Below are 249,907 nucleotides of genomic sequence, written 5' to 3'. Positions count from 1 at the left end.
CAAGGAAGAAATATTATTAGAATGTTTCAAGCGTGACTAGGACTACAGTGTTCCCTCGATTTTTGCGGGTTCGAACTTCGCGAAAAGTCTATACCACGGGTTTTTCAAAAATATTAATTAAAAAATACTTTGCGGTTTCCCCCCCTATACCATGGTTTTTCCCGCCCGATGACGTCATATGTCATCACCAAACGTTCGTCCACCTTTAATAAATATTTTTTTTAATAAACTTTAACAAAGAAACATAGTGAGTAATAATATAAATGGTTGCTAAGGGAATAGGAAATTGCAATTTAGGGGTTTAAAGTATTAAGGGAAGGCTTGTGATACTGTTCATAGCCAAAAATAGTGTATTTACTTCCGCATCTCTACTTTGCGGAAATTCAACTTTCGCGGGCGGTCTCGGACCGCATCCCCCGCGGAAATTGAGGGAACACTGTATACTTAAAATTGGATGAGTTGGAGACAGAGCCATTCAAGCAGGTGCAACTTGGGATTTTCCATTTGTTCTCTAATTTGGAGAAGGAATTGGATTATTTTGAGGTGGTTTTTTAAAACTGATTTGACTATGTTGAGGCTCTTATTTCAGCTTTATGTGTTGCCTTTTAAAGTAGTGGGAAATTATTAGTGTATTACAAACTATTAACCTTTTGGTAATCTAGGATAGAAACAAGCTGAGCAAGTATAAAAGAGTCTACAGAGAGGGGTGGCATACAAATTTAATTAATTAATAATAATAATAATAATAATAATAATAATAATAATAACAACAACAACAACAACAGCAAAGTGGCCAAGGTTATGTTGCATTACTGTGTTTGGGATATGTGTTGCTGTCTTGGGGTTGATTTCTTTTTTAAATTTAATACAGTGGTACCTCTACTTAAGAACTTAATTCATTCTGTGACCAGGTTCTTAAGTAGAAAAGTTTGTAAGTAGAAGCAAATTTTCCCATAGGAATCAATGTAAAAGCAAATAATGTGTGCAAACCCATTAGGAAAGAAATGAAAGCTCAGAATTTGGGTTGGAGGAGGAGGAAGACAGTTGCTTCTGAAGGAAGAAGATGAGGTGAGGAGAATCAAAAAAATCCAAAACTTTAAGGCTTAAAAAAAAAAACAGGGACTCTGAGGCAGCGAGGAGGAGCACACGCCTCCCATACACCTGGCGTGACGCTGCCTCCCATACACTGCACCAGAGAGAGAAACCCAGGGGGAATGGCAGGAAACTGGCCGGGCCTTCGTGCCGCTCTCAAATTTCCTGGGGAATTTTTTCTGACTCGGGTTCTTAAGTAGAAAATGATTCTTGAGAAGAGGCAAAGAAATCTTGAACACCCGGTTCTTATCTAGAAAAGTTCTTAAGTAGAGGCGTTCTTAGGTAGAGGTACCACTGAACTATGCTTAGTGTTACCTTGCATAAGATAACACTAAGTGTTATCTTAAGGTTATCTTGTATAAGATAGGCAGCCATGTAAGTTTCTAAATAAGTAAAAATAAATAAACAAACATTTGCAGCACATTTGGAAGGGAATTGAGTACCTAAAAAGAAGATTATGAGATTATGAAGCCGAGATTCTGAGAATTTCTTGTTTTATGCCTTCTTAGACTTAATAAACTCAATCTGTATAGTCTGGAGGACAGAAGGAAAAGGGGGGACATGATAGAAACATTTAAATATGTTAAAGGGTTAAATAAGGTTCAGGAGGGAAGTGTTTTTAATAGGAAAGTGAATACAAGAATAAGGGGGCACAATCTGGGGTTAGTTGGGGGAAAGATCAGAAGCCACAGTCCTTTTATGTATTTTCCTTCCCACATTCTGTTGAGTTGCAAATAATGAAAATGCCTAAGAAACATGAGCATGAAATTCCAACAGCTTTTTAATCCCACAGCATGACAAGTCTAATTTAATCAGAAGGAAGTCCCTTAATGAAGTTTGCTCTCATAAAATCTGTATTTTAAATATCACTGGTTCTCCATCCATCCATCCATCCATCCATCCATCCATCCATCCATCCATCCATCCATCCATCCATCTATCTATCTATCTATCTATCTATCTATCTATACCTGTATATATCTATATCTATACCTATCTATCTATAGGTATTCGCCCTAGAACAAGGACAGAAGCAACAGCCTGAAGATGACGAATGGGACCTCGTCGAAATGTCACCAGAAATCTCTGAATCTTACACGGGAAGAAACACGAATATGCCAAGACCGTCATATATATATAAATATATACATATATACATATACTGTATACATATATTTATATTTGTTTTCGTAGATTTTCACGGGTATAGGTATGAAGGTCTTGTCATATTCGGGTTTCTTCCCGTGTAAGTTTCAGAGATTTCTGGTGACGTTTCAACAAGGTCCCACTCGTCATCTTCAGGCTGGTGCTTTTGTCCTAGCACAAGGACAAAAGCAGCAGCCTGAAGATGACGAGTGGGACCTCGTTTATTCCAAGGCAGCTAGGTTTTTTATAGCCGACAACTGTAATCTATAAGTGTAACATATTTTGCTGGTAATGAAAAGGAAGGGAGACTACTATAGATCTATTTTGGGCTTGTTTGCCTTCAAGAGGTAGCCACACCCTTTTTACTGGGATATGTGTGTGTGTGTGTTTTCGTAGATTTTCACGGGTACATGTATGAAGGTCTTGCCATATTCAGGTTTCAAAAAAGCACCAGCCTGAAGATGACAAGTGGGACCTTGTCGAAACGTCGCCACGAATCTCTGAAATTTATATGGGGAGAAACCCAAACATGTCAAGACCTTCATACATATATGTGTGTGTGTGTGTTGTGTGTGCGTAAAAAAATAAAAAACTGAAGAAGTGTAAAGAATAATGGTTAAAAAGAAGATTCAGATGGAAAAAGAGAAGATAACTCGGTTTTAATAACACGGTGTTCAGTTCTTTTCAAGCCAGATTTACTTATTTCAGAAATATGCTCAACACCAAGCCAGGAAACCTGAAATACCAGAATTTGTACCCCAGCTTGATGATAGGACTGCAATTGCCACAAGAAAACGCCTCCTAGGGAAGAAAAGTAAGTAAATGGTGCCAAAGCACATGATGCAACAGTGATGTAAGATTTTTAATGACATTTAAAGGTCTAAAATCTAGTACAGGTAAATATTTACAAAACAATATTACACTCGGTTTAATGCAGTTTAATGGGCTTCACTTAACAACTGCGTTGTCCGTTGCCAATTGTGATTGCTAAACAAGGACTACCTACGGTATATAGGAAGAAATTATATCTTCTCAATGATGTGCGCATTTATTTATTTATTGTTTGTTTTGTCAAATAAGTATTGGTAGGATTCACATATCTACAGGTTTCCAATGTTGAGAAACACTACTATATAGGGTGGTTTGGAGTTGGCTACAGGGAGGAGGCAGTGGCAGCTATAGGGCTTTCTCCATATAGTCACCAGGAGTCAAGACTAAGTGCATACCCCAAAAAACAAGCTCCCAATTAGAAGTAGGTGGATAGAATATCCATTCCCACTCTGAATTTCAAATCCAAATTAACCTTCTCTATTCTGCTATCTTATTTATTTATTTATTTGTTTACTTACTTACTTACTTACTCACTCACTCACTCACTCACTCACTCACTCACTCACTCACTTACTTATTTACTTACTTATTTATTTTGTCCAATACACAATGAGGGTTTTAGTAGGTATACACATAGTAAAATACATAATGAAGGTTATAGAGGATATACTCATACTAAAATATATCTAAGAAAGAATAGAGGAGAATATATAGGAATAAAACGTATCAATGAAAGAATAGAAGAAGAGATATAGGAATAGAAGAAAAGTATAGGAGATAGAACTGAACACACTCAAAACCGTAGAAATGGTGGTAGACTTTAGGATAAACCCTGCCACCCTTCCACCTCTCACAATACTAGACAACACAGTATCAACAGTAGAGACCTTCAAATTTCTAGGTTCTATCATATCTCAAGACCTAAAATGGTCACCTAACATCAAAAACATCATCAAAAAAGCACAACAAAGAATGTTCTTTCTGCACCAGCTCAGGAAGCTCAAACTGCCCAAGGAGCTGCTGATACAGTTCTACAGAGGAATCATTGAGTCTGTCATCTGCACCTCTATAACTGTCTGGTTTGGTGCTGCAACCCAACAGGACCAACACAGACTTCAGAGGATAATCAGAACTGCAGAAAAAACAATTGCTGCCAACCTGCCTTCCATTGAGGACATGTATACTGCACGAGTCAAAAAGAGGGCGGGGGAAATATTTACTGACCCCTCACATGCTGGACACAAACTGTTTCAACTCCTACCCTCAAAACGTCGCTACAGAGCACTGTACACCAAGACAACTAGACACAAGAACAGTTTTTTTCCGAACGCCATCACTCTACTAAACAAATAATTCCCTCAACACTGTCAGACTTTCTACTAAATCTGCACTTCTATTCTACTAGTTTTTCTCATCATTCCTATCACCCATTTCCTCCCATGTTGACTGTATGACTGTAACTTGTTCCTTATATCCTAAGATTTTTATTAATATTGCTTCTTCATTGCATATTTGACCCCTATGACAATCATTAAGTGTTGTACCACATGGTTCTTGACAAATGAATATTTTATTTTATGTTCTCTGAGAGCATATGCACCAAGACAAATTCCTTCTGTGTCCAATCACACTTGGCCAATAAAATTCTATTCTATTCTATTCTATTCTATATAGGAGAGACAATAGGAGAGGGGACGGAAGGCACTCTAGTACACTTATGCACGGCCCTTACTGACCTCTTAGGAATCTGGATAGGTCAACCGTGGATAATCTAAAGGTAAAATGTTGGGAGTTTGGGGATGACACTATGGAGTCTGGCAATGAGTTCTACGCTTCGACAACTCGGTTACTGAAGTCGTATTTTTTACAGTCAAGTTTGGAGCGGTTAATATTAAGTTTAAATCTGTTGTGTGCTCTTGTGTTGTTGCGGTTGAAGCTGAAGTAGTCGCTGACAGGCAGGACGTTGCAGCATATGATCTTGTGGGCAATACTTAGATCTTGTTTAAGGCGTCTTAGTTGTAAGCCTTCTAGGCCCAGGTTTGAAAGTCTAGTCTCGTAGGGTATTCTATTTCGAGTGGAGGAGTGAAGGGCTCTTCTGGTGTAGCTATGGCTGCAGCACCCTGGAAAAGCCTGATTAGCATGTTTGGCAGGCCATTCAAATGAAAATTGCATTCTCTACAAATAGCCTTGTAGGCAGGCGAAATCACAGCTTCCTGACTGAGTGGATCTGTCTGTGGGTCTGGGTTATGTATGCAAGTTGCATCTTGATTTCCAAACACACACCTACCCGAAAGTTGCCAGGCAGGTTCTCTAAATTAGGTCACCCTGCGCTGCATAGGAACATCTTTTGAAGTCCCATTAACAGGAAATGAAAGCTTGCATGAATCTGCCAACCCTTGAAGATTGGTAATGGAAATGAGCAACCACAGCAAGTTACAAGCTGGCTCAAAGAAGCCAGATAATTTCCTACCATCAAAAAGGATTTAGCGAGATGTAATCTGGTTGAAACTAAAAAGCAACTTCTGATTTATGAGAGAAGCTTTGTGGTATATTGTTTTGCCATGTGCACAGGAAATAAACACGGGGAACAATCAGCAAGACTGTAACTCAGTACTGATTTCTTTGAGAGTAATTTGTTTGAGCTCATTTGAACTTACTTTCCGGATAGGTAAGTACAGGGTTACTCATCCATACTTTTTAATAGTACAAATGGTACCCAGCAGTTACTGTATTTTTCAGAGTATAAGACACACCAGAATATAAGACACACCTTAGTTTTTGGGGAGAAAAATAGGGAAAAGAATCTCCTTACCAGGTATTCATCTAGCTAGTGTCCTTAGTCTGGTCAGCTTCAGCACATTAATATATCCCCTGGTTAAGGGCTTAATTTTTTTTTTTATTCTGAGAGAGTAACAATGAAAGAGCTTACAAGCCAGTAAGAGCTGGAAACATCATTAGCACCTGAAAAGAAACAGTCTGAGTAACTAGAGCAATGGAAAAAACCCTGCAAAGAGCTAGGGCTTGGGAAACATTCTTCTTTGCAGAGAGTAACAATGAAAGAGCTTGCAAGCTGATAAGAGCTGGGAACATTGTTAGCATCTGGTTTGGGCTGGAAATAAACTTATTTAGAGCAAGTTAGAGTAATGAAAGAAACCCTGCAAAGACTTAGGGCTTGAAAAACATTCTTTTCAGAGAGAAACAATGAAAGAGCCTGCAAAGTAAGAGCTGGGAAGATCGATAGCAGATAGTTAAGGCTGGAAAAAAAAGCTACAATCAGAGTATAAGACGCACCCTAATTATCAGCCTCTTTTAGGAAGGAAAAAGATGCATCTTATACACTGAAAAATATGGTACGTATGTCAAATAAAAGAAGTTCCTGTTTGCTTTGAATGTCGGTCACTGAACCAGATAGTATTGGTTCAATTCTGCCTCCTGGTCATTGTTTAAATTAATAACTCTTTAAAAAAAACTAAAGTGGTCATATTATAACAGGTTTCACTTAGATATGTCAAACCTTTGGCTGCATAACTCTCATAATTAACTCAGGGGGAGTGTCTTTTTAAAGTTGCCAAGGCTATTAAAATAGTAAATATTTTGATGAGTCCCAATGATCATACAGCCCAACTTAATTGCAAGCTTGAATGCCTCTTTGCTAAACTACATGAGCATTATTTGGCTGCAGGTCTCATTAATTAATTTAGTGAGAGAAGGCAAGTAAAAATCTTCTTCACTGAAATAATTATTTTGAATCAGGTCACATACTGGTAATTCTTGACTTACAACGTTGTTTCCCCAACTTGTGGTTGTTCTAAATTCTGATTGGCTTACCAGGTGTGGGGGGGTGTTCAGATCTGAGGTTCCAACAGACACACACACCCCAAAAATCGCAAAATTGGCGCTCCGCTGGGCGCTGCCGCTCGGCTGTCACCTTTTGAAATAGCCGGGCGTTTCTCAGTGTTCTCCCGAACGCCGAACCCGAACTTTTGCTGAACTTCCAGGTTCGGCATTTGGGAAGCCGCCGAGAAGCCCCGCCGCCTGGCTGTCGCCTTTTGAAACAGCTGGGAGGCTTCTCAGCGTTCCTCCGAAGCCGAACCCAGAAGTTTGGCAAAAGTTCGGGTTCGGTGTTCAGGGGAACGCCGAGAAGCTCCCCGGCTGTTTAAAAAGGCGACAGTCCGCTGGCGGCACTTCTCAGTGGCCTTACGAACCCGAACGCCAAACCCAAACTTCCCTGTTCGGCGTTTGGGTGGCGGGTTCATAAGGCAAAAAAAGTTCATCAGAAGAGATAAAAATTTTCCAAACCCCAGGTTCGTATATCGAAAAGTTTGTATGACGAGGGGTTCGTATCACGAGGTACTACTGTACTGGTTTGGCATTCACTTAACAACCATGGCAATTGCAGTGCTCGCTTAATGACCGCTTCAAAAAAGGTTTTAAAATTAGGGCAGTCACATGACCAATCTGCTTTACAATCGATATAAATAACAATCACGACAGGCAGGCACCATGACAGTTGTAAGTCTAGAATTATATGTACAGGGGTATCTTTACTTACGAACTTAATTCGTTCCGACCCGGTTCTTAAGTAGAAAGGTTTGTAAGAAGAAGCAATTTTTCCCATAGGAATCAATGTAAAAACAAATAATGCATGCGATTGGGGAAACCACAGGGAGGGTGGAGGCCCTGCTTCCTCCCAGGGGATTCCTAGAGAGGCCCCATGGAGGCTTCTTCCCGCCTTTTTTGGCCCTGTTTCCTTCCAGGAGATTCCTAGAGAAGCCCACAGAGGCTTCTTCCCGCTTTTTCCAGCCCTGTTTCCTCCCAGGAGATTCTTAGAGAGGCCCCACAGAGGCTTCTCCCTGGCTTTTCCGGTTACAGTTTCAGAGGCTCAGGTTTGTAAGTGGAAAATGGTTCTTGAGAAGAGGCAAAAAAATCCTGAACCCCCGGTTCTTATCTAGAAAAGATCGTAAGTAGACGCGTTTGTAGGTAGAGGTACCCCTGTACTTTCTTTTCATTGATGAAAACAGCATGTGTCTCCATGAGCCAATTGTATTTACCAATAGGCTAGTACTGGTGGCGCAGTGGTAAGAATGCAGTACTGCAGGCTACTTCTGCTGACTGACGGCTGCCTGCAATTTGGCAGTTCAAATCTCAAAGGTTGAGTCAGCCTTCCATTCTTCTGAGCTAAGTAAAATGAAGACCCAAATTGTTGAGGGCAATATGCTGATTCTGTAAACAGTTTAGAAAAGGCTGTAAATCACTGGAAAGCGGTATAAGTGCTATTGCTATTGCTACTGGAGCATCAGAATAGATAACAGTCCAGTATTGAGGAAAGTAACACTTTCAGATATATTTTAAGTATCTGTATTATGTGTAATTTTTGAGACTTCGGTTTTTAATTACCAGTGTTGTTGCAATAATTTTTTACATTCATTAAAACTGTCCCAAATATTTAGATCTTTATAGTAATAATGGGGCTACCTTTGAAATGGGGCTACCTTTGAAAAGTGTTCGGAAACTTCAGATCGTGCAGAATGCAGCTGCGAGAGCAATCATGGGCTTCCCAAGGTATGCCCATGTTACACCAACACTCCGCAGTCTGCATTGGTTGCCGATCAATTTCCGGTCACAATTCAAAGTGTTGGTTATGACCTATAAAGCCCTTCATGGCTTCGGACCAGAATATCTCCGGGACCGCCTTCTGCCGCACAAATCCCAGCGACCGGTTAGGTCCCACAGAGTTGGCCTTCTCCGGGTCCCGTCGACTAAACAATGTCGTTTGGCAGGACCCAGGGGAAGAGCCTTCTCTGTGGCGTCCCCGACCCTCTGGAAACAGCTCCCCCCGGAGATTAGAACTGCCCCCACCCTCCTTGCCTTTTGTAAAGTTCCTAAGACCCATCTCTGCCATCAGGCATGGGGGAACTGAGACTTCTCCCCCGGGCCTATACAGTTTATACATGGTATGTTTGTGTGTATGCTTGCTTTTAATAATGGGTTTTTTAATGTTTTTTTAAATTATTAGATTTGTTCTTACATTGTCTTTGTTATTGTTGTGAGCCGCCCCAAGTCTACGGAGAGGGGCGGCATACAAATCTAATAAATAATAATAAATAATAAATAACAAATTTCCCTCTTCTTTTTTCTTGATTTATCCTTGCTACTATCAAAACTATGTTGGGATACAGCGGACTTTTAAAGGCTGCCATTTGTCACAATTATTATATCACTGGTTAGCTTTCCATGTAATTTTTAGCTAGACTTCCCATGTTCAGTATGCAGGTGTGAGTACGCTACCTGTTCACCACAGGTGTTTGCAGGAATGTATACAAACGCAAATCCAAGAAATCACATTTATTAAAATCATTAATAGGTTTAATACCTTTTGAGGCAAAGGGATGGAAAAAAGGTGGTTAGACTGCAGTATCAGAGGGCTCTCGAAGAAACAGATTATCCGAATCCTTTCCATTTGGGATCTAGGCACGGTGCTGTAAGTAGAAGGAAAAATTGACACTAAGAAAAATAAATAGTATCCTATGACTATCACTGTGTTGTATCTTATGATTTATGATGAATGTCCATAGGAAAAGGACGGTCTAGAAATCTAATTAAATAAATCCAATTAAATAAATTTATGATGACTATGATCATGATTTATAAATAGAATTCTTTATTAGCCAAGTGTGATTGGACACACAAGGAATTTGTCATTAGTGCATATACTCTCAGTGTGCATAAAAGATACATTTGTTAAAGATCGTGAGGTACAACATTTAATGATTGTCATAGTCTACAAATAAGCACTCAGGAAACAATATTAATATAAATCGTAAGGATACAAGCAACAACAGTCATACAATCCTAAGTGGGAGGAGATGGGTGAAAGGAACGATGAGAAGACTCATAGTAATAGTAATGCAGCCTTAGTGAATAGTTTCACAGTGGTGAAGGAATTATTTGCTTAGCAGAGTGATGGCATTTGGGAAAACTGTTCTTGTGTCTAGTTGTCTTGGTGGGCAGTGCTCTATAGAGTTGTTTTGAGGATAGGAATTGAAATATTTCTGTCCAGGATGCGAGGGGTCAGTAACTATTCTCACGGCCCTCTTTTCCTCGATGAAAGGCAGGTTGGCAGCAATTGCTTTTTCTGCAGTTCTGATGATCCTCTGAAGTCTGCATCTGTCTTATTGGGTTGCAGAACTGAACCAGACAGTTATAGAGGTGCAAATGACAGACAAAATACATTTATCACATATATATTATGTACACTCAGAACTCACATATGGGAGACAAATTCCTTGTGTCTCCAATCACATTTGGCCAATATAGAATTTTATTCTATTCCATTCCATTCTATTCAATATAGAATTCTATTCTATTCTATTCAATATAGAATTGTATTTTATTCAATATAGAATTCTATTCTATTCCTATCTCTATTATTTCTATTTCCATTATTGCTATTCTATTCTAATTTATTCTATTCTATTCCTATTATTTCTATTTCTATTATTTCTAATCTATTCAATATAGAATTCTATTCTATTCCTATTATTTCTATTTCCATTATTCTATTCTATTCTATCCCTATTATTTCTATTTTTATTCTATCTATTCTATTCCCTATTATTTCTATTTCTATTCTATCTATTCTATTCCTATTATTTCTATTTCCATTATTTCTATTCTATTCAATATAGAATTCTATTCTATTCCTATTATTTCTATATTCTATTCCTATTCCTATTATTTCTATTTCCATTATTCTATTCTATTCAATATAGAATTCTATTCTATTCCTATTATTTCTATTTCCATTATTTCTATTCTATTCAATATAGAATTCTATTCTACTCCTATTATTTCTATTTCCATTATTTCTATTCTATTCAATATAGAATTCTATTCTATTTAATATATTTCTATATTCTATTCCTATTTCTATTATTTCTATTTCCATTATTCTATTCTATTCCTATTATTTCTATTTCCACTATTTCTATTCTATTCTATTCAATATAGAATTCTATTCTATTCCTATTATTTCTATTCTATTCAATATAGAATTCTATTCTATTCCTATGAATTCTATTTCCATAATTTTTATTCTATCTATTCTATTCCTATTATTTCTATTTCTATTATCCATTCTATTCTATTCAATATAGAATTCTATTCTATTCCCTTTTCCACCGAGTGCAAGTAGCTAATGAGCTGTTTTTGCAGGAGGAATACAAAATAGCCCAAACAGAAGGGGCTCCTGCAGGGCAGAAGGCATTGATTGCATTGGCAGCTGGGAAACAAAAACCGCGCGGAATGGAACGCCGGACTCTTTGCAGCGTCGGTCTCCGAGGCCGGCCGCCTGCGTCTCGAGGCCCGGTGGCTGCCGTGGCAACCGAAACGCCTTCAACGACCGGCCGAAGAGCGCCGCTGGGCTCCGGGCCGCTTCCACCTGAATCAGGCAGGCTTCGGGATCGGAAGCAGGGAGCGGGGCGGCCGAGGGGAACAGGGTTGCCGCCAGGGAGGATTAAAGCAATTATTTCTCAACTGTTTAAGATAACGCGGACTTCAATTCCCAAAATACCTCAGCCAGCCATGTTGGGTTGGGGCAGGGGTAGGCAAAGTTGGCTCTTCTATGACTTGTGGACTTCAACTCCCAGAATTCCTGAGCCAATCATGCTAGTTGAAGGAATTCTGGGAGTTGAAGTCCACGCATCTTAGAAGTGGCCAAGTTTGGGAAACACGGGGTTAAAACGTCCCTCAACTCACCTTGCCAAAGTCGCAATTAGTTATAGGCAGAGCTTAATTTGTTGCATTCGCAAATGTGGTGCGTGGGTTTGTTTGTTTGTTTGTTTTCCTGGTATTTATTATGCAACCCTGACCTCAGTGTTTCAAGGTGGCATCAGCAACAACGACCCTACTACTTAGTTTTTTGTTAGATTAGAAACCATTAGATTGTTTCAAGATTCAGTTTAATATACTGCTCAAAAAAATAAAGGGAACGCTCAAAGAACACATCCTAGATCTGAATGAATGAAATATTCTCATTGAATGTTCTGTACAAAGTTGAATGTGCACAACAGCATGTGGAATTGATTGTCAATCAGTGTTGCTTCCTAAGCGGACAGTTTGATTTCACAGAAGTTTGATTTACTTGAAGTTATATTGTGTTGTTTAAGTGTTCCTTTTATTTTTTTGAGCAGTATAGAATAGAATTATTTATTGGCCAAGTGTGATTGGACACACAAGGAATTTGTCTTTGGTGCATAGGCTCTCAGTGTACATAAAAGAAAAGACACATTTGTCAAGAATCATGATTGTCATATAGGGTCAAATAAGCAATGAAGAAACAATCAATATTAATAAAAATCTTAAGGATACAAGCAACAAGTTACAGTCATGCAGTCATAAGTGGGAGGAAATGGATGATAGGAATGATGAGGAAAAAGCCAGTAGTAATAATAGTGCAGACTTAGTTTGGTAAATAGTTTGAGAGTGTTGAGGGAATTTTTTTGTTTAGCAGAGTGATGGCGTTTGGGGAAAAACTGTTCTTCTGTCTAGTTGTCTTGGTTTGCAGTGCTCGGTAGCAACACTTTCAGGGTGGGAGTTGAAACAGTTTATGTCCAGGATGCAAGGGGTCAGAAAATAAACGGTACTCCACTAAAGTGTAAAACTGAGAGTGCTGAAATTTATCTGCGTCCAGCTTCCTATGGAAAAAGTAACAGAGCTAGCTGCTTACTCTGGGCCTTGAGGAACTTTGAATGGAAGTTAGCAGCAAGGTAGTACATAATAGCAGTGACAAAGGAATTAATGCATGCATGTAATCTGATTTTAACCAATGGAAGGTTGAAAACCATGTTCAAAGACATTGTACAGCTGATTGCAAACATAATCTAATCTAGGTATGTCTATTTAATCTTTGTATGTTGTTTTCTAAATGATTAAACATTTCCATCTAATATGCTCTGAAAATATCTGGATTACTGCACACATGTTTCAAACCATAGCATACTTGGGAGATATTGCGGGTTTGGGTCTGCAATAAAGCAGATATCACAATAAAGCAAATCACATGAATGTTTTAGTTTGATGAGCTGATAAAAAATAGTTTTACACTATGCTGTATTCTCTTCAATGTACAATAGCATTCGGTCTAAAAAAATCAACCCAATATTCAATTTTAAAATACTTTATTCCTAGAAAGTTCTAAAATCTGAATACTTTATTCCTAAAAATCATTATCTGATCCATTCACAAATTGTAATCTTTCTAAAAGCTCAATAAAGCAAAGCACAATAAAACAAGGTATTACTTAAGTGCCAATTTATTGCCGTAGTTATTTCAAAGAGCTAAAGACTATAAAAATGTGATAAAAAGAACTCTTACAGGGCAATCTATTAACTGCGGTACAAGGAACCTACAGATCAAATTTCTCAACCTTTTTTCCTCCTCTGGGGACCCCCTTCTTATTTTAAAAAGTTATGGAGGAGCCCCAAAGAGCTTTTGTTTGTATTGGTAATATTTATCAACATATACTATATTAAAAATGAAAATGGATACATCCACCTCTGCTACTACCTCATCTCACAATTGTTTGATGAAATTTTAATGCTTTATTTTTCAACATGGGCTGGCAAATGATTTTGACTTCATAGGCCTCTATGAGACTAGGACGTCTTTAATAAATGCTGCTGCAGACTAAACAGTTTGTTGGGTCCTTGGTGCTCCCTGAACTTGGTTTGTTGGGGTTTTTGTTTTTTGTACATGTTTCAGTAGAACACTGATGATTTTATTTATTTATTTATTTATTCATTCATTCATTCATTCATTCATTCATTCATTTATTAAATTTGTATGCCGCCCCTCTCCGTAGACCCGGGGCGGCTCACAGCAATAGTATAACACAATATAAAATACAAATCTAATATTTAAAAACTAAAAAACCCATAATTAAAAACATACACACAACATACCATACACAAATTATATAGGCCTGGGGAAGATGTCTCAATTCCCCCATGCCTGATGGCAGAGGTGGGTCTTAAGAAGTTTACGAAAGGCAAGGAGGGTGGGGGCAATCCTAATCTCCGGGGGGAGCTGGTTCCAGAGGGTCGGGGCTACCACAGAGAAGACTTTTCCCCTGGGTCCTGCCAGCCGACATTGTTTAGTCGACAGGACCCAGAGAAGGCCAACTCTGTGGGACCTAACCGGTCGCTGGGATTCGTGTGGCAGAAGGCGGTCCTGGAGATATTCTGCTCCGATGCCATGAAGGGCTTTATAGGTCATAACCAATACTTTGAATTGTGACCGGAAACTGATTGGCAACCAATGCAGACTGCAGAGTGTTGGTGAATTTTACCTACTTTGGTAATGAAACCTCTGCAAGAAAACAAACCCAGAAAGCACCAAGGACCTCTGTTCAATTCTGAGCTATAAATATTCTCTTCTGTTGGTATTAAAAAGTTTATATGATGTAGCCTTTCATATGTTTTTTCTTTTCATCCCTTTTAGATGTGCTAATAATCCACAATGTTCATATACCTAATGTGCCAAACTGTTCATATACCGCAATGTACCCAAAAACAAAACAAGAAAAAACCCCAACCTTATCCCCCTTCATGCTATAAAATACCAAACCATGGAAATTATGAGCAATTTTTTCCCTAAATCCTGAATTGTATAGTAATCCAGTTTCAATTTTTCCCCCAGCATCAAAAAGTACTACAATGCAGGACACCTCCAAGAAAAAATATGGGTGAGACTATAATTATCTCATAGTAGGAGTATGTATTTACATCTTTTAGCAGGATGGGCAATCTTCTGGTTTTTACTTTGGAGAGATACATGGTATAATTACATTGCTGGGTCCATCTGACACAAGTGAACAAAACCAAGGGTGTTTGGATTAAGGGAAGTTTTCTTTCTTGTTTAGTGTAATGGGGTTATTTTAAAACGATAATCTTTGCACTTTTCCTGTTTCGGTGTCATGGGAAATTACAGTTTTCATCAGTTGCAGTTACACACAGCTTTTATCTGTGGGCTGTCAGACTCCTGAATGCATCATAATATCACAACTGTGCAGTATGATAGACTCTTAGGGCTGGGGCAACATTGGTGCAATATAATGTTATGTTAGGCACATACTGTATATGTATAGAGGATTGTGTGTCTGTTAGTATGATTTACTGGGTTAGGGATTTCCTTCTTTCAGTGTGAGTTACTGAGATGTATTTACGTTGGAGGTGGTGGTTCAAAATGTTGTAAATTGACAATAAAGGTTGGAATTGAATTGAGAAGGCTGCAAAATAAGAGATCTCACTTTCAGGCCATAGATTCCCAAGTTGCCTTAAGCAGAGCTTTCTCTAGTGCATCGTTTGTCAGCCTCGGTTATTTTGGGATAGATAGACTCCAGCTTTCAAGGTTCACCAGCCAGCATGGGGAATCCTGGATGTTGAAGTACAGACACACCAACACTCCGCAGTCTGCATTGGTTGCCGATCGGTTTCCGGTCACAATTCAAAGTGTTGGTTATGACCTATAAAGCCCTTCATGGCATCGGACCAGAATATCTCCGGGACCGTTTTCTGCTGCACGAATCCCAGCGACCAGTTAGGTCCCACAGAGTTGGCCTTCTCCGGGTCCCGTCGACTAAACAATGTCGTTTGGCGGGACCCAGGGGAAGAGCCTTCTCTGTGGCGGCCCCGACCCTCTGGAACCAACTCCCCCCGGATATCAGGGTTGCCCCCACCCTCCTTGCCTTTCGTAAGCTCCTTAAAACCCATCTCTGTCATCAGGCTTGGGGGAATTGAGATATTCCCTTCCCCCTAGGCTTATAAAATTTATGCATGGTATGTCTGTTTGTATGATTGGTCTCTTAAATTGGGGTTTTTTAAATTACTTTTTATATTAGATTTGTTATACTTGTCTTTTTTACTGCTGTTAGCCGCCCCGAGTCTGCGGAGAGGGGCGGCATACAAATCTAATAAATAAATAAATAAATCTTTAAATTGCTGAGGTTGATAAGCACTGCTCTAGCGACTGAGGAGGTCTAGACAGTAAGTTGAAAATTGGTGGGTCTCAACTCTTCTCTTTTAGAAGTCCTTAGGGTATATGAGGTGCAGTGACGCAGTGATTAGAGTGCAGTACTGCAGGCTACTAGTGCTGCCTGCCGGCTGCCTACAATTTGGCAGCTCAAATCTCACCAGGCTCCAGGTTGACTCAGCCTTCCATCCTTCTGAGATGGGTAAAATGAGGACCCAAATTGTTGGGACAATATACTGACTTTGTATACTGCTTAAAGATGGCTGTAAAACATGTAAAGCGGCATATAAGTGCTATTGCTATTGCTATGTATACAGGCCCTACTTCCTGCATGGTGACCTGATTGGTAGTGCTTAGTGCTTGGTGTAAAACTTTTAAGTTGTCTCCACAGACCTGTATTTAGTGTTCGCAATACTGAAGACTGATGTTTAAGCTGCTGTTTTTATCACCGGGGAAGTCCTTATTTCATTTATCCAGATTTGGTTTTGGCCTATTAATATTTGCATTTTTAAAAATCATTTGGACTTCTATATTAAATTCCGTTATACTAAAACTACTCTTCACGGCTGTGTAATGTTGAAAAGGGGAATTTTAAAAATAAGGAAAAAGAGAATCCAATATTATCATGCATATAATTATTTCATAATAGAGCATAAATAGTATCATGGAAATTTTATTTTAAGAACTTTAGGAACACTTATGATAAATCCAAAGGATCTGGTAGAATTAATCCATGATGAAAAAGACGAAAGAATGTATAAAGCAGCACGTCTCATTCAAAGAACCTGGAAAAAATGGCTGGTAAGTTAACAATCTCTCAAACACACTGTCATCCTTCGTTTAGAGCAGGGGTATCAAACTCAGTTGAATTGAGGTGCCGCATCAGGGTTGTGTTTGATCTCGGGAGCACGGGATGGTCGTGGTTTTGGCTGGGTTGAGCGCGGCCAACTTGACATCGCTCGTGTCACACCTGTGGTGGCCTGAGCATTCTGCCAGCAAAAATGGGGCCCCGAGCTCTGTTTTCGACTGTCATGGACTCCTGCAACCCTCTGCCAATAAAAACAGAGCTTGGGAGGTCAAAGATTTGGGTTAGTGTTAGGGTGCCTGACCTCTCCTTGTCTCAAAGAGATACAATTTCCCTTACTATTACTGAACATCCAAAATATACTATTTAATTCTATGTATATATGCCATATGTGTACATACATATTATGTACACATATGGCATATGTGCAGAAAAATATACATTATCTACTATATAAAGTGTATGTGCACACCCCCCCGAACGCACAGCTCTTCTAAAATTATATACTGTACATTCAACTCATTTACTGCGATAGGAAAAACATACCCACAGCCCAGAAGGGAAAAAGAGAAAAAAAAATTGGAGAATGTTGGGGGGGAAAATGTTCTACCTGCATACCTGACCGTACCATAGGAGCCCATCACTGGGGGAGGGACGGACTAGAAAATGTTTTTTTTTCCACAGTAGCCCCTGTTCTGTGGAATATTCCCCCCTTAAAGATTAGAATGGCCCCAACCCTGTTATCCTTTTGTAAGGCTTTAAAACTTGGCTGCATACCTGAGCCTGAAGCTTTGAATGTGTTAAGGGCCCCATTTGTGGCTGCGCTGTATATTAGTTAATTACCTTGTCTGCTGTATACATTTATTTTTTAATGTTTCTATTATTTTAAATAGAATTATTTAAATATTAAATAAAATATTTTTATTGCCTTAATTGTTTCTAGAGTTTTAGAACTGTAAGCTGGCTGGTTGAGGTGAGAGGCTATAGAAATTTAATAAGCAAGCAAAAAAATAAACCTCACCACCTCTGCGGACACCATAATATACAGTCAGCACAATATGAATTAATAATTTCATCAGGAGAAGTCTGGGTGAAATTTTATGTATGCAAAGTGTCAGCACATGAAATATTTGTATTTATAATTAGACTGCATTTATCTATTCCTTCCAGGATATAGGTGTATTTGAATACTATAAAGAGCTTATAGGCTTTAAGCAATATGGGGAACCTTCCCATCTTATGAAGTACATTGAGCCTAGAGAGGTAAGGGCTAAAATGTAGTGGTAAGCATTAAGCTTTTATAATTGATTCAAGATAATGCTGCTCCATGATGTGTCTAACCTTAACAACACTGTGCCCCTTCATACGGCTTAACGTGATATATTTAAAAGCTACATTTATTCTTCTTCCTTCTCCTCCTCCTCTTTTTCTTCTTCCTCCTCCTCTCCTCCTCTTTCTTCCCTTCTTTCTCTTCAGCTTTGCATGGAAAATTCAATTCAATTCAATTCAATTCAATTTATTAGATTTGTATGCCGCCCCTCTCCGTAGACTCAGGGTGGCTCACAACAATAATAACACAATATAAAACAAATCTAATAATTAAAAGTCATTTTAAAATCCCCTTATTAAAAAGAAAACATACACACAAGCATACCATGCATAAACTGTATAGGCCCAGGGGAGATGTCTCAGTTCCCCCATGCCTGGCGGCACAATGAATTTGGCTGGCTTGGATCTGCTGATAAACAATTCTATCATTACCATTACCTGAATAAAAGTGGATCAGTGACAGATTTCTCTTGTATCTTGTCAAAGAAATTGGAAAGGAAACCCTAAAAAGGGGGTGGGCAACTATGATCCCTAAGGCTTCAATTCTCAGAATTCCTGAGCCAGCAAGCAACACTGGAAGTTGAAGTCCACAGGTTGTGAAGAGGCTGTAGTTGCTCTTTCCTAAAGTATTTGTATTTGTATTTATTGGATTTGTATGCCGCCCCTCTCCGTAGATTCGGGGTGGCTAACAACAGTAATAAAAAACATCATATACTGTAAATCCAATACTAAAACAACTAAAAAACCCTTATTGTAAAACCAAACATCCATACAAACAAACATACCATGCATAAATTGTAAAGGCCTAGGGGGAAAGAATATCTCAGTTCCCCCATGCCTGACGGCAGAGGTGGGTTTTAAGAAGCTTACGAAAGGCGAGGAGGGTGGGGGCAATTCTAATCTCTGGGGGGAGTTGGTTCCAGAGGGCCGGGGCCGCCACAGAGAAGGCTTTTCCCCTGGGCCCCGCCAAACGACATTGTTTTATTGATGGGACCCAGAGAAGGCCCACTCTGTGGGACCTAACCAGTTGCTGGGATTCGTGCGGGAGAAGGCGGTCTCATAGATACCCTGGTCCGGTGCCATGAAGGGCTTTATAGGTGATGACCAACACTTTGAATTGTGACCGGAAACTGATCGGCAACCAATGCAGACTGCGGAGTGTTGGTGTTACATGGGCATTTTGGGGAAAGCCCATGATTGCTCTCGCAGCTGCATTCTGCACAATCTGAAGTTTCCGAACAAGTTTCCAATGTTCTGATAGTGTTCTGGCTTTTCATGCAGAAACTTGCTCAGTTGCACTAACAGCCTAGTTGCTAGCAGAACTCTGTCCCTTTCTGCCCAGAATACCCAATAGCCAAATTGGGATTTTCTGTGATTGCAAATAATTGATTCAAAATAAATACAGAATGACAAAGGAAAATGGGTGTCTCAAAAATTAAACCTAGTTTTCAGGAATTAACGTAAAATAAAGCAAGTTCATCTTGCCTGTTAAAAATGAGGTCCTAAGGTCAGTTGTTTTATTCTCTATGTCCAATTTTTAAAAAGGTTCTGTTTTATAAAACTGTAATATTTTATTACTGTTTTTGATATCTAGAGTAATGAAGTTTGTTATCTTTTTTTTAGTATTTGCATGTTATCACATGTAAAATCTTGTTTGATTACAGGCAGAACTTTTAGATGCTGCTGCAGGAGTTCATATTAAATTCAGACTAGGTGGGGTGAGTTTACATTTAATAATTATATTTTAATAATAATCAAAACAAGTATACCAATATGAGTGCCTGTTCATAGAAACATAGAAGACTGACGGCAGAAAAAGACCTCATGGTCCATCTAGTCTGCCCTTATACTATTTCCTGTATTTTATCTTACAATGGATATATGTTTATCCCAGGCATGTTTAAATTCAGTTACTGTGGATTTACCAATCACGTCTGCTGGAAGTTTGTTCCAAGGATCTACTACTCTTTCAGTAAAATAATATTTTCTCACGTTGCTTTTGATCTTTCCCCCAACTAAACTTCAGATTGTGTCCCCTTGTTCTTGTGTTCACTTTCCTATTAAAAACACTTCCCTCCTGAACCTTATTTAACCCTTTAACATATTTAAATGTTTCGATCATGTCCCCCCTTTTCCTTCTGTCCTCCAGACTATACAGATTGAGTTCATTAAGTCTTTCCTGATACGTTTTATGCTTAAGACCTTCCACCATTCTTGTAGCCCGTTTTTGGACCCGTTCAATTTCGTCAATATCTTTTTGTAGGTGAGGTCTCCAGAACTGAACACAGTATTCCAAAGGTGGTCTCCCCAGCGCTTCATATCTGTCTGTGTGTCTTTTTGCACATGTGCAGCAGGTGTGGGTTTCTCTTACCTCCTCCTACTGGTGCACATTGCAATATTTTATACAAATAATAGAACTTTCAAAATCATATTAGGATGATTTGTCTCAGTGCCCACAAAAGCACATTTTAAGGGGAAAAAAACAATTCCAGTCTGCTTCCTATTTGTTTTAGAAGCTTTTCATTCTGTTAATAAATAGGCATTTACAGGTAATATCCCTGAGGATCTGTAAAAGCAAATTGCAGTGACCTCAACATGTTTTCCATTTGCCACTTTTTAAACAAGATATTTCCTTGCAGGAAAAGTTTCCTCCCAGCATATACTATAAAATATTTACTCATAGACCTATTGTGGATTTGTGTGCGAATAGTCCCAAAGACTATGCAAAGATTGCAACCAAACCAAATCCAAGGAAGTTGCTTCAAGGGAGCGTCAATGAAAATACTAGTGACTGGTATAAACGCATTGAGAATAATGGATGGAGACTTCTTTCCATTAGAGTAAGTCAATAAATATTTTAATTTCTCATTCGGTTCCTCTGTGATTGCCCTCTCCAAACAGATTGTTTGCAGAGGTTGTGATGGTTGATTTCCTTCCCCTTGACACACTTCAAAGAGTGGTGGTGGCTGGGCTTCTTATTGTTAAAAGCGCAGACAAAACCTGCAAAACGATGTCGGGCTGCTTTCCAATCTCTTCAAATAATACTTCAAGGAATTGGTGTTTATTTCTATTATGCATTTTCTCCATTTTTGTGGAAGGTTATTGAGCTTTCCAGGTTTCAAGGGATATGGGGGTTGATATCATTTCTGAAGTAGAGACGATTTCCCACTTTGTATTACAGATCCTCAACTCCCCAACAATTCACAAAAGGGAGAGTATCTGTTTAGACCTTAGTATAAATGGTTGAGTGGTTAAAGACATTGAGCTTTATTTAATCTGTCTGTCTGTCTGTCTGTCTGTCTGTCTGTCTGTCTGTCTCTCTCTCTCTCTCTCTCTCTCTCTCTCTCTCTATCTATCTATCTAATCTATCTATGACGGTCTTGGTATATTCGGGTTTCTTCCCGTGTAGGATTTGGAAATTTCTGGCGACGTTTCGACGAGGTCCCACTCGTCATCTTCAGGCTGGTGTTTCTGTCCTTGTTCTAGAACAAGGACAGAAACACCAGCCTGAAGATGACGAGTGGGACCTCGTCGAAACGTCGCCAGAAATTTCCAAATCCTACACGGGAAGAAACCCGAATATACCAAGACCGTCATACCTGTACCCGTGAAAATCTACGAAAACAACTATCTATCTATTTATCTATCTAGTATAGGATAGTAGTTTATATAAACATAACATAGAAAGTAATGATAAAAGAAGACAATAGGACAGTAGGACAGGGACTGTAGGCACAATGGTGCACTTATGCATGCCCCTTACAGAAACTGATAGTCCGGATTTGAGGCCCAAGTGCCTTGGAATGGGGTGAGCTCCTGTTACTCACTCCAACTCCTGCCCATCTAGTAGTTCGAAAGCATGCCAATGTAAGTAGATAAATTGGTACCACTTAGATGGGAAGGTAACTACTTTCCGTACACCTCAGCATCTAGTCATGCTGGCTAGATGACCACGGAAATGCAACAGTGGCTCGCTTGGCTAAGAAACAGAGATAAGCACCGCCCCTTAGAATCCAAAACAAGTGGAAAGGTGATGTCTTTACCTTGAACATACTTCCTTTTATTTGTGTAATGTCCATTTCAACCACCTGAGTCACAGCAGTGTTAAGAGTTGCCAGCCTAATGAGAAACACAATGTAGAATAGATGTCAATTTAACAACCTGCCTTTTTAACATAGCAGACTATTCAAACGCAACCATTGCCAAGCTCCAGATTTTCTATGTCTCTGCAAGCATCAACAAGCAGAGCCCTAAAAAAACCTCCGGAGCATATATATGGCATCGGACCTACAATACCTACGGGACCGCCTCCTGCCGCATGAATCCCAGCGACCGGTTAGGTCCCACAGAGTTGGCCTTCTCCAGGTCCCGTCAACTAGGCATTGCCGGTTGGCGGGGCCTAGGGGAAGGGCCTTCTCTGTGGGGGGCCCAGCCCTCTGGAATCAACTCCCTCTGGAGAGCTATATTGCCCCCACCCTCCTTGCCTTCTGCAAGAGTCTCAATACTCACTTATGTCGTCAGGCCTGGAGCAATTAGATTCTTGCCCCCTGGCTGATGAATAGACTGAGAGAAACTGATTGAATGAGAATGACTGGTTTTTTAGGGGTTTTAGTTTTAGGTTATATATTTAATTAATTGGACCTGAAATGTTATGTATTGTTTTATTATATGTTGTCGGCCGCCCTGAGTCCTCGGAGAGGGGCGGCATAAAAGTCCAATTAATAAATATTGGTAGAGTGAGGGGAACTGGGGCAGAACAGCAGTTGTCTGAAAGGCATTTAGCCTTGACCAATGGTTTTAAAAATTCTGATAAATGTGAAATGGTTTTCATCCATATATATTTTTCAGTATTGGAAGGGTACGGATGCTTTAACAACGAAAGACAATAACAAAATACAGGAATTCCACCATTCTCCTGAGCAGAGAAAATGGAACATGATAAAAAGAAGAAAGGCAAGAAAAATTGAATGGCTGAAAAAAATGTGAGTTATAGCAACTTGACATTCTGAACACGAGAGTGGTCAATTTTCATTTTATCATCATCTTAGTGGTTTTTAATTATCGTTCATTCAGCCATATTATGCTAATATAATGGTAATCCATCATTATTAAGCTAGAGCTATTCATCAGATGCGTGCAAGGGGGGAAAAAACGCCGCCGCTCAGCTGTCACCTTTTGAAACAGCCGGGCGCTTCTCAGCGTTCTCCCAATGCCGAACCCGGAAGTTCGGCAAAAGTTGGGGTTCGGGTGGCCGCGGAGAAGCCCCGCCGCCCGGCTGTCACCTTTTGAAAGAGCCGGGGGGGCTTCTCGGCGGCCTCCCGAATGCTGAACCCGGACGTTCGGCAAAAGTCCGGATTCGGGTGGCCGCCCGGCTGTCGCTTTTTGAAACAGCCGGGGGGCTTCTCAGTGTCCTCCTGAACCCAAACGCCAAACCCAAAACTTCCAGGTTCGGCGTTCAGGAGGCCGCCGAGAAGCCCTCCGGCTCTTTCAAAAGGTGACAGCCGGGCGGCGGGGCTTCTCCGCGGCCACCCGAACCCCAACTTTTGCCGAACTTCCGGGTTCGGCATTGGGAGAACGCTGAGAAGCACCCGGCGGTTTCAAAAGGTGACAGCTGAGCGGCGGCGTTTTTTCCCCCCTTGCACGCATTAATTCATTTTACATTGTTTCCTATGGGAAACAATGTTTCGTCTTACGAACTTTTCGCCTTACGAACCTCCCCCGGGAACCAATTAGGTTCGTAAGACGAGGTATTACTGTAGTTTCTTTTATTAAAGATATATATATAGAGAATTTTTTTATTAGCTATTATGATACAATATTAAAATTTAGATAAAAGAGATTTTATTAATGTTTGCATTGATGTAGTGTAACTGTTTATAGTAAGATGGAGAAAAAGAATTTTTATTTAGACTTTTAAGAATTGACAATGTTGTTTAAAATTAATAGAAATTTTTAGATGAGGAGACAAGAGCCTCCATTGAGTGAGTAATAAGAAAAGTTTATATATGATTGATTTTAAGCATTGCTGTGTTTGTAAATATATATTGTTTTATTTTATGGTGGAGAAAATAAAAAATATATATCTGAAAATATAGTGGCTCTCCAGGTGTTTATTTATGCCTAAATACAACAATAAAACAGTGCAGGTTGAAATCAGCATTGGAAGGCTGCCTTCCATGTTGGCATGCTGTTTCATAGAGGACTGCTTCTTATACAACAGTGCCCTCCAGTGCTTTGGGGGGATTCCCTTAGATACCATGATTATCAGTCAACCATCTAAATTAGTTCTAATACACAAATAAGCAGTTTGGGTGTAGTTGCTGAAATTGAGATTGCCTTCCTGAGAGCCTGAAGTCATTACATATTTCCAAGTGTGTATTTTGTGAGTAGCTGTGGGTATTTCTAACTTGGAGCACCAGTTCTTGAACACAACAGGTGAACAAGGTGTTTTATTAAGAGATTAGAGGCCAGGTGGCATCAAAACTCTGTGGCTTTTGAGATGGTATCTTGTCAGTTGCAACTCCAGTTCTCAGAAATTATGAAATTCAGTATCACCTGAAGATCACAGGTTTCTGTCTAATTTTTATAGGAGCAGGCAGAGAATGTACAAGGCAAATTGTGAGTCTGACAGTGAACAATGATCTAGAATCAGGATCAGTCAAGAAACTTTGATAGAGCAGAAAACAGAGGATGAATTTTTATTCCATGACAAAGGGATGTATTTACTGGAACATGCCACAATGACAAGAGAAAGTTGCAGTCCATCTGTCACAATGTACTTTGTGGCAGTAGTTGTTCTTAAATATCGTGCTTTCCTAGGCAACCATTTTTTGTCGCAAGATCAGTAGCGATAATTTAATATGCCAAGTTTTTTTCAACATCTTTTAATTGAATGAGTCACAGAATACATCACAGATATTGGTTATAAAGAGTTTAAATGCTCCACTTTTCACCTTGCATTGTACTGTATATCAATTGTCGGAATTGTACTGTATAAATGAATTAATTGCTAACAAGTATGTATCAAAACATTAATCAATTTGCAAAGATTAAATACTTCAAGGCTAATTAGCCATGTGTTAGAAAATGACACTTGCATATTTTATTATTAACATGGTTTCAAAGGAATTAAAACTAAATTGCCATCTGAATACATTGTGCAGGTAGTGCTCAACCTTATTTAGCGATGGCTCAAAGTTACAACCACCCTGAAAAAAGTCACTTACAACTGGTACTTGCATTTACAACTCTCACAGCATCCCAGTGTCACCTAGTCAAAATTTGAGCATTTGCCAATTGTATGTATTTATGACGGTTGCAGTGTCCCAATTGCAGTGTTCTAGGGCAGGTGTCGGCAACCATAAACACTCAAAAGAGCAACAAAGGTACTCACTGGAAGCCCCCCATTCAATTATAGAGCTGATCAGAAGTCCGGTTCCCCCATATAGTCTCCTCCTAGTGTGCCATCCTTTTTCCTCTACCTCTCCTAACAGAAAGTCCAATCAATTGTGGCACAGCAGAGGGATGAAAGAGCCACATGCGACTCCAGAGCCGCAGGTTGCTAAGCCTTGTCCTAGGGTCGCTATTTGTGACTTTCCCAGATGGCTTCTGACAAACAAAATCAGTGTCAATCAGACTCCCTTAACAACTGTATTATTAACTTAACCACTGCAAGTGATTCACTTAACAACCATGTCAAAAAAGGTTGTGAAATTGTGTGCAAATTTACTTAGCAATTGCCTTGCTTAACAATAGAAATTCTGGTCTCGTTTGTAGTTATAACTTGAGAACTACCTGTACAGTTTAACTTAACTTTAATGGTAATTGAAACTGAAAGTTTTGTTGTTAAGCAACTGTCATAACTATAACTACCTACTAGAACTAGAACTAGAACTGCTGGTTGGTTTCCAGACACAATTCAAAGTGTTGGTTATGACCTATAAAGCCCTACTTGGCACCAGACCAGATTACTTGCAGGACCACCTCCTGCCACATGAATCCCAGCAACCGGTCAGATCCCACAGAGTTGGCCTTCTCCAGATCCCGTCAACTAGACAATAGCGCTTGGCGAGGCCTAAGGGAAGAGACTTCTCTGTGGGGGCTCCGGCCCTCTGGAATCAGCTCATCCCAGATTCATACTGCCCCCACCCTCTTCACCTTTCGTAAGAACCTGAAAACCCTTTTATGCCGCCAGGCTTGGGGTCACTAGACCCTAGCCTCTGACCAACGGGTGTGATGTATGCTTGTTGTCTGAATGTGAATGGTTATGTTCCAAGGTTTTTAGAATAGTTAATTATATTAATTGGATTTTAGATATTTATATTGTATACTGCTTTCTTTTGATATGTTGTGAGCTGCCCGGAGTCCTCGGAGAGGGGCAGCATACAAGCCCAACAAACAAACAAGAAAAACCTTGTGTTTGTGCCACTTAGTGCTGCCAGTTTGGTAGTCCTGCTTATCATTTAGTAAGGACCACATGGATGATTAAATGACAATCTCGCCTTACCACTACTTGTGATTTCCTGCTGTGTATTTTTCTATGCAGATGAAACTGTATTATTGGCTAAAACCCAAATGATTTGCAACAAATGTTGGGTTATATAAGGCAGTAAATATGGATATGAACTTTACTGTAGTCAAGAGGCTTGTGCTTCAAAGCAAAAAATGATTAAAATTATCCATAAATGGCAAACTATTAATACAGAGGAGAAATTATAGAAATGCTAAGGCAAAAGAAAAAAAATTGGGTAGCACAATTTGTTGCAAGGAATCAGTATTTGTTGAAAAAAGCAAAAATGACTATATATCCCTTTGGGCCAATGAAAATGAATGTTGATTAGATCAAGGATGAATGGGTATAATCTAAATCAGGGGTCTCCAACCTTGGCAACTTTTAAGACTTGTGGACTTCAACTCCCAGAATTCCTCAGCCAGCAAAGTTGGCTGAGGAACTCTGGGAATTGAAGTCTACAAGTCTTAAAATTGCCAAAGTTGGAGACCCCTGGTCTAAAGTCGATTGAATATAAAAATGAATGATTAATATGAAATAAAACATGTAAAGGAAAAGCAAATAAGCAGAGGAAGATAAGTTCACCGTTGGATGGAGTTTATGAAATTCCCTCCAAACAAGGAGGAGACTAAGGCAGTAAAGTTGTATATGGATGTTGAATAACTAAGGATGGTTAGGAACAGAAATCTTTGGGGAAATATGATTGTGTTGATATAAACTTGACTCAGTTGCATTTCCTATTTTTTACCTCAGGCTTTTAATTTTCTAGTTTTATTTCTTTGCTTATTTCCTGCCCTTACTATTTTTAAAAATAACTTAAAGTGGTGAACACTATTTTCCCTACAACAACCCTGAGGTAAATTGGGCGGAGAGAGTGTGATAGGCCCAAAGTTCACCAGCTGCCTTTAATGGCTAAAGCAAGTCTTGAACTCATGGTCTTTCTAACAGTGCCTTAAACCCTGACTCTATAGACCAAGCCAGCTGTATTAATTTCTATTAATCTATCAAACTAAGTCGATTAATTTTTATTTCTTTCTCCTTTTCTGCCCTTTGAATAATGTTGCTTACCTTGGAAGGGCAGAGAACTGCATATAGTTGCCTCAGACTGAGATGGGTAGCAAATAAATTTGAATATAATAATCCTCAATGAAAATGCTGTCACTATTAAGAATGAAAATACCTATTTCTATCTCTTAGGTACTTTGGAGAAAATCTGCAAGTTAAAACAGAGACTCCTGAGGCCATTGCTTTAATTCAGAGAGCAACCGAAGGGCTAATCAAGTCCCTGGAAAAGGAAGGAATAGATCAAGTGATGGAATGGGAAGTAGATGAGATGTTAAAGTGGACAAATGCATTGAATTATGACGAGTAATGGTTTTAAAGTTCACCTTTCATTGCTTTTCTAAATGTTGTTTTAAAATTATCAATAACAGTGATATCTCTACTTACGAACTTAATTCGTTCCAAGACCAGGTTCCTAAGTAGAAAAGTTTGTAAGAAGCAGCAATTTTTCCCATAGGAATCAATGTAAAAGCAAATAATGCGTGCAATTGGGGAAACCACAGGGAGCGGGGAGGCCCTGTTTCCTCCCAGAAGATTCCAAGAGAGGCCCCATGGAGGCTTCTCCCCACCTTTTCCGGCCCTGTTTCCTCCCAGGTGATTCCTAGAAAGACCCCAGGGAGGCTTCTCTCTGCCTTTTCCAATTACAGTTTTGGAGGCTTAGGTTTATAAGTGAAAAATGATTCCTGAGAAGAGGCAAAAAAATCTCGAACACCCGATTCTTATCTAGAAAGGTTCGGAAGTAGAACCGTTTGTAGGTAGAGGTACCACTGTATTAGCTTTTGATCTCTACTGGCAATTTAAATTAATAAGTTAATCTAATTAATAAATTAATTTATTAATTCACACCCACACTCTTTGGAATATCACAAAATATTCAAAGGAGAGAAGTAGGAAATTATTTAATAAAAGCTTTTCTGTAACATCTTTTCACACCTTTTGTTATTGTTATTGTTTCATCTTGGTTTATTTTTTTGCAATTTGGGTGGTTTTAATTTTGTTACAGCAATTTTTAGCGTAAAATTGTAACTGCAGAGAGTTAGGAAATTTAAAGTGTGTGTGTGTGTGTTAGAGTCAGAGTGAGATGCTAGGAATATGTGTTTATATATCACTCTATAAGTATGGATTGCAATTTGGTTATTAATTGCTCCATTTTATTCACTGTGCTTACTGTTTACCTAGATATGTTAAACTATGGAAAGAAGTTGGAACAAGCAAGACTTCAGAAAGTTATCAAGGTAAAACTTTTGCTGGTCATTCTTTATGTAATCTACATGGGTAATTAAGACTCCTGCAGCACATGAGATTGATGGGATGATGGCGGAGCAGCTGGTGGTGTAATCCCACATACACGCATAATTCCTCTGCCTCACTATAGGTGTATATGGTTATGGAGGTAAATTTTTGGTTGATTAAAATTTTAATGCATTCAGTTAATTAAACAAAAAATTATAGCATAACTAATTATTCTATAAAAGTGGATGAAAACAAATATGAATTGGAATTGCATTGGTAGCCATTCTGATCATAGACTACACAATTTGGATCTTAGTTATAATTTCTTTTGAGGGATCTGTTATGTGAACATTTTCAATATATTCCTTTAGGAGGGTCTAAAATAAATGTGATTTTTATAAATGCATAAAATGATATTAATATTGAAGTCTTAGCTTTCATTATTTCTAGAGAAGCAAGTCTCTAGGCCCAATCAAATATTCAATTCAATTCAATTTATTAGACTTTTATGCCGCCCCTCTCCGAGGACCCGCAGCGGCTCACAACATGCAATACAAACAATACGTATACAAATCTAATAGTTAAAAACAGTCAACTAAAATCCCATTATATAAAAAACAGTCAGTCTACTCAATCACATCCATACATAACATTTTACGGTCAGAGAAGAAGAGGACATGATCTAGCTGCCTCATGCCTGGCGATTTAGATGGGTCTTAAGTGTCTTGCGGAAGATGAGGAAGGTGGGGGCAGTACAAATCTCTGGAGGGAGCTGATTCCAGAGGGCAGGAGCCGCCACAGAGAAGGCTCTTCCCCTAGTTCCCACCAGACATTGTTTGGTCGACGGGACCTGGAGAAGGCCAACTCTGTGGGACCTTATCGGCCGTTGGGATTTGTGCGGCAAATATCAGAAGTCAATTTGGTAAGAATTCAGATTTCCAAGAGTACATGACCTGTTGCAAGATTATTTATTTACTGAATTTGTCTGTTATGCCATCTTTTCTCCAGAAGTTCAAGAAGTGCTTGTGGTCTCAAACCTCAACCCTAAAAATAGACATAGAACAAATTTTGAAAGTGGATAAATATATAATATTGTAGATGCAAATATGCCATTTTGCAAGTTAGTGTAGAAAATAAACTTTAAAAAAGATTATGCCCATCCAATATTATTTTATAATTCAAGGATAAATCTAAATTCAGTAAATATGAATTGGTTATATCTTCTAGGAATGCAGGGAAGTTATACATTTTGTTGCTATCATGTAACAATATTATCTATGAATGAATATCTTGAATTCTGTTTTCCATTGTAAATGATTAAAACTATATTTGTGCTCTTATAAAACATTTGGTTTTATTGTATAAATATTCTTCATTTGTATGTTTATCCTTAGGTTTCTTGTTTACTCAAAATAACGTTTCTGAACTGATACCAAAGAACATCCAAGAAATAATGCACTCTCAAATAATGTAGACTAAAGGAGAGACCTATTATCAACCCTCTTTAATAGTTTCAGAAGAAAAAAATAACACATCTGACAGCTGAACATTCATCAGTCACAACAGTATCAACATTAAACTTCAGGATACAAAAATAAAAACTCTGTACAAAAAGATGAAACCTGTGCATTTGTCAAGTTAATGTGCCTTAACACATTAATATGAAATGTAATGAATGTAAAGAAATTTGAAATTAAATTTATTTACTTTCTTAGTGAACTTATTTTGTGATAGATGATATGCCTGTTGTAATACACACAATTAGTAGCATTTCTTAATTCTCCAAGATTTATTTTTAATCATTTTTTTTTATTCTGACAAACTTAAGATATTACATATAATTGAACAAAGATATGGAAACAACACAATCACATATTATTGTTGATAGTGATAGCAGGAGGACTTGCTGAGGTTTGACATCAATCTAAACAACCTGAGCGACCATGTGTCTCTGTGTTTAACCATTGTCGAGGCAATCATAGCTGAAATGTTAGTTAAAATAGAATAATTTTATTGGCCAAGTATGATTGGACACACAAGGAATTTGTCTTGTCCAATCACACTTGACCAATAAAATTATTCTATTCTATTCTATTCTAACTAACACTCCAGCTATGATTGCCTCGGCAATGGTTAAACATTAAAGCCAGGGGCTTCCAAAGTGAATGAACTTTTTCTTATTCATAAAGGAGTAGGAAAGGGATTGTCGAAATTCTGAGTTTGAAGGAGGCAGTGATAGACATTAGAAGTAGATAAAGCGAATATAAAAACGTATGTGGTAGAAAGTCTTGTTCTAGCCTGAGTTCGTTTCTTCACCATATCTTGACCAGGCCAAAAAACCTCTATGGATTCTTAGATAATGTACTGTATTGCACATATGTATGAAGGTATTCTGCATGTTTGTCTTACAATTCAGACAATTCCCCATGCAACCATGAAAGTTATAAAGACGTTGCTCTTCATAGAACAAAGCATTTAAACAAATTAATTAAAAATTAGTAGCAGGAAAATTTCAGCATTCAAGGCTGAAATATTAGCTTTCCCATCCCGTCAATTACAATGTGAATATGAATTTTCCACATACCAATTTGAAGGCAAACAGACAAAATTCTTCCATTCTTTTTATAGCTCACTATGGCTTTATTCATAAATGGACTATAAAAATATATATGAAAGAGAAATGCATGTTCAAAAAAATTGGCTTTATTGTACATTTGGCACTTTTTACGACCTCTGCATTTCATAGCATATCAATACACACATAGTCTAATGCAAATAAAAAATACTTCCACATGAATAGTTCACTATTTAAAAAAAAAAGGAAATGCCCATAACAGTGTTTACAATATATTTTATTTTGCAAACTTTCTTCAGTAACTTCTTCCAGGTTCCAAAGTGCACACACAAGTTATAACAAAATGGATTAGCTTATTACAGAACTAAATTTAATCAATAATGAAATGTAAAATAAGGCTATCTTTTCCATGATATAGAACAAGATTACAGTACAAGCTGAAAGGAATTTCTTGCTAGTTATAAACTAAAAGTTTTACTTGAATTATTCTGTTTGTAAGAAATCTATATCCACAATCATTTGTAAAAAAAAAAAAAAAGGAAAAATAAAACCACAGGAAACATGAAAAATTCCCCTCCTACATTACTATAGCATAAAGTAGGATAGATTATGTCAGTTTGTAAAGCCAAAGAACTGCACTCTTCAGTAATGATGAAAAGTAATGCACTACGTAGCACTATACAATTATTTCTGATTGTACGTGTTATTGTGAATTACTTCTTTTCTTTTGAAATGTCTTCAGAACCACACATAAATTATATGCATATATAAAAATACAATTTACTGTTTATCCACTTTTTTTAAAAAAACTACAACTTTGCATATATTATAAATCAGAAATGCCTAAATATTTATATAGCAGGATGCACAGCATCATCATTAACATGAATGGATGATGCATGTTTTTATCTTTAGTGCATTCTCTTGTCTAGGAGAAAGGCAAGGGGGTCATATTGCAATAAAAGGCTTGATGTCAGTTTGATCATTTTAAACACAGCAGAAAATAAGAACTACTATGCTCTTAAACCAAACAAGAAGTAAGGTTTACTGAAAAATATTTACTTTTTGTTAAAGCAAATTGTAATATTCTTAATTTCTGGGAGGTTAAGACCACGAAGCTATGCTCCTAGTTATACCAATGCAAGTAAAAGACAAATCTTTCTGGGCTGTCCACAGAATCTTACTGCTTCCATTTTAATTATATATTAAAAAGGGACAGAGCTTACAGTATAACACTGATATTGCTTTCATCACACTAGAATAAGTGCAATATAGTAATGCATTTGGACTCAACATTTTCCTCGTAATATTTTTAAAATTCTACTTTCCTCAAGAACCATTAAAATGTTTGTAACCTCTTCTGGAGATCCTGTCTTATTTTCTTATGGTATATTTTTATACCCATGGTTTCCATCCCGGGAAGAGGCGGCTAAGATTTTTGGGGTCCACGGCTTGCTGTATGAGGAAATTCACTTGGCCGGCCACGCTGAGCACTGTACCTTCTTCCATTCCTTTAAGTTTCTCCTGAAGTCGTATCAAAACACGCTCTGCCACTTTATTGAACAACTGATTTTCATTACTGAAAAGGAAACAAAGGTTTTAAGAGGCAGACCAATACTAATTCATAAATATATTTAAAAAATTACAAAATGGTAAAAGTTGTCCTTACTTTGCTTTTTTGTTACATCCTTGATCAGCACTACTGAAGTTGCAGCTGACATCAGCTTCATCTTCTGACCCTTGTTGCAGATATAAAGCTTTCAAAGGATTCATAGTCCAGTCAAAAAGAGGGTCATATAGAAGCACCTTGTCAAAGGAGATACAATTAAGTTTCTATACACAGCTTTCCACTGCCCATCTCTTATAGTAATGTATTAATTTTATTTGTGTAGCATAATTTTAAATTCTAGGACAAAAATCAGAATTGTTCAACCTATACATTCAACTATTGAACTCTGGTTCCATCAAGTAACCAAATCAAATAGAGTTAAGATTGCCTAAATCTGCAATCTCAAATATTATCTTTTGTTACTGGCTCTTGTCCTCTTTTGACTGACAGGAAGAATGCTCATTCAAGGATTTTATGGCTGCAAAGTATATGGATTTTTTATTTTGGGAGTACAGCAACTGGGATCTGCAAAGGAGACTAGCTCAGTGATTCCCAACCTTTTGTTGTCCATGCCCCAGCTAAAAACCCACCTCTGCCGTCAGGCATGGGGGAATTGAAATATCTACCCCAGGCTTGTATAATTTATGGCGTGTTGTGTGCATGTTTTTTAAATTATGGTTTTTTAACTTCGTATTATTAGATTTGTATTGCACATTGTTTTTATCACTGCTTTGAGCCGGCCCGAGTCTACGGAGAGGGGTGGCATACAAATTAAATAAATAAACAAGCAAGCAAGCATCTCTAAAATCTTCAGGCCTCCCCCCACCATGACATATAATTCTTATTATTCAAAAAGTGAACTACTCACACGGAGGAAGCCTAAAAGGCCATTAACTTGGTTTAAACAAGATTCCAATTGCCCCCATTAAAAATGAAATTGTCTCCCTGTTGGGCGTGGGCCCTACATTGGGAACCAGGGCTGTAGCTCCTTCCCAAACCAAGGCTTGATAAGTATGTTATTACACAATACGTAATTCAATTTGAGAAACTGCTACCAGTGGTGCTGGCTACCAGCATTGTTGGTTTCAAAAAAGGGACCAATTTATGAAAGTCATGGTGATCAAAGCTACTTACCAACTAAGTTGTCTTTTGGTATGCAAAATATTAAATATGGAATATAGTAGTCCAACATACCCAAGTATATTTAATATAAGAATTACTTTCAATGTTACATTTAGCCAAGAAACACTTACTTCTACAATAGTTAGTAGGGCTTCTTGAGAATTTCTCATAACATTCATGGTTTTTTCACAGCATCTAAATGATTTCCAAACAGATTTTCATGTCAAAACCAGTAATGTATTTTTATAGGTAGTAATAAAGTTTACAATCAGCTCACATGGGCTATATTTTTATAAATGAAAATGGTTCTTACCAACTCAATTTCCCAAACTGTAAGAACTGAAATCCTGGCTTACATAATGCTGAAATGCTTTCAAATAAGTAACATACCTCCTGAAGACCCCCTCAACACCGGCAATGCCCATGCCATCGACTATGTCTCTTGTTAGCCTAAAAGGTACAGTCTCTGGAGTAGGAAGGATTTTGCCCTGCTCAAAGGCAACTCCTAGTAGAGAAAAGAAAGCAGAAGTCAAAGGCGATTGTGTTAAATGCACAACCCTCATCCTTCATCTACCAATATAGCATTATAATATATTTTTAAAAGGCAGGAAATACAGTTGAATGCAGCTATGGGGTAACTACATATTTTAGCGGTTATTAAATTACAGATAGTCCTCCATTTATGACCATTCATTTAGCAAACTTTCAGAGTAATGGTATCACTGGTTATAACGGGGCTTCGAGTTCCAGTGGTCCCAGCATCCCTGTGGACATGTGATTGAATTATTGGTGCTTGGCAATAGGCTTGCAATTACAACCGACTGCACTGCCCCATGATCACCATTTGTGATCTTTCCCACCAAAAAGTCAATGGGAAGGCCAAGTCATAGGAGTAAAAAGCTCCCATATTCATACGCCCTCTCCTAGCCCCTCTGGATTCACACTCCCAGATCTCTGTTGTAACTCCCTGCCACCCGTGCACCTTCCCTGGCCCTCATGGCAACTCCCTGGCATCTTTGGATCTTTTTGCACCTGGTAGTAGTCACTTACCTTCCCTGCTATCCTGCTTGCAAGCAGCTGGATCTTACAACTTTCTGTCAGCTCCCCTTCTGATTTGGTTGTGAGAAGCTGGTAGGAAGTTGCCTCATCTAATGATTATGGGATTCAATTGACAACAACAACCAGAAGTACAGGGGTCGTTGTCACCAAGCAATTGTGCTTTATAACTGCCTTGCTTAGGGATGCAAATTCTGGACCCAATAGGCCAGACTAGTTATTGTGTCTTTTCAAAAACAGGGACAAGAAGAAAACCCCCCCAATCTTGTCAATGTTTTTGGAAACCTTTGCATTTTTTTTAACTTCATTCTTTTATGTTACACTGTTCCTTTCTCTATGATTTAATCAACAGTAAAGCCCTATGCTGATGTTTAGAAACTTGAGACCCCTCCCCTCTTACATCAATATTATTCATGGAGTATCTTTATCCTTCAAGCAAAAGGCTTCAATGCAAGCAATGATGCACCATTTCATACACCTGAGACTTTTCTTATTCAGACAAGTGTGCAATTCACAGGAGAAAGAGCAAGAGTTAATCAGAATGGTGAAGCCTCTTACTTTTATAATGCTTAAATGTGACTCACACCAACATCTAAATACTTGATACCTTTGCTTAGTACATACCTAGATCAATATGCACAAGTTCTGCACTTTCTTCATCTAACAGAATATTCTGTACATGTCTGTCTCCGAGACCAAGTATGTAGCCAACTGAAATGGAAATATCCAAAATTAATCCAGAAGCACTTGTATACAGTCTTTATTTTTTCGAAAGCCTATTCCAAATATGAAGAGTGGATTTCTTCCCCTTCCTCAGCATAATTTAGCAAGACAATCCAATGCTACAATAATGCCCTGAATTTCAGAAATATCTTTTCAAGGGGAATAAAGAGCTGCAGATAGTTAATAGCTAATATATACTGTATGCAGCTCTGGTACAGAGCTAATATTTTTATATAATTATATTTTTGTATTGATAATATATACAACATATTTATTTTATTTTCTAATTACGGTAAGAGTTTGTTTTTCATTAGCTATCAAAATAACACACCTCAATAAAATTAGGAAGATAATAAAAGGAACTACCTACACAATCTATTAAAATATTTAACTTACCAAAGCTGATTTCAGCATTTTAAAAAGCACAGTGGTTAAGAGTTAACAGTTTACAAACCCATTTTGGAGTTTTTGGAATTCTATCTGAAAAATCAGCAGTGTAGTTTCCTACCATTTTGAAAGGGAAAGTCATATTACATCAATAAAGGATGGAAGGGCAACTTGGGGTGTAGTGCCTTTCTTAGTCAAGCTTCCAGAAACTTTTCCAATCACAACTGCTACCGGTAATTATTAGTGGCATGATATCCATGATTTTGAAATATATATGCTAAAAGAGTTTTCTGTTGACATGGGTGGCTATAGAAATCAACCAACCAATCAAATACGCATACAAGCAATCACAGATACAAGCAACTACAGGGGGGGGGGGAACCCTAGCTAATAGTATCTGTGTGATGCTTCCCTGTGTCCTTTGCATCATCCTTCCTACAACTGTGGCCCTCCTGATAATTATTGGACCACTTCTGGCCATCAAAAAGATACCAGCTGCTAGTTTAAAAAATACAATCCCCCCTCTCATTCCAAAGGACAAAAAGAAACAATTTGCCTTTGCCTAAGTCTCCAAATAACTGTCTTACTATTAGATTTTACCCATTCCCAAAAGTTAAATAATCAAAAGATTATCTCCTTTTATAGCTACTATTGCCTCTAGACTGCCTACTCTTTTTCTGCACAACTCCACTGGCAAAGAATTCTTCATAGAAAATTAATAAAATGACTTCATTCAATAGTCAACAAGATAAACTCGATAAAAGAATTTATTATATTTTACAATACCTATAGATGAAGTGGCAACACTTCGAGTGTATGCCAACCTTTTCTCAAACCACACCGCTGGATCCAAAAATCTTTCCATACAGAAGTAGCGAAACACAGGTTGAAAATTCTGGCATATATCCATGAAGATAGTGTATTTTTCTTCAAAACCTTTCTTTTGTGTCTCCTTTGAAGGAAACCACAAATATATTAGAGATATTTATTTCTTTTCTCCTGTTAATTCCAAGTGTAGTTCCCTTTGTGTATGAATAGAGATGGTATGAAAAATGCTTTCAAATACAACTAGGCTTACAATTGCACAAGAAAATAACATCTCTTTCCTACAAAAGTATGAATGCATATGAAAATAAGGATTAGATATTCTGATAACATTGTAAAGAAACACCATAATGTGGTGGATAAAGTACTAAATTTGGCAGGGCAGAGCAAAAGAACCTTTAAAACAGATAAACAACAATAAAACATACCACCAGATGGATTTAAAGAAGTTTTTTTGTCTTTGCTGCTATTGATTGATCTTATAGTTTTGCAATTAAGATACAGTAGCCCTAAAACCTGGTAATGCTGTCTGGATTATTACAAAGGCTACATGTAGTGCTACCTTTGAAAACTGTGCAGAAATTTCAGGGCACATGGCTGTCAATTGGAACTGATTAGTAGGATCCTAGTGGCACTGCCAGGGAGCCATTTCTGGGTCAACTCAAGTGGCTTATTTTAGCTTTAACTGGCAAATGAGATATCAAAAGAAATGATCATTTGCCAAAAATGGTTTCCAAATTCATTGCAGCAGCATCTGAAGCCCTCCTCAAGACATCTCACTAAGCAAGGGAATGCAGATAGCTACAAAAGAAAATATTTTGTTTCTAGGGGTGGTATCGCATCTGAACACATTGTCCTCACAATCAGGTTTTTAAATATGCTATGTCCTTCATCTTGTTGTTCTTGATGTCATATTGGTTTGACTGTGCCAATGTGTCATCATGTCATTATACTTGACAGTTTGCTCTATCTATACCACTGCTTAGCTAAATTTGATTTGAAGATCGAATTCCTATTACATGCTAAAGGTCTCCGGGGTCATATAGAGTGCTGGTGAGACCACATTTGGAGTACTGTGTTCAGTTCTGGAGACCTCACCTACAAAAAGATATTGACAAAATTGAACGGGTCCAAAGACGGGCTACAAGAATGGTGGAAGGTCTTAAGCATAAAACGTATCAGGAAAGACTTAATGAACTCAATCTGTATAGTCTGGAGGACAGAAGCGAAAGGGGGAACATGATTGAAACATTTAAATATGTTAAAGGGTTAAATAAGGTTCAGGAGGGAAGTGTTTTTAATAGGAAAGTGAACACAAGAACAAGGGGACACAATCTGAAGTTAGTTGGGGGAAAGATCAAAGGCAACATGAGAAAATATTATTTTACTGAAAGAGTAGTAGATCCTTGGAACAAACTTCCAGCAGACGTGGTAGATAAATCCACAGTAACTGAATTTAAACATGCCTGGGATAAACATATATCCATTGTAAGATAAAATACAGGAAATAGTATAAGGGCAGACTAGATGGACCATGAGGTCTTTTTCTGCCGTCAGTCTTCTATGTTTCTATATTTCTTTTCTCAGTGAATCCTGGGCCACTGTTTGACAACATGCTTGCCTCTCGTATAGACAACCATATTTCTATTACCGTATCAATTTTCTTATGTCCACTTTCTACAAATGAAGAAGCATTAATTGGCTTCATTTAACATAGCGGACTTACCAGCATTTTCTTTTGGCAGTCTAAGCTACTGTAGTCTTGTGGTCTGTAGCGTTTGTGAGCACTGCTGTCAGTATTGATGAGAAATTCACCCAAAGGAATTGTGCCAGTGCACCACTCTAAGACGCCACTTCTCTGAGAAAGGGGAACAACCTAAAGAGGTAGACAAAGCTTTTGAATTTATTAAATTGAATACATATATGGTAAAGTATTAAGAAACTAAAAGGATAAGGTTTTCTTTTTATTTTTAGATTGAATAAGTTAATTTAATTATTTTATAATATTGTTACAATAGATATAAAGTAATAGATCAAAAATAGTATAATGATAGAGTATTTTTGTAATATTATTAATCTCAAATGCTTTTTTTAACTATCTGTTTAACTAATTGACTTTAACTAGTTTAATTACATTATGAAAAGGATATTTTATAGACAGGAGAGCTCATTTGAGTCATATCAATTACAACATAAAGATGGAAACACAGAAGTGAATTTAATAAGAATCGAGAATATCAAAGATTGTATTTCTGTATTGATCGGACCATAGTTAGATTTTTCTTTTTTTGTATTAGTTAGACTTCTATGATAAGCGGAGCAATGGTAGCTCCTTTAAATGTTAAATGTTGTCTGTCTTGTTTGTTTAAAGATAAATAATAAAAATATTTTTTTTAAATAAAGAGGTAGACAAAGCAGATCCATTCTGAGTTATATGATCTCCGATTAATCAAGAAAGTGCCAGAGAATGTATTATCACAGAATTGGGATTATCATTTGAAAAATCGAAGAAAACTCTCAAGATAAAAAGGAAGGAAAGGAGACATGTAAAAGTTGACTGTCTGCAATGAGGGGAAAGATTCAGCAGCTGAGCATAAGCTATACAGTGGTCCCCCGATCATTGCGAGGGTTCCGTTCCAGGACCCCTAGCAATGATCGGGTTTTCGCGAAGTAGCGCTGCGGAAGTAAAAACACCATCTGCGCATGCGCAGATGGTGTTTTTACTTCCGCAGCAGCGAGGAGCCGAACATTGGGGTTTCCCCACCGCCCACGCAAACTCCTCGCTGCCGCTCGCCCGCCCTTCGCTCGCGCCGCTTCCCAGCTGAGTCCTGAAGCCAATTCGCTTCAGGACTCAGCTGGGAAGCGGCGAGAATGAACGGCGTGGGCGGGGGAAGGGCGGGTGGGCGGGCAGGCGGCGGACAAGCCGTTCGCTCGCGCCGCTTCCCAGCTGAGTCCTGAAGCCAATTCGCTTCAGGACTCAGCTGGGAAGCGGCGAGAATGAACGGCGTGGGCGGGCGAAGGGTGGGCGGGCGGCAGCGAGGAGTTTGCGTGGGCGGTGGGGAAACTCCTCGCTGATGCACGCCGCTCGCCCTCCCGCCAGCAAGAGGGGGAAGACCTAGGGAAGCCGCCCAGCAGCTGATCTGCCCGGCGCCATCTACGTATGCGTGCCCATAGAAAAAAGGGCGCGCATGCGCAGATGGTGTTTTTACTTCCGGGTTGCAAAATCGCCATATAGCCGTTTCGCAATGATCGGGATCGCAATACCCGGGGGATCACTGTAATACATTTCAGTAGTGGATTTGCAATTATAGGTAGAGGAATTTATAACGCTACATATTATTCATATTTTCTGGGCTCACACAGGTAGTCCGTGTCTTATGAGGGCAATTGGGACTGGCATTTTGATAACTAATCAATGCCGTCATAAAGCATTGCCCCATCACTTAGAGACAGCTCTCCTGGCAATCTCAGTTGATGTTGTTAACTGAATCTCATGGTTGTTAAGCGAGGTAATCTCCTGCTGGCTTCCCACAGCCTAAGCCAGTTGGGGAACTACCCTGTTTCCCCGAAAATAAGACGTACCCCGAAAGTAAGGCATGTCCGAGGTTTTGCAGAATTTGCTAATATAAGGCACCCCCCGAAAATAAGGCGTAGTGAAGTTTACATACGGTACGGTGGAAAAACATATGGTACCATTCAAAGCTGTTCATAGCGGTATCGTAATAATGTGGCAGCCCCTGCTGGCCCCTTCCATCGCTTTGTACCGTCCAGTACTACAGCAGACACAGTCTGCTGCTGTCTCACCGCCATTACAGTCTCCACTACAGTGCGTAGACTGTAGTTCCTCTGGTGGCCGGAAGCTGCAATAGCGGGAGTATACTGTTGTACCATATAAGTGCCGTCGTTTGTGTGTGTGGGTGCCATACTGACAGGTACCGTACTGTAATCAGTGTACTGTACGGTACACTTTCTTTGGGGGTGTCAGCTTTTCTGCCTGCGAATTTGTCTTATTTGAGAAATATAAGGCACCCCCCGAAAATAAGACGAAGCACAACTTTTGGAGCAAAAATAAATATAAGACAGTGTCTTCTTTTCGGGGAAACACGGTAGAAGAAAGTTGCCAATCCCAGGTCCATGGGCAGGTGAGCAAAGAACAATGCGGTATGCAAGGTACGGCATGAGAGTATGGGAGGTTGATGGGGGTACAAGAATACTTGTGAGTCACTGTAAAGGTTGGGGAAGAAGCAGAAAAGGCACCACAAGGGTTGGAGAGGATGGTTAAGATGTGCAGATTATGGAAAGTGTGGAAGGGTGTGCGTAGAAGGTGCTGTGTAGGGTGACTCTGGAAAGTTACTACTATCCTCCTGAAGTCATTCCAAACTAGGCAAACACTTATTGTGTGGGAGGAGAAAGGTTGGCAACCTGTTTGCCTAGTGGCCAGGTTCTGCCATCATTAGTTATTCTAGAAGTTGTTAATGAGGAACAGCAGATGAATGAATGGTCTTGCACAGGGCAGTTCTTCCTGCATTCAGGGCACCAAAATTATAACCACACCAGGTCATTTTCATGCAAAACTTGCCTTGTATCTGCGGATGGTCAGTTTTCTTTTTCTGGTGTCAGCATCTTGCTGCAGCAGAGTATTGCACATCTGGAAAACCTGTTGCATAACAGCATCCTGCCTCAGATCGTCACGACCCTTTAAGAGATTAAAACAACAGGAATAGCATTGTCCCCAAAATGAATATAAATGCAGAATTATATAACCGGATCCTATGTACATTCAGAGAAGCAAATGGAAACTGTATCCATATAAATGTGGTAGGGACAGCAATTATCACAAAAAAGGCAGACACCTTCACAACCTTTGCATTCTAATGAGAGTGAGAGTGAAACTGCAATTTCAGATAAATCTTCTTTGTTTGGAACTGCTTCTGTAAGCACTGCAAAAACAACAACAACCTCACTACCCTCACTACTATTACCATATGCAAATTTTACTATTTAAATTCTCATACAGTAAAATAAAAATATATGGAAACTCCAGTGGTAGAATCCTGACCTAACAGTGCAAATTCAGAATAGCACTGGAGGAAGAAACAGATGTTTCTATGTATGTACTCCCATACTAAAAAGTTCCCCAATTGAGAAATAAGCTTAATAGTACTGTATGTATATTTGTGACTGAATATTTTATCATACCTATTCTATTGTCAAGATCTTGGTAGTATACAAAAGTGCCACATCTATAATACTGTTCATATTTCATAATGAAACAGAGAACTCACCTTCACAAGCTGCCTTCTCTGTTGTCCATCTGATCCAATACAATCTATTATTTTGGGTAGATTGACCCCGCCAGCTAGGCGAAATTCTGGTTTGAATGATTTTATTGTAATCAAATTTTCATATTTGCCACTAGGATCCACCTAAAACCATACAGACATTTAGATGAAGTGTGGGTATTTCTTGACATTTGTCGCTCCTCTAACTGAAATGTTCAACTGAACAATAAAGTATGTTTCATTTCTCTGCTGCTCACAACACAATGGGACAAAAATATTTATTGAGACTTAAATGCAACTTAAATTGATTTACCTTTATTTATAAAGTATGTTTTATTTCTCTGCTGCTCACAACACAATGGGACAAAAATATTTATTGAGACTTAAATGCAACTTAAATTGATTTACCTTTATTTCCATGGTAGGTACAGCAACATCCTCTAGATTTTTTAACTTAATTAGAGGTTGATCGGAAGGAATATTTATGGCTCCTGGATAAACAATACATGCCTCATATTAATAAATATTTGCTGTGTATTGAGTCAATATAACTTTTAATGTCAGGCCCCTTGTCATACTATAGTCAATGTTTTGGGAACAGTCTTTGAAGAAGTTCAGAATACATTTCTGAAATTATTGAAAGTTATTTCAGATGTTCTACTTAGTCACTATCAATCAATTTATTTTAATTAACAATTATTTTTTTGATTTATACCCTGCCAAATAAATCATCTCTCATCTACTAAACATAGCAAATTGCAAAAATATTTACAACCTACAACATTCATATATAATATACTTCAAGTAAAATACATTGTTCACATTAAACAGTTTGAACGAAAAACGAATTGATTCCAAGCATCCAAACAACCCCCAATTTCCCATATACATACTTCTGTGGGTTTTCCAGGGAGTTGCATCCATGTTTGCCAAAATAATATAAGCATCACAAAGGGCTTCAACTTTTATCACCATATCAGGTCTTTTGCATTTTACAATGTTAATTATACTGCTAGCAGCTGCCATTCGGTCCTACAGGATGAGGGCAAGGAAGTTAAAAATACAATTCAAATGCAAAGTTTAAATTAATTAAAGACATAAAATAAATCTGATATGAGGAAACAGAAAACACTGCAGAAGAAAAAATATTGTATCTTCATCTTCAAAGCTGATAACGTGTCCTTCCACCCTTCCACTTCTCACAATACTAGACAACACAGTATCAACAGTAGAGACCTTCAAATTTCTAGGTTCTATCATATCTCAAGACCTAAAATGGTCACCTAACATCAAAAACATCATAAAAAAAGCACAACAAAGAATGTTCTTTCTGCGCCAGCTCAGGAAGCTCAAACTGCCCAAGGAGCTGTTGATACAGTTCTACAGAGGAATCATTGAGTCTGTCATCTGCACCTCTATAACCGTCTGGTTTGGTTCTGCAACCCAACAAGACCGACACAGACTTCAGAACTGCAGAAAAAACAATTACTGCCAACCTGCCTTCCATTGAGGACCTGTATTCTACACAAATCAAAAAGAGGGCGGGGAAAATATTTGACCCTCGCATCCTGGACACAAATTGTTTCAACTCCTACCCTCAAAACGTCGCTACAGAGCACTGAACACCAAGACAACTAGACACAAGAACAGTTTTTTTCCGAACGCCATCACTCTACTAAACAAATAATTCCCTCAACACTGTCAGACTTTTTACTAAATCTGCATTTCTATTTCTACTAGTTTTTCTCACCATTCCTATCACCCATTTCCTCCCACTTAGGACTGTATGACTGTAACTTGTTGCTTGTATCCTAAGATTTTTATTAATATTGATTGTTTCTTCATTGCTTATTTGACCCCTATGACAATCATTAAGTGTTGTACCACAAATGTATCTTTTTCGTTTATGTACGCTGAGAGCATATGCACCAAGACAAATTCCTTGTGTGTCCAATCACACTTGGCCAATAAAATTCTATTCTATTCTATTCTATTCTATGATTCCTTTAACAAAGCTTACTATTGTTTACAACCCGAAATAATGCACAGTCAGTAATTACCATGTCCAGAGGAGATGTTTCTTTTGGCACATTTTTTATTAGTCCACTTCTTCTAGTCACTTCTGGCTTGGTCAGGAGTTCATCTTTGTTGGCATTAGCCAATGCCAAAATTATAAACAAAGTGTGATGTGGATGGTCGAGAGAAATTCTTGCTATAAGCTGTTAAAGTATAATATTTTAAGAGTTGATTATTGAAAATAAAATATGAAGTGAATATTAAACAAGCATCAAAGTTTCGACAATTATGCTCAATTTGCTTTAACTAAGAAGTATATGGACCCTGAAAGCCTTATGAATGGATCCTCCCTACAGATTTATATTAGCTGTAGTTAATTTACTTTCAGTTTCACTATATTTATATTAAACGGAAGTTAGTTTTTATCCCACTTACAAGTGGTCTGCAGGATACAATAATAATGGGGATCGGGATTGCCGCTGCCAAATAATGCAATCATGAAGTGTGAGATGATATGACCACATAGCTTAGCAAAGGCAATGTCAGCAGTCCAGGGTGCTGCCGTAACCTCAGATACAGGGGTCATTGAGTGAAAAGGGACAGCAGTCCTAGGGAAGGAATGCAGAGAATACTGTTGCCACAGTGGGTGGGATACCGCACATACATTTTTAGGGTCAGGGATGTATGCGGGGGGGGGGGGGAAGCACTGGGAGGCTCAGATAGGCCAGCAGAGGCCACAAGGGGCAGGGGAGTGCTGCAAACAGATGTGTACTACAGAGGTAGGGGGATGATAGGCAGTACAAGATTTTTGAGATACATCATAATAGGGACACCATGATAGAGGCAGAACTTCAACGACCTACCATTTCAAGGACAGTCCATTTCATCAGTGCTACTGTAACTTTGAACTGTGGACATAATTGAGGACTACCCTGGGGGGGGGGGGGGGGGGCGGTTGGGAGCACCGCACCAAAAACATTTAACTAATGTAACATACATCACAGTGAGTATTTCACTGTGAGTTTTTTGACCCTATTATAAATCAAGGAAATCCTTTAGCACTGTCAAAATATCTAAAGCAATGTAGAAAGGATTCTACTAGCTCAACTGTCCATATGCATTCTAAGAAAATTATCATGCTACTCTCCTATCATGCCTACTTAAAATTCAAACAAAAACTCTTGAATATATTTGTAAATGAGGAAGACACATGACAACTGAAGATCAATTACATTATTCAAAATCTCACGGAATTCATTCCCCTTGGTTCCCATTCGAGCAGCCAGCTGGTACATCAGTGGCAAGAATTTGTAGGATGGGATTTTCTGGGCCTCTTTCTGTTGTGCAGCAGAAGAACATGTAAAATAGACACCAAATAGGAAAGTGCATTTATTATTTAAACACAGACTTCTTTACAGAGTAAGATGTTTATATAAATTTTATGAATGGTTATAATCCATCAGAGTGGATTTGATTTATATCAACCTGATCAACCTGAATCACAATTCAAATCACTAGTAAAAAGGGTTGATTTAAATAAAGTGGATTTAAGTCATAATTTTTAAGAGTGACTGTTATCTCTGTCTTGCAGCAGTTCTTCATCTGATCTGTTGTTGACTCACTGATGGTCCCAATATTGCAAAATATACAGCCTCATGCAACATAACTAAGCTCCATTTCATGTTGAATAAACTAAATTATTAATGTATCTTAAACAGAAAATTTATTAAAATAAATTTGATTAAAAAATTAAAAATCCAATTTAAATTTTAAAAAACCATCGATTTTTATCCACCCTGTAATCAGAGTGTAACGATCACTACTTTCAATCTTTTCTTTTGAAATGCAAAGTCAATAGTCCTGTGAATGACTTACTTAATGTTCACAGCCAGGACTGCTGTCATAAGTTGGTGCAGTAATGTACTGTTTCGCTTAGCAATGAAATTAGTAAGTAAGATTATTAAGCAAGGACTACCTATATTCCCAAGAAAGCCATGCAAACATAACACTGGTTGCTAACTAGACTAGCAGATCTCTTTTATATCTAAACTTCTCTGGATGTTTTTTTCCCCTTTGCTAGAGGCAGCCATGATATAGACCAGACTGAAAAATAAAACAAATAAAAGATATGCTTGGTGTGTGCGTGTATGTTACATCTATAGATTATAGTTGCCGGCTATTAAAAAACTGATCTGCCTTGGAATATGGCCCCTGGTGGAGCCGAGAGGCAAAAATGAAGCTGTGATGCTCCTTCAATATACCAGGGTGACACATAACCTTTCCCTGGTACAAGCTGATACAGGAGATGAGCCTGTAGCCTAATGGCTAAGACACAAGGTAGAGGCCCCAGGTTCAAATCCCAGTAAAAAGGTGTGGCTACCTGATGAAGGCAAATAAGCCTGTAGTAGTCTCCCTTCCTTTTCATTATCAGCAAAAATATTTTACACACACACACACACACACAAATATGGAACAGAATCAGGTGTTTATGCAAGTCGGATACTTTCTTATACTAGCCTGAAAAAGGAACAACCGAAAATGCTATTAAGATGGCAAGCTGATGCTAATTAATTCAGATAACCATGCCACATATCGCAAGAACAAAAGCTAATGAAGTGAGGCAGACATAATGAGAGTGAGAGATAAGAAACGAGGAGGGTGCCAAATGCAATGCTTTAGTTCTAATCATTTCTCTATGTAGGAGAAAAACAATACAGTATCTTTCAAACGAATCAACTATATTTATCTAGTGAATACCAGCAACAATAATGAAATAGTACAATGCAAAATTTGTTCTGAATTTTGAGAAAATGTAGCATAAATATGCACAAAGATGTAAAATCCAAATAAAGCTGACAACATGCACGTTTTCTTAGAATTTACATGATAAAGGCTTAGAATCCAAATTAAACATTCACAACATAAAAGCAGCTGGCCCTGGATTCAGTCTCAAATGTGTTTGTGTGCGTGTGTACCTTTGAATCAACACTGAATCCTGACAACTGCTTGGATAAGTCTCAGCAGTTTTTTGAACAAGTCTGTCTGTCTGTCTCAATCTATATCATCCATCTCACTTAAGTAATTTTTTTTGAAGTATCAGTGTTCCCTCGATTTCCACGGGGGATGCGTTCCGAGACCGCCCGCGAAAGTCGAATTTCCGCGAAGTAGAGATGCGGAAGTAAATACACTATTTTTGGCTATGAACAGTATCACAAGCCTTCCCTTAACCCTTTAAACTCCTAAATTACAATTTTCCATTCCCTTAGCAACCATTTAGATTATTACTCACCATGTTTATTTATTAAAGTTTATTTTAAAAAGTGTTTTTTAAAGGCAGACAAAAGTTTGGCAATGACATATGACGTCATCGGGCAGGAAAAACCGTGGTATAGGGGGGAAAAACGCGAAGTATTTTTTAATTAATATTTTTGAAAAACCGTGGTATAGACGTTCCGCGAAGTTTGAACCCGCGAAAATCGAGGGAACACTGTAGTTTGCCATTGTCTTCTTCCTAGGACTGAGAGTGAGGGACTGGCCCAAGGTCAACTCAGTCTCAGCCTCCTGCTTTCTATCCACTGTACCAAATTGGCTCTCAGTCTGAAGCAACCCCAACATGATGCAGAAAAATAAGGCTTCAGTAAGACCAACCTGAACCATTGCATTGACTTCAGAAAGTTCATCATTCGCAAGCCAGAGAGAACAGAGACGGAAGATCCACATGTCATGTTCTTCTCCACTCAATAAACACATAATGTAGTTCTCAACTGCTTTGCATAAGAAACGCTTACGATCTGCTTTCAGGGCACGAATTGCACATTCATCCAGTTCCAGCTCCCTCTGAATTTTCACAGTATATCTGAGCAGTACAGAATGAGAAATAAATCCTCCATCCAAAACTCCTGAGATTAAATATGAATGATTATGCAAAAGATAATTATATAATTGTTCCAAGAAGATCAGGATAACACAATGAAATTTAAGAGTTCCAAGATAAAAAGACCAGGGCACTCTTTTTTTAAATTTAATTTATTAGATTTGTATGCCGCCCCTTTCCGTAGACTCGGGGCGGCTCACAACACAATAAAAACAGTTTATAACAAATCTAATAATTTACAATTTAAAATATTAAAAAAAACCATTATTAAACAGACATACACACAAGCATACCATACATAAATTGTATAGGCCCAGGGGAGATATCTCAGTTCCCCCATGCCTGACGACAAAGGTGGGTTTTAAGAAGTTTGCGAAAGGCGAGGAGGGTAGGGGCAGTTCCAATCTCTGGGTGGAGCTGGTTCCAGAGAGTCGGGGCCGCTACAGAGAAGGCTCTTCCCCTGGGGCCCGCCAACTGACATTGTTTAGTTGACGGGACCCGGAGAAGGCCCACTCTGTGGGACCTAATCGGTTGCCGGGATTCGTGCGGCAGAAGGCGGTCTCGGAGATATTCTGGTCCGATAACATGAAGGGCTTTAAAGGTCATGACCAACACTTTGAATTGTGACCGGAAATTGATCGGCAACCAATGCAGACTGCGGAGTGTTGGTGTAACATGGGCATACCTAGGGAAGCCCATGACTGCTCTCGCAGCTGCATTCTGCACGATCTGAAGTTTCTGAACAATTTTCAAAAGGTAATTTCCTTTTTATTACAGTAGTGTTGGTTTGCATACCTGTAGCTTTCTAAAGGAATGTAAAAACATGCTAAAAATAGGAACAAAAAAGTTATACTTAAAAATTTTAGGTGGCTAAAATCTCAAGACATCTTGGGAAAATAGATTTAACTATCACATCATGGGGCAATTTTATTACCATTATTTAAAAATTTAGCATGGATGCCATCTTAGTGTTTGAAAAATATGATAGTATCCACGATCACTTATTGGAAACTTCAATTTACTAACATGGCCAGCTTCAGCTATGAGACTTACCGACTTGTCTGAACTTTATGCTCCCTTAAAAGGCCAACTTCATGCTTGGCTTTCTTCAGCAAAGCTTGCTTATTTTCAAACTCTGATGATTTCATACGGTCTTCAATTCTTTGATACTCAGTATCCGAAAAGCGAGCCAAAGAAAGAAAGGCCTTCATCTTTCCTCTCTTTAGCTCCTCGCTACTGTCATCATTGTGATCCCCAGCAATTTTAACTGCCTGGAGCAATGTGAGGAACAAATAATAGAACAATGTAAGCCAAATTTAATTTTCAATTGCTTTGTACAGGTTAAAGCAGCGGTCCCCAAGCTACGGCCCGTGGGCCGCATGCGGCTTGCTGGGGCCATTTATCCTGCCCAGGGGTGAGTGAGAGAGAGAGAGAAGTGGAGACAAAGAAAGGGAAGGAGAAGGGAAAAAGAGGGAGGGAAAGAGAAGTGGAGAGGAAGGAAGGAAGAAGGGAGGGAAGGAAAGAAGGGGGAGAAAGAGAGGGAGAGAGAAAGGGAGAAAGAGAGAGAGAGTGAGAAAGAGAGAGAGAAAGAAAGCAAGAGAGAGAGAGAGAGAAAGCAAGAGAGAGGAAGGAAGGAGGGAAGGAAGGAAGGAGAAATGGAGGGAAAAGGAAGGAAGGAAAGAAGGAAGAAGAAATGGAGGGAACAAGGAAAGATGAAATGAATGGAGGGACGGAGGAAGGAAGGACGTTTTTTGGGAGGGGTGTACATTTTTTAAAAAAAATTTCTATCAACATACATTCAAACAATACAGTGTACCATCTAATTTTCCATGAATAAAATGCGGTATTTTGTTAGTAACTAATATCAATCATCAAAAAAGTTGGAAAAGTTTTTTTTTCTAATGTTGTCATCCAGGTAATAAATTCCCTCCTTAATGTTCCTTCAAAAAGTACAACACCAATTATATTTCTAACTTATTAACCATTATGCCAAAGTGCTTCCTTCTTTCTTTATACATTTTTCTATAAACCTAAAAACCTTGTATAGCCAATCAGATGTTAACAAGAGAAAATTAAAAACAAAACATAAACATATATAAATTTCAGACTTCTTTCCCCCCCCCCTCTAAATAGTATGTTCCCATTTTATTTTTTTACTTTAAAATAAGGTATGTGCAGTGTGCATAGGGATTTGTTCATAGATTTTTTTAATAGTCCGGCCCTCCAACAGTCCGAGGGACAGTGAACAGGCCCCCTGTGTAAAAAGTTTGGGGACCCCTGGGTTAAAGGATTCACTACAAACTGTTACCTTTTCCAAGTAGTTCTGCATAATGATGGTAGGATTTTCTAAAAAGGTCTCTGCTAACCAACTTCCACACACCCTCAGGCATTCTGTGTAAATTAATTTCAGATGCGGGTCTTTCTCAACCTTAGAATAACAATAACACAGATCGGATATTTTACTATGATTTTTTTATTTTGATATTGTTTCTTCATGTACTTTGCTCTTTTTATTTAATAAAAACCACATATTTCTCAAAACAACGCATGAATTTAAAACAAAGTTATTGCTACCAAATCCATCAGTCAAATAAATTATACTACCTCAAACCAATTTTCATCCGATTTCTTGATCATGTCTTTTAGAATATTCAGTGCTAAGCTTTCTTCCTTTTTAGCCCAGAACACCTGAGCTTCTTCCAATTTCCATTCTGATACTCTGTCTCTGGTTAGGCTGTACTTTTTAATTTCATATATTGCTCTTTCTGGAAGCTGAAAACAGATGAAAAAACTTTTACTTTACTTTTAATCGGATGGCATAATACCTCCCTTAATTCTTCTAGAATCCCAGAGAGACAAAGCTAGTTATAACATTCTACTTCAGAAACATAACTCACAATCCAGCATGCACGATTTATTACCACTCTTTAAATTATAGGTAGTCCTTGGCATAGTTAGTTCCCTCTAAGCTGAGCAGTGAGCAATCGCTCACTTAAAAGTCATCATCAACTCAGAATTTTCCAAACCTGCCCAGAAGCCGAGAGGGAAAGAGTGAGAGGGAAGGAGAGAGAGAGGAAGAGAGGAAGAGAGAGAAACAGATAGAAAAAAAGAGAGGAAGGAAAAGAGAAAGAAAAAGAATGGGAGTAAGGAAGAGAGAAAGAAAATCAAAATCTAGTTTGAAACTAGCTCAACTATTTAAGTGGCATTTTGATATTGATAGAGTTGCCATATTATGAGCTCACTGTTATAGACACACAGTACAGTATTTTATTTTGAAATTCTCTGAGGCAAAACAGTGTGGGTTTTTTATTTGTTTGTTTGTTTATTTATTTATTATTTCTGTGCCGCCCAGTCCCGAAGGGACTGCCGCTCAGACACTATATTTTTCCGCCCACCCCAAAAAAAAATTAGAGGGAACACTGGTCCTTGACTTATGACAACAATTAAACCCAAAATTATATGCAAAAACAATGGTTAAGTAAGTTTTTGTCCCATTATATGACTTTTCTTGTCACCGTTGGATAGTGGATTACTGCAGTTGTTAAGTTAGTAATATGGTTGTTAAGTGAATCTGGTTTCCCCTTTGACTTTGCTTATCAGGAGGTTACAGAAGATGAACTCATGATCCTGGAACATTGCAACTGTCTACTTCATGATGAAAGACTATTTACTGAGTATTACTAATGAACAAACACAAAAATAGAATCTTATGGTTATTGCAATAATGTATTTCAGATGCAATGCCACTTTTTTAAAGCATAAAAATACATTTACAATTACTTTTTGTGGAATGGAAAATCCTGAAAGTGTGCTAGTGACCTGTTGTGGTTAGCTCTGGCCCTGTTCCTGCCCCAAGGACTGTGGATGTGGGGGAGACATCCACATGCTGCAGGCCTGTTTTGCCCCTGGTGGAATCTGATGATGAAGGCTCCTCTGACCAAGAAGACATGAGTGACAGGGAGGAGGAGAGTGGGGCAGACAGCTCAGAAGGAGATCAATTATCTAGCTCCTCCTTGGATTCAGAACAAGAGTTAATGATACAGGCACGCATGCGGATAGCGATGCATAGGCAACAACAACTGAGAGATTATTATCAAAAAAAATGAGGCCACCTGTGGTTGGGTGGGGCTGTGGTCATTAGTGAGGCTGCTATAAATAGCAGCCTGTGGGTTTGGCCATTGTGGAGGATTATCTGATCGTTGTGTTTCGTGACTGCTTTACTGACTTTGACTTTTTGTGTGCTGATTTTTTCCCGCTTTGAAACTAAACCAGAGCAAAGTGTGTGTCACTTTGTGAAAGAAGAAGGACTGTGAATTGCCTCACAGCTGCAAGATAAGTATCACAGAACTGATAAGGGACTTGTACAAATTACCAGTTTGTTTGGAGAGGAGTGCTCTTTTCTATACCAAAAGAGGACTTAGTTTAAGTGAATTTTCATTATAAAGAACATTGTTTTGAATTTTCAAACGTGTGTGTGTCTGAAATTTGTACCTGTGAATTTTTGGGAGGAGTCTACCAGAGAGCCCGACAGAACAGTGACCACAAGGGAAACATTTCCCCTGTCCAGTTGCTCTGACTCTAGGAGGTCCTGCTCATCTACATTTAGCAGAAGGAGCCAGAGGTGTCCAAACACATTTTAATGGTCATGTGGCCAGCATGACTATATGCTAAGACGGACAGAATGCTGATACCTTCCCACTGAAGTGGTACCTATTAATCTATTTGCAATGCCATGCTTTCAAACTGCTAGGTGGACAGAAACTGTGGCAAGAAATAGGAGCTCACTCCGTCATGCGGTACTCAGGTCTTGAACCGGGGCTATTAACTTTCCAGATGACAAGCTAAGTTTCTATGAAGAATCCTGGACTAAAGATAAAATCCTTTATACACCCAATATTTGCATGTTAATAAAAGCATAGGCCTATATTTCAGGGAATAGTTAAGGCAGGTTTTCAGTTGATTCTTACCTGTGAATTATTCGCCATTCGAGCCAATCTGGATAGTTCCACAAGATGTTCAGTGAGGATGTTTATAATGCATTCCCTTTGAGCATTCTCATTTGTCTTCTCCAGAAGAAGCTTGAGAATTACTGTGCGCAAAGCCATAATAGGCTCTTGAAAAGCGAAGTCACTATCCTGAAGAAGTTGGGACTGCTTCTGCCACTTTAGATGCAAATTATGCAACTGGATATTAGTTTCCGACCTGAAAACAAAGAATAAAACGAAGCTGTGACTAAATTTTAATAAAGTGTTAGCCACCAATAGTCCTTAGTTTGAAACCTGGGAGAAAACTGTAAATGGCAGGTGAGAAATTATAATCTCTATATCGGGGTATCAAACTCGTGGTCTGAGGACTGGATTATTATTATTATTATTATTTATTAGATTTGTATGCCGCCCCTCTCCGCAGACTTGGGGAGGCTCACAACAGTGACAAAAACAATATATACTGACAAATCTAATAATTAAAATCTAAGATAACAATTATACATTTAAAAAACTAAAAGCAAGGAACCCCAATATAAAAAAACATACATACAGTCATATCATGCACTAGGACTACATAGGCAGGGGGAGATGTCTCAGTTCCCCCATGCTTGATAACAGAGGTGGGTTTTAAGGGGTTTACAAAAGGCAAGGAGGGTGGGGGCAATTCTAATCTCCGGGGGGAGTTGGTTCCAGAGGGCCGGGGCCGCCACAGAGAAGGCTCTTCCCCTGGGCCCTGCCAAACGACATTGTTTTGTTGACGGGACCCAGAGAAGGCCCACTCTGTGGGACCTAACCGGTCGCTGGGATTCGTGCGGCAGAAGACGGTCTCGTAGATACCCTGGTCCGGTGCCATGAAGGGCTTTATAGGTGATAACCAACACTTTGAATTGTGACCGGAAACTGATCGGCAACCAATGCAGACTGCGGAGTGTTTGTGTTACATGGGCATTTTTGGGAAATCCCATGATTGCTCTCGCAGCTGCATTCTGCACAATCTGAAGTTTCCGAACACTTTTCAAAGGTAGCCCCATGTAGAGAGCATTACAGTAGTCGAGCCTCGAGGTGATGAGGGCATGAGTGACTGCGAGCAGTGACTCCCGGTCCAAATAGGGCCGCAACTGGTGCACCAGGCGAACCTGGGCAAACGCCCCCCTCGCCACAGCTGAAAGATGTTTCTCTAATGTGAGCTGTGGATCGAGGAGGACGCCCAAGTTGCGCACCCTCTCTGAGGGGGTCAATGATTCTCCCCCCAGGGTAATGGACGGACAGATGGAATTGTCCTTGGGAGGCAAGACCCACAGCCACTCCATCTTGTCTGGGTTGAGTTTGAGTTTGTTGACACCCATCCAGGCCCCAACAGCCTCCAGGCACCGGCACATCACTTCCACTGCTTCGCTGACTGGACATGGGGTGGAGATGTATAGCTGTGTATCATCGACATATTGATGATACTTCACCCCATGCCCTTGGATGATCATAGTATTGCACATATTCTTAAAAGGATTGGTGCTTGCAGTGCTGCTTTTTCTTTTTTTAACAATGAAAGCAATGAGAGCCTGGGGATGCTTGGAAATATATTGCAGTAACAATGTTCCAAATAAAATATAGGGTTTAAAAAAAAAAATTGTAATGTTTACATTTAGCCAGTCATACCAAACAATAACACTGTATACAAGATCCTACATATGTTTATCATGTGGGGACTGTATCTATTTATAGATCTAATATAGAAGTAAAATGCAGGAAACTAATTATACCTTTCACATTCATAATGTTTTGCTCGGAAATCCTATTTAGGCACACTTTTGTTTTGAAGTGTACATAAGAACCAAATCAAAGCTGGAATAAAGAAACGTTTTAGTTCTTAATGTCCTAAAATTTGAGTCAAGTCACTTAGGCATTTAAGATAAATCAATGAAGAATAAGCCTCCAAGGCTTCACTAACTTGCAATAAAACAAGTTTTTGTTTATCTCATTTCTATACTCATCTAAGGTACCGTACTCTAATAAAGTGTCAGCTATATAAAAAAGAAAGACTGTATTTATTGTTATTGGCTAGTTCCAGATTTAATTATGCTTATAGCAGACTTTCTGAAATCAATGAGATGTCTAGTTATATGTATTATTGAGCTAAATATTTCAAGTTAAGCATGACTATGTTTGAGTCCAGCCCAATGGCAAGAAAATTCTTAATGAATTAGCTCATTAAATTACTATGCAAAAAGTATAATATATCATTTATATTTTTAATTTTTTACTTAAATTTACAATGAAGCATCAGAAATATAGGAGCCTTTGATTTTACACAGGAAAAGCATCACAAAGCATTACAAAGTATACGTTATCAACTAAACCATTGGTGTTAATACCACTAAGAACTAAAGGAGGCTGACAACATAGCCAGCCGTAGGAGGGGAGGGGAGATATATTATATGCTCGTCTTTCAATTGTCATGTGTGTATTGTACATTGTTTAGATGTAATGTTATGTCTGTTTTTTATTGTTTTTAATGTTTATATGTAAATAAAAATTATTTTATATAAAAAAAGGAAAAGCATCAAAAATACCCCCACGGAACTAATATAATGTATAAAGAAATAGTAAAATACCCAGAGAAAAGTTGTCCTACATATTCCAGCTCCCCAATTGTCTGTAGCCTGCAGAGTGTAGGCAATAATGAATATACAGACTCAAGGCTGCCTTTCAATAGTTCTTCTACTTCTTTGATTCTACAAATAAAAGAAATAATTATAACCCACTGTTTATAGACAAACCATCTCAAAAGCCATTAAGCAGAAATTATTTCATTTAAATACAAAACAACTTTGAAAAGAACAGATATCAAACTGCATCTTATTCAATTAAACACATGCAAATTATAAGGTGATGTTGACATTACATACAAAAAAAATGACTGACTTTTATCTAGAGTGGAAAATCTTTTTTAAAATCACAGATTACACCTTCATAAGGATTTATGCCTTACTGCTGATTTTTCAATGTATTATATGTCAAGACTTCCATTGTTGTATGATTCATGCTATAAGTAAAATGTTTAACTTCTAAAAATTGATGCAGAAGTTTTCCAAAAGAACATCCCAAAAGAATATGGTAATGGTCATCTATCTGCTAGAAAATGTGACATTCACCAAATACTTTGTTAACAACATATACATGATTTTAAAGCTGCCTTTTTTACCTGGCACATTTCACTCTTCCATAAAAGGTAGAGAAATCTCTGTCCCGTAGACACTGTAGAGCATCATACAGTGATTCATGGTAGCCTCGTTGCTCTATTTCATCTCTTAAGGTAAAATAAAAAAAAAAGCTATTGACTCAAATTTTACAATAAGCATATTCATAAGGAGTAAAAAATACAATAGTAGTTAACATGATGCAAGGCTTTCCTTATCAGAACTGAGCTTTAAATCATAGACCACAGAAAGAATTTACACAGCCAAATATCATTCTTAGGTCAGACCTCCACAGATGCTTCCCAGATGCAGTTTAATTAGATAAGAATCTTTACTGCAAACAAACGTAAAGTCAAGTGAAACAGTTGATTGTCCAATGCAAGTATGTGTTACGACTGTATCTGTTATAGCCATGATAGTTCAGAACTACAGCTGTCTCTTCTACCTTTTTCACAAATTAAGAAATTATTTGCATGCTTGATGCCTTGAAAATAAATAATTGTTTATTGTTATCAATCATGGTGCAAAAACCATTGCCTCTGTTTCATAATCTATATCTGTCTGTCTGTCTAACTAACTAACTAACTAGCAAATTTAAGATAACTTGCATTACTTGACTGAGGAGGTCTGATCCCACTGCATATTTCTCCAAGCTGCCTGGTAACGAATCTCCTGTAATTCTATGGAGCTTTCTTCATTCTGCTGTTCCAATCCTTTTAAGTAGATGGAGAGCGTATTACATAGCCCATAATTCTGCAAAGCCTATTAATCAACAAAACTTAAAGTTAATATAGTATATGTCAAATCTGATTTATTAAAACACTTCCAATCTAGATTAGAAACAACATATATTTACTACTTGCAAGTATCTTATTTTTACCATTAATTTATATTAAGATTTATAAGATCAATATACTAATTTTCTTAATTGAGTACTTTTCAATGAAATAGGTCATAAAATTTACAACAATTATTTTAGGTTAATGGGATTGCATTATTAATAAAGTGCTAACTTGCTTTCTTCGTGTGTATGTTTATTTATTTAAAAAATTCAATACAGGCATCCATCTCACAGAAATTAGTCTAAGCAGCATAAAAGGCTAAACAAAAATGCAACACATTTTATATAACAACACACAAAGGTACACATTCTCAGCAATATTTAGCAACAACTTGGCATCTACATTACCTCTACCAATCCAGCCTGTTGAATTGATGGTGGAAGGCTGGTTTGAAGGTCATAGGTTACCAGAGCTTTCCCCCACATTCCTTCATGTTCATATGTTCTTATCCTGTTAAAATAACATGAGACAACAACATTCATATAAGTTCCTATTTTTTTATTGCATTGGCACCCTTCAGTCTTGAAAGACCAAGGTATCACAATAAAGTTAATTTTCTAATATAATTTATACCTGGCCAATGGCTGCAGCATTTTTCCTCCACCACAGCCATAGAGACTATCTGGCTCTCCTATGCTTCTATAAATATCCATAAGAAGGTCCTAAGGGGGAGAAAATGACAAATACATCTTGAATACAGGTAGCCCTTAACTTATGGCTACAATTGAGCCCAACATTTCTGTTGCTAAGTGAGACATTTGTTAAGTGAGCTTCATCCCATTTGATGACCTTTCTTGTCACAGTTGTTAAGTGAACCACTACAATTGATAAGTTAATAACTTGGTTGTTAAATGAATCTGGCTTCCCCATTGACTTTGCTTGTCAGAAGGTCACAAAAGATTATCACATGATGCAATGGTCATAAACATGAATCCACTCTGATCAGATGAGCATGGGGATGCTTCAAAAGTCATAACTAAAAATAATTACAATTATTTTTCAGTGCCAGTGTAACTTTGAACTTTGGGATCACAAAACAAACTGTTGTAAGAAATTAAATAATTGGGGATAACATCTTATCTCAATTCTAAGTAGAACATCATGTTTGTTGTAAATTGAATTAGGTTTTAAAACACAGGAGATAGTAGAGCTTGGAATTAATTGGGATTAACTATTATATATATCTGGGGCAGGTTGCTAATTCAGGGAAGTGATCTGCCACCATTAAAACATGATAACAATTATTTTTCTATATGTACCATCACAATCTAGTACTGGTAACTATATGCATTATTTTTAATAAATCACATGAAAACATAACCTTTCTAAGTGACTCCAATGAGCACTTTTAAGAACATTACAATAAATTCTATACCTGCAAACCTATTCCTGTTTCTTCTTTACTCTTCTCACTTAAACAAGTAAGTGTTGAATTCTGACTTCCTTCTTCAAATGTTAGTTTCTTAGCTGCTTTGGAAGCAGATCTGCAGAAAATAAATTCAAAACTGATGTCCAAGTGGAATTGATACCATGTTTGGGCATTCAGAAAATACAAATTGTAACTAATAATCATGCCCGTTTGCTAGATGCATTAGATGAGGTCTGCATAGTCACCCAAAAAAGCTTGAAATGAACTGCTATAGTTAATGTATTTTAAACTTGTTAGAATTTCAACAAATAAAGCAATACTATATTTCTCTTTCAATTGTGATATCTCAGTGAAATTTTTAAAAATGTGAAATCTATGAACTAAAACAATTGTTTTCTTGGCAAAAGCTCATTTTAATAAATTAATGATTCTGACATTGTAAGAAGAACAGCTGAGGAATCTTGGTTCAAATGAGATTCATGGTTTTCCTGATCATATTGAACGGAAGAACCAAACTGGAATATGTGACATTCCTGCTTCTTGACAGTATTTTCCCCAGGCTGAAACTGTTAATAATTCAAACCAATGGCACAAAATATTAGGCCGTGCAACTAGATTCAAAAAAAGAGACAGAGCAGCTTTGGATTATGCCTGATACCCACAAAGCACCTATTCAATTTCTTCAAGCAACTTGTCTTTTCTCAGGATCATGTGATTGCCCTACACAGCTTCAGTGTGATACAGGAAAAGATCCATTTGGTTAAAAAACTACCAAAAAGTGCTCCAAAGAAGTTTTTTCTCTTCAAATCTGAAGCATTGCATATAAGTTTAATTAGAAAAAAGAACAAGGCAGTTTATACTTTTCAAGGTGAGAGATGTCTGTAAGCCACACACTTTTGTATAAGTTGTATCATAAAAGTGAACAGACTGCAATTAACACTACCTTTCCTGTTGTCTTCCTATCTTGTCTGCATAGATTTCTGCATAAAGCAAAGCTGTGAAGTGAGCAGAACAAGACTGGGCTACCATGGCAACCTGCAGATAGCTTAACTCCAGCCAGAAGCTGTCATCAAAAATGGTACTGGAAGGATTCCTGGACAAAACAATTGACAAACACAACTATCTCATTTTACCACTCTTTTCCCAAATGAAGGAGGCACATATTTGAGTTACATTATTTTGTCGTGATTTGCCATACTTATAATACTTATTGCTTTAAATTAAAATAATGCCAGAATATAAAAGAAATTTATTAATATAATCTATAGAAGAAATTCAGATATAATAATTTTCAATTTGTAGATTTAACAATTACCATATACTTTCTACTTTTATTTTAAAAACATGTCTTTTTTCTGAATAAAAGAGCAATCAATTAAAATACAGGCAACAAAAGAACTCAACCTACTTTTTTTGATGTCTTAAGTAGTCAACCACAGCAAGCATTGTTCTTCGAGATATTTTATCCAAATGAGCTAGAGTTTCTGAATCTATATTAAAGAACATCTTCACAGTGATTCAACTCATTAATAAATGATAGATTTACAAAAATTTTGAAAATTCTGTACATTACAATATACAGAATCTGGAAAAAAAATCCTAAGGAATGCTACTTTGAAATTTCAAAGTGCTTATTAATTTATTTTATTTATTTCATTAAATACATTTATTTTAAAAAGCGATATAGCTGCCCATCTTAAACGTAACTCTCTGGATGGAGAAATCTAATCAATAAGACAAAAGCAGTAATGGCCCCTCCCCTGTTGCCACAGCTAAACTTTATGATGCAGCTGACAACACACTCTTCCTTATGCCTATTGCCAGTGCTTGTGGAGAAAATCAGATCTTAAGTGGTTTTTTTGGAACATTAATGGATAGCGGCCTGCAAGATCTCAAGGACAGTGGGTTCCCCAGAGCATTGGAGAAGCTTCTGTTGCATGCTTCCAATGTCCCTTAAGATACTACAATTTAAGGAAAGGGATAGAAACATAGAAGACTGATGGCAGAAAAAGACCTCATGGTCCATCTAGTCTGCCCTTATACTATTTTCAGTATTTTATCTTAGGATGGATCTATGTTTATCCCAGGCATGTTTAAATTCAGTTACTGTGGATTTACCAACCACGTCTGCTGGACGTTTGTTCCAAGGATCTACTACTCTTTCAGTAAAATAATATTTTCTCACGTTGCTTTTGATCTTTCCCCCAACTAACTTCAGATTGTGTCCCCTTGTTCTTGTGTTCACTTTCCTATTAAAAACACTTCCCTCCTGGACCTTATTTAACCATTTAACATATTTAAATGTTTTGATCATGTCCCCCCTTTTCCTTCTGTCCTCCAGACTATACAGATTGAGGATCTGGAACATAAGTATCCTTTTAACTTTTTTTTAGCCATATTAATTGGATTCTTAGATGTACAGTATTGTTATGTTGTTTTGATACGTTGTGAGCCGCCCCGAGTTCTCGGAGGGGCGGCATACAAATCCAATGAATGAATGAATGAATGAATGAATGAATGAATGAATGAATGAATGAATACCTATCCAATCTTGAGGACAACCTAATCCCATAGTTCACACAATAGCAATAAAATGTGGATGAACCTAGGAATGCTGAATACTGGAAACGCTGTAGTTTCTGGATAATCTTCAAGGGCAGCCCAATCTGGAGTAAGTTCTAAAGAACTTTGTCTAAACTTCAAGTATTAATGGAGAGAACAGACATTACAACTACCAATAATTAAATCACAATGTATTAGAATGTTAACAATTCCTACCCTCTGGTATAATCTCCTGCTAGAGTTGTGTGTGCATGTCACTATCATGTTGTTTAAAGGTAAAGTTTCCCTTGCTCATGTCTGACTCTAGGAGGTTGTGCTCATCTGTTTCCTAGCCAAGAGAGCCAAAGACAAAGGGGGCACAGAATGCTTTTATTTTCCCATTGAAGTGGTACCTCTTTATCTACTTGCATGTGTATGCTTTCGGACTGCTAGGTTGGCAGAGCTGTTGTCCGGCATAGCCACTGCTACACCACAGAAACAAAATATTTCAAGTTTTATCTCAGATTCTAGCACAAGAGAAGCCTCAGTCTCATACCTGAATCTAAATTTGAAGGCGTAGATGATCTACTGGATGATGAGTATTTGCAACAGGTCATAAAAAATGTTTGAATTTGTGCAGACAGAAGATTGTGTCCAGATTCATTTGAGTCATGTAGTAAGATATCATGAATTAAATAAGGAAGGACAGTTTGACAGAAATCAGCATGAACCTACAAGAAATGCAAAATAAGGTTTTGAACATCAAATTACATCCTCATATTGGCTCTTGGTCATTTTCATTTTTAAAAATCATAGTAATTAAGAAATGCATATTTCCTTATTATTATAAAATAAAACATTTGTGTAACATTTGGGAGACTGGTCAAAGAGATGCAGCCAAGATAATGGTCACGTAAGAGACAGCATAACCTACACTACAATAGAGGGCAGGGAAAGAGGTACTGAAAACACCCTCTTTAGTTCCTTGGACTGCAAAAGAGATTGGGGTGGGGTGAAGATTGTATTTTCAGATTTGCAAGATTCTGTCAATGTAGCTTTGCAATAAATTAGTATTAGCTCATCTGGTTGTGATTCCTATTTGGTTGATACTCTGAAAGGCTGGCATCTGATCACAGAAAAAGCAGTATAAAAAGAACTACTTTTTTTAATTCAAGTGTTTACATCCTACCTGCTGGTGCCTGGAGGCTGTTAGGGTCTGGGAGTTAACAGACTCAAATTCAACCCCGACAAGATCAAGTGGCTGTGTGTAATGCCTCCAAAGGACTACACCAACTGTCCATCTTTGGTCTTGCGGGGAAGGGGATACAATGACCCCCTCAAATTGCTCTGGGGCTACCTTTGAAAAGTGTTCGGAAACTTCGGATCGTGCAGAATGCAGCTGTGAGAGCAATCATGGGCTTTCTCAAAAATGCCCATGTATCACCAACACTCCGCAGTCTGCATTGGTTGCCGATCAGTTTCCAGTCACAATTCAAAGTGTTGGTCATCACCTATAAAGCCCTTCATGGCACCGGACCAGGGTATCTACGAGACCGCCTTCTGCCACACGAATCCCAGCGACCGGTTAGGTCCCACAGAGTGGGCCTTCTCCAGATCCCGTCAACAAAACAATGTCGTTTGGCGGGACCCAGGGAAAAAGCCTTCTCTGTGGCGGCCCCAGCCCTCTGGAACCAACTCCCCCCAGAGATTAGAATTGCCCCCACCCTCCTCGCCTTTTGTAAGCTCCTTAAAACCCACCTCTGCCGTCAGGCATGGGGGAACTGAGATATTCTTTCCCTCTAGGCCTTTACAATTTATGCATGGTATGTTTGTTTGTTTGTATGGATGTTTGGTTTTACAATAAGGGTTTTTTAGTTGTTTTAGCATTGGATTGTTACATGCTGTTTTTTATTACTGTTGTTAGCCGCCCTGAGTCTACGGAGAGGGGCGGCATACAAATCCAATAAATAAATAAAAATAAATAAATAAATTGGGCATGCTATCTGGGTGTCCTTCTAGATCCGCAGCTAAGACTCGATCAATATGTCTCAGTTGTGGCTAGGGGGACTTTTGCACAGGTTCACCTTGTGCACCAGTTGCGGCTCTATCTGGACCAGGAGACTCTTTGCACACTCATGCCCTTATCGCCTCTCAACTCGACTACTGCAATGCGCTCTATATGGGGCTACCCTTCAAAAGCGTTTGGAGATTTCAACTGGTGCAAAATGCAGCCACGCATGGGAGTACGAAGATACACTCATATAACAGTGATGCTCCGTGAGCTGCAATGGTTACCGATCGATCTCCAAATGCAATTCAAGGTGTTGGTTATTACCTATAAAGCCCTATAGGACTCAGGACCAGACTATCTTCGGGACTGCCTTCTGCCGCATACCTCCCACTGACCAATAAGAACACACAGAGTCAGAGTCAGTCTTCTCTGGGTCCCATCAGCCAAACAATGTTGGCTGGCAGGCCCCTGGGGAAGAGCCTTCTCTGTGGCGGCTCCAGCCCTATGGAACCAACTGCCTCTAAGATTCGTATCCTCCCCACCTTTCCAGTCTTCCGCAAAGCTGTAAAGACTTGGCTGTTTCGGCGGGCCTGGGGCCATTGATGATTGAGACATCCAGCGATGAATGATGAGTGACTGAGAGAGTATATGTGTTTTAATGGGATTTTCCTAAGGAATGTTTTATGCTGTTTTAGAAATTGTTTTTTACTGTTGGAAGCCACCCAGAATCCTTCAGGAGTTGGGCAGCACATAATTATAATAATATAAAAATAAAAATATAATAAATAATAATAAAATATTACCTGTATCAAGATAAGTTAAAAATAACGCAAACAAAAACCTTTTATCGTAGCTTGTAGTCCTGCCAATCTAATTTACCTGACACAAAGGTTTCAGCAACAGGAGGATTTCACTTGTTATCATTCCACTGTCCAATAATGCACAAGTCAAGGTCTTAATCCAAATTTCATGACTTTCGCTGTGAGGAATCCACAAAGTTGTGCAATCGAGATTTTCTGGAGGAGTCTCTCTTACCTTCCCAGACACCTCCAAGAGCTAAACATCATTATTGTTTAGAAACAAACATGAGAAAAAAATTAAATTTAGTTAATAACCCTTTAATTACTTAATTCTCCCATTGCCACAATATCACATACGTTACCCACTGTGAAAACACAAAACATTGCATAAAACATTCTTTACTGTATGTGGTTGCTTTTGAGTAATTTCTGAAGTTTACTTTTCCAAAATGGGTTTGGAGTTACAATTTGAGATTCCAACTTCCTATCTTGATAGCCATTTTATAAATAGCTTACCCTGCCACTTTTTACTAGTGTCCATAAATTTTTTTCTCATATTTCAAAACTGAAATATGCTCAAATAGAAGTTGTACAACCAAGAGTCAAGAATACTTTAATTTGGAATACTGCTCCCAGTGACCGATTAGGTCCCATAAAGTGGGCCTTCTCCGGGTCCCGTCAACTAAACAATGTCGGTTGGCGGGCCCCAGGGGAAGAGCCTTCTCTGTGGCGGCCCTGACTCTCTGGAACCAACTCCCCCCAGAGATTAGAACTGCCCCTACTCTCCTTGCCTTTCGTAAGCTCCTTAAAACCCACCTTTGTCGTCAGGCATGGGGGAACTGAGACATCTCCCCCGGGCATATACAATTTATGCATGGTGTTTGTTTGTATGTATGTATGTTTGCTTAGTAAATGGGTTTTTTTAAATATTTAAATTATAATTTAGATTAGTCATGAACTGTTTTATTTTGTTGTGAGCTGCCCCGAGTCTGCGGAGAGGGGCAGCATACAAATCTAAATAATAAATAAATAAATAATTTGAGGGGCCTCCTTTTCAATTCTATGCTTTTAAGATGCCCTTCATTCATTGCCCATTCATTTCTCCTCGCCATCTAAATCCAACCTGTATGATTGCCACAAAGAACACAAGGCAACTAGCAGCTGCTTAACTTTCTTTCTCTTATTACTGCTTGGAAGAGAGCTGAAAAAGGAGTAACAAGAAGGCAAGAATAGCCTGGAGTCATGAATCTACCTTATAAACACTGAGCTTTGAGAAAAAAAACAGTGAATCCCATTCTGGATGTTGGATACAACTTTGCTGAAAGAGGCACAGCTTATTCTTAGCGGAGTTGTCCTTCTCCGGGTCCCGTCGACTAAACTATGTCGTCTGGCGGGCCCCAGGGGAAGAGCCTTCTCTGTGGCGGCCCCGGCCCTCTGGAATCAACTCCCCCCGGAGATTAGAACTGCTCCCATCCTCCTTGTCTTCTGTAAATTACTTAAGACCCACTTATACCACCAGGCATGGGGGATTTGAGACACCTTTCCCCCAGGCTTATTATAATTTATGTTTGGTATGTATGTGCTGTTTGGTTTTTAATGATGATAGGGTTTTTAGTTTTTTTTCTCTTAATATTAGATTTGTACCTATGTATATTGTTTTATCGTTTGTTGTGAGCCGCCCCGAGTCTTCGGAGAGGGGCGGCATACAAATCTAATAAATTATTATTATTATTATTATTATTATTATTATTATTATTACAACAGAATAATTGCTGTGTCCTAAAATTTGTATATGGAGCAGATAGTTTTCAAGTTTCAGAGGAGGAGCTGATTTACCTTCCTACCCTAGATTATCTAAAAAATCTAGGAAAGATTGGAGCCAATTGAAAAATTGTCACACAGAGATCCTGTAACTGGTTATTTAGAGAACTGTGTTGAAAATAAGTAAAATTAACTCTCTAATCTATGTTCCCTCTTAACTGAGCAAGAAAAATTAGGATTCTTCATTTAATTTTGTTTGGTGCAAAATACAGTACCTTTTTCTTAGATGTCCTGAAAGGATGCAAATATTTCAGCATTGTATCCATTTGGGTTTTGTACATTTCCAAAAATGTATGTCCTGTTTTGGTCGCTAAAATGTTTTTCAAACAGACAGCAGCAGCTGATCGAACATCAATACTGAAAGTAATAAAAGTCATTTTTTTACAATTTAACTACTACAAAAACACCCGCAAAGCAACAATACATTAGCATTGTGTTGAATGTTTATTATATACTTACCATTGATCTATTAAATAATTATTTATGAGCGTTAATATTACAAACATCCACTTAAGTTCTCTGTCTTTAAACAGATCACATGTATTGGAACAAGGTCCATTTTTACTGGGTTGCAATGCTATGGTGGAAAAATTTATAGGACCGATTTCTCCCAAACAGCTTCCAACAGCTTCTGCAAATATAAATATTAACATAATTAAGGTGGCCTTTGCATACTTGAAGCTAAAGAGAAGTCAATATGTAAGGAGAACAACTTTCTGCAGAATCTGAAGGAAGAAGCTACATAGTGCTTATATTATATGTATATACTAACGTAAGTGAATTTTCTTTTTATAGGTATTTTATTGGTTAGCTTCCTGTTCAGTAAATTAAGAAACATAACAACATAAAATCTGGGGATTGGGCAACAGCTATATTCTTAGTTTTGAATGAATTTAAACTAATTGACTGCAATACAGAATATAGAATATAGAATATAGAACAAGAAAAAAAGAGAAGCAGAAGATATAATTTTCAGAATTTAGTATATATATTTTTGACAACTGTGTCCTGATTTAGGAAGTTGACAGCTAGTATCCATGGGAGAAAATGCAATGGGCAGAGAAAATATAATAGGCAGAATCAAATATCTAAACCAGACACCCTGCTTTGTTTATCAATTGATAACAACCTTCGTACACCAAGAATATACCACAGTGATAACAACTAAACAGTGGAAGAGCTTGCCATCAGAAGTTGTGGATGCTTTATCACTGGAAGTTTTTAAGATGAAACTATACAGTCACTTGTCTGAAATGGAATAAAGTCTCCTGCTTGAGCAGGAGGTTGGACTAGAAGATCTCCAAGATACTTTCCTACACTATTCTGATTGATTGATTGATTGATTGATTGATATACAGTAAGCTCCTCCAAGTTTTTGTAGCTTACTTTTTTGAAAGTGGAAAAACCATTATTTCCCAATTTAAGGAGATAATTAATTGCCAAAATTTAATACCTCCACAAATCAAGTAACTTTAAAGAAATAAAAAGAATACAATATCAATACAGCTAAACAGTATTAAACATGTACTGCTTTGCAACTTTGTTTCCTTACATGTCTTTAATTATAAAATGCTATAACAAGCAATGAAATTACACAAAGCAAGCTGTTAAAAACCACCACTCATTTAAACAAGTGATGACTTACCCAAGATAGCATCAGAAGAATGTACAGTTGTTTTTGAAAGTTGTAATAGATATGCCATCAGCTTCACTATGATGCAGTCCCTTGGATTTTCTAACATTTAAAACAAATGTATATTAGAAGCATCTGTAATATCTTAGGTATCAATTAAATATTAGCACTCAAGAGCTATTGTTTTCTCTGATATTCTAAAGAGCACAGAAGCAAATTAAAAAAGACAGCACATTGTTTGGCAAACCTGTTAAAAAATGTCCTTAGGGAATTTTGGTCCCAGCATTTTCTTCAACAACCTTTAAAAGGCAGGTAACAACCCATTCCTTTTGAAAACATAGACTTTACTAGAAAAGGTTGATTTTAATCTCAAAAAGGTGGATATATTCTATTTTGCTTCAATAACATTATATTAAAAAGCATTTGCCAGCATTCATATGTGATTGATTGATGGAACATTTGGAGAAAACCCCCTCGAGTAACCTACATTCCACTGATTTCAACCGGTGTACCAACCAGTTCATTTCACTTTGCTCCACTCAAGTGCATTTCATTTCGAAACAGCTAAGGCATGGCATTCTGCTCTGCCGTGCCTATCAGCTGGGCTAAAAATGAATGAATATAGGTTAAGTATAGTGCAGGGGCAGGCCCAGCTGATGGTCAGAGTGAACTGATTCGCTCTCAGCTCACCATCAGAGCAACCGGTTTGCCCCAACCAGACTGAATAGGCAGAATCCCACTCCTGCTACACTCAATGTCTTGCATTGGCCAGAAGTATAAATTAGTCAGTTTATATTAAAAAGCAAAACATACAAATTTCTTCCTTTCTCTACCGGTAATTCATATTGGGTTCAGAGCACACCATTCAGAGGTTGATTCTTGATTTCATCAAGACTGAGTTCCTGGAAAATGCCTATAACATTGCAGACTCTGTTTCTCTATGTTAACACTACCTTCTAATTTTGCAATGGATTGCTGGAAGTTTTAGGTGAGTTTTACAGGGGACCCATGTTACAGATAAGTCATAATCATAAGAATTTCTGTTTAACAATTGTAGTGCTTATATATGAAATTGTTGGTCTCAAATGAGATCTACCTGTATATTTTTTCATAAATAAAATGTATATAATTAAAAAAGAACAAGCATACTCACTGTTCGTCATATTTTCCCTAACAAACAAAGCTGTTCTTGGGTTTAACACTGGCTTGTTTGAAGAACAAGCTGAAGTTCTTCTTTTATTATCCAGGAGGTGTCCATAGTTGCTAATTATACATAATTAACGGCAACAAAAACCAAGCAAGAGAGACTCAGCCCAAGTCAAGGCATCAGCTGACTGGACTCGATTTTACAACTCTTTTTATGACAATTATAAAGCCTCGGAGTTACTGTAGTTATATGCATCAAAGCAAGCTGCATGGATTTTAAGCAAATCCGGCATAACCGATGGGCGTTTTTCACCCTTTCCTACTGTAAAACCTCAAAAACCATAGCAAATCTTTATGTGATCATTGGATGCTGCAACCCAGTGGCCAAATATATGAAATGTGATTTACATGACAGGGGGCAAAGCAATCGTAATTTTGAGAGGTCATAAGCTAATGGCTGTTTTTTAAAAAAAAAAATCAATGTAAATTTGTACAGTTATTAGGCAACCAATTAAGTTGAGGACTACCAGTATCACCTAAGCAGACTTCCTTTATAAGAACAAGCCCCTTACTGATAAAACAGAAATTGTGTAGATTAAAGCAGAGTTCCCCAACATTTTTGGTTTTGTGGACTGACTGGGGGGGGGGGAGGGGGGGAGGATGGTTTTTGGAAGCAGCTGGCGAACACGTATGCACATTGCTTGCGCTTGCCTACTGCTCAACCAAGTGAGGATGTGCATGCATGTACTCACCAACCATTTCCACAACCCAGTTGCAAACCCTTTACAGCCCCCTATTAGGCCGTGGCCCACCAATTGTTGACCCCTGCATCCATTTTGAGATGGAAGAAAGAAAGAAAGAAAGAAAGAAAGAGGGAGGGAGGGAGGAAAGGTAGGAAGGAAGGAAGGAAGGAAGGAAGGAAAGAAAGAAAGAAAGAAAGAAAGAAAGAAAGAAAGAAAGAAAGAAAGAAAGAAAGAAAGAAAGAAAGAAAGAAAGAAAGAAAGAAAGAAAGAAAGAAAGAAAGAAAGAAAGAAGGATATAGACAGACAGAGATAGACAGGCAGATTCTTTTCCACAAACACATTCAGAACAATTGATATTATTTTCCAGCATTAGCTATGCTAATAATCAGTTATGAATGTGTAAAGCTTACACAAGAAACAATATAAATGTTTGAATTACTTCTTAGACCTCTGAAAATAAAAAAAATGAAAGGATCAAAACATAAAGATAAATCAGAATTAGAAAATTCATACCCTGAATTTTTTTCATAAGTTCTATCATTTGTTCTTTATGATCTTCTAGTTGTTTGTGCAGGTCATTTAAACCATCAAGTCTTGTTAAAAATAGTGAATCAGATATATTTATCGATAAAAAATGGTTAATTTCCTGAAAACATAAATTTGACAATGAAGATATAATTCATAGATTTAATCTTCTATAAAGAACTATTGCAAAGGATAACACTCCCCCAAATCTGAGGCACAAATCTAATTTTTAATACATAGTGCAATTGTAATAACTTCATGATGTAAGAGCTTTGATATAAATAACCAACAATAAAAATAATATTAGTTCAAATAGGATGAAGAGATTCCATTAGCAATATAAAACATTGCCATTTTTAAAAATCTGAAGATATTACCTCCAAAAGAGAAAATTTCCCAGCGCTGTATTTAATCTTTTGTTGAGTGGCTCGCAGTTCTTTAAAATGGAGATGATCAGGAAATGGATCTAATAATTTGATTGCTTGGTACAAATATTCATGGTTCTGATTATCTATCACTAGATACTTCAATAAGCCCAAGACCTAAAAATAAAGTAGCAGTACAACAACAGTTACAATAATTGTAGCAACCACCACTTTTGCATTTTTAAAAACAGAATAAACACACAATTCAACCATAGCTATATTAGCAGTCCATATTTTATTTCCACCAAAACTAAGCTTTATGGATATAATAGATAAGGAGACAGACAGATTTTTATGCCTTTTTCTCTCAACACCCAGGAACCAGGCAAAACAAGGAGGCCTGAACTTTTTAGGCTTCAATTCTGAATAGTTTTCTGGAATAAATATTATTAAATACTTATTTCTGAATAAAAATATCATTTTGCTAACAGTTCTGAAACTAGAGAAATACCATATTTTCCGGAGTATAACACGCACCAGAGTATAAGACGTACCTTACTTTGGGGGAAGGTAAATAGGGGGAAAAAGTTACCTACCTGTTCTGTCTGGGTCACTCCAGAAGCCAATACCAACCCAAAAAGAGAAGCCAGACACACTGGTAAAAGGCAAAGGCAGTTTTATAAAATCCAAGAAAAACACAGGTAACAGAAAATGTCCTTACAAACAGGAAAATGCTGTATCTTCAGATATATTCATGAAGGCCAAAAGTCCATGCAGCAATACAGAATTCTTGCTGCCAAACCAAAGCAGTAGATAGCAGACCTACACCCACGGATCTTCCAAAGCTGCTGGGCCACAAGCCAGGAACAGAGACGCCGAGAAACAAGACAGGATAACGCCATGCCAAGCTGATAACACTCCACATGGCTTAAAGGGCTTGCCTGCCTTTTAAACCCTGCTAATGAGTACCACACCCAAACCCAGCTGTTTCTACTTCAATGGTGAAAATATCTCTTTAACTGCTCCTTTCGTTGCTCTGAACGTCGCTGTCTCATGTCAATGACAGCTTGTGCGTCATCACCTAAGGACTCCAAGCTACTGGCTGGGGAGAGCCCCCCCCCCCCCGGGGCTCTCATGCTGTTCTCCTTCATCCCATTCCTGATTTTCCTCTCCCCCGTCCGACTGTTCAGCCCCCTCCTCTGCGCTGTCATCCTCCTCCGGGCATGGAGCCAGCAGAGACACAGCTGGTCCCTGAGCAGCCTCAGGCTGAATCACAACACTACCAGGTATTTATCTGGCTAGTGTCCTTAGTCTGTTCAGCTTCTGTAGCTGCCATATAATGTTAGGATAGGATTTGATATCTGGACTTCTGACATAAATGCCTCATACACTCCGACTTCATTAGCCAGAATAGGACTGAACGTAACAACCATATAAAGTAAGTCTGCATTTCTGGTGAACTCTGCTTGAGGAAGAGACTGGCCATAAAGCGGTTCATGGCAGCTCCCTTTGAATAACAAGAATGTGTCAGCAGGATGAGAACTGTGTGATAAAAGGGTGCATATTTACATTTCCTGGGATAAACAGGATGAAGGCAGCAATAAAAGACCTTGCCTTGAGGTAAACAGGAGATAGCCATTCTAACAACAAAGGTCCCAGGAATTTGGCCATGAGAGACATTTGTTCAGTAGAAACTAGTTATGTGCCATATGTAGATAGGAAGGACTCGGAAGTTGTGTCATATCTTAGAGTCATGTTATTGGATGTTTGTATACCACTTGACATATACATATAACCTTACACAATTTGCATATTCCCCCATAATAAAAGGAAGTGCACGGCCCAAAACTGTGTCATTTCACCCGGAGAGAAATGTGTCTAAGTTTTCTTTCTAGGATTCGCGTTTGTGAGTGACCCCACATGTCTGGGTCGCCCTGAGTCCCTCTGAAGACCTCGATCCCCTCAGGGACTTTGCGGCGTCGCAAGCTTCAGCACATTATTTTATCCTCTAGTTAGGGCTGAAAATGCATTTTTCAGAGGGAATAGGAATGAAACCAAGCCTGCAGAGACTTAGGGCTGGAAAAAAAACCTTCTTTGGAGGGAATAGGAAGTAGTGAAGATCATTAGCACCTAGTTAGGCCTGGGGGGAAAAGCTTCATAAAAGCTACATCTGAAGTATAAGACACACCCAAATTTTCAGCCTCTTTTAGGGAGGAAAAAGGTGCATTTTATACTCCGAAAAATATGGTACTTTTTCTATTTTTACTTCAATGTAATATTTCAGTTGATGCTGCATAGAAAAAAAAATAGGTTTTATAAATCAAAACTTGTTCCTCTTATTATTGTGGAAAACAAAGAAAGAACATTCAAAGCTCCCCATTGTGTGTTCAAAAACAAAATTTACAGCTGCAATTTCTCAACAATGCAATATGATTCGCAGTTTGGCAACTCATATGGGGGGGTTGGTCCTCCCTTTATATTATCCAAACAAACATGTGAGTAAGATAAATAAGAACTCCATGTAGGAAAGGAAATGCTAGCATCATTTTTGATAATGATTAAGGTAAACATAAATTTGCAGCCCTCCAAAAATTACAAAATGAAAAATTGCCAAGTATGATTCCAATATTCATAACTGCAAAGCAATTCAGATGATTCTTTAACGAGTCCCTGACCTTATTTGTTTCATAAATCATGATTCAAATTATAATTCTGAAGACACAATTGGATTTTACTTGCAAAGGAAAAAAGATGATTAAGCATACTTCTGTATCATTCAAAGTGAGCGATAAAGTTAATCACACTTTTTAGATGAAAAGTTAATAACGTTGTTTTCCAAAAATTTGATTAATGGAATGCCTAGCAAGTAGGTCCTCTAGAAACATACCTCTTCTTCAGTTTCAGGTTGTTCTACAACAACTGGTATTAGTGTACCCACGACAACATGGAGATGGCTTGCTAGGGCATCCCCACAATACTGTACTGCTGTATGACAAACACGATTGAGAAGATCACAACAGAGCAAGAAGCTCCGGAGGGATACTCCTGTCAAAGGATTTGACCTAAAAGGAATACAGGGAAAATAGCTAATAACATAGTTGTTTTAGTATTGGATTTACATGCTGTTTTTTGTTACTGTTGTTAGCCGCCCCGAGTCTACGGAGAGGGGTGGCATACAAATCCAATAAATAAATAAAATAAATAAACATGCATGAAATATTTTGCTTCAATTATAGAATTGACCATAATAATGACAAAATATAGAAGTATTTTTACAAAAAGGAAAGATCTTAGCTATACATTTTCAAATAAAAATAATGGAATACAATCCACTACAGGCTAAACTTTGAAGCAAAGATTTGGGATCATACAACATTATCTTCCTTTATCTTTCCGTGTACAAACAGGCTTTAGTCAATTGCTAATTGGTTCAACAGCAACAACAGCAAACAAATCACACTGGGTTATTTAACAACTAGTGTTTCTTAAAGCCATAATTCCTGGTTCATGTCTATAATTAAAACAACTTAAAACACACCTCTGCCGCCAGGCATGGGGGAATTGAGATCCTCTTTCCCCCTAGGCCTTTACAATTCTATGCATGGTATGTATGTATGTATGTTTGGTTTTTATATTAATGGATTTTTAATCATTTCTAATACCAAATTACTATTGTACACTGTTTTATTGTCGCTGTTAGCCGCCCCGAGTCTCTGGAGATGGGCGGCATACAAAATAAATAAATAAATAGATAGATAGATAGATAGATAGATAGATAGATAGATAGATAGATAGATAGATAAATAAATAAATAAATGAGGAAATTAATTTCGACAAGGAGAATAGCCAGTCTAAGCTCAAACATAATATGAAAACCTTGTTTAATATGCTTGACAAATCAAATGCCAGACAAATCAAAAAGCTCTGTATGATAAGAACAAATGAATGAAACAGAATTGAACAGAATCGATGCAAAGACAGAATAAAAGAGAATGGCCTTACCTGTTGCTGATGTGGTGAATCATAGAATAAATCACATCCCGCAGTACAAAAGCCCAGGCACCACCTAAGCCACCCTTTATTTCTTTCAACAGCAGATTTACAAAAAAATGATATATCATAAGCATTCTATGTTTTTTATAATTGTTTTTTGTTCCAGACACCTGCTTCCACACAGCAAATAAAATTTTGTGAAATGACTCCTAAACAAAAAGAAAGTATCACATGAGCAATGCTTAAATACAATTTACTTCAATTGTTTATTCTTAAACATGCCTTATTAGATCACTATTCATACGACTATGCTTCAGGCATCTCTTATCTTCAGAATTATTGAAATCACAAGAAGTCTGACATATCTGAGGTATTGTTTATACATTTGAATAATTATCCCTATTGACTTAATTAGTATATCAAACCAAACCAAAGCTGTATTAATTCTGCTTGACCAAACAAGAAACATACAAATAATGTATTAGAATTTCTTATCTTCTTTAATTTTAATTTGCTTAACACCCAGTTTAATGATTACAGAGATCCCTCGATTTTCGCGGGGGTTGCGTTCCCAGACTGCCCGCGAAAGTCGAATTTCCGCAAAGTAGATGCGGAAGTAAAAACACAATTTTTGGCTATAGACAGCTAAAAACTACCCCCGCACACCCTTTTTCAAGGCTGCGCAAGGAGCCGGGCTTGAAGTTGGGGGCGGGGAATGACGAAAGTGCGGAGGCCAGCAAAGATTGTTTTGAATGTCGGCTGCACCCGCCCCCTCAGCGCCTCCGGCCCCCTCGCTGCCACCCCCCGCCCGCCTGATCCGCCCCTCTCACCGGCTTTCTTGGGGCACGGATACTCCTGCAGCAGTGCTGGTGGCTATGGCTTCTCATCCTCCTCATTCGGCCGCTAGCCGCTCTGATCGCTTTGAGAATGCCCGCCCCTCTCGCAGTCCCTTAGCTGAGAGCGCTTTCGTCCCAGCTGTCAGCGAGGGGGCTGCAGGAGAGGCGGGGCAGGCGTTCTCACAGAGAGAGAGCAACAGACAGAGCGAGATAGAAAGGAGAGAGGGAGAGAGAGGGAGAAAGAGAGAGAGAGCAAGAGGGGGGGGAGAGTGGAAGGTAGAGAGAGAGAGAGAAATGATAGAAAAAAGGGGGGAAGAGAAATGAGAAAATGATTGAAGCAGAAAATGACAGGAAAGAGAGAGAAAGAGAGAGAGAAGTGACTCTTGGTGATGACGTATGACGTCATCGGGTGGGAAAAACCGTGGTATAGAAAAAAACCGCGGAGTATTTTTTAATTAATATTTTTTGTAAAACCGTACTATAGCCGTTTCGTGAAGTTTGAACCAACGAAAATCGAGGGATCACTGTATATATAAGATCATGAATGCTGGAACTCTGAAAGAAAAGCAAGTCATCGCTGTTTTATTATTTTATTAATAGTGTGATGACTTAATAGATTTAAAAGGGTTACATAACCTGATTTTGTAGAAATATTTTTTTCTGCCTATGTTGCACATTTATAGCAAATTCTATGCTGAGAGGGATGTCCAGAATTAAAAAAATATAATGTATACAGTCCCACTAATTAAAAATGTCAACTAGTGTACAAAAATACTGTGACCATAACACAAAACTGACCATCAGTTACTTACCGGGTTCTTAGAAAGGATTGCTATAATACCATTAGACTTAGTTTTATAACATCTATTAATGTAATCCAGTGTAGCTTGGATGATAAATGATGGAAAATAAGGAGGATTTGGAGCAGGATCCAGGTCTCTGAAAGAACAGAAAATATCACAAATATTTAAAATGTTTGAAGAAAAGGATATACTGTAGTCTAAATGACACTAAATAGAATTAAATGAGAATGGTATACTTCACAGGAGAAAACAGATTAAATCTATATTAGAATAACTTCAGCACACATTTTTAATTTACAAATAGGATTTCTTTTGCTACAGTTCATCTAATCGGGACCTGTAGATCATTATTTTCAAATAATTATACGGATTTATGATAGATGAAAGAACCAGTCTGGTGTAGTTGTTAAGGTATCAAGCTAGAAAACAGGAAATAATGTGGTATCTCATTATCATTAATTAGGCACAAAGCCAGCTAGATGATCTTTGGGCTTTGGCCAATTATTGTGTCTCAGCCCTAAGGAGACAATGATAAATCACTTCTGAAAATCTATGCCCCCAAAGCTGCAGGGAACTGAACACAGTTGAATGGCAGAGGAAAAAATGATTGAAGCACTATATCTCAGGCAAGTAAACAGATGCTTTAAAATATGCTTGCTCTGCAGTATATAGATGGACTTGGTGTAAGTAGCCTTCATTCATCACTGTGATAAATTCAAACAGTTGCTAAACAAATGTTAAAAGAGGACTGGCTGTATTTTACTTTTGCTTGACATGCAATCACTTTACAAATAAAGAAAGCTTTGTTTAAAGTTACAATACACAACACATTAACAGAAAAAGGAAAACTGTACCCTGCAAACTTAATTAAGTCAGAATTCTCTTCTGGTTTGATATTGATTGGCTCATGTAGGGTCATCAACACCTCTACCACAATTTCTGGTAAGCTGCTTTGAAATAAACTTTCTATCAGCTGTAGAAACAAAATTCAATTCAATTCAATTTATTAGATTTGTATGCCGCCCCTCTCCGAAGACTCGGGGCAGCTCACAATAACAATAAAAACAATATTCTAGCGAAAACAAATCTAATATTACATACAGATTTACAAAATACAGATTCAATAGCCTTAAAAGACAAAAGACAATTAATGTGGACCCTATCTCACTTATCTATCTTCTGGTTTTATATTTAATAAAATATGAAAATAATTTAGTTTTCTCTTTGTTTGCTATAATGTTTTCCAACCAAGCAGAAAAAATATGTTCTTTGAAAAAACTTTTTTGCCTGAGGCACAAATAATAATAATAATAATAAATCCCTGAAACAAAGTGGAAAAGGTGCTTGGTGTCAATATTAAGGAATTACTCCACTCAAAATGCATTTTAAAAAGGAAAAATAAGGGGAGAGCACAACCCAATTTCAAAAGAAATACCGGTACGTTCTCTTTCTACTTGTTATTCTTCATTATTCAAGCACTGAAAAATATTAAAATGGAGCCTGCACTAAATAGCAGAGCAATTTTTGAAAACAGAATGCCAGGACTTAATGAAGTACTGCCTATCACTAGCTAAATGAAAAACAAATTGAAACTTCAATAAAAGCTTAAGCAACCAAGCAGTACATTTCTTGACATTTTTTGTCACAGCAATTACCAACGATAATGAGCATTTTTCAAGTACATGTTCTTTGGAAACTTTGTTTATCTATGGATAGGGGGGTTTCTATAAATTGATTTAAAATAGAAATAGATTGCACAGCTGTATTTCTAGCTGCTTAGACTGGGGAAAAAATCAAGAGAATAAGATCCAGTTTTATTTTAAACTCATACTAATTTTAGGAATAAAAAAGTAAACTAAAAAATAAGCCCAAGCTTATTTTTACACTACATTAATAGCAAAGGTTCTGCTTATCTTAAATATGAGACTAAAATAAAATATATTAACAAAATAACTTTAAATAGGAATGCTATGAATTTTAGTGATTTTTCTGATGTGGAAATTATTTACTTCTACCCAGGAATTGAAGTAATATTTAGAAATTGACATTTTTTTAAAAAAATCTTAGGATCTTGTAGCATTCAAATTCTTTTCATTTAAGACTACTGGTTATATAAATCAAATTTTATTTTTTAAAGATACCTGCTTTCCTAAGTAATTTTCATCTGCCAACATGTCATAGACTCTAGAAGCTGTGTTGCTCTTTTGTGTGAATTCAATATCTTCATGGTTTTGGTAGGCAAAATAAGGAAGAATATTGACAAGGATTTTGGGGAAGCACTGTGCCAGAAGGGGACGCTCTTCTGTTTCAATGTGGCTGGCAATGGATTTTATCTCTTCAAATTGATCTCTGATTATTAGTTGTGGAATCAAGATTTTATAACAGGTCCTGCAATTAAAATACTTCCTTGAATTATGATGAAATTACATTTGAAAAATAAAAGCCCTGTTGATAGGCAACAATTGAATCCTCAAAGTATTATTACAGCAGCCAGTTCAAATTAAACAAGGACCCACTGTCTTTTCCATCCTCGGAAAAGGATGTTTTTAATGCATTAAATTACTTTCAAAATTAAATGATACATTTTCCTTGCATTAAAATAAAGTAAAATTTAAGCTTATATCAGAATACAATGAATCAATTAATGCTGCAGCAATCAATCTACAAACAGAAAGTATTATTTAGAAGCATACCTGTAAAACTCTTTCAAAGTAGAGCAATTTAGCAAAACATATGGAAAATCGGACAAGCTGTAATCACAGTTTAACCATTCAAATACAAGATAATCTAAATGGGTACTCATTAAATCTTCTATATTTTTATAGCCAAAAGAGTCAGAAATGTTTTCTAAAACCTGTGTTTGAAAAATAAATAAGATTGTAAATAGTCAAATATAGAACCATTAATATCACAGCAATAAGATAAGGAACATGTGCCTTGTGATTTGTCACTGATGTCTCTCAATGTATTTCTATTCCCATTATAGGCAAGTATTCGATTACTCTGTCCTCAGTATTATCTACCTACCTATCCATCTATATGTTCATTTATTGCATATTTATATATGTGCATGCACACGTGCTGACCCATACACATGTATAAACGAATTCTTTCACTGCTGAAAAGTAACCCCTCACCCTTAGTGGTAAATTGGATCGTTACTGTAAAGACAGAAGTAGAATTTGCCCACCTTCAAACAACTCATCAATCAAAATTCAGCTAGTATAAAAAGTTCCTATTTTTGCGAGGCCCTCGAATTCTTGCATTGCCTTCTTCCCCATGGAAGCAATTGCTAATATGTACAGAGTCTGGAAAAAGTTATGTTAATCTGGCACAGATCATGACATGTTTCTGATTGCATGGCCACTGTAAGCAGCTATTTATGTTTAGATTCCTTACGGGAATCATGAACAGAAAAAGAATGATAATAGGAGCGGAGGGGTGGGGATTGTTTTCATTTTGCTTTATCAAGCCAATTAAGGCCACATAATCCCTCACTATCCTTGCTTGGAAAAAATATAATTAATACTTATACTCCTCCTTATAAAAAGTACAACCCCTACTTTTATTTATTTAGAATCTGTATAACCATATTTACTGTAGGCACCTGAACGTATCCCCTTTAATTCAGTAATTACCTTCCTTACGAGCTGAGGATCTAATCCATTGTTTATAATACACTGGAAAATAGCAAACAATGCTTTTTTCTCACACACAGGACTGCTGTACAACATCATAGTTATTAACATGAGTAGGACTGTTTTTCTGTTATGGTCTTCATCAGCCTGGCTTTCTTGATTCCCTGTACCACGTGCCTTCAACTGACAAAGCACAAAGTGAAAGGAATTTTTTTTTAGTAACACACATAATACATTTCATTACAGGTTTTTTTATGATTAAATCAGCATTCCAACACAAGTGTAACAAAATGATCAAAGAGATAATACCACAATGGATCAAATTTTGATAAACCTAAAACAATCAATCTAAAATATTCAAAATAGTTTAAAAAATTTTATGTGTTGTAAATTCTGACATGGCACAAGTGTTCTGTGTAATGTCACATGAAGTGTCTTTTATTTCCATGCATCTCCTTCTCTCGTTACTAAACATTTTTTTGCATTATAAGACTCACTGCCCCCAAAAATGTGGATGGAAATGTTTTTGTGCCTTATAGAGTGAAAGTTGCTGAAGCCCTACCCACCTGCCGGCCATTTTCGGACTCCATGCACCAGATTTTTGGGCCGTTCCAGGCAGAGGATATTGCTGCTGCCAATCGCCGCTGCCAAATGGCAGCGGTGGCGACTATCAGTGATTGGCGGCAGCAGTGACAATGGTGATACGTGCCGCCTGGAATGGGCTGAAAATGGAGTGGGCAGAGGCCAAAAATGGGTCGCGTGGAGGCGGCAATAGGGTGGTGGCAATCATAGTTCCCTCTAAGCTGAGAAGTGAGCAATCGCTCACTTAAAAATCATCATCAACTCAGAGTTTTCCAAACCTGCCCAGAAGCCGAGAGGGAAAGAGTGAGAGGGAAGGAGAGAGAGAGGAAGAGAGAGAAACAGATAGAAAAAAGAGAGGAAGGAAAAGAGAAAGAAAAAGAATGGGAGTAAGGAAGAGAGAAAGAAAATCAAAATCTAGTTTGAAACTAGCTCAACTATTTAAGTGGCATTTTGATATTGATAGAGTTGCCCTATTATGAGCTCACTGTTATAGACACACAGTACAGTATTTTATTTTGAAATTCTCTGAAGCAAAACAGGGTGGGTTTTTTATTTGTTTGTTTGTTAGAAACATAGAAACATAGAAGTCTGACGGCAGAAAAAGACCTCACGGTCCATCTAGTCTGCCCTTATACTATTTCCTGTATTTTATCTTACAATGGATATATGTTTATCCCAGGCTTGTTTAAATTCAGTTACTGTGGATTTATCTACCACGTCTGCTGGAAGTTTGTTCCAACGATCTACTACTCTTTCAGTAAAATAATATTTTCTCATGTTGCTTTTGATCTTTCCCCCAACTAACTTCAGATTGTGTCCCCTTGTTCTTGTGTTCACTTTCCTATTAAAAACACTTCCCTCCTGGACCTTATTTAACCCTTTAATATATTTAAATGTTTCGATCATGTCCCCCCTTTTCCTTCTGTCCTCCAGACTATACAGATTGAGTTCATGAAGTCTTTCCTGATACGTTTTATGCTTAAGACCTTTGTTTGTTTGTTTGTTTGTTTATTTATTATTTCTGTGCCGCCCAGTCCCGAAGGGACTGCCGCTCAGACACTATACTTTTCCGCCCCCCCCCCCCCAAAAAAAAATTAGAGGGAACACTGGTGGAGATCCCTGCTGCCTGGAACAGTTGATTATTCCAGGAGGCTGATCCAAACACCAATCAGCTGCTCGTGCTAAATCAGAATGTGATAATGTGTTGAAGCTAATCAGGCTCTGCTGCAAGGACACTGGTCAGATGAATACCCATGGATGCTGGGAGGCAGAGGCAGGTTTTTTTCCCTTGGTTTCTCCCCAAAAGCTAAATGCGTCTTATGATCTGGAGAGTCTCATAGTGCAAAAAATACGATAGTTCTCTTTCTTTTAATTTTGAATTATCTGCCTATGCCTTAAAAGTGTCATTTCCTCAAGAGACTTTATAAGAAAAAAAAGAATGGCAAGACAGGTCATCTCATGGGAAGGCTAGCATAGGACAAATAGTGGAAAATACCATTGAGGATGAGTAGGGCAACAACAGGTTGGGAAGTAAAATGGGAAGAGATTGGGGCTAGTGGGAGTGTGTTTGAGTGGAACAAAAACATGTACATCTGTGGGTAAAGAAGTGTGGGTAGAAAAAGTGGGATAACCATTGGGGGGGGGGATAGAAGGGACAAGAAAAGCGGTGAGGTGTTGTGGTTCAGCCCGAGTCAGATCAAAGACCAGCTGCGTCTCTGCTGGCTCCATGCCCAGGGGAGGCTGAGAGCGGAGAGGAGAGTTCTTGGCAGTCAGACAGGGGAGATAGCAGTCAGGAAAGTGACGAGGAAGAAAGGCCTGGGAGCCCTGGGGAGGGGCTCTCTCAAGCAAGTAGCTTGGATTCTCTGGAGTCTCTGGAGTCATTGGATGACGAAGCACAAGCTATCATTAGTATGCGACAGAGACGCATAGATCAAAGGAGGAATCAACTGAATAAATATTATCAGCGTTGAATGAGGAACACCAGGGGTTTGGGTGTGGTCCTCATTAGCAGGGAAGGGTTTATAAGGCAGGCAAACTCTTTCGGCAGCGTGGAGTGTTATCAAAGTGGAGTTGCTGTTATCTGCCTTTTCTCTCAGCGTTTTTGTTCCTGGCTCGTGGCCCAGCAGTCTTGAAGACCCGTGGGAGGTTGGTGTATGTTAGCAACCACCTCGTTTGGCATTGAGGATCCTGCGTTTATGTATGAACAATTGCCTTTGTGTATCTATTTGGAGTTCCAGTGCTTTCCTGACTTGTAAGGACATTTTCTGTTGGCTTCTTTTCTCTTTACCAATATAAAACTGTGTTTGGATTCAACCGGTGTGTCTGGCTTATCTTTTTGGGTTGGTCATAGCTTCCAGAGTGACCCAGACAGAACATAAGGTGACAGGAAAAACACAGGAAGAAATGAGAACAGAAGGGCAGTGAGAAGAGACAGGGAGAATTGGGCAGGGAACATTGGCATAAAGCTACAGAACCAGCAGAGAAAACTAACAAAGAAATACCAGATGGAAAAGCAATGGATACAATTTCCCCAAAACTCTTTTCAAATCTTGGATCAATAAGTGAAGGAAATGCTCACACTTGAAATCTTCATGCATGCTTAATAATAATTATTACCAATGTTTTTGCTCCTTCTTGAACTTTGATGTACAAATTATCAAAAGCTCTTTGTTGGCACTCCAAAGGAAGACCTTTCACTAAACCAGTAGTATCTCTCAGTTTCACATCTTGGAACAAACTTATGAGGAGAGAGAAAGGCAATTTAGAATTAAAGTGTACATTCTTTCTTTTCTAAAATAAAATAGATTTGTGTAGTTGCCATTTTGTTTTCATGGGTTTTTTTTTCCTGAAATAATTTTTAACAAAGTAAAACATCGTTAAATAAGTTATTTATTTTCATGTCATATATTTCTGAAAGATGAACTGTTAAGTGATTTTAATAAACTAGCAATATAAGTAATGTTAATCTTGTTGATTTTAATAAACTAGAAACAAATTGCAGCTCTAAAACTGTATACCTGATTGCTGATTTAGCTGCAACTGTACAAACTTGAAAGTTGTTATCTGCAAGGAATTGAGGAAAAGCATCTCTCACAGGTATATCTTCATGGTTAACTGTAAGAACAGCCCAATCTAAACAAGGGTCAGCCTGGGAAAAATGGAAAAAAAGGAAATATCCTCCTTATATTTTAATAGATTTAGAAACTGAAATCAGTAGTATTAAGAGAAGTAAGAGTAGCTCTTAAACGCTTTTGGAGTTTTACTTACATGAAGGAAGGTTGTCATACAGTTCACTAAAGCAATTCTTACAGGAACAGAACATTTCCCTTCTTTTGCTAAATGCCTGAAATAGAAAACATTTTGTGACCAAGGATGCTAGACAGATGAATACCTGGTAGGGTGACCCCCCCCCCCCTATTCTCCTCCCCAAAAACTAAGATGGGTTTTATACTCCAGTGCATGTTATACTTTGAAAAATACGGTATCTAGTGAGCCTTCAAGAAGATTTTCCCTTCAATCCTTTGCAATCTCTCTGTGGCAGTAGATCCAGGAAGTCTCCTTGGTTTACCAAGGAGGTCCATGAGATGAAATGCCAGAAGAGACGCAGCGTTGGAGGAATCTGACTGGACACTATTAAGATCTTTTATTAAGACTTATTTAGTGGCGATTAAGGCAGCAAAATCTTTCTGCCCTGATTGTATCTGCGGACTCACGCTCAGCGACCCTGTTTAGGATTGGACCAGAATATCTCCGAGACCGCCTTCTGCCGCACGAATCCCAGCGACCGATTAGGTCCCACAGAGTGGGCCTTCTCCGGGTCCCGTCAACTAAACAATGTCGGTTGGCGGGCCCCAGGGGAAGAGCCTTCTCTGTGGCGGCCCCGACTCTCTGGAACCAACTCCCCCCAGAGATTAGAACTGCCCCTACTCTCCTTGCCTTTTGTAAGCTCCTTAAAACCTACCTTTGTCGTCAGGCATGGGGGAACTGAGACATCTCCCCCGGGCATATACAATTTATGCATGGTATGTTTGTATGTATGTTTGCTTAGTAAATGGGTTTTTTTGAAATATTTTAAACTATAATTTAGATTTGTCATGAATTGTTTTATTTTGTTGTGAGCCGCCCCGAGTCTGCGGAGAGGGGCGGCATACAAATCTAAATAAGAAATAAAATAAATAGTAAATGTCCTGTGCCCTCCTTGACACAGGAGGAATGGATGAGCCCTTACAGGGTGGAGCTGGAGTTTAATCAGTTTCTTGCGAATAAAGTTGCTCCAATTCGGACAGACCTGGACTCGTACTAGGCACTATCGACTGAGATGACTGGGGCAAGTCTTAGTCCGTTTGTGTGGAACACGTTTAAACTGCTGATGCCTGATGAAGTGGACAAGGCCATGGGAGCTGTGAGCTCCTCCACCTGTTTATTGGACCTGTGTCCCTTCTGTCTGGTTTCAGCCAGCAGGGAGGTGACATGAGACTGGATCGAGGTGGTGATCAACGCTTCATTGAGGGAAGGGTTCTTTCCACTCCCGTTAAAGAAGCCTTCCCCGGATCCAGCTATTTTGAATAACTATCGTCCTGTCTCCAACCTTCCCTTCCTAGGGAAGGTTGTTGAGAAGGTGGTGGCGCTCCAACTCCTGTGGTCGTTGGAGGAAACCGATTATTTAGACTCTTATCAATTTAGTTTCAGGTCCGGCTACAGCACCGTAACTGCTTTGGTTGCACTGATGATCTCTGGCGGGCCCAGGATAGGGGACACTCCTCCATCCTGGTGCTTCTTGACCTCCCAATGGCTTTCAATACCATCGATCATTGTATCCTTCTGCGCCGAATGGAAGGTCTGGAAGTGGGAGGCATCGTTTTACAGTGGTTCTCCTCTTACCTCTCCGGTCGGCCGCAGCCGATGTTGGTGGGGGAAGATCAGTTCCTAGGCTTCTCCATTGTGGGGTGTCTCAGGAGTTGGTTCTCTCCCCTTACTGTTTAATATCTACATGAAACCGCTGAGTGAGATCATCCGATGGCATAGGGTGAGTTTCCAACAGTACGCTGATGACACTCAGCTGTACATTTCTATCCCATGTCAATTCAGTGAAGTGGTGGAAGTGATGTGCTGATCCTGGAGGCTGTGAGGGTCTGGATGGGTGTCAACAGACTCAAGCTCAACCCCAACAAGATGGAGTGGCTGTGGGTTCTGCCTCTCAAGGACAATTCCATATGTCCATCCATTACTCAGGGTGGTGGTAGAATTTTGACCCCCTCAGAGAGGGTCCACAACTTGACAGTTCTCCTTGATCCACAGCTGAGGCTAGAGCAACATCACTCGGCTGTGGCTAGGGGGACATTTGCGCAGGTTCGCCTGGTGCAGCTGGCTCTATTTGGATAGGGAGTCTCTTCTCATAGTCACTCATGCCCCAATCACCTTCAAGCTTGATTACTGCAATGCACTCTACATGGGGTTACCTTTAAAGAACGTTCAGAGACTTTCATTAGTCCAAAATGTAGCCATCCAAGCCATTATGGGATCACCCAGATCTACCCATATATCTCCATCATTCCGCGAACTGCACTGGTTCCAATTCCAATCGGTCTCCGTACGCAATTTAAAATGTTGGTTATTACCTATAAAGTCCTACATGGTTTAGGACCAGATTATTTATGAGACTGTCTTCTGCCTCACATATTCCAGCAATCCCACAGAGTTGGCCTTCTCCGGGTCCTGTCAGTCAAGCAGTGCCGGTGGCAGGTCCATGGGGAAGGGGTTTCCCTGTGGTGGCTCTGGTCCTCTGGAACCAACTTCCCCCAGAGATCTGCACTACCCCCACCCTCTTGACCTTTCAAAAGGCCTTAAAAACTCAGTTTTGCCGGCAGGCCTGGAGCCATTGAGCGATAACACTCTGCTCTGGCCAGTAGCATATTAGTAGTTATGGATGAGTGATGGATGAATATTTTTAAAAATTGGGGTTTTAAACTTTGTATTGTTGTTTTATTTCCCGGAGTCCATTAGGAGAAGGGCAGCCTATAAATTTAAATAAATAAATAGCAAATAATTTTGAATTGAACTTGCACTTAACCTACCAAAATGCTCCAACAACAGTTAAGACTTGACACCGGGCTTCTCTTAGATCTTCAGAATTTGTACTGAAGGTTCCCAAAATATTAACCATTGGAAGAAGATTATGTAATATTGCTGCGCAAACATCTTGATCCCGACGATAAAAGGAACATATACCCCTGTAAAAATAACTAAATATTTGTATCTCATGACTCGATATATAATCTACGAAAACATATACAGTGGTACCTCAAGATACGAACCCCTCGTCTTACGAACAACTCGTGATACGAACCCGGGGTTCAGAAAAATTTTGCCACTTCTTACGAACTTTTTTCGAGTTACGAACCGGCGTTCGGAGACTGCTGGGAAGCCGCGCAGCTGTTTTAAAAGGTAACAGCCGGGCGGCGGGGCTTCCCAGAAGCCTCCCGAACGCCGGTTCGTAACTCGAACAAAGTTCGTAAGAAGAGGCAAAATTTTGCTGAACCCCGGGTTCGGTTCGGGAGGTTGCTGGGAAGCCCCCCCAGGCCGGCTGCGACCTTTTAAAACACCCGCGCCGCTTCGCAGCTGTCTCCCGAAGCCGAACGCGGAAGTTCGGCTTTAGCGTTCGGCTTCAGGAGACAGCTGCGAAGCGGCGCGGGTGTTTTAAAAGGTCGCAGCCGGCCTGGGGGGCTTGCCAGCACCCCCGGAACCCCGAACTTTTGCCGAACTTCCGGGTTCGGGGGGGTGCTGGCAAGCCCCCCAGGCCGGCTGCGACCTTTCAAAACACCCGCGCCGCTTCGCAGCTGTCTCCCGAAGCCGAACGCGGAAGTTCGGCTTTAGCGTTCGACTTCAGGAGACAGCTGGGAAGCGGCGCGGGTGTTTTAAAAGGTCGCAGCCGGCCTGGGGGGCTTGCCAGCACCCCCCCGAACCCCGAACTTTTGCCGAACTTCCGGGTTCGGGGTGGTGCTGGGAAGCCCCCCAGGCCGGCTGCGACCTTTTAAAACACCCGTGCCGCTTCGCAGCTGTCTCCCGAAGCCGAACGCGGAAGTTCGGCTTTAGCGTTCGGCTTCAGGAGACAGCTAGGAAGCGGCGCGGGTGTTTTAAAAGGTCGCAGCCGGCCTGGGGGGCTTGCCAGCACCCCCCCGAACCCCGAACTTTTGCCGAACTTCCGGGTTCGGGGTGGTGCTGGGAAGCCCCCCAGGCCGGCTGCGACCTTTTAAAACACCCGCGCCGCTTCGCAGCTGTCTCCTGAAGCCGAACGCGGAAGTTCGGCTTTAGCGTTCGGCTTCAGGAGACAGCTGGGAAGCGGCGCGGCTGTTTTAAAAGGTCGCAGCCGGCCTGGGGGGCTTGCCAGCACCCCCCCGAACCCTGAACTTTTGCCGAACTTCCGGGTTCGGGGTTCGGGGGGGTGCTGGCAAGCCCCCCAGGCCGGCTGCGACCTTTTAAAAGAGCTGCGCCGCTTCCCATCTGTCTCCTGAAGCCGAACGCTAAAGCCGAACTTCCGCGTTCGGCTTCAGGAGACAGCTGCGAAGCGGCGCGGGTGTTTTAAAAGGTCGCAGCCGGCCTGGGGGGCTTGCCAGCACCCCCCGAACCCTGAATCCGGGTTCGGGGGGGTGCTGGGAAGCCCCCCAGGCCGGCTGTCACCTTTTAAAACAGCCGCGTGACTTCCCAGCAGTCGCCGAAAGCCGTTTTTTTTGCGGGGGGTTTTTTGGTTGCACGGATTAATTGACTTTACATTGTTTCCTATGGGAAACAATGTTTCGTCTTACGAACCTTTCGTCTTACGAACCTCCTCCTTGCACCAATTAAGTTCGTATCATGAGGTATTACTGTATATATAATTAATATCTATCTATTTTATATAATATTTTATTAATATATATTAATAAAATTAATATATCTATATCTATATCTGCATAACATATTTTTGCTGATAATGAAAATGAAGGTATGATATGTATATCAAATTAGAATAGAATTAATTAATTTTAATTAATTAATTTTATTAAGCAAGATTATTTTCTTACGGTAGACGTTTGAGTAATGAGACAACATAATCTTCAGGTAAGGGATTTTCTCCTCTGGGAAGTTCCTTCAGCAAGACTAAATACTAGTAGAAACCACAATCAAAAATATAGTATCAGAAAAGAATAATGCAATATTTATGTACACTTGTATGAATGTAACAATTATACTGCATATATATGTTGAAGGTATAATTCTTTTATAACAGAACAGAGTTGGAAGGGACCTTGGAGGTCTTCTAATCCAACCCCCTGTTCATGCAGGAAACCCTATACCATTTCAGACAAAAATCTACTTAAAATCTACTTATACTGTATACAGTTTACTTATATAAGCTCCCACAGAATTGGTCTCCTCCGGGTCCCGTCAACTAAACAATGTGGTTTGGCGGGACCCAGAGGAAGAGCCTTCTCTGTGGCGGCTCCGACCCTCTGGAGTCAGCTCCCTCCAGAGATTAGAACTGCCCCCACCCTCCTTGCCTTTCGCAAACTCCTTAAAGCCCACCTCTGTCGTCAAGCGTGGGGGAACTGAAACATCTCCCCCTGCCTATGTAGTTTGTTTTTTGTGTTAGTGTTTATGATATGACTGTATGTATGTTTTTTATATATTGGGGTTTCTTGTTTTTTAGACTTTTTAAAATGTATTATTGTTATTTTAGATTCTAACTATTAGATTTGTCATTGTATATTGTTTTTATCATTGCTGTGAGCCGCCCCGAGTCTACGGAGGGGGGGGCATACAAATCCTATATATATATATATATATATATATATATATATATATATATATATATATATATATATATATATAAATATATAAATAAATAATAGTATATTATTCAAAAATGTATTATTGATACAAAATATGATTGATAATATACCAAAGGATAATCCTTTGGTTGTCAACATTTGTTTTCTTTTTAAAGCAGATCTACGTTCAAATTTGGCAGTATACAACCATAACCCTGAACAATGATCCATATCCCAATAAATTCTTGACTAGATAACTACAATGCATTCCAGACCTGGAACATCTGAATCAGGTCTGGAAGCTGCAAAACTGTTCGATTTTCAAGAGAAACAATTTCTGAGATTGCTGCTATTATCACCCATAACCTACTAGGCCTAATATAAACTGCTGAAAATTAGTCCAGAAAAGCATAAACAGTTAATAACCCAGATATTTACAAGGTAGTCCCAGCTAATTTAATTGTGATGGTCTTATTTAAGACTGTGTTATTGTGTGGGGTGGTTTTTTGTTCACTCTGAATTTCTCTGAAAGGCTGGTATGGAAATTAAATGAGTTAACAAGTAACACTCCAACTGCATTAAAAACAGAAGGCTAAACAGAATTAATATTATACTCACCACACGTAGATGTAGAGGTTTAATAAAATCAACTGAATTTCCATCTATTAGCTCTAAGAGTTTCTTCCAAATTTCAGAACAACTAAAGCGAACCGTTTTTGTTGTGGTTGCTGTGGAAGCTGTGGAAGCTATACACAAGAACTTCAAAACATCAAGAAGAAGCAAACCCTGTTTTGATAGATGTTCTTCTGATAATGGACTTGTGGCACCTGTACAATATGATGACCATGCAGAAGCTATGAAAAGACAGGTCTCAAAACTTACAATTAATTATCTGTCAGGAAGCCATAAGTAACTGCATTTAATCAGAATTTATATTCCTTTTGGCTTACCTTCCACCAATCAGCATTTTGGCTGCCACATATAGAATGAAATAATGTAAAAATATAACAATACTACCAAAAATGTACTAACCTAACATTGGCATGGGGAAAATATCAGCCTGTAGAAGTTTAAAGCAGCCAGAATATTAGTACTTATATCTTGTTTATTTCAACTGAGACATCTCCCCCAGGCTTATACAGTTTATGCCTAGTATGTTTGTGTGTATGTTTTCTTTGTAATAAGGGTTTTTTAATGACTTTTAATTATTACATTTGTTATATATTGTGTTATTATTGTTGTGAGCTGCCTGGAGTCTACGAACTCCCCAACTCTGGACACTTTCAAGAGGAGATTGGACTGCCACTTTGGCTGGGGTGCTTTAGGATTCCTGCTCAGGCAGGGGGTTGGACTTTATGACCTACATGGTCCCTTTCAACTCTAACAATAAATAAAATAAAATCTAATAATAGAATAGAATAGAATTTTTTATTGGCCAAGTGTGATTGGACACACAAGGAATTTGTCTTGGTGCATATGCTCTCAACGTACATAAAATAAAATATACATTTGTCAAGAATCATGTGATACAACACTTAATGATTGTCATAGGGGTCAAATAAGCAATGAAGAAGCAATATTAATAAAAATCTTCGGATATAAGCAACAAGTTACAGTCATACAGTCAACATGGGAGGAAAAGGGTGATAGGAATGATGAGAAAAACTAGTAGAATAGAAGTGCAGATTTAGTAGAAACTGAATTGAATTGAATAGGCAATATTGCCCTTTGAGGGTTTTTTTTTAAACTAAAAAAAATTAAATTTATCACTTCAATCTTTTCAAAACCTGTTATATGGAAATTTTTCTAAGCATCTCCAAAACAACACATGGGATGAAATATAAAAGGTCTTCAACCATTGGATGACAGTACAAGTCTTTGGTCTACATCACGGGTGTCAAACTTGCAGCATTACATGCTGTCTTGTCACTTTTTGCAATTTTTCCCCTTTGTTTAGCAGGGGTGGGCGTGGCCTGCATCCGGCCTGTGGGCCAACGGTTTGACACATCTGGTCTACACGTTCTAATTACACTTCTAAATGTAGATGCATGCCCTGATGCAGATGCTTGATAGTTCTCACTGCTGCTAAGGAATTTTTTTATTATGCCCTCTCCTATAATTCAGTGTATGAGAAGTTATAGGGTTGCTCATATCACAAAAAACATCTTGAGAATCTCCAACAGAAAAAAAATAGAAAACCCTGAACAGATTCCAAAATGGTGATCAGCTACTCTGGCTGAGAAATAAACTCTAGTAAACAAAGAGACAATAATCACAAGTATAGGTATTCTCATAGTAATCACAAGCAGCGTTCCCCGTAAGTTGAGCGCGTGCGTATGCGCGCCCCCCAAATACCCTCCGCACACCCATCCCCCTGCCAGCCCGCAGGGGGGGTTGCGGGGGCAGGGAGGCGCCGGCAGTTAAAGGAAAGGGAGCCGCGGCCGCCGCTGCCTCCCCACAATGCCTCCGGCCCCCTCGCGCCCCTGGCCTCTCGGCGCTGCCCCCCACCCACCCGATCCACCCCCTCTCCTCCTCCGCCACCTCCTGCCTTGGGGCACGACTTCTCCAGCGCAGGTGGGCGGCTGCAGCTTCTTTTCCTTCTCTTCCGTGCTCCCAGCCAGGGGGCTGCAAGAGAGGGTTTTCTCTGCATGCGCGCTTCAGGAATGCCCGCCCCGCCCCTCTCGCAGCCCCCTCGCTGGGAGCGCTTTCGACTTTCAGCAAGGAGGCTGCAGTAGAGGCAGGGCAGGCGTTCCCGGAGCGCTCGGAGAAAGCGCTCTCGCATCCCTCTCGCTGACACAGAGAGAGAGAGAGAGAGGGAAAGAGAGAGAAAGTAAGTGAGAAAGAGAGAGAGAGAAAGGGGGGAGAGAGAGATAGCAAGAGAGAGAAGAGAAAGAAGAGAGAAAGAAAGCAATAGAGAGAGAGAGAAAGAGAGAGAAAGAGAGGGAGAGAGAAAGTGAGAAAAAGAGAGAGAGAAATGACTCTTGATTTAAAGCATATGGTAAAAAGCACCCAAATAATAACAGAGAAAAAAACCCCCAGCCATTTGTGTGTGTGTGTGTGTGTGTGTGTGTGTGTGTGTGTGTGAACTCTTGAACCATTTCCAATAGCTCACCTGTTATTGGAAATGGTTCAAGAGTTCACACACACACAGACACACACACACACACACAAGGGGGGAGGAGACAGGGATGGAAAAAGAGGAGAAGATAGTAATAATAGTAATAGATTTTGGTTTTGTTTTATTATTAATTTCTTTTAATAAAAAAAGAAAGGAATTATTTATTTAGTTATTTATACATACATACATACATACATACATACATACATACATACATACTTCTATGCCGCCCAGTCCCAAAGGGACTGCCGCTCAGACAATATACTTTTCCGCCCACACTGAAAAAAAGTTAGAGGGAACATTGAGCACAAGTATAGGTATTCTCATAGTAATCACAATTGGGACCAGCAACTCAATCACTAAGCAGAAAATCATGTGAGTGCAATTGCACTTTCTATACAGTATTGCCTTACTTCCTCTTTGGTCCTTAAAGAAGCCACATGGTCCAAGAAGAAGCTGTCAATCTTGTGAATGCTGTATGGCAAGGCTGTCAAACTGGCAGCCCGCAGGCTGGATGTGTCATGTGCAGGCACGTCCACCCCAGCTCCGTAAATGGGGAAAAGATCATGAAAGATCACATGACGCAGCAAGTTTGACACCCTTGCTGTATGGCATCACAAAAGCCTTTATTTTATAAATTGTCATATAAATCTTTGTTTAATTTTTGAAGTTGCTTTAAGTACCTGAATTCCTTACTCCCCCCCCCCAAAAAAAATATTCAATTACCACAAAAATGTACATCAAATATACATGAAACAGGTTGAACATACCTGTCAAGGTCTGCAAGTCTCCAACTTCATTTACTTCACCAACTTCAGTACACTCATCATCAAATAAATCGAAGACTGTTTGGTTTCCCTCTTCCATTCTACTTTCTTCAGGAAAATCTTCCATTAAATCCATTTCTCCAGTTTCATTTGACTTTCCAGTAAAACACATCTAATAGAAGATATGTATTCATACCATCTCTTATACTGAGAATACATTATAATAAATATGTAATAAATTTATATAAATAGTTTTATGAATAACATCCATTTACCCTTTCCATACAAATACCTGTAGATAAAAATTAAAAATACCTGTAAAAAAATCTATCCTTTTGCCAAAATATTGATTCGGTATAGAAGCTTCACTTCCACTTGTTCATTAATGTTTGAATGTTGGTTGGCTATTTTGTATAATAAGGTTTCCATGAAATGGGATGTTTGTTAAGAAAGTCATTTTAGAATTCAGTAATTACTATTATATTTTAAGTAACTTAAGCAAAGCAATAGAGCTAAGTTTTTCATGTTGACTTTGCTAGGCTGGGAACTTTACCCAGGAACTAATTTCTGATTAATACCTAAAACCAATAAAACCAGTATGATTAAAGTTTAATAGTTATATGAAAATTAATGAAACTTTTCAATTTGTTTTATATAAAACAAGAATAAGCTATTTACAAGGATTTTAATTATTAATCCTTAAATGCTAACACACCTTGCAACCAATTACTTGATTACTTACTTGCCAGTATTATTGTAATTGATAAAATAGCGTTAGGCAAGACTAAATGTATTTACTGTAGCTAATCCATCACTTGGCCAGAGGTAAGTTAATAACTTTTTATTTTAAGAAGCAAAGAATCGAAGTAGCGGAAAATACAGTTCCTAAGAGGAATATACACACTGGATATTTCCATACAAATTGTCCACAGCACTTAATCTTCTGCATTAGGTAGTGTTCCCTCAAGTAGAATGAATTTTAAAGTCTGTGCTTGCTCACCTGATACATATCTAACTGAAATAGATTAATTATAGCAATGAAGTACCTCTGATCCCTGCCACTGATAAAGGTGTATAAATGTGCAATTAGAGTGAAAAAAAACTATCCTTTTACCAAAGAGAAAGATGTAGAAAAGGACAGAGAGAGATTATGTTCAATTTGTTTAAGGAAAACAAAAGAATCATAGTGCGAATTATGATTAGAATAATTAGAAAGAATTCTTCACCTCAGAAATAACATGTTCAGAATAATTAAAACTCATTGTATATACTATATACAGTCTCTGGGAGGAAAACAAACATCACATCTTATCTACTCACCAGAGGTTTGCAGATACTTGCAAGTTCATTCATCAACTTGGATGTTAACAAATGCAAGAAGATAGTAGATAAACTCTTTTTGGGACTATTCTGTTGAAACAGAGTAAGAAGAAAAAGAATAGATAAATGTTGCCATCTTTTCTAGACTCCCAGAAAGCTTTGATTTATTATTTGTTCAATGCCTCCTGTTTTGTTGTGTTTGTTATGTATTAGTTTATTATAGCATTGTCTTTTTGATTTAATGCTTTTAGCTGTTTTTATCTTTTTTAGTTATGAATATTGCTCTGCATCTACTGGAGTTGGGAAGCACTAAATTTAAATACACAAACAAATAAAAGTAGAAGAAACAATTATTGTAAAAGAACATAATGAAGTATTTGGCTTTTTGCACTACAAAATAATCTGCAGTAACCTGTAATCAGTTCTCCATGCATTTTATAATTCAACCCAGGTAAAGTCAGCACTATGCTGACAATACTTAAGATTGGAGAACCTTTTTAAGGAGAACCTTTTTTAAGGAGAACCTTTTTAATGTTTTTAATGAGCAGCAAGTAGCTCAGGTAAAATGCAAAAAATCCAAGTAAAATTACACCAGATGAAAGACTACAAGCATTATTTAAATTGTAGTTTTATCAAGCTGTATGAAAAAACTTGAAATAAACTGCCTAAATTTCATTGAAGTCAATCTGACTGATTCAGTTGTACAAGAAATAAAAACATCTCTAGTGATTTTAGGTCTTATACAATCAGAAATTGAAAGAACAACTTGCAAAAATCTCATTGCACACACTAAAATAACAAAGCAGTTTCAATATTATATCAAACAATACCCCCATATTTTTCTGCAAAATAACTGGGAATGTATTTGTATAAATGGACATTCATATATAATAAAAATGAACAAACTTGTCTTATAAATAAGTGGCCCACATAAGTTAATAATAGGCATAAATACAGAAATTTCAACTTTGCTCACGCTCAGATTGCTCTGCAACCAACAAATGTCTCACCTGAGTACAGTTGCATAAGCAACTTGTGCACTGCAATATTAAATTCCTCAATGAAACAACTCTAGAATCTTCATTTAGCTTGCTTTTAGACTGAGAAATGCTTTCTTCCACATAATTAAAACATAACTGTAAAGGAATAAAATGAATTATTTTTATAGAAATAAAATGAAATTATTTGAGAGGTTCCATTTCTGTATGTGTGTATATGTGTATGTACATAACTACATACATATAAGTTTAAACCTGCTAAATAGAACCAACTGCAACTGATAAATTAACTGCGTTAATATATGGCATGTTTTGCAATTTCTCAAGGTATCTTAATTTTTCAAAAGAATCCCTAAATAAAATTGAAAAGGTCCAAACTTCAAACTGCATTTATCCACACAATTAGTAAATATTTTTATAATAAATTCAAATGTTTGTCTATCTACTTAGCCAGTATTCACATTTATGTGCCGAGTCCAATTATTATCTGTTAAAATTAAAAGTTAAAGTCTACTAGGATAAATTTTATGCAAGCCAAAAAAATATTTGCTTATGCCATATTTATTAGATAGATCCAGAAAATGAACCTTCACATCCAACAGGGAAAATGCACATGGAGCCATATCTGTCGGCACACGAACTATTGCCCTAGCTCAGCTCCAGCACACGTGATTTTCGGTTTGTGCGGAAGCTCTGGGAAGGCATTTTTGGCTTCTGGGGGGCCTCTGGGGAGATGGGGAGGGCGTTTTTGCCCTCCCCAAGCTACAGGGAAGCTTCTGGAGCCTGGGAAGAGTGAAAAACAGGTCTACTGGGCCCATCAGAAGTTGGGAAACAGGCTGTTTCTGGCCTCCTGAGGGCCTCCGGGGGAGGCTGGTGGGGTCAATTTTCGCCCTCCACAGTCATTGAAGTATGGGTGTGGACACTCGCGCAGGGTGATAGTGTGTGCGCGCACATTGTCGGTACGCCAGGGAAAAAACGTTTGCCATAACTGTCCTAGCAAACTTATCTTTTTCTTTTCCTACCATTACCCCACTTGGAGATTTTTAAATAGCATATAAACAAAATCTGCGGAGAACTGAGAAGTAAAACTATCCAAGATGAAGGCAGAAAATGAATCAAAAAGAGGAGGAAACCTGAAACAGCTCATACACTATAGACATCTTCATGTAATTCTGGAAATTATATCAGAGATTAATCCTCAAATGAATGCTTCTACTAGGAATTACTTGAGCTTACGTCAAAAAGTTATACCTTAGCTTTGTGAAAAAAATCCAATTTACATGCTTCTTCTTCTGTAACAATGCCAACATAACAATAGCAGCCAAGAACACCAGTCAAGATGCTGGTACAACGCATCAGCATTTCCACAGATATAGTCTGAAAAATAAACAACCCACAAAAATACATACTCAATTCACTTGGACCTTAATCTGGATTTTTAGTAAACTAATATTTTCCAATGGTCACAGACATCCACATTCGTGGACAAATCAGATCCCTATGCAGAGGTGGAATGGTGACGTGTGCTCACTCCCGTGGCCCTGAATGCTAGCAAAGTCCAGTGCAACTATGCTACTGCGCATGGGCAGGTAACAAAATCGTGTGTGGACACGCAAGTGCGCTTGTGTTTTGGCGTGGTTTTTTGCTTCCGAGCGTGCGTTTCCAGGTGCAGTAGCATAATTACGCTAGACTCCGCTAGCACTCAGAGCCACAGGGGCAAGCACACGTCACAGGTCCACCTTAGCAGCCCACCTCTGTCCCTATGGTGAGATTGGTTTGTCCATGAACTTTTTGATTTGAGAGCAAGTCCAGTCAACGAACCAGTGGAAGTGATGTGCCGGTGCCTGGAGGCTGTTGGGGTCTGGATGGGTGTCGACAAGCTCAAACTCAACCCAGACAAGACGGAGTGGCTGTGGGTTCTGCCTCCCTAGGACAATTCCATCTGTCCGTCCATTACCCTGGGGGGGGGGGGAATTATTGACAGGGTTCGCAACTTGGCCGTCCTCCTCGATCCACAGCTGACATTGGAACATCATCTTTCGGCTGTGGCGAGGAGGGCGTTTGCCCAGGTTTGCCTGGTGCACCAGTTGCAGTCCTATTTGGACAGGGAGTCATTGCTCACAGTCGCTCATGCCCTCATCACCTCGAGGCTCAACTACTGTAATGCTCTCTACATGGGCTACCTTTGAAAAGTGTTCGGAAACTTCAGGTCGTGCAGAATGCAGCTGCGAGAGCAATCATGGGCTTCCCAAAAATGCCCATGTAACACCAACACTCCGCAGTCTGCATTGGTTGCCGATCAGTTTCCGGTCACAATTCAAAGTGTTGGTTATGACCTATAAAGCCCTTCATGGCACCGGACCAGACTATCTCCGGGACCGCCTTCTGCTGCACGAATCCCACCGACCAGTTAGGTCCCACAGAGTGGGTCTTCTCCGGGTCCCGTCAACTAAACAATGTCACTTGGCGGGACCCAGGGGAAGAGCCTTCTCTGTAGCGGCCCTGACCCTATGGAACCAACTCCCCCCAGAGATTAGAATTGCTCCCACTCTCCTTGCCTTTCGTAAGCTTCTTAAAACCTACCTCTGCCGCCAGGCATGGGGGAATTGAAATACTCAATTTTACAATTTTATGCATGGTATGTCTGTATGTATGTTTGGTTTTACAATAGGGGTTTTTAACTGTTTATTTTGGATTGTCATATGCTGTTTACTACTGTTGTTAGCCGCCCCGAGTCTGCAGAGAGGGGCGGCATACAAATCCAATAAAATAAAATAAAATAAAATAAAATAAAATAAAATAATAATAATAATAATAATAATAATAATTATTATTATTATTATTATTATTATTATTATTATTATAAAGTTGTAACTGGTTTTGCTCTCAAATTGCTACACGTAATCCTGGCTTAAAAAGCAGTCTACCGATTTTATTAATTTTATTAATTTTACCAACACACCTAAATCTACTCACAGGTATACAAGGAACAAGTCAGACTTTAATAAACCTTCACAATGAACAAAGAACACAATTTTCTTTTTGGCTTACCTCCGGAGAAACTTTGCTAAGTAGCTGGTCTGACATCATCATAAGATTGTGTTTTAAGGTTTCTTCAAGCTTCTGATTGACAACAAGGCAGGAATTAGATTTGTTTTCTGATACGTCTGCCATATTTGTAAAAATATTGGTTTCATTGAAGGTTGTCTGCAGGTAAAAAGCTTCCATTTCTGAAATACTGTTTTCTTCTTTCTCTTGGTTATGTCCCATGCTTAATAAAATAAAATGTATTTTCATTTATTTATCGTTAATAATCCAATAATGGCTAAAATACCTACCCATCCAGAAAGGAAGGAGTCCCATGATTTCAGAGACTGGTACTTGAAATTTGTCCAGTTCAATGATCAATATACCTATTCGAGCCCAAACTGATTAAAAACTAGATGACTCAGCCATTAAACCAGAAGCATTTTTATCATCACTGTTCAATAATTCATTTTAAACTATGTTTGCAGAGGTTCAGGTAGTCCATGACTTACAATCATTTACTTAGTGATAGTTTGAAGTTACAACAGCCCTGAAAAAAATGACCTATAACCATTTGTTATACTTAGGTTTCAGTAGTTAATAATAATAATAATAATAATAATAATAATAATAATAATAATTTATTAGATTTGTATGCCACCCCTCTCCGAAGATCAAAATCCAGACCCTTGGCAACTGGCATGTATTTATGATGGTTCCAGTGTCCTGGGGTCATGTGAACACCTTTTGTGATCCTTTTACATGCAAAGTCAGATTTACTTAACAACCATGTTACTAACTTAACAACTGCACTGATTCCCTTCACAACTGTGGCAAGAAAGGTAATAAAATTTACTTAAACTGTCTTGCCTGGCAATGGAAAAATTTGGGTTTAATTGTGGTCGTAAGTCAAGGATTGCCTGAACTTTGTACCACAAGGAATGCAAAGTACTGTATATGCAATAGGAAAATGCCTTCATTAGATAGGAAAATGCCTTCATTAATTGTTTAAAAACATACCATTCTGGTGCATTGTTGAAAAATGCCATTGCTGCTCTACAACTTTTCATAGTCAGACTTACAAGGATTTTCTGTAATTCTAGATTAGGAAAATCACTGAAAGAACAAAAACGATAACAACAAAAACCAGAATTATTTCATGTTTGAATGCTGCAGTGTTAATAGATTCAATAGAAGATGCCTATAAAGGTCTAATTTTACACTCTGCATCAAATATTTGTAGGAAGTTATTTGTTTGTTACACTTTTTTGTTGCCCATCTCGCCTAGTACTTCCAAAATCAACCCCAACCAAAACGTTCATACAATATAGAATCTTTTATAGAAGAATCCATCTGTTATTGGAAGGAACAGAGTTTAAACTTCCCACTGAAAGCACTAACGGTGATGTTAAAATGTTTTTGATACATTACTGGAGCTGTACATGCATGTCAACCCACCCCTTGCACAGTCCAGTTCCCTTCCCCTCACCATCCAGGGTTGACAAGCTGCAAAAGTTGGACACTGCTGCATTATATGAAGACAAGACAAATTCAAGAGGTCCATGATATCTGGAAAAATTCATTAGAGCCCAAAACAAGGTGGCTAAATGACAGGAGCTTACAAGCAGGAGTTTACAAGAACTCAGGGAAACAATTATTGAAAAAAAGTCATGTAGAAGTTATGTCAATCATATTATGAAAAGCTGAAAATAACTGACTAAGGATCAAGCGGCATGCTTTAGTTCCACTAGGTCTTGGACTGAAACATTCTCCCCAATTCTAATCTTTCACAAAATATATATATATGGAGAGAGATGAAATGCTATTAAGGTTATAATGAATTAAAAAATATCCTTTCTTCTTTTGGCTGGATAATCAGGAAAGGGTTACACTCAACAAGTGTGAGCTTCGGGTTTCTAAAGAAAGCATACTTGAATTTTTTTGTATGTATAATAAATGTCCCAGTAACCATTTCAACCGACTATTGTCAGTCTCTTAGACTTGAAATACATTATATCCTTTGATCTGTGTAGACTGTGATACAATACAATGCGCTTTTCAGTTACCCAGAAGAAAAAAGGATACAAATTGCTAAAAGTTTACAAAATATTACACCAAACAAAAATAAAACTGAAAAAGTAAAAGTAAAAACAGTGGGAGAAAGTGGAAGGCATCAATTCTTTCCTTTTTTTAATTAAAAGGTTATTTTATTTATAGTACAATTAAAAATATGACATATACAAAACAGTGCAACATAATACAAACAGATGAAAGATAAAAGGGGACACCCCCCCCAGTCATCGCAGAAGGATACCATCGGTCAATGGTATCGAACGCTGCTGAGAGGTCAAGAAGCACCAGGATAGAGGACTGACCCCAATTCCGGGCATGCCAGAGATCATCTATCAGCATGACTAAAGCAGTTTCTGTGCTATAACCAGGTCTGAAGCCAGATTGAAATGGGTCTACATAATCTGTTTCATCCAAGGAGTGTAAGACTTGGAGTGCCATCACTTTCTCTATAACCTTAGAAACATAGAAACATAGAAGACTGACGGCAGAAAAAGACCTCATGGTCCATCTAGTCTGCCCTTATACTATTTCCTGTATTTTATCTTACAATGGATATATGTTTATCCCAGGCATGTTTAAATTCAGTTACTGTGGATTTACCAACCATGTCAGCTGGAAGTTTGTTCCAAGGATCTACTACTCTTTCAGTGAAATAATATTTTCTCACGTTGCTTTTGATCTTTCCCCCAACTAACTTCAGATTGTGTCCCCTTGTTCTTGTGTTCACTTTCCTATTAAAAACACTTCCATCCTGAACCTTATTTAACCCTTTAACATATTTAAATGTTTCGATCGTGTCCCCCCTTTTCCTTCTGTCCTCCAGACTATACAGATTGAGTTCATGAAGTCTTTCCTGATACGTTTTATGCTTAAGACCTTCCACCGTTTTTGTAGCCCGTCTTTGGACCCATTCAATTTTGTCAATATCTTTTTGTAGGTGAGGTCTCCAGAACTAAACAAAGTATTCCAAATGTGGTCTCACCAGCGCTCTATATAAGAGGATCACAATCTCCCTCTTCCTGCTTGTTATACCTCTAGCTATGCAGCCAAGCATCCTACTTGCTTTTCCTACCGCCCGACCACACTGCTCACCCATTTTGAGACTGTCAGAAATCACTACCCCTAAATCCTTTTCTTCTGAAGTTTTTGCTAACACAGAACTGCCAATACAATACCCAGATTGAGGATTCCTTTTCCCCAAGTGCACTATTTTACATTTGGAAACATTAAACTACAGTTTCCATTGCTTTAACCATTTATCTAGTAAAGCTAAATCATTTACCATATTACAGACTCCTCCAGGAATATCAACCCCTCCAGGAATATAACCTTGCCCACAAAGGGCAGGTTGGAGACTGGACGATAGTTGTTCAACACAACTGGATCCAGGGAGGGCTTCTTGAGGAGGGGCCTCACAACTGCTTCTTTTATGTTTTTTTTTTCTTCTTAAAGTTTGTTGTTGTTTTTGTTATTTGTGTTCAATAAAAATTTAAAAATTAAAAAATATATATAATGCCTGATTTCCTGGACACACCTGCACAATACTGGAGGGAGTTCCATGCTGTCTTCCATAACGTCTTCCACATTGCAAAAGAGAAGCCATTTCAAAACTCGTTCTTTTAGTGTATAAGTTACATTTCCTTCCCAATCATTCTGAAGTGATCCAATTTTCAAAGTTTCTGGTATTTCCAAAGCTGTCATTGCTGAAGCTAAACACTGTACAGCAAAACTAACAAATAATAACAATAAGTACAAACACTTAACTTACAGCTGTAATATTCATATAACATCACTAATGTGTGAATTCAGGTGCCAATATTTTTCCCCATGGCCTAAACCACACCAAGTTTAATTAAGATTTCACCAATCAGAATTGGAATGGTAACTAGAATTTCAAATGGGCTTGTAGAATCTAATTAAAAACATATCTGATCAATAAATAAAGAATGGTTAGATACCCAAATTATTCAGAACACCAGATGAGCACATGCTTATTATTCTAGGATGGCTAGTAGAAGTTACAATAATGCTAAAATCACTCTCCATTTGTACCAGTACTTATGCTAAACAGAACTAATGATTGAAAACAATTTACTAAATATAAAATTTAGAAATTTTAATTAAATTTCTAATGCTTGTAGTGCAAGGGCAGATCATTTAATAACGTTACGTGTTTTGAATTACATCTGTCATAATATTTTATCATTGGCCAGAACAAAAAGAGTTGGAACCTCTAGAGGAGATGAGTTGCTTAAGCTAGTTTACTACTTTACAATTAATATACAATTTAATAATACAATATCAAAAAAAATCATTTTACCTTGATGGCTTGTATACAGAACCTGCAAATATCTTCCAAATTTCCCTGTCCATTGTTATTAAATTTTTTTGAAATAGGACTCCAAGCAATTCAAAGCTTTCTATTTCAGTTTGTCGAAAGTTTAGACTTCGATCTACCAGAGACCAAATTTTGGACCATGTTCGTTGCAGTTCAGACTTCTGTGTGATATTGAGGTCTATTTTTTGGCTTTGACACAGAGCAACCTTTTTAAGACATCTTAACACGTAAGGGGTCCGTTCTCCTCGACGTTGCTTATGTAATAATTGGTAAAGTATATTAAGTAAATTAGTCAGCTCATTGTCAGGAAGGCTCCTTGGGTACTTGGATACTAATCTGGTGGTAATCTGCAACCTTGAAAACAAAATACCAATTATTAACAGTACATTAATAGTTTGAGGAAATAACTTTGTTTTTCTTTACATTTACCACGGTATGACATCAAAGCTATTCTGTGATTTTTGCAAGTGTTCTTGAATCACTTCCCAGCCTAATTCAATTCTTCTACGTTTGGATGGTCCTTCTCCATCTCCATCTTCTTGCTGAGTAACTGCATATGATTGGGTTACCTCTAAGACTTTGGTGTCTTCAGTAAATACCTTATTTTTAAAAAGACATTTAAAGAATTAAAGAATTAACATATTTTACACATTTTACATATTTTAAAAAGACATTTAAAGAATTAAAGAATTAACATATTTTACAACAGATATGCAGTACAAAAAAAATATAAGACCACGAAATAGGCAATCCATTGCTACTAGGTAAACCCCATCTCTAAAATAATAGTGGCAAATTTAAATTCCCATGATTTTGCAGTAAACTAAAAAAAATATTATTAAGTTTCAACAAGGCTTAACAAATCAATTTTGCCCCTAAAGTTGAAAATTTCACCTCTCATTAACAATGGAATATCATCAACCACATGCTCTGGAACCTCTGAAGACTTTTCTTTTTAATCAGTTAAGAAAAAAGTTTGCCCAAATGTGAAGATCAAGCAGGCATATCTCCTTTCTATTGCCCTGGTGTGGTACTCTGTTAAGATTACACAAAAACCCAACTTAGAATCACCACATGAAAGTATATACTGTAGTGACAGCTTACCTGATGGCAAGTATCAGTCATTAACTCAACCAGGTTGTCTTTTAGTACAATACTGTGAGCGCCTGAAGAATATTTTCTTCGGTTGCGAATATGAGTTACCTCATTAGCTAACAGATCATATAGGTTGCATAAAGCAGTTTGCCATTTTGCTGAGCTGTATGACCCTGTTTATACAAGAATTGGAAAAAATAATTTTGTAAAAAAAAAGATATGAATTTAAGAGTTCGTTATTAATTAGCAACACATAAAATGTCTGTTAAAATAATTAAACAAAAAACTTAAATACTTAAGCAGGCAATACTGTGAAAAATTATGACATACAAAAATAGATACGGACAGTCCCAAATCAATTCTGGATCAAGCTGGATTCCTGGTAATTAAATGTAGAGCGAGCCCATTCAGTGTAATGGTTAAGGCATCAAGCTAAAGATTGAGAGATTGTGAGTTCTAGTCATGCCTTAGGTGGCCTAAGGCCAGTCATTGCCTCTCAGCTCAAGGAAGTGGCAAACTACTTCCAAAGTCTTGCCAAGAAATCTACAGGGACTTAGAGAAAGACAGATCACTGCATAGATGGTTTTTATTTATTTATTTTTATTTATTATTTAGATTTGTATGCCGCCCCTCTCCGCAGACTCGGGGCGGCTCACAACAAAACACAACAAATCGTAACAAATCCAAATAAATTTAAATATTTAAAAAGTTTAAAAAGAACCCCAATATACTAACACACACACACACACAAACATACCATGCATAAATTGTACATGCCCGTGGGAGGTGTTTTAGTTCCTCCATGCCTGACGGCAAAGGTGGGTTTTAAGGAGTTTACGGAAGGCAGGGAGAGTAGGGGCAGTTCTAATCTCCGGGGGGAGTTGGTTCCAGAGGGTCGGGGCCGCCACAGAAAAGGCTCTTCCCCTGGGGCCCGCCAACCGACATTGTTTAGTTGATGGGACCCGGAGAAGGCCCACTCTGTGGGACCTAATCGGTCGCTGGGATTCGTGCGGCAGGAGGTGGTCTCGGAGATATTCTGGTCCAGTGCCATGAAGGGCTTTAAAGGTCATAACCAACACTTTGAATTGTGACCGGAAATTGATCGGCAGCCAATGCAGACTGCGGAGTGATGGCGAAACATGGGCATACCTAGGTAAGCCCATGACTGCTCTCGCAGCTGCATTTTGCACGATCTGAAGTTTCCGAACACTTTTCAAAGGTAGCCCCATGTAGAGAGCATTACAGCAGTCGAACCTCGAGGTGATGAGGGCATGAGTGACTGTGAGCAATGAGTCCCGGTCCAGATAGGGCCACAACTTGTGCACCAGGCGAACCTGGACAAACGCCCCGCTCGCCACAGCTGAAAGATGGTTCTCTAAAGTGAGCTGTGGATCGAGGAGGACGCCCAAGTTGCGGACCCTTTCCGAGGGGGTCAATAATTCCCCCCCCAGGGTAATGGACGGACAGATGGAATTGTCCTTGGGAGGCAAAACCCACAGCCACTCCGTCTTATCCGGGTTGAGTTTGAGTCTGTTGACACCCATCCAGGCCCCAACAGCCTCCAGACACCGGCACATCACTTACACTGCTTCGTTGATTGGACAAGGGGTGGAGATGTAAAGCTGGGTATCATCAGCATACTGATGATACCTCACCCCATGCCCTTGGATGATCTCACCCAGATATCTCATGTAGATATTAAATAGCATATTTAATTTAAAAAGCATAGCTTTTTTTCAGAATACTTTCCATTTTAATCTGATGATTTCCTGATTATCTCTTTTACAAAACATTGATCAGGCCCACCAAACAAGTGGAACAGGTTGACCCCAAATCCTCCGAAACATTTTCAGTGCCAAAATACAAAAATTACATAAAGACCTTTGTTATTTCAAAGCTTTCTATGTACCTTCTTCCTGAGTTTTTGCTCCATTTGGATGATGAACACAAATCTGACACTGAACAAATTGAATGATCTGCTCCTTCAAAGCCTCTTTTGGTTTGTACTGAGCCCATAGAAAAAGCACAGTTGATAGAATTTCCTCTCCTGTTTTGCAAACTTGCATGCGGTAATTCATTGCATAAAAGGGGAGAAACACATTAATGGCTGCAAAAATGTGTTCAAGGCCTGCAAGATTTCTTTCTTGCCTACAATAGAAATAAAGCCAAATTTTATCAGATGCTAAAGAATCCAATTGTAGGATCTATGATTAAGCTTGGAAGTACAATATATTTTGTTTCCCTTTCTCTATAGTAGCATACATCCTGACAATTATTACTTTAAAAGCAGCATGAGCACCATAAAGCTTTAGAAAATATTAGTTATTGAAATTTGCTACTGATAGATCAGCAATTTCAAATAATTCCATAGCTGTCTGGTCAATTTTTATTGTCAGGAAAAGAAAAGTGCCTTTAGATTATGACGATAGAACTCACTAAATGTAATACATTCCACGTTTCAGACATTAAACATTATATTATCTCCTGAATTCAGAAGCTTTTTATAAACAAGCAGCTGTCAAGACTACAATTCAGATGGATAGAGAAAGCCATGTACATACCTACTTCTTTACTTATCTGTTATGCTTATCTATCAATACCTCTGCACATTCATAAATGTCTATACCTACTATTTATCTTACTTACCATTCCTATTTTATTTTCTTCAATAAAATACATTGTATATAGATATGTAAATAAGAAATATAATGAAATGGGCTATGCTCTTTAAAAGACTATTATGGCGTATACTTATTTTTAATCTGTAAAAATTAATACACTTTTTAAAAAAAATACTACAATTCTTCATGAGTAGAAGCAAATTTTAAAACTTTTTCATAAAAAGTTCCAATTTTTAAATTTTAAATTTGGCCACAATAGAAACAGGAGGGGGAAAATAGTTACACAAACTGGAAACATTTCACCCATCATAATGATACAGAAAATATTTAAATGATAAAAAGAGCTCATCAGTTAGCAGATTAATGAAAAATTAAGTTCAAAAGATGTTTAGTAGGGTATCATTTTACATTCAAATTTAACTCGACAAAAGAAAATGTTATTTACCTTGCACGTTGTATAACTTTTGAGAAGACGTTCAAAATATCTGAATTGAACTTGTCAGTTTGGAAACAGAGGCCTCTAGTTAATGTATAGATTATTCTACCCACCAAAACTTTGTTAACATTGCCAGAAGGATTGAGAAACATTTTGAAGTACAGATTTTGAAGATCTAGAGAAGCAATCAAATTCATTGAGATTATAAATAATTGACAATGTAACTGAACAGTTTGCATGCTTTCACCTATTCATTTTTGTATGTCACAAATCAATTTCCTTTGAACGCATTTTATTTTATTTTATTTATATTTAGAGGAGTTACAGGAACAAATCTAGTGATACTGCAATGGTACTATAATTTGGGGCCATACATATTTCAGTTGTTTGAAAGGAATTTTAGGAAGTAGCACACCCAGCAACTTTTATTTGAGCAAAGGAATATTTTTCCAAGTTTATAATAAAGTCAGTTCAATTAATAAAACCAGATTAAAATCTAATTAACAAGAAAAGTTTATCAACAAGAAAATGTTATTGTTTGGGATGTGTAATACAGTACTTTGGATGCAAAAGTATACAACTTTCAAGTCTCTTAAGGCATAGAAACTCTATCCTTGATACTACCAAAGCACCTTTCCTACTTTGAATAAGAAATAGTTGCAGTTACCCAAGTATCATCATACTTAAATGTAACTTTAGGTGTAACTTAAAAATTAATAACATAGAAGCAATATTTATTAATTTAATAAATCAAATTAAGCAGAACTCTCAGGAAATATAAAAATATGATTTGGAAAAGAATGCCATTCAGTGAGAGACAATTAACAGACAATAAGTACAGTGTTCCCTCGATTTTCGCGGGTTCCAACTTCGCGAAAAGTCTATACCACGGTTTTTCAAACTACTTCGCGTTTTTCCCCCCTATACCACGGTTTTTTCTGCCCGATGACGTCATATGTCATCGCCAAACTTTCGTCCACCTTTAATAAATATTTTTTTAATAAACTTTAATAAATAAACATGGTGAGTAATAATCTAAATGGTTGCTAAGGGAATGGGAAATCGCAATTTAGGGGTTTAAAGTGTAAAGCCGCCCCGAGTTTTCGGAGAGGGGCGGCATATAAATCCAATAAAACTTGAAACTAAAACTTGAAAGGGAAGGCTTGTGATACTGTTCATAGCCAAAAATAGTGTATTTACTTCCGCATCTCTACTTCGCAGAAATTCGACTTTCGCAGGCGGTCTCGGAACGCATCCCCCGCGAAAAGTGAGGGAACACTGTATTCTGTTTTTGATTGGTAGAAAATTGATCTCCCCAAGCAGTAAGTTAGGACGTTATAATATTCAGACTTTGCCCTCCGTATATTAGTGATAGTTCAATAGTACTTTATGGAAGTCTAAGTTATATTGCCTCAATTTTATATAAGAGATTATCCAAATAGAGAGTGGCCTAGCGCCTGGATTCTTTTCTTTAGCCTTGGATTTTGAGGACCCCAGCTTCTGCTACCCTTCTGACATCTATGATCATTACACCAATAAAGGAGAAATTTGCAAAAATTGCAGAAAATGCACATTTAAGGTCTTGACAGTAATCCTGATTCGTTTTAATTGAGGCAGCCCTGTATTTTTTTGTATGACACATATTTTTTTCTGGGCTAGTGCAAAAATTCAGGAGCACTTGATCCTAAACATTTTGCACAAGTATAGTCAATATTAAACAAGAGTCACATTTACAAACCTAACCACTGTTGTGGAGATATTTCACACCAATATTTCCTCTCTTTGAGAATGTCCTTAAGTAATATGCTGTTACAATCGGCCCCACAAATAGCATATCTTGATGACTCATTTATTGTGTTTCTTACATAATCCAGAAGCTCTTTACAATTTATTCTGGGGGCTCCTGTGTAGACGGAAAAGATATAGTGAGCTTTTAGCAAAAGAGAAATAGTTTATTTGCAATTTACATCTGAAAAGATTCACTATACGTATCTGCAACGCTTAAAAGAATAATGTTCTTTAGATATATAATGATATATAGGTGTATATTATTTCATGAAATGAAAATATGACATCATGTCTAAAATCTATTCATATTCCCCAAACAAAATAAAAACAATAATTTTTGCAAACTGTGTATCTGTGTATAATTCTTGGTTTCATAGTTTTATTGTCTTAAGATTTTTTAAATGTTTAATATTTAACCTTAAAAACAAATAAATGACAATCTAGACCAGTGGTGGCGAACCTTTTTTCCTCTGGTACCAAAAAATTGACTCAACCTTCCATCCTTCTGAGGTGGGTAAAATGAGGACCCGGATTGTGAGAGCAATATGCTGGCTGTGTTAAAAAGTGCTATTGCTAACATGTTGTAAGCCGCCCTGAGTCTAAAGAGAAGGGCGGCATAAAAATTGAATAAATAAATAAATAAATAAATAAATAAATAAATAAATAAATAAATAAATAAAAAAAATAAAAGCGTGCTATCACGCATGCTCAAGTGCCCACACCCATAATGTAATGCCTGGCCCAGGAGGGCGAAAACAGATTCCTCCACCCCCGAAGGCCCTCTGGAGGCTGAAAACAGCCTATTTCCCAACTTCTGGTGGGCCCAGTAGGCTCGTGTTTCACCCTCCCCAGGCTCCAAAAGCTTCTCTGGAGCCTGGGGAGAGTGAAAATGCCATCCCTCATCTCCCTGGAGGCTCTCTGGAAGCCAAAAATGCCCCCCCAGAGCCTCTGTGTGAGCCAAAAATCAGCTGGCCGGCACACACATGCATGTTGGGGCTGAGCTAGGCAACAGCTTGTGCACCAGCAGATATGGCTCTACGTGCCACCTGTGACACCCGTGCCATAGGTTTGCCATCACTGATCTAGACATTCCAATTATCCAAACCGAGAAAACAGAATGCAAAATCAATTTGAATTTTATTTTAGTAACAATTACAAATTAATTTCCTCCTAACTATTGCCACCAATCTTCCTGCAAAACTATATTTTACCAAAGATTTAAAAACGGAGCAGCTCCCAACTACCAAAAAGCCAAGCATCCTTTGTTTTCCCATTTAATTTATTACAACAGCTTCTTAACTACAGGATTTTCATTATATCATCTTACTACCAACACAATATTCAAAGCAATTAACAGTCTAAAGCAGTGATGGGCTACCAAAATTTTTACTACCACACTGTGGGCGTGGCTTATGCATTTTGTTTCAACATCTTTCAGTGCAAATTGGGTGCTTCGGGGTGGAGCTCCAAATTTTGCTACCGGAACTGCATTCCTGACCGTTCCCGTAGGAGCCCATCACTGGTCTAAAGTAAAATATAAACAAGTATAAATCATTACAACTGATACAATCTCCATTATTTATTATTACCATATTCCCCAAAATAAGACATCCCCTGTTAATAAGCCCAATTGGGCTTTTGAATGCATGGCAATAAGGCCAAATTCAGGGCCTTATTCAGGGTTCAAAAAAAAAAAAGATAGGGTCTTATTTTCAGGGAAACTCAGGAGACAGAGTTTCAACAACTCTTTAAAGCCTCAAGCATTTCTACAAGATACTCACTTTTATTGGCACACATGATAAAATGCTTAACCAAACTACTGATCTGTTTCATCTTTTTCTCTCGTGTTGCTTGCGTTGTGGCAGAGGTACTTGGTTTTGCCAGTTTGACACTCTCAGCCTCTTTCTGAATATATTTCTGCAAAACCCTGCAAAACAATAAAAAAGATACTATCAATAGATACAGAAGCTATTTAGACAAAAACACAGTCACATATTTCAGTATACATTACTGTCCAAGACTGCCAGCTCCTTCGCTATCAAAATGTCATGTAATTCTCCACTGCCTGCACTTTGGCAAAGTAACAAATCCACCTGGATAACTAATTACACATAAAATAAGTGTCCTACTCACATTGCACCACATTTTTTAGGGTAAAGTATAGTTTTATACATGGCATTGTTAAAGTGTTGGCAAAAAAGTTGGCAATAAACCAGGGAATGTGACTAAGAAAACTGAGAGATGATCCACTAATCTGAATACAGGTAGTCCTTAACATATATCCATAATGGAGCCTGCCCATTACAGTTGCATGTCTTGAGAGTGGTTAAGCTAAATGGCCTCACTTAACAATCCTCACTTCCTATTCTCCCTGTTATGTCCATTAAATAATGGTGTCGATATTAAGTAAAGAATCAGCGTCTCTCAGTGTCCCTCCTGCTTGTTGGGTCCCCACAGGCTTTCTCCTCCCCTTATGGGTCCCCGAAGGCCTTTCCCCCTTCTCCCTTTGGTGCCCTGCAGGCATTAGACCTGATTCCCACCCAACACAGAATTAAATCACCTAATCTGTTCATTTGCGGAGGAACTGTTGGAAATAAAAATTGTGTGTTTAGACCCATTTACTGCATCTGAGGCTACCTGTCTTCGATTTATTTTCTATTTTAGTTTGTTTAGGTTTTTATTCCTTTTTGTTTTGATGTTTAATGTCTCTGTCTTTTATTGTATGCTGTCCATAATTCTTTGGGATCAAGTTAGGCTATAAAACTATTGTTGTCAATAATGAAGTTATCTAAATGATTGCTTCCAACTCTTATTATTTTATTATTTATTTATAAAGGCCAGAGGAGGTGGCTGTTTGTTTTGATATAAAATAAATATCTTACCTGAATAAAGCATCCCAGTTTATTTGTTTTTCATTTTTGGAATCAGAATTCCGATCCAGCTGCTGAACTATTTTTGGATCACAAATAAGACGCCTGAACTTGTCAATTTCCTTCTGTATTTGTACAGAAACACAATATATATATATATAATACTCCTTTACCACAAGGTCATATTTTTGAAAAAAGAATTAAGCTCACCTTTCTTTCTGTAGCTCTGTCACTTCCAAGCTGATTACAGCAAGTCAGCAGCTCATGAATTGCAAGACTCATGGTTCAACCAAGGTGTTGTGAATGCACACCCAATATAAACCTAAGTTTGTAAAATTAAAATTTGTAAGGTTAACAACAAAAGATAAGAACTTCACCGAATTAATCAATTTAAAATATTTGAGCTAGCAAAAGTATATCAAATACACTATTACCTTATTTATTATTATTATTATTATCATTATTATTATTATTATTATATTATTATTAATTAGATTTGTATGCCGCCCCTCTCCGTAGACTTGGGGCGGCTCACAGCAATAATACTTCCAAAATATACACCCTGCCAGGCCTGGAAGCCATCTTTTGACTTGGGCCTTCAGGCCTGCCACATTTACTGCTGTGGGAAATTGGGAGGGGAGATTGTATGGAGCCTGGGAGATATATAGTCACAACATTCCTTTCTCAGAAGTTCAAGGACATCTTGCCTTGTACCTGGGAGGCATCTCCAGTTGGGACAGTGCTGTGATTAGATCATGTGATGGACTCGTGGGTGTTGGGCAGAGACTTGAACTTTCCTTTGGGTGGGGAAATTCCTGGAAGCTTTCAAATTTGGGTTTCTCCAGATGTGCCAATATGACATATCTAATAAAATCTAGCTTTGAGGAAATCCAAGCCTCGGAATTTTTTTTGTTAGGAGTATTACTTGGAATCATGACATACCCATCTTTTTATTAAGTTGACTGTTCTTCAAACAGGAAAATATTAACCCCCATATTGTGATAACCCATTTCAGATAAATTAAATGATTAAAATAAATAATTTAAAATAAATATTTAAAATATTTTACCTACTACACAATTTCTTATGAATGATTATTTCTGGTTATTTGATAGATTGTGGAGAACAGACAACCCTAGATTTTTATCAACATTATTAAGAACCTTTTTTATATATAATAGTACAATTTGTATAAATGTGAGCATCTTTGAGGTTGTAATTAGAAATCCAACTCTTTAAAGGACCCTGATAAAGTTCTGTTGGTTGATGAAAGACTGGCTGGGCACAAATCCAATCTACAAAGGAAGTGTAGTGTCAAATTGATTTTTGTCTAGGAGAAACAAGTGAATTTAAGATAGCAAGGTAAGTTCCGGTTTGGCTGCCTCTCTCTACAGGTCCTCTGGTAATTTTAGCTACTGATATAGAGAATCGCTTTTTAAAGGAATTTCGGTTCTAAGACTGAAGTTCTACAAGTGCAAAATAAAACGGGGAAGCAAAGATATGGTCATAATGATGGTCAAAGAGATGGACAAGAGTCAGAAGAAGCCAAATAAAAGCAAAAAGTTTGGACCAAGTGACCTAAACAAAGCATATAGCTATTGCTATATGGCTTTCTGGGCTAAGTAAATCATTATTTAGGCATCAAAAATAGATAAATAATGCCTACATGCAATGGATTAATATGGAACTTTCATTCAAATGATCAATATGGTGTATTTGTTTACTTGGCAGAATAAGAGACAACAGAGACATCACTTGCCTAAAGCTCAGATAATCTGAAATAGGGTTTGCAAATCACAGTAAATCTTAACACACGTTATCTAATTTTGATTTAGCATAATATGTGAAGTTAATGAGTTTGATTTGTATAAGATTATTCAGTTTCAGGGGTCATGCAAATCTACAAATTGAAGTTTGGTATATCCTGGCATAGTTATGTGATTCCATAAAATGTGAACTCAATCTACAATTTAATCAAGGCAGATTATGGAACAGATGGGGTAGACAAAGGAGAATTGAAAAAGCAAGTAAAATCTAATTATTAAACACAATGGGAGGAAGAAAGTAAAGCATGCTTAATGTGGAAAATGTATGGATTGCTTCAAACATTTCTGAATGAGTTACTTCAGTACAATCTACTTTCTTCTCAAGAGAATTTCATAAACATACATTTTGAGTGAGGGATCCTTAGTGCCTTCTGAGCCTACTTGTCACAGTAGGGATACCTAGTTAGGGTAATGAAATATCTGCAAGAACATAAGCAAGCTCAGATCACTCATTTCAACCCTAAGCTACAAATATTCTCCTTTATTGGGTAACACATTGTATCATTTTTTTTTAAATATCAGCATTCATTTTTCTTTTTTCACCCTTTCCATGCTTCTTTTCCCTAGCATTGCAAGGAAATATGTAGCATGCCACCCTTTGCATAATTTAACCTTAAATCCCTGAAATTCAGCACTTTATATAGAAGTAAAGCTATCTAAAACATCCATGTTTCACTTGATCCCCAAGCCAGGGGATTTCCAAGCCCTGGAGTTTTTTGGCAAGTCCACCCCACACGCGCCCACCTTCCTAAAACTGAAAGAGAACAGCCCAACCAAGGTCGCCCAGATAAGGCGAGGACTAGAATTCACAGTCTCCAGTGTTCTAGGTTATTTTAATCGCAGGCATTCCCAATCATAAACCTATTGCTTTGATTAATAAAAAGAATGGTTTTCTGGGCTAAGTAAATCATTACTTAGGCATCAAAAATAGATAAATAATGCCTAAACTTACGATTATTTGAAGTGATTCTTCTGCAATTTAATCTTTCCCACTGCACAGAGTAAAAAGAGATTGAATTGTCCCAGGCTCTGCCTTCATGCAGTTCTAACCATCACTTTTACATGTTGGCTTACTTAGTGAAAAAACAAAAAATGCCTCTGGAAAGTTCTCTCCAATTGCCTCTCATCCCCAGTCAGAGCCAATAGGAATACAGATATGGTCACCTGTAAAACTACATTACCCAGAGTTCAATTTGACTACATTTCCCCTAATGCAATGTCTTAAAGCAATATGTCTTAATTCAAGCTAACTGTGATGACAGCGCACTAAGGCTGCATTACTATTAGTATTAGTTTTTATCATCATTCCTATCAACCATCTAGTCCCACTTATGACTATAACTTGTGCTTGTATCCTTACGCTTTATATTGTTTCCTGATTGCTTATTTGAACCCTATGACAATCATTAAGTGCTCATGATACAGCTGCATTACTATTAGTTTTTCTCATCATTCCTTTCACCCATCTCTTCCCACTGGACTGTATGACTGTAACTTGTTGCTTGTATCCTTACTATTTATATTGTTTCCTCATTGCTTATTTCTCACCTATGACAATCATTGTGCTTTACCTCATGATTCTTGACAAAGGTATATTTCCTTTTATGTGCACTGAGAGCATATGCACCAAAGACAAATTCCTTGTGTGCCCAATCACACATGGATAAAAAATTCTATTCTATTCTATTCTATAAAGACAAATTCCTTGTGTGCCCAAACAATTTTTACGACTGACCGGATGTTTTAATTCCCCTGAGGGGAGGGAGGGAGGGAGAGGGAGAGAGCAGGATGTCCAGGGGGAAAGCATTTTGAAATTCCCTGATATTCCCGACATTTCCCTGTAACTTGCAATCTAGTTAAGGCGCAGTCGCAGATCATACTAGGCAGCTAAAGCCGGCTAAAACGTGGAGAAATATTGGTAGCTGAGGAAGCACGTTGTTGCCACAGTTATGCTCATTTTTGCTTGACTCTGCCAGGCAGCATGAACCGTTGTTTTTTTTTTTACATTAGTTTTCCCTGACTTTTAAACATTGTAATACACTTTGTTTCTTTTTCCCTGATTTATTCCATTTTTTCATGAATTCCTGATAATTCCCTGATTTCCAGGTTTGCTGGATACAGAGAGAAAGGGAGAGAGAGAAAAAGGGAAAAGGAGAAAGAGAGGGGGAGGGAGAGAGAATAGGACAGAATAGAATTCTTTATTGGCCAAGTGTGATTGGACACACAAGGAATTTGTCTTGGTGCATATGCTCTCAGTACTGTATACATAAAAGAAAAAGATACATTTGTCAAGAATCGTGGTACAACACAGAAAAGGGGAAAGAAAGAGGGAGAAAGAGAAAGAAGTGGGAGAGGAAAGAGAGGGAGAGCTAGAGAAAAGAGGAAAGAAAGAGGGATAAAGAGGGAGGGGGAGGGAGAAAGAGGAAAAGAAAGAGGGAGAAAGAGAGAGGGAAAGAAAGAGGGAGAAGAGAGAGGGGAGGAGGGAGAGTGAAATAAAGAGAGAGGGGGGAGAGAGAAAGAGGGAGGGAGAGAACGAGAGAGAAAGAGGAAAAGAAAGAGGGAGATGGGGGGAGGAAGGGAGAAAAGGGGAAAGAAAGAGGAGGGAGAAAGAGAGAGAAATAACTAGAGAAACTGAATAGGCTGCAAAGCCCCACACACAAAAACGCGGGAACGCCTCAAAGGATGCTCGCGCGGGAAAGCCAAGAGCGGACCTGAATGTCACCCGCCGGGGGGAGGGGGGCTGTCTCGTGAGGCGGGCTCCGGCCAACGTTCTCTCTCTCTCCCTCTGGGGAGGGGGTGTCTTCAGGCGCGCACTCGGGCAACCCCGAAGCCCGAAGCCTTCCACCGCCCACGTGGTCCCAAGGAGGCTGGAAGCCAACAGCCACCGCGGGAGCCGAGAAGCGGGAAACATTTCCAATGCCCGTCCTCCACCCGGAAGCGGAAAAAGCGTTTTTGTTTTTGTCACTCTTCGGATCTCTTGAAGCCTCGAAGCGAGATAGGTGGCGGCGAGTCGGGGCTTCCGCGCTCTCGCTCTCTCTCTCTGAGGGAGGTTTTGGGGCGCCTTTCCCGAAAGTTGAGGGAGAAAAATCGGGGAAGTAGGGAAAAGCCGCATCGCCGCGCTGGAAAAAGCGGCTGAGGGTCGGCCTCGCCCCGCCGGCGGGTGAGGAGAAACGAGACGGGAGTCCCGAATTTTCCCCTCACCAACCATGTTACTGCCGTCTGACGTGGCCCGTCTGGTTCTAGGTAAGCGCGAAGCGAAGAGAGCCGACGGGGGCCCGAAGGAAGGTTCCGGCCCTCCTCGCTTTTTCTTTCACCCGGGATCTGAAGTGTGATGGATTCGGTCGACCCGCTTTTATTGGTTCCTCAGGACAAATCTTTATTGGTCAAGTGTGATTTGACACACAAGGAATTTGTCTTTGGTGCATACCCTCTCAATGCACATAAAAGAAAATATAGATTTGTCAAGAATCATGTGGTACAACACTTAATGATTGTCATAGAGAGATACCCCCTCCCCTCCCCCGCCGTCGTTTTCTTCGAAGGAAAGACGGGGAAAACTTTCCGAGGCGGCTCCGGCCCTTTTTACTCAGAGGGTCGTTGACGTTTCGCGCTTTTATTCTTCTCCGGAGCCCGCCCTCCGTGTGGCTGCTGTTGATCTGCTTTCCTTGCCAAACCTTCCTGTCCTTAAAACCCGTTTGGCATCATTTGGGGCCTCACACAGACAGAGTTTGAGGAGTTGGTTCTTCCTTTTCATACAAACATATGTGTTGCATGTTTATCAGAGTTGGAAGGGACCTTGCAGGTCATCTAGTCCAACCCCCTTCCAAGCAGCAGACCCTACATTTGCCTCTCCCTAGGATCAAACTCACAACGTCCTGATTGTGAGGCAAGAGTTCCATCTCTAGGTCATAGCAGCTGCATGATACATACATACATACATACATACATACATACATACATACATACATACATACATACCAATAGTGGGTTGCTACCGGAACAGTAAAGGACAGTGCACTAGTAGTGATAGTTGAACTGCACATGTGGTTTTGGGTCTCTTGCTTGCACACGTGTGTGTCCCAATGTGTTTTTGCTAATGCGCATGCGCAGGAAATAAAATCATGAGGGGACAGACGCGCGGGAGAGATTTTGGTGATATTTTTTTTGCTTCTGCGCATGCACGGGAGCAAAAAAATTGCTGAAATCTCACGTGCACATCCCCTCACAATGTTTTGCTTCCTGACCATGCACAGAAGCAAAAATACTCTGTTTGCAGCGCGCCAGTAGCAGTGGTAATGAGAATCCACCCTGATTCATACAGTCCTAGACTTATAACAGTTCATTTAGCAACTGTTCAGAATTAGAACAGCACTGAAAAAACAACTTATGAGCATTTTTTCACATTTATGACCATTCCAGCATCCCCATGGTCACATGATGAAAATTCGGATGCTTGACAGTTGGTTCAGATTTATGATGGTCCCAGAGGTCCCCTTTTGCGACTTCTGACAAGCAAAGTCAATGGGATTCACTGAACATGTTTACTGACTTAACAACCACAGTGTTTCCCTTAACACCTGTAGCAAGAAAAAGTCATGGGGCAAAACTCACTTAACAAATTTCTCACTTCACAATGGAAATTTTGGGCTCAATTGTGGTCAGACATTGTTGGACTACCTGTAATTATTGAAGCTTTTGTGAAAGGTCTCTGAATACTGAAGAGCTAATAACTTGCAATTGAACCAGGCACTTTGCTATTTAAAGGCAAAAAATATAGAACACTTCTGGTATATAGGAATTGTAGAAACATATGAAAAGTAATGGCAAAAAGTAACCATTCACTGTATTATATATTTTTGCATAATATATTATGAAGATAGTGTACGCCTATATGCTACACAGTACTGTATATCCAATAAAATTAGTTGTCAACTTACAACCATTCATTTAATGACCATTTGAAGTTACAACACCACTAAAAACTCTGATTTGGGACCATTTTTCACACTTATGACCCTTGCAGCAGCCCCATGGTCACATGATCAAAATTCAGCATGTATTTATGACAGTTCCACTGTCCTCCAATTCTCTGATTACCATTTGTAATGGCTTCTGACCAGCAAAGTCAATAGAGAAACTAGATTTTCTTAATAATTGTATGATTCACTTAACAAGTACAGTGATTCATTCATTTAACACCTTGGGGCAGTTAACTAGTGCCTCGCTTAGTGACAGAAATTTTGGGTTCAACTGTGGTCATAAATTGAAGTCTATCTGTACTAGAAACTGTATGCCTTTAAATCCCTATTTTCCAGAGGGTGAAAACAAAGGTGCACAGATTTTGCTTGCAACCTCTTAGAGATTGGCTCTTGGTGGAATAATTAAAGTTTTGGTATAATTGAGCACAGATCTGTTCTCGTATTCCTATAGGAAAGAAAATTAGGTAGGAGATTTCCTAATGAGATTCCTTGCAAGTATGATTGTGTAGCAGTTAAAATTTTATAACAATGTATTTTAAATTAGTTTTTTAATTTTTTTACATATTAGATTTGATTTATATTGTATTGCTGTTAAATTGTGAGACGCCCCGAGTCTTTGGAGAAGGGCAGCATACAAATCTAATAAATTATTTATTTTGTCTAATCAAGGCAGTCTTATCATCAGCACAAAAATTTTGAACTTATGACTAAATTATGAAAAATCCATTCTTGGTTTTATTTGACTATCCTTTTTGTAGTATTTTTGGCACTGTTGGCAGTCCATAAAGTTGAAAGTTTTGCAGAAAGATGATAAAAAATAAAACTACAAGTAATTGTTTTAAGAGATTAGAATTTATACTATGATACACATTCTTCAGAAAATATAACAATGTACAAAATACTGTATATTTTGATAATGATGCACAGATTAGGAAAAAATGCTTCTCTTTTCAGGTTATTTACAACAAGAAAAACTTTTAGCCACATGCAGAGCATTTATATTGGAAAGTTCAGATTTAAAAGAATATGCAGAGCACTGTACAGGGGAAGGTTTTGTCCCAGCCTGTTTACTTGTAAGTACCATATTTTTTTAAAGTACCATATATTTCTCTTTATAATATCTTAAATCTTACTATATTTTTAAATAGCATCTGTAATAATATTTAATCTAATTTATTAATTTATTGAATATCTTTGCTGCCTAACTTCAGAATGATTCAAAATGACTTCTTGGAAATAAAAAAACAAAATTTTTCTGACGAACAAAGCAACTTTGTTCCATATCATTGCCAATTTAAAGGGACACATCCAAACAATATAAACCAAGTCTTAGGGGAAAACTCAAGTTTTTAGGGATCACTTGCAGATGGCCAAGGTGGGAACTGTACAAATTTCTAGGGAGATGCTGATCCTGGGTGTTCCGAGAAGCAAGTATTTTGACAATGAAGAGTCAATGATGTAATTTCAGGGATGAATGCTGGGGGTTGGCAAACAGGAACAATCTTGCCATTGAATTGGCCAACCCTGAAAGTGTTGTCCCTCAGATTCCTCCCATATCACATATAGAGAGTAAAGGAAATTACCTTGTAACAAATATGCAAGAACCATTGCTTGCAAAGGGATGAAACATTTTAATTCATAAGAAACGCATAATATTTAGAAATAATTTATGATTCTGATTCATTGGAGTATAGTAAGGAGAAGGATAGCACAATCACTTTTTCAAGAGTTACAGTTTTCATATGAAGTTGATTTTCTGGTCTGCTTCATGTAGTTGATATCTTCTGCATTTCACTACTTGACACATACCTGCCCATCAAAGTTTCCTTTGAAACATATGACTAAGGTTTTTCCCCCAACTACTTATACAGTGATACCTTGTCTTAAGAACCCTTCGGCATACGAACGTTTCGAGATACGAATGCGGGGTTCGAGATTTTTTTGCTTCTTACGAACTTTTTTTGCCTTACGAACCCACCGCCGCCGCTGGTGGGATTCCCCTGAGGCTCCCCTCAATGGGAAACCCCACCTCCGGACTTCCGTGTTTTTGCGATGCTGTAGGGGAATTCCAGGAGGGGAATTCCAGGATCGCAAAAACAGGCGCTTCGCTGGTAACGGAAGTCCAGAGGTGGGGTTTCCCAGCGAGGGAAGCCTCAGCGAAATCGCAGCATTTCAAAAACACAGAAGTCCGGAGGAGGGGTTTCAAGGACTTTTTGCGATCCTGGGATTCCCCTACAGCATTGCAAAAACGTGGAAGTCCAGAGGTGGGGTTTCCCATGGAGGGGAGCCTCAGGGAAATCCCCCCAGAGCAAAAACGGGCGCTTCAGCGGAGAGGGGCGGCATACAAATCTAAATAATAAATAAATTAAATAAATAAATAAAAAGGGGTGAATTTTGGGCTTGCACGAATTAATTGGTTTTCCATTGATTTCTATGGGAAACATTGTTTCGTCTTATGAACTTTTCACCTTACGAACCTCCTCCCGGAACTAATTAAGTTCGTAAGACAAGGTATCACTGTATATGGATTATTCTTTATATTATTCATGTTGCCATGTATTCTTGTATGGATTGCACCAGTAGAAGCCAAACCAATTTCATTTGGAGACATGATGTACAATGACAATAAAGGCTTCGATCTTTAATAAACTCTTCATTCTCCAAGGCCATCAGACCTATCCAACCTGCATTGGCACCCATACTTAAGCCCCTGCCTCCACCAAGTATGCCTGCTCTTAGGACTCGGCAGTCAAGAGGTCTAGTTAAGAAGGAACTTTGTAACATAAACATAGATCTGCAGTCATTCACACACATGACAAGTCCTGTCCAGTACACACAAGGTTAAAGGTTAGGCCAAGTAACTGATATCAGCCTATCCCAAACAAATGAAGAGTTCAGCAGACTAGAAAGTAGGGCATTCTTCAAAGAAATAAGCAGCAGTGGGGTGGTCCGTCTTCTGCTGACCCCTTTTCAGTACATTGCATGCCAGAGAGAGCCAAGGCCCTTACTTAAGAGGCACCACTTAAACTACAGTTTGCCATAAAGATAGGGTAGGTGCTTGATGTTTCTAAATTCTTTGGAGAAGTGAAATTTTTGCAGTATTTTTTCATATACTTTAATATTATTCTTTTTCTTCTCAGTCTCTCTTTGGAAAAAACTTAACTACCATATTGAATGAGTACATAGCAATGAAATCCAAAGGTAGGTATTATTAAAGAGTGGGAGATGTATGTCACATTTTATTGCTAGCATTGATTTGCTTTGACTATAATTGAGAGAATGTTGATCTTATACAATTAAATGTAGGTATTTATTGAATCATAAGAAGCATTGAAATAATGCTCTTTAAATAAATTTAATATGACTTCAAGACACAAGCTCTTGACCTGTAACCACAATTGGGAACAGAATTTACATTGCTAAGCAAGGTAGTTATGAATGGTTGTAAGTCAAGGATTACCTGTAGTTATGAAGTAAGAAAAAAGCATATCAATTATAAAAATAATTAGAATTAAATAACATTGATCAATTATAAGCAGCAGAAAGGAAAAGAGCCTCAATAGCAATCACATTAAGTGAAAAATACTGAAATAAACAGATATTAAATATTAAATAAATTAGATATAGTATTAGAAATATAGTTTTCTAGATAACGGTTGATTCACAGATTTTCCACTTGTAATATCTTTAAAAAATTTACAAAATTATATATAATTTTTTTTTCAAGAAACAACAAATGACATTCCAGCAATTATGTCATCTCTATGGAAGAAGTTAGATTATACACTTTCTCAAATCAGGTAATTTGAATTTAGTGCAAATAGTTTGTAAATCTGACTCTGCTTATATTCTTATTCTTGAGAATTCAATTTTCATATGACAGGCTTCCTTGATACTATAGTTTCTTTCACATTGACGTCCCATACGTCCCTAAGTTGTTGAATGAGGGTGTGTGATTCTTATTAAGGATGCACTGGTGGGGAACAGGCAAAATTGTCCCTTCTTCAACACTACTGACAAATGTGGCTTCATTAGCAGAAAAAAAACCATAATTGTTTTTAAAACATAATCTATTATATTTTATAAAATCTATCATTTTATAAAATAATATCCAAATGCTAAAATAACACTATTGGGATTCAGAGAAATTATTAAAACTATTTCAGCCGGACTTTAAATGGGCTACTATATTCAAGAATAATTTTACTTGTATAAGAATATATGTTTATTCATGATTATAATGGTTCAGTATATGAATCTTTTTAATATTGTTTATTGATGGTTATTTTGCTGTTTCCACCATATTCATATACAGTAGGAATACCAGCTCCTCAGTTGACAACAAGAATGGTGTATAAAGCTACTAAAATTAACAACATTGTGATTTAAGTAAATTATGGTCTTAGTTATAGTAGTTTAACTGCTGTCATTTTTTTAAAAAATCTGAGATAAATATGTATATGATGATTCAAAACTAAAACTACTCAATAGTTTGATACCTGTAGGATCGTAACTCCTATAGCCCTTGAAAAATAAATGTTACATTTTAAATGATTGTACTAAATTTTGCAAGATCACACTTTATGAGAGTTCATATGCTTCACTGAAATCACTCAAAATTTCAATTTTTTACAATTTTCATGTAGTTGCTAAAGTACAGTATTATACAATTTCAGTCTCATCTTACATCAAGTGAGATTGCCCTACATTTTGCATTTTTCCATCTCAGTATTGTGCAAGATTACAGGATTGTACTTACTGCCAGGAACCGATTCTTATGTTATATGACATTGAAGTAGCATAAAAGAAAGAAGAAAACCGTCAACTTAAACTTTAAAAAAAATTATTTCTCTACATGTGGTTGGCAAAAAAGTATTCTAAATGTAATGTTTATACACTTAAATGCTGCATTTTAACAAACAAAAACTTCAATTTTTGCAGGAGCATGCAGAATTCAGTTGGATTTTCTGCCAATCAACGGAGTATGTATTTGAAGCTATGTTATGTGGTTTGAATTTACTATTAAAAGTCTTTCATACATTTAAATTATAATTACTTAGAAATCAATCTTATTTATTTCACTGAGACTTTGTTCTAATAAAGTATGCTAGAGCAGGTGCTTCATACTGGACTATGTAATATAGATATTGGATATAAGGCCCATATGTTAGACACTTACTTACCAGCACAAGTTTCCCTAGCTTTTATTCAACCATCTCTAGGCAATATTTTCCTATTTCTCCCAAAAAAAGCTTTCTAGTTTTCTATATCCATGAGTTGAAGAATGCTAAGGCCTGAAGATGCTCCCACCCTCAAATAATAGTAACTAGACCCTCCCTTTGGAAGTTAAAGAAGGCTCCCTCTTATATCTTTCCAAAAGTTGATTGAAACAACTTTTCCCAAGATGATTTGGGGATAATTGATATTGTCTAAGACATGATAAAAGATCTTTATGGCTCCCTATTATTTGTATTATTATTTTCTTACTGTGGATATTTTATTTTATATTGAATATTGAATATTTAGATATTTCATTGCTGTTTATGGTAGACAATCCTTGGAGATTGTGTTGACATTCAGATTTAATGAATAAATAAGCAAGCAAGCAAACAAACAAACAAACATACTTTCTCTACTTCTTGCCACAAAAAAAATCAGAAGGTGTGAGAGCAGGAGATATACCTATGACTCCAATCTAGAAATTATCCAGAAAAATGCCATATGTACTAATTCAGTAAATTTCCATTAATTTTAGATTAAATAATCCTAGAATGTAGCATACATGTCTGTATCAAGACAGCATAGTATTCATTGATGCCAGTTATATTTGCCAACAGAAGAATAAATGCTTTCTGACTCAAAATTAGTTGTGATTGAAGGAACAAAAAACAATCACCTTTATTTCAGTACCAAAGCTGACTAAAACTTAGCTAGCTTCTGAAATTCTCTAATATCTAATTTAATTGCATCTAATAGTTTAATGATTTATGCATTTTTAGACTTCGTATTTTGCTTATACGTAAGATGGGTGGTCATATAAATTTACCAATGAAAGTTTCTGTGTTTCTGTTTTAATATTTACTTAAAGGTCGCACTAGAAGTGCAATTGCAGATATGAAAAAGCAGAAGTGCCTTCAACAGTCAGCCTCTTCTAATTTAGGATCATCACCTGCAGTTTATCAGCCAGGACAACTAACTTCCACTGCAATAACAGCCACACAGGTTATTCTTAAACCAGTTATATCTTCAAGTCTCGCTCAGCCAAGATTGAATCCTCCTTCTGCACTCCAGGGCCAAATTCAGGAAAGCCAAATTCATAGTAAGTTTACTGAACATTTTCTTGTACAAACTATAAGGAAACTGTTGAGCAAAGCCATGTGACCACAACAATATAAGATTTCTTTTCTGCCACTAAATATAGGGAGTATAAAAACTCTATTTCTATTGAAAATATTCTACTAGAGCTTCCTGTGAATTCATATTTTAGATGTATTTTAGCTTATTGTACATATTCCTTTGTTTTTCTAAATACTCTAAACATTGCTATATAAAATTAAGGAAGAGACAAAAAGTATGTTTTAAAATTAAGGACGAAACAAAAGACATGTTTATGAATTTGGGTCAACATTTCCTTTAGTCTGTCTGAAAATCTCAACTTTGCTGTCATCTTTAGTCCCTGACAGATCATCAGAAAAAGATACACTTGATCTCTGTCTATATTCTCAGTTTTATCTCTATCTCTTCACCTCATTCTCCTCTTTTTCTGCATTGGGTCCTTATTTGCTTTAGATAATTGCCACCACCCCAGGAAAAATATCTACAATATCTACAAAAAATGTCCATTATAATTACTGGCCTGTATGCTAGCATGATAATAATCTTCTGCAACTGGATTTGTCTAGATCTATCTTACCAGCTAGCCTTTACAATACAATTCTAGTTCTCTCCTCCTCCTTCTCTACTCCTTTAAGTCTCCACCTGTAATACCACCCACTATCCTTATTATTCTCCAATGGAAAATTAAATTCTGCTATATTCTCAAGTAGCACAAAATTGTTGTTTCCTTATTTAGGTTTTTATAAAGCCCATGTTCAAATTAAATTCAAAAAGGGAGTGCTATGTTTTTTCCAATCAGTAACATACTCATTTTCTTAGTACTGACAATGACGATTCATCATTGATACCCTAAATACCTTAAACAAGTCAATGCTTAATATAATTTTGTTCTTAAATGCTTTTTTTAAAGTGTGTGATTCCCTCACTCTGGTTTCTGCACTCCAAGAGAGAAAGCTTAACACAAGTGTATTGTCTCCAGGAAAAAGAAAAAGGTAATAGTTCCCAGCTTAAGTATTTATAGTGTAACATATGCTGCATATTTAGAATGTAGATCTTGTGCATAAGGAAAGGTGTGAAAAATGAAAAGCAGAGAAAAAGTATGTGGTCCCCAGTTCATATTAATCTCTTTTCTGCTGACATGTTTATGAATTTGGGTCAAGCCGTTACATCTCACTTTTGCTTTCTGTCATTGTCCTCTTGGACCGCAAATTATGCATCTAATTCCATTACAATTCCATTGGATTCCTCTGGAACATGTTAATGTAATATTGAACAAAACATGAAGCATGAATTGATAAAGTAATGCAGGAGCCATGAAAATCTAGCCTTAATAACATGTTCTTCCCATCCAATACTTAAAATATTTCAGTGACTCCCAGAAGAAAAGGAGTAACGCATCAGGACCACAGTTGTCTAATTGTAGCATCCAAGAATCTTCTCCAGCAGAAAAAGTCAGCTTGCCTATGCAAGAAGAAAGTGAGCAACTAGAACTTATTGATGGTGACCTTCCCGTAAGCCATAATTTTTAAAAACAAACTTAATATTTGTCTATTTCACCCTCCCCCCTTTTCTTGGTTTGATTATCCCAGTTTTATATATGTCTTGGTGTACAGAGATTTTTCTCTTAAAACTTTCCATGTTAGCATGAAATACTATTCCTTTCTTTGGAGATTCTAATAGCATTTTGTGCAAATATTTTTAATCCTTAAGAGTGTAAATGCAAGGTTCAAGGTGAATAAGTCCTTATTAGCTGCATGGGAAGAATATTACAGCAGAAGACAGTTGGAAGCTTACAGGGTTGCTTCCATTATCCAAATTAATGTATAGGTATAGGTAGTCCTCGATGTACAACCACAATTGAACCCAAAATTTCTATTGTTAAGTGAGACATTTGTTAAGTGAGTTTTGTCCCATTTTACAACCTTTCTTGCCACAGTTGCTAATTGAATCTGGCTGCCTCAGTGACTTTGCTTGACAGAATATTGCAAAAGAAGATCACGTAACTGTGGGATGCTGCAGTGGTCATAAGTACAAACCAATTGCCAAGCATCTGAATTTTGATCACATAATAATGGAGATGTCGAAAAGATTGTAACTGTGAAAAACTGTCATAAGTCACTTTCTCCAGTATCATTGTAACTTTGAACAGTCACTAAATGAACTTTTATAAATTGAGGACAACCTGTATCATATGCATGCTACTAACATGGTCTTAGGTCTTTTCTTTTTTAAGGAATTGCATAGAGGCATATAGGAATTGTTTAGAGGCATATAGAAAAAATAATAACATTGGGAACCACTGCACAAATGTCATATTTGATGCCCTAGTTAAGAAATTATACAGTAAATGGGAGTGTACAGTGATCTCTCGGTTAGCGCGGGGGTTACGTTCCAAGACCTCCCGCGCTAACCGATTTCCGCGTTATATTGGATGCGGAAGTAAAACTACCATCTGCGCATGTGCGCCATTTTTTTCATGGCCGCACATGCGCAGATGGTGGAGTTTGCGTGTGGGCGGCGGGGAAGACCAAGGGGAGGTTCCTTCAGCCGCCCAACAGCTGATCTGCTCCGCAGCGCGGAAGCAGCGAGGAGCCGAAGATGGGGTAAAGGCAAAGGGGAAACCCCATCTTCGGCTCCTCGCTGCTGCCGCGCTGCGGAGCGGATCAGGTGTTGGGCGGCTGAAGGAACCTCCCCTTGGTCTTCCCGCTTGCCGCTTGCCAGTCCACACACGCCCCCCTGGATGAGCCGGCCACAGGGGCGAGGGGTGGGGATGAAGGGGCAGGACTTCCCGGGCGGAAGGCATGCTCGGCTCTGCCGCTCCAGCCGCTTTCGGCCGAGCCTCCCTAGCCAAGCGACTGCCTTCCGTCGCAGCGGGGAACATCGGCGCAGGCCGCCGCCACGCCTGGCTCGACTTCCCTGGCTGCTTGGCCGGGGAGGCTCGGCCGAAAGCGGCTGGAGCGGCAGAGCCGAGCACGCCTTCCACCCAGCGATTGTTCCGCTGCCGCCAGCATGGCCTGGCTGGCAGCGGAAAATGTAACGGAGCCCACGGGGGATTCGCCTTCCTCCCACCCGCAGCCGAGACTGATTGTGGGCTCCTTCGCAACCTCGGAGAGCTTCCGGGGCAGGGAGGAAAGCGAATGCCACGGGGCTGGGCTCGGCTCCCCCCTCGGCTCCCCCCCTTACCAGCCCCGCCGCGGAAGGCTCCATTCTGTTCCCTGCCGGCCCGATTGAGCGGCCGGCGGTCTCCATTCAGGGAACAGAATAAAAAAAAAATTTTTTTTTTAAAAATTCTTTAAAAAAAAAATTTTTTTTTAAAATTTTTTTTAAAATTTTATTTTTTAAATAATATTTTTTGAAAAACCGCGTTGCAGCGTTTCGCGCTAATCGAGAACGCGCAAGTCGAGGGACCACTGTATATCTCCCGAAGGGGAGAGATTATTAGGATGCTAATAGGATTAATTTTTCTTTTATAATTGGGCTATTTGAAATTTATTTCCTAGCAAATGATTATTGAAAATGCCAGAGAGAAAATTCTGAGCAGTAAATGTCTGCAGGAGAAGCTAGCTGAAAATATTAATAAGTTCTTGGGCAGGTAATATATTTCAATTTTTAAAAAGAAAACTATTCAAGATGCTTAGATTATTTCTGAAACTTACTAAGTATTTACACGTTTTTCTCAGCGATGGCAATATGCCTCAGACAGCAAAACAGGCAGAAAGTGGTCCACCAATACAAGAGTCTTCAATTGATGAATTTCTTGGTCTTCAGGTAAGTGTCTGATTTTAATACATATAGTATTTGGATCTTATAAGTAGCACAAAGAGCTATATAAATTGTTAAGCCACAGGTTGTGCATTTGTTTGCCTGCTTTTTCTCCTTTTCTCAGTTCTGATTAAGATAGCCCCACAAAGAACAGTACTTCTGTGAATCTTTAAAATTGATTGATAGCTTATTGTGCACCAGCTTTCCAGATATTTTTGTTTACTCACAGAGAGAAAACTAATGTTTTAACTGATATCTGATTATTTTTACATCTTAGCAGGGTGAAATTCACATGACAGAAGAAGCCATCCAGGAGATTCTGGAGCAAACAGAATCAGATCCAGCATTTCAAGGACTCTTTGATGTATTTGATTTTGGTATGGATTATTCTTCATTTTAACTATCATGGGTTTTTACAATGATGGGTTATTTCCAGTCATCTTCATTGAATTCAGTGAGACTAAGAAGAAAAGTATTACAGTATGTGAAAGACTTACACTTTGACTGAATTAACCCTTTGTGGCCATATATTTTAACAGAACTCAAGTTTACTAGTCTGATTGAACTCTTCCATTAAAACGATACTATAGATTTCCTGTCATGATTATGACAGGTTTTCACAGTTCCAGTGTAGAGTCTCATACTTTCCCAGTTTTTCCCATTGCATTTTTCAGAAGTGTTTTGACTACAATTTTAGAATTCCAACATAAGATGCTAGAAATTACATATCTAGGGGATATGGTTTGAATCATCTACAAATATTGTTCATTTTGAGCCCGGCCTAATGTCTAAAGAATGGTTTTGTCATCATAACAAAAAAATGAACCCTTAATGCATTTAAGAAATTAATTTGGATTCTTCCACCTTATGTTGAAGTCAGGAATTTTTCCCCCTTATTTTAAATAGGTAAAACAAAGAATTGTAGAAATGTTTCTCAGGGTATTTCTACACAGAATGGGACAGATAATTCCATGTTGGTGGATGAAGAAAACCTAGAAGCACTTGAAAGCTATATTGGCACTAAGGAACTCGGTAAGCATTTCTAACATACTTCCAGTATCTCGGGTTTTTTGGCATATAAAACTATTATTGATTTCAAGACTTAACATACAATCAAGGATGTTTGGAGTAATGTTATGCCTGTTACAAAATTGAATACCATCTGTGGGTCCAGAAATATGTCTTTATTGTGCAAAGGATAGTAATTCCTTTGAAATACATGGAATTAGCTTTTTGCAAATTCATATAAGGTCAGACTGCAAGTTGATGAATTGACATTTAAGTTACAATTAAGTTCCTATCTTCCTTTTAAAAAACTAACTATTGTTTTATACAGACTGACAACTTCTGTTTAATATCTTTTTTCTTCTCCATAAATCAGCTTAGAATGCCTACCATTACTAAAATGTTGACTTTAGTGATTATATATCACTCTTTCCATAATTAGTGAAAGGGGGGGAAATCCATTTCTGATTTGTCTTAAGGCAAAAGAGAGTTCTTGTTTGTTTTATGTGTATAGTTTTGTATGCATTATATCTAATTATTATATTTATCCATGCATATGTAAATGTGATTATTTGTTACCAATTCTTGGACTTCCTTGCAGAAAGGACCTTCTCTTCAACTCCACTGTACTCTTTTTTAAGATGCAGTAACAGAACTGCATAAAACATTCCAAATGCATTCAATGAATGAGCAATGCAGATTTAGTACGTCCTTGAAAAAGGTAGACAGGGATATTTTTATCCTTCTGATATTATTGATCTCATCCTTTAGAGATTCTCGTTCAGGCTGTCATTAAAATCAGAAGTCAGAAGGCTGAAAATAACTCAAGAAACATTGTCCTGACAAAATTGTATAGAAGATTAATAAAAACTTGGGTTGTTTGTTTTGGGGGTTTTTTTGGTTTGTTGGTTTTTGCTAAATTCATTTTATTTTTATATTGCAGGTGATAATTCCCATGAGAGTCTATCATACACAGACGATCATTCAAAAGAAGCATGTGTCCTAAAGACTAGTTGCAGCGAACATGATTTTACTTTAGAACAGCATCTAAAGATACAAAGTATAGTATCTGGAGAATTTTCTTCAAGCTCTGAAGTGAGAAATCAAAGTGAATCAGTTGAAATGGAGACACCTGACCAAAGAATTGAGCCAAAATTTACCTCGGAATCTGTGCAAAATCAGTTTCCTGGCACTGAGCCCAATATAGATGCTTGCAACAAACAAGGACCAGCTACAAGGAATTATAGAACTGAAAAGGATGGATTATGTCAAGGTGTTCAGAACTTACCTGATTTGCCGTACAATCAGCTGGATACTTCACAAACAGCTTTATCGGATAAAACTGAGTGTTGTTCTTTGCCAAATATGCTCTCTGAAAAAACAAATGCAGAAGTTCTTGCTCCCTTGAAATCTTATGAAAGTGAAACAGTGAACAAACCTAGTGTGAATTGCAGCCATTCAAAAGAAATGGCTGAAAATGTACAGCAGGTCACAGATCAATCTGTGTTTCCTGTATCTGCCCAGCGCAACCGAAACAGTCCTAGTTCTTCTAATTTTCAAGACTCAAATAAGTTGGAATCAGAACATTCTGCAACACTTGTGGTTGAAGCATCCCATCCAAATGTAGTAGAGCTCCAACTTGAAGTTGTTGGTACTTCCAACAGTCTTAATTTGAATGATCCAGCTATAGACCCAGAACCTTGCTCAAAATATGGCAACCAGAAATTGGAGGATTCTGAAATAGCACAGGTAGAAATCCAGGAGCCATCATCATCATCTCCAAAAGCAGATGCCAAGAGTTTGTTTTTAACTGCTGATAATGACAGGCCTACAGAAACAGCTATTGAGGCCAATGCCACTACATCCAGTGAATGTCGTTCTCCACTTCTGGATCCAACAGGTGAAACAAGCCCAGGAAACAAAATTGCTGAGGGTGTTTCATCTAGTAATCAAGGCATTGGTGCAGATGCTTCTAATATTGTTTCCTTAAAAATTATTATAAGCGATGATCCGTTCATTTCATCAGACACTGAACTAAATAATGCTGTTTCCAGCATCACAGGGGAAAATGTACCAACTATAATATTGTCCTCTCCAGCTAAATCACCATCCAAGATGACAAGAACATCTAAATCTATAACAGCTGAAGAGTCTGAAAAGCCTGGAGATTCAGCTTTGGTAGAACATAATCTTTTGGTTCTTAGATCTCAAGAGTCTGGTGTGAGTTCCCTCAACATACAAAATGAAGATTGTGCAGTATTTTCAGTTGCTGGCACAAGCAATATTTCCAAGGATGGAGAATTTATTCAGTTGATGCCAGCCACAAGCACATCTTTTGGAAGCTCCAATAGTGTTTATATTGCCTCCTGTATATCTGATCCCACAGCATTGAGTACTAATGTTACTCCATCAAATTTAGTTATGTTTCCGGGCAGTTCAACTTCTCTTGCATCACACATTCCAATGTCACCACAGTTACAGACGCCTCCTAGGACAAACAGTTTGTTTGCCATGAACCCATCAATGTCTCCAAATTATTCGCAGGGTAATTATTTGTAGACAAATATTTGCTTGGGCTTTAAAACAATGTGCTCTTGGTTGAAGGTAATTTATAACGGTCAAATAAAATTATAGCGACTGATACTAAAAAAAAAATGGATAAAATTTACATGATGGTGATTGAATCATAGATCAGTTGCAATCAATTGCTGTAAGTGAATTGGCTTCTATTGGCAATTGCTGAACCTTGATTCTGTATCATTTAGCATGATGATACCAGTATCCATTTGATTTTTAATTAAAAAAATAAAAGTTGGGTGAGTAAATTAACTTTCTGACCATGAAAATTTAATATGTTCACATAGTAAGACTCACATAGAAAAGAAGTCTATTCAAGCACAAAGGTTCCCCGCCCCCCTTTTTGCAGCCACTAAAGCTGAAAGTCATATCCTGATTTAATAGGATCAGGTACAATAACAGTATGTTAACAATTGCCTAATCCTTTAATTTCTACTATTTCTTGATAACTAATGCTCAGTTGTTTACAAATTGATAGTTATCTTCAGCATCCTTCCAATATTTTTAAAAATTCTACTAGTAGATTCTATGTTTAAAATGGTGAATTATACAGTATTTTTGACTAAAGCATATATAGTATAGTATACCTGAGGTATACAGTAATGCTTAAAGTTTGTGAGTTGCTTTGAAGTTTAATATTTCTGCATAAATGTGACCTAAAACATGATTTCCATACAAATCCTAAAACTAGATAGAATTCAATTTAGTGAGTTAAAAGCATGGTTGTTCATTTATTTATTGAAAAAAATACATGCTGATTTATGGATAAAATCTCCATAGAGATTTTCTCATCTTGTGTGGAGACCAGATCACATTTTAGGTCATATTTATGCAGAAATTCAACAATGTTCACAAACTTTTAAGCATTACTGTCAGTGATAAATGGAGGATTTGCAAAACTGATTTGGAAACTATATTAAAGAAAAATATATAATGTTCTCCTTCAGATCATGTAGTTTTTTAGATGGAAGTCCAATAAATAATCTGAACTAGAAGTGCTTTTAAGTTGGTTTGATTCCAAAACATTTAGTTTATTTGCCATATTACCTGTCTAAAACTAATTTTGAAGTAATTAGTTTGGAGAAAATCTCCCTTTGGGACATGACGATCTCAAAGCAAGCAAATTAGAGTAGAATTTCACAGAACAAACCATACCTGTATTGCCCAATTCTATACATGCCTCTTATAGATAATTGTACTTATGATTATGTAAGATCTTGGAGAAACTTTGGGAAGGTAAAACTTGTGCAGTCTAGTTTATATATCAGAATTTATTAAAAGACACTTGATTGGGAATAGAGGAAGAAAAGGAGAGGAAGCTTAGCACCTCACAAGGCATAAAAATGATACCATCTCTGCTTTTCTCAAAGAGCCAATACAAATGGGATCTCATTCATTTGTTAATGTCCATTTACACCTCCATTTCAATCTTGTTGAAACTCAGCTTTGCCTTTTTTCATATTTTATATCAACTGCTAATAAAAAACTTGACTGCATTAGTGTGGGTCACACGTCTATAAGACTACAAAGCTGAAGTAAATTTAGTTCATGTGGAAAAAACTATGTGAACCAGATTTTAGGAAATGCTGTAATTTGCTATTGATTCGGCTTTAGAGCTGTAACTTTCCATTGTAGCATAAAAACTGAAATTATTTAATTGCTACTACATTTTTGCTGCTTGTCCTTTTGCTGGACTGCTTAAAGCTATCCAGATATAGCATCTAAGGTTGCTGGGTTAGATTTACCCTACTTAGTTTCAATGATCAAAATTTGTCTTCAGTCTTTTCACTGAGTTTTACATTGGAGAGCGAAAAAGAGATGGAGGAATATAAATTATATACTGTAGTTCACATGGATACGTTACCTTTTCTAGGGTCTGCAATTATAATTGCTTCTCCAGTACAGCCTGTATTGCAAGGAATGGTAGGAATGATTCCTGTATCTATAATGGGGCAAAATGGAAACGCTCTCTCAGATCCTTCCCGTCAGGTAATGCTGTGTTTGAAAAATAACTATTGCTTTTATTTTTTTGAGCTAAAGAAACTTTTAGAAAACTTGATTTCTATTCCTTTCACTTTTTAAAGATCCTGCATATGCCGGTCCATGCTTCATTGAGCAGTGGAAGTATTCCTAAACTTCCTCTTCCTCCAAAATTTCACAGGATGCCAAGAAGTAAATCAAATGGAGGAGGTAAGCAGAGGGCATAGGCAGCACAAGGTTGTATTAGTTCAACTATTTGCTGGAGATGAGATTTCAGATAGCAATTTGTAGTCATTGAGCCATTTATGAAATTTCCATCTTGTCTCCCATGCTTTTCAGGCTCTTTACTAATTAGTGAAATAAGATATCAGAAGGTTTGGGTTAAAGAGCCTTCAGTTAATGCTCAGTTCTATCTTGTTTATCTGTTAACTGATTCAGAGGAGTCCTGAATCAATGTTTTAAGGCAGTTTGGGATTGATACGATTGACTACGGAAAGCAGAGGAATGTGCTGAGTATGTGGAAATTAACAACTTTCAGTGTAGTTTTACAGCTAGACATAAATGGTGTAGCTTTTCTTTTGCTAGACCAAATGCTGGACTTAAAAAGTTCATCTGGACTGAGCATTGTATTTCTCAAGAGCTTTGAATGTTATACAAATTTGCAGCTGCAGTCTTGCCTGAAGAGATCCAAGTTCGTTTCAATTATGCAGTTACTATTTTCATCCTCTTTCATGTATTTCCTGTTTTTGCACCCAGAAAGCATTCAAGACAGCCAGTGATGGACCAGCTATGTCAATTCTTTTGGGGAAATTCCTTGGGTACAGAAACATGACTGTCCAAATGGAGAGAATTATATGATTGACTTTTAGAGTACTTATACCATGCGACATGCATTATTTGCAACTATATTTCCAACTACTTATTTTATTTCAGCATTAGCTTATTTGAAACCCATGCAATTTCATCCACATCTTCAAATCTGCAAGAGGCCCTTGTCTCTCACCTCAGAGCAGTCAGGTTTGAGAGTAGGAGGAAGTCATTAAGGAACACTGTAAAGACTCATTTATTCCCTGGTGAATTTTTAGCAGTTCAATTTTTTAAAAACTCTTGAGAAATAAAATGTGGGTTCTGTGCTCAAAAAGTCATCCTATTTTGTGACTTAGTATAAAATTAAATGCTTCTTGAATGCTATTAGTAAAAATTATTTATTTTGCCTTAATCATTTAGGAAAGCCAGTACTCAATGGATCAGAACCTGGTTCTCGAGTTCAGAGGTCAGTTATGCAGTGTGGTATTACTTAGTTTCTATTATTGCTGGACATGGAGAAATGTCCAGCAATAATAATTATATTATAATCAGCAGCCATTGTTTCGGTTTACAAAATTGCAGAATGTAATCTTGGGAGTTACTGACAAACATCAATTCATACAGTATTTCTTCATTTGAGTGATTTGGAATTGGGAAAGCATTGTTGTGGGTGAGAGCGATTGATGAATTTCCTTGTGGGATTTCCCATTTATTTTTCTCATGGGAAGCAATCAAAGAAGGTCGCCAATCTTGATCACAGGATGTTGCAGTTGTGAGCTGGAAACTTGAGTGGTCAGACCACAGTCACATGATTGATTGCTTCAATGTCCAGAATTTCAAGGGTTTGTTGTACGCACCATTGTAACTGAAAAGACCCTGAACGAATGGGCATAAGTCATAAAAATCACTTCAGGCTAGTGTTCATGCTAATCATTTTCAATGAGTGTAGTCACATACTCTGGGGAAACAGTTCTAACTGGTTTTGTGTGTATGATACAAATACATATAGGTAAAAGTTAAAAGAAAAAATAAATAAAAATAATATTCTTAAACTAAATACCGGTAACCCAAATATGTTTTTCAAAAGGCAACTGGGCTTTTGGTTTCTTTTTCTTTGAAAACTTTTCACTTCAGAACTGAAGAAGCTTCCTATGTGAGGAAAAAAATATTTTCAAAGAGGAAAAAATATTTTCAAAGAGTTCAGTTGCCTTTAAAAAAAATACCTTTGGAATAACTATGACTTGGAGATTGAAAATCACCATAGACATACTAAACAAAATATTTTTTATGCATTCTTCTCTTCATTTCAATAAAGTAAAATAATTTTAAAATGTTTAACGTTTTATATCATCCTTAAATCTATTTATTAGAGGTGATTAAGATCGAACCAATTTAAGCACTGAACAGAGGTTTTGGATAGCAAAAATAATTACAATAGAAATTTCATGCAAAGTTGCCAAATACTATTTTTTTTTCTCTCAGAACTGGAAACTCAGACAAGAATATTTGTGGGGATTTGAAAAAGACGATAGAAACTCTGCCAGCTGATACTACAAGCCCAAGTTCCAAACAAAATGGCAGTCACAGAAGAGTGCTTTGCTTTGATACCACCCAAGCATCACAAAAAGAAAAGAACGAGAATTCTAAGTTCTGTCAAAGCTCTTCCAATACAGTGCTTTCATCAACAAAAACTCAACCTAGCAAGAGGGAACGTGAAAGAACTCTGCCAAGAATTTTATGTAAGCCAGATATAACTAGCAAAAATTTGGCTGTAAAGGAAAGCCAACTGGAAAAAAAGGGTTCGGGTCCAGGCGTAGCATCAGATATATTAAGAAAGCAGACAGCGAATAAAGAGAATGAATTAGAAAGGAGTCTTCCCCCACAAACTCCGGAGATGGCATCCTTATCCAACAACCAACAAAGTCTTCATCATGAAAAGAATTGTTCCTCAGCTCAGGAAGTAACTAAAAAACCGCGGCTTCAACCAAAGGCCAACAATAAAAACGCAGGAGTTTTACCCTCAAAAGAGTTTAAAAAAGAGCAAGCGAAGTCTCCCAGTCAAGTCAATAGCTTGACTGGTCCTTTAACTAAGCAAGCTGTGGAAATGCTGTATGATATTCAAAGGCATAGCCCTGCTAGCAAGTTACCTGAAAATGGGGAACTGCCATTACCCCGTACGCCTTCAGGTACTAGTGATAGACATTCAGACGATACCTTTGATATAAGGACCCCAACTTGTAAAAGGTATAGCGAAGATAGTACCACACCAAGGATCATGGTTCCTCCAGCTACTCCTGATCTGCCGGCTTGTAGCCCAGCAAGTGAGACGGGTAGTGAAAACAGTGTTAGCATGGCTGCCCACACTTTGATGATACTTTCACGCGCTGCTATTGCAAGGACTAGTACAACTACTCCACTGAAGGACAATACTCAACAGTTTAAGTCTATAAGAAGTGCAGCTAAAAAAAGAAAGCAGGAGGACTCCGTGGATTGCGAAAAGAATTCCCGGACTCCCAATAAAAAGGATGCTCAGAATTTTGCATTACCCATAAAGAAAAAGAAGATAAAGGTAAGCAGGGGTCTTTTTTATGTAAAAGCATGACATTTATATACTGGCAGAGAACTACATATAGAAGAATAGCAGTTAATTTTGTCCTTCTGTGCCTTTGAACCATAGTCTTCTTCACAAGATTTTAGAAATGGTTTGCCCTTTCTTCCTAAGGCTGAGAGAGTAGGACTGGACTAAGGTCGTCCAGTTCGCTTCATGGCTAAGGCAGAGTTAGAATTCCTGATCTTCTAGTTTTAAGCCCAATGCCTTAACCATTGCATAAAAATGGCTCAATTAATTCCTTAATAGCTGTTCTGCCTGACTGGGCTCAGGCGATAATTAACGGTCCAGGAAAAAAGATCAAACACACACGTGCTTTGCTAATCAGCAAACTTGTATTAAACAAACAGAAAAGGTTAACAAAAACTGTCCGTATTGTCAGGAGTAAAACACAGTTCGAGGCAAACAGTCAGCCAAATACAAAGTGCAGGAAAAAGCAAACAAAGACAAACTGCATGGAGCAGAAACTGTTCAGGAGTTCTCTGAATCTTTGAGGCACGAGAGCAACAGCTAGTCCCAGAGTTTTTAACTCCCATTTGCCTGAAAATGCTGGGTTGAAATCCAAAGGCACGGTGGGTGCAGAGGCTTCAAAGCAGGAACCACAAAGTCACATAAACATCCACAGTTTGCCTCTACCTCTGTTCTCTTTTATAACTGTAGCCCTCATGGGACCACACCCAGCCCTCATTATGGGGACCACACCCAGCCACAGGTGCTACTATGATCACTGGTGATAGTCCCTTAATTGAGCCTCCCTGTGCATGGCTCTCCAGCTACGCATGTCTATTAGCTATTCAGCACCTGAATCCAATGAGGAGAGGCTATTGGATGGGCTGTTTACTAAATCCCCTGGGCTGTCTGCCAGGTCCTGTGGTCTGTCTGCCAACTCCTCTGAACCATCTGCCTCATCCTCTGGGCTGTCTGCCACGTTTTCCTGGCTGTCAGCCAGGCTTTCGCAATCACTTTGTGATGCATCTCTCACATATGTGGGGGCAACAGCTGGCTCAGGCCCAAACACAATAGCCAATTATAGGAAACATCCCAGTTTATTCTACGTATGTACAAGAAACGTTTTCCCTATAATTCCTACTTATATTCATATACTTTGGGAATAAAATCCTCCTCTTAGTTACTTTTTCTATCAATTAAGATAGGCTATATTCAAAATAAGGATTTGACTAAGGACTAAAAATGACTCCTTTTTAGAATAAAAATAGAAAATATCAATAATTTTTATAGAGTAAGTGTTTACTTATAGCAATAATATATCATCACCACTTGGTATGAAACATGTTAACTAAACTGGATTAATGCTTATGATACCTGCAGTAGTGCTTAAGGCTGAAGCTTAATTCTTAAAATCTTAAATCTCAGCTATCATTTAGAATGCATAAGGAATCCTGCTGTGAGCTCCTATGAAAAATAGTTTCTTGTGCTACCTGGTATAAATCGTACAGAAGTAAAAAAAAATGGGGCATGAGGCAGTCTTACTATCAGAAGAAAAATGTTTGATGCTTTTGAACATGGGCATTGTTGAAGATGGGAGCTTAAATGATCTGTTCTATGGAGAGTCTAGCCATAAATATTTTTATATAAAAATATTTTCTTTTTCAGCAGAAGAAATTACCAATTGCCTTTCCTGCAGAAATGGATGTGGATAAATTTTTATTGTCATTGCATTATGATGAATAAATTCCAGCTGTATTCAAGCACAGATGTTCAGCAGGATGAAGAGGAGAATAAATTAGGGCGATATTGCATAATCCATCAAAATTCAACTTCTGAAACGAAAATCATCCTGGATCTAAAGGATGAATTTTCTAAGCGAGCCTTTAAAGGTCCTATGTTAAATTTGTAGGTTTTTTATCATGTAATTATTGTACATATTTTCAAGTTGTAAAAGAAAAAAATTATACTTTTATTAACACCAGGTGTTGACTATGTTTTAGCAGGGTTTTGTGGTGTCAGACACCTGAACCAAGACCACTGAATTGTGGACTGTTTTTATTGTGTGCCTAGGATTGGACCCCGTGGTTCAATCAAAGCAAACTTCATATAGTTGGATTTGGATGAATAGGCTTAACTGTATATACTTGCAGATAATCTGAGGATTTACTGTATGGACCAAAAAAGCACCCCCTCAAAAATTGGGTACAGCTTACCCATAGCGGGCTTATCCGTGAGTATAGCCTTGTAATGCTTGGTCTGTAGCAGAAAACCTCAGCTGATTTTGTATTGAGAACTTTCCTATTTCCTTTTCTGTTTTTTCCTTTAGCTGTAATCTATCAGAATAAATATTTTTCAACTCTCTTACTATACCTAGATCTATCTTAATAGACTTCTCTTTACGTAATAGAATTTACTTAGGGATGTGAGATTTGCCTTTAGGGATACAGATTTAATTTTGATAAACCCTTGCTTAACTTGTTTAAGCAAGTGAAAATTTAAATATATATCCTGAGGATGTGTGATATCATTTGCAGTAGTGGGTATCTCACACAATTAAAACAGCATGAGTGGAAAAAAGTACAGTAGTCCCTCACCTATCGCTGGTGTTACGTTCCAGACCTGGCCGCAATAGGTGAAATCCGCGATGGGGAATTTATCGACTGATAGTACTTATTTAAGTATTTATATTGTAATTGTTTGGTAAGTTTTCATTGTTTTAAGTGTTTATAAACCCTTCCCACACAGTATTTATTTTAGATACAGTATTTAAATACAGTATTTACAATTTTAGATTTTTTTTTTTTTAAAAAACCTGCCGATCGAGTTCGGCGGGCTGTTTAAATCTGCCGATCGGCTTCCTCAGAAACCCGCAATGAAGTGAAGCCGCAGTAGGTGAAGCGCGGTATAGCGAGGGACTACTGTATAACTGCTCAAATAGCATAGTTCTTGGTGCACACTCCACCTTTGTCGTTGCAGTAACTCTCTTTCTACTCAGTAACTCTCTCATGTGATGTAAAATTCTCATTTCCCTGGTTGTAAATAGTCAGGTACATAAATACAAGGCTCTCTCTTTTTTAGCCTTGAATGTATGAAGAGGGTAACAGAAGTAATAACTTTGCATTCAGTTAAAATTAACACGGATATTTGTAAATATAGGTCAGGTTCACTTTGCTTTAGGTTGGATATTTATAATCAACTACCAGATATTTAAAAGTGACTCTACCAAGAATTCAAAAAAGCATTACAGCTGTTTAACAATTAAATCTGTGTAGTTCCACACATTAAAGTATTTTTCAAGAGGTTTTAGCAATAAAAAGACCTTATTTTATATCTCAGAGTGGACAGCAGGTCATCTTCAACCTGGAATGACAGGTATATGAATAATGAGAATAGTGTGAATGTTGAACTTAGCCTACCTAGCGATGGAAGCACAGGAGGGAGAGGGGCACCTATCTCTGGGGTGGCAGAGGGCCGGAATATTCCGGTCTTGCTGGGGAGAGGTAGATATGGTGGGAGTCACGGGATTAGCCGTTCTGGAGGAAGAAGGGATCGCTGCTTAAAAGCGATCCACTGTTCCGGTCTCGTAAGCTCATCCCGGGGTACTGGTGACGAGTGTAATCCAGGCCCTGGGCTCAAGCTGCTGCTGCTCAATGCCAGATTGGTAGTAAACAAAGCTCTCCTCATCCAGGATTTAATCTTGGATGAGGAGGCCGATCTGGCATGTGTGACTGAAACCTGGCTGGACCCCAAGGGAGGAGTTCCTCTCTCGGAATTATGCCCAGCCGGGTTTCAGATATGGCATCAGCCTCGACCCCAGGGAAGGGGTGGGGGAGTGGCTATTATAGCCAGGGAGAATCTTCGCCTGCGTAGACTCATTGCCCCTGAGATTGCAGGTTGTGAGTCACTCCTTGTGAAGTTGGATTCAGGGGTTCAGGTGAGCTTGTTACTCACGTACCTGCCTCCCAGCTGTGTGTCAACAGCCCTGCCTGTGCTGCTCGAGGAGGTGGCCGGGTTTGCGGTGGAGTTCCCCGGACTTATTGTCCTGGGGGACTTCAATCTGCCGTCACTCGGCGGTTCCTCTGGATTGGCACAGGAGTTCATGACCACCATGACAGCCATGGACCTGACCCAAGTAGTTCAGGGTCCGACTCACGAGGGTGGACACACACCCGATATGATATTCCTCTCGGAGCAATTGAATAATGGTCTGAGACTAAGGGGCTTAGAAGCATTGCCTTTGTCATGGTCAGGCCATTTTCTACCGCGGCTTGATTTCCTGGCTCCAATCCCCCCCCCCGCAGGGAGGCGGAACTGATTAGGAGGTTCCGCTCCAGACGCCTGATGGACCCTGAGGGCTTTCAGAGGGCGCTTGGGGTTTTACTAGATTCACTCGTCCACGGCTCGGCAGAGTCTCTTGCTGAGGCCTGAAACAAGGCTGCAGTGGAGGCTCTTGACCGAATTGCGCCTTTGCGACCTCTCTGTGGCACTAGACCCCGTAGAGCTCCATGGTTCAACGAGGAGTTCTGGGAGTTGAAACGCCAGAAGAGACGTCTAGAGAAGTGATTGGGGAAGAGTAAGTCTGAATCCGACCAAACACTTTCGGCTGTGGCGAGGAGGGCGTTTGCCCAGGTTCGCCTGGTGCACCAGTTGCAGCTCTATTTGGACAGGGAGTCATTGCTCACAGTCACTCATGCCCTCATCACCTCGAGGTTCGATTACTGCAACGCTCTCTACATGGGGCTACCTTTGAAAAGTGTTCGGAATCTTCAGATCGTGCAGAATGCGGCCGCGAGAGCCATTGTGGGGCTCCCTAGATTCGCCCACGTTTCTGCAACACTCCGTGTCCTGCACTGGCTGCCGATCGGTTTCCGGTCACAATTCAAAGTGTTGGTAATGACTTTTAAAGCCCTACATGGCATTGGGCCAGAATACATCCGGAACCGCCTTCTACCGCACGAATCCCAGCAGCCGATAAGGTCCCACAGAGTTGGCCTTCTCCGGGTCCCGTCGACCAAACAATGTCGTTTGGCGGGCCCCAGGGGAAGAGCCTTCTCTGTGGCGGCCCCGGCCCTCTGGAATCAACTCCTCCCAGAGATTAGAACGGCCCCCACCCTCCTTGTCTTTCGCAAATTACTCAAGACCCACCTTTGTCGCCAGGCATGGGGGAGTTAGGATATTCCTTCCCTTAGGCCATTACAAGTTATGTATGGTATGTTTGCGTGTATGTTTGGTTTTTATAATAAGAGTTTTTAGTTGGTTTATTAATTGGATTGTTACATGTTGTTTTTTATCATTGTTAGCCGCCCCGAGTCTGCGGAGAGGGGCAGCATACAAATCCAATAAATTAATAAATTAATAAATGTTAATCTTTCACTGAAAAAAACTTATCAAAGTTTGCATAAGTAAAAAAAAACATTGCTGTACCTGTTAATATTGAATCCCTGCTTCTCCTTTCTTTTGCTATACTGAAACACATATGAGGTTGAATGAAGAAAATAACTAACAGCCCATCATGTGCTTTTTTATGGGCAAATTAAATTGAAGCTGTACAGTGCAGAAACCATCTACAGATTTGAGACCTTAACTGCTCTTTTAACTCTTGTTTATAGTTCATTTGCCATCTATTTATCAAATTGTTTTTCTAGAATGTGGTTTGCTATTACAGGTTGAAAGGTTTTCCTTTACACTTTCCTCAGTTACAAGTATAAGCAAGTACATACATGTAAGCTTTCTTAAGAGCTATAGTACCCATATTTCCCCCGAAAATAAGACACGTCCTGATCATAGTTCCCTCTAAGCTGAGCAGTGAGCAATCGCTCACTTAAATATCATCATCAACTCAGAGTTTTCCAAACCTGTCCAGAAACCGAGAGGGAAAGAGTGAGAGGGAAGGAGAGAGAGAGGAAGAGAGAGAAACAGATAGAAAAAAGAGAGGAAGGAAAAGAGAAAGAAAAAGAATGGGAGTAAGGAAGAGAGAAAGAAAATTAAAATCTAGTTTGAAACTAGCTCAACTATTTAAATGGCATTTTGATATTGATAGAGTTGCCCTATTATGAGCTCACTGTTATAGACACACAGTACAGTATTTTATTTTGAAATTCTCTGAGGCAAAACAGGGTGGGTTTTTTATTTATTTATTTATTTATTTATTATTTCTGTTGCCACCCAGTCCCGAAGGGACTGCCGCTCAGACACTATACTTTTCCGCCCCGCCCCCCCCCAAAAAATTAGAGGGAACACTGGTCCTGATAATAAGCCCCATGGGGCTTTTCAGGACATGCATAGAAATAAGTTCCACACCCAAAATAACTCCACCACCCCCAATGTTTTCCGGGGAAAGTGGAGGGAGCCACTCTTTTCCTGACGGGCACTCTTGTGACCGGGAGATCGAGAGCAAGCGAGGCAGGTGCACAAACTGCAGGACAAGCTCTGCTCATCTGGGCTCGGCCTACGTCAGTTTGAAACATGGTCCTGCCTGCGATGAAAAGGAGGTGAGCATGTGGTAGATCCCTGCCTTGCCATCTGCTCACGGGCAGAAGTGCATTTCAAAAGGCTGCCGGAGGCAACAGAGAGGAGCAGGCTAGTCCTGCGGGATGTGCGCATACCCACCTCTTGCTTTCTCTTGCTCCTTCCACCAAGAGTGGCCACCAGAGAAAGAGTGACTTCTGGCTACGAGAGGCAAGTGCGCACACACACACACACACCCCGCAAGACTAGCTCAGCTCATCTGGGCTCTGCCTAGGACAGTTTAAGTACAATTTTTTTTTTATTTATTTATTTATTAATCAGATTTGTATGCCACCCCTCTCCGCAGACTTGGGGCGGCTAACAGCAATAATAATACAATACAAATACAGTGCTACCTCTACTTAAGAACTTTTCTAGATAAGAAGCGAGTGTTCAAGATTTTTTTGCCTCTTCTTAAGAACCATTTTCTACTTAACCCAAGCCTGGAAAAATTTCCCAGGAAATTTGAGAGCGGCATGGAGGCCCGGCCAGTTTCCTTCCCTTTAATCCTGGCCATCTCGCGTTTTTCTGGGCTGCTAGAGCCTTTCAGTGGCACTTAAGGAGGCTTTGGCAGCCCAGAGCGAACGGAGCGTTTTCCTTTCTCTGGGCGCTTGGAGAGGGAATAAACCTCTGCCAGCGCCCAGGGAAAAAAGAAATGCTCCCTTTGCTCTGGGCAGTGATTGTCCTCTTCTTCCTCCTCCTCCTCCCACCCAAATTCCGAGCTTTTATTTCTTTCCTAAAGGGTTTGCACACATTATTTTCTTTTACGTTGATTCCTATGGGGAAAATTGCTTCTACTTACAAACTTTTCTACTTAAGAACCTGGTCACGGAACAAATTAAGTTGTTAAGTAGAGGTACCAATGTATAAGTACAATTAATTAATGTTTGAAACGGGTTTGGTCTCTGACTGCTTCTGCTGGGCGGGGATGGTTGAGGCACTGCCAGTGTTGCTGCCAGCCTCGTTCCTTGGCATCGTGTCCAGAGAAGCCCTTTGTAAAAGAAAACTCATGAGTTCAAACTCACAAGAGGCTTTCTTTTACAATGGGCTTCTCTGGACACTGCTGAAGACGCGATGGAGCTACAAGTGTCAGGTAGAGCACATCTTGTGGCTCAGCATGCCAGAAATGAGTCTCTTTGAGACTCGTCACGCCACCGCCGCTGCCTCGTGGAGCAGGACTCTGCAAGGCTTGTTGTGCCGTTGCATGCACGAACGGCAGGACTGCCCCGAGCTTTTATCATACTGCACAGTTAGGGTCCTGCTGTTTGTGCATGCAACGGAACAGCAAGCCTTGAGTCTTGCTCCACAAGGCAGCAGCGGCCAGCCGCTCAGACAGGACCAAGAACAGAGAGTGGGAGGCGGTGGCCATGGGACATCCAGTCCTAATCTCACTGCCTACTGCACTCCCAAAATAATAAGGCACCCCTCGATAATAAGGCCAAGGCCATATTTTGGGATTCAAAAAAATATAAGCCCCTGTCTTATTTTCGGGGAAACACAGTACTCGGTCGCAAAGATTGTTCTTCAATTTTCCAGTTGCAATTTCAAAATGCTAATTTTTAAAAGCTTAACACTCAAATAGCACAAAGTTGTAAATGGCCTAAGTCCCTGAGCTAAAGTAAGAAAACCAATTCATTATTGTTGACTATTGAATAAATACATTCTCATTTATTTCTACCAATTGTGGAAACATCCAGTGTTACTTCTATATTATTTTCCTCTTAACCAAGCAGTTGTTTTCTGGGCAAAATGACACATGGCACAATCCACTGCCCTCATTCTAAGACACTAAGAAGAACAAAAGAATGTCTACAATTCAATGACGAGAGCAGGACAAATGATAAGTATCTAAAATAGTTAACGATAGCTGCAGCACTGGGTGATAATTAACATGTTTTATAGTCCAAGATATAAAAAACATTTTTGCATTAAAACATGCTGTAATAAAAAGACATAATTTTGTTTAACAATGGCAGATTGAAATTAATCCTTTATCCTGCAGTTCCAATCACGGTTGTAACAGCTCTTGATAAGTTGGGCCTTAGGGCTTGAGATCAGAGCCTATAACTTTTGGATCAATATTGCAGAGGCCCCACCGCCACCATTGCAAATCCCAGCAAGGCCATGTTCTCCTTGTTTCAGGGCATGAGTCATGTGGACAACAATTCTTGCACCAGACATCCTGAAATAGACAGGAAGAAAAGAATTTCAAGTTGGAATACTATTTTTGCTTAGCTTTTTCAGTTTATGCTGTAGTGTTAAGTCAGTTTAAGCATATAAAATGAGCTTAATTCAGATCGTTTCACTTCCTTTCACACAAAGGTGTTAACGGTGGACCCCAGGAGGAGGAGACGAGATGTGGCTATATCAAAAGGAAAGGTAGCTAAAGCTATTAAGTCAGAATTGTAGAATGACTGGGGAATGGGGACCCTAAAATAAAACAGCTTTGGACTGGGTGAGATCACTTCTTTATCTAATGCAGAACTGAAAAACACTGATTTTCAGATGACTCATGTATACTGCACTACGTTCCAAGCTGAGATACACTAGAGCAGGGGTGAAGAACCTACAGCCTCTAGATTCCTATTATGATCTCAAGCAGCAAGTACAGTACAAAGATTTTAAGAGCAAAGATCCAGCCTAAAAATCTCTGGAAAGTTATAGCTTTCCTACTCCTACAAAAATCATTCAACTGTTTCGAGTTCAAAGACACAGGTCTAGCAAGTAATGGTTAGTGTTCCTAATATTCTAATAGTTTTCCCAAGTAAGTACTATTTAGACGAATTGTAATTCCAGCATAATTGGAAACTTTATTTTTTAAATATGCTTTGAAACATTTTAGGGTATATGCAGTCTACTATTATTTATTGATTGATTGATTGATTTGATTTTTATGCCGCCCTTCTCCTTAGACTCAGGGTGGCTTACAACATGTTAGCAATAGCACTTTTTAACAGAGCTAGGCTATTGCCCCCACAATCCGAGTCCTCATTTTACCCACCTCGGAAGGATGGAAGGCTGAGTCAACCTTGAGCCGGTGATGAGATTTGAACCGCTGACCTTCAGATCTACAGTCAGCTTCAGTGGCCTGCAGTACAGCACTCTACCTGCTGCGCCACCCCGGCTCTTTGTATTGTGTTGTATCTTTGTATCTCTGTATTGTATTGACATAATATTGTCCAATCTTTCATAATTAGTGTTACTGGACACTGGCAAATATTAGAAATATTTGGAGGAACCTATTTGCCTTATCTCTAAAAGTTTTTAAAATCTGAGTAATAGATTGTGAATACTTTACATAACATTTTACAATCTGCTAAGAACAAGTACACAATATGAGTTGTATTTCAAATCCTTTCAGAAATAAAATCAATATAAGATATGCTAATTGTCAGTTATATAAATACACTACAAAGATTTCAATATATTAAATAGTCACAGAAACCAGGCAGCTTTTGAAAGTTACAGAACTTCAGGGAGATAGATAGTTCAAAAATGGGAAACAAATAAATTGTGATATTTTGCGCACTTGACCACAATTCATGTTTTTTTTTGTTGGAAACTGTCATGTACTGGCATCCAGTTTTTGTCAAACAGCACCCATTGACTAAACAAATTCCACAATGAAGGTCATAAAATTAGACACATTCACATGGTTAACTACTTGACTAGCATGACTTTTGGAGGATCAATTACAGTCATAAATTGAGGGCTACCTATTTATTCGGTTATTTCCCACTACCAGGTATTGCATGTTTTTTTACTTACCCAATTGGGTGTCCCAAAGAAACTGCTCCTCCATGAATGTTTACCTTCTGTGGGTCAATGTCTAGCATTTTAATATTAGCTAGGACAACAACACTGAATGCTTCGTTGATTTCCCACATTTTAATATCTTCTTTTTTGAGTCCTGCCTGAGCAAGTACCTGAAAGGAAAAACACCATTATTTAAAAATTGATATGTATGTACAGAAAACATATTATTTGCTGTGCTATTAAGTAGATCATGATATACCTGCACAGAATCCAAGTAAAAAGCAGAAAAGACAAGGCTCACAACCTCAAACCTTATAACACAAATTCTGAAACTTAATTACAATAAGAAAAATATGAGGGTCGCCCAGAAAGCAATGCACCACATTTTTTTCCTCCAGCCTCCAGTAATGGTACGAATGCGAAACTTTAGATTTACATTATTTGAATTGTCAGGAGTGTGTGTGTAAATTTTGCTTTTCTTCAGACAGATAGTGTAGCTGCAGCAGTGTTTCGAAATGGCATCTGTAAAGGATGTACATTACAAGCAGCATGTCATTGAATTTCTCACTGCGGATAAAGAAATTGTTGGGAACATTCACAAACGTTTGTGTATAGTTTATGGAGAATCTGCAGTCGGCAGAAGTACGGTTAGTCATGGAAGACATTTTGAGGATGACGAACAAGTGATTTGCACAGTGCAGAAATGGCTTTGTGACCAGAACAAGGAATGGTACCGACAGGGCATACACGCCCTTGTGTCTCGCTGGAGAAAGGCCATAGAACAGGACAGCGATTACATGGAAAAATAGGGAGTGTAGAAGAAACATCATTCTCTCTTGTGTGTAAATTTCATTGTGTTCAATAAATAATTGTTGAAGGAAAAAAAACATGGTGCATTACTTTCTGGATGACCCTTGTAGAATCAAATTTTTAAAAATTTGTTTGTTTATTTTGTCCAATACACAATGAGGGTTTTAGTGGATATATATCTATACACATAGTAAAATACATGATGAAGGTTATAGAGGAGATACTCATAGTAAATATATATCTAAGATAATAGAAAAGAAGGTATAGTAATAGAACATATCAATGAAAGAATAGAAGAAGAGATATAGGAATAGAAGAAAGGTATAGGAGAGCAATAGGACAGGGGATGGAAGGCACACTAGTGCACTTGTACTCGCCCCTTACTGACCTCTTAGGAATCTGGATAGGTCAACCGTAGATAATCTAAGGGTAAAGTGTTGGGGGTTTGGGGATGACACATGCTGAAAACCACTCAAATATAGCCCTGGGTTAACAGATAACCATTCCATCCATCTAAGCCGAAATCCATTAGCTTTTAAAATTAGGCAGCCTAAATAGATTTTCACACTTGTAAAGCCAGTAAAGGCCTAAATCTATGGGGATATGGTTCAATTATGGGAAGGGAATTCTGGTGGCCATCACTTAATGACTACTCATTCAGCAACCAGTCATACTTACAACGGCCCTGAACAAATGGTATTTATGACCAGGCCCCAAAGTTCTGGCTATCGCAGTATCCTGGTGGTCACATGATCACAATCAAGGGGTCAATGATAAGCTTGCAATTACAACTTTGCAGCATCAGTCCCATGATCTCACTATTTGTGACCTTTGCTGCTGGTTTCCAATAAGCAAAATCAACAGAAAAGTCAGCAGGTCAAAAATGGGGTTGTCATAACATGTGATTCACTATGGGAACTGGGTCACTCAGTGATAAATTCCAGTCCCAATTCTTGTCCTTTTATTTATTTTATTTTTTAATTTTCATTTTAATTATTGAGCTCTAAAAAGGGGGATGCAATTGATTTTCAATAAATGGTCTTGGATGATTGGAGAACAGAGAGCATATGATAAATAAATGTCAGAGCCAGAACAAGAGCAAACATTCTGCAAAGACAAACAGACAAAACAAATTTCATCCAAACAGCCTAATCCACTGAAATACCACAGAACACACATTGATCAATTAAAATATTACATAGTGAAATGATATTTACAAGACAAAGGAAGTTTTTGAGTTCTCTAAAATTCTTCATTAGACCAGATGCTAAATGGACCCATTTGGTCACAGATTTAAAGTAGAATGTGAGCAGAAAACATTACGTTAAATCAGATATTATGCATAGCACGGCAGTGTCACTTTGTTACTTGATTATTTTATTCCAGTTGTTCAGCTACAATCTGGCATTAATTTCTCCAAAAGCAACAAGAATTTGTTTATTCATTCATTTATTCATTCATTCATTCATTCATTCATTCATTCATTCGATTTTTATGCCGCCCTTCTCCTTAAACTCAGGGCAGCTTACAACATGTTAGCGATAGCACTTTTTAACAGAGCCAGCATATTGCCCCCACAATCCGGGTCCTCATTTTACCCACCTCGGAAGGATGGAAGGCTGAGTCAACCTTGAGCCGGTGATGAGATTTGAACCGCTGACCTACAGATCTACAGTCAGCTTCAGTGGCCTGCAGTACAGCACTCTACCTGCTGCGCCACCCCGGCTCTTAAAATTAAAATATTAAAATGCAATGGCTCACTCAATTCTAATCTCTAATCTTTATAACTTTTTAGATTCGGTTTTAAACCTAAAAGCAGATAATCTGCTTTAAAAATTAATTTTAAATTCCGTTATATTACATTCCCACCAAAGACTAAATGCAGAATTCAATGAGCAATTAAATGAAGGCAGAGATGATCACCTTAGGAACAGCGAGTGCTGGTGCAATGGGAAAATCAATAGGATCAACAGCGGCATCTGCAAAACCTACAAGAACAGAAACGTGAATTAGAAAAGAAACATGTTGTTAAATGTGCTTATTCATAATATTGAATTTTATTCTGGCAAAGATTCCTCCATCAGGAGCAGAATTTTAGAGTTCATTCCTTAAAACAGGGATGTCAAAATTGATTTCATTGAGGGTTGTGTTTGATCTCGAGGAGCTGGGGTGGGCAAGGCCAAGGTGGGGTGGCCAACTTGACATCACTCATGCCAGGGTCATCTGTGGTGGCCCAAGTGCTCTGCCCGTGAAAACGGGCTCCTCAGCTACGCCAGCTGCTTGCAACCTCTGCCAGCGAAAATGGAGATTGGGAGAGCTGTGCGTGGCTCTCCCGAGCTCCATTTTCGCTGGCAGAGGCACCATGAGCCAGTCCTTTGGTGTTTCCAGGGCAGCCCCACAGGCCAGGTCTAAGTACCCTACGGGCTGGATGCGGCCCATGGGCCTTCAGTTTGACATCCCCGCATTAAAAGATACTTTAAAAAGTCCATGCACGAGTAATGCACTGAAAGATTCCAAAGCCTTGGGTTTTGAGTTTGGTTTTTTAAATTGGCTTTTAGCAAAATTGCAATTACAGTAGTACCTCTAGATAGGAGCTGCTCCACATGCGAGTATTCCAAGTTACGAGCCGAGACGCGAGCAAAATTTCTGTTCGACACCCGAGCTCAAATTCGGGATACACGCCGAGCGTCCACTAGGTGGCGCAAGAATTCCATGTTTCCAGTTCTCTCGGCACGAAAAGCAAAGTCTAAAGGCATTCGTTCGAGATGCGAATTGATCGACATACAAGCTCCAGTCTGGCACGAATTAAACTCGTATGTTGAAACCACTTGATTAAGTGCCCTTTCGGCCTAATCCACAGATAAAACAAAATAAAAAGAAGACACCCACCACCTAGAGGTGAAATCTACCTACCTTCCCTACAGGTTCGGAAGCACACCCTTTTTACAAAACCCTCAAACACAACTCTGATGCAGCCCTCAATGAGTGATGCCACCATTAAAAAAAAAAAAACCTCAGCACATGCGCCAAGTTTTTTTTTTTTTAATGGTGGCATCACTCATTGAAGGCTGCATCAGGGTTGTGTTTGCTCTCGGGGAGCTGGGGTGGGTAAGGCCAAGGTGGGGTGGCCAGCTTGACATCACTCATGTCAGGGTCATCAGTGGTGGCCCAATGAAAATGGGCTCCTCAGCTACATCAGGGTGGGCAGCAGCGTGGGCGGAACCTCACAGTGCTGCCGCTACCAGTTCTCTAACACAGTGTTTCCCAGCCTTGGCAACTTGAAGATATCTGGACTTCAAGTCCCAGAATTCCCCAGCCAGCATTTGCTGGCTCGGGAATTCTGGGAGTTGAAGTCCAAATATCTTCAAGTTGCCAAGGTTGGGAAACACTGCTCTAACACACCGATGGTCGCCACTACTGGTACACCCGAACCAGGCCGAACCGGTAGCATTTCACCCCTTCCCCTACCCGGGTAGCCCAGATAGCCCTCAACTTATGACCACAATGGAGCCCAAAATGTATGTTGTTAAGTGAGACATATGTTAAATGAAATTTGCCCCATTTTATGATCTTTCTTGCCACAGTTGTTAAGTGAATCACTGCAAGTTGTTATATTAATAAACGTACCGGTAAATCACGGTTGTTAAAAGAATCTGACTTGATCATTAACTTTGTGTCAGCGAACCAAATAGCATCTGAGAAAATAAATCAACTTCCACGTCTTATATTTTTAGCGCAGGGTCCGATTTATTAACAAAGCCAATTTGGATTCTGCGTGATTCTTTTCAACTTAAAGTCCCTTAAGATTACATCCTGCACGATGTAATGCTGCACAAATCCCAGCGACCGATTAGGTCCCACAGAGTGGGTCTTCTCCGGTTCCCGTCAACTAAACAATGTCGCTTGGCGGGACCCAGGGGAAGAGCCTTCTCTGTGGCGGCCCCGGCCCTCTGGAACCAACTCCCCCCAGAGATTAGAATTGCCCCCACCCTCCTTGCCTTCCGTAAGCTGCTTAAAATCCACCTCTGCCGCCAGGCATGGGGGAATTGAAATACTCTTTCCCCCTAGGCCTTTACAATTTTATGCATGGTATGCCCGTATGTATGTTTGGTTTTATAATAAGGGTTTTTAACTGTTTTAGTATTGAATTATTATTATATGCTGTTTTATTGCTGTTGTTAGCCGCCCCGAGTCTGCAGAGAGTGGCGGCATACAAATCCAATAAATAAATAAATAAAATAAATCCAAGTCAAAAGCTCATCTCCTATCCCCACACCCACAAGTGCAATCATGAGGACAAATCTGATGCAGGGATTTCTAATTTTTTCCTGTGTTCAGTTTACTTTGGATTCTGCGTAAAGGAATGTGTGCTGCATGGCATAAATCTCTCATTCTCTCTCTCTCTCACTCCCCCTGTTCTTTTCTCACTACCAAAACTGTGTCAGGCCAACCTTGACTTCACATATTGACTTTGGGCCTGACACTTTGCTTGTCTGCCGATGGTAAAAAGGGTCACATGATCAGAGGACACTGCAACCATCATAAATGTGAGTCAGATGTCAAACATCTGAATTTTGATCCCATGACCACGGGGATGCTGCCCTGACTGTAAGCGTGAAAAATGATCATAAGTCACATTTTTCAGTGTCGTCGTAACATTGAACGATCATTAAACAAACTGTTATATGGACTACCTATATATTTGTTTGTTTGTTTGTTTGTTTATAATAATAATAATAATAATAATAATAATAATAATAATAATAATAATAATTTATTAGATTGGTATGCTGCCCCTCTCTGAAGACTCAGGACGGTTCACAACAATAATAAAAACAATATTATAGTAGAACAAATCTAATATTAAAAAACATATAAAACCCTATCATTATTTAAAAAACCAAACAACACATTCATACCAAACATAAAACAAAGTATAAAAGAGCCTGGGGGAAAGGTGTCTCAACTCCCCCATGCCTGGCGGTATATGCCACCCATTCACACAGGACTCGGTGGCTAACAATTGGCAATAAGAAATATGGCAATAAGAAATAAGAAATACAGTGATACCTTGTCTTACAAACTTAATTGGTTCCAGGACGAGGTGCTTAAGGTGAGAAGTTTGTAAGACGAAACAATGTTTCCCATAAGAATCAATGGAAAAGTGATTAATGCGTGCAAGCCCAAAATTCACCCCTTTTGCCAGCCGAAGTGCCCGTTTTTGCGCTGCTGGGATTCCCCTGAGGCTCCCCTCCATGGGAAACCCCACCTCCGGATTTCCGTGTTTTTGTGATGCTGCAGGGGAATCCCAGCAGGGGAATCCCAGCAGCGCAAAAATGAGCGCTTTGCTGGCAATGGAAGTCCGGAGGTGGGGTTTCCCAGCGAAGGAAGTGAAATTGCAACATCGCAAAAACACAGAAGTCCTCGAAACCCCACCTCCAGACCTCTGTGTTTTGCGATGCTGTGATTTCACTGAGGCTCCCCTCGCAGGGAAACCCCACCTCCAGACTTTCGTTGCCAGCGAAGTGCCCGTTTTTGTACTGCTGGTATTCCCATGCTGGGATTCCCCTGCAGCATCACAAAAACATGGTAGTCCGGAGGTGGGGTTTCCCATCGAGGGGAGCCTCAGGGGAATCCCAGCAGTGCAAAAACGGGTGCTTCGCTGGCAACGGAAGTCCAGAGGCAGGGCATCCCAGCAGCGACAGTGGGTTTGTAAGGTGAAAACAGTTTGTAAGAAGAGGCAAAAAAATCTTAAACCCCGGGTTTGTATCTCGAAAAGTTTGTATGACGAGGCGTTCGTAAGACGAGGTATCACTGTATAATGATAATAAAACAATGATACTATAAAGTATATAAAACCTAAAAAACCACACACGCACACAATCATTCCTAATTCCAGGCCTACCGGAAAAGTCAGGTCTTAACGGCTTTCTGGAAGACCGGTAGGGTTGAGATGGTACGGATCTTTGGAGGCAGTTGATTCCAAAGAATAGGAGCCCTCAGAGAGAAGGCCCTTCCCCACAGCCTTGCCAGCTGACATTGGAGGACAGAATCCAGAGAAGGCCAACTCTGTGGGCCCTTACTGGTCGCAGCGAGGTAGGAGGTAGGAAGCGGTCCCTTAAATAGTCTAGCCCTGAGCCATTTAGGGCTTTTCACCAAAGGGAAGGACGATTCTCACCTACTATTCTAGCCAATGGCTTCACATTCAGTCTCTTGGCAGCTTCTGAAGTCATCAGTACCAAAGCAGCTGCTCCGTCGTTCAGTGTACTAGCATTGGCAGCAGTGACTGTTCCTGGAAAAAAACATTCATTAAGGAAAAACAATTTACTAGAAAGAATCATTTAAGCACAATGCATTCCTCCACAATGGTGTTTCCTAAATTGGGTAAACTAACTAAAATTGGGTAATGACACACAAACCAATTATCCAATCGTACCAGGGGCATATAAATAAGGGCACTCTGATAAATGGCTTAGAGCAGGGGGTCCCCAAACATTTGGACCTCAGGGACCACCAAGGTCATAATTTTAAATTCCACAAACCCTAACTCATAATTTTAAGTCCCGTGGACTACTGATATGATTTTTTAAAAGATAAATAAAATTGTAAAATAATGATCAAATAACTTCCATTTTATATGAAATGCACCTATTTAATATAACAAAATTATAAATGCTTATTAAATTATAATAAAATTATTAAAGTTAGTGTAATTATTACAAAATAATTAAAGCTTCTTTGACTGTGGCTTGCTGATATTGTTGGGAAAGTCAATCTCATATTCCAGAACTGAAGCTGTAGTCCCTCCCCTCCCCCTCCCCTCCCCTCCTCTCCCCTCTTTCCTTTCCTTTCCAAGAGTGGGGGCTGGCACGTGAGCAGAGTGATATTGGGCAGTGCAGCCTTGTGTTCCCGCCTACAGGCTGGATTAATTACTGTTGGCCATATCTGGCCCAGGGGCCAGGATTTCTCCACGGACCACAAACTTTTCTCATGGACCACCAGTGGTCCCCGGACCACCAGTGGTCCCCGGACCACTGTGGCTTGGAGAATGGGTGTCAAACTCAAGGCCCGTAGGCCAGATCTAGCCAGCAAGGTGCTTAAATCTGGCCCATGGGGCTGCCCTGAAAACAGCGAAGGACCAGCCCGTGGTGGCTCTGCCAGCAAAAAAGGCCCACACCCCTCCTGAGCTCCTGTTTTCACTGTCAGAGGGTTGCAGGAGGCTGTCGCAGCTGGAAACTGAGCTTGGGAGCCCAGTTTAACTGGCAGAGCACTCAATCCTCCACAGGCACCCAGGATATGATGTCGACCTGGCCATGGCCGACCTGGTGACGCCCTAACGTCCTGTTTGGAGTGATGTATACTTGTTTATCAGTGAGATGTTTATTGAACCCTTTTATAGTCAGTTGTCTTCCTGTTGCGAATTTCACCAGAAATACAGACTAAGCAAGTTAATTCCGTCCTATCCTGGCTGTAATAGAATCAGGGTAAGCAGAGCATTTTATGCTAGAGGTCCAGATATATATAATATGATATATTCCTATTCTAACACGCATGCTATACTGCAACACAACCCAGCCCTCTAAGATTAAACATAAGCCTGATACGGCCCCCAGTGAAATTGAGTTTGACACCCCGGCTTAGAGCAATAAAGGAAAAAACTGAGAAGCACTATCCTATGATGTTATCAATTTTCATTTGGTGTCAAACGATGGTCATAAAATGTACAGCAGTCTAAATCCAACATAGTTGGCATTATCTTAAACCATCAATCAAGAAATATTTTGTAAACTAGCACCCTGTAAGAACAGTCATGAAAGCTTTGCAAACACTGAAATGTGTGACTCTCTATGGAAACTTTGAAGAAGCAAGACAGGAAGAGTATTGATACCACTGAAATTTGTTACTAGAGAAGACTCCTGAAAATTCCATGGACAGCCAAGATCTGGAATAAATTCTAGCACATTAGAAATGGACATCAAATCTTACCATTTTCTTTTTGGAAAACTGCCCTCAATTTTGGAACTTTACTAAAGTCAACACGCTTGTATTCCTCATCTTCTTTAACCACTGTGTCTGGTTTCCCTAAAGTAAAGATTCTGTTTAGTAAAAGATTTGAAACTTTGACCGCAGTCAAAGTCCAACCCAGCAAAGACCTGTTGGATGTTAACATTTTCTTAGTTTCCAAAGGACAGTTGAACATATAAGAACTTTTGCATCATCTCATTTCTTGATCTGTCCATCTCATGTCCATCTAATACAGTACAGTGTTCCCTCGATTTCCGCAGGTTCGAACTTCGCGAAAAGTCTATACCACAGTTTTTCAAAAATATTACTTACTTACTTACTTACCGTGTTTCCCCGATAGTAAGACCCCCCCGATTGTAAGACATATAGGGGGTTTCAGGGGGGTCGGTTAATGTAAGCCATACCCCGAAAGTAAGACATATGTCTTACTTTCGGGGAAACACGGGGGTTACGTTACGCTTGCTTTTGCCGTCCGCTGGCCGCTTCTGCAGTCACTTTCTGCCTTCGCTGGAGCCGGCTGTGATTTCATACTCTGCTTGGAGAGGTAGCCTCCTCTGCAACTCCTGTCTTGTTTGCCTTCGGACCCCAAAATACCCCCCCACGCCCTTTTCCATTGACGCGCAGTCCCAATCCCCCTGCCAGCCCGTGGGGGGGGGGGGCGGGGAGGCGCCGGCAGTAGAAGGCGCTGCCCCCGCCCGCCCGATCCGCTCTCTCTCCTCTTCCACGGAAAGGCAAAGGGCGCGCCCCGCCGCTTAGGCTTTTGCTGCTTCTGGAGGGGTGGGCGCCGATCCCCCCCTTCCAGGAGCAGCAAAAGCCTAAGCGGCGGGGCGCGCTTTTTGCCTTTTGATTCCGATGCTTAGGCTTTTGCTGCTGGGGGGGGGGTTGGCGGTGCCCCCGCCTGCCCGATCCGCTGCCTCTCGTCTTCCGCCAAAAGGCAAACAGCGCGCCCCGCCGCTTAGGCTTTTGCTGCTTCTGGAGGGGTGGGCGCCGATCCCCCCCCTTCCAGGAGCAGCAAAAGCCTAAGCGACGGGGCGCGCTTTTTGCCTTTTGACTCCGATGCTTAGGCTTTTGCTGCTGGGGGGGGTTGGCGGTGCCCCCGCCCGCCCGATCCGCTGCCTCTCCTCTTCCGCGGAAAGGCAAAGGGCGCGCCCCGCCGCTTAGGCTTTTGCTGCTTCTGGAGGGGTGGGCGCCGATCCCCCCCCTTCCAGGAGCAGCAAAAGCCTAAGCGACGGGGCGCGCTTTTTGCCTTTTGACTCCAATGCTTAGGCTTTTGCTGCTGGGGGGGGTTGGCGGTGCCCCCGCCCGCCCGATCCGCTGCCTCTCCTCTTCCGCGGAAAGGCAAATGGCGCGCCCCGCCGCTTAGGCTTTTGCTGCTTCTGGAGGGGTGGGCGCCGATCCCCCCCCCTTCCAGGAGCAGCAAAAGCCTAAGCGGCGGGGCGCGCCCTTTGCCTTTTGGCTCCGATGATTTGCTGCTCGTGGGGGGGGGTTTGGCGGTGCCGATGCCAAATGCTTTCCCTCCGTGGTGGGGGGTGCAGGGCAGGCACAGTCAGCCCCAGGAGACAAAGAGAGAATGAGAGAAAGGAAAGAGACAGAAAGGGAGGGAGAGAAAGAAAGAGTGAGAGATACCAAAGGATAGAGAGAAAGAGGGAATGAGAGAAAGGAAAGAGAGAGAAAGGGAGGGAGAGAAGGAAAGAGTGAGAGATAGAAAGGATAGAGAGAAAGAGGGAATGAGAGAAAGGAAAGAGAGAGAAAGGGAGGGAGGGAGAGAAGGAAAGAGGGAGAGATACGGTAGAAAGGATAGAGAGAAAGAGGGAATGAGAGAAAGGAAAGAGAGAGAGAGAGAGAAAATAAGAGAATGAGAGAGAGAGAGAGAGAAGGATGGGTTCACCACCTATGGTAATGGGTTGTTGTTGTTGTTAATAATAACAACAACAACAACAACAACAACAACAATAATAATAATAATAATAATAATAATGTTATTATTCACATTCTCACAGCAGTATGAATCACACTAGCACAATACTGGAAATGAGGGGTACCAACCAAAAACGTAAAAAAAGATTTTGGAATGTTTGGAACTAGACAAATTGACATTAGAATTGAAAGAGAAAGATTTAGAATACTGTATTATGAAACTTGGAACTTAATGTATGAGTGGCTTCAAAGAAGGAAATAAAATAGGTTTTTTTGCCCCTAGACATGAGCGCTTCCGGTTCCAGTGGTAAAAGGAGGAGTTACACCGTGGAGTATAAAAAAGCGATTGTCGAAGAATCTTGGGGCAAAAATGTAGTGCAGTTCTGCAAGGAGAAAATGTTGGATCACCGACTGGTCCGAAAATGGCGTGCAGAATACACTAACCTGAGTGAAAAAGTGGAGAGCGGAATGGCTAAAAAGCGCAAGATTGGATGTGGTCGGCAACCAATGTATACAGAGCTGGAAAGCCTGGTCTCTGAGTGGGTTGCAGACAGGAGAGCAAAGACATTGGTGGTAACCAGGGCTCAGATTCAGGAATATGCCCTTGCAGTGTCGCCACAGTTTGACATTTCCCCTGAACAATTCAAGGCATCACAGCACTGGGTGGATAACTTTCTTGAACGCAATGACCTGTCTTTGAGAAGATCCACAACCCTATTTAGATTGGAAGATGCTGAGATTGTTAAACGTGCATTAGCCTACAAGAAGTTTGTGGATGACATTGACTTCTCTAAATACAGTCTTTGCAACATGATCGCCATGGATGAAACTGCCGTGTTCATGGGCCAAGCAGCTCAAACCACCATTGATCAACGAGGTGCCTCCGCAGTGTACGTTCCCTCCACCGCTTATGAAAGTGCACGTGTCACCTGCATTTTGACGATTCGTCTGGATGGCACTAAAGCAACACTGCTACTCATTGCAAAGGGCAAGAAGGAGAAGATTGAGCGGGTTTCTGGCATTTATGTGCTGGAAACTGAAAAAGCCTGGGCCACACAAGATGTTATAAGAAAGTGGCTTGATTTAATGCTGCCACTTGTAATGCGCGGGAACAAAAGAGGGATGCTGATCTGGGATGCAGCCAGCACACACCGCGCCAAAACCATGAAAAACTTCCTTCATGAGCGGAGAATCGACCAAATCATGATTCCTGCAGGGATGACGGCTTATCTTCAGACTCTCGATATCGCCATTAACAAGCCGTTCAAGGACTATCTGCGTGTGGAAATCAATGACTACATTGAAAACCGAATGGAGAGAAATGTACGTGGGAACTTTGTGAAGCCCAGACTGCCAGAGATTGTTAACTGGGTGAAGAATTCTTGGAATAAGATCACTAACACCTGCGTTGCAAATGCACTGCGAGCTGGCTACCTGGACAAAGCCTGCTCATTTCAGGACAGTGCCGTTGCTACCCATGAGAAATATGGGCCAATGATTCGGCAAGAAATGTCGTCCCGAGAGTCCCAAGAAAATCCACAGGAACCTAAGAGTGTGGATGTTTATGATGATATTCCTGAGGATGATGACATGGTTGTCATGGAATAAATCTGTTTTATCTTCCAGTATTCCACTGTTCGTTCTTACCATTTTTCATTGTTTTACATGTTATGCAATGTTGTAACAAGACATTCTTGGCACTTCCTTTTATAAAACTGTTTTGTGGTGAATACAATACTGTTCAGGTTGTTAATAAATGTTAATTTTATGATTACAACAAAAAATTCGACAATTTTTTTCCAATATAAGACATACCCCGAAAGTAAGACACAGGGGGGCTTTTGGGGGTAAAAAGAAAGTAAGACGCTGTCTTACTATCGGGGAAACACGGTACTTACTTACTTACTTACTTACTTACTTACTTACTTACTTACTTACTTACTTACTTACTTACTTACTTACTTACTTACTTACTTACTTATTTATTTATCAGATTTGTATGCCGCCCCTCTCCGTAGACTTGGGGCGGCTCACAGCAATAATAATACAATGTAAACAAATGTAATATTTAAGTTAATTTTTTTTAAAAACAAAAAAGCCCAATTTAGAAACCAATCATACATACTAGCATACCATGCATAAATTTTATAAGCCTAGGGGGAGGGAAAATGTCAATTCCCCCATGCCTGATGACAGAGGTGGGTTTTAAGGAGTTTACGAAAGGCAAGGAGGGTGGGGGCAACTCTGATATCTGGGGGGAGTTGGTTCCAAAGGGTCGGGGCTGCCACAGAGAAGGCTCTTCCCCTGGGTCCCGCCAAACGACATTGTTTAGTTGACGGGACCCGGAGAAGGCCAACTCTGTGGGACCTAACTGGTCGCTGGGATTCGTGCGGCGGAAGGCGGTCCCGGAGATATTCTGGTCCGGTGCCATGAAGGGCTTTATAGGTCATAACCAACACTTTGAATTGTGACCGGAAACTGATCGGCAACCAATGCAGACTGCGGAGTGTTGGTGTGACATGGGCATATTTAGGAAAGCCCATGATAGCTCTCGCAGCTGCATTCTGCAGGATCTGAAGTTTCCGAACACTTTTCAAAGGTAGCCCCATGTAGAGAGCATTACAGTAGTCGAGCCTCGAGGTGATGAGGGCATGAGTTAAAAAAATTAAAAAATACTTCACGGGTTTTTTTCACTATACCACGGTTTTTGCCACCCAATGACACCATATGTCATCGCCAAACTTTTGTCTGCCTTTAATAAAAAATTTTTTTAATAAACTTTAATAAATAAACATGGTGAGTAATAATCTAAATGGTTGCTAAGGGAATGGGAAATTGCAATTTAGGGGTTTAAAGTGTTAAGAGAAGGCTTGTGATACTGTTCATAGCCAAAAGTAGTGTATTTACTTCCGCATCTCTACTTCGCGGAAATTCGACTTTCGCAGGCGGTCTCGGAACGCATCCCCCATGAAAAGCGAGGGAACACTGTAATGGCTAACCTTACCTGGAGTGAGTGCGCAAAGCATGCACATGCAAATGTACTTCATGAACCCCCAAAATGCAATGCACACCTGGTCCCCGTGCATGTGCCCTACCCCTGCGCATACGTGCCCCTTGCATGCTTCCCATCCCCTCGCGCATGTGCCACCCTGTGCACAGCAGAGACCCAACAACCAGCTGCACAGCAGGAGGTATGCACGCATGTGTGGTGGAGCTAAACTAGGGCAACGGTTCGTATGCCCACAGAGAGGGCGCTGCGTGCCACCTGTGGCAGGTATGCCGTAGGCTCACCATCATGGTTCTAGTATATGAGTGGATTCCAATTTAAATTATGTTTCACTTATAATCCAAATATGCATTGATGCTGGAGACAATTAAGAAAATAACATTTGAGAATTTAAACAAAGTCCTCTACTACTCCTATATTGGATTTCACATTCCGAAAATGAAACATGCCATATGTCAAAACAATTTAAAATGGAGAAGTATATTAACCCATGCTACCTTTTTGAGAAATAGTAACAGGCACAACTTCCTTTGCAAATATTCCAGATTCCCAACCTTCCTTGCTTTTGGTATAGGATTTTATAGCATAAGTATCTTGATCTTCCCTTGATATAGATAATTTCTTAGCAGTATTCTCAGCACAATTACCCTGGGGGCAGTGAGGGATAAAAGGAAGTATGAGGATTTGTAAAACATAAAGATCATTTACATATCTCATGTTGCATATAGTTTATTTATAGTGCATGTGGTTTGAATTAATCTTAAATTCCTAATCCCTATACCTCATGCACTACAAGATAATGGGTAGCAGCTTTGAAGTAAAACATTTTCAGCAATTGATAATTTAACTGAATAAATGAACTTAAGTGTGGTACAAGTATAATACAAACTTCCTTTGCTCATATTCACTGGACATTTAGAATAATACAGTAGATAGTCTTTGACTTATGATTGGTCACTTAACAACCATTCAAAGGACTCACCTGAGTGGTATTCAAAATTCAGATTCAAAATTCTGATGGTCGCCTCCTCTCTTTGTCACATGATTGCATTCAGGTGCTTGGCAATCAGACCACATTTCTGACTACAGTAATACCTCGTCTTGCGAACCTATTTGGTTCCGGAAGGAGGTTCGTAAGGCGAAAAGTTCGTAACACGAAACAATGTTTCCCATTGGAAACAATGTAAAAGCGATTAATGCATGCAAGGGGAGGGGGGAAATCACAAAATGGCACTCCGCTGGGCGCCGCCGCCCATCTGTCACCTTTTAAAACAGCCGGGGGGCTTCTTGCCCGAAACGTGGCCTCCAGGAAGGACATCTTCATGACGTCAAAGCTCCGCCCATGGAATTCCCTATTGGGATTCCTCACCTCCTTTCCAGCCTCCAGATCGGCCAAAACGCTGCCGCTGACTACAAAAATGGCGCTCCACTGAGCGGCGGCGCCCGGCTGTAACTTTCTGAAATAGCTGGGCGCTTCTCGGCAGCCTCCGGAACCCGAACCCGAACTTTTGCCGAACTTCCGGGTTTGGGTTTGGGAGAACGCCGAGAAGCCCCCCTGCTGTTTAAGAAGGTGACAGGTGGGCGGCGGCGCTTCTCGGCGGCCTCCCGAACCCGGACTTTTGCCAAATTTCCGGGTTCGGGAGAACCCCGAGAAGCCCCCCGGCTGTTTTAAAAGGTGACAGGCAGGCGGCGCCCAGCGGAGCGCCATTTTGCGATCTGCGGTGGGTTCGTAAGGCGAAAAAAGTTCATAAGAAGAGGCAAAAACTTTCTGAACCCCGGGTTCGTATCTCGAAGTGTTCGTATCACGAGGGGTTCGTATCACGAGGTACCACTCTATTTACAATGTGCCATGAGCACAGAGCCACATTTTTTAATTTTTGCCAGTAAATTTATTTATTTACTTAGTTTTTTGTAAAACTACATCAAAATGAGCCATCTGTTTGCTTAAATACCCCCCACTGGATAATAACCACCGATTCACTTAATGACCATGATTCACTTAACAACCCAGTGGGGGGAAAAGTCATAAAAATAAGGTTGGTCATGTGACCACTCATTTCACGACTATCATGAGCTACAACTGTGATGAGTTACTACTGGTCATTATTTGAAGACTACCTGTTTTAATCACAGCCCAATAAGAAATTTAAAAAAAGATTTGAATAGAAAGCTTTTAAATGACTTCAGCAGCCTTAGCCTTTCAGGTCATTTTAGAAGATTGTAAACTATCAACCCCATATATAGATGTTGTCTGTAGCATCTCTTAAGTGACAACAACTTCTAACTAATCAAAATAGGTTTTTACCTGTTTGTTTTTACCTATTACCTGTTTGTTCCTACTAATAAGCTTGAGATGTTTTTTTTTAATCTTAAAACAGAAAAATAGCATGCAAGTACTTTTTTAAAACCTCTTGTATTGTGAAGAGATAACCTATATTTGGATATTAGAATTTATCTAATAGACTCATCCTCACACACCCAAGTAGAAAATGTATCCAAGTAAAACATACATGTATGACTATGTGACAATGGAAAACCAGGCATTTAACTCTGTGAACCTTGTGGAAACAATTTCAAAAGAGGCTGGAACTCAAATTATATTTTATTTTATTCTATTTTATTATTAAAATTGATACATTGCTCAATTCCCAAACATTCTGGGAGGTTTACAAAATACTTGTTTGCTGGGTTCTTCCATTCCTATTAATATTCATTTGTCTTAATGCTTTGAACAATTGTTTTCCAGCCCTGTAATATTGATTGTTTTTTTGGTTGCTTATTTGTACCCTACGGCAGTCATTTAGTGTTGTGCCTCATAATTCTTGACAAATGTATCTTTTCTTTTATGTTCAGTGAGAGCATATGCGCCAAAGACAAATTCCTTATGTGTCCAATCACATTTGGCCAATAAAGAATCCAATCCAATCCAATCCTATCCTATTCTGTTTCACATTAATAGCCAGCAATTAGGAAAATAATGACATTAGGACATGTGATTAAAACAGGAAAAGAAGTGTTCCAATATCTCAGGGGTTGCCACAAAGAAGAGGGAGTCAAACTATTTTCCAAAGCACCTGAGGGTAGAACAAGAAACAATGGGTGGAAACTAAACAAGGAGAGAAGTAACTTAGAACTAAGGAGAAATTTCCTGACAATTAAAAAATTTAATCAGTGGAACAGCTTGCCTCCAGAAATTGTGAATGCTCCAACACTGGAGGTTTTTAAGAAGATGTTGGATAACCATCTGTCTGAAGTAGTGTAGGGTTTCCTCCCTAAGCAGGGGGTTGGACTAGAAGACCTCCAAGGTCCCTTCCAACTCTGTTGTTGTTATTATTATTATAGAAAAACGAATTGACTGTTGCTTTCTGGGCATGGCACCATTCTATAAGGTTCAGTTCTGCCCAACCATGCTCTGTGCCAGCAGAATTGGGGGAAACTACATGTTAAATGAACTCTAGCAATTTGCTTTTATTCAAAAAATATTCAAAAGTATTTAAGAGTTTAGAATGAAATACAGTCCCAGGACATTAGCATTTACCATGTGAATCTTGTTGTAAACATCTGTCAAGCCATCTTTGACAATCAAATCTTCAAGCTTTACTCCTCCGTAAGGCGTTGTTCCTCTGGTCATGGTGTAGGGGACATTTGACATGCTTTCCATCCCACCAGCCACCATCACATCCTGTTTAGAAGATTTTACAGCTAATTAGCATGGATACATACATACACGTATACGCATGCATGTAACAATATGAAAAATACTTGGAATTGAATGGAGCGGCACGGTGACCTAGAGATGGAACTCTCGCCTCACAATCAGGAGGCTGTAAGGTCAATCCTAGGCAGAGGCAGATATTTCTCTAACTGGGAACACATAGCATATATCTGCTGAACAACAATGGTGATAGGAAGGGCACCCAGCCATTAAAACACTCTGCTAGCTCCATTCAGTTGCTCAGACTCCACCCCGCAAGGGATTATGAGGTCGTTAAAAGAAGATGGTACTTGGAATTGAATCCAGTTGTGTATGAAATGTTTCCATGATAGAACAGAAAGGGAGAATACGCCACTTCCAAATATCTCAACCGTCTACAGAAGATTTTTAAGGGTGCTGAAATTGAAAAGGACCTAAATGAGAACAATGAGTCTGCTTATAGAAATGAAGTACAAGGGCTGACATTATGGTGTAAAGAAAACAATCTTACACTTAACACCAAAAAAACTAAAGAACTGATAATTGACTTTAGGAGGAAGAAAGATGTATATTCACCATTGCACATAAATGGCGAGGAGGTGGAGAGGGTTGGTAGTTTCAAATTTCTGGGCACTTATATCTCAGAGGACCTCTCATGGACTATGAATGTTAACATGCTTGTGAAGAAGGCACAAAAGAGGCTGTACTTTTGTGCTCAGGAAGATAAATTTATCTCAGCATCTACTGTTGTCCTACTATCGCAGCACCATTGAGAGTGTCTTGACATACGGCATTCTAGCTTGGAATGGGAGCAGCTCTGTAGCGAACAAAAAAGTTCTACATAGAATTATTAAAACTGCCCAGAACATTATTGGGCTCCAGCTACCCGCCCTGGATGACATCTTCACATCTCGCTGTTCTAGGAAGGTGCATAACATTCTCAAAGACTCTTCTCATCCTGCTTACAATCTTTTTGAACTGTTGCCTTCTGGCAGAAGATACAGAACAACTAGAACTCGGACCACACATTTCCTGAATAGTTTTTATCCCAGAGCTATACTCGCACTTAACAACGAGCTAAAGGGTCACCATCAGTGAACTGTTGGACAATATTACTCGGTTTGTCATGTAGATGGTTGAGTGGTTCAGGGTGGGGAATTTTTATTCTATTTTTTATTCTATTTTTAAATTTACCTATTCTGATTTTATGTATGGTGGGACTGGTCTCTGGGTGTCACACGACTTTCGTTGCCAATGACAATTCATTGTATTGACAATGACAATAAATGTATTATTATTATTATTATTATTATTATTATTATTATTAGCATTATTATTATTAGCATTATTATTATTAGCATTATTATCATTAAATAAAGAGCCCTATACACTTAGGACTTATTTTATTTTACTGCATTTTTTAAAAAAAAAGAAATACCGATAGAATAACGTACAAAAACAATGTACCAAAATAAAATTTAAAAACCAAATAAATGGGGGGAAATTAAGTATCACCTAAATATGTAACATACCGGTACTCATTTATTTATCAAAAATCAAATCGTACATAAAATATCATAGATTCTTATAAATTATGTAATGCTGAAACATATGTGGTTAGTAGTAAAAAATAGTTTTTCTTAAAAAGGATAAATAACACATTTTTAAAAAAAAATTCAGTCACCAACATCTGGGGTAGAATTTTTTTTTTTAATCTTTCAATTGATACTTTTCACTTGATATTCAAGAGTATCAGTTCAATATTTCATTCACAATACTTTTTTTAACCAACAATGGTCATTTGTAGACTAAGAATTGTGACCTGCTTGCTTTGCTTTGAAATAAAGAAGTTCAAAGTTCATATAGACCCACAAATCGTGAAAGCACAGAATATCTTACCTGACTCCCACACATCAAACTCTGAGCTGCCATCATAATAGATTTCATTCCAGAAGCACAAACTTTGTTGACAGTTGTGCAAGGAGTAGAAATTGGTAAGCCTGTGCCAAATAAAGATAAACTAATAAGACAATAATAAGAACTGCAAGCAAAATGTAAATATGACTCTACATGGGGCTACCTTTGAAAAGTGTTCGGAAACGTCAGATCGTGCAGAATGCAGCTGCGAGAGCAATCACGGGCTTCCCAAGATATGCCCATGTTACACCAACACTCCGCAGTCTGCATTGGTTGCCGATCAATTTCCGGTCACAATTCAAAGTGTTGGTTATGACCTATAAAGCCCTTCATGGCATCAGACCAGAATATCTCCGGGACTACCTTCTGCCGCACGAATCCCAGCGACCGGTTAGGTCCCACAGAGTTGGCCTTCTCCGGGTCCCGTCGACTAAACAATGTCGTTTGGCGGGACCCAGGAGAAGAGCCTTCTCTGTGGCGTCCCCGACCCTCTAGAAACAGCTCCCCCCGGAGATTAGAACTGCCCCCACCCTCCTTGCCTTTTGTAAAGTTCCTAAGACCCATCTCTGCCGTCAGGAACGGGGGAACTGAGACATCTCCCCCGGGCCTATACAGTTTATACATGGTATGTTTGTGTGTATGTTTGCTTTTAATAATGGGGTTTTTAGTGTTTTTAAAATTATTAGATTTGTTCTTACATTGTCTTTGTTATTGTTGTGAGCCGCCCCGAGTCTACGGAGAGGGGCGGCATACAAATCTAATAAATAATAAATAAATAAATAAATAAAATGACCTATCCCAAAAACGTCCTCCTTTTTTAGCATATACAAATGGACATTGAGACACTACGTAACTGCATCTAAAACATTTTGATTTACTGAAATAAATCTAAGATATATGTCAAATAATGAAAATAATCTTAGTACCGGCACCAAGGGTCGCTTGTCTCGCCGGAGCCTGTCCTTCTCCAGCCTGGATAACATTTCCCATGTATACTTCTTTCACTTCTTGAAGAGGGATGCCTAAGAAGAGAAATATGTATGATACTTATGGAAGGGGTAGCCTTGTAACGTAAGCCCAACAAGGATTCAAAATTAATTCTCTACACCTGTAACCTGTGTTTCCGCAGAAAACAGGATGTGCAAAATTCGGCCATTCAAGGATGGAATCTCCCAGAAAACTCCTTCTGAAAGGTGTCAATCATGTATATAACCGCATCCAGCCGAATGCAACTAGAAAAGTCTTCTGCTATCTAACCTCTGTTAAGAAAAACTTTGTTCAAAAGTATAAAATTCAAGGCACTGACATTCATATTTTTTCCTTACCTTTCACAAGAAAGTTAAGACTGACTGACCCCTTTCAAGTAAACCAACAGCTGCGAGAGCAATCATGGGCTTTTCCAAATATGCCCATGTAACACCAACACTCCACAGTCTGCATTGGTTGCCGATCAGTTTCCGGTCACAATTCAAAGTGTTGGTTATGACCTATAAAGCCCTTCATGGCACCGGACCAGATTATCTCCGGGACCGCCTTCTGCTGCACGAATCCCAGCAACCAGTTAGGTCCCACAGAGTGGGTCTTCTCTGGGTCCTATCAACTAAACAATGCCGCTTGGCAGGACCCAGGGGAAGAGCCTTCTCTGTGGTGGCCCCAGCCCTCTGGAACCAACTCCCCCCAGAGATTAGAATTGCCCCCACCCTCCTTGCCTTTTGTAAGCTACTTAAAACCCACCTCTGCCGCTAGGCATGGGGGAACTGAGATACTCTTTCCCCCTAGGCGGTTACAATTTTATGTATGGTATGTCTGTTTGGTTTTTATTATAATGGGTTTTTAATTGTTTTTAGTATTGGATTATTATTATATGCTGTCTTATTATTGCTGTTAGCCGTCCCGAGTCTTCGGAGAGGGGCGGCATACAAATCCAATCAATCAATAAATCAATAAATAAATAAACAAACAAACAAACAATTTTATATAATCCAGGAAAAAAATGAAAAAGACAAAAGTCTTAGGAGCACATATTCAAGTATATAATTATAACTGGTATCTTTCATCTTACTACTATATTGGTAAAATTAATGAGATTTTTAAAAAGATAATTTTATTGATTAAAAAAAACAAGATCTAATACAATTAAGAGAGAGAAAAAAGTAAAGAGCGAACAAAGTCAAAAATGCAGAAACAAGAAAAAAAAGAAATAAAAAGAAATTACTTTTGATTTTCCTTTACAAGAGTTATAAATATAAATTTAAATTGAACTTTGTTATGGTTTATAGCAATAGTACTTAGACTTATTTACCACTTTACAGTGCTTTTAAAGCCTTCTCTAAGTGTTTTACAGTGTCCACATAATCCCCCCAACAATTTGGGTCCTCATTTTACCCACCTCAGAAGGATGGAAAGCTGAGTCAACCTTGAGCTGGTGAGAATCAAACTGCTGAATTGCAGGCAGCCAGCAGTAGTAGACTGCAGTACTGCACTCTAACCACTGCTCCACCGCGGTTCAGTATAGGTAACCTTTGGCTTTCGACTGGATGCTTGGTGGCCAGTTACAATGGACTCCAAAAAAGGTACTTGCAGCCCAAACCTGAAATTAGGACAGCTATGCTCCACACCCCACCCCAGCCTAGTCACATTGTTGTATTTTGGATGGTTAGCAATCATCCCACATTAATGACTGTTTGCAACAATGGCCACATGACCGTGATTTATGTTTTTGCCAGAATCCAGTGTTTACTTCTGGCAAAAAATGCACCATAGTAAAGAATAGGTTCGCTTAATGACTAACGTCCGCTTAACAACCACCACAAAAAGAATAATAAAACTAGGCACAGTCACATGATAGCCTATTAACTACCATTCATGACTTACGATCTTAACTACAGGCTCAATTGTGGTCATAAGTCAAGGACTATCGGCAACTGTTATTGTTTCTATCATTATTATAATTTTACTCCTTCTATTTCACATAGTAAGTCCAGAAGAGGTTTCTAATCAACATTAAAATTAATGTCTTTTTGCTAATCAATTAACTCCATCTTCTTCATTGGTAAAATCAATAAGATTAAATAATGGAACAAAAGCAAGATTGGACCTTCTTTACCTACCTGCTTTCTCTATTGCTCCTTTAATTGCAATGGAACCAAGGTTAGTGGCTGGCAGTGAGAAAAGGGAGCTTTGGAAAGATCCTATAGGTGTCCGGACAGCACTCACAATAACTACCTCCTGAAAAGCAAAAGCATTACATCAGTTTAACTGAAAGGGTTTTCAGAATTATGCTTTAGATCAAGTGTGTCAAACTCAAGGCCCGCAGGGTGCTTAGATCTGGCCCATGAGGCTGTCCTGGAAACAGCAAAAGACTGATCCACAGTGAAAAAGGAGCGCGGGAGGCTTGTGGGCGGTTCTCCCAAGCTCCATTTTTGCTGGCAGAGGGTTACAGGAAGCTATCACAGCCAAAAATAGAGCTTGGGAACCCTTTTCCGCTGTCCGAGAGTTTCGGCTGTCATGGATGTCCCCGACACGAGTGATGTCGAGCTGGCCATGCCCCCCCGTCCCCCCCAAGATCAAACACATGCAACCCTCAATGAAATCAAGTTTGACATCCCTGCTTTAGATTCTAAGAATATTCAATTCATACCATTGATTATTGAAGCAATAAATCTAAATCTAGTTATTCAAATAAATAAATTCAAGGGAGCCGGGGTGGTGCAGCAGGTAGAGTGATGTACTGCAGGTCACTGAAGCTGACTATAGATCTGTAGGTCAGCGGTTCAAATCTCATCACCGGCTCAAGGTTGACTCAGCCTTCCATCCTTCCGAGGTGGGTAAAATGAGGACCCGGATTGTGGGGACAATATGCTGGCTCTGTTAAAAAGTGCTATTGCTAACATGTTGTAAGCCGCCCTGAGTCTAAGGAGAAGGGCAGCATAAAAAATCAAATGAATAAATAAATGCAGTACACTAACTTCTCAGTAAAATTACAGTTGTTAATTAAACAACTTAAACCATATAATGGAAAACCTTCCTTCTGCTTTTTCAAGAGAGGGTCAAAAAGCATGATAATTTTACATGCATTAATAATTTCAAGGATTAAGAAAAAAAGGGGATTTTTTTAATGACAATATTTGTGAGTCAAATTATAAGCAGTCTAGACTTCCTGCAGTAGTAAAAGCATCTGTGGCATTCTGGACACACATCTGGCTTATTTTGGCATCAAAGGTTTTGAGAAAGCAATGTACTTTTAGAAATGCACTAAAAATAATAATTTAAAGTTGCTTACTTAGGACAAAACTACATGCAACAATATACTGTTCTTGCTCATGCTTTTCTGATTAGTAGACAAACTAATAGTAGATAAACTACTTCTAGTAGATAAACACTACGTCTTTATAAAATAAACATAGTCTGGAGACACTATTCTATGATATTATTTTAGCAATACTCACATTTAAACCACGTTGTGATGAGTACCTTCGGCTTGAAAATCTTAATGCCTGCAAAACAGATTAGAGCATTTACTATAATGCGAAATGAACTTTTAACATGCAGAACAGAAAGAACGAGTGCATACTACCGTCAGATTTTGGGGTGGGGACTAGAGATCATCAAGAAAGATAATGAATGACAGAATCATCACAAAAATGTTCAATTTTTAAATATTTTTATCGTTAAAAGTATAGTATGTTCTATATGTCTATGGAGATTCTCAATCATCCAGGTAATAGAACCCACTATTGGACTGTATGGTGGGGAATGGAAGGACTGTCAGAAGCTGAAGAAGCTTCTTGGATGAGAAGTGAAACATCTTCAAAGAAAAAAAAAACCAGAAAGTCCACTTGCCTCTTAAAAAAGCCACTTTTGGATATTATGCTCTACAGTACAAACTGCATAGAGATCCATAAGCAGGCATCAGAGAGGCAGAGGATATACAGAGGGAAACTTGATCAAAGTTATTGCAATAAAAGTCATTCATTCATTCATTCAAACTTCACATAGAATAGAACAGAAAATAATTTTATTGGCTAAGTGTGATTTGATACACAATGAATTTGTCTTGGTGCACATACTCTCAGTGTACATAAAATAAAAGTTCATCAAGAATCATAATAATCATAATAATCACAATAATAATCATAATTTACCATAATTTATTAATCATAACAATTAATATATTGTTATGTATATATAATTATATATATCTTATGTTAAAGCATGTCTATTGTTCTGTATCCCCCTTACTTTCTGTATCCCTATTCCCCTCTCTTTTTTTTCCTTTCTTAAAAAACCAATAAACTATATTTTTTTTAAAAAAATAATAATTAACATTAATCATAACAATTTATGAAGTATAACCATACTTGGGTTAGTAGGTTAAAACGAATGTAATCATTCAGTAGCCACAGCTACTGATGCTCATTCTCTCCTCCTTCACCCTCTGTAAGGCTAGAGTTTTTACTGACTTCTGCCTTGCCATCTTATAGAATAGAATAGAATTTTTATTGGCCAAGTGTGATTGGACACACAAGGAATTTGTCTTGGTGCATATGCTCTCTGCGTACATAAAATAAAATATACATTTGTCAAGAATCATGTGGTACGACACTTGATTGTCATAGGGGTCAAATAAGCAATGAAGAAGCAATATTAATAAAAATCTTAGGATATAAGCAACAAGTTACAGTCATACAGTCAACATGGGAGGAAATGGGTGATAGGAATGATGAGAAAAACTAGTAGAATAGAAGTGCAGATTTAGTAGAAAGTCTGACAGTGTTGAGGGAATTATTTGTTTAGTAGAATGATGGCGTTTGGAAAAAAACTGTTCTTGTGTCTAGCGGTCTTGGTGTGCAGTGCTCTGTAGCGATGTTTTAGAGTTGTGTCTAATTCTAGGTGCACTTGCAATATGTCCATGCAGGCCTTCTTAGTTCTGATTAGTTATTTTGGCCTGCCTCTATATTAAGCAGTTAATTGCCAGAATCAAAGGGTATCAATAGAACTTGCTATAGCAGCTTGATTTCTCAACTTGACCTTAATGGAACAATGCCATTTTTTATTTATTTTCCTTACAACATTCTGAAACACTATCTTTTCTTGTTGACATTTCACCTATTTCTTCCAGGTTGATCCCCTTTGTCTGGACTTAGCACTTATTTTGTATTTGTCCATTGGTCAAATTTTATTATTTACAGAAGGATTTGTGTGTGGCTTTTCTAACCTTGGGTCATACATTCCAAACGTTTTCATCCTTTTTTTAAATTATCATCCTAAAATGGATATCTGTAGCTCAGGGTAGCCTTTTAACCATAGAAATATTTTAACTCTTAGATTCTTATCAGTTGAGCAACCATTAGTTATTTCTTTTAATATTAGATTTGTGCCACTATAATATTGTTTTTATCATTGTTGTGAGCCGCCCCGAGTCTTTGGAGAGGGGCAGCATACAAATCTAATAAATTGTTATTGTTATTATTATTATTATTAATTATTGCTATAAAATGGCAAAAATGTCCTTAAGTGCAGATGGATGAGTGTTGCTCATTTTACTTTCAGATTCTATTGGCATTGCCTAATTTTTATTTAAAGGTGTGTTCTGTGTCTAAGTTTATTTGAACTGTTTTGCCATAGCAAACATTTCAGCACCAAGAGTTTACTGATTAATTTTTTTATATGCTTGCATACAAATGATAAACACAAGATTCCTATTCATAAATGATTCGAGTTATAGAAACAATACCAAAAGTTGCAATTTTGAGAACTACCAATAGAAATACACCTTGCAAATGAGACCACCATGAGATCACTGCCTTTTTTTACTATTACTAGAAAAAAATGGAAGCAACAAACATTATAAATCTGTCATTTAACAAAGTACCTCAAGCCAATCTAATTTTACTTTAAAGAGCTGAATCAGAAGCTAAGAATCCAGTTCAGTCTTCTCCTAGCACAAAGAAATACTACATGCTGCACACACTTTCCTCAAACACAACTGTTCCATTAAAAAAAATTAAAGTGTGCTAAATCTCTGCTCTCTAACATCATAGCTAATCCAAACACACTGTGGAAGAAGCAAAAGATGGACTCCTTTGATCTTTTCCCTTCCTCCTTATTGCCATCAATCACTTTGTGGAACATTTATATTTTTCCAAAAGTAGATCACCAGTCTTGGATTCCAATTGCTTTGCGGAACACATATTCTCCTTCTCCTGAAATCTGAGTTTCTAAATCACTTCCACAAAAGTATTGATGCATTTGAACTTCGGTGTTAGTGAAGACTTCTGAGAATACTGTGGACAGCCAAAAAAAATAAACCAGTGAATCATTCAACAAATTAACCCAAAGTTTTCATTTGCAGGAGCCCAAAGGATCAGGTTCAAGTTATCTTAATTTGGACCCATTACACAAAACCTAGTTCTCTGGAACAGGCCGGGAAAGGTGGAAGGAAAGAAAAGAGGGTAACCAAAGCAAGGTGGTAAAACTCAGAGACAGTGGCAATGAGTTCAGAGTTATCCTTTGATCATTGGGAGATTCGAACTCTATCTATGTGGTCGCTAGGTGTTGAAAACTTTTTGATGGCACATAATTAATCAACCAGAATCAACCAGTTCAGCAGAGACACCAAGTTTGGAGAAATGCCCCATACAAATTACTAGTCTAAGGCATTTACAGGTAGTCCTCTACTTACGACCACAATTGAGCCCAAAATTTACGTTGTTAAGTGAAAAATTTGCTAAATCACTGCCATTATTCAGTTAGTAATACGATTGTAAAATGAATATGAAGTCATGTAGGGTTTCCTGCTTAAGCAGGGGGTTAGACTAGAAGACCTCCAAGGTCCCTTCCAACTCAGTTATTGTTATTATTATCAACAACACAGCAAACAAAATCACTATGCTGGATTTCGTATTTCATCACCAGTCAGGCACTTCCCAAGACCTAGGACTGTGTGATGTAGTGGCGAATTATGTGTGCTGACACCAGTAAAGTGGCCTTTTGCAGTTGACAGATGGAGATTTTGTAAATTCCAATGGTTTTCAAATGTCCACTGAGAACTTTTGGCTATTATTATTCACAAAAAAACAGTAATGCACAGCAAACGAGATTTATAGGCTGGATTTCGTATTGCAATATCACAATTCGAACACTTCCCTAGCATCTAGGACTGTGTGATGCATTTTTGTATGATGCGGGCAGATCCACGTACGGTGGCCTTTTGCAATTATTAAAAAACAATTTTATTATTATTATTATTATTATAATTATAATTATTATTTTATTCACAAAAAAACAGTAATACACAGCAAAGGAGATTTATATGCTACATTTCGTATCACAATATCACAAGTCGAGCTCTTCCCAAGAGTCTAGGACTGTGTGATGTATTTTCGTGTGATGCGCGCAGATCCAAGTACAGATTATTATTATTATTATTAGTAGTAGTAGTAGTAGTAGAAGAAATAGTACTTGTAGTAATAGTACTTGTAGTAGTAGTAGTATTAATATCATTACCATTATCATGCCTCCCATCACCGTGAAAGCTGGCAGATTCCCTTCTACTTAAGTGCAAGGGGCCCTCTTCCACCCGTGACCCTCTGGCAAACAAACGGATTCAGAGCTTGCACGCCTTCCCACTTCGCACAGGGAAGCGTCCAGAAAGGAAACACATACATACACACACATACGTCTTTAGTCCAGCAGGGTTTTTAGAGGAGGGATGGCGTGGCGGTCAACGACGAGGGAGGGAGGGCGGGAGGGGTCGTCCCCAAACCTACCACGACCAAACATGCATCTTCCGGGTCTCCCGGTTCCGCTACTCACCAGAAGGGGCTTCGCTACCTGCCGTCCGCACTGCATCCCGCCGCCCGCTTCGACCACCTCAAACGACTGGAAACCAGGAGAGAAGCACCTCTGCCGTCACCTTCACCAGCACGAGCGCCACGCCCCCCCAGCCCGGCCAATGGGAAGACAAAAAAAGACGGGCGTTTTCGTCCAATCGCTTCCCTTGGAATGCCGGTGCTTGGGAGGGGAAAAAGTAGGCGCGGCCAACGAGATGCATCCCCATTGGAGGCCCGAAAGAGAGGGATGGAGGGAGGAGAGCGGGCCTGTTTGCAAGAAGTAAGTGACGTCAGAGAACCATAGAAGTAGGAAAGTAAAGAAACGCCTGCAGGAAGGGGGGGGGGGGAAAGACGACAGTTGATATGATTGTAAGAGACAATATGGCGGAGTTACGTGGATAGTAACACCTGTCTTTCAAACTGGGTGACTTTTTAAGATGTATCGTCATCAATTCTCAGAATTCCTCATCCAGTTCTGCCAAATTTGAAAAACGACCGGCCTAACAGATTCCAAAGGATCCAGGTGGAGAATAGCTGGTGTAGTAGATCAAGGCAGGATAGGATGGAGATAATCTCCCCATCCCACTCCTTGTTCCAATTGCTAAGTAAAAGCGTTGCCCTATTTGTTTTATTTATTTATTAGTTAGTCACTCAGTCAGTCAGCCAGCCAGTCAAAACATGTACAAGGTAGCAAGTATTGGTATGAACATAAAAGCAATACAGGTAGGTACAGTCAAACTTGGGCAATAGGACAATATTAGTATTAGTCCTGCCTTAGATATAAATCTGGCTGGGTGACTTGGGCTCGTTCCTCCTCAGTCAGTGGCAAATCACTCCACCCCACCCCCCAAAAAAACCCTTGCCAAAGAAATTACAGAGATTGTCCAAGCAGGAGTCAGCACTGATTTAAAGGTGCAGGGCCCCACACACAAGTAAAAATGTTCTCTGCCTCTCTCTGGATTATTTTTTTTTAATTTTTTTATTTTATTTTGTTTGTTTGTTTGTTTGTTTGTCTGTCTGTTTGTTTGTTTGTTTGTTTGAGTTGGAAAGGACCTTGTAGGTCATCTAGTCCAGTGTTTCCCAACCTTGGCAACTTGAAGATATTTGGACTTCAACTCCCAGAATTCCCCAGCCAGCGAATGCTGGGAGTTGAAGTCCAGATATCTTCAAGTTGCCAAGGTTGGAAAACACTGATCTAGTCCAACCCCTCCCCCCAAGCAGGAATCCCTACATTATTTCGGACAAATGGCAGTTTAATCTCCCCTTGAAAGTCTTAGCAACAAGCAAGGATTAGCACAAGCATGCCAGGATAACGCATGAATGCTGATTGCCAGTCTGAGTCTGGTGCGTTGGTTTCAGTCCTTGCTGTGCAGCGAGCCAAAGGGGTCACCTTGAAGAAATCCTACAGCAATAGATGTCAAAACATATTTCAAGTGTGGGAAGTAAAAATATTAGGAGGAAACTCTGACTAGCTTTGTCTTAATTTCCTGAGGTATAAAAAAGGAAAAAAAGGGAGCGTGGGAACCGAGACAGACTTCCAACATTTTGTAACTGCAGCTTAAATAAATGTTTTTCAGACTTGGCAAACTTTAAAATGTCTTTAACTGGCAGAATTCTTCAGCCAGTGCCCCCCAGTGCTGGGAGTTGAAATTTGCAATCTTAAAATTGCCAAGTCCACAAAGCTCACAGGCACTCATGCCCTCATCACCTTGAGGTTCGACTACTGCAACGCTCTCTACATGGGGCTACCTTTGAAAAGTGTTCAGAAACTTCAGATCATGCATGGGCTTTCCCAGATATGCCCATGTCTCGTCAACACTCTGCGGCTTGCACTGGCTGCCGATCAGTTTCCAGGTCACAATTCAAAGTGTTGGTTATGACCTATAAAGCCCTACATGGCATTGGACCAGAATACCTCTGGGACTGCTTTCTACCGCACGAATCCCAGCGACCGATTAGGTCCCACAGACTTGGCCTTCTCCGGGTCCCATCAACTAAACAATGTCATCTGGCGGGGCCCAGGGGAAGAGCCTTCTCTGTGGCGGCCCCGGCCCTCTAGAACCAACTCCCCCCAGAGATCAGAACTGCCCCCACCCTCCTTACCTTTTGTAAACTCTTGAAAACCCATCTATGTCGTCAGGCATGGGGAAACTAATATACCCCGTAGCTATTACAATTTATGTATGGTTTGAGTTGTATGGTTATTTTTTATATAAGGGTTTTAAACTGTTTTTTAACTACTGGATTTGTATATTGTGTATAGTCCTGTTGTGAGCCGCTCTGATTCATTATTATTGTTGTTGTTGTTGTTGTTGTTGTGTTTCTATTATTCTTGAGGAGTCTGTTTCCTTACTAAGCCTGTCCTGAAGAGCTTACAAACTGAATGGTGGTGTCCAGACTTGTGATTGTGCCTTTATTAAAGGAAAGGTGTTTCTCCTCTGACTTTGCACCCAGCTGAATAAACTGTCAATTAGTGGCAGGGGTGGAGTTACAGCTTGTCTTCTCTAGACAGCTTGTCTACTCGCCCTCCTGCTTCCAAATTTGACATCTTTCAAGTCAAAAGGAAATACAGAAACCCAATGGATGTCAGTGTAGAAAAAGCACCCCTGAGGTCTGCATCGCATTCTGAGTAATAGCTACATGGAGGCTATTAAATCATGCAGGAAGTGTAATAAATGTGCTGTGTGACATAGAGTGTGAAATAATCTGCACCACCACTTTGAATCCTCAGGTAATTTAACACAAGAACAGTTTTTTTCCCAACGCCATCACTCTACTAAACAAATAATTCCCTCAACATTGTCAGACTTTCTACTAAATCTGCACTTCTATTCTACTAGTTTTTCTCATCATTCCTCTCACCCATTTCCTCCATGTTGACTGTATGACTGTAACTTGTTGCTTATATCCTAAGATTTTTATTAATATTGCTTCTTCATTGCTTATTTGACCCCTATGACAATCATTAAGTGTTGTACCACATGATTCTTGACAAATGTATATTTTATTTTATGTACGCTGAGAACATATGCACCAAGACAAATTCCTTGTGTGTCCAATCACACTTGGCCAATAAAAATTCTATTCTATTCTATTCTACATGAGCATATAACTTAAACAAACACACATTCACCCTCACACACATAAACAGAAAGCTCTCTCCCTCTCCCTTTCTCACACACAATTGCATATTTTATAACAAATCACATAACCTAAAATTAGCTGAGGGTCTACTATTATGTTCCCTTTCACTTAAAACAATGGGATCCATCTTTACTCATTGGCTTATGGGCTCTTCACCAAGTATGTTTACAGTAGCCCGGATACCACAGTAGATTTTAAAAACAAAAGAATAATGAGATAACAGTGGAAACCTCCCTAGGGTTCATTTTTTTCCTACCTATTTTTTATCACATTACAGTCTAGTATATAATTCACCAGAGTTTTAAACTTGATTGCCCTAGACTCACTGTGCACTGACAGCAGAGGAGTGTATTACAGGTTATAAAAAGAAGATTGGGTAATAAAAGCATAAGTCTTCCTATAAGAATTGCTTACAAAGGGTTTGAACATGCATAAATATTATTTTAGCCAAATTAGAAAAAGGCAATAAAAGCTATAAAAACAAGGACTGCCTGATGCCGCTGTTGTCGGTGTGGTGTACGAGAGACAGAGAAAGAGAGAGAAAGAGAGAGAGACACAGAGAAAAAAGAGAGGGGGGAGAGAGAAAGAGAGTGAGAGAGAAAGCAGAGAAAGTGAGAAAGAAAGCAAGAGAGAAAGAGAAAGCAAGAGAGAGAGAGAGAGAGAGAGAAAGAAAGCAAGAAAGAAAGAAAGCAAGCAAGAGAGAGAGGCTGGTTGGTGGTGTGCCCCGGGATTTTGTAAATGTAAAAAATATGCCGCAGCTCAAAAAAGGTTGAAAATCACTGTTCTAGTCCAACCCCCTGCCTACACCACTTCAGACAATTTCCGATTGTTACCGTAAATCTTGTGTGACCTTTGTTAAAATAATAACAAATAATAATAAATAATAACAATACCTATGTGTGACTTTTGTTAAAATAACAAGACCTGCAATTTACTAATATCCAAGGAGCTACCACAAAGGCAACCTATTCTCCAAAGCATCTGAAGGCAGGACAAGACATAATTGATGGAAACTTATCAACTACAGGAGAAATTTATTGACAGTGAGAACAATTAATCAGTGAAACTACTTGCCTTTAGAAATTGTGCTCTATCACTGGAGAACAGATTGGACAGCCATTTGTCCAGAATGCTTGAGCAGAAGGTTGGAATAGAAGATAATGGATAACCATATATGATGGAAAATTTCACCATATACTAATATTATTTATCAAAAGAACCCTTCTCCATCCCCCAAGAATGCAATTAAATTAGCTACTTGTTAGGCTCCATTTCCATTTGTGGTTTTAAGGCCTGTTAACAAAGCCATATTGAAACAAGAAAGACATTAAGAATATACAACATTATTTGGATATTTGGATAATATGGATTTACCTAAAATATCAAAAAAAATTAATACTTTGTTAGAGGAACCTAATAATGTTTTAGCCTATCATGTGAACAAAATTCTTAGTAAAGCATTAATCAAGTAGGTCCCAATCCTAGAAAACATGAAAAGAGCTAAGGAATCCATTTTCAGATCTTAGTTGATATGGTTACTAATGTGGGATAAATTATAAATGCAAGAAGTTGTTAGAACAAAAAAGTCATGATATTGTTTTTAGAATATTTTATATTACATTTTATTTGCATGAAAATAAATTATACAACTTAAAAAATAAAATCCAAAAAATTAAGCAGTACATCAAAATAGTTCAGCCAGACTGCCATACAAGAAGAAACTGCTACCAGTCAAAATTGTACAGCATTATCTCATATGTAGTGGCATACATTCAAACTGTAAATTACCATATGTAGATAGATATTACAACCTTGGAAACTCAAGTTTGCGCTGCACTCCAGGCTACATATAGTCTATTAACAAAAATGCTCTTGAGTTCTGTTTTGTTTCACACATAGAACCTTGAATTTACAAACACAGCATTCCAACTAGTTCCATGAAAATAATTTTGCACTCAAGATACCAAACTTTGTCCATGAACCTATCAAAATTCTCTCCTCTGTATTTTTATACCTTCCACAACTGATACCATAATGCAAATAAAATCCAAAGTTTTTGATTACTTAGATCATGTTACCTTTAAAAAAAACGGAAAGGGAAAAGAACCACCATTAAAACTTAAAATTTAACTACACTATGCACCAAGAAAAACAATAAATGAATAGATAGTACACAAAGACATCAATGGGATTAAGAAAAAAATGGAAGACTTCGAAGTAGAGTATGAACCGCATTAGTTGTGACAAAACATTTTGTAAGTATAGTTTAAATCAATGCAACTCACATTATTTTTCATAGAATATTTTTTCACATTTAGAATATAACCTAATACAAACCACAGTGGCAATCTTTGTGGCAACATTTCCCCCCAGAAGCAGCACCTCTTTAGTCTTTGGAGGGAACAAAAATAATCCAAATCTAAAAAAAAAAATCATCTTGAAAAGTGCCATATTGCAATAACGATTTCATTTACTTTTAGATGTGAAAGTATCCACGCTTCTGCTTATATTTTTAAGCAAATATATAGCTACCTTCACAACAAAGTTAGCCTTAAGGGCATCTTGTTGAAAGTGTTTGAGCAGAAATTCTAAATGTGATGCTACAGCTGTAAAAAAATTGCTGGTGTGTGTTTTGAATCATGGCATGTATTCCAATGTGCATTAAGTATTGAAACTAGGTTTACAGCATATTGTTTCATTTTCTGGCTTTAAACCCATTTAAATTATGAATGAAATGCGTATAAAAGGTAGGACATGAGAACTCAATATTTTTAATGTAAATAAGGACAGTCTTCTATTAGAAACATCCAGGCACACGAGTGCTCCTAAAACAATTCCATGTACTGTATACCTGGAGTGTCTAGCAATTTCCCCTTCAAAAAATAATCTCCTTCACTGCATCAGTTATCTCTGCTTCCAAGAGGCAGAAGGAAGTGCAGAGAGAAGTAATTCTGAAGTGCTATTCATTAAGCCTAAAGGAAGTAGGAAGTCAGACACAAAATGTAACTTTTAAAATACTTGCTCTGCTAAGAAATGAAATTATTCAGAAATCAGATTGCTAGCATTTGGACATCATTCAATGTGAAGTTTAGGGCTGGTTGGATATTCAATGCCTCATACCTGCTCCATTCACAGCTGAAGTAACAGGAAGTAAAGTCAAAAACACTCTACCAAAGAATTTTAGAAATATGTACATAGTTTCTAAAAAAACCTTTTGTCTTTTACTATCCATTTCTAAGTTCATTTCCAAATCAGATGCAGAGTTTTAGAACTCTTGTAGCATGTACAAAAGACTTCTTGGTTAAATTGATTTTAGTTTTCTTTCCTTTAGCATATACTGAATGTTGGATAATATATACAACTTTTTTCTCTGACTTTTATTCACAACATTTTGAAATTGAATTTTTTTTAACAATCTTGTGTTAAGGTTGCAGCGAACACTTTAAAAAATATTAATCTCTGTTCTACAAGTAATAAAAAATGCACATAAATTACAGATGAAACTTCAGGTCAGCACCCTGTTTTCATTTACTTGCTTTTTTATTTCATAACCATGAATGCTTGCAATTCTCCACTGCATCATGGTAGGGTTCTCTCAAACTAGCCCTGGGACAGTCATTACAGTTGGTAGTTATAATCTGCATGTGTCCATCAGTGCAAGGTTTTGAGGCAGAATTCAAAGACCAGTTTCCAATTTTAGGGAGGGGACAAATTTTCCTTCCCCTGTGGACATGTCATGCACTCTTTAAGAATTGACTCGGGAAGATTGTATACAAAGGAGTACAGTCAAGAAATCAGAAAAAGAAAACCTTACAGCTTGAACCAATTTCCATTTCCACTGGATTATACCCCTGGCACTGTCTGTTACATAAAATGCAGCCTGCTAAATTCATTTGGCCCACAATTATGCTCTGTCTTGATCTTACTTTTCTACCAATTAGCAGAGTCTAATGTAATAACTGAAAGATGAGAAAACTCATATGCATTCTAAAATTTCAAATGTACTTTTGCAAAGAGGTGCTAGCAATATGGCACAGTAGGAAATCACTTAGGGAAGCTAAAAGCTTGGAGGTCCTTTGCTAGCATTTATTTTAATCTGAAATTCTGTACTCTTTTTGCCCTCCATAGACTAAACTATATTTCACAGCCGTTGTATGTGTTTCTTCACTTAAGTCTAAGGCAGATTTCTTTAAAGGAAAAGAGAAAAGGGCCTTCAGCTAGTGGTGCGTTTGATACATCCCACTAAATTTATGGAGCTATGGTACAACTGTTGTTGGTAAAGTAAGTCAACAGCCTATGTGATTGATCAATCTGTTATCTGGTCAAACTGGAGAAAAAGACATACCTTCTTCTATACTTTCTCTCTTTTTTTCAAAGTATAATTACATGTAAAAACATAAGTTTAGTTATTTTCAAATAAATAAAAGGTGTATATATAAGGATTGTCAAAATGTTACTATTTTGAAGGAATTGTGTACTGTTTGTTTAATGCATTACTTTTCTGCAAGCATACTAAAATAGTGAATGCCAGTATTAAATGTATAAACAAATACATTTAATATTTTCCTCACTACAAACACATTTTTCCATGAATAAAGTGAATATTTTTAAAAAAAAGGGGGGGGGGGGAGATTGAAGCAAACTATATGACATATGCAATATACCCTGTTAGAATTACTAGTATCCCAGTATTCCAATCCAATTTTCATACTGAAATACTTGTTTAAGCTAACAGATAAATATGTACCTATAGATGTGGTGCATTTGTGTGTTGTTCAAATATCATACATGGGGAAGAGATCAAAAGGAGGACAATACATTTAGGCAGTTGTTCCAAAATACAAAGTATGAAGTGCTACATCTAATCTATTTGCTTCTCTCTTTTTTTAATGTGAAAATGAAAACCAGCAAGTTTTTCAGTGCACGAATATCTGAAAACGATTTCTTTGTGCAAGTTCTGTAATATAAAAATCCCAGATTCTCTTCTCTTCCGGGTGCAAATCAAATCCTAACATTCTCACAATGGGCTCTCCGTGAATGTTGTTTCCCCACGAAACCAGCATGCTGTTAAAAATGTGCACAAGATGAGAAGAACACCATCATGCTAACTGGGAAAAAAAAGAGAGAGAAATTGACAAAATAAAAGTCCTCTGGTAAGGTAAGGTAAGGTAAGGTAAGGCAGGAATTTGAGTGAGTAAGTAATGCAGGTCAAATCCTTTTACAGCACAGTCTTCTTGTATTTTTTTTTTCTGCCCAAACCACTCCCAATGCACATTTCTTGACATTTTCCAGTAAATCCTTAGGCTATGCCATGTATATAAACGTATTGATATCAGATTCATCCCTTCGGATATATTTGTGTTCTATAAGCCATTCAATTTGTTCTTTTATCATTTTCTTCTGCGGCAAGAACATATTTTTTAATATCTCTACTAATTCAGTCTGAAGTTGAGCATTGGTAATTTTCTTCCGCATTTTCATTATTTGGATGATAGCCTCCTAAAAAAGAGAGAGAGAAAGAGAAAATTGCACTTTGGATATATTTGTCTAAGACAAATATAGAGAACAAGGTGAAAGAGATATAGCAAACAAGTTGATAGAAATATCATATACACAACTGCCTTCTCTGTGGTGGCCCCGATCCTCTGGAATCAACTCCCCCCCGGAGATTAGGATTGCCCCCACCCTCCTTGCCTTTCGCAAACTCCTTAAAACCCATCTCTGTCATCAGGGATGGGGAAATTGATTCCCCAGGCCTGTCTTCGTTTTATGTATGGTTTGTATGAGATGTATGATTGTTTTTTATTGGGGGTTTTAAATTGTTTTAATTAATGGATTTGTACTGTTTTTCTTGTTGTGAGCCGCTCTGAATCTCCGGAGAGGGGCGGCATACAAATCTAATAAATAATAATAAATACTAATTGCACAAGCATCTGTTTAGGTTACTATGTTAGTCTTCTGTCAACTAGAAGTGCTTGTTTTAGTAACTGGGAAGGTGAGACTAGCTTAGATAAAGGAAACCCATACATACTTACCAGCCTGATTGCCTATGTTTGTTTTTAGCAATATTATCAGTCATGCAAGGAAAAAACTAAATGGCATAACCTGAAAATGCAACCTTATGCCATACAAGACAATTATTCTTATAACACTGGATTCTTGTCAGCAAATGTAGAAGAAAATTTTCGTTCGGTCTTACTAGCTATTCCAATGCAGAAAGTAAGGAATTGACCTTGTTAAAAATACACATATACTCTCCGGACTAGGCAACACGGCCTGCATATTTCCATTAAGGTCATTTTCCTCTACATTCACATCCAACATATGGGCAAATTGGATAGAACAGGGGTGTAAAACTCAAGGTCTGTGGGCTGGATCCGGCCCATAGAGTGCTTAGAACTGGCCTATGGGGCTGCCCTAGAAACAGTGAAGGATTGACCCACAGTGGCTCTCCCAGCAAAAATGGGCCCCCAAGGTACGTTTTCACTGGCAGACGGTTGCAGGAGGCCATTGCAGCCAAAAAAATGGAACTCAGGAGCCCATTTTTGCTGACATAACGCTTGGACCACCACAGGCGTCAACATGAATGACGTTAAGCTGGCCACCCCCACCCCCGTTCCACCGAGATCAAACAATGTGGCTTTCAATGAAATGAAGTTTGAAACCTCTGCGATAGAAGGGTCACAGAACGAAGCAGAGCACTCAGAGTTGTAATTTGGACAGCTGAAGGCTTTTTAAGTTATAGTTCGCAACCTAAAAGGTGATCTAGAATATCCATGTGGCACTGCAGAGCCAGTTACAGGCTGATGACTGTCAGCTTGATGGCCAATGTATCTCGCCCCGAGATATACATGTAAACACACCCTTCAAAACCAGAAACTTATATTTTAGGGTTTTTTCTAACTTACAAATTTATTCTTCTTCATAATCCTCCCCTTGCCAGATTCTACTGAAGCTGCCTCTTCAGCTTTGAAAGAAAGATAAGCACCTCTCCCCCCCCCCCCCCCTGAATTGGGAACAACTAGCACATATGTGCAAGGGGAACCTTTATATTTACTAAAAGATCAACCTGGATTTATTGCTACTCTTTCTTTTCTGCACTGCGTATAGTAAAATGTACTCAAACTCTCTTCTTTGAAGTTGCCATTTTTCAGTTTGTGTCTTGTAACTTAGCAGGAAAACTATTTTTAAACTGCCTGCTTTGTGAAGCCCTTCTGATGACAAAATGAGATAGTGGAATGTATGAATCTCCACTGCCTATAGCCGTGATGATGAATCTTTTTCCCCTTGGGTGCCCTTTTTCCCCTCTGGTGCATGCGCAAATGCCCACGCCCATAATTCAATGCCTGTGGAGGGCACAAAAACCCCTTGGAGGCCCTCTGGAGGGCAGAAACAGCCTGTTCCACAACTTCTGGTGGGCCCAGTAGGCTTGTGTTTCACCCTCCCCATGCTCCAAAGGCTTCTCTGGAATTGGGGGAGGGCAAAAGCCCCTCTGTCATCCCCCCCGGAGGCTCTCTGGAAGCCAAAAACGCCCTCCCAGAGCCTCTGTGTGAGCCAAAAATCAGCAGGCCAGCACACACATGCAGGTTGGAGCTGAGCTAGGGCAACGGCTCGCATGCCAGCAGATATTGCTCCTCGTGCCACCCGTGCCATAGGTTCGCCATCCCTGGCCTATAGCATCAATTCTACTTTTCATCTTACTTACTTAATGTGAAGTAGGTGTGTGTGTGTGTGTGTGTGTGTGTGTCAAATATCAAAATACCAGTTTTTGAACCGCATACCGTAATTGTATATCATATCTCTTAGGTCCCATAATTACACAAAGCAACAACCTACAATCAGTTAACATACCTGGGTTCGTAATATTCTTAATTGGACTATCCCTTCATTCTCTTCTTCTCGCATTCTCTCTGTTGTTAACTGCAGTCTACCAATAAGGTTTATTTTACCTCGTTTTTGAACTTTAGCATTTTTTCTATTAAAAAATGCAAAACAAGAATAAACATAAATAGTTAGTTTTAATTGGCGGATGTTCTTGAAGATTTGAGAGACATAGCTACTTGGACTACAGAGATTGGAAACTGAATACAGACATTGAGAATTGTATCCATATTCAATTTCCAATGATTTTTAGGAAAACAATTCTGTTATTTTCTGTTTACTTGAATATTTAATTGCCTTTTCATGATTTGTTAATATTTTGCTCACAATTATTTAACTGTTTTATATTTATCTGTTGTTGTTGTTATTATGGCCAAAAGCACTCTGATATCCAACAGGAAATTAATATTTACTAACAAAATAATATGCTCTAACTCTATAATCAATATTACAAATGCTTAATATTCACAATACTCATATTATCCTGTCTTCTTCATAACAATACAATTTAATTTCCAATAAAAAAGCTTTTGTTATAACACAATCTCAATACAATAAATGAAAGAGAACTGAAGTTAAAAAACAGTTCTTCACTTCAAGCTGAGAATTGCTAGATTTAATGCCTAATACTTTAATTATATTATTCCAGGCCATCAGGCCTATCTTTAATGAGAACTGTAACTAGGCACAAGGCCACCTCCACAAGACAGTATAAGCAACAATTTAAAAGCAACCTTCAAATCAAATGATTTTGGTTGCACAAATGACTATGTTGTCACAGCAGAGAAGGTGGCATATGCATGGGAACAACTAAGCCTGGCCTATCTCTTCTCTGCACAGTCTCTGTATTACGATTTACATTTGGCAATTAAGAGAACCAAGCTAGGTTAGTACAGTGGTAGCTCTACCTACAAACGCCTCTACTTATGAACTTTTCTAGATAAGAACAGGGTGTCCAAATTTTTTTTTGCCTCTTCTCAAGAACCATTTCCCACTTACAAACCCGAGTCTCCAAAACTGTAACCGGAAAAGGCAGAGAGAAGCCTCCGTGGGGCCTCTCTAGGAATCTCCTGGAAGGAAACAGGGCCGGAAAAGGTGCGGAGAAGCCTCTGTGGGGCCTCTCTAGGAATCTCCTGGGAGGAAACAGGGCCAGAAAAGGCAGTTAGAGGCCTCTGTGAGGCCTCTCTAGGAATCTTCTGGGAGGAAACAGGGCCTCCGCCCTCCCTGTGGTTTCCCCAATCGCATGCATTATTTGTTTTTACATTGATTCCTATGGGAAAAATTGCTTCTTCTTACAAACTTTTCTACTTAAGAACCTGGTCATGGAACGAATTAAGTTTGTAAGTAGAGGTACCACTGTACTTAGATAGGAGACTGTCAAAAAAGTAAAAACGTATCAAAAACAATCATTCTGCATTGTTACCAATAGTTTTGCCTGGTTATACCCATATAATTTCAAAATTCAAACTAAACTCAGGAGTCCTGCTATTCTACCTTAGAAACATTTGGAAAACCCCACTGCTGCAATATGGATGCTACTAACCTGTGCATAATACAGTGGTACCTCATCATACGAACTTAATTGGTTCCAGGAGGAGGTTCGTAAGGTGAAAAGTTCGTAAGATGAAACAATGTTTCCCATAGGAATCAATGTAAAAGCAAATAATGGTGTAAATCCTTCAGGAAAATCCCAAACTTTAGAAGGGAGGCGAACAGAGGGCAGGGAGGAGCAGCTAAAGGGGGGCGGGTGGAAGAAGCAAGGTTAGGCTAAAGGGTGAGTGGGAAGGAAGAAAGGCAAGGGGGGCGCCCCTCCCTTTTCTTTCTTCAAAAGACACCGTTTCAGTGCCTTTGCAAGCATGTTGTTCTCTGCAAAATCTTTCCTCCTTCCAAGCTGCCCCTCCCTTTTCTTTCTTAAAAAGACACCCTTTCAGTGCCTTTGCAAGCACATTGTTCTCTGCAAAATCTTTCCTCCTCCAAGCTGCCCCTCCCTTTTCTTTCTTAAAAAGACACCCTTTCAGTGCTTTTGCAAGCACGTTGTTCTCTGCAAAATCTTTCCTCCTCCAAGCTGCCCCTCCCTTTTCTTTCTTCAAAAGACACCGTTTCAGTGCCTTTGCAAGCACATTGTTCTCTGCAAAATCTTTCCTACTCCAAGCAGCCCTTCCCTTTTCTTTCTTCAAAAAAGGGGCAGCTGCTTGGGTTCGTAAGGTGAAAATAGTTCGGAAAAAGAGGCAAAAAAATCTTAAACACCGGGTTCGTATCTTGAAAAGTTCGTTAGAAGAGGCGTTCGTAAGATGAGGTACCACTGTATTTCATCTCTTTGGGCATTCATATGTTAATGATAATTCCTATAGAGACTGTTTGATGTTATGTATGATAGCACTGAACCAAAAGATTTACAACTTTTCCTCAAAGTTCTGGCCACTGCCGCAGCTCTACAGTCATTGGAACACAATTCAAGTGCTTGAAAACCAGCTTACAGTTACAACCGGTTGCAATCACAAAGAATTTTTATCTATAATATTACTTTAAAAAGTCTAGTGGGTTAAGAATAACTTTCTCAGAAGTAGGAGATTATGGTCCAGGGAAAGCAATCCATAGGATAATACTTAGTGCATTACTGGAATACTTAAGAGATGAAAACAAGGGAGATGGAGTTACCTACATAACAAAATCATAGGTTTTATAGTTCTGCTTTACAGATGTTTGGTCATTTTAGTAAAGAAATCAAGATCGTTCATTAGCAACTCGAAAATAGTTGTAATTTAAAACTTGTATAGAATTTAAATCTGCTTGATTTTAAAAAATGCAAATAATATTTAAATCAGTTTTAACAAACTAATTTATCAGGAAAGGAAAGATCTGTATTTCTAAACCTGAACATAGATATAGCAAAGCATTTGACTATTACAATTTCAAACTATTAAAAAATGTAGTTTAATTCTAATATATCTAAAATTCAACTTTAAGATCAGTTGAACCATTCAATATTAAAAGTTATTTCTAGATATCTATAAAACCTTTGTGAGTAAGCCAGTTATAATTTCTTACATTAAGCTGAACTCCTGGTTCACTGAGAAGAGAGTTCCCTCTGTGAAGTCTTTGGGTGAATTGACTAGAGGTTCATAAAGCAAAACTTGACGTTTCAACTTTGGAAATGCTACAAGAGACTGTAAATTAGGAGAAAGAGAAAAGGCCATAAAAATCAGATTTTTGATCAAATATAGAGATCAAATTTTATCATGCCTTCATTGACAAAATTATTTTAATTTCATAAGCAAAAGCTAACAATTTTAGTTACCTTAATTAGATGTTAAAGAAAAACCTTACATATTACATTTGATCATTCTGAAATGTAACCTGATAATTTGATATCAGCAAGCCATTTTAGACTACTTATCAAAATATCAATATAATGGATATACTGTATTAGCAAAAGACATAACAACCATTTAACTTCTTGTAATATATTTTGCAAAACTGTGACTGATATGAAAAGATAAAATAAGGATTAAGAGAAATTGAATTGAAAAGATTGGTCCATCAATGTGAATATGAATAAGTACAGCATCTTATAATTTAATCTATAATTTAATTATTGTAATGAATTGACAAAATATTATTTTATTCACATATGAATGAAAAACACTTTATGGAAACTGTTTTATAAGGGATGCATTTATCCAAGCTTTAAGAAAAAAAATCTGAAAAAATTATCTAAACTGAATGCAAAATCAATGCAACAGAGGCAAATGAATCTGCCTTTTAAAGAAGAGTGCAAAGAATTGATAAATAAGGCAGAACATATATTTTATTTATTCAAAAAATCCCATTTCTATTCCAGGTAAATCCAGCGAAAAAATATGGTGAAAAATATATGAAAAACTACTGTCCAAGAATCTAAAGAGTGTGCTGATGTAATAGATACTTTAAAAGCATTTTGGTAGGACATTCCAAATATTTAACAGCTTGTTAAATATGCTTTAAGAAGATTGTTATGTAGGTTACTCATGCAGTTGTTTAAAGATATGATACTAGATTAATTTTGGCATTCTTTTGTACTTTAGACAGGCTCTAGTGAAATAAAACAGCACACAACATTTTCAGGTTTTTCTTTTTAAGTTTGCCAATTGCTTCTACATAAATAACCAGAAAGTAGCAATACAGAAATACTAGTTTGGACTGGGAACCAGTTTGGGCTGAGAACCAGAGGATAAGGTACCGGGGAAGAGACCATGAGTTCTAGACCTACTTTAGCTGTAAAGCCCACTGGGTGATCTTCAATGAAGTCATCCTCTCTTAGTCCTAGGAAGAAGACCAACGGCTAGATGACACTACTTTTACATGGACACATGACCGACTGAATAATTCTATGCCAGGATTATTAACTTCAGCTTGGAGAGAAGCTTTGAGCAGAATACTGAAGAGTTCTGTTCTGGGCCTTGGGCTAACATTTTTGTAGACAATGCAAAGCTGGAGAGCAGGGCTAATACTTTAGAGGGCAGAGACAAGATTTAAAAAGCATCTAGCCAAGCTTGTGCAATGGGCTTAAATGCAGAGGATGGAATTTAACAGGCAGAAATATAAAGTTTTTCAGTTAGGTAGAAAACTGAAGGTGAGGGAATCTGATTTTACTATATGTAAAAAGAACCTAAGTATTCTTATAAACCAGTGATGGCAAACCTTTTAGACACAGAATGCCCAAACTGAGCACACGCACCCAAACTGAAAGATGCATGTGTGAGCGAACAGGCGTAAGCATGGACATGCAGAGCAGAGACTGGTCACCAGGAGGCGGAGCCTCCCAATACCGGCAGCGCAGCAAGAGGTAAGATCTTTTTCTTTCATGACCTTCTGTTTCGTTGTTTGCAGGGGAACAGAAGCTGACGAAAGAAACGCCACAGAGTTTTGACCTGGGGAGATGGCACGCATACCAGCAGAGTGGGTTCCGCATGTCACCTCTGGCACACGTGCCACAGGTTTGCCATCACGATTATAGACTAAACACGACTGCATAACAGAATCAGTCCTAATCAAAGGAAGTTAATATTGCTTGTCTGGTCCCATTTAAAATAATACAAGCATGATAGCCATGCACTAACAAATTGAACCAAGAAAAACAGTAGCTTCTTTGAAAAACATAAATTAGAAATTGACTTAAGAATGCAATCATTTATATCATGAATAATGAGCTCTCCAGCTTTCTGTACTAGGAGTCATATTTCAAAGGTAAATTTTATTTTAAAAGTAGAAAAGATTAAGACTTTGCTTCCCACATTAATATGCATGTTCCCCTAATGCTATTATAATATGACTGAAGAGCTGAAGACTTACCCATAAAGTTCTCCTAAGCTCAGCATCTGGAAGTTCTGTTGCTAGTTTAAGATTTTCAAAACTAATTTTTTCTCGGGGTCTTTGATTCCATGCAAAAAGCACAGCCAGTTGAAACGTAGTAACCTCCAAGTCATACTGGCCAACTTCATTCTTGAAAGTTATCTATTAATGAGCAAAAATTAGCAAGTGAGCTTAAATATACTCATATTTTCTGGAAGGGGTGAAATGCAACTGGCTTGGGCTGGTTTGCCTGAACTGGTAGTTAAAAAATGTTTTAATAGATTTTTAAAAAAAATAAAGTTCCTCTTAGTATGTCTCGGTACGAAAACTTCAACACACATTAAGCAGACTTGTTGGTGTAGGAAATGTGGGTTAGCCAGACAATGTCTCAGATTTAGTATCAATGTACATACAACAATATTATTATTTACAAATATGCAGAATAAATAATATAATACTCTATAGTTTACAAATCATGCACACAGCAAGAATACAGCTCACAGCAAATATATCTCTTACAAAGTAACTCCCCCCAAAGGGAACGGTGTTGGCGCCCCCTTATGGCCAACATGTAAAAGTTCCTTAAAGGTACAGTCTTTACATTTTACAAACTAACATTGTTAGCTACTGTATGGCAACACCCAAGTAGGTTACGTTCAATATACGTTCAATCTCCCCCCTGGGGGTTGACCATGCAGTTACATTCATTGTTTTACATTGTACCTATTACAACACTCTACAGGTTTCTTGGCGCCCTGTGCCTTGGTAAAATTGTCAGCTATATTTTCAGTACTCTCACAAAATTCTAGTTTGATTATCCCATGTTTAACACACCGCCTCTCAGCTGTATGACGCATGATCACTGGCATTCTTTTTAAAAAAAACCTTTTAAGCATTTTTAGTATGGGTTCTCTGGAACAGGTAGTTAAAAGTTTTTTAAAAAGTTTTAAAAAGAGCAGGAAATCCAAAAGCGCGCATTTGGAGTGGATTGCGCATGCAATGTGTGTCTGACACACGTGTATGCATGTGCACCACGTGCATCTGGCACGCACTAGGCATGCACAGAATGCTTCTGACATGCACCTTGCATGCGTGGGCAGCAAACCAGTGACGACCCACCGAGGATATTCGCCACTGCTTTCTGGGTGACCAAACCAATCAAAAATACAAAATGCAAGCGTCATACTTACAATTCCATTGGACATTAAATGATGCCAGTGAAGTTTCCTGCCACTATGGTTCTTTTTGTAGAACTCTTCAACCTCGGGGATAAGGTCTTCTAATTCCGTTGGCAGTGATACAAAAACTTTTTCAGAACTTCGGGACCAAGCCCCAGCATTTAAAATTTTAATATTCACAGAATCAGCTGTATACAAAACAAAAATAGAAAGCTCAGCCAAGTAACACTAAAACTACCAACCAATGTATGAACAGTGTCAAAGAAACTAAATGCACAATTTTATATTATAGTTATCCAATATGGATTTGTTAATGATAAAAAAGCAGGATAAACAAATATAAATAATCTTGGTTTTCTATAACACTGAGAATTTTTAAAAAATAACTAATATAAAAAGTACCTGGGAGGGCCAGTTTATTGTTTTTGTGCATTTCCTTGAAGGCCTGGTTGAGATCTTCAGATACCTTAATATCCTGAAACATCCTTGCCAATTTATTTACATAATCTGCTGGCATACCTACTTCCTGCACAGAGAGAGGATTGAAGCAATAACTATATGATTTAAATATAGTAAACACTTCCTACTGATTTTTTAGTTAACTATTAGGGTCACGCAAAACATTTCAAAGACTCTTTGCAAAGCAAGTGAAGTGCCCCTTCAAACCCGCCTCTTGAACGGTAACAAAGCCGGAATGGTTTTGTGCAGTTCTGAGTAACTATTACAACTAGCAATAACTACATACTAACGTAAGAACAACTTATTTCTATATAAAATGTACCAAATTGGAAAACTGGAAAAGAAATTATCCAGTCCTTCACTACATTCATGCATGGGGGGCATGGGGAGATGCAAGAGAGGCTCAGTTCAAACCACAGACCAACTAGCTATTTTGTCTATATTAAACCTTTGTTAAAACATTGTTAGGACCTTAAAGTTACAAAGTTCTCAGTTCAATTTTTATTTTCAAAAATTGAATAAATTGCTTGCCCACATTAACCTAGAGACCAGGCCACAGATAATTTAAGATTCAATAATTCACAATATGTGATATTTTAAATTAAAAGCTATGCTTTTTAAATAAAAGAGTAGGCAACAGAATTCATGAACTTACTCGCAGCCATTCAACCATGTTCTCTTCTATTTCGCTGTCTGCTGATATATCCAATATAAGACGCCTTGTTAAATGAGCTTTGTGGTATCGCATAAAAACATCTTTGTTCTGTACATACTTGAGTACCAATAGCTGTTTTTAAAAAGCATTATACATATTTTTATGATTGCTATTAGTATTTACTCCTATTGAAGAACAGCATTTCCAGAAAATATTTTATCAGGGATGATATATTCCTGTATTAACCCATCCTTCAAAAATTCCTACATGTATCAACATATTCAATCACCATGCAACAAAATATACATCCATATTGCCTTTTGTTCATAGTTTAAATAGCAAAAATATGTTTGTAAACAAATTGGTTTACATGAATATACTGAAACTTCACTAGTTTGATAGTACCAAGCTCTTGCTATGTTCAGTCACCTTTAATTAAAAATCTATATATGATCTGATTTCAAAAAGATTTAATATAACATTTATTGTATCACATTTTAACAAGAGCATAGCTTTAAATAAAATATAGAGATAGTTTCTCTTAAAAAAAACAATTTTGAAAGATAGCCATTGGCTAAAGCATCTTTCCAACCTACACCAGGCAATATTGTAAAATGAAATTTAATTTTAGATATAGCAGACTTCCTTTCTCTCTTTTCCTCTCTTCAGGGAGGAACAGAATGTCAGCAATATCAAGAACAAAGAAATATTACTTCTTTAGAAATTTACTTTTGAAGTAAACTTTGTCAGTAACTAATGGATTGAAAGTTTCATTGAAATCCAGTCAAGATTACAAAAATAAAACCCCAACTTAAATTTACTTCTTACAGGAATATCACACACTCAGTAGAACCTTTGAGTGCTCAAGTACAGGACTTTTTAATAATGCATAACCATTACTTGTATTGTGTATGACACCTTGCCCTCGTCAGCTACTATTTTAACGACCAAATCAACATTCTAATCGTAACTGACTTCTCACTGCTATTAATTCAGATTTAGAGAAATATTCTGAAAGTTCGGAGAGTAGAAACACAGAAAGATATTGAGGAGAAATTACCTAATCTTCCATTTACTTCTCTCAAATAAAAAAAATAGGATGGGGGGAGTGAAAAAGAACATACCACTTCTTTAAGTTTTGCTTCAATTTCTTCCGAGGTTAATTTTTTGCTTAGTGGTGTTTTTCTTAATAACATATCACAATAATTTGCAAGTAACTCTGGGCACTTGGATTCTGGTTGTGTCTTCAACCCAACACTAAGGAAAAAAGGAAAAATAGTAGCCAAAATTTATGCAGATTCACTAATATTGGTTTCATGCCATTATATAAACTCTTTTATGAACAACAAGGGGGAATGCCTTGTGTAAACATAGAAACATAGAAGACTGACGGCAGAAAAAGACCTCATGGTCCATCTAGTCTGCCCTTATACTATTTCCTGTATTTCATCTTACAATGGATATATGTTTATCCCAGGCATGTTTAAATTCAGTTACTGTGGATTTACCAACCACGTCTGCTGGACGTTTGTTCCAAGGATCGACTACTCTTTCAGTAAAATAATATTTTCTCACATTGCTTTTAATCTTTCCCCCAACTAACTTCAGATTGCGTCCCCTTGTTCTTGTGTTCACTTTCCTATAAAAAACACTTCCCTCCTGAACCTTATTTAACCCTTTAACATATTTAAACATATTTAAAAACAATCAATATTTTTACATGATTGCTTTCTGTAAATTTATTTCTTTTATTTCAAAGTGACTATATTAATTTTTACATATAATTTAAAAATATAAAATAAAATGCATATGGGAAGCTACAAAAAAGCAGGGTTTGGAAATGTATTAAACCAGAACAATTATTGGATTTTGGCTGTTATAGGAGTAGATATGTAGATATACATATCTGAGTATCTGAGATTTAGTACTATGTGCATGCTTCTATGTACTTTTTTTAAAAAATTGAAGATTTCCCAGGTTAAAAATAAATATATTTAAGCATTACAGAAAACAAGGAAAATACTAAATATACATTCAAAATATAAACAAAAATTAAATTATGTTATTGTCAAGTACTCATTCAGATTACTTACCCCTTCTGCTTCAATGGCAATTCAAGTTTAAATATTGTAGCGTCATTAACAACTGCTTTATATGCCTAAAATAAAAATAAGGCACTGAATCTACTTTTTTCATACCAAAGTATGTCCTTAAAAACAAAACTATGTTAATTTTAAAACAATCAGTCTTCTTAAGCACAAAATTCCTATATCACTTTGGAAAAATAGCCAAAGCACAGAAAATGTCCATAAGATTCACTACTTTTGGGGGAAGTTGAAGGTTACTGTTGCTTCAAACTTCTCTGCTCATGAGAAAGGAGGAAAGGATAAAGAAGAAGGAAGGGGACACGAATGTTGGATGTTACTACACCAAATTAGCCCACAGGTTCAGATGTTTTTCTGTATCTTGTTACCATGTTTATATTTCTGGATCTTCAAGGTGCAATAGAGTAAAATATAAAGTAAAACTATTATTTCTGTGAACCTTGTCAAAAATGTCTCAGTGAGACTCCCTGACGGTGTCTCATTCCAACAAGGTATGTTCATATTTACCATATTTTTTGGAGTATAAAATGCAACCCCCCCCCCTGCAAAAAAGAGGCTACACATTTGTTTTAGAATGTAGCTTTTTTTGAAGCTTTTTGTTTCAGCCCTAATGAGATGCTAATGATCTTCTCAGTTCTTCTGGCTTGCAGGCTTGTTTCATTGTTACTCCCTACAAAAAAGGCTTTTTCAGCCCCAACGAAATGATATTCCCGGCTTGCAGGATTTTTTCATTGCTACTCTGAATAAGTTTTTTTCCAGCCCTAAGTCCTTGCAGGCTTGTTTTCATTGCTACTCCCTTGAAGATAATTTTTTCAGCCTTAACCAGGGGACAAAATAATGTGCTGAAAGTGACCAGACTGAGGACACTAGCCAGATGAATACCTAGTAGATATATTCCCCCCCCCCCCCATTTTCTTCCCCCAAAACTACGGTGGAGCTTATACTCCGATACGTCATATACACTGAAAAATACAGTAACTTCCTAGCTGGGGGAAGGTTGGCCACGTCTTACCCCTGGAAGGCACCTTTACTTTTATTTAGTTTGTAATCAATGAATCCAAAATGATTTTTGTAAGTACTTTTGCTAGATTAGGAGGCATTACATTTCATTTTTATTTTCAAATATTTTCTCTAGACTATCAATTTTTTTTTAATGTTATTTCTGGGTTGTAAGGTATTATGTCATACTAGAGGCATTCACTAATTTTTTGTGAAATTTGAAGTGTCACAATTTTCAATTCTACCCTGGCTGTGATTATTTGAGAACTCTCTAATAAATAATCATTTTCATGAAGATACTGATGAATCTTATTACTAAAGCAAGATTACAAGTACAGCAACGCAAATATATAAATAAAATCTTGCAGTTATCTCAATACTTAAATCTCTACAGAAGCCCAATTTCTGGTAATTTGTTGGCATGATTTCATAAATATCTTCACTTATGCTTACTTAAAATATTTGTAGGTCACTTTCTGTTTTAAAAAACCAAATAAATGTAAACAGGTATTCTCAAAAAATGAAACGAAAAACCAACTGGTAACTTACTTTATCTCTGGCAGTAAGAAATCTCGGGTCATCTTGAAAAGCTTCTTTAACTAATTTGCTAAATCTATTAAAAAGTGTAAGCAATTGTTCTACATATTTTTCAGAATCCTAAAATTGAAAAGCAAAACAAAGAATTAAACACCAAGCCTGTGAGCAAACAATCATAATCAACTAAAATCTCTTTCCTTCCCTTTCCTTTTTCAACTGCATATCTGATATTGCAGTCATGAACCCAGAAATACTACAATAAGGTACAAGTCTTCTTCTTGGGGTCTTAATAGTTTATATCTCAGAAAAATCACACTTTGTGCAAGTTAACCTCCAGAGAAGTTACTAGCTGCCAACCCAATAGGGACATTCTTCCAATTGTTTTCAATTTGATTTTCTTTAGCCATGATTCCACATGGCATCAGCATGAACCAGGATCACTTTACCAAACTACCCAATTCAAACTGCCATCCATCCAGATTTAGAACAGAACATATTTAAAAGTCTTAGGATATTATAATATACCACAATAGCGCTAGGAGTTTTTATTGACTCTTTGACAGACTGAATGTTAAGCAAACTTTGTGGGGGGTAAGGAAAAGGTTTTTACTTTAACTTCATTAAATTAACTACACTAGATGTGAAAATTTCTGGCTAAACAGCACTGTCAGAATAAAGCAACTATGATGGCAAATAAAAAAATAAAAATGCTGTCTCAATACATAGAACAAATGGCTTTAGATTACCTAATCAGCTTTTTAACCTCTTTTTATCAATAGAAAAAAAAATCTTAAGAAGTTGTCGTAAAAACATTTTTGGACAAAAGTCTTGATTCATTACATTCCACTTTTAACTATCTATTTCAGCTAGCTGATGTTTTAGTTAAGCAGATAATTCAGATATAATTATAACTTTATAAGAGCAAACAGTAAAAAACCACCAGGTTGCTCATCCTTTATGGATGGCAACTGGCTGGCTTCACAATTGGAACATCTAAGGAAAGGAAGGGAGAGAACTATAAGACATCCAATCTTCACTTCAATAACTATGTTCCAATTGTTAGCTTGGCTACTCTTGCATGCAAAGATGCTTTCAAGTGGCAGGGTTTTTTTTAAAATCACAAATAGAAAAGTGTCTCGTTCAGATAATCTAGCTTCTAAACCATGCATGAAGTCCTTTGTGATTTTGCATTCTAATTTTTAAAGAAGTTGTAGTACTTCCCTATTTAATTTAGTGGACTTTAACATTCATTCTTTCATATTAATTTCAGCAATATAAGATTTTATTTTGCCAAACATTCCTGGTATTTCTAGCAAACATTCTCAGAGGAGATCAGGGATAAAAATAGAAAATGCTCACTTACAGTAGTAATAGTTTCAGCAGCTGCTACCATATCTGCTAATCCAGCATTAACAATATGCTCTTCTAAATCTTTTAACATAGGCTCTATTCCATTAGGAACTTTATCCATCAAAGAAAACATTAAATGTAATTCTGAAGACAAAACATATTGAGAGTCACAGGTCAATTCCATAATAATAATTCATCTGTCCATCTTTCTTTTCTTTATATCCCACTCTTGTTTATTGTCAAATATAAGCCATTCAAGGAGATTTGTAAAGGCATTCACCATTGAGAAAAATATTATATAAACAAATCCTTAGTAATGCATTTGACTTGAACTGTTTCTCTTTAAAAGAATGTTGATTATGTGTTGTCCTAACTTTGTAATGAACTTGACAAACAACTGAAATAATTTGTAGGAAGTTTGATTTGAAATCAAACAGCAAGCTTGTTCCAAGCTTCTGGTTCCCACAAGTCAAGATTACCAAATTTAGAACTTGGTGGTTTGAAAATCACGTTCTTGTCCTTGAACCAATTTCTTGTTTTTTTCCTACACTCACACAAACACAAATGGTAAAAGGAAAGCAAGAAATTATAAAAGGAATCAAAATGGTAAAGAGATAGTGATAATTAACAGTGGTTAAAAGTGATATAGACATTCTTGTATTACATGCTAAGAAAATTTGGCATTCAGCTAGTTTCTGAGAAATGGACTGCTTAGCAGACGTAACTCTGTTTTCAGGAAAGAAGATGATCAAGGTTTCTTATTAAATACTATCTCTGTAGTAATCAATTCAATATAACTGACTGAATATTTTCAATATTTTCAGGATTATATTCCAGGAAAGCAGATTCCTCAAAACCTTACACATTAATAAACTGTTATGGGATATATTGTTTGCTAAACATCATATACTTAATTTTTGTAAAAATAATTTAGAGAGAGAATGGGGGCTAAGAGAAGGAGGAAAATTATTTTGCATATTTGAAAATTGAATTCAAAGGATTAACTATCTTTTGAATTCAAAATCGAATTCAAAGGATTAACTATCCAAAGGACCTGTATATTGCACAAGTCAAAAAGAGGGTGAGGAAAATATTTACTGACCTCTCGCATCCTGGATATAAACTGTTTCAACTCCTACCCTCAAAACGTCGCTACAGACCACTGCACACCAAGACAACTAGACACAAGAACACTTTTTTCCCGAACGCCATCACTCTACTAAACAAATAATTCCCTCAACACTGTCAGACTTTTTACTAAATCTGCACTTCTATTCTACTAGTTTTTCTCATCATTCCTATCATCCTTTTCCTCCCACTTAGGCCTGTATGACTATAACTTAGGATTTTTAATAATATTGTTTCTTCATTGCTTATTTGACCCCTATGACAATCATTAAGTGCTGTACCACATGATTCTTGACAAATGTATATTTTTCTTTTATGTACACTGAGAGCATATGCACCAAGACAAATTCCTTGTGTGTCCAATCACACTTGGCAAATAAAAATTCTATTCTAATTGATATTTGGGAAAGGAGACAATAAGCCCAGAAGAACACAGTACTCCTGTACCAAGAAAATTATATACATCCTTGAAGTCACCCATGACTTCAAGGACATATATAGTTTTATGAAGTTAGTTCTAATAATTTAATTGAGACTCAACATTGTTAATCAATCAATCAATCAATCAATCCTCAATAAATCAGCTTAATTCTAACAATATTAGATAAAAATACTGTATAGGGGTTTTAGAATATAACTTAGATTTCTGTTTTTAGAATTGAGATTTTTAGATTATTTTACTATTAAATTTCTTCATGTTTTGTAATTGTTTACTGTGAGCCACCCTGAGTACCAGGAGAAGGGCATCATAAAAATCAGATTAATAATAAATAAATAAACAAACAAACAAACAAACAATTAAATGAAAAATATTACAATTAGTATGGGAGTCAGTGACAACAACCAGAAACACAGTTCTGGCCCATCTTTAAAAAGTCCTTCACAGGAAGATATCAAAGAGCTGGCTTTTTCAACAAATTTGTTGAGGATTGTTATTATGTATTTATGCTAGGTAAATGTAAGACAACTCATGATTAAATCCTTGGAGAGGGTCGGCATATAAATCAGATAGATAGATAGATAGATAGATAGACAGACAGACAGACAGACAGACAGACAGACAGACAGACAGACAGACAGACAGACAGACAGACAGACAGAAAGAAAGAAAGAAAGAAAGAAAGAAAGAAAGAAAGAAAGAAAGAAAGAAAGAAAGAAAGAAAGAAAGAAAATTTGGATTAGGAAGCAGATGCAATGCTTCCTAATAATTTGGGGCTATAAAAATAATTCTGCGCAAATTTTTAAAGAGTGGATTAGATCTTCTCCAAGCTGCTTCAAAGTCTGTCCTGGCAGCTTGTGTCTTGTAGGTAGAGCTACGCATGTGGGTAGGACAAACAGCCCTTAATGCATGTACATGAGCCTTCCAAAAAATGTGGCTGCTTTAATGCTTCAAGGACTTCTCTGCAAAGCAACCGCTTTGCACAGTCCTGTTTATTATGTCCAGCTACCTTCCACAGGAAAGTTCAATGGCTTATTATTCAAGACAAGCTTCATAGAGATAATAAATTTTGTGGGAAAAGCTGCTTTATGCACCAACTTCCAGTCATCTTTTTATAGGACTCTGCAATGAAGACTATTTGGGTCACCAAGCTGCATTTATTGTTGCCACTTTCCATAAATTTTCATTCCCCTTGAGAGCCAAAAGCAATATATTAACATAAGGTATAATATCTTACTATATTCAGCCCTGGCTGAATGCCAAGCAACTGCTGTCAAGATAGGGAGCCAGACTTATTTTTAAGGTCAGATGCCAAGCCCAGGTTCTGGAAATTAGAAATACACTCTGAACTAATAGCAATCATTTCCAAGCAGTAACAGCTTTCAATTTTCTTATTATATATAACACACTGTGTAATCATAGGGTATATTTAGGGACTGTAACATAAATATTTGGTGTCTCTAACTCACTTTTCCCAAATTTTGTAACTGACTCACTCTGTTTAAAAAAAGGAAAATAATATGGAGGAAAAGGCTTCAAGACAAACCCTGGACAAAAGGATGCATAGCTTAATAGGATTCCAACGGCTTAAAGACATACTTGTATATTTAAACAGCAAATTCTTTGTAATCCTGAAAGGCTGATTAAAATTTATAAAGTTGGAAAAGGCCATTTAGGCCACCAGATCTACCCTTGTGCTCAAGACAGGAAACCAATATGTTTAAATAACGAGAGAAAATATATAACAGAGTAGTATAAAGGGTTTAGAAGGGAATTGTGTTCCCTGATGTTACCAGAGTAACTCATGTTCAAGAACAAACTAGACAGAGAATTGAGTCAAACAGCTATATGTGATAAAAGAGATGATTTGAACTAGGAACAAGTCAACTGAATCCTTATTTCACTAATAAGAGCAATGAGTGTCCAGACCCATCTATTTTATCTATCAATTTTAAAGATCATCTGTTCTAATATCTTAGAAGAAGGGCCGGTTATAAGTAATGACAAAAATGAAAATATCACTGCATTTTAAATTAACATAGGTAACACAAATGGTATCAGGCAGAGAATAACTTTTAACTGTACTGTACTATTTTCCTTATGTTACAAAATAATTGTAATCCATTTTTACTCCAACTGTCTGTAGAGACCAGGGGAGAACACACATTTTTCTTACTTTCAAAGCTTCACTTACTTTCCGTTTCATTGCGTTTGATCATGCCTTGGCATTCAGCTAAAATTGTCTCTTTAAAGGAGGTCACCAAAGCATTCACACAGCACTCCATAAGCTGGGGGGAGAAAGTTAACAGTCAAATGAACACAGAATACTACCATTTCAATACATGTGCACGGAATGGGAAAGTTTATGCTCTATTATAAATCAATAAGTCTAGCCTCCTCTCCCACCCACAATGTATACACTATCTAAATGGAAGAATGGCAAGAACCATGGAGAAGTATTAAAATACTACTAATAATATATCTGCATAGGTAAATAAAAAAGTGATTCTTAAGCTTCCGAGATCTGAAGGAGAGTACAAAAGTCTTAGCTGGCAAGACAACACAAGTAGCATTAAAACTGTGTTATTTAAATCAGCAGATCAAGCAAGGGAAACAACACACTTTCTAGTTTTCCAAGTCAGAATATTACAATATTTAATATCCCGAATGCAGGGGTGAACTTCAGCAGATTCTGAAGAACCAGTAGCAGAAATTTTGAGTAGCTTGGAGAACCAGCAAATACCACCTCTAGCTGGCCTCAGAGTAGGGTGGAATCGGGATTTTGCAATATCCTTCCCCTGGAATGCGGTGGGAATAAAGATTTTGCAGTACAGTGTTCCCTCGATTTTTGTGGGGGATGCGTTCCGAGACCGCCCGCGAAAGTCGAATTTCCGCAAAGTAGAGATGCGGAAGTAAATACACTATTTTTGGCTATGAACAGTATCCCAAACCTTCCCTTAACACTTTAAACCCCTAAATTACAATTTCCCACTCCCTTAACAACCATTCAGATTATTACTCACCATGTTTATTTATTAAAGTTTATTTTAAAAAATGTTTTTTAAAGGCAGACAAAAGTTTGGCAATGACATATGACGTCATCGGGCGGGAAAAACACCGTGAAGTATTTTTTAATTAATATTTTTGAAAAACCGTGATATACACGTTTTGCGGAGTTCGATCCCGGGAAAATCGAGGGAACACTGTATCCTTCTCCTGTCACGCCCACCAAGCCACGACCACAGAACTGGCAGGGAAAAATTTTGAATTTCACTCCTGCCCATATTTCTTAGGATGCACCATGCTAGGAGAGGATACCATGGACCTTTATACATTTGCAGTATAAAATATAAAAGTCTTCAGTATACCACGGAATTCTTAGTGGTCTCTGAACTTGCTTGTTTGCTTGCAGATGGTTCATTACCCAACTAGGTAACAATTATCAGTGCAGGCTGATTATTTTACTAGTAGTATATTAATCTTTATTATGATGGTCACACTTTTTCCATATTTACAAATCATTCAATGCACAACATTGTTCTCTTAAAGAAACAGTTTCAATAAAGAACCACAAATACAAATTTGCTCGTGTTTATGAAACAACAACTGTATGTTTACACTTTTAGAAACAGAAGAATCTGCTTTGAAAGAGCAATAATTATCTTGTGTCAACTTTTGCAACAGAGAATTATATTTGACCTTATGGAATTTCTGCTTTTAATTGCACATGATCTATATTACTGTGTTAATGCAATCAGATATTCCATAACTAGACTTAACCCCCCACCCCACCTGAGGTTAAGTATTTTTAGACTTGTATAAGTAGTGATTTAATTTACTAAACCTTTTAGCATATTAATTCTTGGTATTATTAAAAGACTACTTACTGCTTCTACAGAATTACATTCACGCCTTGTTTCTAAATACCGTAGTGCTCTTTTTTCTTCTTCCTTTAATTTAGCATCTGCCTGTGCAGAAACAGAATATCATCACTTAAAATATTAATATGTAACCCACAGATTTCTTCAAAAGAACACCTTCTCACTTACATATTTCATATAATTCTGTACGCCATTCTGCTGTAAATACGAAGGGGCTTGAGTTCTATAAAATCTTTCTGTTGAATCTAGGTACGCTTTTTCAAAATTATCCCGATAAATCTGGAGTTTATCATCAGGATTGGAACACAGGTTAACTGTAATGAGAAATATCAAATTAAAGCCATTGCTTCTTATCCCTGTTAAGGAATATCCTTAATCTTCTTAAAACAATGCATAAATTACAATAATTTGAATATAAAATTGCTACTTGTCAAAATGGCTCTCAAGCAATTTGGGGAATAATAAAATCTATTTTGGAGAGGCTGTTCTTGATGTTTTAAACTCAGAAGGTAAGCTGAAAGTTTTTGGACTGACTACATCACATTCATAGCTACCATCTTAAATTAAATCCCAGACCATGGGTTTTGATTTATTTTCACTTCTATTTTGAAGGCTTTTCCTATGAAAAAGCAATAATGTGGTAATTTTAAAAAAATTTCCATCGAGATGTTTGATGTAAATCCTTACTTACCACGTGAGAAAAAACAAAAGTTGAAGAATGTGGAAAACAATGCAGTTTCCTGGTCATTTAAATTTCAGATGGAGACTTAAAGTTCTAACTTGGCATTAAGTTTACATTAAATTGGTATTAAGAAAACTAAGTTACTGAACTTTTATTTCAATGACCTAAATCATTATGCGCTCATACACACATATATATACTTGTACAAATACATTATTCCTAAGCACTGCTAAAAAGAATTAATTATTCGCCTGTTAAGTATACTTGCTAGCCATAGGTGTGAACCAGTAGTGGCGGTGGCGGGAGGCTCTGCCTATCTGTGAAGGACTCTTCTGCGCATGTGCAGAAGTGTTGCGAGTGCGCGCGAGCGAACCAGTAGAACTAACCTTTTTCCTAGTGTAAACATACTAGAAAAATACTAGAATAATTTTCAAACAAAATGTAATAATCTTACATAACAAGACATACCATAAGATTCTCTAACACCAATGACAAGTTGAGAGTCAAATGCTTCTCCTAAACGTTCAGCATGGACCAACTTCATTGCACTGTCTTGAAGGCGAGTTTTTATATTTGAAAATATGGACTCATTCCAGGTATCTAGCATGAGCTAAAAATACAATAATCATTAAACAGCAAAAATATGGATCAATTTCTAAAACAAAAATGTAACTTTTATTTTCTTTTTAGGTTTAAAGGATCTGCCATATTTAAAATAAATTGTATTTTTCTCTTAACCAGAAAGAGAAAGAAATGTTTTTTTTTAAAGGCGCGCCATGGGTACGAGGCGAATTTTCAAAAATTCAAAACTGAGTCTGTATATATAAGCAGAGGGCACAATAAGTATTCAGTTACCCTGGAGGTGAAGACTCTGATTGAAATTACTCATTTCCGAAAACAAAAAAAAGCTGCAAGTATGAAATTTGCCCTTGCCATAGATAAAATTCAACAGCACTAAAAATAAGTTGCAGTGTTTATGTCAGCCAACAGCAGCAACCTCAGGATTGTTACATCTGACTTAACTTTTCCCATCTCCTACTTTAAAAAAAAAACACCTCTTCATTAAGATTTGTTTCTCGATGAATCAAACTCTGCATAGTCTTTAACCTTATCTCATCACTTCCCCAAAATACCTACTGACTAGAGGTACAGTATTTCATACTTCTGCTTCACCATGAAACAAGGCTATAATGAAACCCAGAACTTACCTTCCGTACAATACTGTCTTCTACATTGGATTTTTTATTGCTGCCTTGTTTACCCATGAGAGTAATCTCCAACTGACAAAATGGCTTGGGTAAGATATCACATTGTGTGAAGAATTTACGCCATTCTACAATATAGGCTTTCAATAGTGCAGTATCATCTTGGTGGCTCAGCACTCTCTGAAAGCAAGAGAAGGGCAAATACAAAAATATTTAGAAACCATTTCCACGTCATGAATAAATAGACATTATGCTCCCAGTGATTTCATTTTGGATATTGAGGTTTAACTTTGTTTTCTTCTTGTGTGTGTGTGTGTACACACACAAACACACTAATATCAACATATAACTTTTTTTTTAGAAAATGCACCTGAAATTAAGGAAACAACTGCTAAAGAAAAACATAAGATGTATGAAAGATAGGTTAAGAAGAAAGCTTCTTATGCCTAAGTCTTGGAAGTTATCAAGCCACTGAAGAAATCATCTAAAAAAGTATTCAAAACTGTGAATCATGTACTGTACGGCACGATATTATATATTTATTTATTTATTTATTGGATTTGTATGCCGCCCCTCTCCGGAGACTCGGGGCGGCTAACAGCAACAATAAAGCAGTGTACAATAGTAGTCTGATGTTAGAAATAATTAAAAGCCCATTAATATAAAAAAACCAAACAAACATACATACCATGCATAGAATTGTAAAGGCCTAGGGGGAAGAGGGTCTCAATTCCCCCATGCCTGACGGAAGAGGTGGGTTTTAAGCAGCTTACGAAAGGCAAGGAGGGTGGGGGCAATTCTAATCTTTGGGGGGAGTTGGTTCCAGAGGGCTGGGGCCGCCAGAGAAAGCTCTTCCCCTGGGTCCCGCCAAGCGACAGTCTTTAGTTGACGGGACCCGGAGAAGATCCACTCTGTGGGACCTAACTGGGATTCGTGCAGCAGAAGGCGGTCCCTGAGATAATCTGGTCCGGTGCCATGAAAGGCTTTATAGGTCATAACCAACACTTTGAATTGTGATCGGAAACTGATCGGCAACTTATGCTTATTTGGAAATGAGAATTTTTGATGTATTTATTCTCAGTGAATTTGAATAAAAAATATAATTTTAACCAATCTTGCATGTATTTAATAACAGGATGTTTTCATAATCTGCTTTCTAAACAGGTAACACAAATGAACTGAGAATGGGTATCAAAATGTGCAATGAGATGCTGAGTATAAATGAAGAAACAATATAAAATGTGGTTCTGAAATATTTGAGTTTTAAAATGAGATTTTATTGACATAAAAGCATTATCAAGAGGTCAGAAAAATAGAGGCGCACAATTTTCCATGCAAAACACATATATAGCACAATCAGAATGTTCAGTTCAGAGGTTAGTCTTAATTGTATTTTGGAAGCTTAGACTCAAGCAAACATGTATGGGGTGATGGCAGTATAATATTTAATATTGATATATATGAAATATGTAGGGAAACTAATTTAAGTATACATGTATACTAAACTATCCATACTTAACTCATGTTATTTTAATTGAGCACAGATTAATCAAGACAAACATTTATATGGATTTTACAGTGACTAACTTGGTTTGAGTTCAAACTACAGTTTAGATAGATGTTACAGTACTGAGTTCTTTGTGTGCATAATATACAGTATCCTATCAAGAAGCATTTGAATGAGGTGTTTGCTTTCTTGAATCAAAGGTTTACATAAAATCTAAAAAATATCATAGTGTTTAAAAATACTTGCTAATTATGTTTAACTTACCGCTTGTGCTTGCTTAATAAAATCAAGGATATCTTCTTTCAAGGCCTGATGTATTTTTGCTGGGCCCTTATCATCCCACAAACAAACTCCATGGACATCTCTAGAAAACATGTACATTCAAACCGTGTTGTATAATAAATTGCTTATATGTGGGCATCAAAAATGCACAGATTCCTTCCCCCCCCCTCCCAACCCTAAATAAATAAATGCTGATCATAATTAAAGGTTGGGTAAAGGAGAAAACTACAGTGAACCCTCGAGTTTCGTGTCCTCAAGGATCGCGAAAGGGCTATTTCGCTAGTTTTCAACCCGGAAGTAAACTCCACCATCTGAGCATGCGTGCCCTTCCACGCATGCGTAGATGGTGGAGTTTCCCCGCCGGGCAGAGGCTTCCCTGGGTCTTCCCCCTCTTGCCCCGGTAAGACCCCAGCGGCGGTGGGCTGGAGCGCGAGCTTGGGGCACCCTAGCTCCGCTTCCCAGCTGGGAAGCGGAGCCGGCAACAGCGTGGGCGGGCGGGCGGCGCGCGCGCGCTTGGGGAACCCCCGGCTTCGCTCCCCAGCTGGGAAGCGGCCCCAGCAACGCGCGCGCGCTTGGGGAACCCCCGGCTTCGCTCCCCAGCTGGGAAGCGGCCCCAGCAACGCGCGCGCGCTTGGGGAAACCCCAGATCCGTTCCCCAGCTGGGGAGCGGCCCCAGCAACGCGCGCGCGCTTGGAGAACCCCCGGCTTCGCTCCCCAGCTGGGGAGCGGCCCCAGCAACGCGCGCGCGCTTGGGGAAACCCCCGGCTTCGCTCCCCAGCTGGGGAGCGGCCCCAGCAACGCGCGCAAGCTTGGGGAAACCCCAGATCCGCTCCCCAGCTGGGGAGCGGCCCCGCGCGCGCGCTTGGAGAACCCCCGGCTTCGCTCCCCAGGAAACCCCAGGCGCGAGCAACGGGGTGGGCGGGCGAAGGGCGGGCGGCGGTGGAAGTAAAAACACCATCTGCACATGCGCAGATGGTGTTTTTACTTCCGCACCGCTACTTCGCGAAAAATCGATCATCGCTTGGGGTCCTGGAACGGAACCCTCGCGATGATCGAGGGTTCACTGTATATCTTTGTACAAATGTATTGTTTCTAAGCACTTCTAAAAAAATTACTTATTTGCCTGTTAAGTATACTTGCCAGACAGATGTGTGAATTGGTAGCGGCGGCAGCAGGAGGCTCTGCCCACCTGCCTAGTACTATATCCTTGAAATTTAATATATGTTAGAATAAATGAATATGTAAATTCACTATTAATGTTTGAAAGATCAATTAATTAAAGAAGCAATCAGGTTCTCAGAAGCCGAAACCAAGGTTCCTACGATAATTGAAGCTGAAGGTACAAAAGTTAATATCCTATATGCTAACAAGTTGGATTTGCCCCCCAAGATTATGCCTTTTAGTATATGATGCCGCATTTTAATTGCTTTAGGTGTAAATGGAAGACAGTGATGGCGAACCTTTTTTTCCTAGGGTGTCGAAAAAGCATGGGCGTGCGCTATTGTGCATGTGCAAGTGCCCACATCCATAAATAAATGCCTTGGGAGCGCGAAAACAGCTTCCCATACCACTGGAGGCCTTCTGGAAGCCAGAAACAGCCTGTTTCCCAACTTCTGGTGGGCCCAGTAGACTCATGTTTCACCCTCCCCAGGCTCCAAAAGCTTCCCTGCAGCCGGGGAAGAGTCAAAACACCCTCCCCCATCCCCCCAGAGGCTCTCTGGAAGCCAAAAAGGCCCTCCCAGAGCGTTCTGTGTGAACCAAAAATCTGCTGACCAGCATACACATCCACATGCCATAGGTTTGCCATCACTGATTTAAGATCTTTAACAGCCCTTAATACTCAGCACAGAAGTATTTAAAACAAATTCCCGTGAGAAATCCATCACATTGTCTTCCTTTGAACAACTACTCCGATAAGACACTGCAGAATAAATAAATAATAAATATTTTTCTATTCCAAGAAATAGACATTTCAGAAGTTACTTACGAAAACAGATCAAACCATTGTTGTTTAGTAACAGACTCCTGGCGTAAAAGCTTCAGAACAATTGGACGCATAAAATCCCATTTGTCTTCGAACTGAAGTGATCCTTTATTCTTTAAAGAGAGAGAGAGAAATATATATTTTAGTTGAATGGACGTGAGTGTTATACCTCAACCATAATCAGAAGCTTTCCCAGTGGGGACTTGTTTCCAAACAAATATGTATAGTATTGAAACTAGAACAAGATTGATGTTAGAGAACCTAGCTTTAAATAATTTATAGCAGATTATAATCTGAAATCCCATAATACAAAACGTCGTTTGCATTCTTTGTGTTTGTGTGCATATGTATATATGTATGTATGTATGTATGTTCTGGTATATACACAGTCCCATCACGTAACTTGTCCGGGCTCCACTCCATTGCACCCAGCACTGGTCAACTGAGCTGACCTGCCACGGGGAACACTGGATCCTTCACTGCCAAACAGCTGATTGATTATAAGCTAGATCACCTTCCACCAATCAGCTGTTCTAGGCAGTGGGAATCAACATTGCTGCCGATCACCACTGCCAAATCCCCGCCTAGAACAGTTGATCAGTGGTATTCCGGGAGGCAGATTCAACCGCGAATTAGCGGCTTGGCAATGTTCCCTAGTGGAGGCAGAGTATCTCCACGAATCTAGAATTTTGTAAAATTTTTATAAAATTTTAGTTTTACAAAATTTAGAATAACAAAACCCTTGCTATTTCATCAACATTTTTGACTGGGGTTATAATGATAGAATGTTTTATTGTCTAACCTCTTTTACCTTTGCAGATGTTTACACAAAGCCATTATAAACTATTAAGTAAACTACATTTAAGCAACCTGTGGCTTAGGTTCTTTGTGCAAATGCAGGTAAATACTACTCTACCTGTGTAACAAATTTCCGCCAACTTGTTCCATTGTACACTAACAAAAAGAAAGCTCACTTAATAAGTAAGATTTCCACTATAATCTTTATGAAATACTTTTATAGACCCTTCCTTTCTTTCCTCGTTTAATTTCAGCATTTTCCTGATACCGGATTCTGAATAGATTATTCTATGAGCCTAGAGCATGAATGGACGTGAACAATAATCCCAAAGATCATTTAATGTAACTACAGTGTGCACTACAAATGTGGTCTTTCCATAGTGTGAAACATTTCACACCAATAATATGACTTAATACAATTTTACTGAATAATCACAATTAGATAAGTTTGTTAAAGCCTGCTTAAATTATAAACCGAAGTCTACAAACCAAAATAACTGACTTCACTTAAGATATTAAACAGGATTCATAATGCCTTAGCACACCGGGCAAACTTGGCCAATGAAAAGTTGTTTCACTAATGTAGCTCTACTGCAAGGAGATAAGAAGTGGTACAATCAAGGAATTTGTAACAGCCCAAATTAGAAATATGTTTCTGCTTGCTTTCTGCTCCCTTTTAAGTCTTGCATAGTAGGAGGAGTACAACAGAAGTTTAGTTTGCATTACCAACTGGATGTACAAATAAAGCAAAGAAACAAAGGGATGTATAGAGTCCTTGGAGAGGGGCGGCATACAAATCTAATAAATTATTATTATTATTATTATTCAATTCAATTCAATTCAATTTATTATATTTGTATGCCGCCCCTCTCCGAAGACTTATTGATAATACAGCTACAAAGAAACTGGGATAAGTGATATTCCTTTATGAAGCTGGACAAAAAGGGGGGGGACGGGAGATGTCACAGCATATGCCTGTTGATCCACTAAGGCAGAAGTCTTCAAACTTGGCAACTTGTGGATAGCATAGCTGGCTGGAGTTGAAGTCCACAAGTCTTAAAGTTGCCAAGTTTGAAGACTTCTGTACTAAGGTTTTTATTCTCTCTCTGTCTCTCTCTGTCTCACACAAACAGACACATATATACATATACATATATACACTGCTCAAAAAAATAAAGGGAACACTTAAACAACACAGTATAACTGCAAGTAAATGAAACTTCTGTGGAAACTTCTGTTTAATCAAACTCTCCACTTAGGAAGTAACGCTGATTGATAATCAATTTCACATGCTATTGTGCACATTCAACTTTGTACAGAACAAAGTATTCAGTGAAAATATTTCATTCAGATCTAGGATGTGTTATTTGAGTGTTCCCTTTATTTTTTGAGCAGTATACATACATATAAATAGATCTATCCTAGTCTCCCTTAATTTTCAAATTCAGCCAAACAAAAAACAAGTGACATACATACATACATACATACATATATATATATGTCACATGTTTTTTTTTGGTGGTTTTTTTTGCTGAATTTGAAAATTAAGGGACACTAGGATAGGTCTATTTCGGCCTTATTTTGGCCTCATCAGCTAGCCATACCCACTATATATATATATATATATGCATGCAGCCAATGCATGTTAGCTATAAGATTATTATGATTTAATTTACTGTGAAATTTCAACCAAACCCAATCATGTTATGATTACACACACATACAAACAACACCCTCTCTTTGCTTCCTTTACTAGAAAGAAGGGTACAAAAAACAATTGGTGAAGAAAATATGAAGGAGGTGGAGATGAAGGAATAGACAGGACAGCAGCTGGGATTAGAGCTCTATCTTCAACAGACTAAGTAGGAAGGGGCGTTTGTGAGGAACTCAACATTCCTGGCAGAAAGAAGACTCAATTCGTATCAGCAGTCATCTTTTCTTTCCCTAATCCCAGTTAGGTAAGTACCGTAATTGGTTTGATCCAACAAATCAGACTGTTCATTGTAGAAACAAAATAAAAGCTTTGCAAAAAAACCAACCCCACCAGTATTTTAAAAAGCTGCAAAAATAAATGTTGCCTGGGAAGGGCTTATGTCTTATAGCGAAACACTTCTCAAAATATGTCCTTGATCTGGTGGAGGGGAGGGTTCCTTCCGATTTGGAACAGATAGCTCGAACTGGTACAGACCCGCTGGTGATGTCACAATGGTGTCACAGAACCAGTTTGGTTGACGCTGGTCTATGGGCACTGCCATTTTGGAGGGGGGATTTTTTTCAATTTTTTTTAATTGTTTGGAAGATTTTTCATCTGCAGCTGCTTATAAAAGGGCCCTCCGACATGCATGGAAACAGAATTGCACTAGAGAATGCGTGCATCCCCGTGCTTGTGCAAAACATTGCAATGCAAACCAGTGGCGAGGGTAAGTGGAACCCATCCTTGCCTTGATATATTTCTTATTGAACAGGGTGGAAAACTAATGTTTGGCACTTCATAAATAGTAACAAATATCTAGCTAGACTTAGTTATGTATAGCTAACAAAATTTGTAAATTCAGACAATTCAACATTATTTCTAAACACCACTTTTAATAACAGTGTAGGTCATTTTGAAACACAATGCACGAGGAATTAATGCATGAAAGTTAATTCATAAAACCAATGTTAGGGAGTCCTGCTCATCTAAAACTCTCCCAAGCACCAAACAGTGGTTCTCCTGCAAACTGCATTAAGCCATGCTTAACTTCTTTTAACTTTGGCTTAATGTGTTGTATAAATCATGTTAAAAGTTGTTCTAAAACCACGGTTATATGTATATGTTATATGTATGAACATACAGAGAACCATAATTCATGTTGCTTCTTGTATAAGCTTAAGAATTAGTGATTTAGGATACTTCTACAGGATGGATATGTGCCAAGAATTGTATTAATTTTACTTTGCACACATTTACATTTTAATAGCTTTATTAATCAAGCCAGAGCTAAGACACTCAGCAACCTAGAAGAAGCAACAATGGGTAGGCTTCTATTTCCATGTAATCTGGAATATTATTAAGGTAAATTCTCAAAATCCATTTGGTTCTCTTCCTACCAAATTAAAAGCCAGAACCATGTAATATTTACCGAGATGGCCAAGCTGCATAATATGGGCATCTCCAAGCACATCCATTCTATTCATAAACACTATAAATTTTGAGAATCCAATGCATTTCATGAAGATTCATCATACATTAGATTAGATTTACAAGAATATGAACAGGACAATAATATAATAAGAGCCATATGAATGTATGTTGTTTATTTATAAATAAAACTGCAAACAACAAGGTTCAGGAGACCTTGACTGAAAAATATTGAATTTTTAGGTGGCTAACCTTCAGTGGACAGATTACTCTCATATATAAATATCCATATGGTCCAAAAATGAAAAGGAAATTTTTGTATGGATCCTTTTTAACATTTGACTTTAGTCTCATTATATACTATTTCTAATTATTGATTTTGTCCTATTTCTGAGATTTGCATTTTAAAAATAAATCTGTTTATTTAACAATTAAAAATAGAAATTTCTGCCCCTCTACCCATTTATATAAATTTCTTTTTAAGGCTGAAAATGTTGTCAGTGAATAATTTTAAAACTGATATACTTCCATACAACCATCATTTCATACAATTTGTATCAATTATTTATAGAGTAAAAATACTGAAATAGGATATAAATCTGATATTTATTTAGCAAAGTTATATTCCATCATAATCTAAATATTTTGTCACTTACAGAGAATACAGGATAAGAAAACATAAATGATATAAAGCACCCAACAGAAAGGCAGTTTAGCAAGTAAAAACAGAAAATAAAATGTAGAGAAATGCTTATTAATACGGTAGAATAATTTTTAGTCTTTTCCTAAAAACCAGCAGGGGGAGGGAGAATTGAAACTTCAGAGAAAGGCCTTTCCAGAGTACCAACACTGCCATAGAAAGCACCAACACTTTCTAACTTTGGGACCCCTCATCTCTCAGACGTGTGGGTTACAACACCTTCTTACTTCAAGATCTAGCAGATAGGATCATTGAAGCAGGAGATCCTCAAAATCAGGGCTGTCAAACTTCTGGCCCACTGGCTGGATGCATCATGTACTGGCCATGCCCACATCCAGTTTAAGGAAGGGGGAAAGTCCCAATACATCACATGGTACTGCTTTGATGTGAGCTTGACACCTCTGTTCTAAATAGCTAGGTACCAAACCATGAAGGGCTTGGTACAGCACCTTAAATATACCTGAAAACCAATTGGCAGTCAGAATATAATCAGTGTTATATGCTCCCAATGTTTAGAATCAGGTACATAGTCAGCTGCTACATGCTGGAACAATTGCAGTTTGAGTTGTACGGCAAGGGTCCCTCTTGCCAGTTACACATGCTGCTCGGGGAGAAAATGGGAGTCCTGAAGGGCCCCCTAAAATTACAAGCTTCTTCACAGGTAGGGATAATGCTGGTATTGGTGGAGAATCCTGATGTACATACAGCAACTTCCATTTTATTTTGGTTCAACTTCAGCCTGTTTTCTCTGATTCAAATTCTTGTGGCCTCTAGGAATCAGGATAAAACATTGTCAAGTGTCTTCCTTAGAACTCACAGTATTTTGAAGGTGGATGTCAACAGCATGAGGATATCATACCCCAAAACATCAGATGACCTACCCCAGCAACTTTTATACAATTAATATGGATCAAGATACTAAAAAAATACATGTTTGCTCTATGAGAAAAGAGTACTGAGATTATCCATGATAATCCTGAACATGTAAAATTGTGTTTAAAATCATATTCTAATTGTCTTCCTTTATTAAATCTGGCCTTGTATTTATTATCAATTTAAATATCTATTAGGAAACTTTCGTATGTGCTTGCTCTAGCTCTAAAATTTAGTGTTATTTTGTTGCAGAAATGACAAGACTCAGACCATGGAGTCAAAATAAATTTGTTTTATTTGCACAAAGAGGTTCAGAGTAATATAGCAGAAGCAACATCTGAACCCCCCTCTTATGAAAAAGCAAGTAGCTATATACTCCTCAAAAGTAGCAAAACACACATATATATCAATGATTGGTTACATTATGGATCAGCCCTTGTTGCTATACTAAAGAAAGCTATTTTGTTCTCCTTTTTCTATTGGAATGGATTTACAGGTATCTTGCAAACATATCTATCTAAGTTTCCTGAAGTTCATTTGTGGTTAAATCTACACTTGAAAAGCTGTGGATTCTGAAGTTTGACATTTTCCATTTCCATTGTTCTTCAACAGCTCTTAAAGGTCTACAGAACTACATGACTTTATGAGCTTTATGTTTTGCTTCACTTTATGACTTGCTTCACTTTATGTCCGGCCTCAATTTCACATTCATCAATTTATAGCAATATCTTCTGCAGACTGAGCCATAAACTAGCCCACCAAATTTTAACCTTACAATATTGTGTGAACTGCTCAGAGAATTCAAGTGCAGACTGAACTGAGCTAGATGAAGCAAATAGTAGCATAAAGTAGAATAGAAGCATAATGTAGTTTTCCCTATCACTACTTATTTAAAAACATTTAGTTCATATACCTTTTTATTTTGCATATATGTAGTATGCCTACTTTTATGAAATAATTTATTCCATTATTATGAGCAAGAAAGGTTTGATTAATGGAAGATGATTACTGACAAATCACAATATATAAACATAGTAAGTGAAATCTGTTAAAGCATATTAAAGAGATAGGAAACATTTCAACTATGTTCCCAATTTTGAAGAACATTAAATTCAAGCTACCAGCCATGCTCAACATTGACAAAAAATATCTGCACTAGAATATCTTTATTCTCAATAAATAAATTTCTAGATTCTCTGACACATACACTCAGACATAAAAATGTCCTCTCTTTCCTTCGTAACATGATGTTAGAGTTCCCCTATAGGCCTATACTTTTATTCTATGGCTATTTAATGAAGTATAAAAATATTTGAAACATAAGAACACATTATCAGTAAATGATTTAATCACACCTTTCAGAGTAGGAAAATGCAGTATGGAAACAAATGGCTTTGGGTTTTTTTATTTTTTGCTAAAGTGATAACTCAAGATTTATTTTCAAGCAGACCACTGTCTGCAGTTAAGGATAACTCAAGCAGAAGAAAATCTGACCCACAAGATAGCAACCAAAGTCCCCCAGAATATACTGCCATTCATATTTGCATTCAAACAACACAGTCAACTCAACCATGCCCCCCCCGCCCCGGCGTAACACTTTGGACCACCCACTCTCCCTCCTCAGCCCAACCCATTTCTCAGAGTTGTGGTGGATGAAAACAGGAGGCATGATGAATTTTAGTTATATTTTCTAAATATGTATGTATGTAGGTTGTAGGTAGGTAACATATTTTTGCTGATAATGAAAAGGGAGACTAGTATAGATCTATTTCAAGCTATTTTGCTCTCATCATGTAGCCGTACCCTTACTGGGATTCAAACCTGAGGAGTCTGCCTGTAAGGCAGTAGCTTTAACCTCTAGACCACAGTTCTCCTCCTCTCAGCTTGTACCAGGGAAGAGTTATATATTTTTTTCTGCTGAATCACCCTGGGATACCCAAATATGGGAGAGATTATACTGCTTCCTTCTTGCCTCTTGGCCCCTCCATATATATATGCATATATGTGAGTGTGTGTGTGTGTGTGTAGAAGAACATAAGAAGAGCCATGCTGAATTGGCCCAAAGCCCATCGAATCCAGCATTCTGTGTCAGAAAGAGAAGGTAAAACCCTCCCTTTCCCTTGACCCCCAACAAATGCTACCCAAGGGAATCCTGCCTGCCCCAACTAACATAGAGACAGCACTTGGACATCGGTTTCATATATATGTGTTTGTGTGTGTGTATATATGTATACACACACATATATATATACACACATATACATACATACGTATACATACACACCCCATTTCCCCCAAAATAAGACATCCCCAATTGGGCCTTTAAGTGCATGGTAATAAAACCAAGCACTTATTTCAGGGTTCAAAAATATATACTGCTCAAAAAAATAAAGGGAACACTCAAAGAACACATCCTAGATTTGAATGAATGAAATAGTCTCACTAAATACTTTGTTCTGAACAAAGTTGAATGGGCACAACAGCATGTGAAATTGATTGACAATCAGTGTTGCTTCCTAAGTGGAGAGTTTGATTTCACAGAGGTTTGATTTGCTTGGAGTAATATTGTGTTGTTTAAGTGTTCCCTTAATTTTTTTGAACAGTGTATATAAGATAGGGTCTTATTTTGGAGAAAACACTATATATCTAGAGTGATCCCTCGTTTTTTGCTGGGGATGCGTTCCAAGACCACCCGTGAAAAACGAATTTCCATGAAGTAGAGGAAAGTTATTTTTTTATGTATTTAACGAGTATTTGGACTTTTAAAACCCACCCTTTGCATAAACAGTCATTCTATGTTTCTCAGCTGGAACTAAATGTGTGATATACTACCAGTTTATTAGAGTACAGTACTACTGTAGAAGAATTTTATGAATTTTTAATGGATTTAGGCCCCCTTTGAAAACCCATGAAATAGCGAATTGGTGAAAGATGAACCGTGAAGTAGGGAGGGATTACTGTGTGTGTATGTGTATGTATATATGTATGCGTATTGTTATATTATATTATTACTCTTTTTATGTGTGTATGTATATATGTATATACACACACACACACACACACATAAAATGACTAATAATAATCTAGACTAATAACATACACTAAAAAGACTAATAACAGTAGCACTTTCACCCACAAACCATTATTACAGGGTAGACAACACACCGATTGAAACCCTGGCCGGCTCATTTCCCTCATTATTATCATTAAGATGTACACAAACAAACCCCAGCCAGCTTAGTTGGTTTATAGGGTGATGTCACCGAGTCCATTCAGGGGTTTAGCGCGTTATTCACACGAACCCGGCCCCTCAACTCTTTTTTCTCCCCGACGGGGCTCAGGCTCTCTAGGTCTGGTGGTCCCTCTTATTCGGACCCCGTTGGCTTGAGGTCGCTGAGGTGAAAACGAGGAAGGTGGCTCACTTTATTATACCAAGTTAAAAACCGGGCGCGGGTCACGCATACAAACCCCACGTTCTCCCAGCCCCACTGATTTAGCATCCCCCCCTCTGTCCGTCCTCCACTTAACGACGCTCCCTCCCCCCTTTTCCCTCATGGGCTCCTCCAGCTCCTCCCGTGGCTGGAGCGAATAGTGGGACGGCCCAAGCCGGGCGACGGGGGTGCCCGCTTCGCTCCCTCTCACCTTTAAGAGATTAGAGGCCGCCATGTTCTTCTCCCCCAACTCTCACGCGCGCTCCGGGGCCCGGCGGGACGTTCCCGAGCGAATAGCTCGGCCGTCCTGCCCGGCTCTTTGGGGCCGGCCTTCGGGGCTTTTAGCCGGTCTCCGGTTTACATGGTCTCGGACGGGCCGCGGGCGAGCGAACGCGCGGCCAGGCAAGGCTCGACTCTGGGCTTGACTGCGGCCGAGCGGCCTTCGGGTCTTTCCTGCCGTCCGTCTCTCTCAGCGCCTCATGGCGACGGCGCCCCCGCGGGATTCAAGGATCTGGCAGCTGGAATAGCGGAGGCAGCGGCGGCGGCGTTCCGGCTCCTGGCGAGGGGCCGGCCAAGCCCGCATGATGCGGTGCCGAGGAGAGGGAAAATCCAAATCCGGAGGAAAGAGAGCGCTGCCGCTCGGAGCCATAGCGCCATCTATCGAGCGGGAGGCCATTTTTCGCTTTTTCCCTGAGAGTAACTCCGGGGGGGGGGGGATGTCGGCACCGCTTTCCCTCTCCGGTTGGTTGGTGTGGGCTGGGTTTGGATGTTTGGTTAAATTGGTTTGGTTTGGATATTGGATTGTATTTGGTTGAATGAGGTTGTGTTGAGTTGGATGGTTTGGGTTGGATCAGAGGTAGGCAAAGTTGGCTCTTCTATGACATGTGGACTTCAACTCCCAGAATTCCTGAGCTAGCATGATTGGCTCAGGAATTCTGGGAGTTGAAGTCCATATGTCATAGAAGAGCCAACTTTGCCTACCCTTAGATTGGATGGTTTGGATGGATGGGTTGAGTTGAGTTGAGTTGAATTGGTTGGATGTTTGATTGATTTGGTTTGGTGGTTTGGGTTGAGTTGGATGGTTTCATTTCGATTGGTTTGGATGGTTGGGTTGGTTGGTTGGTTGAGTTGGATGGCTGGTTTGGATTGGTGGGTTGGGGTTGGTTGGATTGTTGGGTTTGGTTGGATGGTTGAGTTGGACTGGGCTGGCTTGGCTTGGCTAGGCTTGGTTGGTTGATTTTGGCCACTGTATTCCTGAGGGCAAATCCGTTAGTAAATCCATTAGTAGTGGGCCAAGTGTGAAGCTGGTTCTAACGTCTGCTTGCACTTGCCTGGCAAAATTAGGAAAGTATGGCCGGCTTACCTTAATGAACAAATGCAGATGATTATGAACGGAGCATCAAGGCAGGCTTGCAACACAAGGCGCCAGAACATGGCTGCCGAGTTGCTATTTCAGTGTCATATGTGTTTTTCATGTACTGTAAGGTTTGTGACAAGCCATCCCACTTAGCCCCAAATTCAGATTTCTTATGCTGTCTGAGAATTTTACTATAAGGGCATCTACAGAACTCAAAATGATGACTGTGACTCCTTGATCAAAGCCCCAGACCAGAATATCAACATATAAAAACAGAGGGACTTATACCTGCCATGCAGCTCCATTTTTAAGTCTCCCATTGATAGTCCTTAAATTTGGATTTGTTTAGTAACAAATGTGGACGGAAAGAACAAATAGTGATAAACCTGCTTTATGGTCCTTGATGAGAATGGCCCTTTGAAAAGGATGTTAATTGCTCAGGCTTGACATTTTTTCTTGCTAGCCTCACCTTATGCCATATTCATAATATTTTCATGGAAACGATACAATGGATAATAAACATCAGCATCCCAGCTTATAGATAAGTATGGGATATGGGATGAAGACATAGATATCCATTTGTAATGTTATAGTAGTATTGACCATGCATAATTGATAGATTGGATTTTATCATGGATTTTATCTGTTTTCTATCATTTTATCCTACAGCTTTCGGTTGTGGATTTACTCTGTTTTTATTTGTTTTGGACTATGACTGTAATAATAAATTTGAATTTGAATTTTATAGGAGGTAGAAGAATTACCACACTTGGGCGGTAATTCGGTGATACATTTTTTATTTCACTCTTTCCTTTTCCTCATCTGTTTTTTCCTTTTACTTTCTCGGCACTTTTAAAAATTCTTTATTACTTTCTGAGTTTAGTTTGCGTTAGTTCTTATCGCTGTGTTTAAAATTGCCAATAACATTTACGGTAGATATAAACTGATGCTTCCTATAGCTATCTTTTATTGCCATTCTGCAAACTCCCCCCTTCCATTCAATCTCATCGGATTTCAAGTTCGTTTCATTTTTCTTAGCAAGTAATCACTGTTCAAAAATGATTTGCCATCGTCCCTGTAAAAAAAAAGCAACCCACCCACACTTCCTATGGCTATCTTGCCAGTCTGCAAACCCTTTGGTTAATTACTTGCAACTGCACTAAAAGTCAATATTCAGGTAATATTCATAACTAGGTTAATAGATTGGCCAATGGCTTACAAAACTTTTGCCAGACCCATCCTCGAATACAGCTCATCTGTTTGGAAGCCATATCGCATCTCAGACATCAACACCCTTGAAAATGTCCAAAGATACTTCACCAGAAGAGCCCTTCACTCCTCCACTCAAAACAGATAGACTCAACACCTACGAGACTAGACTTTCAATCCTGGGCCTAGAAAGTTTAGAACTAAGACGCCTTAAACAAGATCTAAGTATTGCCCACAAGATCATATGCTGCAACGTCCTGCCTGTCGGCGACTACTTCAGCTTCAACCACAACAGCACAACAGCACACAACAGATTTAAACTTAATATTAACCGCTCCAAACTTGACTGTAAAAAATATGACTTCAGTAATTGAGTTGTCGAAGCGTGGAACTCATTACCGGACTCCATAGTGTCATCCCCAAAACCCCAACACTCTACCCTTAGATTATCTACGGTTGTCCTATCCAGATTCCTAAGAGGTCAGTAAGGGGCGAGTACAAGTGCACTAGAGTGCCTTCCGTCCCCTGTCCTATTGCTCTCCTATATCTCCTATACCTTTCTTCTATTCCTATATCTCTTCTTCTATTCTTTCATTGATATGTTCTATTACTATATCTTCTTTTCTATTATTTCTTAGATATATTTTACTATGAGTGTCTCCTCTATAACCTTCATCATGTATTTTACTATGTGTATATAGATATATACCCACTAAAATCCTCATTGTGTATTGGACAAAATAAATAAATAAATAAGATATCTAGGAAACATATTGTCCTTAAGTTGCAAAATCTTCCATTATGAAGATTTGATCATCTTTACCTGCTCAGTAAACATTCTTTGTACGCTATTGGTTTGTGCAACAGAAATATAACTCTATAGTTAGTTTATCGTTCCTTATTCCTTTAGAAGAGCTTTTGCACAAATAACTGAAAGAAGGTTTATATATTTATGAGCCACGGTGGTGCAGTAGTTAGAGTGCAGTACTGTGGGCTACTTCTGCCAGTAGTTAGGCAGATCGAATCTCACCAGGCTCAATGTTGACTCAGCCTTCCATCCTTCCAAGCTGGGTAAAATGAGGACCCAGATTGTCTGGGTCAATATGCCGACTCTGTAAATTGATTAGAGAGGGCCGTCAAGCACTGTGGAGTGGTATATAAGTCTAAATGCTACTGCTATTGCTATGTTTGATTATGTTTTTCTGGTGGATTCCTCCTGGTTTGCACCGGTTCACACAAACTGGTTGCGATCCACTGGTGATGTCACAATGACATAACAGAACCAGCTTCATCAGTGCCGGTCTATGGGCATTGCCATCTTTTTAAAGCAAATTGTTTTTTCTTTATTTTTAAAAATTATTTTTATTTTTGAGCATTTGGCTTTTTTTCTTGGGGGGGGGATTATTTCAGATTTTTTTTTCCACTGCAGTGGCAATGGAAACTGCAGTTTGATGTTTCCAAATGTAAAATAATGCACTTGGGCAAAAGGAATCCTCAATCTGAGCATTGTATTGGCAATTCTGTGTTAGCAAAAACTTCAGAAGAGAAGGATTTAAGGGTAGTGATTTCTGACAGTCTCAAAAATGGGTGAACAGTGCGGTCAGTCGGTAGGGAAAGCAAGTAGAATGCTTGGCTGCATGGTTAGAGGTGTAACAAGCAGGGAGATTGTGACCCGCTGTATGGAGTGCTGGTGAGATCACATTTGGAATACTGTGTTCAGTTCTGGAGACCTCACCTACAAAAAGATTGATAAAATTGACCGGGACCAAAGACGGGCTACAAAAATGGTGGAAGATCTTAAGCATAAAACATATCAGGAAAGACTTTATGAACTCAGTCTGTATAGTCTGGAGGATAGAAGGGAAAAGGGGGACGTGATCGAAACATTTAAATATGTTAACGGGTTAAATAAGGTTCAGGATGGAATTGTTTTTAATAGGAAAGTGAACACAAGAATAAGGGGGCACAATCTGAGGTTAGTTGGGGGAAAGTTCAGAAGCAAGGTGAGAAAATATTATTTTACTGAGAGTAGTAGATGCTTGGAACAAACTTCCAGCAGATGTGGTTGGTAAATCCACAGTAACTGAATTTAAACATGCCCTGGATAAACATATATCCATCGTAAAATACAGGAGATAGTATAATGGCAGACTAGATGGACCATGAGGTCTTTTTCTGCCATCAATCGTCTGTGTTTCTATTGAACTTCATTCAGTTTCCTGGAGATGTTTGAGATTGAACTCAATGTCTTCTCCAATATATATGTGGTTCTATGTTTGCGTGTGTGTGTGTGTGAGAGAGAGAGAGAGAGTGAGAGGGAGGAATTTCCCCTACACTTCAATCATCATCATCTTTTAATGACCCTATAACCCCTTGTGGAGTCTGGGCAACTGAATGGAGCTAGCAGAGTGTATAATGGCCGGATGCCCTTCCTGTCACCAGTGCGGAGTTTTGTTCAGCAGATTGTGCCCAGAGAAAGAAATACCTGCCTCTACCTAGGATCGAACCCACAGCCTCCTGACTGTGAGGTGAGAACTCCACCTTTAGGCCACCCCATCCAGGGGTGGGCTACTAACCGGATGGGGGGGGAACGCAGTGGGGTAGTGAAAATGGAGCTCCACCCCAGAGCACCCAATTTGCACTGAAAGATGTTGAAAGAAAATGCAGGGCGTCCTGCATAAGCCCCGCCCACAATGTGGTAGTAAAATTTTTGGTAGCCCTTCACTGACCGCACCACTCCTTTTTTCCCCCACTTCAATATATGCATGGTTTTAATGGAAGCATTTGATAGGTGTAAGCAGTAGTGGGTTGCTACTGGTACTGTAAAGCAGTGTTTCCCAACCTTGGCAACTTGGAGATATTTGGACTTCAACTCCCAGGATTCCCTAGCCAGCATTCATTGGCTGGGGAATTCTGGGAGTTGAAGTCCAAATATCTCCAAGTTGCCAAGGTTGGGAAACACTGCTGTAAAGGATTGTCACACTGATAGCAATCACTGCGCTAGCAACTTTGGGTCTCTTGCATGTTCGCACGCATGTCTTAGCGTGTTTTTGCTTCTGTGCATGTGGAGAAGCAAAAACACATTGGGACGCACACTTGTGCATGCAAGATGACAAAAGCTGTGCATGCAACGCACTGGTAGCTGGAGTAATGGGAATCTTCTCCTGGGTGTTAACCAAGTACAGTGGTCCCTCTACTTAAGAACTTAATTCCTTCCGTGACCAGGTTCTTAAGTAGAAAAGTTTGTAAGTAGAAGCAATTTTTCACATAGGAATCAATGTAAAAGCAAATAATGTGTGCAAACCCATTAGGAAAGAAATAAAAGCTCAGAATTTGGGTGGGAGGAGGAGGAGGGAGAAGAGGAGGAGGACAATCGTTGCCGGAGGAAGAAGGTGAAGTGAGGAAAATCAAAAAAATCCAAAACTTTAAGGCTTAAAAAAAAAAAGAGGGACTCTGAGACAGCGAGGAGGAGCATGCGCCTTCCATACACCCAGCGCAAGGCTGCCTCCCATACACTGCGCCAGAGAGAGAAACCCAGGGGGAATGGCAGGAAACTGGCCGGGCCTTCGTGCCGCTCTCAACTTTCCTGGGAATTTTTTCCGGGCTCAGATTCTTAAGTAGAAAATGGTTCTTAAGAAGAGGTAAAAAAATCTTGAACACCCGGTTCTTATCAAAAAAAAGTTCTTAAGTAGAGGCATTGTTAGGTAGAGGTACCACTGTATTTAGATGAAAGGAACAGGTGTCACATTTAGTATACTGCTTTTCGGAAATAAGGAAAAGTAAACCAAAGCAGAAATTCAATGGAATCCCATGTTTCAAAGTTCATTTCAGTTTTACATAAACTCTTTAAGAAGCAGTCATTTGTAAGCAGGAGTATTGTATAAAATAGCTTTTCAAGTTTTGACTTATTTAGGACGATTGTTCCTCTGTGGGTAATCATACCACTACCACTTTTACAGTGTCCTTCCTGTTCCTCCAGTTCTGCTGTGATTATTTATTCATTTCATTTATTTATTAAACATATGTACCACCCGTCTCACCCTAGCAGTGACGCTGGGTGGTTTACAGCATAATAAAAAGAGAATACAAAATAATTACAAGAAACATTAAAGACAAAAACCCCCTAAGAGGACAGGTGACATGGGGTTGGGGATCTACTTTTGACCCTCACAAAGCCCTACATGACATCGGACCAGATTACCTCCGAGATTGCCTTTTGCCGCAAGAATCCCAGCGTCCAGTCCGGTCCCACAGAGTTGGTCCCCTCAGGGTCCCATCAGCCAGACAATGTCGGCTGGCGGGACCAAGGGGTAGAGCCTTCTCTGTGGGGACCCCGGCCCTTGGAATCAGCTCCCCCGGAGATTTGCACTGCCCCCACCCTCCTAGCCTTCCGAAAAAGCTTAAAGACTCATCTATGCCGTCAGACCTGGGTTCATTAGATCTCCCCCCCAACCAGTGAATGTTTTAATGTGTTGCGCAGATAACGAATGTCTTTTTAATTATATTAGAACTCTTAGAATTTTTAGTTATATTAATTGGATTCCATTGTATTATTATGTCTTTTGATATGTTGTGAGCCGCCCCAAGTCCCCGGAGAGGAGTGGCATACAAATCCAATTAACAAATAAATTGGAGAAAGAATGAATGTAAGAGCACAAGGGAATGTGAATGAATTAATGTATCTCGCCCCGCCACTATGGGATGGATGCCATCCATCCCAAAAAGTTTGTCCCTCCTGAACTGGAGCTTCTTTTGTGGAAAGTTAAACAGAGACTCACTGGAGAAGAGCTTAATGCTGGGAAAGACTGAGGGCAAAAGAAGAATGGGACGACAGAGATTGAGTTGGCTGGATAGAATCACTGAAGCAATCGGTATGAGCTTAAATGTACTCCAGAGGACAGGAAAGGCCTGGAGGAACATTGTCCATGGGGTTGTGATGGGTCAGACTAACTTAGCAACTAACAACAATAAAACACAGAGAAATGACTCATACCCCTGAGGTCCACAGTGAAAAAAATATGGAGAATTTGTACGATTAATACATCCTATTTCATGCACATGGTGATTGTGAAGGACACGTGATGGGCATGCTTCACTTCTCTTGACAATATTCATAATTACAACATACAAAAAAAAAAAACCTGTTAGCAACGAATGATAAATAAACCTGAGTCGGCCTTGTAGAAAATAGTTATATACGTCTTTCAAAAAGTTGCAAAAGGTGAAAACCAAAGAACTTTCCTCCTTTTTTAAAAAAACCAACCCTGCACTTTTACTTCCACCGACCTGGCTGACTCCCATAATTAAAAATTAGAAGCTTGCTTTGCTCTTTTTAAGCAAACACTGTTGATTCCTATCATCTGTGTAGAATCCTGCAAGCCACACGTAAGTATTTTAGGAGCTATAAGCATCTCAGAAGCCACAGATCACTTATTTCTGATCTGATGCATCTTTTAAAATGATCCTTTGCAAACAGCTGCCTTATTCTCCAACCCTTCGTGAAGTTGCATGGCATGCAAAAAATAATAATAAAATATATATTTTTTTTTTAGCAAGGGCATTGCTCTCCCAGTGAGGTAGCTTCCTCTGAGGAATGTACAACGTTTGGAACAAAACCACTCTTCACCCCTTCCCATCCATCCTGTATTGAAATCTCTCCTTTTTTCACAAGTTCGTATATGTCCTTAGTGAGGATAGTGAATGATTCTTCGACGTTTGTGGCTTCCTTGGCCGACGTTTCGATGTATTTCATGCCACAGGCGGAGGCTAATTCTTCAGCTTCCTCTCTCGTAACCTGGCGCCCCGATTCCAAGTCGCATTTGTGTCCCACCAAAATGAAGATAATCTGGAAAGGTTGAACGTGCATTTTCGCTTCGTCCAGCCAATCGTAGACGTGTTCAAAAGAAGACCTGTTTGTGATGTCAAACACCAGCAAGCCTCCTACGGAATTCCGGTAATAGGAGCGGGTGATCGACCTGTGAAATTAAAAGGGAGAGAGAAACTCAGCAGGAATATTGCACTTTTTAATGTGTACATTTCAAAAGCAATGGGGGGTGGGTGCGAAAAGTGACAACAAGTATCTGCAGGATCATGTTGCTTTCCCCCCCAAAATAATACATGTGCCAAGTTTGGCCTTGATTTGTGCTGAAATGGTGTGCAATAATGCCATACTTGCACCAATGAAGAGTTGCAATTTTTTTTACTACCACTGTAGGTGTGGCTTGCTGGCCATGTTACTCAGTGGGAGTGGCTTGATGATCATGTGACGGGAGTGGCTTAAAGGTCATGTGACTGGCGTAAAGGTGGCCAACTTGACGTCACTCACGTCAAGGGTTAGGGTTAGGGTGCCTGGCCTCTCCTCGCCTAAAAGAGATACAATATCCCTATCTATTTACTATTACTGAACATTCAAAATATACTATTTAATTCTATGTATACATGCCATATGTGTATATGCATGTTACACACAGGCACACAAAAATATACATTATCTACTATATGTTCTGCCGGCATGTTTCAACCGCCCGTAATTACAGGGTAATTAGTCCAGGAAGACACACACCACACAATAAAAGGAAAACCCAAAAGTTTTTATAAACAGAAAATGTCAAAGGGATTTTCTGGTACACACAAGGCACAGGTTAAATGCAATCCAATTGCTCACCCAATAACTGGGAAATTGAGTCCAATTCTAAAGTCCAGAGAGTCCACACACAATCTTGAACAGCACAAAAACCATGATCTTGACGAAACAATGAATCAGATAAACTGCCATGAGACTAAAACACCAGGTTGCACTTTTATCTGTAGCACTAATTACAGCAGCCCCACCCAACCACAGGTGGCCTCATTTTTTCTTGTAATCATCCTTCAGTTGTTGTCTCCTATGCATCAGTCTACGCATGCGTGGATGTGTCATTAATTCTTGTTCAGAATCCAGGGATGATACAGATGATTGATCTCCTCCTGGGCTATCTGCCAAACTCCCCTCTTCCCTGTCACTCACGCTTCCTTGGTCAGAGGAGACTTCGTTGGCAGATTCCATTGGGAGCAAAACGGGACTGCAGCATGTGGATGTCTCCCCCACATCCACCTCCACATTCCTTGGGGCAGGAGCTGGGCCAGAGCTAACCACAACTCTATATAAACTGTATGTGTATGTATACACACATATCACAGCTCTTCTAAAATTATACACGTTCAACCTCATTTACTGCAATAGGAAAAACATACCCAGAGCCCAGAAGGGGAAAAATTCAAAAAATTCAAAAAATTCTACTGGTTCTGCATACCTGACCATACCCATAGGAGCCTGTCACTGACTCACACGTTCTATGGATGCCAGTAGATCTGGATAGAAAACGGAGAATTCTATTTTCTTGTCCGGCTTGCCTTCTTGTGCAAAGGTAACTCAGAGTATCAATTCCAGCTAATCTGGGGAACTTTGTCTCCAGACCATAGGTGATGCTGGAATAAATAAACCAGCCTCTTAAGGAAAAAAACAACCTTTTGGATAGATATTTTCAGTCTAGCCTTCTGCCTAATTTCTCAACTTCTCTATGCAAATATCAAATAAAAATGAACACTGCTCAAAAAAATAAAGGGAACACTCAAATAACACATCCTAGATCCGAATGAATGAAATATTCTCATTGAATACTTTGTTCTGTACAAAGTTGAATGTGCACAAGAGCATGTGAAATTGATTGTCAATCAGTGTTGCTTCCTAAGTGGACAGTTTGATTTTATAGAAGTTTGATTTACTTAGAGTTATATTGTGTTGTTTAAGTGTTCCCTTTATTTATTTATTTTTGAGCAGTGTATTAGGCTCAGAATATTTGTTGCATTTCAAGGCTCCTTAGTCCCACTTCTACCCCAGGTTTTTTTTAAGTAGTTTTTTTTTTAAGGGACTCTAACAAACTGCAAATCAAAGCACCAGCCTAAACCACGATGTTCCTTTCCGATTATACTCCTAATTTCAGGATACACGCTGGAGGCATTATTAGAAAATGTTAGTGATGATTAGAAATTAGAATGGCAGTGGGGGGAAAAATGACTTATGATCACTCCTCACACTTTCTCCACAGTCACGAAACCAGAATGCCATTTGCAACCAGACAAACGAAGCAAAGTCAATGGGGGAAGCCAGATTTAAGCAGACAATGTGGATTCATTTAATAAACTGCAAATGATTTGCTTAAAATCAGGCATGACTCACTCAAAAACTGCCTTACTTAGCAGTGGAAATTCTGGTCCTAATTGTGGTCATAGCAGCCTTGGTGGCACGGTGGTTAGAGTGCAGTACTGCAGGTTATTTCTGCTACCTGCCGGCTGCTTACACTTTGGCGGTTCGAATCTCACCAGGCTTAAGGTTGACAGCCTTCCATCTTTCCAAGGTGAGTAAAATGAAAGGCCAGATTGTTTGGGATAATATGCTGACTCAGTAAATCACTTAAGAGAGAACTGTAAACTGCTATGTAACTGCTATGTAACTGTAAACTGCTATCTAGCTGCTATTTATTATTTAGATTTCTCCGAGACTCAGGGCGGCTATAAGTTGAGGACTCCTGAAACGTATATTAAGCTAAGTTGAAATGTATCGTAAGCTATTGAAGACCCACCTATGTCGTCAGGCATGGGGAAATTAAAATACCCCTGGGCTTATATTGTTTATGTATGGTATGATTGTGTTGCATGATTTTAATAATGGGTTTTTAGATGTCTTTTAATATATTGGATTTGTCACATTGTTGTTTTTCTTGTGAGCTGCTCCGAGTCTCCGGAGAGGGGCGGCATACAAATCTAATTAATACTAATACTAATACTACTACTAATAATATAATAATAATAATATGTCAAGAAAGGAAAATAAAAATGGACTTGTGGACCTGTGAATGACTGGTCACAATTGCTTAATGATGAGCAAAATATTATTTGCATGTATTCAAATACCATTTCCCCCCCTCCTTGATGCTTCACACATCCAAGACAATGGATGACCTATGATTTCTTCATAGGTCCAGTCCCATAAAACTTTTTCTTTTTTTTTAAAGAGGTTCGAGCCTTTCCAGCTTTGTTTCAGTCTGTTACTCTTCTATTGCTCTATTTTTATTATTGCATTTTATTATTATTTATTATTGGCTGCCTATTACTATTTATCTGCATTTTTAAAAAAATGTTTTCAAATGCTTTTAGCATTTGTTAGCCACCCAAAGAGTAACAAAGCTGTAGTTTCCCAAGCAGAAGAAGCCGGCCTTTCCCAGGAATGGAGAAACGAAACCACGAGCCTAATTTGGCTTACCATCTGTCTCTCAAAACCACCCTGTGGCTTTGCCAGCAAGAATTAGAGGCAGTAGCAAGTTACTACCAGTACGGTAAAGGACGGCGTACCAGTAATTTAATAATAATAATAATAATAATAATAATAATAATAATAATAATAATAAATAAATAAATAATAATAATAATAATAATTTATTAGATTTGTATGCCGCCCCTCTCCACAGACTCAGGGTGGCTCACAACAATAATAATAACAGTATACAATGTAATCTTCTATGTTTCTATCTTTTTTATTTATTTATTTTAATTAAAAATAAACTTTATTTGTAACACACAAAACAGGCATGCCTATCTTGTTGATTTCCTGCTTCTAGAGAATCCAGCTCCGAGCTGCCAGCTTGGATGCCCGCTCTTAAGCGTTAATGATGTTATCATGCCCCAGTGTGTACAAATGACACAACGGGTGACATGTGTAACATCTTCCCTCCACTGCAGGTGCTCAGTTTCAACTTGTAGTTTTTGCGGCCGACTAGTGTCCAGAGTGAAGATTGTCTCGGAGCATCATACAACAGTAGCGTGTACAACCAAGAGCCGCTGCCTAATCCTTGGCCAATCCATCGATTGCAAAGTTATGTCAGCAAATGCCTTGCTAACATTTCCCACGGCAGCGTGGCAGGGATGGACGAACCGCTCGGATGCTTCCCAGTTGTCCGATCTGAGTTTCTTTGGTTCCAAAAGGATCAAAGATGGACCAGAGCAAACAACCAAGCTCGCTTGTTTAAATATAACTTCTTGGGGGCAGCTGAGGCTTATGGGGTGGTGGCAAAAGAAATCATTTGATCAGGGATGCAGGCTGCTCTGCGTTTCAGAAGCCCAAGAGAAGCCGCCCTAGTCTATCAAGCAGAGACAAAAGTGTTTTGTTTCCTTGAAAAAAAAGATTTGGTTTAAAATAATATTAAAAAATGCACCCTCGTTTTGGTGGAGGCCTCTGAATGAATGCTGTTGGGTGGTGGGAGTGGTCTTTTATGTAGTGTGTATCTGTTATTGTTAAAAAATTAATAAAATTTATTTTAAAGAAAATTTTTCTAGCAGCAGAGCACTTGCCCTTCCACCCCCCTTAGTTGTACACGTTTTTACACCCAACATAAGCACAGAGTTCGGGTATCACAAATTCTATCTCCTCGGAGGGGAGTTACTAGAGGCTCAGAGACGAAGCCGCATATTCAAAGAGTGAATAAAAGGTTAGCAGCAAGCACGGAGATTAATGCGAGACTACATACACACAGGCGCATATATAGATAGACACGCCAGCGGCAAAAGTGGGCGTGGCCAGGGAGTGGCACTCTGCACATCCTCAGATGCTCCGGAGGGGTCGGGTATCCGTTTTACTATTTCTCCTCTGGACTCCGCTTTTGGGGGAAGGGAGAGAGAGAGAGCTAGAGTGGGAGGAAGGGAGAGAAAGAGGAAGAGAGAGAGATAGGGAGAGATAAGGAGAAAGAGAGAGAAAGGGAGAAAGATAGAAAGAGAGAGGGGGGAAGGGAGAAAAAGGGAGAGAGAAAGATGAGGGAGAGGACAGAGGGAGAGAGAGAGAGAGAGGGAAAGAGAGAACGAGGGAAATAGAGAAAGAGGGAGAGGAAGGGAGAGAGGAAGGGAGAGAAAGAAAGAAGGAAAGAGAAAGAGGGAGAGGGAGAAAGAGAGGAAGGGAGAGAGAAAGGGTGGAGAGAGAGAAAGGAAGAGAGAGAAAGAGGGAGAGGAGAGATAGAAAGAAAGAGAGAGAAAGGAAAGAGAGAAAGAGAGAGAAAGGAAAGAGGAAGGAGGGAGAAGGAGAAAGGGAAAGAGAAAGGAGAGAGAGGAAGAAAGAGGGAAAGAGAAAGGAGAGAGAGGGAGAAAGAGGGAGAGGACGAGAGAGAGAATGGAGGCGACGCCAGCTAAAGCGGGGCGGCCCCCGCCGCGGCTCTACCTGAACCTCTCCTGGCCCGCCGTGTCCCAGAGCTGCAGCTTGATCCTTTTGCCCGGCTCGATCTCCACCAGGCGGGAGAAGAAATCCACCCCGACGGTGGGGTCGCAGTGCATCGGGCCCGGGAAGCGGCCTTCGGTGAAGCGGTGCAAGAGGCAGGACTTGCCCACCGTGGAGTCGCCCAGCACGATCAGGCGGAACTGGTAGATCCAGATGGCCGCGTCCATGGCCGACTCCCCGCTGCCGTCCGCCGGCTGGCCGCTCCCCTTGGCCTGGTTGGGGCGCCTCCGCGGGCGGTGCCTGCACCGAGCTCCGATGGCCCCGATCCCGGGCATTGGCGCAGCAGGCAGGGAGGGAGGGAGGCGCCTTGGATCTGGAAGACTCGACCCCAAAAGCCGGAGGTTCCCCCCCACGCACACACCCCGGGCGGAGGCGGCTGGGGCTTCCCCGCACACCCCGGCGATCGATCGAGGCTGGAGACCCCCTCGACTTTCTCCGCCGTCCCGCCCGCCTTGCCACGCTGCTTCCCGCTCGCCGCTTCTTTGTTCCCGCACACGCTGCCAGTTGCCAGGTGGAAGGCTGGGGGGCAGCGGTGGGAGGGAGGAAGGGGGGCTGTTTTCTCTCCCCGGTGGGTTGCGGGAGGGAAGAGGGGGAAGAGGGGTGGGCGGGGCTTGCCCAGAGCCTTTCCCCCCCCCTTGAAATGAGAGGAAGGAAGGAAGGAAGGAAGGAAGGAAGGAAGGAAGGAAGGGGAAAGAAAAAGGAAAAAGAGAAAGAGGAAAGAAAGGAAAAGGAAAGAGAAAGAGAAAGGAAAGAAAGAGAGAAAGAGGAAAGAAAGGAAAAGGAAAGAGAAAGGGAAAAAGAAAGAAAAAAAGAAAGAGGAAAGAAAGAAAAAGGAAAAAGAGGAAGAGAAAAGAAAAAAGGAAGGAGAAAGGGAAGAAAGCAAAGAGGAAGAAAAAGGAGAAGGAAAGAAAGAAAAAGGAAAAAGAGGAAGAGGAAAGAAAGGAAAAGGAAAGAGAAAAGGAAGGAAGGAAGGAATAAAGAAATGAGATGAGATTAAGGAAGGAAGGAAGGGAAAGAAAAGGGAAAAAGAGGAAAGGGAGAAAAAAGAAAGAGAAAGGAATGAAAGGAAAGAGGAAGAAGGAAGAAAAAGAGAATAAAGAAAGAAAGAAAGAAAAAGGAAAGGAAGAAAGAAAGAAAGGAAAAAAAGGAGAGAAAAAGAGAAACTGTTCATTCTTGATTGATAGGTGGGATATATCATGGGGTCAGCTTTTGTGGGATGGCAGTTAGCAGGGCTTAGTGTCTTCTTGTTCTTCTTCTTCTTCTTCTTCTTCTTCCTCCTTCTCCTCCTTTTCCTCCAGTTTTGATCTGTGCTTTGATCTGTCTTTCATTAGCCAAGAGAAGGCACTTTGTATATGCTCAGTCATTACTTCAGCAATCAGTCCAGAGATCCTGGGAAGAGGCTCAGCATCTGGGATTGGAGGCCTCAGGAAAGCTTTCTCAGTCCATCACCCAGCACAATATCAGGAGCTGGCCGACTTGGTCTGGACCATTTCTGACTGTTGAAAAACAAGAGCTATGACTTGGACATTCTGACATGTGCCAGAGCAGCTGCGTCATTACGGACAAATTCTCCACTACAATGTTGGCAAATGTAAGAATCCTGGGAGTTGAAACTTAAACTTTCCAAGGTTGAGAAACACTCATCCAGTAGTAGAAGTGGAAAACAAAGGAAGAAGGGATGAAAAAGAAGAGCAGAACAAAAAAATTAGGATGCTAGGGCAGGCGTAGCCAAAGTCGGCTCTTCTATGACTTGTGGACTTCAACTCCCAGAATTCCTAAGCCAATCATGCTAACTCAGGAATTCTGGGAGTTGAAGTCCACATGTCACAGAAGAGCCAACTTTGCCTACCTCTCCTCAAGCAACATGAAAATAGCCTGCACCTTGCAGAGGTGGGAATGCTGTCTACTGTGATCCAACACATCTGGGCACAGGGGCACATTTGGGAAGGTGTATGGGAGGACTGGAGATCAAGTTCCATGTCAGATTTGTTTGTTTGTGCATTTTGCTTGCTTGTTTGTTTATTTATTTATTTACTTATTTATTGTTGTAGTTAGCTCTGGCCCAGCTCCTGCCCCAAGGACTGTAGATGTGGGGGAGACATCCACATGCTGCAGGCCTGTTTTGCCCCCGGTGGAATCTGCTGATGAAGGCTCCTCTGACCAAGAAGACATGAGTGACAGGGAGGAGGAGAGTGGGGCAGACAGCTCAGAAGGAGATCAATTATCTAGCTCCTCCTTGGATTCAGAACAAGAGTTAATGATACAGCCACGCATGCGGATAGCGATGCATAGGCAGCAACAACTGAGAGATTATTATCAAAGAAAACGAGGCCACCTGTGGTTGGGTGGGGCTGTGGTAATTAGTGAGGCTGCTATAAATAGCAGCCTGTGGGTTTGGCCATTGTGGAGGATTATCTGATCGTTGTGTTTCGTGACTGCCTTGCTGACTTAGACCTTGGTGTGCTGATTTTTCCCCGCTTTGAAACTAAACCAGAGCAAAGTGTGTTTCACTTTGTGAAAGAAGAAGGACTGTGAATTGCCTCACAGCTGCAAGCTAAGTATCTCAGAACTGTAAGGGACTTGTACAAATTACCAGTTTGTTTGGAGACGAGTGCTCTTTGCTATAGAAAAAGAGGGCTTCGTTTATTTGCATTTTCGGTATAAAGAACATTGTTTTGAATTGTCAAACGTGTGTGTGTGTGAAATTGTATCTGTGCATTTTCGGGAGGATTCTACCAGAGAGCTCGACAGAACATTTATTAGATTTCTATGCTGCCCTATTCCTTGGATTCAGAGCAGCTCCCAACAAAGTGATACATGACATGTAGAAATTTAAAGTGTAAAACATACTAAAACCCCAATGTCATTAAAAAAAAAACGCCAGTCACTCATACTCAGGCAATCAAACATTAATTCATCCATTGGCCGAGGCTAGGTGTTAATTTTAGCGGCCCCAAGCCTGTCGGCAAAGATTGGTCTTTAGATTCTTACAGAAGGCAGGGTGAGTGGGGGCAGGGTGAATCAGGGTGGAGTTGGTTCCAAAAGGCCGGGGCCACCACATAGAAGGCTCTTCCCCTAGGCCCCTGCCAGTCGACATTGTCTAGCTGACAGGACCTGGAGAAGGCCCACTCTGTGTGACCTGACTGGCCGCTGAGACACAGGAGACAGGAGACGGTCCCGTAAGTAATCTGGTCCGATGCTGTTATGGTTAGCTCTGGCCCAGCTCCTGCCCTAAGGACTGTGGATGTAGGGGAGACATCACCATGCTGCAGGCCTCTTTTTGCCCCCCCCCCCCTGAAATCTGCTCATGAAGGCTCCTCTCACCAAGAAGACATGAGTGACAGGGAGGAGGAGAGTGTGGCAGACAGCTCAGAAGGAGATCAATTATCTAGCTCCTCCTTGTATTCAGAACAAGAGTTTAATGATACAGCCATGCATGCGGAGAGCGATGCATAGGCAACAACAACTGAGAGATTATTATCAAAGAAAATGAGGCCACCTGTGGTTCGGTGGGGCTGTGGGTAATTAGTGAGGCTGTTATAAATAGCAGCCTGTGGGTTTGGCCATTGTGGGGAATTATCTGATCGTTGGGTTTCGTGACTGCTTTACTGACTTTGACCTTTTGTGTGCTGATTTTCCCCCGCTTTAAAACTAAACCAGAGCAAAGGGTGCTTCACTTTGTGAAAGAAGAAGGACTGCGAATTGCCTCACAGCTGCAAGCTAAGTATCACAGAACTGATAAGGGACTTGTACAAATTACCAGTTTGTTTGGAGACAAGCGCTCTTTACTATACCAAAAGAGAGCTTAGTTTAAGGGACTTTCCATTATAAAGAACATTGTTTTGAATTTTCAAACGTGTGTGTGTCTGAAATTTGTCCCTGTGAATTTTTGGGAGAAGTCTACCAGAGAGCCCGACAGAACAGATGCCATGTGGGGCTTTATAGGTTCATAACCAATACTTTAGTACATTTCACTACCTTAAAAAAAAAAGCCCACATTGCATTCAGCATCATAAATCAACATTGTCCACGGTCCAATAATTAATAGGAGTCTATTTTTCCCTCCTGCCCTGATTCATCATCATTGCATCACAAGTTGAACACTTCTTTTTTGTTGCCGTGTAATGGATAGCGTGTGTGGGCAGATCCTTTGGCTTTTGCCAACATACGCTGGCAACCCATGCCGCTGTTTTTAAGTAGGGAAGAAAACGGCTAAAGGCAGACGGAGCAGAGGTTAAAGGCAAGGGAGCTATCCGTTCAGCACCGGGTTGGTGCGCCTCGCTTGAAAACCGAATGTGTGCTCAGCAAGAAAACACAAAGTCTGTTTTCCGAGGACAAGTTGGTTGCACGCCTAGTAGAAGTGTCTGTGTGTGTTTGTGTTGGGGGAGAGCGGAGAGAAAGAAACAGCAACCTTCTGAGAAAACTGGAAGCAAAATCCAAATTGGCTTCACGTTTTGCAAGCTGGTATCCTCAGCTGCACTTTTGAATTAGCATGCAGTAAGAGAAGGACCATTTCTACATCAAAAGAGGAACAGCCATTAGTTGACCACTAAAAGGAAAATTAATCATCATCGGTCACTTGGCTGTACATTTATTGTTGCCTCGGGCTGTGGGTCTTGAAGCTGCTTTAGGATTTTCAACAGGGAGTTTTATATATATATATCTACAGCAGCACGAAGCTTACAACTTTAGCCTGATGATGGTGAATGTGATTTCACCGAAACATCGCATAGACACTCAAAATATTACACAGGGCAAAACCCGAACTCAGAACAATCTACATATATATATATATATATCAAGAATAGTCCTAAAAATGCGAGTTCCAGGTACATACGTGAATGATGAGGCAGCAGCCATCTCGATCACCGGAACATAGAAACTTTAATAAAACCACTTAGCTTTCGTTAGCGTGCTGCTAACTTCGTCAGAGTTTTAAAATGCCATGGGAGACAAACATCTTTATAAAGCAGACTGAGTAATGCTTTATAAAGATGTTTGTCTCCCACGGCATTTTAAAACTCTGACGAAGTTAGCAGCACGCTAACGAAAGCTAAGTGGTTTTATTAAAGTTTCTATGTTCCGGTGATCGAGATGGCTGCTGCCTCATCATTCACATATATAGATAGATAGATAGATAGATAGATAGATAGATAGATAGATAGATAGATAGAAAGAAAGAAAGAAAGAAAGAAAGAAATGTGGGATTTTCACACACCACAAAACTATGATTTATTTAACCATAGTAAATAATAGCTTATTTAGTAAATAAACTAAAATTGATTTGGTTTCCATCTCATACAAAACTCTGAGATGTCATTTATAGACCACATTGATCAGATTAATGCAACCCATTAAGCAAGCACCTTATGGTTTAGTATAGTATATTGATTTAGCTTGGAGTGGGGAAGAAGAGGAGGAAGATTAGATGTTTGTATTATGTCTACATCATTTACCTAGCATATATAGTTGGCCTTTGTATCCAGGTCCAACTTCGGTATAATAACAGTTAGAGAAAAGGATTTTTTTTCCCAGCATGTTATTTTAGTTTTGGGGTGTTGTTTTTTTTACTATGAATCTTACTAGACTTATCAAATAGAGGCCAGAAATTAACCTGTAAATGAAAACATATCAACTTTTTGACTGGTTGCTGTTCATAAGTGGCCTCTAGTGGTAGTAAAGAACAGTTCCAGATATAGGACATCCCAATTTTTGTGTTCATTTTTGTTATGGGGATGAAGGTTAGAAACCTGCCTCTTTCTCAGACAGCTTGTGTAAACGCTCACATTCTAATTCATTCATTCATTCATTACTTGGCTGCCCATCTTACCACAGGGTAACTCGGGGAGCTTCTAATATTAAAGAGATAATACCTATACCAGGGATGGCAAAGCTTTTTTTGCTTGGGTGCGTACGTTCGAAATAGCATGGGCATTTGTGTCTACACCCGTAATGCAATGCCCTGTGCTGACAATGAATTGTTGGCCCATAACCAGTAATGGGTAGCCAAAAATTTTACTGCCACACTGTGGGTGTGGCTTATTTTGTGGGTATGTCCTAATGGTCATGTGACTCAGTAGGAATGGCTTGCCAGCCATGTGACCAGGTAGGAGTGGCTTGAACAATCATCATCGTTCAAGTGAACTGTTAAGTCCTCAACGTACAACCTTACCAGTGTCGCGCGCTGGGGTGACAATTTGCTTCGTGTTTCCCGCGCTCTCCTTCCTGGGTCGCCCCCCCCACCTCAGGCTGGGTAGCTAGGCGAATGGGGGCTGCCAGAAGCATGAATGCTGCCAGCGCCACTTCCACCCATGCTTTCTGTTTGCACCTCAGGTAGGAGGTAGCCGTGTGAAGCTGGAGGGGAGCCGGGCAGGAGAGAGGGAAGCTCGTCCGAGGCCAGGAAGGAGGAAAGAGGAAAAAAGCAAGGAGCGCAGATGCAGCAGCAGCAGGGAAGAAAAGGAGAGCTGAGCCGAGACTGGTAATCCAGGAAGTGACAGTCGCCGATCAGCTGGAGCTGTGCACACATCTTCATTTCCGCCAGTGGAACTGCATTCCACCCTGTCCTGCCTGTTGCCCACCCCGGCCCATAACCATCATTAATGACACAGTAGCACAATGGTTACCATAACTGGGTTTTTTTAAATGCAATGGAAATGTCTTTTAATTACTATCTTTCTTTCACTGGGTTACCAGTTTTGCTCTTGGGCTTTAAAAAAATAAGTCTAACAAGATATTGTTTCTTCGTTTCACCATTTTTTGAAAGAAAGGGGTTACATTCCTTCTGGATTTCACGTAGACTGGAGCAATGATAAAATAATGTAAACTGACCAGTAATGGGCAGCCAATTTTTTTTACTGCCACACTGTGGGTGTGGCTTATTTTGGGGGTGTGGCTTGATGGTCATGTGACTGGGTAGGAGTGGCTTGCCGGCCATATGACCAGGTGGGAGTAGCTTGAATGATCATCATCGTGCAAGTGGACTCTTAAATCCTCAACTTACAAACTCACCAGTGTCGCTCTCTAGGGTGACAATTTGCTTCGCGTTTCACCCGCTCTCCATCCTGGGTCGCCCCCTGCCTCACGCTGGGTAGCTAGGCAAATGGGTGCTGTTGTATCTTGAAATGGCTACCTTGTATTTCCTGTAGATAGTTTGTTCCGTCTTCCAGCGCTGTCTGAGCTAAAGCAGGAAGTCGCTCCTGATTGGCTCAGATGCGGCTGGCTCTTGCTTTGGCGGGAGCCGCAAAAGTATAAAAGAAGTGGTTTCTCCAAGCAGAGTCAGTCGGTACTAGCTGAATTGTCACTTGCCTTGCTGAGCTGTCACTTGTTCTCTGAGCTGAATAAAAGGTACCGATTTGTTTGAACCCTGTCTGTGGGTCTACTTCACTGGCGACGACGAACGGAAGAAACCTCGCGTGCAACATGAGCAACGTCCAGATCGGCCGGGCTCCAGAATTCTTCGACCCCGAAAAAACGTCCTGGGACGAATACCTGGCTACCTTCGAGATCTTCCTCGAGGCGGCAGGAATACAGGACGCCGACGCCGATCGCAGACGGGCTATTTTCTTAAATTACTGCGGCCCAGAAATCTGTGGCCTTGCCCAGACTCTCACCGACCCGCAGCCAGCAAGAACCGTCGCTTGGGACGTCCTACAAGCCAAGCTAGCGAGCCACTTCAAGCCGACCAAACCAGCCATGGTTTTTCGGCATCAGTTCTCCATGATGGCTCAGAAGGAAACAGAATCAACCAGTTTACAACGCGACTTCGGACGGTACTTGCACAATGCAAGTTTAAAGACCCGGAAGCTCGCCTCACCGATGCCTTGGTTTTCGGCATGAGAAGCGCCACGGTGAGGAACAAACTCCTCACCGAAGACGAACCGACTCTACAAACCGTGATTAAACTAGCGCAAACCGCAGAAGCCGCCGACGCAGCGGCTAAGAAATTAAAAGAACACGGAAGGCGAGAACTCATCGCCAAGATTGACTCCGCGTCTCCCCGCGCCGAGGGATCAGACGACCTCAGCCAACCAGCTCACAACGTGGACAACTGCTTCCTGGTACAAGACCAGCCAAGACACCACAGAGCTACTCACCCCCCAGCCCCCTGCGCCGGCTGCCGAGGGAACCACCAGCGCCATCGATGCCCCTTCCGGGACGCCACATGCCACCGCTGCAACCGTCGAGGCCACATCGCCATCGCATGCAGAGCATCGGCACCAGAGGAAACATTATCCACACCGCACCACCAACGGCCACAAAACCAAACGCCCCAGCCGCGAGAAAACCGACCGTTCCGCTATTCGGGTCAAAGGAACTACTCAGCCGCTAACCGCGACTACTCAAGAGGTAACACTCAATTTTCCGTGAATAACACGGCAACCAAAAAAGGGGGCAAAATTGTTATCTCGCTGTTACTTAACAACCAACCATGCTCGATGGAGCTTGATACAGGGTCTAAGTATACCATTATGCCATGGGAGAAGTTTAAACTGTATATGCCTAACCTGTCTAAATCTGATCTAAGGCAAACCTCTTTAGTAATCAGAGATTTTCAAGGGGGGGTAATCTCGGTCCTGGGAACAGCAAATGTACCTATTGTATTCAAGAATGTCAAATGTACCCTACCCATGCTCATTGTCACAGGGGCTAAGCACTCTCTCCTGGGTTTGGCTTGGATGGAACCTTTGGGGATTGAAATTTCTGGTGTTTGTACTGTAAACTGTGATAATATGCCTAACTTCGTGCAAGAGTTCCCTGAAGTGTTCAGCCCCACCTTGGGATCGTATAAGGGGCCCCCTATATCATTTTCTATTGACCCCAAGGTCCCACCAGTCCGGCTCAAACCTCGCAGGGTACCCCTCCCGCTTCTCCCCAAGCTAGACCTGCAGCTAGATAAACTTATAAGCCAAGGTATTTTGGTCCCTGTGGAACAAGGGCCATGGGAAACGCCCATAGTTACGCCTCTAAAGCCAGATGGTTCTTTAAGGGTTTGCGCTGACTATAAATCCACCCTTAATAAGGCTCTCCAACATCACCCCTACCCCATCCCGGTGGTACAACAACTCCTACACTCCCTGGGGGAAGGGAAAAGGTTTGCAAAAATCGACCTCGCGCAGGCTTACCAGCAGCTTCCGGTCGATGAACAAACAGCAAACGCACAAACGATTGTAACACACAGGGGGGCTTTCAAATGCACAAGGTTACAGTTTGGGGTAAGAATAGCCCCAGGGATATTCCAGAGTATTATGGAACGCCTATTGTCAGGGGTAAATGGGGCCATCCCATATTTTGATGACATCTTAATTGCAGGGGAAAACCAAGAACAAGTAAACAAAAGAATAAGGGAAGTACTTAAGAGGTTACTGGATAAAGGCTTAAGGATCAAGCCTGACAAATGTGTCTGGGGAACCAACAGTATAGAATTCCTGGGATATAAAGTGGACAAAGAAGGTATCCACCCCACAACAGAGAAACTGAGGGCCATTAGGGAAGCCCCAGAGCCACAAGATAAGAATGAACTGCAGGCATTTTTAGGCCTCCTTAATTTTTATTCCGTTTTTTTGAAGCAGAAGGCAACAGTAGCAGAGCCTCTACATCGTTTACTCCAGAAGGAAACCCGTTGGACCTGGGGGAAAACTGAACGTGAAGCCTTTTTCCAAGTAAAGCAATTATTAACTTCTAAAAGTGTGGTAGTCCAATACAGTACTTCACTACCCATTAGGCTCACGTGCGACGCTTCACCGTACGGCGTAGGAGGAGTCCTAGCTCACGTTCTGCCTAATAATACAGAGGCCCCAATCGCATTCTTTTCCAGAACCATGACCAGCACAGAGAGGAATTATAGCCAGTTAGATAAAGAGGCTCTAGCTTTAGTGGCAGGGGTGAAGAAATTTCACAATTACATTTTTGGAAGAAGTTTTGAATTGGTTACAGACCACAAGCCCTTACTAGGCCTGCTAGCCCCCAACAAGCCCACTCCGCCATTTATGTCTCCAAGACTGATCAGGTGGGCCCTTTTCCTCTCAGGGTACCAGTATGAACTCACCCACAAGGGGGGGGAAGGAAATCAATCATGCAGATGGCCTCAGTAGGTGCCCCATAACAGACTTAGTGGAGGACCCTGCTCCTTCCACAGATGTATTAATGATAGAGCTCGAGGATAACCCACTAACCACGGCCAAAGAGGTAGCTGCACACACGCAGCAAGATCAAATCCTTAAACAAGTGGTCAACTGTGTACTTAAGGGATGGCAAAATGACTCTGTGAAACCTGAATTGTATGATTTCAAAACCAAAAGACTTGAGTTATCATATGTAAAGGGTTGCCTGCTGTGGGGAGATAGAGTGATCATCCCCAAAAGCCTAAGGGTAAAGGTACTCAAAATGTTACATGTGGGCCATCCTGGGATTGTCAGGATGAAGAGCCTAGCAAGAGGGCATTTATGGTGGCCAGGTTTGGATGCTGATATTGAAAACTGGGTATCAAAGTGTGACCCATGCCAAGAATCACGGCCCAATCCCCCCAAAACAACTCCAGCAGAGTGGGAGCAGCCTGCTGGGCCTTGGTCAAGAATCCACATTGACTTTGCTGGTCCAGTGGGATCCCAGTATTTCCTAATAGTGGTTGATGCGTTCTCCAAATGGGTGGAAATAATAGCAATGAACAACATAACCACAAGTGCCACCATCAAGGTATTGAGTAGACTGTTTGCCACCCATGGTTGCCCGGATATCTTAGTGTCTGACAATGGGCCACAGCTAACAGCCAGGCAATTCGAATTGTTCCTAGACGGCCTAGGGGTCAGGCATGCCCTCATCTCGCCTTACTCGCCATGGGCTAATGGCTTGGCAGAACGTTACGTTCGTGTGGCAAAGGAGGCATTGCGCAGGTCAGGCCCTGGGGATGTACAACAAAACTTGGACCAATTCTTGCTCACCCAACACATCACCCCTAACTCTCACACACATGTAAGCCCTGCAGAGTTATTAATGGGAAGAAAATTAAGGTCACCACTAGATAGGTTGAACCCAAGATTCTGTGTTAATAATCAAATGTTTGTAAAACCTGAAAGAGAAATGTACTTGGGACAAAATGTATATGTAAAAAATTTTGATGGAGGTGTAAACTGGATGAAGGGAATTGTTGTTAAACAAAATGCACCAAAGACTTATATGGTAAAACTAGAGGATGGTCGACTGTGGAAACGACACATCGACCACATTCGGAAACGAACAGAAAATCCTTTGCCACAAACCGCTGACATGGACTCTCCCCCTTCAACAGACTTTAACACATTGCCCGAATTAAGAGACACGCAAAGGAACTTATCGGGCCAGGGAGAGCCATCCAGCGACGCCGAGCCATCCTCCTCCTCCGAGGTCCTCGTTGGGCCCGCCAGGCCAAGTCCACTGCACCGGGAGAACAACGGCGAGCCATCCTCCACAGTCGGTGTCGAAGGAGAAATTGAACTGCGCAGGTCAGAGCGAGCTTCACGGAGACCCCACCGATTGGACGACTTTGTCACATGGCTATCGTGATGGATGTGTCCAACTATGAGGGGAGGGGTGTTGTATCTTGAAATGGCTACCTTGTATTTCCTGTAGATAGTTTGTTCCGTCTTCCAGCGCTGTCTGAGCTAAAGCAGGAAGTCGCTCCTGATTGGCTCAGACGCGGCTGGCTCTTGCTTTGGCGGGAGCCGCAAAAGTATAAAAGAAGCGGTTTCTCCAAGCAGAGTCAGTCGGTACTAGCTGAATTGTCACTTGCCTTGCTGAGCTGTCACTTGTTCTCTGAGCTGAATAAAAGGTACCGATTTGTTTGAACCCTGTCTGTGGGTCTACTTCAGGTGCCAATCAGCTGCTGAGAAAAGAGGGGGGAGGAAATAGGCCCCCTGCAACTCCTGCCGGTGCTGGTCTCCCTGCCGCTTTCCAAGGAGGAGAAGGATGGGAGGGGGGATCGTCAGCTCAAGCTGGGCACACAGCTTCATTTCCTCTGGTGGAACTGCGTTCCACCCTGTCCTGCCTGCTGCTACTGACCTAAATAGATCAGTGTTTTTCAACCAGTGTGCCGTGGCACACTAGTGTGCCGCGAGACACGGTCAGGTGTGCTGCGAAGAAGGAAGCTCAGGTTCTCATCTCACAACTTCTTCCTGAGAGAGAGAGAGAGAGAAAGAGAGTGAGAGAGAGAAAGAAAGAGTGAGAGAAAGAGAGAAAGAAAGCAAGAAAGAGAAAAGAGAGAGAAGAGCGAGAAATAAAGAGAGAGAGAAAGAGAGAGAGAGAAAGCAAGAGTGAGAGAAAGCAAGCAAGAGAGAGATAGAAAGAAAGAAAGAAAGAAAGAAAGAAAGAGAGAGAGAAAAAGGAGAGGAAGGGAGAGAGAGAGAGAGAGAGAAATTAGCAAAGGGGGAGGAAAAAAGAGAAAGGAGGAAATGATTGAGACAGAGAATGAGAGGAAAGAGAGAGAAACAAAAGAGAGAAAGAGAGAGAAGTGACTCTTGATTTAAAACATATGATAAAAACACCCAAAAACTAAGAGAGAAAACCCCCCAGCCCTCACCTGTTTTTGGAAATGGTTCAAGAGTATGTATACACACACACACACACACACACACACACACACACACACGAGGGGGAGGAGACAGGGATGGAAAAAGAGAGGAGAGTGTCTTAGAGTGTCGTTTTGTGTCCTTTTGGTTGGTGGCGTGCCCCAGGATTTTGTAAATGTAAAAAACGTGCCGCGGCTCAAAAAAGGTTGAAAATAACTGAAATAGATAACTCAGAAAAAAAAACTTATCAACATGACTCACAGAACAGCCCAAGTACATATTCCAGTAGATAGAAATTCCCTGAGAATAGGCTCCAGCATGAGTCCGAAACTTCAGAAGATTAAATCTCCAGTCCTGGTGGCTGACCAAAATTCGATCTCTCAATAAAAATTATGCCTAAACCAGCAACTTTCTATTCACAAGGCACATGTTCCTCCTATTTGTAGCATTAACTGATATAGCATTAGAAACCAAAAGGGTGGTAAGAAACGAATATGTATTTTAAAGCATGATACTTCGTTTGCAAGTATGTGCGTTTTGATGCTTTAACTTTACATATGAATTTTAACTTTGCACAAGTACATTTTATACAAAAGTTAAGTCTAGGAAGACTTATCCATATGAAGTAAATAATCAATAGAATAGAATAGAATAGACTTCTTTATTGGCTTAGTGTGTGTTGTGGTTAGCTCTGGCCCAGCTCCTGCCCCAAGGACTGTGGATGTGGGGGAGACATCCACATGCTGCAGGCCTGTTTTGCCCCCGGTGGAATCTGCTGATGAAGGCTCCTCTGACCAAGAAGACATGAGTGACAGGGAGGAGGAGAGTGTGGCAGACAGCTCAGAAGGAGATCAATTATCTAGCTCCTCCTTGGATTCAGAACAAGAGTTAATGATACAGCCACGCATGCGGAGAGCAATGCATAGGCAACAACAACTGAGAGATTATTATCAAAGAAAATGAGGCCACCTGTGGTTGGGTGGGGCTGTGGTAATTAGTGAGGCTGCTATAAACAGCAGCCTGTGGGTTTGGCCATTGTGGAGGATTATCTGATCTTTGTGTTTCGTGACTGCTTTACTGACTTGGACCTTTTGTGTGCTGATTTCCCCCCGCTTTGAAACGAAACCAGGGCAAAGCATGTTTGAACAAAGGACTGTGAATTGCCTCACAGCTGCAAGCTAAGTATCACAGAACTGATAAGGGACTTGTACAAATTACCAGTTTGTTTGGAGACAAGTGCTCTTTGCTATCCCAAAAGAGGGCTTTGTTTAAGTGAATTTTCATTATAAAGAACATTGTTTTGAATTTTCAAACGTGTGTGTGTGTCTGAAATTGTATCTGTGCATTTTTGGGAGGATTCTACCAGAGAGCCCGACAGAACAGTGTGATTGGACACAGAAGGAATTTGTCTTGGTGCATATGCTTTATACTTTATTAAAACAAAACGGTGGGAGGACATAGTGGTAAGGTTGTCTAACGGTAGGACATCTTAACCTTCTTTCCATACTAGATAACTTGAAATCTGGTACCATAGCTGCTCAGTCTAAAATCCATTTTCTTCAATTGGCTTAGAGTTTGAGCAGAAGATGGGAGCACATTAAGCATCTGGTTCACATATGCTTTAAGATGAATCAAATCTCAGTTGCTGCCTAAGAAACAGCACTTCCAAAGGAACAAACATTTAAAAGGATTATAAGCAACAATAAAGCAAAGACAGCAAAGAACGAAGTGTTGACTAGGGTGCTTTCAGAATAGAACGTTCTATCTATTCAACATTCAGATCCAAGGAGATGGTGTTAAAACATAACAGATCTTAAGTTCTTTAACTTTATAGGAAAAACAAAGATGCTAGATAGGGATACCTGGCTTGGTACCAGTACATGTAACAACATTTAGAAGTCTTTGTGGACCATCAGTTGAAATGTACAAGCAGTGTTGTACAGCAGCTATTAAGGCTAGTGAGATATTGGGCTGCAATAACATCCAGATCACGAGAAGTAATATTTCTACTATATACTACATCTGGAATACCTGCATTTATTTCTAAGCACCTCACTTTGAAAGGGCCATGGAGAAAATTACAGGCAAACTAACAGAATTATGAGTTTTCTGGAAATTAAGTCCCATGAAGTTGTTTCAGGAGCTGGCCATTTTAGGATGCACTGTGGTTCTCCCTGTTGAATATTCATTAGCCGTATGTAAATAGTTGAAGTATTAACGTTTGAATATGATTGGTTGCAAATTGACCTGGAATTTTAAGTTATCGTCAGTTGGGTTTTTGTTGCAACGTAATGTCCAGGCTACTGCTGTAAGACACTATTGTTGCCCCGTTTGGCTTTTAGCAGATGGAAATTCCTGTGTATTGCTGAAGGGCCGTACTCAGGTTTAACCTATGCTAAAGTCCAGACGATCCCTAACCTAAGCACATTCCACAAAAGGCATGGTTCGGCAAATTCCTCACTCACTCACCTGTAGTGTTGTACCTTTCCAATTGGATGAACTTTGCTGCAGTATTGTACAATCATTTTGTATTGGACCTGGCTTGTCACATGTATCCTATCCTCTAGATCAGTGTTTCCCAACCTTGACAACTTGAAGATATCTGGACTTCAACTCCCGGGATTCCCCGTTGGCTGGCTGGGGAATCCTGGGAGTTGAAGTTCAGATATCTTCAAGTTGCCAAGGTTGGGAAACACTGATCTAGATGTTTGTTTATAATAAAAGGAGCTCCCTTGACCTTAATCAGGGTCGTCTCACCTTGAACAAATTCATGTCTGTGCCTTCTGATTTGGAGAACCCCGAGGCGACCCACTAGGAGCGGGGGAATGTCTGCAGGTTTTGAGCGGGAAGAAACAAAGTACAGTAGCCCCTCACCTATTGCTGGTGTTACGTTCCAGACCTGGCCGCGATAGGTGAAATCCGCGATGGGGAATTTATTGACTGATAGTACTTATTTAAGTATTTATATTGTAATTGTTTGGTAAGTTTTCATTGTTTTAAGTGTTTATAAACCATTCCCACACAGTATTTATTTTAGATACAGTATTTAAATACAGTATTTACAATTTTAGATTTATTTATTTTTTTGAAAAACCTGCCGATCGAGTTCGGTGGGCTGTTTAAATCTGCCAATCGACTTCCTCAGAAACCCGCGATGAAGTGAAGCCGCAGTAGGTGAAGCGCGCTATAGCGAGGGACTACTGTATAAAAGCTGTAACCAGAACGTTAGTTCAGTTAGCGCCTGAGTTCCTAGCGTTTAGAGCAACATTGTGTTTCAGAACTGCTTGAGAATAAAGAAACTGTTAACCACTCGTGAAGCCTCGTTCTTTTCACTCCCCTCACTGTTTATTTATTTATTAAAACTTTGAACTGTATGAAAACCCTTCTGATTCATACATTTTATGATTCTATGGAAGGAAAAGTAGAAATATTACAGAATTGTAGTTTGAATAGATATTTTCTTTGTCTTAACAAACCGTTGCTGTTTTCTGACAGCCATTTATTTTTTGTTCAATGGATTTAAATTTATTTAAATTAAAACAACCATCTACAAATCTTTCAAACCAGGTAACTTAATAGCGCTAGTTGTGCAAAATAGCTCAGGCATCAAGTACTGTAACAAGTTCTCTTTAAATACTTCTAATAACAATATAGAGTTGAAACGATGGGGTAAAATGCACAGTGATGTTTTGTTAAAACACATTATGTGAAAAAAATATTGGAATTGTTTCTAATTCCAGTAAGAGATTATGGGCATCTGAAGTGAGGATTGAAAATTGGAAATGCATTTGGCTTTCAGCCCAGCCTAAATGTAACCTCTTCCAAACTATTTTTTTACCAGCTATATTTAAGGAGAGGACGAATGCTGATGAAAGAAAAACACTATACAGTAGTACCTCTACCTAAGAACGCCTCTACTTACGAACTTTTCAAGATAAAACCGG

The 249,907-nt window shown here is 39.1% G+C and overlaps 6 protein-coding genes across 13 annotated transcripts; 2 read left to right on the top strand and 4 right to left on the bottom strand.

Moving 5' to 3' along the window:
- The first annotated feature begins 11,410 nt into the window (after positions 1-11,410).
- On the top strand, positions 11,411-30,752 carry C4H11orf65 (chromosome 4 C11orf65 homolog). Of its 4 annotated transcripts, XM_070749741.1 has the most exons (11): positions 11,474-11,518; positions 12,903-12,959; positions 14,767-14,812; positions 16,782-16,899; positions 18,074-18,166; positions 19,897-19,950; positions 20,872-21,072; positions 23,081-23,214; positions 27,939-28,109; positions 28,983-29,038; positions 30,431-30,752. In XM_070749741.1, the coding sequence occupies exons 3-11, from the start codon at positions 14,784-14,786 to the stop codon at positions 30,508-30,510; spliced, it is 936 nt and encodes a 311-aa protein (XP_070605842.1). In that variant the 5' UTR covers positions 11,474-11,518; positions 12,903-12,959; positions 14,767-14,783; the 3' UTR covers positions 30,511-30,752. The 4 variants fall into 4 exon arrangements, with proteins under 4 accessions (XP_070605844.1, XP_070605842.1, XP_070605841.1 ...); XM_070749743.1 differs by lacking the exon at positions 12,903-12,959 and having other exon boundaries at positions 11,411-11,518; XM_070749740.1 differs by lacking the exon at positions 11,474-11,518 and having other exon boundaries at positions 12,335-12,959.
- ATM (ATM serine/threonine kinase) lies at positions 30,526-116,207 on the bottom strand. 3 transcript variants are annotated; one of them, XM_070749734.1, is made up of 63 exons: positions 116,131-116,207; positions 111,804-111,915; positions 111,606-111,718; positions 110,505-110,650; positions 108,674-108,838; positions 106,945-107,110; positions 105,788-106,026; positions 103,888-104,051; positions 103,213-103,382; positions 102,766-103,137; positions 101,980-102,174; positions 99,393-99,488; positions 98,397-98,616; positions 96,597-96,722; positions 95,358-95,483; positions 94,348-94,437; positions 93,031-93,199; positions 89,761-89,969; positions 88,396-88,478; positions 86,410-86,565; positions 83,603-83,678; positions 83,353-83,483; positions 82,952-83,072; positions 79,754-79,936; positions 78,809-78,969; positions 78,257-78,503; positions 76,970-77,088; positions 76,125-76,251; positions 74,486-74,685; positions 73,371-73,545; positions 70,496-70,660; positions 70,107-70,239; positions 67,717-67,806; positions 66,531-66,702; positions 66,287-66,428; positions 64,330-64,506; positions 61,996-62,170; positions 60,307-60,388; positions 59,842-59,991; positions 58,905-59,013; positions 58,103-58,191; positions 57,877-57,979; positions 57,301-57,449; positions 56,693-56,797; positions 56,103-56,222; positions 53,473-53,707; positions 51,110-51,277; positions 50,814-50,933; positions 49,559-49,776; positions 48,280-48,487; positions 45,864-45,968; positions 44,676-44,834; positions 43,509-43,647; positions 43,024-43,106; positions 42,619-42,759; positions 41,913-42,029; positions 39,060-39,209; positions 37,295-37,460; positions 36,023-36,109; positions 34,733-34,847; positions 34,474-34,537; positions 33,281-33,417; positions 30,526-33,190 (listed from the first exon to the last, which is right to left on the bottom strand). In XM_070749734.1, the coding sequence occupies exons 2-63, from the start codon at positions 111,873-111,875 to the stop codon at positions 33,007-33,009; spliced, it is 9,174 nt and encodes a 3,057-aa protein (XP_070605835.1). In that variant the 5' UTR covers positions 111,876-111,915; positions 116,131-116,207; the 3' UTR covers positions 30,526-33,006. The 3 variants fall into 3 exon arrangements, with proteins under 3 accessions (XP_070605835.1, XP_070605834.1, XP_070605836.1); XM_070749733.1 differs by lacking the exon at positions 116,131-116,207 and adding an exon at positions 114,372-114,495; XM_070749735.1 differs by lacking the exon at positions 116,131-116,207 and adding an exon at positions 114,372-114,495 and having other exon boundaries at positions 56,103-56,150.
- On the top strand, positions 116,018-140,752 carry NPAT (nuclear protein, coactivator of histone transcription). Of its 3 annotated transcripts, none has more exons than XM_070749738.1 (18): positions 116,018-116,662; positions 119,353-119,471; positions 121,539-121,599; positions 122,126-122,198; positions 123,340-123,380; positions 124,487-124,717; positions 125,645-125,726; positions 126,104-126,245; positions 128,235-128,326; positions 128,415-128,502; positions 128,777-128,873; positions 129,403-129,528; positions 130,445-132,046; positions 133,952-134,067; positions 134,163-134,268; positions 135,286-135,331; positions 136,348-137,434; positions 139,088-140,752. In XM_070749738.1, the coding sequence occupies exons 1-18, from the start codon at positions 116,626-116,628 to the stop codon at positions 139,163-139,165; spliced, it is 4,224 nt and encodes a 1,407-aa protein (XP_070605839.1). In that variant the 5' UTR covers positions 116,018-116,625; the 3' UTR covers positions 139,166-140,752. The 3 variants fall into 3 exon arrangements, with proteins under 3 accessions (XP_070605839.1, XP_070605838.1, XP_070605837.1); XM_070749737.1 differs by having other exon boundaries at positions 116,369-116,662; positions 128,774-128,873; positions 139,091-140,752; XM_070749736.1 differs by having other exon boundaries at positions 116,369-116,662; positions 128,774-128,873.
- A 4,818-nt stretch (positions 140,753-145,570) lies between these two features.
- On the bottom strand, positions 145,571-176,685 carry ACAT1 (acetyl-CoA acetyltransferase 1). The gene is made up of 12 exons (XM_070749739.1): positions 175,873-176,685; positions 171,504-171,551; positions 170,166-170,283; positions 167,982-168,077; positions 167,038-167,138; positions 164,983-165,126; positions 161,942-162,092; positions 156,482-156,577; positions 154,674-154,787; positions 150,419-150,483; positions 147,698-147,855; positions 145,571-146,111 (listed from the first exon to the last, which is right to left on the bottom strand). Exons 1-12 carry the CDS (start codon positions 175,906-175,908, stop codon positions 145,991-145,993), a joined length of 1,248 nt encoding a protein of 415 aa, XP_070605840.1. The 5' UTR covers positions 175,909-176,685; the 3' UTR covers positions 145,571-145,990.
- Positions 176,686-180,630: 3,945 nt separating this feature from the next.
- Positions 180,631-220,138, bottom strand: CUL5 (cullin 5). Its single transcript, XM_070749724.1, has 19 exons — positions 219,771-220,138; positions 210,640-210,749; positions 208,635-208,734; positions 206,867-207,043; positions 206,127-206,268; positions 205,145-205,290; positions 204,983-205,063; positions 203,290-203,383; positions 199,542-199,672; positions 198,191-198,298; positions 196,631-196,695; positions 195,662-195,794; positions 194,538-194,669; positions 193,826-193,949; positions 193,436-193,611; positions 192,246-192,407; positions 189,963-190,081; positions 186,885-187,008; positions 180,631-184,532 (listed from the first exon to the last, which is right to left on the bottom strand). The coding sequence occupies exons 1-19, from the start codon at positions 219,792-219,794 to the stop codon at positions 184,338-184,340; spliced, it is 2,343 nt and encodes a 780-aa protein (XP_070605825.1). The 5' UTR covers positions 219,795-220,138; the 3' UTR covers positions 180,631-184,337.
- A 7,535-nt stretch (positions 220,139-227,673) lies between these two features.
- Positions 227,674-233,699, bottom strand: RAB39A (RAB39A, member RAS oncogene family). The gene is made up of 2 exons (XM_070751680.1): positions 233,368-233,699; positions 227,674-228,100 (listed from the first exon to the last, which is right to left on the bottom strand). The coding sequence occupies exons 1-2, from the start codon at positions 233,697-233,699 to the stop codon at positions 227,674-227,676; spliced, it is 759 nt and encodes a 252-aa protein (XP_070607781.1).
- Between the last annotated feature and the right edge of the window lie 16,208 nt (positions 233,700-249,907).

This window comes from Erythrolamprus reginae, chromosome 4 (genome assembly GCF_031021105.1).
Source record: "Erythrolamprus reginae isolate rEryReg1 chromosome 4, rEryReg1.hap1, whole genome shotgun sequence".
Classification (NCBI taxonomy): Eukaryota; Metazoa; Chordata; class Lepidosauria; order Squamata; family Dipsadidae; genus Erythrolamprus; species Erythrolamprus reginae.
The sequence above is the reverse complement of the archived record's forward strand: the minus strand, read 5'-3'. Positions and strand labels throughout refer to the sequence as shown.

What these genes read in the sequence shown, in the direction of transcription:
- C4H11orf65 (XM_070749743.1), top strand. Translation starts at nt 14,784, where the DNA reads ATGCAGGACACCTCCAAGAAAAAATATGG. An exon ending in ACCTCCAAGAAAAAATATGG is followed by an intron (nt 14,813 to 16,781) that starts GTGAGACTATAA and finishes TTTTATTTTAAG; the next exon opens with AACTTTAGGAACACTTATGA. An exon ending in ATTGAATGGCTGAAAAAAAT is followed by an intron (nt 23,215 to 27,938) that starts GTGAGTTATAGC and finishes TCTATCTCTTAG; the next exon opens with GTACTTTGGAGAAAATCTGC.
- ATM (XM_070749734.1), bottom strand. Translation starts at nt 111,875, where the DNA reads ATGAGTCTTGCAATTCATGAGCTGCTGACTTGCTGTAATCAGCTTGGA. An exon ending in AACTGGGATGCTTTATTCAG is followed by an intron (nt 110,651 to 111,605) that starts GTAAGATATTTA and finishes ATTGTTTTGCAG; the next exon opens with GGTTTTGCAGAAATATATTC. An exon ending in ATAGGAAGACAACAGGAAAG is followed by an intron (nt 59,014 to 59,841) that starts GTAGTGTTAATT and finishes TATTTTCTGCAG; the next exon opens with ATCTGCTTCCAAAGCAGCTA.
- NPAT (XM_070749736.1), top strand. Translation starts at nt 116,626, where the DNA reads ATGTTACTGCCGTCTGACGTGGCCCGTCTGGTTCTAG. An exon ending in CGTGGCCCGTCTGGTTCTAG is followed by an intron (nt 116,663 to 119,352) that starts GTAAGCGCGAAG and finishes TTCTCTTTTCAG; the next exon opens with GTTATTTACAACAAGAAAAA. An exon ending in TCTCCAGGAAAAAGAAAAAG is followed by an intron (nt 125,727 to 126,103) that starts GTAATAGTTCCC and finishes AAAATATTTCAG; the next exon opens with TGACTCCCAGAAGAAAAGGA.
- ACAT1 (XM_070749739.1), bottom strand. Translation starts at nt 175,908, where the DNA reads ATGCAGTGCGGACGGCAGGTAGCGAAGCCCCTTCTG. An exon ending in GCCATTGGCTAGAATAGTAG is followed by an intron (nt 150,484 to 154,673) that starts GTGAGAATCGTC and finishes CTGTTCTTGTAG; the next exon opens with GTTTTGCAGATGCCGCTGTT. An exon ending in TCTTTGGGACACCCAATTGG is followed by an intron (nt 146,112 to 147,697) that starts GTAAGTAAAAAA and finishes TGTCTATTTCAG; the next exon opens with GATGTCTGGTGCAAGAATTG.
- CUL5 (XM_070749724.1), bottom strand. Translation starts at nt 219,794, where the DNA reads ATGGCGGCCTCTAATCTCTTAAAG. An exon ending in CAATAAACTGGCCCTCCCAG is followed by an intron (nt 193,612 to 193,825) that starts GTACTTTTTATA and finishes TTTTGTATACAG; the next exon opens with CTGATTCTGTGAATATTAAA. An exon ending in AACCAGGAGTTCAGCTTAAT is followed by an intron (nt 187,009 to 189,962) that starts GTAAGAAATTAT and finishes ATTTTTTAATAG; the next exon opens with AAAAAATGCTAAAGTTCAAA.
- RAB39A (XM_070751680.1), bottom strand. Translation starts at nt 233,699, where the DNA reads ATGCCCGGGATCGGGGCCATCGGAGCTCGGTGCAGGCACCGCCCGCGG. An exon ending in GCGGGCCAGGAGAGGTTCAG is followed by an intron (nt 228,101 to 233,367) that starts GTAGAGCCGCGG and finishes TTAATTTCACAG; the next exon opens with GTCGATCACCCGCTCCTATT.